Source organism: Oreochromis niloticus, linkage group LG15 (assembly GCF_001858045.2).
Source record: "Oreochromis niloticus isolate F11D_XX linkage group LG15, O_niloticus_UMD_NMBU, whole genome shotgun sequence".
Taxonomy (NCBI): domain Eukaryota; kingdom Metazoa; phylum Chordata; class Actinopteri; order Cichliformes; family Cichlidae; genus Oreochromis; species Oreochromis niloticus.
Genome location: NC_031980.2, coordinates 17113070 through 17384309, shown reverse-complemented (window position 1 = coordinate 17384309; position 271240 = coordinate 17113070). Strand labels below are relative to the sequence as shown.

The 271240-nt window shown below is 40.0% G+C and overlaps 8 protein-coding genes and 1 long non-coding RNA gene across 14 annotated transcripts in view; 3 read left to right on the top strand and 6 right to left on the bottom strand.

Moving 5' to 3' along the window:
- The window catches only part of kif3ca (kinesin family member 3Ca), a 26639-nt gene extending 3120 nt beyond the window's left edge, over positions 1-23519 (bottom strand). The window contains exons 1-4 of the mRNA XM_003446316.5: positions 21548-23519; positions 3668-3769; positions 3327-3449; positions 875-993 (exon numbers count right to left, since the gene is read on the bottom strand). Of these exons, the coding sequence (XP_003446364.2) occupies positions 875-993; positions 3327-3449; positions 3668-3769; positions 21548-22957 (1754 nt within the window). The 5' untranslated portion in view covers positions 22958-23519. The remainder of the gene's footprint in view (positions 1-874; positions 994-3326; positions 3450-3667; positions 3770-21547) is intronic.
- Positions 23520-27499: 3980 nt separating this feature from the next.
- rab10 (RAB10, member RAS oncogene family) lies at positions 27500-45932 on the top strand. Its single transcript, XM_003446247.5, has 6 exons — positions 27500-28225; positions 34979-35039; positions 38488-38626; positions 41238-41327; positions 43847-43948; positions 44816-45932. The coding sequence occupies exons 1-6, from the start codon at positions 28099-28101 to the stop codon at positions 44900-44902; spliced, it is 606 nt and encodes a 201-aa protein (XP_003446295.1). The 5' UTR covers positions 27500-28098; the 3' UTR covers positions 44903-45932.
- Positions 45933-48763: 2831 nt separating this feature from the next.
- lats1 (large tumor suppressor kinase 1) lies at positions 48764-59464 on the bottom strand. Its single transcript, XM_003446317.5, has 8 exons — positions 59288-59464; positions 58339-58779; positions 57123-57210; positions 54841-56195; positions 53737-54319; positions 52898-53080; positions 51736-51842; positions 48764-51652 (listed from the first exon to the last, which is right to left on the bottom strand). Exons 2-8 carry the CDS (start codon positions 58666-58668, stop codon positions 51143-51145), a joined length of 3156 nt encoding a protein of 1051 aa, XP_003446365.1. The 5' UTR covers positions 58669-58779; positions 59288-59464; the 3' UTR covers positions 48764-51142.
- Positions 59465-60290: 826 nt separating this feature from the next.
- On the bottom strand, positions 60291-64760 carry nup43 (nucleoporin 43). The gene is made up of 8 exons (XM_003446248.5): positions 64521-64760; positions 64054-64176; positions 63717-63794; positions 62107-62269; positions 61885-62020; positions 61631-61782; positions 61412-61528; positions 60291-60739 (listed from the first exon to the last, which is right to left on the bottom strand). The coding sequence occupies exons 1-8, from the start codon at positions 64638-64640 to the stop codon at positions 60510-60512; spliced, it is 1119 nt and encodes a 372-aa protein (XP_003446296.1). The 5' UTR covers positions 64641-64760; the 3' UTR covers positions 60291-60509.
- Positions 64761-65528: 768 nt separating this feature from the next.
- Positions 65529-75087, top strand: pcmt (protein-L-isoaspartate (D-aspartate) O-methyltransferase). Of its 4 annotated transcripts, none has more exons than XM_019346182.2 (8): positions 65529-65706; positions 70509-70613; positions 70705-70736; positions 71585-71709; positions 71802-72004; positions 73047-73132; positions 73334-73560; positions 74034-74647. In XM_019346182.2, exons 1-7 carry the CDS (start codon positions 65652-65654, stop codon positions 73511-73513), a joined length of 786 nt encoding a protein of 261 aa, XP_019201727.1. In that variant the 5' UTR covers positions 65529-65651; the 3' UTR covers positions 73514-73560; positions 74034-74647. The 4 variants fall into 4 exon arrangements, with proteins under 4 accessions (XP_019201727.1, XP_019201726.1, XP_013127499.2 ...); XM_019346181.2 differs by having other exon boundaries at positions 65530-65706; positions 73334-73503; positions 74034-75087; XM_013272045.3 differs by having other exon boundaries at positions 65539-65706; positions 71585-71689; positions 71884-72004.
- Positions 75088-76737: 1650 nt separating this feature from the next.
- Positions 76738-86946, bottom strand: lrp11 (low density lipoprotein receptor-related protein 11). Its single transcript, XM_025899167.1, has 9 exons — positions 86144-86946; positions 85203-85360; positions 83440-83581; positions 83165-83290; positions 82503-82694; positions 78794-78961; positions 78648-78704; positions 78467-78559; positions 76738-78378 (listed from the first exon to the last, which is right to left on the bottom strand). The coding sequence occupies exons 1-9, from the start codon at positions 86709-86711 to the stop codon at positions 78224-78226; spliced, it is 1659 nt and encodes a 552-aa protein (XP_025754952.1). The 5' UTR covers positions 86712-86946; the 3' UTR covers positions 76738-78223.
- A 1432-nt stretch (positions 86947-88378) lies between these two features.
- map3k5 (mitogen-activated protein kinase kinase kinase 5) lies at positions 88379-173155 on the bottom strand. The gene is made up of 30 exons (XM_003446319.5): positions 172157-173155; positions 150771-150910; positions 148022-148045; positions 142049-142242; positions 138314-138482; positions 136094-136200; positions 128194-128364; positions 125705-125817; positions 124099-124258; positions 122748-122901; positions 122510-122617; positions 121747-121799; positions 118399-118494; positions 115423-115504; positions 113946-114079; positions 111779-111906; positions 111341-111477; positions 108655-108760; positions 106342-106499; positions 103402-103579; positions 102148-102165; positions 101595-101772; positions 100552-100720; positions 99999-100184; positions 98953-99058; positions 94554-94797; positions 94344-94456; positions 92949-93070; positions 92760-92836; positions 88379-89532 (listed from the first exon to the last, which is right to left on the bottom strand). The coding sequence occupies exons 1-30, from the start codon at positions 172590-172592 to the stop codon at positions 89472-89474; spliced, it is 4122 nt and encodes a 1373-aa protein (XP_003446367.1). The 5' UTR covers positions 172593-173155; the 3' UTR covers positions 88379-89471.
- A 61173-nt stretch (positions 173156-234328) lies between these two features.
- Positions 234329-243648, top strand: LOC112842383 (uncharacterized). Of its 2 annotated transcripts, none has more exons than XR_003214128.1 (3): positions 234329-234569; positions 241647-241847; positions 242374-243648. It is a non-coding gene; the product is annotated as an uncharacterized LOC112842383 (long non-coding RNA). The 2 variants fall into 2 exon arrangements; XR_003214127.1 differs by having other exon boundaries at positions 241647-243056; positions 243153-243648.
- Positions 243649-251589: 7941 nt separating this feature from the next.
- On the bottom strand, positions 251590-263691 carry tfap2b (transcription factor AP-2 beta). 2 transcript variants are annotated; one of them, XM_003446250.4, is made up of 7 exons: positions 263565-263691; positions 260937-261398; positions 259434-259488; positions 258216-258435; positions 257776-257894; positions 256753-256894; positions 251590-252657 (listed from the first exon to the last, which is right to left on the bottom strand). In XM_003446250.4, the coding sequence occupies exons 1-7, from the start codon at positions 263610-263612 to the stop codon at positions 252369-252371; spliced, it is 1335 nt and encodes a 444-aa protein (XP_003446298.1). In that variant the 5' UTR covers positions 263613-263691; the 3' UTR covers positions 251590-252368. The 2 variants fall into 2 exon arrangements, with proteins under 2 accessions (XP_003446298.1, XP_003446299.1); XM_003446251.5 differs by lacking the exon at positions 263565-263691 and adding an exon at positions 261695-262843.
- Between the last annotated feature and the right edge of the window lie 7549 nt (positions 263692-271240).

The window sequence follows — 271240 nt, the reverse complement described above, 5'->3', positions numbered from 1 at the left end:
CTGCTAGCAGGGCTCTTTTCGGGAAGCAAAATAAGACATGTAGACTTCTGACAATAAAGAAAAGTTTACGCAGCAGGGGAGCAAACAAAAAGAATAAAAAAACTGTTACAAAAACTGTAAAAGTACTCAGTTTGGCATAAAAAAGAGCCCTACCTCTGCAAGAACAGATTTCTGGTAAAAGCATTTTTTAACTGCTTACCCTGCAGCCGTACTTTTGCATAGAATAAAAGACAACCGGTAAAAGCCTAACACAAGTTGTTCTTTAGTGTAAACACTCAGACTGCAAAGGAAGTAACTATTTAAATGAGGGATGTCACAGTCATTATACATCAAGGGCCACATACAGCCCATTTTGATGGTAAGACGAGTGAAATTTCTATCACTATAAAGATGTCTAATTATACATTTAATCCCTGAGATATTTTTAACATAAGATAAAGGGGTGCAATTTCTACATGATAAATGTATAAAATTACTGTCCTGTAGTTAGTTCGGGTTTTTTTTATGATGGATGAAAATTTTCTTTTTGTTTTTTAACCATAATTTCCATATTGGAGAGTATAAAACGGGAACTTTTCTGTCATTTAATTGTTTATCTATTACTTAACTATTTTGGTGTAGTATGAGTGACTGTGAGGAGGTCTTTATTAGCAGGTAAAGATGTAAAATTTAAAAGCCCAAAAATGCATGCCCTCCATCATATTTTCTAAAGCCGTCCTGCGGACCAGAATGGGGTCTTTGCTAGGCCAATACTGGCCCCCGGGCCTTATGTTTGACGGATTTATTGATCTTTAAATGGGGCTGATTGCTTTGAAGAATCCCGTACTATATGTGATGATTTTTGAGCACTCTTTGTGATTTGTGGTTGACTCACTTGAACTTGAGCTCTCTGGTGAGCTCGTTCTGAGTTTGCTCGAGCTCCTGTCTGCTCCTCACGTGCTCGTCGTTCACGTCCTTGATCTCCACTTTGATTGCCTGGAGCTTGGCGTACAGCTGGATGAAACGACAAAGACAAACAAGCGAGAGGAGCGATCAGACCCGAGGTTCCCAGTGAAGATGAACTGGTCTACAACTCGCTGCAGCTCGGTTGCCCATAGCAACAGCACTGGAGGCACTGGTGTCTGGTGAACAGGCCAGCCAATGGGAGCTCTCCTCCTCTAATTCCTCCTCCTGGTTCCTCCTGAGATTTCACACTGTTCATTCTTTGACTTCACCCGAGGCTTCAAACATAAAGGCGAATCCTGACTTCAGCCGTGAATCATGACACTGCAGGCTCTGCAGCTCGGACACGGACAGCAAAAAAAAACAACCCCAAAAATCAAATCCATAAGAAGCATCTGGGGCAAATCTCCATTTTAGGACAGATTTTACCAGATGCTAGCTTAAAAATGTCAAATATCTTAAAAACCACCTGGAATTGGATTTGACAGTTAAATTTAGACTTCAAACCTGAGGCCTTAATGTTACATTACAGAAAGGTACTCTCACTCTCTTCTTATGCCAAGAAAAAATGTGGCTAAAAGTGCTTTTATCACTGAATTCTGGTCCCTGTTGGTTTTGCAGTGTTTCTGTTTTCCCCAGTGTCCATCCTGATTTTTACTGTTAGCTTTAATATCCCCGGAAGTTTGTTTTTCCTTCTGTTCCTCTAGCCTTTTTGCTTCAGTGCTAACTTGGTTTTAACTTTTGTCATTTAGTTTTGTTGACTTATCAGCTTTGGAGTAAAGCTTGCTCTTTGCTTTATGTCATACTCTTGTATGCAGTTGCTTCCACCTCTCTGCAAAACCATGATAATATGTCCTTTTGTCCCTGAAAATCTATTTAAGCTTGAAATTAATTTAATTTCAGTGAATTCATTCAGTTAACACACTAAACAATACATGGACACAACAGGTATTTAAGTTTTGCAGACATGTGAATTCTTACACCGTAGCAATAATTAATAATGGTAGCAGTGTTGTATCAAGTGAATAAAGGCCCAGTTGCACAGGCCTAGAGATTGGTCTGCAACCATCTTGCAACAAACTGTTACAAGGGAAAAGTAAGTATTCCCCAACTAGTTGCTAGTGGCTGATGGAGGTTGTTGGGAAAATGACTGTAAAAGCCAGAGTCACACAGACCTAAAGATCGGACTGTGACACAATGGCAACTACATGTTCCTAAGAAAAAATGTTTATTCCCCATCCAGTGAATGCTCAGGTCGCTAGCATATTGCTACTGTTTGAACAGCAGTGACAGCACTGTCCAGCTACTCTCCAAGCTGTAGTTAAATTAAGAAAATGGAGAAGGTTCACCTTCAGAATAAAAGCTGTGCCTCAACACTACAGCCAACATGCTTAAAAAGGCAAACCTTTTTACTTTTTCAAGTTTTACTACTGCTGGGTGAGTATCAGCGAGTATTTGTAGACAAACATGAAAAACTACAGGTAACTGTGGCAATCTGCTTTTTTTTTTTTTTACGTCAACTTAACAGTTAATGTGATCAACTTCTCAGTTGATCATTAAATAATGACTTTGGAAGGAAAAAAAGAAAAAAAATTATCATTAGCTATTTTAAGAAATAGAGTTCTGAAATAGTTTTTTTTTTCTTTTCCAGCAAACAAGGTGTCAGTGACATTTTTGTAGTCACTGAGCGTTACGGACTGCCCACTGAGTTTTGAATGCACAGCGTGAAAAACACCCCCTCTTTTCTTCAGCCTGACAGCATCATGCAGTGTGAGAGGAGTAGATGGACCCACGTTCGGGAATCAGATCAGCAAAGGATCATTAGTTACATTGTCGCCCGCACTCGCACAACGGGCCGCTCGGTGTTAGTCCTGCTGGTCGCGTCCGTGCAGCGAGATAGGGAAGCGGAAAGAGAGGGGAAGGATGTAATAGGTTCGGTGTTTGTACTGGTGAGGGAGAGGTTTAGTGAGTTACTGGGGGATTTGGAGCAAACTGACCATTAAGTGAAGGAAGACTGAGAAGGTTAGTGCAGAAAGCGTGAAGACGTAAAACGGCAGATAGGGAGGAAGGGAGGGAAAGGGACGGCAGGACAAACCTTGAGGTACTGAGATTTAAGTGTGTGTCCGAACGAAGCGAGTGTCCAAGTCAAGGGGTCATTTGTGATCCAGGTCAAAGGTCAAAGGGAAAGAAGGGGGTAAAGAGGGACATTCTCACATTAGGAACAAAAAGGGAAGGTCTGTAAGTGTGTGCACGTTAAAACACACCTATACTACTATGTCTATTACCTCTTTTGCAAAAGTGTGTGCGTGTGCAGAAACGAGGATATCTACTGTTTTTCTACTTGTGTACATCAGATTTTTTTCTGCATCATCAGGATATTTTACCTTCTTGAGTTTCTTTGTCTTGGCTTCGACCTCCTGCTGCAGAGAAGTGAAAGTCTCTCTTAGTTCCAGCGTCTCTTCATCCTGAATCAACACTTGCTGCTGGATCTCGCGCTCCTTACGCGTCTGAAAGCAGAATGCAAATATTACCCTGTTTTTTTGTGGATTCCCCTCAGCTCTGGAGTGTTTTTATCAATTCAGGCTGCAGAAAACACTAATTACTGTAAATGTTAAACAAACTGCTGCAGAAAATATTTCTCCTAAGGTTTTAAATGTATGCCTGAAGTATGAACTGTGCAGCTGTACTGAGTAAATTAGTGTACTACTGCAAAAAACTGCTTTACCTGCTCCGCTATCTCCTGCCTTTTTATCTCCAGCATCTTCTGCTGCTCATTGGTGTGATCTATGATGTTCTTTCCACCGACCAGCAGCTTGCTCTCCATCGCCTGAAAAAACAAACAACATTTTGATTCATATTTCTGAAGCTACTTTATTACATGCTTATATTCTCCGTCAAATGCCACACATCCTGCAGGTTCTATATTTAATGCCATATCAAAAAGTCACTAAACAGCTAAAGTTTAAAGAAGCACACTGTTAAAAATGAAAGTGGAAAAACAGTTTTTGCTGTTAAACGTCATTAGGAAAGCATCCTCAAATGAATTTCTGGACACACAGTTCATAAAAGCAAAAGGAAAATAATAATAGTAATAAATAATGTGTAGGGCAGTTAGCACTGTTGCCTCATAGCAAGAAGGTCCTGAGTTCAATGCCACCATTTGAAGCCTTTCAGTGTGGAGTTTGCACGTTCTCCCTGTGTTCATGTGGGTTCTCTGCAGGTACTCTGGCTTCCTCCCACAGTTTCCATAGGTTAATCTAAATCATTTGAAGGTGAATGATTCACTGTCTCTATGTGTTGGCCTGGTGACAACTAGTGACCTTTCCAGAGTGTACTTTGCCTCTTTCCCTATGGTAGGTGAGACTGCCTCAAGCCCCCCTGTGACACTGATAAGGATAAGCGGAAGAGGATGGATGAATAATGTGTTCAAAAGGAGTAAGAAGCTTACATTTACGCAGCATTTAATGTGCCTCTAGATCACTGTTTATACTCACTAACAGCTCATGCCAACTACTAATTATGTTAATTGCCTGCTGTAAATTGATACTAACTGGATCACAGTAGATTTGTGTTTTCCTTATTATTTCTTTTGTGATGCTCTTTTAAAATTTGCCCAAACAATACAACACAAATAATAGTGGATATTAGCAGGTATAAAACCCCTGTTATTAATATAAATCAAAGGCTTAATATAGAAATTTCAGCTGACGTCAACCCTCGCTGACAAAAATTGAACGCTGATGGAAATGAAGAACTAGAAAGTTTGTCTTCTTTGCTTTTGAACCTCTGTGAGGTCAAGCTAAGTTCATCTGGACATTAAACAATTGGGTCTTTGTGCGTGTTCGTCAGTGCAGACTTTGTGCTGATGAGGCAGACGGACGCTGGAGGCTGGCAGCTTAGCATCGACATGACGACACGCGACAACAAGCTGAGCTCTGCTGAAACTCTGCAGAATCACAAACTGTGTCCAAGTAAAGCAGTGCAAAGTTACAGTGTAAAATATGTTGTCACGTTCTTGTTGTTGATTTTCTAAAGGTAATGAGCGATAACCACTTTTAACAAAGACATTCATTGAGATTAAAGTCTCCTTTTCAGGGGTTACCTGGCAAAGAAAGCACACGCTGTGTATGATCTGTGCATATGGCTTTTGAGGCTTTTGACAATAAAGCTGACTTTGACTTTGACTATGCTCTAGTGCCACTGATGGTTACATGTCCTCCTACAATTGCACACGTATTGAGCTTCTCCCAGTCAGACTAATGCTTCTTGTGGAGTCTTGTTTCCAACCCAAATGACCACAGTGACTCGTTTGCAGACCTGTGAAAGGCTTTGAGGTAACAAATAAGGCGAACGGGCCAAATCTGTCTTCGTTTTAGTTCAATATTGTGCAAATGCAAGAACTCAATGCAAAGCATGAACGCGCCACATCTAGTGTTTCAACCACAGATGGATGGACTTGACATTTTGTGCACACACTCATACCCTCATTAGGATTCATTGTAATAGCTTTGTTGATCTCTTAAGCTTTGATCTTAACCAACAATAATTAATAATGCCTGCACATTTTTACTTCTGCTTTGTTGTAACGTTTGTACAGGGACAGTGTCATGGCCCTGGTGTTCTGTAGTTTTTGTTGTTGTTTCTAGTTGATCCGGGATTCGGTCGCTCCCCGGTCTCTGGTGTTATTTTTACTTCAGTGTATTCTTCATGTAGCGTCAGTCATGTCTTTTAGTTACTTCTTATTTTATTTTGAAGGTTTGTTTTCTCTTGTGTCTTATTTTGGTTTTACTTCCTGCTCCTTTCCTTGCCCTCGTTACTTTTATTGCTTTAATTTCTACTTTTTCTTATATGAGAAAATGTAAGTTACAAGTATCATGTATGTCTTTACTTGACTGTTCCAAACTCAATATCATTTCGAGCCTCTGATTACAGCTTTTCTAGTTATTTGCAGAGATTAAAGGCCTGGAGTCACAGCGATGCAATTTTCAAGTTATGAAAATTGCACATGTTCTTGTCATTATCTTCCTCCCTGCTCTAAAGGAAAATTTAAGTAACAAGGAAATACAGGAAGAGAGGAAAACGGAAATAAGCTCCCACAGACGGACAATGCATTGGTCACATTCCAGATTACAAAAAGACAGTGTGTGCATGTGTCAACTCTGTGCAGCCTATATGGTTTTCGCTCTCCACTGGGCTGTATGGGTGAGCACGAAAACGCACTCTTACACCCAAGCAGAGGACAGTGGAGTCCTTCAGAGGGGATGCGTCTGCAGCAGGTTTCCACAGAACGCCTCTTTGTTTTGAGCTGTCTTTGTGTTTGGTGTGTGAATGTGTCCGTGAGCGACTGGTTCGCTGTGCTTTGTGTTCTGTCATATTCTTTCAGCTTCATTAAAGGGCCGATTCATGTCAGGGATTTTCCCTCTCATGCATCCTATGTCTGCCCTCCCTGACAGGCTAGCTGGATCCCTTACACACAGTCTTTATGATGTGAAACGTCGGTGACTTAAATGGCCACTTGACATGTTGGATTTAACTCAAAGTTTGACTTTTACTCCACAAGGAGTCTGTCTCATTCATCATGCACTAATCTTGTAAAGCAAAATCACGTTTTAGCTTAATTCAAAATTGCAAAAACGTTTAAATCTAAATCCAGAACCCTCAAAGTGCTTCCCACGGGTGCTTGCACATTTCATTCATCCGCAATTCACACTGATATATTACATACTTGCCCAGGCAGCATTTCTCTCCAATAGCAACCCTTCTCCTCTCCCAGTAATTACACACTAAGCCTTCTTAACTTTAACAAATACAGCTGGTGGCAACAAATTTCAGAGCCACCTTACTAACAATTAAAAAAATACTGGTGCCAGTGTTCAGTCTCCTAGCAGATGCACCTGTGGTATGGATCTGAAAACTCTGCGTCACCTCATTCTCGAGTTATTGCATTGACAAAGTCAAGACAAAAATAGCAATTACTGCGCTCTGTACAGACACGTCACAAGCGCTGATGAAAGTGTTTAGGGTGTTCCTCTTTATGCCTGGGCAGAGACTAATCATACGCTGGCCCTCATTCAGAAATATTTTTTAATAAAACGCCTTTGGTTATTTCATTATAATCGTCCCTTTAATCGTCCCAGTTGTTTCTAACAATTTTTAAAATCTCCCAAAAAACTTGAAGCTCAGTTGTGCACTAAAACAGGGAAAAGGATAACACTTTTGTCATACTTTTCCCAAGAGTGCAAAGGCGAGTGTCAGTTACTGCTGTAACTGACAAAAGAAAAGGAGTAAATTAAGAAGAGACTGGAAGTAAAACAAGCATGAACTTGGGGTGAAGCTTCACTGGATGGTGAGGGCTGCAGGTCTTGAGAGAGTTCAGAAGTTACCTTCAGATAATTAAGTAACAAAAGCTACCTGTTATCTGCTTATTAGCCCAATACAAGTGAGTTTTTCACAGCAGAAGGCGCTCTTTACAAATGGGCGCTGGGGGGAGGGGTTTGTGGCGAATTGTTGTCTGCTGATTATAAAAAGCTCCACTGTGAGCCTCAGTGGGTTCATAAAACTGTGTCAAACCCCAATTACACCCATTCACAGATATAACAGATATAACAACATCCAATTAAATTGGAACAATGTTGGTGTATACTGCACATAAATGCTGGTTAGTCTAGATACAAACAGCCTGCAACCAAGAGTGTATCTTCTGCACTGATTTCCAGTCTTAAATCAAAATTACATTTAAAACATAGGAAAAAAATGAGTGTCACACTGGGACGAGAACAATATTTCCATCAGCTGTTATGATGAAAATGAAGAAAACAGTGCAGTGGCGTCCTTTATGTGAAATAAGAAAGCATTTTTACCAATAAGGTCAGAGTTCATGAAACAAAAAGAAGGTTTAAGAGTGGCCTAGTCAAGGTCTGGACTTGAATTAGTTTGAGATGGTTTGGCTCGCTCATAACGCTCCACTGTGGCTAAATTGAAACAATTCTGCAAAGAAGAATGACCTCAAATTCCTCAAAAGCGATGTGAACGAGTCCTCGCCCGTTATTGCAAATGACAAACACAGGAGTTTAGTGCTAGTGGCATTAAATGGACTGTGGTGTAGTTGTTTTAAGGACTTATTCTGATTAGATTTAGCCTGAGGAAAAATTCCTTTGGCTCTTCGCAGAGGGACCAAAGGTGATGCTGTCTTCACTTTTGTCACAAACAGGTGACCCGTAGAGACTTCAAGCAAAAGTCTTCTATCTTCTAACCAAACCTTTTAATCTTTGCAACATACATGTTCAATAAATACATTCAATAAATTGAAACGCTAAGAAAGAAAAGTCATGGTTATGGTTAAAAGGACTTTTAAATCTTTGCAAACTTTTCTGATTAAAGCTGCTGCAACAAAAGCTGATATAAAGAAGGCAGGAAAACAGGAAGAGGTCGTGGGGAGGAGGACGATGACTCAGGGTGGAAGCCAAATGACCTTCACTCAGATGACTGTCGACTCACTGGAGTCATGATTCTGTTTCCAGACATCCAGGCAGATCAAGGTTTCAGTCTCACACACAAAGCCTTTCCATCACTTTAAAGGACATCATATTGACTTACACTCCTTTTATGATTTATCCAAACCATAACCATTAACAATATGTGCCAAACCTTAGTCACAACCTAACCTTATACTAATCTTGAGTCAAATCTTGGTCCTAAAATTAAATGATGATATACAAAGATTCAGATTTATGTCCCTGCAACATGAGTAGTACAAGCAAACACACACAGCTCAGTTAAGGTTAATGTAAGCATGCTATGTTGGCTAACAAGATACAACTATAAATGACTTTTATCATAAATAGCTAGTGCTAAACAAGGCTTAAGCAAAACATACTGGAGAAACTGAACAGCCAGCTTTATACAGTAGACTCTCTTTCAGTACAATTTAATACTAAACAAGACAAAACATCACTCACGTCTCACTTTAGGGCTTAACAGAATTTATACCACAGTGACACTCGGGGAAACAGCAGATGTGACTGTGTGCAATAAACTTGTAATTTCATTGTCTTTGATACGGTTGCTTCCAAAATGAGTTTTAGTTCTGTGACCACTCGCACTCAGAAATCATCTTCAAGGAAACTCCCCAATGCTCCCAGTTTATGATTGGGTTTATTTGGTTATGTGCAATCTGTTTGGGAGAATACAAACATACATTACATAGAAATTCATCTTAAATTCTAACATTCACTTTGCAGCCAGAAGCTCATAGATAGTGTGATAGTTGCTGCAGGAATGACAATCTAACTGCAAAATAACATAGGCACTGGGTGACCTTGCTGTTTTACATGAATATAACCAGAATGCTAGCTGAGTCGAGTCCCCTTTTGCAAAGAGACAAGCAGCATTTATCAGTGCACACTGACTCAAATTTATTGCATTGTGTTGGCTGCCTGTGTTTTTATAAACTGGGCAGCAATAATTGGCAAAACTTTGCCAATCAGCCTGGAAGTGAATGCAGTTAATCCAAGTTGGACTGCAATTGTTTGGAGACAGGTTGCTTTCAATCAAAGTCACAAGCTATCACAGTGCTGATAACTTGTTGTTTATCTCACAGCAAAATTACCAGAAACTGCCAAGTTTAAAGAAACATTGTGGGAAGCAGCGGCGTCTGCAGGAGGATGCCGAAGAAGAAAACTGAAGCATTTAGAAATGCATTTGAGAGCGTGTGTGAGTGCCAGCATGCATACTTATTTATGGATATATAATCTGCCCATAAGTGTGTGCTCAGATTCTTCTAGCTGTGACTGATCCACTTGCTGATGGGAAAGTGAAGAGAATGGGAAGTGTTGCACATTGAGCTGGCTCATCAGCATCAGCCAGCCAATCACAGCGAGGCCAGGGCCCGCTGGGAGCGACTGGGCTATAAATATAATGTGACGACAACAGGTCTGTGCAGCAGAAAGACAGAAATCCTAGTGGGCAGACACACAGGCAGAAGAAAAGAGAAGTAAAAAGAAGAAGACAACTGAGTATGAAAAACAGCGAGCAGTGTAGGTCGGGACATCTCGAAGAATCTGTTTCACATTAGTCCCGGTCGATGCAAAAACCACTTAAACAGCCACGATTTGAAGCCTCAAATCTTATTACAGTTTGCCATCCATCCCTCATCAACTGCATCCTTCAAACACACGAGACAGATCCAGTAAATGCCATACAATCAGCAGAACATCTGTCTATTTTGCTGGAATACAGACACATTTGACCCATTCTTCTGTTTAGGTCATAAATTTTCACAATAAAAGACACAGATATTCATATTTGACAATAAGTTTCCTCAAAGGTTCCAATTTGTTGATATATATTAATGTAGATGATAACAAAAACACTGTACACTGTCAATCCAAGCTTTTAAATCTATACTTTATCAGGAGAAAAGAGGGTGGTGACGTTAAAAAATATTTGAGCTGTAAAATTGTGCAGCATGTACCTGCCACCTTATATCAAGAGGAGTACAACAAATTTACTGTGGCATTTCTTTCATGCTCAAAACTGCAGCAGATTTTTGCAGGAAGATTTAAACAAGACTTCAACATTTTGAGAAAAATGCAGCTGCTCGAAGAAAAGACAGCACACCAGTCCTGAAAGCGATGTGCTTTGGCCCGAGTTCTTGAGAGCTGGATTACAAACTGGTCTGTCTGTAAAGGGCTTTGTGTGTTTTCAAATGTGCTGTATAAATAAAACTGACTTATTCCTGCCTAGAGTCAAGATCTCTCTTAAGCTCTAGTTCAGATTTCTGTAGTTTTTTTGTTTAATAAATCTACTAAAATTATCTAAATAATAAGTTCATTTGCGAGTTTTAGTTACTTTCTGTTACTCTTAACTAAGCTAACTTATATCTGGAAAGCAAATATAAAACTTCAAAATGCCTAAAAGGTCTTTAAAGATTTGAGTGTGTGTAGTGATATGTGTACCACGAGGACTAATGCTTACTAATTAAGACATTATGTCTCTTCTGGTACATCTATATGAAAGAGAACCATTTATAGTAACACTGTAAACATACTTTAAGTGACCCAAGGGACATTACAGATTATAATGTAGGTACAATCACATGTAGAATCATAAAGAAGCTTACAAAATAGTGTAATTCCTTTATTTTATGTTATAACCCCTCAAAAATCCCGTTCATTACTGTGTATTCACCAATAGCAGGTAGCTGTATATGCTTGATTTGGGAGTTTTTACCTCCGATGCACCTTCTGACAAAACTCAGTTTTTGGGAAACAAACCAGCAACCTTCCACCTGCCAACCAAGTGTGTTAACCACTAAACTATGCACTGACACTAGCATAAGCTAACTGCAGTCTTTAAAATAAAGCAAATGCATGTAGAGGTACGTTTTAGACTAATTTTGACCCTAAATGTCTTTATGTGGCTTAATTGAAAGTGTTTAAATTCATTACTTAATATCTATAGAATTCATACAACATCATATTAGCAAAATATTACATTACTTGTACCCCTTTAAATCCAATTTTCACTTTCTGTGCCGTGTGAGATAACATATATTTAATATTTGATGCGTACGCGCAGACATTTCTCTCTTTCTGGGAATGTTTTCTCTAGCGAGGCAGATGCCCCCTTCGTGTAGCCAAACAGACACACATGAAAACACACATGGACACACACAGTTGATTCATCAATATTTCAGTGATGCTGCCTTCCATGCTGAAAGATGTAGAGCAGAGATGAGCTTGTGCAGTTATCAGCCTCCTACACACACACACACACACACACACACACACACACACACACACACACACAGGCCTCTGTAAGTCTCTTTAGGCCTTTCCTCTAATTTAACAGGAAGGCAGCTATGCAAACAGGATACGCCATTATTCTATCCATAAAGCTGCATGTGTGGTATCTGTGTGTGTGTGTTTGCGCGCGTGTTTGTAAAATACATTTTTCATTCTTAAACGGATACTGTGGAAAGCTGATATGCACATACCGTGTGTGCATGCACATGTATGTGTGTATCTATAGTTCCCATGAGGCAGCTGGTATTGTTGTTGACCAGGCGCTCTGATTGGTTCAACTTCAGCTGGCAGGATGGAGGACGAAACTTAATGCACATCAATTTCCTGTGATAACAAAGAACAGAGTAGAAAACTGCAGCGGGACAAATTAGTTCATGCTTATGCGAACTGAGCTACAAACTATAAGCACGAGGTACGAGTTTCAGTTATTATCCTGCTCCGGGCTAGGTTGTCCTCCACTGTTTCTCACAACGCCTGACGATGCAAAGTCTATTTTAAGTTTCCTACAAAAGGGATCAAAAGATCAAGAGTGCCAACAGAGAAAGAGCCCAGTGTTTCCCAACACAGACTTTATCTGGGCATCTTGCCATGGACGAGTTTTTATTCTTAGATTCCACTTGGTGGATTCACACTCTTAAGATCAGACTGTGCTAATAAAATTTTCTGTTAACACAAGCGAAAACTGCAGTTTGCTCTAAATTTGCAGTTACTGGTGGTGATTTCTTTAAGCAGAAACTTCACACATTTACAATGAAGATGTGTGAAATTGTCCAATTTGCAGCGCTGCTTTTCAGAGAAAGCAGCATGCATAAAATTACCAGCTGAACTAGCAGATGAGACAGTCTGCAATAATCACTGCTGTATTAACTTGCTCTGATGTCTAACCCGTCAAAGGGGGAGGTCTGAAACTTACCTTACTGTATGTGTGTTGAGGAAAATATATTTATTTATAGGGGGAAAAGGAAATAGTTTTTAATGAATGTTAGTTTGAAAGTTACTTTGAACATCACATATTGTGAAAGGATGGGTTCAAGGGTTAGGATTTTAGTAGGTTTTTCAGGTTCAAAGGGAATTTTACAGGGAAGATGAGGCTATAGAAAGAACCTAAAGAAAAGGAAAGATTTGACTGAGGCTCAAAGTTCACAAGACTTGCAAAACAAATTTGTTAGTAGTGTAAAAAAAATCTAAAAATTAAAACCATAAACTTCCAATTTGAAGCAAGAAGAAGAAAGTTAAACATGAGAGAATCGTGACTCGAGAAGAGCTGCTTAAATGCCGGTGGGGTGAAACAACAGACAGTATAAAAGGCGGCTGTAGCTTCCTGGTCTGAAAAGTGTCCTTCAAGATGGTGATGATGTAAGAATCATCTTCAGCCTTGAAAACAGAACAAACAAATGGCGGCATCAAGGTCTATGTGTTCATCTTCAATGCTTTCTACAGGTGAGACAGCTTCTTCTGAAGATGAAACAACCAATTTAAAGCTGGTTCAGGTAGGTTTAATATACTTCAAAAACTAACAGAAACGTGAAACCAGAAGGGCAGAAAAAATGATGAGAGCGCCAATGAGAGAGGCGGTAGGTAGAGGAGAGACTCTGCAGTTTTGACCCAGAAAACTGGATCTAAGAATAGTCCACATGAGGGTCGGTCACAGCAGCCTCCTGAAGAGAAGCTGCTGCATGATGCCATGAAGCTCTCCACAGCAGCTCGCTGTTTCATAACAGCATGAATCCAAAGCTCCATTTGACTGGTTCTTACATGAAGCCGAATGCCTTTAATTGGAAATCACTCTAGGAAACCTTCACAGGGGACCTTTACACTCGCTTTTCCACCAGGACATGCAGATCACTTCTCAGAGAAGTCTCCATATAAAAGATACACTAAGGCTGGTGACTCTCATCTTTTCACCTGCCTGTGGATGGGGTTACATGCACCTATTAGGGTCGCTTTAGCCTCCAGCACAATGTGTGGCCTGAACACAAATGGTAAATGGACTTGTACTTATACTATGCTTTTCTACGCTATTTGAGGAATCAAAACACTTTCTTACTAACAGCCTAATTCACCAAAGTTAAAAATTCACACACTCACATTCCACTGCAGGGCAACTGGGGGTTCTTGCTCAAATACTACAATCAACCATCTGAGCCTCAACCCAAACCCCCAAAATACCCTTTAGTGTAGGCGAGTTTAGGCGAGTTTAGACTCTTTTTGGGGTGCTCAAGCACCTTTTTTCCCTTTTTTTCTATTTATGCCTGTTGTTCTTCTAACTAATTGTTGTTTAGTCTCACTGTGCACACCCAGACACACAGCAGAGTCGCTCACCGATGGTGGAAAAACGTTCAGCAGAGAAGATAATCTAGCATCACCACAAATGCAGAGTCAACTTAACCTCTAATTTAAAATGAAACCAACAGACAGACTCTTTCTGTTTTCTCTTGTTTGAGATGATGAACTATAACTTCTGCCTACATGCATTTCAAAGAGTGAAGAAGTGCGAGCATTAATGGGTAAATTGCCTGGATTGTCAAGCCATTCAATGATCACTCTGATCATCGTTTGTAGTGGAGATCCGAGTCCATCAAACCAACCCTAGCAGACTGGTTATAAAGCATGAAGATGAGTGCTAACTGGCTGATGCTAGCCAGTTCCACAGTAAATCATACCTTTTCTTATTCTTCTTTTTGACTCTAATGATGATCATAATTTACCAAAACAACATCATGTCTTAAATAAGCGATTTAGACCTTAAAATGCTCCTGAGAATGTTTACTGAGGTCATAAATCAAGGAGGCAGTAGGATTATATTCTCAAAGATTTCTATTGCTACAAGTTTTTCAGAAAACAGAGGAGTCGCCTCCTGCTGGCCAGTAGAAAGAATGGAAGTTTGATGTCCTACCACATTTGGACAAAAGCTACATTTATCTTTTTATACTTTTTATATTTCTTCCTGATTTCTCGTTTTTTTGACGGATCATAAAGTTGAATTTTTCTTCACGTGCCTTTTGATGTGGCGAGTCTGTCAGTTCAGTCCCACCTCAGCTTTTCTCCCAGCAGAAGAGGAAAATGGTGAAAACAAGAGCATGACGTGGACATCCTCATATCATGACCTGCAGACCTAACAGGATGTCACACATTAAATATGACCACGTAAATTCAACCTGGCAGCACCTCCAGGAGGGCACACAACAGCTCTACACCGACGTCACAGCACAATCCACAGATGGAGCGCTGTACCTTGGAGGCCAGTTAGCTAACAGCACCCTGCAGAAGCACCAGCTGACCCAACACAAGGCTGGTTTCTGACCTACTTCTGTTTGTTGTGTGTGTTTTAATTGGACGGACGAGAGTGTGCAAGGGAGACAGAGACACAAGCAGAGAGGGACTCTATTGCATTACCATCTCATTTTATCTATAATTGGCTATTCCAGAGCACATTTCCAGTGCTCCATCTCTTGTCTGTTGCCTTTTCTCTCTGTCTCTCTGCCTAGTAACCTGTCTCTCACTGAACCGGAGAGCAGAAGGAAAAAAAGAACACTTCAGGCAACCTTCTGTGATTGGCAGGTTAATGTCAGCCTCAGCCAATAAAAAGGAAGCTGGGCCACAGTGCTTAGGTGGGTAAGGAACAAGGTGATCATATAAATAAATGCATGATAAATTCTATTTTCTACAAAAATCAGAGCAACAGAAACATTTTCTATTTATATTTTCTATTTATATATGATTCTCTTTTATTTGTTTTTATTATTTTTAATGAGACTAAATTACATAAAGAGGTCAACATCATCTATATTTTATCTATGATATGGAACATTAGGGTTGGGCTCTTGTGCACATAATACAAAGACAGTGCTCTATCTGATGTAGCTACTGGAAACAATAACCACAAACACAACAAACACCACCATATTTATTCTTTATAATAACATCCATTCAGCTGCTTTACAGCTGAAAGAACTGGTTATTGTCAGTGCTGAATAATCTGGGGAACAGTTTCACTAATTAAATCCTTGAAAAAGATGTCAAACTTTATATGTTTTAGAGGGATATCTTTCCTTAAGTCTGGAGGAATGCCCGGGGAGACTGAGGACACACTGGGGAGATTACATCTCTCGGCTCGGCTGACCTGGGAGCGTTCCCCTGGACAAGCTGGAGGAGGCGGCTGAGGAGAGGGAGGTCTGGGCTTCTTTGACCCAGCTCTATATAGGAGCTGGAGAAAATGGATGCACTGATCTTTCCTTGAATCATGACAGATTTTTGTGTTATTGTGGATATTTTCACATTGGCACGGTGTGTAATCTGCTCGCGTTTATAGAGACTGTTCACGCCTGATGTTGCAAAAGTCATGACTCTGGATGAAAATTAACAGGAGTAGCAATAAAAAGCCCATCTGTGGTGTATATTAATGCACTTTTAATTATTGTTTGTAAGCATTTTTGTTTTGTGACCATGCATGAGACATCTGCAAGGGCTACATCATAAATTACAGTTACCTCATGAGCTCTCAAGATCAGTGCAGAGAAAAGATTAGACTAAGTAGTGGTGTGAAGTCACATAATTTAAATTACTTTTAAACTGAGTCATGAACTGATGGCTTAAAACTTGTCAACAGTGTTCATGTTTCTGCTCATGGTATTAACAAACCCATGTGACTGAGTGCAGCAGTGTTGTTTATATGTTTTTTACTATTTTTGGAAAACAATGGAGCTCTTTTTTCAGGTTTTATCTACCGCCACAGTTATCTGTTAGATTTTACCATTCGTTGGAGCAAACAAATTAACCTTCATCTTGTTTGCTGTGGGGTATATCAGGTTTCCTTCTTTCTGATGCATCAAAGGCAGGAAATACTTCTTACCCTTAATCATCTTCCTCCCCGAGGGGAGTTTCTCATTCTCATCACTCGGCAACCACCCAGAGCCAAAGACAATCTAAATTGTGTACACAGACAGAAAATTTCATACAATTTAGCACTAAACAGATTTCATCTCATGGCTGTTTGGAGAACAACAAGAAGAAATATGAGAAGCCTCATGCGGAGATTCAAATGAAAGTGCTGCGATCAGCAGACCTATATACATTTAGCTACGTCTCGTGGGACTTCCTACACCTCAGACCTTCACTCACAAAGTGCCGAACAGTAGAAACGAGGCAAAAATGAACATGTTTACTCTGCGCTTAAAGTGGAGTATAAGCACTCTGGCTGTTTCTGCCAATTTCAAGGATTTTTCGTTTTGAGCTTGTCCAGCTGAGTCCATGAAATAAAACTCTGGAAATACATTCTGCTTCAAATTTGCATAAGCGCTGAGATGTTTTCCACATGAAAAAAACATAGAAAATTTAATTAGCAACTCAACAAGGCGAAATCTTGGGCTGTATGGACAGGATAATTTATATTAGAACACATTTACACCTATTCCTTTTTGCTAGCTGTCTTTTGGGTTCGATCTGCAATAATTTGAGTCACTAAACTTACATCTTGACTGTTTTTTCTGCTGTTGGTGCCTTTCATTGCATTGCAATGGATTTACAATAATATGGCTAATTAAGCTAGCTCCACCCTCTAATTCAAGAATGGTTTCACTCCAAAAACTCAGATGGAAATGGCCATAATGTACAGTGATCCTGAGCGGTCAAACACACTGCAACTTACAAAAACACCAGTAAATAGAAAAACACTGTAAAAGCACACATAACAGACAGGTGTTTTTGGGCAACAATAACAGATAATAATGGGACGGAATAGCTGTGGACGTGACAGAAGCCAAAACATGTGAAGGAATGCACTGAGATGCCTAAAAGAAGCAGAAGCATCTGTGTTGTGATGGCAGGGGTGCCTCCACAATGTTTTCATAGGGATGGCTATATAGAGGGCACTAAAATGTTGGGGTGTGCTAACAACCTTCTGTCTGTGCGTGTGAGCGCACTTGCAGGCTCAGGTGCAGGGTTGGAGGGGAGGGGAGGGGAGGTCGGTGACGGCGGGAAATCACGAGGAACATACAAAGTGACACAATACAAGTGCCCCCCTGGCCCCCCTTTGATGGTGGCCCTGTGTACAGGAGTAATAGATACAAGGTAATGTGTGCTTAATCGCATAACACTGTAGATATATATTTGCGATTAGCTTTTTAGTGTTAGCGTGTCAGCTTTTCCATCACATTGTTGTCTCCCTAAAAACACTTTTTTTTTTTACAAATTAGGTCTTCAAAACCTGGACATTAGATACGAATCTTTCTAATTACATTACTGTTACAGTGGCTCTTTCAGTCTTCTGTATGTAGTCTATGGTTTATTTTTGAAACTGGACGATAATACAAACCCTTTGGTTCAAAAAAATCTTTCACTCAATAAGATTTTCTTTAATTTAAGAGCCACCACTGGGTGACAATGTGCGGTAACAACTATTCAAAATTACGTTTGCCTATATTCCAATATATTAGCAACTCTTTATGTTTTTTACCCATGTTTGCAACAATATGGATATTAAGTTGTCATATATTGACTTTAGCTGCTTTGCCTACATGGAAGAAATCCACATATAGGTAAAATGGATCAATTTGTCCATGCACATCAGTTTTGTTTGGATTCTTGAGGATAATTATAACCTTTGTAAATCTGTAAAAACCCTTTCTTTCTCTGTTATTACACTTCTCCAATTGCTGCTACCGCTCTTACTGCTCTCTTTCCGCCTACACTGAATATTTTTTAACCCACTACTGAATGCATCAAGTTAACACCCCTGCTGTGGGAGCTTTTAGAGGATCTCTAGTAGGCTGAGAGAAAGTGGAAACATCAAAAATTCAAAAAACACCATTAATATTACTCCTAGAATACACAGAATATCACAAACTGATAACAGTTGAGAAGGGTTTTCATACATCATACTGCCCTTCTATTGCTCCCCTAGAAGAAACACTGAAAATGTCTTTGTCCTCCTCTCGTCTCCTTACTCCATGCCCTCGGGCTGATCAGTAAGCCGATCTGCCAGTGTCTCGTGTTGGATGGTCGGGAGACTGCAGCTAAAGTATTATAGAGTGAGTCATTCAGTCATTCTGCACGAGTGACTTATTGACTGGATATGCCCATGAATCAGAGCAACTAATTAATGCAGCTCTGACTCAGTCTTTGATTGCAGGCTGTGTGATGGCGTGTGTGATTATAGCAAAGAGAGAGCTGACATTTTAAGCTTCAGTGGCTCCAGTGCCTGTCGGGACATATGAGAGACATCAGACCAAACTGTGGATACAGGGTGCTATGTGGGAAAACACATCTATGCACAGCTATTAATAGTCCTAAATGAAGATTTAAAGAGATCTGACTGGTTTTGTAAGTGTAGTCTGAGAAGGAAAAAACTATAGTAACAGCAGCTATAGCTGTAGGAGTCTAATCAGCAATATCAGAGCAAATAACTGTAGAAATGTTTGTATTTCAAGTGAAACCATCATACTGGCACATTCAAAATACAGACTGCAGAGTATGAGTACACTAATCTGTGTCTTTGAAGGTCACATTGAGGCGTTAACAAGCTGACTGTGTACTCAGACTACAAACCAGCTTTTACAATGCAGCATACAGAGCAGCATAAGAGTCCTAGCAGCTCAGTCTCATCACAAAAATTGAAATAATCACAAAAAAGCAACCCATTTGTATCTGTGCACTGACAGACAATCTGACAGACATTAATTTTTTTGTGACAGTCAGCACTATTTTGAAAGTGTTCATCCATCAGTCTTCTTAACCACCAATCCAACTCAGGGTCATGAAAGGGCTGGAGCCTACTCGAGCTGTCATTGACAGGAAGGCAGCGGGGTGCAGTGCTAAGACAGACAGACAACCATTCACACTCACAACCACCAGTTAACCTAACATAGGTGTCTTTTGACTGTGGGAGGAAGCAGGAGTACCTGTTCCTGTGTGCAGCACATATGTTGACACATTAGAGAGTATAGATCTCCATAGCAACCGAAAAGAATAGCTTTGAAAGAGGGTAACAACTGTATTTAAACCCAAACCATGATTTTTTTCTAAACCCAAAACAGTATTTATATTGCCTAACCAAACTGTGGTCTGCAGTGTATGAGCAGTGAAATGATTCACCACAATACCAACCCTTCAGCATCCAAACCTTTAGCCCTTTAAAAGTATAAAATATTAATTTTAATGACTATTTCATAAACTGCTGTGAGACTGCACTGGTTCTATACCTTATAAGCAATCAGATTAGCAGTAAACGTTTAAAACAAACCTGAGGATAATAAACACAAACTATGGTAGAGTACAGCAATACAGAGTGCTGATAGTGCAGCAATTAAACAGACTGGGGCTTAATCAGTTCCTTTAATTAAAAAAAAAAAACAATACAATGACCAATTCATTTGATATTCATGTTTTTATATATTAGTCAATTAATCTAATTTAACTCTAATAGAACACTCAAACCAGTAGTAGTGGTGACAACATTTGTAGAAGAAGAGATGGTCTTCCTGATGCAACCCCAAAGGGAACTGGATCCTTTGCTTGTTAGGCAAAGGTGTAAAATGCTACACTAGAGAATCAGAATCAGAACCAGAATCAGAATACTTTATTGATCCCTAGGGGGAATTATGTACCACACTAAATTATGTACTAAATGTACTGAATTATGTACTACACCACTGGGCCACTAATAAGAACACTTTGTAAAGGTTAGCTAGCACATTTACTCTGAAGCACAGCTGCAGATGGATGTTTGTATGGTTAAAACTTTCAGATTACATTTTAGTGTAGGTTAAGGTCAGAGTTTGGCCTTTAGTTATGATATTTGGGATTAGAGTAAGGGTCCAAGGAGACGTGGGCAAAATACGACCCTCGGTCCGAATCAGCCTGCGCACCATCTCAATCCAACAACCACAGAGAAAAATCAATCAAATCCAACACTGTGTTAATGAATCTCAAGAAGTGTGTCTCCAGCGAGTCTTTGGGTATTCAGGCCTGTAAAACAATCTGTCATGTCCACCAAATTAACTGAATACCATACTTCAGCACCATGTGTGTCATGTTTGACTTTAGATGTCCTTTTTCAGAGAGAGTATGGCCCTCTGGAATAAAACGTCAAACCTAAAATAAGAGGATTCTTTTCTTCTACTTTAAAACAAACATTAAGATGACATTCAATAAGAGGGTTTAACATTTATTCAAATAAATCATAAAACTGTTAAATCATCGATCAATGCATTTTCTTAACCGCTTATCCACTTAAGAGTCACCGGGACACTGGAGCCTAGCCCAGCTGTTACTGAGGCATACACCCTGGGCAAGTCGCCAGTCCACTCTCAGAAATCATCACTGTACAATATCAAAAAGCTTCTGCTAACATTATCAGGGAGAAAAGATCAATTACATGTATATTTTAACAAAATAGATCTTAAAGTCCAAAATAAATGAATAGGAAGTGTTTTATTGGACCTTATTAAATGTCTCTTTTGTGATTTTTAATTCTTTAACCACTAACTTTTCCAATAAATTTGTTTTATTTCTAGTACTTTTAATTTAATCCAGAGAATTTCTGCACCAATACAATGTGTAGCACCATCTAACATCACCTATGGAGTTTTGGCATCTCTCTACACTTTTCACCATTTGTTTCTAGTTTTTGTTCTCACTGTTTAATCTCCTGCTCTCTTCTTTTATGGCCTCAGAATGTACTATTCAATTTGTCTTTTGTGTGTGTTTGTCTGGAATGGATAAAAGAAGAAAGAAAGCAAATAAGGAACAAAGAAAGACAAGAAGATTAAAAAAAAACAAGTAAACCACCTGGTTGGACTCACCTTGTACTTGGCGGTCAGCTGTTCTGTGGCTTCCTGCTCCTTCCTCAGATCCACCATCATCCTCTCTTTCTCTCCCAGCAGTTTCTGCTTCTCGTCAGCCATCAAGTCCTGGTCTCCTCTAATGGCCTCCTTCTCGCTCTCTAGCCGTTGCTCCTCCAGCTTCACGTAGTCCTCTCCCTCCTTCTCGACCTCCTCGTCCTCTTCGTCCTCAATCTCTTTCTCCTGGTCTCCGTCCCAGCTCTCGTCCTCCACCTGCTCACTCTTCTGTTTGCTCCTCCACTTCCTGTGGTTGAGCTGGGCCCTGAGGCGAGCAATCTCCATCTGGAACTCCCGCAACAGAGCATCCTTGGGGTCCTCGTTGACTCTGGGCTGGTTCTGGATGTTCTTGGCCCGGTTGGCGTACCGAAGGGTTGTGAGAGTCTCGTCGTAGTGCTGGGGGGCCGGGCCAAGTGTGGCAACCATAACAGTCTTAGCATTCCCGCCCAAAGAGTCCTGTAACAGCCGGGTAAGCTTGGAGTCCCGGTACGGCACATGTCCGCTGCGCCCATCTGCCAAAGCGGAGATAACATTTCCCAGTGCTGACAGGGAAAGGTTGATCTTGGCGGCCTCTTTCAGGCGCTCGCCCTGAACGCCGGTCTTGGTTTGCCGCTCGCTGCCAGCCAGGTCCACCAAGTTAAGGCGTCCAACCCGGATATGTTTCCTCCCATCTGGCCCAGGCTGACTGCACTCCACAGTGATCAAAAACAAAGCGTGGGACCTGGACGAATGTTCATTCATGTCTGTTGCCCCAACCGCCCTCGCCTGATTGCCCACATTCATCACCTCCTCAATCTCCTTGATGCTCTTGCAGACACAGGATGTGAGATCTTGAACATACACACCAGTCTCTGGATTCTCTCTGAGCTCCAGGGCTCTAGCATTGCCGTGATTGGGGTCAAGAAGATCCCGAATCTCCTCTCGGTAGATCTCGAGGTAGGACGCCCGCACTAGGTATTGCTTGTCAGATTGGGAGCGGGAGATGTGTGTGAAGATATGGTCAAAGGCATTGGGAATCACACCTCGTCTCTCTGGGTCCAGCCACGCTCCCTGCATGGTGTATGTCTTCCCAGTTCCTGTCTGCCCATAGGCAAATATGGTGCCATTAAACCCTCCCAGCACTGAATCTATCAGCGGCCGCACGCTCTCGTCATACAGCTCTCGCTGTTTGGAGTTTGCATCATACACTGCATCAAATGTGAATGTTTTCTGGGGCTCGCTTGGTGGTGCACGAGGGTTTCTGAGGATTACCTGTCCCAGCCGTAGATCCATCTGCACTATTCCCCCTGCAGGCCCATTGGACTCCTCTTTCCGGCTCAAAGGGCGGCATCGAACTACCACCTTCACTGACTCACTGCTCTTGTTCTTTGACATGACTGGCTTCTGTTACTCGTTGCAAACAACAAAAAGGGTAAATGTGTATTATCTAAGTCCACAAAGCCCTCTGAAGCCCTTAATGAGCATATATCCCGTCTGTTAACTGCATGTGTTTCTTTAAATCATTCATTCAAAAAAAAAAAAATCATTATGGCTTCTTGGTCATATCACAATGGAAAACAGCCACAGTGCCAAATAGCATAGACTCAGATATTTACCAATACAGATGATGAATTGCCACTGTGTGTAACAGCCAGTTTCCTTGGCTTATTGTGCGTGAATGAGCCTACAAGCAGACGGACGATCAGCACCTCTCACGCTTTGGATCGACGCTCCATTGCAGTCCGATGAAAAAAGAAAAGATCCAACAACGCCGGTAATGACACAAATCAGTTCAGACATCACACTCATATCGTCCTCGGCGTGCAGCTCCGAGGCAGACCGCTGTACGCATCCTCCCGTCCTCCGCGCAGAGATGCTCCGAGGTGGATTTGCAGCTCTCGGTCCGTCCGGAGAGACAGAGCTTCCCTCTTGTACACCCCCCTCCCACCCCAAACCCACATACACAGTCATTCAACCACCACCACACCCCACATCACTGCGGAGTGGAACAAAGAATCATGGGAAATAGAGTTTTGCCTCGCCAAAGACTCGATTCTTGTCCAAGGCTGCCACCAACTCGTTAAATGGTCATGGATGGTTTGTACAGCTGGGAATTTAAACTGGACCGTTTGCGTGTTTGTTTACACAGTGGATGCCCCCATAATTTGAAACATTTTCTTAAAATTATAGTTCATATGTATTATTATAGCCCTCGCACCGACATTTAGCCCACACAGCTTCCCATTTAAGTGCATTAAGCTTGGGAAAATTAAACACAACCCTCTCATTACACACTGGATGTTGTCATAAAGAAAAGTTCATCTAGCTGTTTATTTTCAAACTGTAGGAAAATAAAAGAAACATGGGATCTCCTCTAAAATTAAAATAAAGCTTTGGCCCTTGAAGAGTTCTTGGTTACCCAGCAGGAGTCTGTATTTACTGGATCACTGAAGGGTCAGCTGGGTTATTTCCTGCTTCTGTGCAATTACCTCAATTACCTCTATTCTCACAATAATAGAGACAGAAGATATTCAAGAAGCCACACTGTCACTGCACAAAAACACAATAAAAAGGTGATGTGATCAAACAGGAGTGGCACTGGATACTTTAGTGGAAATAGATTTGTTGCAAGAAAAATACAGAGAATATTATTGTAGTTTATTTTTGATTGATTGATTTTGCTCCAAAAGGAAAATAAAAGCACCATCCCTCCTCTAATGAGCCACGTATTCTCAAGTCAACACTGTGTGACAGACGCTTTTCTTAAAATCTGACTTTTGTCCAGTGGCTTTCAAGAAAAAAAATAGATGCATCTGTCAAGGGGATTATGCAGCATTTTTCAGAATGCAACATTAACTACAGCAAAGACACTGCAAAGGTCCACACCTACAGTAAAGACCGGGATCTGTTGGAAAGTGGTTTTCAGTTTTCAGACAGTCATAAGGCCTATTATCAATTACATACTCTTACTTTCACCTAGAGTAATGTTAAAAAAGACTAGTACATTTTTTTATAGTGACATCATAAAAAAAAATTAATTAAAGAGTATAAAGAATTATGATCTAATCCTGTACAGTATCAATAAAAACATAATTAAAACAGGACCCATATGTGCAGAAATTATTTTAAAAATATATAAGCAATAATTACGTTTGTTCTTCTGTTTGTGCTGCAAATAACTAAGCGTGAACAACAAAACCTGAATTAATTAAATGTTTTATGTAAAAAAAAAGTTAATTATTTAAAAAAACAATGTGCCAGAAAGGTGACTCTGCGCTGTGTAAGTATAGTCACTAGATCCCCGAGTTATGTCAAAGAAAAAATAATTTCCTTCTGATTTGGATGAATCCGGGAAGTATAACTCATATTTAAATGGCTACACAAGAAACGGAGTAATTTCCCAAATTCATGACTCATCTATTGAAGAGAGAACTCCAGTTTGTATACAACTGTTGTCCCAAAGCAACAAAAATTTAGGGCAAGGAGGGAAAATGTAAAATGAATCATTTTAAAACTCATCTAAGAGCATTCAAGTGCAACACATTAGCGCCCTCTGCTGGATCAAGTGTGTCGTTAAAAGTCACCCAAGTAGGTCGAGAGGACTCACGTGAGTAGTCTTTCCAGGTGTAATGGAGGAGGTGACGTTGTAGGTGATTTCGGAGCGATTCTCTGGAAAACTACCGAAACTTACATTCAACTACTTCCCCCAACCCCCGTGTTCGCTGACAAAAAGGTGAAAATCACATGCCCAAATCCCCACATGGGGAATTCAACACACGGTGGGAAAGCTAATGGACACAAATGACTCAACACCTCACTGAGCACTGAGATGTGTTTAATGTGCCCGGAGAAGCAATAATAAGTAAATGTACTGAACTGATGAAAATAACACATAATAGTAGTGAAAATTCCCCCGGCTCAGGTGATCCCGGTGTCACCTTTCATGAGTCACTCACAGCCAAGGCTTTTTCAAGCTCACCACAGACTATCCAGCTATGTGTGAAGTAAATATCTGGATGCGATTGCGGGTAATTTGTATTATAAAAATGCTAAGCAGCTGATTTAAAATAAAAATAAAAACCCATTAATATATCAAGAATTTATGGGTTTCTACTGAATAAATGAGGTTTCTGAAGTTTATTGTTGGACCAAAATAGGCAAGGCAAGGCAAGGCAAGGCAAGTTTATTTATATAGCACAATTCAACAACAAGGTGATTCAAAGTGCTTTACAGAGACATTAAAAACAAAAACAAATAAAAAGCATGATCTAAAATTGATTAAGACAAACAAACAAACAAACAAACAAACAAACAAACAAAACAGTGTTTAAAATCAAAAATGAAAACAGTAGATAAAATCAGAACAGTAGATAAAATCAGAGCAGTAGATAAAGTCAGTAGTTAAAGTAGAATAGGTAAATCAAGTAGTTGTTTCAGCACCAGTGCGCAAAAAATCAAAGTGTTCCAAGCCAAACAGTTTGAGGCCTGAATCAACTTGCATATCTTCTTCATCTAAGCTACAAAATAAATACGTCCCCAATAGAGCGTTTTAATTTTTTTTATCACAGGCAGAAGGAAGAAATTTGAGAGTTGTTGTTCGTGCGAGGCAAACCCCGAGGGCCCCTGAAAGAATTTCTGTGTTGATTTATTAGAGTGAAAAAGATTTCCTAACAGTGGAGGAAGAATGCAGTGATTCATTTAGTATTAAAAAAATGTTCTAATTTAGCAAGTGACACATAAAGAAAATCTGAGATAAATGATTCCCCATTTCCGGACAGGAAAAATCATGGATCCTGTAACTGTGCAGGAATTCATGGATTTAAGTAAACAGATCATAACAACAATGTGTGTATTCACTGCATCACTTAAAGTATATAAGCTTTCATTATAGTCCCTATACTTTATTACTTTAATGAATCACTTTGTATCTTATTGACTGCAGGTTTGAGCATGTGTGTCTTTTCTTAATTTTCCATATAGTGGATAACTCTTTTCTTTCCCGTGGGTGTTTGCCTGAGGAAGATCTGTGGTTGGCTGGCACATAAAAAGTAAAGGGAGCGATGAAGCTTTGTTGACTTTGGTCCACTGCAATGTGGCGAGGAACTTTTAACTCCAGGCTTTTCATCTAGCACCACAATGTGGTCAAATTTCAGTTTGTTCAGTACTCTGGTGGCATTGTGACAGCTCTCTGTAGCAGACGTAGAGTTGCTGGAGTGGCAGTATAGACTATTTAGCCCCGCTCAAACTTTCTTTTTCTCTGACTTCTTTTTCTCTCTTCATATCTTTCTTCCCCAGTTTGCGTCAAGTCTGTACTTGGCAGTGGAAAGCAGGGCATACTCAGCATTCCTAAGGAGTGTCTGAGAGTCAAACAACTCTGACAGGCGGAAGAAGGAAAGAGTCCCTCTCCTTCTTTCTCACATACACACAAAGCCAACTCTAAAAGGCCCTACAGCAGTTATGTGTACATGCAGACTGTCTCTCGGTGTGTATACTTATTACAAGACTTTAGAGGATCAGTGACCTTGCACTTCACAGAGCAGAGGATGTGGGAAACGCCCGTAACAAGCACAGAAGTACTTATATATGACATCACTTTGCCTGACTCACAGCTGGGATAGTCACCGCACCAACTGCCAGCTTGCCATGAAAGCTGAAACACACCCCGGCTACAAGAGATCCGCATGAAACTCGTCGCCATTTTGGGTCACTAGCGGGATTTCACAGTGAGATATAAGCGGTGCTTTGAGCCTAAATGTCAGCGTATGTTACACAGTAACATTTGCCCTTTCTGTCAGGCTAAGACACGCCCCCTTTTTACCGCTACAATGCCTGTTTGGATAGCCATTCAGATTAGGGCGCTTGAAGGAGCGACAGCTGAAATGACCAATCAGAGCCGTGAATTTTGACAGAAAGGGCGGGAGAAGGCGTGCCAAAAAGTCTAGGGTGTCGCCGCGGTGGCTCCCATTCGAAGGCGACGGCGGTCGTCTGTATTTCGGTCTAATCTCTACAGAAAAAAAAAAGCGAAATTACTTGGAACAGACAGCAGATTCGGCGCACTTTCATGTCGTGATTTTTCCCAGTTTCTTCTCGGTCGAGCTTGTCCCAGGGCTCTGGAATGACGGGGTGTGCCGAGAATTTGAATTAGCTCGCCGTTAGTTTGAAGAAAGAGTGAATCGGGGTAGAGTGCGAGAGAGGAGCCATTTTGTCCCGACTGTGTGGGAGAAAAGAAAGAGTGAAAAAGAGGTATCACACAGAAGGAGATCCTGTTTTTGCTCTCATGCTGTAAGGGGGGGTACCACGGTCGGGTTTGGGAATCTAGAACTTCTAGGACGACTCTACAGGCACATTATTTTGGGTGGTGTTTAGCCAACTAGCTTGCCAAAGCTAATCAACAAATCCACAGTTTGTTAACTGTTAACAGCCAAGAGGACAGTTGTTGGTCAGGTTGGCCAAGGAGCTGGCTTTAGACTTCACATAGGCATACTCTAGGGTATCGGTTTTTGTATCTATCGGGGTGAACACAAACTGATTCTTCAATGGCGAAGAAGACGTACGACTTGCTGTTCAAGCTGCTTCTGATCGGCGACTCGGGCGTGGGGAAGACCTGTGTGCTGTTCCGCTTCTCTGACGACGCCTTCAACACAACCTTCATCTCCACCATAGGTAAGAAGATCACGGGCGTTGTAACAGGTGATTTCGTTGACCCTTCTGCATCCGCCGGAGGTAGTGTGACAGCTGTGAGGCTCGTCTGGTCGTACCCTGCAGCTGGAGGCTGTATGCAGGACGGATTTGTTGGTGGCTAGTGTGCTATGAGCATGCAGCAGCTCTCTCTAAGGCCTGTACAGGTTAGCTGGGAAGCTAGTTGTGCAGCCTTTATGAGCTCTTACTAAACCATCACTTGCACATTATTTTCACATGATTGCGACTTTAATAACAAAACGCTATCATTATTTCTTGGTTTGGTTTAACTGGGCAGCAATGATTACAGCCCGTTAAGTCTCCAAATTTGCTGTCAGTTTACTTGACCCAGAGGCTAAGAAGCTAGCAAGGCTAGTAGCACCACAGGGCCGTGCTGCACTAGAAAAAAATCGCCTGTCTATTTAAGTGACAGGTGTTTACTTCTCAGTATCAGCCTATATAGGTTTATTGCACAGTCCTTGTCAGGAATTACACCCTAAAGGCAACAAATGTATGAGTGTTTTGATTTGAAGCAACAAGAAATGCTTGATTGTAAAAGCAAAATTTTACTTGATTATCACAAGTTGAAGGTGTGATTATTCACGGGTTCATGGTTTCATGGGTATCAGAATCAGAAAGACTTTATTTATCCCCAAGCGGCAATTAAGATACAACAGAGCAGCATGACGTTGAAGATAAGGACAGGATTCATGCTTCAGATTGTTGTCCCCGCTAATAGTAATGGAGGTGAAGCTGTTTAATCAACTTGGACATTCTCGTATTGGGAACTTGATTATATCATGTAAGAAATTGACGTTTTAGGTGAAAACTCTGACTATAGTGAATCTAACTGTATAAAAGCAGCTGAAAATTGCAATTTCTTTTTAAAATTAGAAGTGCTTATAGTTTGTATTCTAAATACTTGAGTAAATATACTTATTTACTTTGCTCAAGTGCTCCAGTGAGAACCATAAAGAATTCATCATGATGGCATCATCATCACCCCCCCCCCATCCGTCCTGTTCACGCATGCGCCAAACATCACGCTCACATGAGTCAAGTGTCAAACTATGTCAAGTCCCTGCATGGCCCAAGTAAAGGCTCCATTTACTCCTGTTGCTTAAGATTAGCGATGAGTAATAATGTAATATAAAACGTGCTTTGCTCGACTGCAATGTGCTGGTGTTATGTGCTTGATTCATGGACTGAGCTTTCATCTGAAGCCGTGCTCTTTGTCGCTATATAGCCGAAAGCACACAACTGTAAAGGGAAAATGTATTCTCACTGGCATCCAGGCTAGATTAGATTTGTTCAGCTAGAGCACTGACCTGTCACTCTGTTGTAAATCTTCATGTCACATGTACTCGTTTTATTGTTTTTGTCATTCCTTTAGTTTTGCTTTGACTTGCAGGGTGTTTGTTTTATTACACCCCATGTTGTTTCTCAGCATGCAGTCAGTTAGAACAAGATTTAGGCCTATGTGTTTTATTTGAGTCAAAGCCACCATATCAGATCTGTGTCACTTAAGGGAAGAAATGTGTAGTGTTAGTTGGATGAAGGGGAAAAAGTGGTCCAGACTAACAGGTTCTTCAGCACGTAGAGACCGGTAGTGACCTTTGCTCCTTGCATAGGTGCTTTCCTGGCAAGATGGGTAGTAAGTCAGTACTTTTATGTTTTTAAATCAGCTACCAGTGCTTTATTTGCTTTCTTAAATATATTCTATATACTCTGTGTACTCTCCTCCATGTGAAGCAGCTGAGGATAATGTGTTAAAATGGTGCTGGAGGTATTCACACCTTAAACTCAAGGGATTTTCCTCCAAATTAAAAAAAAAAAAAAAAAAAGATATCATCATCAAAACTAAAAATCAATAGGGTTGGAATGAAAGTACCTTTCAGTTTATTTATGTGGTGTTTCTTTTACTCAAGCATAAAATACATATTTGTTTATCAAATGGCCATAACTAAATGGGAATGTAAATACAGACTTGATGCTTTAACTGTGTGCAGATGTAGTCATCGCCCTTAAAGGTCCCTTTTGAGGCAGGAAACCCCGAAACATACCCAGTTTCTGTGTAGTTCATAAAAACAGAGTAGTGTTATCTGGCACAGCTTCACCTACTTCCAAGGTGCATGGATAAGAACAAAAAGTCAGAATGTGTTGTCCCTCATGAAGGTCAAAGTTCACAAGCCAAAATGCATCAGTCAGATAATAAAGTAGTTCTGTATATTGCAAGTGTTGCTGGAGCTTTAACCTCTCTGTGTAATTACATGGGAACAAACTATGTTGGTTATGAAGGTATTTAAAGTATCAACGTGATCAGTCACAAGTGCTTGAAAAGAAAGTGTTGACAACACTGACTGTGGTCAGTTTAGTTTAGGAAGTGATCGTTTTAGAGTGTTCAGTTTGTTATGATCTGTCAACTTGAAACTTAAGAGGAAATACTTGAAAATCAAAGAACAGAGTCCTCTATAAAACTGCAGCATAGTTCGTGCGCTTGAAAGCTCTTGGCTCGTCTCTTGTCTTTGTTCTACATCTGTATTCAAAACAAAGCCGCATGCAGTGTGATAAGCTGTAAAAATTGTATGTAGAACATGTCATCTTTCTCCAGTCACGTAATCTGTACGTAGAGTGGTGTATATGGTTATCAAAGCAAATCTGTAAAACTATACTTTTAAGATTATTTCAATCAGTACAGTTGATAATGTTCTAGCGAATCATATAATTACAAGATACCAATAACTTGTATGTAAAGGTTAAATACATACTGGATACTGTAAAAATTACTGTATTTTTAAGGTTAGAAACCCAAACATTGTTAAAAAGAAGCTGGTTTTTTTTGTTTTTTTTTTTAAAAGTTGCAGACAAAATGCGGGGGTGGGGTGGGGGGGGGATAAATCAATGCTAAGACAGTTAAAAGAAGACAACAGTAGATAGATACCTTTGTTTTTATTTATTTTAAATAATCTTGTCTTGTCTATGGTGATACATCAAAACTGTGCAGTATAAATGTCTCTGGAATATATATCTATGTAGGCACATTTATACATATCTAATCCAACACAGACTTGCAAATGTTTAAAGAGTAGGTGTGTAACCAAAACAATGGTTCAGTCTGTGCCTCGGGTTTTATAAGGAATGTATGAACAACAAGGAAAACACAATCACTTGAACATGAACAAAAATTAGACTGTATTTGCAATTCACTCATCACCTGAACAATCTGTACTGCTTTCACCAGACTAGTATGCTTCATCAGTTTCACATGGATATCACAGTACAGGAAGCCACAATATTAAATTGTGGATGTTTGTATATGATTTCAATCTCATTTTCAGAACTGTCATGCCTCTAGTCAAGAGGCTAGGTTTGAACATGAAAATGGGGTCCAATGAAACCACTAGCATGTGACAACCCTGCCACAACTGTACAGTCACCTAAGAGTGGTTTGAGGTTGGGGATGAGCTTATCAAGCAGAAATAGTTTTCAGTATTCACTAGAAACTGTCAGTTTCTTGTTCAGTACCAGTGCCACTGTGGCAGACCTGACATGCTAGCTTTACCTGGTGGCTTATGCACCGCACCTAATTTTTGAAGAAGTTTTACACAATTTTTTCCTTTTTTTTTTTTTTTTTTTTTTTCTGCTTGTACAATATCATCTATTCTCACTGCGCCACACATACTTTACCAGCCTGATCTGTGGTTGTCAGTAGTGCATTCTTCTATTTTTGTTGTTTAAGTGGTTGGTGGGAGACAACTTTACATTGGATCCACAGCTTATATCCTACCAGACAGTGGTCAAAAACTATTGAAGGAGCTATTCACCAGGATGTTACTCTCTAGTTTTGGACTTAGCGTTTTGAAGCTTCAGTGTTAGTGTTTTGGCTGCCACCATGTTGTTTTTTTGGAGCCAGGAGTTAAGTTAGTTTGATAGCTCTGTTACCTAACATATCAGCTAATGCCTAGCAAGCTTGGTTGGAAAGCTACATGTGTTAACTGTACCTGTGCAACAGCTCATTAGCACAAAGAAACAAGCTAATTAAATACTAGAATTTGACTTCTCGCGATCTTCGAAAAATAGTGATGTTTATTCTTTTTTTTAAACCGTATCACTACATTAAGCAACAGATAAAATGGCCTTTAATTTGATATAATGCTTACAAGATATGAGATAAGGTTGACAAAAGCTTTTCCAGAGTAGCTTTATATATAACATTCCAGAGAAGCCATAAAATTTCTCTCGGTTACATTTAGGAAATCCTCCACTAAAGGGGCCAGATTTACTAGTTAATAAACACCTAAACTAAAAAGCTGAAAGGAACAAAACTCCCAACGGCAGAAGCAGGACATGAAATGGGAATGTGTTCTTCCTCTGACACAGGACTCATACCATTGGAGACACAGATTCACAGCTGTTTCTCAAAATACCCCCACTGGAAACCCCCCCTGCTCTCTTCCATCACTCATTCCTGCTTCCAGTCCGTCTCTCAGCCCCTCCCTTACACATTACGCTTATTAAGTGAGTGAATATGCATAGTATCGACTGAAATCTTTTTCCATTTGATGAATTTTGCGCGGAAACTGGCAGAAGCAGACAGTGGCTTTCATACTTGTGGAAGGAATGGTTCCTCTGGTATTAAGAAAGAAAGCCGACCATAAACCGCTTGCGTCCAGCTCAACAGTCACATCTCATGGAAAGTGTCATTCTTTACAGGATAGGTATAACTGTTTTTCCACTGATTGGATAAATGATCCGTGATTGCACAATGCGCATAACTTGTTTCTTTCTCTTTTTTTCCCCTTCACAGAGTAAAAAGAGTGAACTTCTGTGTTTACTCTCCTCACTAGTAACACGTCATCCCTGTTGAGGCTGACTTCAAGAGCTTAACTTTTGTTGTGTAGAAAAAGCTCCCTCTTTTACCAGCGTTAAATGCTAGCCTTTCTTTCTGTCCAACTGTATCTTTCTCTCCTTGGGATGTGCATAATATTTCATGACTCAGGTTTTGGCAGGCAGTTTCCTCATTATTCTATAAACTTGCCCCACCTAGAGCACAGCTGTTTCTTGGACTTTTTAACCAACCACAACGTCTGACCAAGAGCAGTACTGACAGCTCAGTATTTAGTAGGAAAACACCACTTGTTGGCTAAAAATGAAACTGATGAATCACCTACCCTTCACATTTAAAGTGTAAGAGGATAATGATCTAGTGTGTTTTACTTTCAAGTGGGAAGTTGATGGTTGAATTGCCTTCTTATGTTTTCTAGCTTTTCCAAAGAGAGAGAAGTTATTGGTTTGAGTCAAAAAATCCCCTACTGTTATTTAGTTCATTATGGTTTTGAAATGCAGAAATCCTACATATGCCCAGGTGAGGTGTTTAACAGTTACCGTAATATCATGAGTCATTGGCTGTTTGTTGTAGTACAGATTTAAAAGGACATAAATAGGTTAAACTAAGCGAAAGAAAAACATGAGGGAAGTTGGCCCCCTGTTTAATAAGTAACCCCTCTACCCTTAACTGTAGCTCTACACCCTTTTTTCCCAAATGATAAAATTCAAATTCCATTGAATGTGAAAAATAAGCTTCAGTAACTTTCCACTGCTTGACAGTTATTTGTAAATCTTGAAAACATCGACATTGGAAAGATTGCACACTGCAGCACCACAAAACTTCTCCCCCGAGTTCAATCTCCAACCAAAAAGGGAAAAAACAACCTTAGGCTGAAACCTCAGATATTACAAAAACACTTAAAGTACTAGTTTAAAAAAAACTCTTATTTCAGACCACCTCAGTTTTACAGTTGTGAGAGTAGTGCCTGAGAGGATGTGAGGGTCCTCCTGGGTTCAAGTGATGTAAATTTGATAATCAAAGCAAAAATATGGTTCAGTTTTTACTTAACTATGGACTTTGGTAGCAGTGCATTCATCTTATATTTTAGTTTTTAATGGTGAATGGCAAATATCCTGTGGGTGTTAGTATTAGTAGCCCAAAGGTGACAATTAAACAAACAAAACAGAAAATATAATGTTTTAAGATGAGAAACGGTACCAGTAAGTACAGTTATTCCACATACTGTTAAAGCAATATGATGAGCCTGTGTTTGCTTACTTATCATAAATTTGTAGAAATTTTCTGTTTCTATTTTAAAATGCAAAATGTAAAAAAAACAACCCTGGTGACTGTCCTTTGAGGGGAAGCCCGAAACCTTTTTGGGGTGCACCAGAGTACAAGTTCAGTATTTACTGGCTCATACGGTCTAGTGCGCTTTAGTCGTAGTAGCTTTTATTTTTCAACCTTGTAAGGACCAAATGCACTACAAGGTGCAACCTATATATACATTGTCAAAATGTTTATTATATCTATTTTTAAAAAAATACTCACAGCTGTCTGAAAACAAGTATAATTTTGACCTCAGTGACCCGGTTTGTGTGCACCCGTTGTTGCCCAGCTGCTGATCACAGCTGTCTGCTGAGAATGACACTGCAGAATCAGGAAGAGATAATGCTATTGTTTCTATGATGGCAACAGTTGTCAGTCACGTCCCATTTCTCTCTGCTGAATGTGTTTTTGTGGCCATTGCTCAACCGCTGTCGTTGATTTATCTGTTTCTGACCTTCACTTTCTCTTTGTCACAGTGCTGGAGCCATTTATCCATTCATCTCTCTTCTTATTCACGATGGCTGATGTTCTACAAGTGATGGATATTGTTTAAGCTGACATGTTTGTTTTTTGTTTTGCAGGAATAGACTTCAAGATCAAAACTGTTGAATTACAAGGAAAGAAGATAAAACTACAGATCTGGTGAGTCAATTATAGATGTGAGTTTTTGTTTGCATGCCAGTGTTGTGCAGATGCGGAAAACACACCAAGCTTGTGAGAATCGTGTTTCAGCGTTGCCTCTTTTGTGAATAGTTATGTCATGATGAAACATCTGTTTGACATACCTCCCTTAAGCACTGAAATATGCAGGAACAGGAAATGATCATCAGTCCATTAGGTCTGCTGTAGGGTTATTGTTGTCCATACCAGAAGAGTTATTATTTCTTCTTTCTTTTTTTCCCCCCACATGAGTAGCGCCCATTGAGTAAGGCCCAAATGCTTAAGGAATGCATAAATCTTCATATTTTGGAGCCTTTAATTGGTTAAGTTTGGCAATTGTAAAATTGATTAGATTTGAATTACAAATTGTCTCTAAGTATTACAGAGAGAAACAGGATGAATTAAAAGAAAAAATGCATTTGTACAGCAGATTGTCCATAGTATAACAGTATTGATTTGTATTTGGTCTAATTCGTATGAGTCTATAGGATGAAAGCATTTGGGATTGGTTAAAAAAACAATTTTCCTGTGGAATCCTTTTCTGACTTGGTAATTTAAAAAAAAAAATCCCATAATTAGCTTAATTTGCAGATTTGAAGTTGTTGGTGAATCAAGTAAAAGTAATGAAGATAAAAAATGATTCATGTAAGAGAAAGGCATTATTTGTGCTTGTGTAATGAACAGAGGTGCAACTAAAGGTTTGGGTAGGCCAGTTGAGGCAGTCTTTTTGGGAATGACAGTTCAAGAAGAAATGAAATATAGTAACCAGAATAAAAAGATATAAGACATAAGCAGTTTGGTTTGAAGCTACAAGATGACAAGGAGCCAGTTATTTAAAGGTGACTGATAATGGTGAATGATATGGACATTTTTTTTTTTTATAGTAACATTAAAAAGAAATTAATCAGAGCTTTGTGATGCATAACCTGAAGTAGAAAACATGATATCTACAAAGGTACAAATACATTTTAGCACGATACAAGAAGACCGTTTCTGGTCAAATCCTTTCAGGTCAATACAGAAACTGTAACGGATACTCTGCTTCTCTGAATACAGTCCGTTCATTCAAGGATAATCTTTTCATGTTATCTCACAGACAGACACCTGCACATCCACACCCACTGTTACTCTAGAAAACAAGCACAATGGACAAAAAGGTTATTTTGTGTAACTCAGCTTAGGTTCTTGGGATCTTGCAATTGGGAAATTTCTGAAGTTGAAATCTAGTGTCTGGAAATGTAAGTTAAACAGCTGAAATATTAAAAACAAACTATAATAAAAAAAGCTCAAATAATTGAGGTAGCACAGAGAAATTTGATTTGTCACTGGAAGGTGAAAATCTAATTGAATAAAACAATAAATACAGTACTGAATAGGGGACAAACAATAGTGGGCAAATAATTAATAAAGAAGTTAATTACTGTCAAATTAATGATTGTACTTTGTATTCTTAAACTCAGTGGTCAAAGACATTACTTTATTCATTGTCAGGATATGTTTTCATTTCTTGAGGAAAGCTTTTGCCCAAAGAAAGCATTAGAAGGACAATTGAAGAGTAAAAATATGTCTTTCATTATTAAAATGCATCAATTTACTTTTTGGTATTTGGTTGTTAATAAGTGGATAGCGATGCGTGAGTATGAACTTATGAAAGATATCTTGCAAGACTTTAATAACTTGCACATGCATAAAATTTGTGTTTGCCCGCAGCCATGAATTTAATATGATTAACATCAGATCACGTGCATTTCAGTCTCAGATCAGATTTTCCCCTCATCCTGTCCAAGGACATTGTGTCTTGATTAACAGTCGTATCTAGTTAAACAGCCTCTTTAAGTGTAGGTCTGATTTGCCTTTGGTGTGCCTGGTGCTCCTGGGCTTCCTCTCTTTCCCTTGTCAGCGGTGATAGATGGATGTTGGCAGAGTTTCCACAGAAAGCAAGAAGTGACTGCTGAGGCTGATGCTAGTGCAGACATGCAAGGAAACCTGCAGTGGATTTAAATGTATTTGTACCTGGGTCAACCAGCCTGCTATGGCTTTGCAGTTGTTGGTTTTTTTCCAAGCAGTGTTAAAATTAAATAACATTGTTCCTGCAGGCCTTAAAGCAGTATCTTTTTTTTCCTTTTTTCTTTTTTTTCTTTTTCTTTTTTGCCTCTGCGTAGAGTCTGAAGTGTGCATTAACTAAATATTTTATCATCTATGTCAGCCTCTGTTGGTGACCAAAAGAATAGCATCACAAAAGCAGGTTCACATGTCTGGCACTCCTTCCACTGAACTGTAACTGGGACAAATAATGAAGTGTTTACAGTTAAGAAGACTGACATAAATAAGTGGCACTAATTCATTTTTAATGCTACATAATAAAGTGAAAATTATCTTTAATCACTTTATATGTGGGGCTTTCTTCAAATCGTATTCAACTAAATGTTTAAATATTCACTTGTTGTTTTGTTTGACTCTGCTGCGTTTATGAGCTGAGCAGCAAGCATACATTAAAATATTCCTTTAGCTTAAAACAGTGAAATTTATATTACTGGCTGATGTGGAATAACTTTTGCCTCTTATGTTGATGAAACACAGCTGTTGCAGATGGTTTGCTAGATGAGAGGCTGCTTCTTCCTCACACTTGAACTTTTTTTAATGGTTTAAATTGCTGTCATGTTTTTAATTTAGTCTAGCTCATAATGCAGTAACCTCAATGGTTTGGATCATACTGTTTCAGTTTTGCATTTAGGACCTTTACATTTGTATGGCAGCAATGAGGTATTCAACATTTTAGATAGCTGCTGTTCTAAATTGTAGGCATATCTACAAACTTTATGGCTGATTATTTTAACTTAATCACTAAGAAACTTCTCACACACACAGATGCATACATAGAGAGAGTCTGGTCTCAATGGTTCCCACAACAGACTGACTGATGTCACTGCAAAAATCATAATTACTGTTTTGGTCAAAATTGACATAACAATGAATTAACTTTTCAAATGTTATACAACTTTTATTTTTAGTTTTTTTTTAGTTTTTATCAAAAAATTGCTCAAAGTGTCACTCTTCCTCTTAGGGTTCAGCTTCTCTTAACTAAGAGATTAATGCCTTAATTGTCTTTAATCATCTTATTTGCAGGGATTTTCTCAAATCAGCTTCCTCAATCTAACAGCAACTCAAAGAATGAGTCTTAGTTGAGTTTGGACTCTTCAGAGTTATTTGCTTATTTACTCTTCTGTTTTGAACAAAGCATTTGTAGCTGATAAACGTGTGAAATCTCAGCGTATTATGAAGAAATTTAAGCAATCTTTTGGTCAAATTTTATTTCTGAAGCACCTTTCATGCAGGTCACTGCAGTTCAAAGACCAAATAAAAATAATAAAGCAAAGAATAATGCAAGCCCAAGAAAACGCATGCAAATAAAAACATCTGCTCTGTGCAGGGACACAGCAGGGCAGGAACGGTTCCACACCATCACCACCTCCTACTACAGAGGAGCCATGGGCATCATGCTGGTCTATGACATCACCAACGCCAAGAGCTTCGAAAACATCAGCAAATGGCTGCGCAACATTGATGAGGTGAGGCAAATAAACACCAACACAAAGTATCCAGACTCGGCACCCAGATCATCGGATGGTAACATTTTTATTTTTATGGAATGAATCGTTGAGACTCATTTTGCATTTACTTGTTTTTGTCTTTGGGACAAAAACATGGCGATAAACACTTCACGGGAATGCGGCCAACATGACTAACGTCCTAGCTAAACTGTGTGCAGCGAGCTGTGGAACAGGAGTGTGTGACTAAAATGAATCAGATGAGCCAGATGTCTGTATGCATCTGTCTCACTGCAGAAGTAGTTGTACAGTTTTACCAAACAGTACCACAAACAGTCTGACACGACAAGGGCGGGTTTACTTGTTTCAGCCTGTTTTTAACATTATAAAAGTTGAGTAACAGTGAATACATTTAAGGTGAGACAGCTGTAACGTCTTGTTAAGACCACTGGCTGAATAAAAGTTGTCTGTATCTGCTGTGAAACCCCAAGCTGAGCATTGCCAATGCCATGTTGGTGTTTTGAAACCTGACATGCTGTTACTGAGGTCACAGAGAAGAGGAGCTGAGGGCTATTTTTCCTATAAACTTCTATGTAACCTGAAGTGCTGTTGGAACCACAGGAGTTTCCACCTGCTGGTATTAGAAAGACTGCAGTATTTCAGCAGTCTGGTTTTTCGGATCTTGATGTTGTGTCCGTCTTTTATGCCGTCTATGGTTAACGGTCTGATTATGGCCTGACTCAGATGACGTAGGGTGTTGCTTTGTGCTGGGAACACAAACTGGAATCGGGTGCTTGTTTTGTCATGTAGTGGTTTTTGTGGCGATCACAAGCTTACGCCTCATTCCCAGTGACCTTCTCACATGTTGTGATGTCATTTTTTTTTTTTTTAAAGGAAATGGCCACAAGTAGCATAATGGACAGACTTTTGTTAACTACTAATGAAAATGGAGGCTCTTTGCCTTAATCATTTACAGAGGAGTTGTGCTGAGGATTATCATGGCCCGAAGAGGGGGTGATTATGGGAAGGTGGAGGGAGACTGTAACCTAAACTGTGCAAAAGCTTACAAAAGAATAGTTTTTTAGAATATGAGTATTGTGAACATGTTGTTCGTATTTAAATTTTTTAAGTATCACATTGTGAGCCAAGACAAAGCCTGATCAGGTGCATCCAACTTTAATCCAGCCCCTTCAGGATCTTTTACAGTGGTGTTAAAATATTAGAATTTATTTTGTTTAAATTTCGCTTGTTTATTATTGAATCTGCAGTGCTGTGTTTTGTCAGTATAAACAGCATTCTTCTTGGGTCAGAAAAAGGACTTTGTTTGTGCATCTGTGTTTTATCAGAATAGATGAAGCCACAAAGATGAGACCTAATGTACACTGATCAGCCACAACATTAAAACCACTGACGTATGAATGGAGTTAAATATTCTGCTTGGATGTGGTTGTAACTTTGACACAAACCAAGCCAACTAAACATGGTTGTGGTTCTAAAGACATGCCCCCACAAGCCTCCCACGGGCACTTGCACTGCAAGACCTCTTCAGAAACCACACAAGGAACACGAGACGGCGCCACAGGTGAACATCCAGCCTACAAAGGCCAAAGATCCTAGACTGTTATATCATCTGTAGGGTGACACCTGATTGAGCCTGATCCACAGAGGTCCCACTGGCAAACCCAGAAGAACTAAAGGATACCAGTCCGAGTTCAACCGTGTCCACACCTTGCCACATCTTAACTATTTTTCTAGCAAAGAAAGTAACCAGTATTATGCAGCTGGTTTTAATGTTGTGGCTGCTTAGTATTTGAAATGTCAGGTTAGTTGGAGACAGAGGTCAGAGACTGTTGCAAAGTTCAGTGATTATAAGCCAAGCTGCAACATATGGTAACTTTGTCTTCTCGGTGTGCCTCCGCCCTTTCATTATTTTTTTTTTAATGTCTCTTCCGCTGTCTTTAGTATTGAATACATCTTCTGTCTCACATGATCTCAGTAGTGATTATTGCATTACACGAGTAATCCTGAGGATTCATTCCAGATCAGATTAGACCTGAGAAGTTAATATGACTGTTTGGATATTGGATGTCTCGTGTTAGCTGTCTGCATTATTTTCTGGTGCAATAACACGCTGTAGGTGTTTGAATTTAAGCCAAATGGATTAGGTGAGGCTGTGTCTCGTATAATTTTTCTCACCCTTGCCTTTAGAACCTTGAATTTGGTCAGAGGAAGGAAACGTGATGCATTTCCTGCCTGTAGTAGCTCTGCCTTTCTTATGTCTATAGAAGTTCATACACTACTAATAATATCTCAAACTTCAAAAGGGTTTTTAGAGACCACTTATGTTTTACTTGGTTTTCTCTGAGTATGTTCTGGACATGTCCTTTTGCAAAAATGAAATGCCCCTTATTCTGGAAAATAACTCATTTGTCCAGTCGCTCTACCTACTGGTGGTAATTAGACACCACTAGAAATTGGTTCTTTTAGAAAAGAGCCTGAATCATGGGCTCAATTGGCCAGCTTGGATTATCTAAGCAATAAATCCTTTAAAAAGCTTAATGTAGATGAAGTTTGACTGTTTGGCAAATGTGATCTAATAATCTCCTCATTTTTGTGTTTTATTTTTTTTCAGCATGCAAATGAGGACGTTGAGAGAATGCTGCTAGGCAACAAGTGTGACATGGAGGACAAGAGGGTCGTACCAAAAGCCAAGGGAGAGCAGGTGAGGTGGTGCGGTCCTGTGCAGCTATGAAGGGCCATTCGTCAATGAGGTCCTGCGTCCTGATTGGTTAATTCGTTGCTGCAGCCTTGCACTTTGAGTTTGCAGCCACTCATAAAGTCTTCTGCAGTTAATTACGACTCATTTGTGCCTGTCTGACATTTCCATGAGGTTACTTTCTGCTGAATCACCAGTAAATAGGAGTTAAATGCCCTGCTAGAACAGGTGACAGTAGCTTTGTTTGTTTATTTACAGCTCAAACGTTCCACTAAAATCTGTACAGAGCTTCTATTTGTCTTTCTGCACAAACTGAGCTTGTTTCCATTGTTTAACATTTTTAGTAATAATAACTAACAGTGGAGAGATGAACTAAAAGGAAAGAAATGAGATGCTTTATTTTCTCATGAACTGCAGTTAAGGTTCCCTTGTGGAAAGACAAAGAAACACAAACCTAGTTTTCTCGCAGTTCAAACGCGAAAGATTGACTTATTTGTACTAAGTAGGGCTGGGCCATATTATACCGTTCACGGTAATACCGTTATAATGTTAGGCAACGATAGGAAAATGAAATATCGCGATAGAATATGAGTAAAACACGCATGCGCAGTGCCTTTGTTTTCATACGCACATGGCCGATTGTTGAGTGAAACAGATGAGCCAGAATTGGTTTGTAAAAATGGTGCAACTTCAGTGATGAGGAACTGGTTTAGTGTTTGTCCGTCAGATACACGACAAAGCACATTTTTTTGCAGAACATGCAAGCGGGCCGTCGTTATTGCCGTGTTTGTCGGACTAAGATGCTCTTAAATCTGGGAGTAATCTGGGTCCTAAACTCCGTATCCTTCAGGTCAAACGAACACTGCAGCATCACTGAGAGTTAAAAACTGTCTAAATTCTTTCATCTTTAATAAAACGATCAGCATTACTGCTTTACCAGGTGTAACTATGAAGTTTAACTTCCAGGCATCCATGAAAACAGAATTTATTACACTAACACTTTTCCACTTATAAAAGTTAACGTTAAGGTTCCTGATAGTTAGAGACAAATGCAATCGCATGGCAGGATGCTGTAAACGGACCAAACTTCAGTCAGGAGAACAACTGAGATAATCCATCCACAATATGAGGTTAGTCATTAATATACTGTTACAACATGGGAATAGAGCAGTTGTGATAGAATACAGCATTAATGAATCAATGGTACAGAAGTGGAGGAATCAAAAAGAATGAGTTGAGTAACGTTTGATTTATCTGACTGCTTTGTTTCGCTTAATGTGCCTTATAATCCCGTGCACTTTATGGTCCGAAAAGTACGTACTGCACACTGCAGTTTAATGTTGCAAAGCACCCCTTTTTAACTTCAGTGGGTATTATACATGGTTATGCTCAGGATATGTCAGACCATTTCTACTGGAAATGCCTTTTGGTTAAACTTTCAGCAAGGAATTTGCATTTGCACTGTTAAATTTTTATATAGCTTTAATGCACATAAAAACCAGCTTCTTGTTTAAGTGAAAATAAATGGAAGGTTGTCTTTTTGCGCTAGTAATGTTGTGGAGTTGTATTTTGTCTCGCATCAATTATATCGTCAGTTATATCGTTATCGCAAATTTTCAAATATATATCGTGATAAATATTTTTGGCCATATCGCCCTGCTCTAGTACTAAGTAGATAAGTAAGCCATTGAAACTATTGTGAAATTTCGTTTAGCTTCCAAACATGAGACTAAAGCTGTAGGTAAATAAATATAATGTTCAGTTGCATTCATTCTTTAAACAGAAAATTGTTATTGAATATGAAAAAAAACAAAAAAACAAAACCCCTCAATGACCTGATATACTTAGTATAACAGCTTTGTATCTACACTTATTTTAACTGCCGGTATGCCATCACTTCACTGGTGGGAAATCCATAAAATTGTAACTTTTTTCCAGTAGAAAATAAATCTGTCCATGTGTCCATTGTTCTTAACTTCTTACTTTCTGACAGATACCACCTGTATCATGTAAAAGTCTGAAACTTTTAATAGCCACAATTAAACATTTTTAGACAGTAAAAATAAATAATTACAACCGAACTGTAACAAAATTGATCTAAAAGGAAAAATAAAATAAAAACTATAGCAGCTCAGGGGACACACGCTCAGAGTTAAACCCACATTTTGCCTTTGTGAGCGGTACTTGGATGTCTGTTAGTTTGGCAGTTGGATATCGAGTTGATTTAGAGTTTAGTTTCTGGATTTAATGTTCAGAGTTCAGCCCAAGTTCATCCTTAACAGAGCTCTAATCGGCCAGAACGAGTGGAAACACCTGTGTGAGACTGCAGGGCCTTTAACAGATTTGGTTTAAAGTACCAAAGCAAACTGGTAGTGACAATATCAGCGCGCGCGCACACACACAGTTCCACTCAGGCAGGTGTGTGTGTGATACTTGATCTCTGTTCTCCTCAGGAGATCAGCAGCTTTATTTTTGGACTGGACCACATGCACAGTTTCTGACTGGGTTTGCTTTCTTCCCCACAGATTGCGAGGGAGCATGGCATTAGGTTTTTTGAGACGAGCGCTAAGGCCAACATCAACATCGAGAAGGCTTTCCTCACGTTAGCAGAAGACATCCTCAGAAAGGTGTGTGCTCCATGTCTCATGTGGAACATGTGTTCAGTAATTTATTTATGTTTTTATTTTATTTTTTTTCTGCCGAGATGTCACCCAGTATTGAAACCTGGGTGGTTTGAACCCAAATATGACTATTATTATTTGTGAATACAGTGACGTTTATTTAAAATATGTGCGGCAGTGCTTTGTTTCTCCCCCTTTTTCCCCCCCTTTTTTTTCTTTCTTTAATAATCCCAAGCCCCTAAAACTACTCATTCATAGCTGTCATTCTCACCCTTTCTTTATTCATACTGAAGCTAAATTTTGTTTGTGGAGTTTAAACAACAAACAATGTCTAGATTCCCACCTGTAGATTAAGATTATCTGTAACCGGTGTCAGGGGAAACAAAGCCCAGCTATTTTAAGGCCTGGACCAGCTAAGATTTCAAAGAGCTGCTGTATTAATAAAGTTTAGGCTGTTTGAAGCCAGGAAAGAAAGCTGGCAAAAATGCTGACTGTGTAAGAGAACAGACTTATCAATTTCACAGGGTTTTGTTTTTTTTTTTTTTGTTTTTTTTTAAGAAGACAGGGAAAAATCTGATGGATTATATTCCAGCATTTAATTAAATTAATGTTTCAAAGACAGTTTTGGCTTTTATCCCCCTTGAATGAAAGGCTGATCCTGATAGGTCTCAGTGTTTGTTTGATTTTTGGAAACTGGGGAAGCATCTGAACCAGGAAATGGTTAATGATGTCAGCCTTAGCAGGGAGCGATTGTGGACATGAACCAGAATGGTTGCTTCACATTTTCCTGGTGCATATTTAATAAGATGTTTTTTGTGTGTGTGTGTGTGTGTCTGTGTGTTTGTTTTTTTTGTTGTTGTTTTTCTTTGACAGACGCCTGTAAAAGAGCCCAACAGTGAAAACGTCGACATCAGCAGCGGAGGAGGAGTCACAGGCTGGAAGAGCAAGTGCTGCAGTTGAACAACTCCTCTGTTTCAGTCACACTAACGCACACAAACACACTCAGACACACACTCTCTCTCTCTCTCTCTCTCTCTCTCTCTCCCTCTCTCACTGCTAACTCTAACTTGCCCTCTAACCTGTCTCATGAGTTTTCTTGCACACTGACACTCTGTCTCTTTATCAGAATAAAAACAATAAACCACTTCATATGTCTAATCCCCTTGTTCCCACTTCTGCACCCAACTATGTTCCTCCACTCTGCATCTAATGATCATTTTTATTTCTGATAAAAAGAGAAATCCAGTCACGTTTCTTGTCATTTGTTTTAAAGTTTAAGTAAAAAAAAAAAAAAAAAAAGGAAAAAAATGTGTGGAAAAGACAAGCTCATATTTTTAATATTTCCTTTGCACAGGCTCACCTGGTTGGACACCCTCACACCCCTCCCCCTTTAACCCCACCCACCCACAGCACTCACCTTCAGTCAGAGGAAATCAAAGTTAAAACGAGATAAAAAAGTAGGATTAACATTTTGTACATTTAGTGAGGTTTCTGTTGTCTAACCGTATTTGGTCATTTACAATTTGTTACCAAGTGACAGAGGCGTGGCTAGCTCCTTTTGTATGTGGGGGTTTATTTTGTCCTGTGCCTTATATGGAAGACAGGGGCGGGGCTGTGTGGTGGGCGGAGCCACATTCATTTAATGAAATTACAGTTTAATAATGTGTCGGTTCAGGCTCTCTTCATGAAGACACCGAACTGAAGCTGAAGCGTTTGAATTTCTCCTCCAGCCAAAAGAACGGCATTATACAGTATGTCCTGTTTGTTGATGTTTTATTTTATCTGTATGATTTATTTCACTTTTTATTTCTGTTTGTTTTTGTTTTGTTTTGTTTTTCTTCCTGCATGCAGATTTCTTTGGGTTGGAAACGTTTCTGTAACGTTGTGTAACTTTTGCCACTGGGTAACTGTGGGCGGGAGGTACAGAAATTTTCTTTGGAAATTCAAACAATTTTGCAGATCCATTAAAAAATAAGCTTGTTTAAGTTAACTTGTTTGTCCTCAATCATGTGCAGTGTCTAGTTTGATTTTTAAAACCAGTGTTCCCATCAGCCTGACACTCGAGGTGTGGGAAGTGTGTGTGACCTGAAGATAGCACCTCAAAGTTCAGGAAATAAGGGTACGTCTTCCGGGTCGTAGATTGTAAATTAAAGATGGAATTAAAATATGATTGTTTTACAAGAGGTTATAGATGCATAAATGCTACAAATGGGTTATTTAAACCTGTTAGTAGATGGTTGCTAGGCAACATGATATCAGAGTCTATGGTATAGATGAGAACCTTCAGGGGTCTAAGAAGTACCTTTGTCCCAAGCTTGGCTGCTTAACTCCTGGGCTCTATACTAGCTCAACATATCCTGGGTATCTTTGTTTCCTGGATTCACATCAAGGACGAGCGGTCACACGAAACTGGTTATCAACTCACTAAGTAAACTTAGAGTTTCCCCTTTTACATAAAAGGGGTGTTTCAGAAAATAATCCCTATGAGTGCCACCTACTTCAATAACGGACATAACAAATATACCCAAATGCAACACTGTTGCAAAAAGGACCGGTGATGAATGCTACAGAAAATCACTAATCTGGTGATGTAGTGCACAGAATGGTCAAATAAAAATGAATAAAATTTTGTTTATTACTAATGCTAAGCACACTGATGTCAAACTCATTTCAGATCATGGGCCACATACCGCCCACTTTGATCTTAAGTTGTCCAGACCAGCAAAATTACATTATAAATGTGTAAAATTACAGAAGAACTTTAGGTAATTCATTGGCCTTTAATCATAATATTAAATTTTTATTAATTGACAGAAAATGTCCCTTTTAAATCATTATTTATTGTAGACTCTTCTCCTGTCATTTGATTATCTATCAGTAAATTACTTTGGTGTAGTATGAATAGGAAAGGTATTTATCAATAGGAAAAGTTATAAAACTTTTGGAAATATAATTCTTAACAAATAGTTCTTTGTTAAATCTGTGCAATCACATTTTTCCAACGCCATTCAGTGGACCGTATTGAAGTCTTTGCTTGAAGGCTCTTCCAACATAGTCCAGGGATCTGATGCTTTGGTGGTTCTGGACAAACGGAGCCTGATGAAGGAAACACGGAGATCTCCACTGATAAGTTATCTGATCTTTGTTCTGGTAGCTGCAACATTTCAACAATGTGAGAGAGACTCTGTTGCAGGATCAAAAATAAAAACATTTTCACCAGCTGAATGCATTTAAATTCCAATGGAAATGTGATGGAGTTTGTGCTGCTGTAGCTTTTACAGCTGGGCTGGGGTTGGTGGTGTTTTTGTACACAGCTGTACAGAGAATGAGAAATGATCCCAACAAGGAATCTAGTTGTAGTCTCGAACAGCGCCGAGGTCTGCAAAATCTTACAGGGCCGTCAGTATCCCACATCCCACAGACTCATTAAAGGCCTTATTTCTGGATTTTGCTCCACAGGTGGCTTCAACATGCCGAACTGGTCAAAACTATTTACCTTTAACCTGCAAAACTGACTCCACTGTTCAGAAAACTGAGATTTTGAAATCTTACAGGAAGGAAAGGGAGGGTGTTCAGTTTGAGGTACGTCTGTCAGCCAGCTGCCAATAACTGTATAGGTGGATATATGTGTGCGTTGCCATATGTAAACAAAACCTAAAGTCATATAACTGTAAGTCTTGAGACTAGAATGAGAATATGTAACTCTGAACTGGACTGAAACTTTTAACCACATTTAATAGTGTTTGACAATACACTTAAAAATAAATACACCGTTTTAGGTTGGGTATAAGTTATCCACTGTAAGATGAGCCAAGTGATGTGATCTTACATTTAAAAGTTAGATTGTCCTATTTTATGGGGACAATTCTTCACTGGAGCTTTATTTTCACATTATACTGTAGTGCAGAAAATGCAGAATAAAATAAACCTAAAAATGTTAGATTTCAGCCAAAAGTGTATAAATTTTTATTTTATTACTTTACATAGCATTTGTTTTTAGCATATGTTCCCATACACACATGCATACAGTAACTGACTTACTGCTGCATTTTTAGTCACTTCCCAGTTAAACTCTGTTAAGCGCCCTCTGGTGGCAACAAATAGGAACTTCAAATTCAGGGTTGCAAAGTCAGAAAACTTTCCTTTTTTGAAATTTATTTTTTTAAAAGCTGTTAGGTAGTGTCGCCACTGGGATGAAAACATCTGTGTACACTTTTCTTTTCTTTTGGGACAGCAAGCTAAAAACATATCTGAGCAGAAAGTTGCTTCAGGTGATTTGAACTTGTATTCATCTTAAGAGAAGTCCAATTTTTTAATATTTAAATATATTTTTCCACAGTGCTGAATTCTAAATTATACAGTAGAACTATTTATGAAAAATGAAAACCTTTTCATACAATTTTTAGATTTAAAGGATAACAGAGCCATTGAGCATGCCTGAGGAGCTTCTCTTGCAAACCTGTTAGCATGGCTGAAATCTCTTTAGCAAATCACCTAAGATCTGATTAGTGCCTTGCTTTGATAATTCTGTATCTGTAAACTCAGTCACAATGCTGCAGTTTCTAAGCCTATCAGGATTAATATCTACAAGATTAGGACTAACACATGGGTGCTGCCTTTAGTAGCAGTGTAACTTTAATATAGGGGAGTCAAACAATGCATAAATTTCTACTTTTTCCATTTGCTGAATATGTTTTGTTGCTTGGCAATCATGAAAGTCTGCCCTTTCTGGCCGATTCATATGAGAAGAAAGAAATTAAATGCAGCTAAAATTTAAATCTTCCTCTACTTGATGGCGACAACAATACATCACGCTTGGTGTGCTTGTAAAACAGGTTTTGTTCTTTACATTCTTTATTCATCCCGGTTTCCACTGTTCTTAAACTTCCCAGAGCAACAAATTTACAGAAAAATAAAATTCTCTCATAAAAGAAAACACAAAACCAGTGCAGAATAACAGTGGTCACCAGTAAGTCCATGATAACTACATTCAGAGATCTTTCCTACACGCAGTGAGAGAAAAGCACAAAAAAAAAAAAAAGAAAAAAAAAAAGAAAGGGAACTGATATGTGATAAAGAGTCGAACAAAAACTCACCAAAAGATGACCAAGTGCATTTCCGGCTTTAAAAATAAAAAAAACAAAAACCCTGACTTTTCTTAGTGTTGTGATTTCTTTCCTTAAAAGTGAGTTATACAAAAAACAAAAATCCACATATTTAGTGCTTTGGTTGACCAATATGAGTGACATTAAAATAAAGTTTATGGATAAAGAAAAAAAAAAAAAAAAAAAAAAAAAAAAAAAAAGCAGCAGTGGACCCCAACGAGGACCTGCCCAGAGGGCGGGGGTGGGAGGGAGAGAAAAAAAAAAAAAAAAATTATTTACATCAACTGTATACAACATAATTTATAAATACATTTTAGATATAAATTAGAAAAAAAAAAAAAAAAAAAATCTACTGTAGTTCAATCATCAGCTGCTACTTATTATATGCCCGTTTGATTATTAACCCCCTTTATATTTAACCAAAAATAAAACGGCACAGCAATAATTAATTAGAGCAATATTTCTCCCTGCAACATTTCTAAGAGTCATAACACTAAATCCCCCACTGCAAACATTAAAATATAAATTAAAATGTATTATTTCTTTAACCACTGAATAAAACTCCCACACAAACAGCATCTACACTAGCATCACATGTTACAACTTATTAAATAAATTAAGGCTTTAAAAAGGGAGAGAGCACCCCGATTTTTTTATTTTCCTCTTCTTCCTGCTTTCCATTCCTCTTATGAGATTTAGGCAGCATATGTCACACTTTAAAAATGGATGCATTTCTGGAAAACATGCCAGGAGAAGGAGAATGATACTGGAGTAGCTGGGCCAGCTCGGGACAAAAAAAAAAACCCCCACCTATCAGCACCTCTGAAACCCACTGGGTTACAGTTCAGGTCCAGGTCTGTGGTTATTACTTTAACGGTTTAGAAAAACATTCAAGTTACAGTTATTGATTTGATAAGGGCTCAAAGTGCAGATTCTCAGCCTTAATTTGAGAGTATCTTTACTCTGTAACATCCATGATGTCGGGTATGGATGTTTAATGGTGGCGTTAGTCACATTTGTGCACCTGAAAATAGGGCTGCAGTGCATTTAAAAAAAAAAAAAAAAAAAGCCTGGCTAATGTCAACTAAAGCTAAAATCGGGCACTTTAAACTTTTTTTTTTCTCCTAACTTTTCATTTTATTGAATTATCTTTTCCCCAGTTACAAAACCAGCAGCTGTTGCTAGGTTAGGATCTAACAAAGCCTTAGACTCGAGTCACGGTCTTCTTTTTCCCCAACTGAGTGGCATCCCAAATATGACAAGAACCTACATCAATCAGCCACGACATTAACACCATCTGGTGAACATGTGTCAAAGTAACGTCCGGACAGAAAAGCATTGTATCAACACCGGACTGGTTCTAATTTTTTGTCCCTGGTTACCTAGGTAACCGTGTAGTGCATTTACCACCTCCCTCAATTCAATAAATGGTATCCGACCATGTAAGCTCTATTGACAGATACCTCGCAGCTATTCTCTTTGTGTGTGGATGCCTGTCAGTACTTTGAGGTGCATTCCTGCTTGTGGCCATAACCGGTGCAAATACACCGAAGTAGCCCATGAACTATACGTGAACAGGACATGACACAGACAGTTTACTACATGCATCTTAAAGTAAGTAAGTAAGTAAGTGTGTGTGTGTGTGAGAGAGAGTGAGAGTGAGAGAGAGAGGGCGCACTGTGTGAATGTAGGTTGTAGTGTAACAGTGCTTTATAAATAAAGTTGTGTCTAGCAAGAACCTTCCTCAGGTAACCAGGGTGCAGTGTGTTAATCCTGAGCTTCAGTGGTGCTGACAGGCAGGTTTTAAGTTTGGACAGAGCTGTTTTTAGAGTCAAGTTCAGCTAACCGAATGATGGCCAGCTTCCTATGTAGCTCTCTATTTATCATCCTCCCAATCGTGGTAAGAAATCAAAGAATGACATTTCCTAAAGTGTTGAATTGTTCCTTTAAGTTGCGACTGTGGTTTTGTTTTGTTTTTAAAACAAACAGTCTGTTAATGTGACCGTACAAACATACTTCCTATGTTTCAAATGTGATGCCACTGAAAACCCCGTGTCTACTCATTATGTACAAGCGTGGCAGCGGGCCTCGGGTGCTACACGTAGACCAGGTCTCGTCCCTGTAACGCCGAGGAGCTGGCGGCCTCCTGCGCGGCGCCCTCCGAGTCGGCCTCGTCCTCGTAGCCCTCGTACTCAATGGGCTTGGGGCAGCTGTACGGATGGCCGTTGTCGTCAAAGAAGCGCCGGAAGGTAAACTCGTAGAAGGCGTGCTCGGGGTGTTTTCCGTTGCGGAACCAGCAGTTTAGAGTGTCGTTATGGCTGTCCTCATCATCGCCGTCACTGCTCCACATTTTATCCGGGTCCACGGCATCAAAGTTGGAGGTGTCCGTGGAGTGGGCGATGGTGGGGATGTATGGTGCCTCCTGCTGTCTGAGGTCGCTGGAGAAGTCGATGCTTTTGAAGAAAGGATGGGCTTTGATTTCATCCGCACCGTTCTTACCGAGGCGGTCCTCAGGGCCGCGGCACAGTTTAACGATGAGATCCGATGCCTCTGCGCTGAGCTTGGCCTGCGGGGGAATGTGCAGCGTGCTCTTCCAGTTTATCACCTAGTTTCAAAATGGAAAAATAACATGAGGCAAACAATGACCTGTGCGGATGCTTAGCATTTCACTGCAACTGCCTCGCATACCTTTAGCTGCGTCTCCAGGGGTGTGGTTGCTAAGAAGGGAGGCTGTCCAACGACCATTTCATACAAGATCACTCCTACACTCCACCAATCACAGAGCTGGGTGTATCCTGAAGAAGATTAAAGGAAATTTCACAACAGTTTGGGGAGGATTCAGATCTGAAATACAGCTTTTATTTCTATGCACACAGTTTAACAAGATTTTTTTTTTTTTTTTTTGAGAGACGCATATTTTTATTCTACTCAATGTGTAATATGAATGGGAGGGGGGGTGGAGCCAAAATACTGTTTCTTTCTATCCTGTAAAGCAACTTTTCTTTTTGTAACTCAATTAACTCTTTTAGACTGATGGCTATTCAAAGGCAGCACACCCTTTTTTTTTTTTTCCTTTTTTTTTTGGCCCTGTGGTTTAATCACTGATCAGCTGCTTAAATAATAATCTGCAGATTAAAACAAGTTAAACTTTACAGAATGAATCATAATTCATTCTGTAAACTTGTGTATAGATACACATAGCATCAAAGGGTGCGGTAGGCCTTCTTATTGTCACAGACAGGATGATAAAATATACATTTGTTCTCACCTGTCGTGCAAGTATTTATTTCCAGCAACTCTGTTACAGTGAGAGCAAATACACAGAACAGAGCATGAATTCATGAGAGACAAAAGATGACCAGAGAGCTCGACAAAGAGACGGCAGAGTCACTAAAAAAAAAAAAAAAAAAAAAACAACAACAAAAAAAAAAAAAAACACTATGCAGCCGTTACACGTGAACTCAGGATGAGATTCCACTTTGCTCAAACAGCAGCTGGAAGTGGCCATTAGTACCCCTCGGCCTCCTGGCAGATGCACCCATGGTGTGAATTTCAAAAATCCTACATCAGCTTGTTCTTGAGTTATTGCATTCACAGCATTTTCAGAAAACCATGACCTCTGACCTCTAACCCTGTGGTCTGGGTCACTGTGATTAGAAGTCAGCTGAGATTATTAGTAGATATGCTTGTGGTATCAATTTCACAATCCTAGGCAACTTCCTTCTTGAGTCATCGCATTCACAAACTTGGGTGATGACAATACCCCATATGTCATCACTAATAGAGTTATATGTAGCCAAAAATAATGAAAACCTTCCAAAAACATTAAATCAAAAATGCTGCACTCTACCTGTTCGAAGCAGCACTTCTGGTGCGATATAGTTGGGTGTCCCCACGAGTGAATGGGCCAGACAACGCTGGTGCTGCCGGGCCTTTCTCCTTTCCAGAGGCTTCAGGCGGTCTGTACAGCGGCAGTTGGCTGGATCCTCCCATTCCTTACTGAAGTCCATGCTGTCCTGCCTCACATGGTCCCCTGAAGAGAGAACATGTGAACACACTGATTTTTCTACTTTTTATATGTCAAGAGGTCAGATTGTTCTGTTCAGAGCCTAAAACAAAGATTTTGATGCCAATCATTAAAGAAAAGCTGAAAGATGCTATTCAGAATTTTCTGGTTTTCCCCCTCTCTTTTAAATGACAGTCTGAGAGCTTAGTTTAAGACACCGGTGGGGGAACTCCCTGCAGGTTTTGGATCTCACCCTGGGTCAACACGCCTGAGTCAAATGATTAGCTCATTACCAGGCCTCTGGAGAACTTCCAAGACATGTTGAGGAGGTAATTTAGCCATTTAAAGCAGCTATGTTGGATCAAGGACACATCTAAAACCTGCAGGACACCGGCCCTTGAGGCCTGGAGTTCCCCACCCCTGGTTTAACAGGATTACTTGTACATATGTACTTGGTAATTTTTTGTCTGTTTTGTTTCAAATGCCTTGGTATTTCTTTGTGAAGCACTTTGTGATGTTTGTCTTGAAACATGTTATACAAGTAAAAAGTTACTTACATACATCGGGGCATTATACGAAATGTTTAATATGACTATCAATCACTATAGCAGTATGTATGTGGCATGACATTTAAAAGTCTAACATTTCTACTATAAGCATGTAAAATTAAAATAAACTCTCACCACTCTGGTAATACTTCGAGTCGTGGGTCCAGCGGAAACCAGTGCAAAGACCGAAGTCTGTCAGCTTTATGTGACCGTCTCTGTCTATGAGGATGTTGTCAGGCTTGATGTCTCGGTGGATGAAGCCCATCTTGTGGACGCTCTCCACAGCGCAGGTGAGCTCTGCGATGTAAAACTGGGCCAGCTCTTCTTTAAAGATGCCGAGTCTGATGAGAAGGCTCATCATGTCCCCTCCGGGGATGTACTCCATAACGAAGTACAGGTTGTCCTTATCTTGGAAAGAGTAGTAGAGACGCACTACCCACTCATTGTCGGCCTCCGCCAGAATGTCCCTCTCAGCCTTGACGTGAGCCACCTGGTTTCTCAGGAGCACGTCCTTCTTGCGGAGAGTCTTCATGGCGTACAGCGCTCCCGTGTCCTCTTTTCTGGCCAAGCAGACCTCGCCGAAGGCGCCGATGCCGAGGGTCTTGATCCGTTTGAACATGCACTTGTCCATCTTAGCTCGTTTTAACCGAATGTAGTTAGATTCCTTTTGACAGAGCATCATACGCATCTGCTCCTGGGCTTCTGAAGACAAACCCACCTGAACACATGGCAAAAGGAATAGTCATATACAATGAATGAATATAAAATAAATAAACTATGAAAACCTGTAAGCATCAAGGGAAAGGGGGACAAAAGAAAATGAAGTAAACCAGTGCAACATATCAAAATGCAATTTTGGTGATTACCAGAGTTAATCATTTTATTCCAAAGCAGAAATTCACAAGCGGTAAAGCGAAGGCTATGGGATGGCATGCACTTTATTCAGCCATAGGAGGCCATCATGCTTTCATTAGAAGACTCATTCAAAACACAAACACCAGATTCCCAATAATGTCACATGCCAGCAGAGATACCTTTACCTTTTAGATCAGCTGTTAGTGACAGCGAGGAGGGAAAAAAAAGAAGAAGAAAGAACAGCTGAGAAAAAACAGAACTGCATGAAAAAGATCAGAGACAAAGTCACAAGAGGACAAGAAGAAATAAAATGTAGGAAAACAGTAAAAAGATGGAAGAACTGAGCAGCAACTGTTGTGAAAATCCTTCCACTGATGTTCTCACCCTTTGCATCTCATTTTCCAGTTGCTTCCTTCTGTGAATCCGCTGCTGGTGGTTCTTCAGGATGTTCTCTATGTGTTGCTCCATGAAGAACTTGAAGGCCTGCGGGGAATACAAATTGACTCTTCCCGACTCTCCTCTCCGCTCTTCGTCTTTCTTGTTGCGTCGGACCGGAACAGGTGATGTTGTGATTTGCTTCCTGTCCTCCTCTTTTGCTGCTCCACCCTCTGGGCTTTCTGATGGTTTTTCCTTCGAGCCGTCCCCACGACCGCTGCTCTCCTCATCAGCGGGATCCTCCCTGCCTGCACTGAGCCTGTTGGCCCCTGCGTCATACCCTGGTGGGCTGGGTGCAGCCTGCTGTTGGAGGAGGTGCTTAGGGTAAGGGGGAGGAGGTCCGTGGTAGTCAGGTGCTTCAGATACAACCTGCGGGACTGTACCTGCGGGTTCTAGGTAGGCAGGCGCAGCAGGAGGTGGTGCAGCCTGCGGTTTCCATGGAGGATGTGTGGGAGCGACAGCAGTGTGTAGTTCGGCTTTCTGGACGCGGGTGCTTTTCACCGGCAGAAGAATGGGAGCCGGTATGATGGCGGTGACTGTGGTGGCAGAGGGCTGTGAGCTGGTCGGGTGAGTACATCTGCTATGGTGGCTGGTGAAAGAATTGGAGCGGACTGGCATGTTATGTTGCCATGACGGAGAGTGGTCCTGGTTGCTGCCGTTGCCGGAGGAAGGTTGGGGCTGGCTGGACCAGGACTGAGGAAGACCGGAAAAGTACAAATCAAGGTTGTGACTTTTCCGGTTGGGAACCATCATGGAATGAGGGATATTCCCTCCATTGTGGTAAGAAGGCGAGGATGCAGGTCCTCCTGTCTGCTGGTCAGTGGGACTGTGCCGGCTACTCTGGTTGACCGGGTACGGAGGAGGGGGATGTCTGCTGCCCCCTGTCATGTAGTCTGGCTGAGAGGAGCCACTCTGAGTCCAGCTAGGGGGAAAGGTGAACTTATTGCCCCCAGAGCTTGGCATTATGATGGGCTGGTGGCCCATGGGCACTGGGCTGATCCCACGTTGATTCTGAGGTGCTGCGCTGTACCCATCAGGCCACTGCCCCTGGGGTACTGGAGAGATGCGTGGCACAAGGTAATCCATGTTTCCAGAGTACCGCTTTGTTGATGGGTTGCTGTCCCAGGATGACGCAGAAGGCATGCCACCACGGTTTGGTGGAGGTGTGACCCTCTGGTTGTTTGTAGGGTGGCCCTGTGGGAAGGCAGGAGGCGGTCCAGGGCTGTCGGATCGGTACATCATTCCTTCCTTGGAGCCCTTCCAGCTTGACCTCCTCAGGACAGCCGGCTGGATGTGAGAAGACTCTACAGACAGACACACACTAAAGTTAAAATCAAGTTGAAGGAAGAAAAAAAGAAAGGATGACTGAAAACATGAAATTACTTTTAGAATCTCATAGCCTAAATAATTCAAAACAAAAGGCCAGCTAACACTGAACTTCCATAAGAGCAACTGTGTAAAACTCATCTTCTCACTTGAAAAGGCAAAATTTTAATGCACACATACATTAATATCTATACAGCTTCTGTGTTGTTAGACATGCCATCAGTCCTTTCTTTGATCATACCGTCAGGAAAAGCCACTTCTCTCAGCCCAATTGAGGCATCTGAACCTTGCCTCAGTCACCTAGCCAGATACTTTAATAATTTCAACCAATTATTCTGCTGCCTCAGATTCTCTTAGAGTGGATGGTTGACTTCCAAGTGGCTCTTTACCTTGCTTAACTGCGTGTTGCCTTTCTCCCTCAATGAACTCGTATGTCCCCTTTCAATTAATGTGTCACACCTTCAAAATGCCCTCAATTTCACAACTGTGTGAATGAACCTGGGAATCCTTTTGACACAAGTTTTATAAAGGATTTGTATTAAACATTTGTCAGTGACTCACACGCAATCCTTTACTCCAGGGCATGGTGGATAAAGACTTGCATAAATGAGAACTTTTAGGGTTTGCTTTTTGTAATAACTAGGCAATACAGACGCCCTATAAACTGCTTATTTACTAAACAAAGACAATATTTTCATCCTTAAAATGTGTCACAACCACCACTCAGAATAAAAACCCAAAACCTTCCAGTCAACTTTTTCCCTTCAGTGATGCAGTGACTCATGCTGTGTGTCAACAGCACAGTTATTTCTTAAAGCAAATGTCCCAAATCCCTCAAACAATATTGAGGCTGGATGGATGATAAAACAGGAGAAGCAACAGTTAATCCCAGAGGACTGACATACCTGGGGGTTTGAGGCCTGCAGAGCTGGGGTTGGAAACAACCTTACCCATGTAGTCTGTAGCCGGCCCTACACCGTGACTGACGCTTGGCTTAAGAGGGAAAAAGAAATTGAACACAATTTTTTTTTAGAACTGAGCAATAAAAGAGGAATAAGACACAAATAGGCCTATAGTGACATCTTTAATTCACTGTTTTGTTCTGTCCAACAGTTGAATAGCAATCTATAAACAAACACAGAAAATCCTCCTGTACTGATACTACAGAGACAAGAACAATGGCAAAAAAAACACAAGAGCAAAGATTTGTGTTGACTGATGATGAGGTGGAACTAAAACCACAGACTGGGAGTAGTTGGAAAGAGAACATGGTGACATATTAGATCTGCATCTAGAGCATTTCCAGAGTAAGTTGTGCAAATGGAATGACTGCAATGAAAAAAGAAAAAGAAAAAGAAAAAAAGAAAAAGAAAAAGTTCTTCACTTTTAACTTGTGCCAAGTCACACAACTGGCAACATTTTCAGGCGTCTGTCCTTAACTTTGAGTAATTTGCTAACACATAAAAACAACAAGCAGACAAACAGAACCAGTCACACAACCTCTTTAACTGCAGGGCTTATTAATTATGGCAAAAATCATAATCACAGGTGCTTTAGTTAATACTGACATCATAAATAGTAGTTTTATGTCAGTTATCTTATTTTAATGACCTGTGAAAGCCAAAATTGTAGCTTAAATGAACAAATTTACATCAACTATGACATACTTTGACTAAAGGACTACATACCAAATTCATACCTGGATTGCATGCACTTACTCAAAACAAGTTGTAAATGCCAACTGAGAAACAAATTCTTTACTCTGAACTGTACAAGCTTGTAATTCCACTTTGCATGCCTCTCATTTTCTAAATAATTTCACTCAAAACAATCTGTTCCCAGCGATTACCCTCAATTACAGAGATATGCACAGAACGTCATACCTCCACAATCATTCAAAACAATCCCTAACTATATCTAAAAACAGTCAAAGGAGCTTGCAAAGAAAAGCGTCTGGACTTCTTTAAGTTGCTTGAAGACCTTTCACCTCTCATCCGAGAAGCTTCTTCAGTTCTTCAGTTAACTTAAAGAAGTCCAGACGCTTTTCTTTGCAAGCTCCTTTGACTACGATGACCTGGATGACTGAGAACCTTCACAGATATATCTAAAAACATTTCTCACCTCCTCGAGCCCTGCAAAACGGGGTTCCCGCTGGAAGCCTGAAGTGTTGGGCTCATTTTTAAAAGGCATGAGGGCCTCACGGATCTCCTGTAAGGTTTTGTGGTGAGGGTTTTTCGGGTTGCTGCTGCGACCCAGTTGCCTTGAATCCTCTGGGAGCATCTTCCCTTGTGCACCAGTGTCCACTTTAGGTGGGTCTGACGGTTTCGACAGGTTGCGCAGGCTGTTCCGTATTTCCTGCAGCATCTGTTGGCTGTTGCCACTGTAGTTCGTGACGGGAAACGTTTTGGGTCTCCTCTGCCGGTATCCTTCGGGTTTCTCCCCTCTTTTCATGTACGAGCATGTAGGATGACGATGAAGAGGGATGAAGAGGATTTCACCAGTCCAGAGTTGCAGTGATAGCACAGGATCTTTGATGTCTGAGCTCACATCTGCATGCTGCAGCTGGAAAAATATAGAGTGGATGTTATCCATGAGAATGTGAGTGTACTACTTTACAGATAAACATAAAATATGGGAATTAGTAGTAGCCAATAGCTAAAACAGAACTGGATCTCGTTGCTTTTTATTTTATTTACAAGCTAAACTGTGGTGTATAAAACTTAAACCTTCAGACGAAACCGTTTTCCATTACAAATCAATAACTCACCCACTTGCTAGCGCTATTAGCACTGTTCGCTAACAGAGTGCTGCTCTAACGCGAACGATCCTGCGTCAGATACTAGCATAAAATGCCAAATACATCCGACAAATTCGCCATTAAAATCACAACTACCTAACGATCCGTAAGCTTCTGCCATCGTAAGTTTTCTCTGTGTTAAATCCAGCGGCTCAGCAGTGCCTCCGCGGCCTGTGTGCTAAAGGCATCCATTTGCTTCTAGGCTAATTCAACAACAGGATGCGAACTAGCCTGTTAGCTCGAAGCACAACTAACAACAGTTAGACAACTTACCAGAACCCTCAGCTGCCGTTTTTCCGCCACAATTTCCTTCTTTCAATGGGTAAAGACTATTGCTTGACGTTCCTCGGTGACAAGGACGCAGTTTTAGCTCAAAACGTCCTTGTTGTGCCGTGCTGACTGGCTAGTCGTGTAGGATTCCTGGGATGTCTGAATGACAAGTACAACAGCTCCAAGCTATAAATAAAGCTAACGAAGAATACTTCCGTTTTTCAAAATAAAGTTCCGTTAATGTAAAAGACCTTTTTTTTTTTTTTTTCAATTGAGTTTAATTTCCCAGTGCATGGAAACTCGTTTAAACCACTGAAGAAAAAAGCATGTAAGTCAAAATTTCGCGTTATTATTTTGAAATTTAGATTTAATAACTTGACTTATTGATTACTGACGCCAAATTTCGATACTTCTCAATAAGTTAAAATTTTTAGATACATAACTCGAAATTCTGAGATAATCACTCCAAATATCATGGCATTATGTATTTATTTATTTAATATAACTAAGTAATTATTTATCGATTTTTTACGTTTTTATTGGCTTGGGTATTCGTTTGAGGTTTCCTTTTATTTTAGCACAGGGGCACTTGACATGGGAAAGATTTAAGATGGCCTGAAAATCCATTACAATACACACACAACATTATGCAAAGAAATTTTGGAGCCATGTAAAAATAGTTTTAGTAACCCTTAATTTAGGAGTGTTGAATATAGTGAGCCAGCAAAAGACGATCGAGCCCACTGGACACCTTTGGAAGATGTGAAGGAGGGCATACATTTTGGACTTTTAACTATATTTTCATACATTTTAAATGCATAATTGACTAGGAACTTTAACTTTTAAAGCAGGCCTGGAAATAGCCCTGGGAAAACTGTAATCTAGATGCTGAGTTAGAGCTGAAGTTGATCTTCTAAGAACGTAATGAAAAGATGAGTGATCAACTTTGAATTTCTGTATTTATTAAAAAAAGAAAAAGAGAGAAAACAGCTCAAATGAGGCTTGAGACATTTCTATTAAGTATTTTTATTTTATAACTGTATTAAACGTCATCTGTACAAAAACCATTGTTGGGTTGAACAATTCTGTCCGTGATGAAAAAGACAAATAAACAAATAAAGCCAACAGCCTCATCATCCAGTATTTTACACCTCCTGTATGACCCTCAAGCTGACACCAAATAAACATCTTCATCCACATCCAGTCTGAGGCACTAACATCGCTTTTAAACCGGGACCTGTCTGTTGACAAAAATAGCCTCTCCATCGGTGCCGCACACGAGACACGGACCGAGCACGTCCAGGCTGTTGACGGACAGCGTCTGGCTGGGCAGCATGTGAGTCGTCTCCAGGCGGCCTTTGCTGGAGTCTCCACTTAGCCAGGCACTGATCAGGGACTGGTTTCCTCCGGCTGGAGCCATTGCACTGCGGGAGACCATGCTGCTGTTTCTGCCCCCTAAAAATACAAAAACACTTATTACATTATGAACACAGAGGAATTAATACTATACTCTTATTTTATTAAGAAATAGTTTCCTGAGGAAATTTACAGGCCAACTTGTTAACTCCTGGCTGATTGAGTGTGAGACAGTGAACAGTATTGGCTGTAACTCTTGCCATTTGTACAGGTGTTCCACAAGGATCTATTCTTGGTCCTCTTTTATTTGCTCTGTACATAAATGAGGAGGCAGAGTGGGATGTCTACCAACTGGAAGGTTGGTGGTTCAGTCCCTGGCTACTCCAGTCCGCATGCTGAAGTATCCTTGGGCAAGATACCGAACTGTGAATTGCCCCCGATGTACCAATCAGAGTGTGTGTGTGCACAAATATTAGACAAGGTGCTTAGGTATTGGAAAAAAGCACATGTATGGATGTTTCTGTGTGATTGGGTGAATGATGCTTGTAGTAAAAAGCGCTTCGAGTGCTCATTCAGAGTGGAATAGCCTTATATAGCCACCAGTCCATTTACAACAATTAAAACTCCTTTTGGGCACACTGCTGCTGGAGTACAGCTTTGAATGACAGCGGCGAGCTTTTTCTTTGGCTCAAAATGTCATTCTGAAGGAAATTAAATTAGTTGGTAAATAGTGTAAAAAAAAATCATATTTATACCACAAAGCTGACTTGCCTTGTAAGAAGGAAGGCATGTCTGAATGGGAGGATGTCTCCCAGTGCAGCAGCGAGCCATCCTCTGAACATGTGAACAGGTGATCTGGGTTGGTTGGGTGAAAGTGGACCTCCCACACTGTCAGGAAAACCAAAGACATACGTATGAAACCATTATTTACGCGCACAACATCTTTGAATTTACGTTTTAATACATCTTCCCACAATAAGCCGACTTTACTTTCAGCCGTATGTGCCTCCATCAGTGAGAAGGGCGTGTTGCCTTGTCTCACATCCCACACACAGAGCATGCCATCCTGGCCTCCTGTGGCCACGATGTGCTGCTGGTTCGGATGTCTGTCCACGCAGTGTAAAGGAACTCGATCCCCTGACCTGGATGAACAGAAATCAACTCATCAGACTTGCTTATAATTGAAATAAACAGGAAGGAGAAAACAAAAAACTTTGTAGAATGCATTTTTTTAGAGCTCTTACAGGGACAGAATCTGTGATGGTGAGTTGCTTTGCTGTCTGAAGTCCCACAGTTTGAGCTGACCGATTGAGTTCACCGTCAAAATCTCTGTGGTCCTCAGATAAGTCACTGCATGGATTGTGCTGCTGTCGGCATTCTCTGTCAAAGGTTAAACAGTCCAATAAAGATCTTAGTTTCAACTTGTTTCACAGAACTTAAAAATAAACTCTGCTTCTTGAGCTCACCGATGACTCGAACCACTCCCTCCTGGTCAGCTCTGAAGACGATGATCCTACCATCTTCACCCACTGTAACAATTTCCGGGCTGCTGCACACGACGCTGGTGCAGGGAGCGTTGTCACAGGGATAACGATGTGCTCTCGCCCAGAGCTGAGACACCGAAATGGTCTGTAGGCAAGAGAATTGAAACAAGAAGTGAATCCAATGAATCCAGCATCCCACTGAGCAGTCTGTCTCATTCCCCTCCTGAATAAGGCTTCACTAAAACTTATCGTAATTTAGTTTGATGACATGGCCGAGGTTGTCACCCTATGTAAGGAGCTGGTCCACTGTAGTTTCTTGCTTGAATCTTTGTGTTAAGTATTTTATACACAAATGTCTGGTTTCATACTTTTATTGTGAAGACGCTGAAGAAAGGTTCAGTTAAACTACTTTTTACTGCTAAGCAAGACAAATTCCCTCCCACTGTAGATAAACTCTGCAAGTCTACACTTTGTTATCTCTAGTCAAGGGTTAAGAGTGAGGTCCAGTTCAGTTTACTGGTCTAGTCTGGTTCGTTACAACATATTCCTGTTTTGCACAAGACTGACTTTATAGATCATTAAATACCAATTATACAACCGTGTTAATTTCCTGATATTTTAGTTTAAATATATTTCGTTTAAAAATAAAAGCTCAGAGTAGAATCACCACTGCTTTGTGTCGATCTGATCAGGATCATTTTGGAGGTTTTCGCGACACGCACGACCGGGAGGGGACCCTGGGATAGACCCAAAACTCGCGGGCCAGTTTGTTAGGTACACCTGTTCAACTGCTCGCTACAACAAAAAGAAGAACCTGCCAGTAACATGGCTACAACTCAGTGCATGCATGTAATCATGGTCCTCCTGAATTTCAAACTGATTATCAGAATGGGGAAGAAACATGATGTGGTTGTCATGGTGTCAGACAGGCTAGTTTGAGTATTTCAGAAACTGCTGGTCTACTGGCATTTTCTTGCACAACCATCTCTGGGGTTTAAAGAGTATGGTCTTAAAAAGATAAAATATCCAGTGAATTACTGTCAGCTGAAGACAGGAAACTGAGGCTACAGTAAACATGGGCTCAACAAAACTGGGCAACAGAAGATTGGGAAAAACATCACCTATTCTGATGAGTCTCGATTTCGGCTGCAGCATGCACAAGGTAAGGTCAGAATTTGGTGTAAAGAATGTAAAAGCACAGAGCCATCCTTCCTTGTATCAACAGGTCAAGCTGCTGGTTGAGTAATGGTCTCCAAAGTCACCAGATCTCAACCCAATAGAGCATCTTTGGGATGTGGTGGAACTAGACATTCAGATCATGGATGCCCAGCTTGGAATTAGCAAGGTGTGTATTAAAAAATAGACCATTAAGTGCATCCCATCTGCATCAGGAGTACCTCAGGATCCCCTAAGAGGAACTCAAAAGCACTGGTAGAGAAGAACACATTTGAAATAACATGCTTAGCATGTTTCCTCCATTATCCAATATTTGATCATTTGAAGATGATGGATGGATTGGCTTTCTTCGATGTGGAGAACAAAGGTCATATCAAGCTCAACATGAGGCATCCATAAAACATGACATACAGCACCTGGCTGTTTTGGTGGTGTCGAAAGATGGTGACGGCTCCTGTTGATGACGCTGTGACTATTCTGTCCTGGTCCAAAAACTGCAAATACATGAAGGAAAACGGATCAGGCCATATTGTTGAAGTTGTTAGTCCCACAGATGGGACGGATAAGACTAAATGTTCTGCAAAAATAAAAAGGTATTTTTATAGACATGAGCTTGGTTTAAGTAAGACTAAGATGTCACAATAAAGGCCTAAAACAGTGATTGGAGTGCAAAATCAAAAATAACACGATTCACAACACCACAGCAGTTTTTAGACCTGGCTAATGAGCTACACATCGCAGTGAGTGGCTTACCTGGAGGTCAAGAACATCTCCATCATGCTTGTGTTCACATAAAAGCTGCGGGTCTCCTTCAAACCCATCTTCCATACCAGTGCTTAAATTACTCCCAATGGACCAAATAGAAATCCTGTTGTCCTGTGAGAGACACACATTTGGGCTGGCTAAGTTAAATTTGAAGACGTATTAGTCATTATAGATATGATACCTATCAAATAACTGGCACGTATCAGTAAGGATCCTACTGTCTGCGTGAATTTGGAAAAATAGCTGCCTTACTGTTGGAAAAAAACGTTCATCTATTACATTTATGTGGAGAAAGATGGCCGATATGTCACATTATTGTTTATTACATGTCTTAAATTGTACTCTGACCGTTACAGCGTTTACAAGTCAGCCAAAGAGCAAAAGATTTAAAATTCCGTTATTTTTCAAAGAAGTTTGGCGGGAGGTCCATTTTTAAAAAGTGTCAACATGCCAACCTCGTTGTCCCATGAGCCCGTCGCAAAGATTTCTGGCAGTTGCAGATCCGAATGTGACACTGGCCTCCATCTCGTTTTGCTGATTTTCTGGGATACGTATTTAGCGTTTATACTCTCCATGGAACCAGATTCCTGCGTAAAATTAACGAACTACTACTGATGTTAGCTTAGCAATCATGGGTAAAACCAGAGGAAGGTACGCGCCTGCTGTCAAAGAACTTCTAATTGACCGGAGAACTGCTACTCTTTGTATATCCGGTCTCATAGGGGGCGCTGGCGAGATGTTTCAGAATGAACGGGCCTCTAAGAAGTTCTAAATAAAAATGTAAATTTCGTTGGGTAAGCATTTTTCTTCGGGCAGATTTCATCATATTTTCGATATAGAGGATTAAAATGATAAATATGTCTATTGCAATAAAATGCTCTTCTGTAAGTTTTAGGGATTTCAAAGGTCTGTGAGCTACATTGCGGATAGCTGCCATTTTGATTCCAGGCATGATAGTTTCCCTAAGAAATTCCAAACAGCATTAAAAAGTATTTTATTTATTTTGAAAATATTATCGATACGTATTTGCAAAAAATAGAAAAATATCTCCGCAATATTGTCTGGAAGAAGGGGTACATTCTTATTTTATCCAATTAGCCAATCAGCCCATTTGTGTACAAAGGTTTTATTTCGAAGGGGAAGAGTTGTCTTAGATCATCTCTGGCACCTACTAAGGCGTATGTAAGTACGGTAGCCCAGTGAGACCAAATTCAGCGTTTCTCACATTCATTGCTATTTCCCGCCACCTAGCGGCCGCTACCTGTGCTAACTGCGGCAAATCTTGGTTAAGCACAGTGCGGAATGTGGCTTTGCCCTTGCATCAAACACCGAGCTTGGACACATATCTTATAAAACAGATCAACTTTTATGAATTAAAGGGGAGTGCTATGTGTGTGGTGGGGTGTGTCTGAAAGGGGGGCTCGTCGTAAAAAAAAAAAAAAAAAAAAAAAATCAATCGGATGCCCGGTGACGTATCCGCCGCTCCGCCGTCCGCTCTGGAGGTTGTCAGCTTCATCGGCAAAACGGTCGGCGCAGGCGCGGCACTGACAGCTGCTGTCTACTTACTCCGCAAAGTCTGCTTAATAATGGCCTGGAAATCAGGAGGAGCCAGCCACGCAGAGCTCGTCAACAACCTCCGCAGTGAGTCTGCATGTTTTCCTAAAAAAAAGCGGCGGCGGTGGCAGCGACGCTTTTGCAGATGCGTCGCCTGTAAATGGTTTAGTTTGGACGTTTAAGGTTAGCACAGGAGCTGGCTGGTTGCTAAGCTATGTGGTATGTTGTTGTTGACCTAGCAGCAACTCTCTCCACCCCTTTCCCAATTCACGCAAGGCAAAGATGCATCCCTCGCTGCGTTTGCAAATAACCAAGCTAACTCTTAACACTCAGATGACCTCTCCTTTGTTTGCAGTCAAGGGATTTTTGTGCAGCTAGAGCTTTTTGGTGAAGGTAGCTTAGCCTGCTAGCTCTATGTGCGTCATTTGGGACGCTGTAAGCCAAACGGCAGCGGCCCTGCCCACATCCACTAACGGCTGCCCGTGTGTCGTCCACTTTCACGCTGAATGGCAGTGACAGCTGTGCATGCAAAAGCTTAGTTCTTATCGGTGGGTGAGTGAAAATGGCAGCTTGCTGTGTCACAGCTGCGGTGGGAGCAGTGACTCAGTGCTACTACGATCGATCCCATCAATCCCACATGGTTCAATCATGCTGTCATGAGGTAGCGCGAAACTTAGTCACTGACAGCTCTGCGCAGGCATGTTTCCCACATGCATTTCTGTAGACCAGAGACTCCACTTCTGATATAAGGTTATCTCCCAGGGCTATTTATAAGCTTTGCAGTTCAGCATATCATTGCAAGCTTTAAGCATTTGGCCGAAAGCTCTGTGGTTTGGGCCTTGCAGGGGAAATGTGCTTCACAAAGGAACAGTAAACCAGGGTTTTTCTGACTCCAAACGAACCTTCTGGGGTTGTTTAATACAAATTTATGCATTTTTATTTTATTTGGTTATTAGTAGCAATATCGTTGAAAAATATTTTTTTTAATCACGACCCTGGTAATTTTCCTTTGATGGATGGCCAAAACTTCTTTGGATTTTTATTTTTAATATGCATGGGAAAAACTGTAAACATGACTACAGCAAAGACTGTAACAGACTGAACAGACTGTAATCAGTGAATACAAATAAACTCATGCAGTGCTAAAAAAATCTTTAAAGCAAATAAATTTCAAACAGAATTGCACCCCCCCCCCTAAGGATAAGCCAAAGAGGATGGATGGATGGAAAATATTTGTTAAAATGAATGAAGTAAATATCATTAATGTCTATAAAGCATTCTCAGTGAAAAAGCCAGACAGAGAAGGACAATTTGAAGTTTTGATCACTTCCAGCTTCTCTTGTGTCACTCTTATAAACTAAAAAGAATTTAGGCGTGAGCGGATCAAATCCTAGTTAAAGAGACCAAAGCCCGTGCCAAGATTTTTGAATCTGTAGGAAAACCCCTGATTTATTTCTGGGTTCATAAATGAGCCCACACAGCTTTCCATTACTTCATTATCTTTGCTGCAACAATGAAACCATTGTTTTATATATAAAAACACAAAAAAAACAATAATAAAAAAAACTCAAATGAAAACTGACAAATTCATGAAAGGAAAACCTTTTCACGATTAAAACTACGCCCAATTAAAGGTTCATACTTGGGGAAAAAAAAAACCCAACAACTTTTTAAGTAATTTTCTTTTCTTGAACTTTAATTTATTTGTTTTCAGTTAAATTAATTACTGTGAATCAAACTAAAAACGCCACAGGCTGCTGGGGAGTGGATTTGGGCTTTTATGGATGGCAACAAAGGACATAATTACTGCGGAACAGAAGAAGACGCGGTGATTCGTTTATTGCAATTGTCTTGTTTTAATAAGCTTTGGAAGCCAAAGTTCTCATTAACATTAAAATTTGCTTACATGCCAAGCTCTGGCTGGATCTTTTCAAGCTGTAACCTCTGCAAAACCAAGCTTGTTGTCAAGAAAAACACCCGAATATTTGTAGTGTCTTTCCACTTTTAAAGTGATCCAGCTCCTTACCTTCAAGAAGTCTGATGATAACTGAGTCATCAGCTAATTTTATGTTTCTATAACTGCTGCAGGACTCTTGTACATGATGATAAGTTTCATTATTAACAAAATCTTGCACTTGCACCTGGTGATATTAAAATAGCTTTAGTCCATATTTATGGCAATATGAATTTAACTGGGAACACTTACTGGAACAAGAAGCATAAAAAGCAACACATTAAAAAGCATCCAGGATTGTTTTTTCATTTCTTTCCTGTGGAAAGAGTCAGGATTACCTTACCTAACCAAAGTCTATGTATTTGCTTGTTATTTTGGGGAAAGAAAAAGTTCCTTTTAATGATAATTACACCAAAATAAGTCAGGGAGAACTGAATTAGCCTTAGCATTAAAACCCTTTTTTAGTGAATCTGTACAAAAAATAAATTTTGTATTAGTCTGGTGCAAACTGAAGTCAGCTCAGTGTTAAGTTTCACCTGTTTTGTGTGGTCATTACTCGCTCCACTTAACTGGACACTGACCCATTTAGACACATGAATGGCTTAAAGTTAACCTGAGTTTGCGTAAGCTGCATTTAAGCGGGTCACACGCAGGATGCATGCTAATTCCTGAGTTCTTCATTGTCTCTGTCCTCCTGGTCGGCGCTCAGGACCTGTCAGAAGGTTATTTGTTTGATGCTGAATGAGTCATTCGTTTTTAAAGTTCAGCACCTAGTTCTGTGCTCTAGGAAATGTGAAGCATGCCTCTAAGTTGGTCACCTAGTGGGTTTAAATTTTAGGAACAGTGTGAAGTTTGAGTGTTTGCTTTGTGAATAATTAAAGATGGGAGGATCGTGGCTTGAAATGAGCCATTAGATATTAGTTGTAGATGTTCGTCTGTCAGCTTGTGTGGTTTCTGTGTAATGTATCCTAAAGTGGCTCATGGATCAGAGGGTGAGGGGAGTTGGTGATGACAGCAGAGCCGGCTGTCGTTGGCTTTTCCTGCCTCTGGAACTCACTGCAAAAGGATCCCGTTAGGAGGGATTATTGTGAAGACACTTCTTCACGAAGCTTTTTTGTTTGTTTCTTTGGTGACCTGTCTGTAAGCTTTGGCGTTTCTCTGCTGCACGCATACTGGTCAGCACACACGGGTCACAGCCTGTGTTTAGGCTGCAATTTCTTAATTTCTTGCATTTTCTTCTTTGAAAGTAGTCAAAAAAAAATTCTTACTTTGATTTTCTTTGCTTTTTTTCTTTGGTTTGCAACTTCATCGTCATCATGCACATTCTCATCTTCCTTCATCTCATCTTCCCTGAGAAGAAGTGCTCAGTGCATCATGGGAACTGTCCTTTCAGCTCAAGCTTATTGCAGCATAATTAAGGATTGGTTCAGGCTCCTCTGATCCAGCCCTAACTCTATGTTTTATCAAAAAGGAAAGTCTAATCTTAAAAGTAAAGAAGGGTCTGTCTCTTGAAGCCAAACTGGGAGCTGGTTCCTCAGGAGAGGAGCTTGATATTTGAAGGCTCTGCCTCCCATTCTACTTTCAGAAACCAATGAAGGGGCCAATGAAGACAAGCTGATATGGGAGAAGTACGTCCTGACTTTCTGGTCCTGGTTGGCTCTCATGTAACGTGGTGTATACTTTACCCCAATTCTTTCTTAAAAACAAGATCCAAGTTGAATTTTACTTAAATTTCACTTAAATTAGTTGAATTCTACTGAAAAAAAAAGATCATAACCAGATGCAAGTGATTGGGTGAGATGGAGGGACCTGATTCGCTCAGGCAACACCTAAAAGGAGCAGCTGAAAGAATAAGAATACATCATCTTACTTTTGCCTTGTAATTGTCACCTGGTTGTACAAACCCCAATGCAGAGGCTTTGTGTCCCACAGTGTGACAACCACAGTCTTCCCTGCTGTGACGTCTGTTTTTAGCTAAACAGACGCAGCGAGCTGAGCCTTCACATTGCACATTTCATCATGTAAACATTAATTTCTGCCTTAAAACACCAAATTAGAAAAATTCTCCCACGGTGGCTTCAAACACCCAGACATGTGGCATGTGTGAGGGATCTTGGTGTTGACCAAAATAATTGTAATTTTGCCAGTAATCTCACACGTGGCACATCCTCATTTATTTCTTTACTTTTTTTCTCCTAATCATCTTTGGTATATTTTTTGAAAAGCGTGTTTCAGTGGTTTCCACTGCTCACAGACTCTAACTTGTATGCTTGATGTAATTTAACAAACAACAAACAAGCTTTATTCGTCACATACACGATCATCCATGCCTAATGGGTTGATAAAGTGTTTATCTTCCATATAAACAAGGGTTTTGGCCTTCCCTCAAATTAAAATCACCAGACTGATAAGAATATTTGTTTAATTCACTCAAGCATGAAGCACATGTTTATGTATCTTAATGGTTAGAATTAACAGAAGATACTCGTATTTCCCTGCAGTAAAGCAACACAGATGTTTTGCTTTAACTTTGTGTGGACTGCTTGTACTTAGATGTGCAATCGCCCCCTTGAAAGTTTGTTCTTAGCCAGGAAGAAGCTTGAGGATGTGTAATTTAGGTTTGAAATGAGGAACTGGAAAATTGCTTGAATCAGACAGGATTGTTTTTTTAAATACCCGATAAATTACTAGACTTTACTGCAGTGATGCAAAAATATGAAAATCCAGTAGTTTGTTAGAGCTGTCCTGTTCATGATTTGGAAAAATTAGGGTATGTACTAGTAATAGAAGTTGATTGTTGTGAATTTGCTGTCTGATATCTCTATATTGTGTCCTTATTCATTCTTTTTGTCTGATTCTGCTGCAGGATTATGTAATGTGTATATATATATATATATATATATATATATCTGCCTTGTTCTTTTTGCATCCTCAGAAAATGGCATTATTAAATCTGACAAGGTCTACGAAGTCATGCTGGCCACAGACCGAGCACATTTCTCTAGGTGTAACCCTTACATGGACTCGCCGCAGTCAATAGGTACGTCTGCTTGTGTAATCGCTCGCGTATCGCCGCACGGAGATCTGAGATTCAAACTAACCAAACCTACTTCCTGTCTTTTAACCAAAAGGCTATCAAGCGACCATCAGCGCCCCACACATGGTAGGACTTTAAAGACTTTCAGACATTTCTGCTCCCTGTGAATCACAGCTTTGAATGGTTTTTTTTGTTTTTATTGTGAAGCTTGGTCCCATTCAGTCATTCCCAATCATCTATTTTTAGTAGATAACAGCAGCAGTTAACCAAACCCTCACAGTTTTGTGCATTTGTGCTCATTGTTGGCATGTTTCAGTCGTGTAATAGAAGCTTAAAGTGGATCTGTTATCTTTTTTCTTATTTGCTGCTGTTGATGGCACAGTAGATGCCCATTAAACATGGCCAGGGTTTTTTTTGTTGTTGTTGTTGTTGTTTTTTCATTCTACTTTTTGTTCTGGATGATGTCGCAGAGAACGATGTTTCCCAGATGTTTTCGAGAAATATATTCTCTTCTCTCTCTTGTTTTATTTTATTTTTCTTCTTCTTTTTATTATTAATTTTGTTTTTTGTTCATTTATTTTTATTGTTATTTATTTTTTTTGCAGAACTAATCATTTACACCTGTAGTTCCCAGGAAGGTCACATGAAACTTTATGGCGTCTGTGGCAGTAAATAATGGCAGCAGCCTCTTATAGCCCTTTTCTATTAGTACCTACCTACCTCTGCTCAGCTCATCTTGACTTGTGAAGTTGGCTTAAAGGGAGAGGAGCTAAAACGGCTTGTTTCAGACAGAAGGAATCATACAAAGCTACAAGAATAAAAATATGGAGCTGGAGATGAGCAGGATAGGTCCACTTTAAGCATGAAAAACTGAAACAAGCCTCACAGATGGCCTGCGCTAGGATTTACCGTGTGTTAGCCTGTGCTGTGTGACTGATGGGTTGAAATGCTATTGTCTCGTTTTGCCTCCCCAGCACGCCTATGCCCTGGAGCTTCTACATGACCAGTTGTATGAGGGAGCGAAGGCTCTGGACGTCGGCTCCGGCAGTGGGATCCTGTCGGTTTGCTTCGCACGAATGGTGAGCCACACACGTGACGGGTAAACACAAACGACTTCTCTTTGGTGGCATTCTTGATTAATTAAGCCGATTGATCCACTAATATGTCAACCAATCGATGAAAATCAATCAGATTGACTGCGTTCAACGTTGTGAACGTCGTGATTGAACTGAGCACGCCCCCCACCCTCTCTTCATCCCTCTGCGCTTTACAGGTAGGTCCTAAAGGGAAAGTTATAGGAATCGATCACATCAAAGAGCTGGTAGATGATTCTATAAACAACGTGAAGAAAGATGACCCCAGTTTGATAACATCGGGCCGAGTCAAGCTAATAGGTAAGACATCGCGGATTAAAGCTTTATTACTTTGTTTTTTCAGCAGACGTTTGTGGGTTTTGAGGAAGGGCTGCTGCTTCCATGATCTGACTGAACAGCAGACAGTTTAATGTTCCCCGGTGGAGAAAAACGCAGCAGTCAGTAAACAGCGTGCGGCTCTAAATAATTGAGCAGCGAGGACTTTTACCTCCTCTGAAGGGGGGTTCAAGAGCAGTTCAGTGAGGGGATTAATAAGAGCAGTAATACTTATTTATTCATTTCTCAGTTTTGTCTTTCATTTTGTAAATCACTTTTTACTGTATGATTACAGGTGGTTGTCGGTTTTATTAATAGCAGTGCCTTTGTTGATTTGTTATGTTTTCTTGGTCGCATTCTTTATCAGTTCTCCTTTGGATTCCTAATCGGTTTTCTGTGGTTAGGCCTCTGCAGGTTTTCACCATCAGCGTAGCTGTTTTGTTTTTACTTGGTCTGAAGAAATGGCATGCACATGATTCAGGTTTGCAGAAGCTGCTCTGTCATGAGTCTGATTTCATTGTTTTTTGTTGCACAACTGTTGAACTAACATGCCAGCAGCGACTAATGGAGTCTGATAGATGGGCAGCCTGGATTTCAGACCTTATTCTGAAATGTTTCCTTGTTTAGTCTGTTAATAATGGCAGATACGGGTAAAAAAAAATACTCGCAACTGGGGGATAAAAGGAAGCAGACCAAAAAAGATTTGTCTGCTGATTGATAAGGTAAAACACAACTAACGATATTTAATGTCAAATTAAAATTGGAGACACTTTGCTTTTGTTTGTTCATGTTTATAGACTCAATCTGTGATATGAAAGTAACTCCCAGCCATAAAATACTGAAATATACTAATATTGAGATGCAGTTTTATCAGCGTTACTCGGCTATTTCTGGCTTCTCAGATCGAAATTGTTATAAACGTCAGATGCAACATTGGGCAAGTAATGTGTGTCGTCCCACCTCGTGGGGACGTCCATCAGTGTTTTCGGTGCGACAGCTTGTGAGTGACATCCTGCTGCTGTTTCAGTGGGAGACGGGCGATTGGGCTACACTGAGGAGGCGCCGTATGATGCCATCCACGTTGGCGCAGCTGCACCCACCGTTCCCCAAGCTGTGAGTGTCTCTGAATTCTGCTGATCACATTGTTACCCTTTAAAACAAATGCTGGATACCTAAACTGTAAACCTGCTTCATATTTAATTTAATGTGTTTTTATATCTGATACAGTCATACTGGATTTAAATAGAATCCCTGGAATGTATTTTTAAAGCTTACTTGCTGTCCGCCGCTACCTCTCCCTTCTGCCTCCCTCAGCTTCTGGACCAGTTGAAGCCCGGCGGGCGGCTGATCCTGCCCGTAGGTCCGGCGGGGGGAAATCAGATGCTGGAGCAATATGACAAGATGGAAGATGGCAGCACCAAAATGAAACCCTTGATGGGGGTGATTTATGTGCCTTTAACAGACAAAGACAAGCAGTGGTCCAGGTGGAAGTGACTTCCTTGTCCCTCTACTCCCCCTCTCTCCTTCTCACAGTGGCAAAGGTGAAATGGTGTGGCTTGGAGCAAGGCAATGGATCACAAGGGGCTGCATTTTGCTGCTTGTTGACATTTTTTTGCTTCTTCCATACCATACCAACTAGCTGCACGTTTCCTTCATCTTCTTTTAACCCCCGTAGCTCTAAATTGGTCTCAATAAAAGGCGCCTGATTAATGCACTCTGCTCTGTTTCAAACATGAGGGAATGAGCTGAAATCACAGCAGGTTGAAGGCACATGATTGGTTTTCAGGAGCATGACTGCTTTGCCAATTTGGAAGCTTATTACCCAACTTCAACTCAACTATTTTATCTGATAATCTTCGAGAGATGAAAACAACTTTCTAATGACGTTTTATCTTAATATGTTGCATGTGATCTTCTCTTTTAACTCTGTTTGCATGACAGCAGGATTTCTGCTTGTTTTTCTTGCACCTTGCCTCAATTTTTGTGTCTAATATTTAAAATGTGTTTCTCACAGGGATGAACTTTGAAGAGGAACGCAGTCCATAATCCACCTTTTAAGTTTGAACCTGGAGAAAACTTGGAATGGGTCGGACAGCCCTTGACATTTTGTTCAAAGCATAACAAACGTGCTCTCTTTTTTTTTGTTTGTTTGTTTAATTCTAACAATGGACTAGAGTTTCATATTTGATGACGGCCCCGAGGGGCTGCGAGGAAAGACTGCTTGACGCTCTGCACAGAAATATCGGAGAGAGATTTATTATTTTTGTTTTTGTTTTCCAGGCCTGCATCCTTTTTGGTTTGTGTTCGTTTAAACCGCTGGAATTTTAGGGTTTTTTTTCTTTTTTTTCTTTTTGTGGTTTCACCATTTGATTTGCAGTCAAACATTTTTCACAGCATTACATTTCAGCAGCATCAAAGCTGAATGCAGGAGGAACCCCGGACAACCAAGACGAAGAACGCCTGAGCTTTTTAGATAAATCACCTAGCTACAGTCTGTGTGTGTGTGGATCATAAAAACTGTAGACTTCTCTGCTAAAGTATGAGCTTTCTTCCCATGGCATCAGTGTTAAGAACACAAACACACACATAAATTAACACTCAAAGGCTGATGTAAACCCCCACCACACACACACACACACACACACACACACACACACATCCTGTTTGATGTGCAGCACTCTTAGATCATTCTACACGTAAAATAAGTATCGGATCGTACCGAACATACTCCGAAGGGAGCAGAGCACTAATGACACCGACACATGCGCACGCACATACAGGGCTGTGCTTTCCACTTGATGTGTTGCTTTCTGCCGCTGGTTTCCATTAACAATTTGTGCAGGCTCCTCTGGTGACTGACACTAAATGGGGAAAGTCACTGCTTTGCCAAAATAAACTCCAACAATATAAAGCAAATGAATGTCTGTTTTCTTGATGAAAAAAAAAAATCATTAAATCAAAAAAAAAAAAAAGCACATTTTATTTTGGGTGATCTGAGTGATGGATTATATTTGGCTTTCACAGTTGCTGGAATGGCATAAAAATAAAGAGATGCTTATGTTTTTGTCTGCCTTTTGTTATTGAATCTTTTTTGTACAAGTCTTATTTGCACTTGCTAGACACAGTGTTAGGTACACCTTAATAATCCTGGGTTTTCCTTCAGGGGTACCTTAATTCTTTGGATTCAACGAGGTGCTGGAAACACTGCTCAGAGATTTTAAACTGATAGCATTGCACGGTCACACATCCATGGTGTGAATCACCCATTTCACCACATATCAAAGGTTCTGTTGGATTAGGAGCTGGTGACTGTTGAGGACATGCAAGGCATGTTCAAGAACATGGTGTGTTATTCTGCTTGAAGGAGGTGGTTCAAAGGGATGTAGATGATCACAAAACATATTCAGGTATGCTGTGGTGTTTAAATAGAAAAACTTTAATAGAAGAAAACATCTTCAACATCATTACGCCGCCACCAGCAGCTTGAAGCTTTGACATGAGGCAGGATAGAGCTATGCTTTCATGTTGTTTATGCTAAATTCTGATCCTAACATTCAAATGTGACGGCAAAAAATCAAGACTCATCACATCAATATGATTTATTCATACAGCGCCAAATCACAACAACAGTCGCTTCAAGGCGCTTTATATTGTAAGGTAGACTCTACAATAATACATAGAGCACTGGTGAGCATCAGGTGATGCTTTTCGAGAATTCTGTTGACTAATTGTGGTGAGTCTGCCAACTGTAGCATCAGTTTTCTGTTCTTAGGTGCCAGTACTGGCACCCAGAATGGTCTGCTGATATAGTCCATCTGCTTCAATGTGTGATTCAGAGATACCCTGGTTGTAATAAGTGGTTATTGGAGTTGCTATTGCCTTCTTTTCAGGTCAAAGCAGTCTGGCCATTCTCTGACATCACAATGCATTTCCACCCAGAGAATTGCTGCTCACTGGATAGTTTCTGTTTTTCAGACCATTCTCTAAACCCTAGAGATGGTGGTTTGGGGAAAATCCCAGATCAGTAGTTTCTGAAATACTCAGATAAGCCCATCAGTCACCAGCAAACATGGTACATTCAAAGTCACTTTAATGGCCTTTCTTCCCCATTCTGATGCTCAGTTTAAACTACAGAAGTGTTGTCCTGACCACATCCAAATTCCTAAATCCACTGTGTTGCTTGCAGTGATTGGCTGATTAGATTTGCAATAAGGAGCAGCTGAACAGGTGTACCTAATAACGTAGCAGATGAGTAAGTTGGTGCCAAATGTAGAATCAGCTCCATGTATAGCCACAATAAAAGACACAAAATGGCTGGGCATACCTCCTGGGATCAGGGACGAAGCTATAATTTAAAAAAAAGATTAACGGATTCAGCCTTCAAGTTCTCTCCTCCAACAGTTCGAGTTGCTGTTGAAATATATGCTGATTCTCTAAAAGAACCAAGGTGGAACTGGCTCAGCACACCATCAGTAAAAAAGACGGCTGTAGTAGGAATCCAGTTTTCTTCACGCCAAACCCTACACTGTGACAAATTATGAAAAGTCAGTTGTAAAGCTAAATGATTTTAAAAGATTTTTTCTTGACATGATGGACTAAATGTATGATTATCAAAATTCCAGAAATACAAGAGGGAGAGACGAATCTCTACAAATATGATGATCATCTCTAAATAAAATCGTTTTTGCAAATCCTGTTGTTAACATATAACCCGGTCCTTTTGATTTTTAAAATAAACTTTAATATGTTACATGAAAGACAGCACTTTGGGGGAATACATTTGGCAAAATAAATATATATATATATAGATATATGGTATACACTCCAATTATGTTGCCTTATTAGAGAAAAATACGCAACAAAATCATACAGGACTAGAAATTCACAAAAAGACTTTGCTATAGTTTTAAATGATTCTGGCAAACTTTAAAGAACACATATCATAATTTCCAGCCCCATAATATAAAATTTTAGACTAAGAGAGAGTAGCTTTATATGATTCATAATTCAAAATAATGCTTATTATTATTATTTGGCATACTTGGCTTTGTGCAGCCCCCCGGTTCATCCTCTGTGAGTTCCCTCCTTTAAAGCCAGCGATTCTCGAACCACAATTTTATCAATTACTACCGACAAAAAAAGACAGTGCTGAATTTCAGGGGACTAAAGGTCAGCAGAAAAGCTCATGAGCAAAGCCTCGAGTGTTTAATTTTTCATAAAAAAAATAATGTTCATTAAACTTCACACTTTACCCAACTCACTCACACCCCACCTACTGTGACTCTGTGCTCTACAGTCTGAGAAACACTGCTTTATTTGACTGTTTATGCAAATATTTTATTACAGGCTGTGTTGAATATTTTGGCTGCTTGACCTTTTGGGACAAATGAAGTACACTCTTTGTTTTTCTGAATGGCTACAGGTCATAAACAGAAGGTTTGACAGGCAGGTGGGTGGGGTTTCTGTCCTCAGACCCATGAATGTATGTGTGGCTGACATGACCAAATTTGGTATATCTGCTCTCACTGACATCATAAAGAACCAAGAGGAAGAAACGGAGCCTGAAACAGAGCATTTAACAGAGTCTGAAGCCTTCTCGCTCACATATGCTGACCACATGACTAGACTCTGATTATATTTAATATGAACATCCACCATTGTAAAAGTGTGTATATGTGTTTATGTATATGAAAAAAATCAGGTCCTATAGGACTGTAACAGGCACTCAATGCTTTTTGTGTCTGCCGTACGGCAATTTAATGTGATTAAAACGCACAGCACAAATGGCACATTAAAGTCGCACAGAGGCAGAAATAGCGCATGTTTTGTGCAGTAAAATGAAAATGTTTGTCTCAAAGTAACCAGTGTTTAATGAATCAGTCGTAATAGATGAGACAAGTGTCTGTTTTAGTATATGTATCAGACCTAAGGGGAAACGCTGATACTCCATCAGTGACTTTGTTAGGACATAAGTATGAATTCACAAGCATCTCAGTATGTTCGCTGAATCTATCAGCAGCTGATGTACAGTGTCAGTCAGAGGGGATCGCTGTGGAGGTGTTCGGCAACGTTCACGGCAGCAGAGCTTTGGATCTTTCTAACAGGAAACGAGGATAAATTAAGAGACATCGAAGAAATGCAGAGTGCAAATTCAGAACGTCCTGGATCGGGCTCTGATGGTTCTTTTCTCGGGTCTCTGATTGGCTACAGGTACATGCCATTAATGAGGTAATCTGACTCCTCTGTAGTGAGGGGACGCGCTTTCTTCAGTTTGTGGCGGACGAGCCTGAGACGACAGCTGATCATGAGCAGCAGCAGAGCTGTGATGATTAGGCCAAGTGCCAGAGGAAGGATGGCACCTGGAGAAAGAAATGCGTCCCATTCAGAAAAGGTCATCGGATAGAGAGGGAAGAGCCACAAAAAGCAGACAGAAGCTCTGGGTCTCACCTGACTCTGGGACTGGGTGTCCTCCCATGACTGGAAATGGTTTGGAGATGGGGGTGTCACTCACTGCTTGGCTCTGGGTGGCTTTAGGGGAAGCTTAAAAAATAAAACCGCTTAGATGAGAAAACAGCTGACTCACAACACTGAATAACTGACATGTGTTTGATTCTTTGGATGAATGTACCTATCTCAGTCTGCTTGGTGACTGGAGGAGCCACACTAGCAGGTCTGAAAGCTGGACCTAAAAGGTGTTCGTACATAATAAAGTCAATCTTACTACAAAATGAGGTTAAATAAATAAATCAAAATTAATGTAAGGTGAGCTCTCACTTTTTTGTATGCATTCACTGACACAGTCCGACTCCTGGAGGAAGTTGTTATGGTTTCCCTGGCAGCCTCCGTACAGGAAGTGTTTGCACTCTCCCGCATTTTGGTCGTAATACCACCGTGGGAAGGTGCCTTTACAGGGTCCCACAACTGGAGCAGCAGCACAAGGGTCTAAAGGAACAAGACACGGCCTTTATATTTAACACATTTAAATGATTCTTGCACAGCAATGACACCTGTTCAGAGACAGTAGTAAAAAAGCAAAATCCTTTTCAGTGGCCAGCATGGGGCGGCTCCTCCGGCTGGCAGAAGACTTCCAGTTATGTAGAAGTCAGTGGTAACAGCCCTCAGTGCCCTTGATCTGTGACCTCAGTAAACAATTTTATGGGCTCAGTCACCAGCTTCAGATCATAATGAATACAACAAAATCAGTTTATTTTGGAATTTATGCTAATTATTAGAGACAGGAAGGATAACAGTGGTGTCCTCAGTTTCACTGTCCTGATCCCTCATTTGTCACATCAAGTTTAAAAAAATCAACAGCTCGAAGTTGAACACTCAGGTCAAGGCTGGAAGATGAAGTACATATTTACTACAGCCTATAGTAGCTAGTGTTACAATTTTAATATCAAACTCTTCAACATTTATCCTACAAATGGATTCGGGTGACTTGATTTTAGCATTGAATAATGATTCTTAAATACTATTATGTAATAAGAGAGATACTGTTACAGTATTAAACATACTGCCATATAAATAGAATGGCACGCCACTCGAATAACCCTGACTTTACAAGTCCATTTTTCTGTTTGTTTTTATCTATTTAATCAAAGTGTGCATTTGAATAAATGAAGGTCACTTAGTCCTTCCATGTACAACCTGACAGAAGTATCTTACTTCTCTGGTAGTAGTGACTCTATAGTGTAGTGTAGGTTATAGACAGAAGAAGATAAATTAATAAGAAGATTGATAGAACATTAGTCTAAGATGATTGTGATAAGCCATGTTTTTCCTTGTATCTGACCATTTTCAGTGTATTTTCTACTTAAACAACTTAATACTGATATATTAATATTTTAAGCATAGAGGGGCACTACTACTGTTCACTGAGCCTCATCACAAATGGTCTCAGTGCTAAGGTGGCTGATGGTGGCTAAGGCTGATGTATCCCATATTACACAGGAACTGGGATAAAAGTCAGTGGCAACATTTCTGATGGAGTGATGAATCCAAAATGTAAATATTTAGGTTCAGTCTTTTTACTGCCAATTCAGTAAAAGCGTAGCTTGACAGAAAAACACACAATGGAACACCATCAGTCATGACTTGGCCTTCACAGTGCCCGGACCTCAACATCATTGAAGCAGCGTGGGATTATCTTGACAGAGAACAGAACAAAAGACAGCCAACATCCAAAAAAGAGCTTTGGATGTCCATGAAGCTTAGAGAACTACTCCTGAAGACTATTCACAGAAATTACAATAAAGTTTATCTAAGGGAGCTCAGGAAGTGTAGAAGAATAAAGGTGGTCCAACCAAATATTGACTTTAAATCTTCTTAGGATCGTACAAACTCTGTTTTGCCTTATATACTGTATTTCCATGTGTGCATGCATTTCTTGTTTTTCTAGCAAAAGATAAAGAAAAGAAGGGTGACCAAAAGACTGCTGTTGTCATAAAGTGGGTTTAACAATCTGCAGCTTTTCTATGTTTGATATCGGACATCAAACAAGCTTGGCTGTAGGACTGTTGCTTGGACTTTGTGTCTAAATAAAGAGATAAAGTGATACGGACATCTAAGATTACTTTGAGCCCTTGTACCAGCGACTTAAGATATCATCCAATGTCATCATCCACCTTGAGTGCAAAGGTCAAAGCCCTCTACACAACAGTGGATTAACTATTTTTCCTTTTGACTTTGAGCACTAAACAATGAGGTATCATCTTAGTTTCCTAAGCACTTGGACGTGCATTTGTCAAATGAAGAAAAGACTCCTGAGAATGCACCTTGAGCACAAAATATCTATGGTAAAACAGCAGTGTGGTCAGTGACATTCAGGGATCAGATGGCAGAGCAGACAGAGGAGCTTTGTTCCAGCACTCAGAGTGGATGCAGGCAAAGAGCTGCTTTCCCAGGGACCGCAGAGTGGCCCTGTGGCTTTGCCAGCATTTTGAGCTCCGTGCCATGACTCAGTGGCTGCCTACAGGCTCCATCTGCTTCAGTACCCAGACACACCAAACCCTCTTGGTCTCTTCACAAAGGGGATTCTGCACCAATGACACAAATTCCTGTATCCTACATTTTCATATTGTTCTGTTCCTCCTTTCCTAAACAGACTGCAATGAAGAAATGCTCCAAAGTGTGACTAAAGTGCTTTAAACATAGCTAAAATCACCATTTTATATTAATTGCCTAAATCTGTCTAATAATGAGCAAGCTGAGTACACTGTAGACATGGGCTTTCATCTATAAAGGTTTTGGCTGCACACACTGTCTCAGTTGTGGCGTTGCCTCTTTGGAGGCTGGAACTACGCCATAAAACGACCTCTGTGATAACACATGCCAACCTATTTCTTCAGAAAACCATAGGCTACCTGAGCTTAACTTAGTACTTTTTTATTTCCTCCAAAATAAGCTTCATAGTCCATATGCTTCTTATTTCGGTGTCTAGCCCTGGACAACCAAGGTTGCCTTCCTTTGTGCTGTCCATGCCGCTAAGAATAGCTTCTTTTTTTTGCTAAAAAAAGCTTCATTATTGTAAAAACAACAATAGAAAGAAAATAAATAACTATTAGTATTTTGTTGATCCTGCTTGCTTTACAGGTGAACTAATAACTTCAGCGTCACTTTTAAGAACAGGCTAGCAGTTGGCCAATCAAACTTGGCTTACATACTTTTTTACTGGAGCCAGACCGCTGGCTGTGACAAACAACTGGCTCTAGTTTTAGTGCAGACGTCCAGCCCAACCAGTATTAATGCAAAATAATTCAATTATGTTGTATTCCTGAAACTCTTAAATAATTAGTAACATGAACTCTGTACATATGTTGCGATAACAGTTGGTTAATTATTGCTTTAATGGAATTTCTTATGTTGGACTTGCGGCACCATCTTGTGGTTTACAGTGGTTATCATGACGGAGCAAAGCCTGTCCCTTTTTCAACTTCACTTTATATCTCTGCATCTTATACAAAGGCTCCTTTTAAATAAGTGTTTTTCAAGTACCTGGGAGCATGCACTCAAAGAGCCCCGAATAGAAATTTATGGGATTTACTACAAAAGAGTTTCACAGTACGTTAACTGTGCGCTGGCAGGCATATCTAAATGTTATCATAGTAAAGATGTAGGTAAGCATCCTTATCATTTTTCCTTATCACTTATCAAATTTGTATTCACAAATGTGAATTAGCATGGTGTGTACGCGGTGGTCTGGTGGGATGAACCAAGACGTCGATCGTGTTGGCACTGTGGACTGAACCATCAATGAAGCCACGCTCCTGTGAAACTTTGAGTTGGCGCAGACGAAGTACAAGTTGTGGGAGAAAACATCTTTTTAAACCTCAGTTTTATTTAAGTGCTTTTTAAAAAAAATCTTATCTGAGTAGTGATTCTATATATGCTGTTTTTATATCCCCGAGAACATTAAAATGACAATTTTAAGATGCCTTCAGAGTTGTTTTACATGCTTTTACAAGGACTTTGACCTCTCTACCTTGACTGATTGAAGCCCCCTGTTCACTGGCACTTTGAGAAAGAGCCGCCTTGCTTGTGTCTTGCGGTGTGATGGTCTTCCTTGCTCCAGTTGGGAGCATGGAGACGTCTTCAGCTTTGTTTGTCTGAGCGACAAGCCGCTGAGGGCTGGGCGGGTCCACAGCGTGGGTCACTGACTTTCGGCTGCCATCAACTAGAAAAAAACAAAAGAAGCCATCGCTTAAGGGAAGGTATGTTTATGGATTTTTGCTAGCATTTATATCGATGAAATGACTCAAATAATTTCAGTCTTACAAAAGACTTCTATTATCCACTCATCACAAAAACATATTAACATATATTTTACTCACTAGTTGTAAATTTGATCTTTTAAGACAACTGTACATTAGCTTAACACATACTTTTTACAGGTTAATTGACCAACGGCTCCCTTTTTAGTCATGCTGGCTTCAGCTGAAACCAACACTGAGTGAGTTTGGGCTTGTTCAAAAGCACACTGCCATATAAGAAAGTGTCGTTTTTGATTTATAAGAGAAAAGAGTTCTGTACTGAAATTAATTAATTTTATCTAGTATGCATAATCATTAAAAGTGAAACTTTAATAGAAATGAAAATTGGATTAGTCTTCCAGCTCTAACAAAGTGAGTACTAGGTGTTTCCTACAGTTCGGGCAGAAGTCTTCGTCTGAGCGGTCTGGACAGTGCTGCTTCCCATCGCAGGCATAGGTGATGTCAATACAGCAACCGTCATCACACTTAAATTGGTAGTTTGAGCAGTGACCAGTACACACTGTTGGCACAGATAAGAATACAGTAAATACACATCTTCTCTCTTAAATGGTAAAGGAATATGTCACAAGTCACGCACCCTTGAGCGGTAATCAGTGCAGAACAAAGGAAGTTGCATAACATAGATGGAAGTTTTGGTGAGTTCATTACCTTCTGCTTGGTGTTTTGGAGCCAGTACGGTGACAGAGATGTTATCAGAGCTCTTCTGTCCCGCCGTGTCAGTGACTGTCATCTGAAACGTGTAGACTCCTTCCTGGAGGCCACCGATCTTCAGCAACCCTGGATGTGTTGACTTTAGCGCACAAACAAAAAATACACCTCTGAAGCAATCAACTTCTAGACTTTTATTTTGCCAAATTAAAAAGATCAAAAACATCTAGTGAGGACTACTGTAAAACAGCACTGGGTTTTAAACATGTAGCAGTATATGCATCATGGATCATACATCCATCCTACTTACTTCTCTGACAGACTGGCTCAGCTCCACTGGCACAAGAACAGATACAGGAAATGTTCCATACCACATGCAATCAATCCTAGCAATGCGCCACATCTGTGTAGCAGAGAAAATCTGCTCTCTCATGCTAATGCTTTATTTTATCTTTGCACAATCACAACACTTACACAGTCATACTGATGCCATCTGATATTTACTATGCTGTTTATATTACATGTTTTTTTTGCTTCCTACATGTTTTTAAATCGTTTTTATTTTTGCATTTTTGAATTTGATATAGTTTTTGTTGTTCGATCTTACAACATTACTTATTAAATTTAATTATTTCACTTTATTGAATTTATTTTTATTTGATTTGACAAAATGTATTTTCTGCTTTTCTACTTCTTTTTACTATCTATTATCTTATCAATAAAAATCTCTACAAGGGCAGGATATACAATACATATAAAAAGACTAGAAGACTGATTAAGAGGCACTGGTACTGAGGGACATAGTGAAAGGTAAGTAATAAGTGTTGTGTTGTTTCTCCTTTGCTCTGATGATTTTGATTTTGTGTGTTATTTTTAGCTGCAGAGTTTTGTATCTGACATCATTTGATATTTCTGTACTATTGTTATCTTTATGCCATTGTGCTGCAGTCAGAATCACTTTTTTTTATTCATTTCCAGCATTAAAACCAAAATTAGCAGAGCAGAATAACCTATAAAATGCTGAGACTGGTCATCTTCTGACAGCATCACCCACTAGTTTATCTTCCAATTGTTTCCTTTTCCCCATACCTAGGTTCTTAGATTTCATATTAGATTATACTTGCAGATCTTTCAGACCAAATTAAATTTTCCATAACTTGACCCACGAGTTTTATATTATATTACATTATATTATATTATTGTTGCCATACATAATTTTTAAGAGTTGTGCAACCTGCTATGAACAAAGAGTGTCTCTATAATGAGCACTGTGTCAACATGGCTCTGTACTTTCCTGCCAATTGTTTTCATTGGGAGCTATTTTCTGTTAAAGGTAGAAAATACAGAAAATTAGTGGTTTTAATATTTACATAAGAACAGGAAAGGCTGTGCAGGGTTTTTAAAATCTCTTTAATGTTATAACCACAGGACAGTGTCTCATATTGCTGCTTACCTAAGGGCAGTTTAGAAATAATAAACTCTTTATTTGTGTTGATTCAGTAAAGCATTGTGGATCTCTGCAGACAAGCCACTCTGTTGACTTAACTAATGAAAATACCCAAATGCATTTAGCTTTCTGGTGCCTGAGAGGATGATTAGTGGGTATTCATATTGCAAATGAAAGCATCAGAGACACCTGACACCTGAAGGAGAGAACAATAGAGATGTATATATGTGGATCTTTAGTCTAATCCACTGTCATCGCCATAGTTAGAGGCTCATCTACACCTGTATAGATTGTATTGACTAAGGCACACTCTGACCTTCATATTGATGGCTGTGTCTCCTTTAATCAGACTCCACTCATAGCGGCTGATGCCGTGGTCGTCCACACTGTCACGGCCATCCAGCACAGCCCAATCTGTGGGCAGCTGGATAACCACATCCTGTCCAGCATCACTGCGAGGAGGCTCATCCACGTCTGCAACATCAAGCACGGGTAAATGGAAAGTGTCTTCTACATGCCTCTTTATTTACTCTCTTCATCCAATTTTCACATTAAATCATGTTTGATTCTATCACAGGCTAAAACATGATTAGATATGTTTTGTTTTTTTGTTTTTTATCCACTTATATCCATCCACATATATCCTTTTAACTCCATTGCTCAGGCCCAAAGCCCCTCACAAAAACATCTGCTTCTATTCTCAGGAGGGCAAGGCTACAAACCTATGAGGCAAATCATTAACCCTCTCTACTGCATTATCTGGATAAGAAGCAGGTGATAAAGGCTGGTTCTGCAGTTAAAGTCAGTTTCTGTCAGCTGTTAGCTGACAGAAAAGTTGTGATCCTGTTTTAAACACCAGGGTTTCCTGGTGGGATTAAATTAAAAAAAAATAGAGTAAAATGACAGAAAACTACCCGAAGAAGGTTTTTTGCCACAAACCTGAGGAAAAGTAATAAATTACTTTTGGTATCTTAGCTTATAACACCTCATATAGAAGATTACAAAAGCCCGTCCAATATGATCATCAGTGATCTAATTATAACATCATAATTCAAGAAATAATTGCTGCCATAACAGGAAAAACATGCTAATGAATAATAACTTTTCAGCAACCATTATGAGCCACTGTACATGCTATTTTCTATTGCTCCATCAATTTTACTTAAACATGCATTCATGCACGGACATCCTATCATTTTCTAAATAACTTATCAGTGCTTTCTAACTAACACTGTGTGTATCTGCAGGGTCTCCCACCTGCATCATCCTCATCAGGAGCTTCTTCTCCGGGCCTCCGGGCTGAGCCGCTGGATGAAACAGGGAGGTGTCCCTGCGTTGTGTTGGGAGTCCGGCTGTATGTTGTGAAGCCTTTCTGAGCCGAGAAGGAGCACACATTCTTACTCCTGTAGGTGCAGTTAAACAGGTAACAACGGAGACTGTCCCCGGGTTGCCTCTGGTCCTCGTGAAGCACCGCCACGGTGCAGTGAGGCTGGGAGCAGCAGGCGTGCACACAGTCCTTCCAGGTGTACACCCTGTCCGGGGCCAGCAGGAAGGTGGCTCCCTGCTCGATGGAGTCCCTGGCCCGGATGATGCGATCCCCCACAGCACTGAAGTCGCCCACGCAGGAGTCCATCACTTCACCTGTCCTGTAGGTCTGGTCCTGCTGGAGCTGTTTGCGGAATTCCTCCAAGAGCTCCTCCACCCCGGATATTTTGGATTTCAAGTCCGATATAGGCGAAGACCGAGCGTCGATGCTGCCAAAGGCGAGCAGCAGCAGCAGCCCTACACAGGCGAGCAGCAGCCGGGGATGCTGAAGCAGAGCCATGTTGTTGATCACACAGTCAGACGGTGTCTCCCTCTGCCTCCGGCTGGCCTCCCGCTCATGAAGCTCCTTCGCGGCACAGACGGCCTTGCTACATTAAATATATCCCCGTTATTATCGTTTACCGCCACTGCTAGGCTGAACAACCAGCTGTAACCGTAGAGCCGCGGAGCTTACCGTTCGTCCTTCGACTGTGCTGGAAATCTGCTGTTGTCATGGTGAGGGGGAGTCGGCGATGGCTGCTGACGTCATGGGGATGAATAAACAGGACGAAAAGCAGCTCACCTGTTAACGGCTCTCATCCGCCGGCGGGGGCTGTTTGAGTCAATGTCGTATATTTTTAATTAATCTATCATGTTAAAAAAAAATTATATATATTTTTAAAATCTAAAATAATGAGGATTTTAATAAAATAAAAGACATAAAATATAAATAAATTCAACAAATACATGAAAATAAGACTTCCCATCTCTCCTAAACATTGATTAAATCTTTACTATCCCATACTGCAATACCTGCATTTATTCATTTTATGTTTTTGCTCATTAAAATTTTAATTGAATTCAATCAAATGAATCAAAGTAACTGTTTGATTTTTTTATTTTCATGAGTTTTTCCTTTGTTAAATTATCAAGTGCCACTAGTCTCTCCCTGATATTATTAATAGTGAGTGATAGTAAGTGTAGCCTTGTTATGGATTGTTGGAAGAAGTATTTGTATTCTGTACTTAGTCTATGGGAAAAAAAAATCACACAAGATTTAAGGCCAACTTCAAATTATACCTGTTAACTTTTTAAATATCTTTAATTCTACAATCTGGTGTTTATTTACTTCCCTATATTTGCATATCTGTGTATAAACCTAGTTTAATAGGCAGTGCTTGGTAGTGATGCCCCCTTCAAAACTGCTTATTAGCATATTATGATGGCTACTTTGTACATTATTGCATAATATTAGATCATTTAATCTAAACTAATGCATTGTGCAATAGAGTTTTGGTATTTTAACCGTTCCTAAAATGAGATCCAATCGTGCTCCTCAGGGTGCTATCAGTTACTGTGTTGCTATTATTTGGAACAAGCTGCTGAAATAGCATTGAAAGAGTTTTATTCTCACAGTCTTACAGTTGATAATGCTCTCTGAGTGTGTGTTAACTAAAGTTTTGTTTTCATTTCATTTAAGCTAACAGTAGCCATTGTCGGGTTACAGTTTATTTCTTTTGTTAATCTTTTAATAACATTGAGTTAACATGTAATGAACTATTCTATATAGATAAAATTGACACTGGCATACGAAGGCCATAAAAACATGCAAAGCTTTGAAAATGATCTCTGATCTCTGTAACATATTAAGTAGTGGAGTAAACATACAATACTGGTGAAATGTAAGGTAAACACAATACGGAAATAAGCACAGAAATATATGATTCATATAGTAAGTCCTAACTTTTTATTGTCAACATTTTTTTTTTCTAAATGAACGACCTTTCCTCTAGATGATAAGTGCAGAAATTACTCTTTTGGAACAGAGGCAGTGCCTTTTTTATTCATTTTGAAAATAAAAACAACAACAGTTATTTGAGTTTAATTTACTATGGAGAACAACTGCCATTATCATCCCTGCTCCCACATTTAGAGTGAATTGTTGAAGAACACTTCTAACACAGTTCCTTCACAGCTTCAAGATGAAAAGTTTTATTTTAACAATATATCACAACAATCTTGAATCAGATCTGAAACAAAACAGACACAAGGCTCACCGATTCCCCCCCGATTTCTGACGTCATGGTTTAAAATATTAATAAAAAAGGACATCAAGGTTCTTCCATATGAAGTTTGTTTGCATGTCAGATTTTTCATTACAACTTATATATTTGACTGAATGATGCTGACACAACACAAGCAAGATAAACACAATTTTGTCAATTAAGTGAGTATGATCTATGATTTGTGATACTAGAAAATACAATAATATAGAATTAATTTTTCACATGTGCTCATTGCAAACTTGGTCCAATCTACACGGAGATTTGACTGTGTTTAGAGATGTCTTTTTCAAAGTACATAAATGTCATCCACATAGAATTATATAACACTATATTTACATAATAGATTTCTTAAAAATAAAATTGTAGATTCATATTATAAAAGGAAATGTGGAGAAAAAAAAGCATGGACAATTTAAATAAGTCTCAGTTTGAAAAAAAAAACCAAAATAAAAGAAAAAACACAAGCAGGACATGGAATGACATCCTTCGGATTGCTATAACAATTAAATTAAAACACATTTAAATAAAGTAGTGATAAGATAAGCAATGATAAAAATATCAGTACAGATGAATGTAGTATTTTGTATCTCAGGCCTGTATTAGAAAACGGTCAGTTGTAAACATCACATCTTGTAAAGACAGGAGAAAATGTTTTTTTTGACAGTTTTCAAGATTTCAATAATAGATTTTCCTACCAGCTGTCATTTTAAACACACCTGTAACAAAAGCTGTGCCCTGTCCATCAGGTATAACAAAACTAGTGGCACTTCTCATTAATTTTTACTTTCAAAATGACCTAATATCCAAACTCTTTGTTTTCAAAATTATAAAATACTCCAGAAGATTGTTGTGTGGGTGGAAAGCTGCACACTTTGAACATTGTCAACACAGCTTCTTCTCCAGGATCTTGCTTTTATAAATGCTGAGGTAAAGAGGAGTTGTTGGGGACAAAAAAAAGTCCTGGCTTCTCTGAGTGGCTGTCACCACTTAAGGCCTTAGAATAGCTTCTGCCTGTAGTCTGTGATGGCCTTCCATACCTTACACAAGACCCCACCTCTGTCAAGACAAACAAAATACTGTTAGCTTAAAGCACACACCAATGAATATTATACCATTTGTAAGAAACCATCAGCTGTCAACCTATGTGAAAATATCATATTTTAAATGGTTTACTTTGTCCTGAGAGTCAGAAGGGACTCATGAGCACAACTTTGATATCTGTTGATGACTATTGTATCAAGGAAGGTTTTTGCAAAATACCCACAAACAAAGTAAGTTTGGAATATTTTAAGATCACACAGAGTTAAGACTGTACGGTCATGAAAAAGACAGTTTTCCCAGGACTCTGTGTAATAACTAATGTTTCTATATGACTTTATCGGTATCTCATGTCGTTGTGGAGGAATTTTGGCCCACTCTTCCTTACAACATTACTTCAGTTCATCAATGTGGTTGAGGTCTGGAATTTGACTGGGCTATTGATTCCTTTCCTGCTTTTTTAGCCATTCTATTGGGGATTAAGATTTGTGATTGGGATCATTGTCCTGTTGCATGACACAATTTCAACCAACCTGTGTGTCAGATTTGCAGACAGTAAGTTCCCCTCTGATGCAGCAACATCAGAGGGGAACACCACCCCCACCCCAAAACATACAATCACACAAAAAAGACCTACAGATACCCTGAAGTAGGGCTGCTCAATTAATCGAATTTTAATCTAGATTACGATCTGGGTTTTCAACGATCATTAAAAATGACTGAGCCGATTATTAGCACCTCCCTCGTGTTTTACTCTCGCGCTGCTCCGCGTGGCAAATCGAGCGCACCTCTCTGCGTTTCGAACACGCGTCACAACAATTAAGAGGACCCGAGGAAAGCTCGGAAAGCTAAGCAGAAGTTATTTGGAGAGGAGAGGATAATGGCTGCTGAAGAAAGAATGCCGTTGGTTGAAAAGAGAGGTAAAACGACTTCAGTGGTGTGGAAACCAATGTTCCCTCTAAGCTGCGCACGTGCGCACTGCTGGCACGGTCTCTGCGCACTGAAAATCTGCGTTGCGCACAAAAAAAAATCTAACCTGAATTGAAATTAAAATTAAAACTTTAACAATTCTGTTTTGCAGTGTTAGTCAGTAAGTGACTGGCTGCTCCTGTATGGGATTAGAACGATGCCACCTTATCCTATAGTCCAGCCAATAATGCGATTCACATTCGTATATACGCAGCCAATCAACGTTGTTGACAGGCTATGACAGCGTCCTTATGTGCCGACACCGGTCTTTTAGGGCGTGGCTGATGTGCAGTGAAGCCACATTAATGACAACGTGTACAACCATTGGAGATGTGAGCAGGACAGACGGAACAATTGACGGAAAAAATGTGGACTTTATACCAGTTTTTAAATAGTGTTGATAGGCCACGTAAAACCAGAGTTATGATAAAAATATATGCAATGTTTGGTTTTCTTCCTGAATACTATCAAGAAACGGTAAAAACGGCGTTTTATATGGAAAACGCTCGAAAGCACTCTCCGCCTGTGAGCAAAAACAAAACCAAAAAACCCCCCACCCTTTCCTATTGGGCGAAAAAAGTACCGTGTCGACCAATCAAAAAATGATATGGCAACGTGGCATTTAGATGTTAAGAAACGGGGGGAAGTTTTAGGAGTGACGGCGCTGTTCTGAGATGTGAGAGATTTGAGACGTTTAGCGCAAATCTTGTGTAGTTAGTGTGTAGTGTAGTCAATAGTTTTGTTGGTGTGTCAGAACAATGAGGCGGCTGCTGAATGTTACAGGTGTTACAGGAGTGATACATCTCCTGTTGTCAGGCCTGCAGGTATCAGGCTGTTCTCCTTTATCTCATAGTGGACAGAAATTATTTTTTGGAGTGGCACAAATAATTTGTGTGGCATCAGATTTGATGCAGAACAGCTGATTGTTCTGTAAATAGTTTGAAATGTTTATTTAAAAATGCCTTGGCTGCATTAAAAAAAATAAATAGCTGCAAAAAACTTTGTTGTTTGCCAAACTGAGTTACTTTTTTGAAGAAGTAACTATATAATTAATTGCCAGATTTTTTAAATTTTCATTGTAAGTGGGCTAAAGCAGTTAATTAAAAGTAGTCTAACATAAATGTAAATGCTGTAATTTGATTATTTTAATAAACCATGTAACTTGGATGGATTAGATGCTGGCGTGACCACAGTGCACACGTCTGCTGTCGCTCACAGTGGTCCAAGGGATCGCTCAGAGAGTTTGTGTGTTCGCTCAGACACATGAAAAATTAGAGGGAACATTGGTGGAAACATTATGGGTTCGCGGAGTCAGACGTGGATCAAATATTGTGCAGTATTTTGAAGTTCACTAAACATAGATGTTTACATTTTTCATTTATTTTTTATATTGCAAACATTTGCACTGTAATCAGTATTTGCACACTATTTTATATTATTTTTTGACCATCTTTAAAGCCATTATTCAATACATTGTTATTGTTAAATAAATATCGTCAAATAATTGAGATCTCAATTTCAGTGAAAATAATCGTGATTATCATTTTTGCCATAATCGAGCAGCCCTACCCTGAAGCAATTTAGTAGATATGGTGTGTACAGCTGAATGTTTGATATGACCACTGTGTGGCGCCAGATATCAAACACAACCAATAAGAACTTTATAGTAGTTTGTTTCATTCATGCTTCACTCTAAATTGAACAGAGTGTAAGTAGTATGCTTGGACCTGCACTGCTGCAAAGAAACTTTAAAGAGGAGGTGAAAACTGTAGCAGTAGCAGACATCAATATTCATGTTTAGATAAGTGTTGTGTGACCTGTTTGAGTAATTATTGAGAGCTATTTTCATCCTAATAAAATTCTAGAAGACGTCTGGTTAAGCGTCACATCCTGAGCATGGCAACATAGCTACGTCCAAACCAAACTGCCCACTTCAGAACTTACAAGAGCAGTATCTTACTAACCTGTGAGGTCCCTACAAATTAAATTAAATTTTGGTTTATAAACAGATTTACTGAATTTGTGATAAATTAAGTCCTTCACATATTAGCCTCAAAGAACTGCTGAAGTACAAAGCTGCCTTGTGAAACTTTTGTGTAAGAACAGGAAATGCAACAACACACTCCCATTATGCAACGCTCCCATCTTAACCCCCTTGTTTCTCTTCCTGTGATCAGGTACAGGTTTCGGCACGTATTTTGGGGACTAAATACTGAATACAAAATATGAAGCAAATATAGAAATATTTAAAGTTAAAAAAAAAAATCATTTTCTACCTCAGTCTTAAACTCTTCAGATCATCTCTTGTGACATCATGAAGGATGTCGTTCAATGTATACTCCTCACTGAGTATCTAAAGAAACAAAGCGGAGAAAATTATATTTACAGAAATGTTTTTTTTCTTGCATCATTCTAAAAAGGGCTTTGTTAAAAAAAAAAAAAAAAAAAAAAAATCAGAGACCCACCCTGTCTATGGCATCCTGGTCAGCACCGTAACGCGTCAGCCAGCTGGTCAGCTCTGGGTCTTCACGTCTCTCTGCAGGTTGGCTCCTCTGTCCCTCCAGGTCATGCGAAGATGTGGGGGTGTCTAACAGAGAAGATTTTGAGAAGACTCCATAAGCCAAACATTTAAACATTAACAAAACAACCAGTTTAAAGAGAGATCAAACATGCCGTACACACAGGAAGTGCATGCAACAGATGGACATAGCTGCTGGGTCTGGGCTTTAATCATCATTCTTTCTAGTGGCCAGCTGGGGGGATAAAGTGTGATATCACAGAAATCTATGAGAGAGTATTGTGCTTCTGTCTTGGTTTTCACTTCAACAAGTAGTTTCCTAAAGAGTTTAAGGTCTCAGTCACAAGTTTTAAATTGTATTAAAATGCAGCACGATGCTCTTATTGTGAATAATGTCCCAAAAGATGACAGAGCTGGGGATGTTTTTGGACATAGCTACCTTTTGATTGACACTCTGCTAATGTATCATATGAGAAAAGAAACCAGATAAGACATTAAAACAGATAAAGTGCTAAAACTGAGGCTGTGAAATAGGAGGAGAACAAATAAATGATGTCCCAGTGGTTAGGTCCATATTTCACAGCAGCACTCATGTTTGCTTGTAAAGCAGCTTGTAAAGGTGCAAGAAAAACTGCAGTTACTGTCGCAGTAACAGGATATGCTGCTTTTTCTCTATAAAAAAAAGCAACCTTGTTATCACAAGTCACAGTCACTATTACTGACAGCTTTGTGCAGTTGTGTAAACTGAACATTTAATATTCTTAAACCTCCCTAAATGTTGCTTTCAAAGTGACGTGTGCTCTTATTTGGTCAGATAAAAGCCTCTGTATGGGAGAAATGGCCACAGTGGATGAAAATATCTTAATTTAAATGTTCTTCGTCTAATAATGAGGTAGCAAGTTAATAGTTTCGCTACAAAGTAGCTGCTCTACCAAGTTCTTATAATGAGTTTTACCCTTACAGAAAAGCAACCATCATCAGTGAAAATCAACCCCCCCCCATCACCAGCTCGGAGTTCAATCTGTACACAATACTGGAATAGCTGATCAGACCAGCAAATTAGAATTAGAAGTCACTTAATTTACACCTCCAGTATGTGATAAGAAAGCTTTGTTCATGTGCATTGTTCCTGTCATGGCTTGTTTAATTTGTTTACTGAACTAGAGGGAAAAACTTTTAATTAACATTGGCTCTAGGAAGTATAAAGTACATTTTGATTTAAAAGTCAGAAGTGAAAGTCGAGTCTGTTCAGCGAGAAATAGCTGGCTTTAAAAAGTAAAGACTGAAAATAGCAGAAGCAGCAAAAGGTGAATGAGAAGGTAATTCAGACTAAAGTAGAGACCTTCAGGCTCAGTTCGCAGCTTCAGTAGTCTGATCTCTTGCTCTCTCTCATCCAGCACTTGTTGCAGGATGGACTGATACTCCCTCTCCTTCTCCAGCAGCTGTTCCAGCAACCTGGAATAAAACAGAGAGATGCAGGTTAAAACGGATAAACTATGGATAAATGAAGAAGCCCTATGCTGTTGTTAACGGCCTTCAACCAGATGCCTACCTGTTGGTCTCCAGCTTCATCCTCCCCAGCTCCATGCTCACGGAGCGCTGTGCATTGTGGGATTCGTGGGAGACGGTGGAGCTGAGCGTGCTGACTCCCGAGGTAACCACCGTGTCATCATGAGCAGCGCCAGGAGGCGCCCTGCTCTGGTGCGTGGAGGTTCTGTCCGGCTCACCGTCGTCATCGATGTCCTCCTGATCGGCTGCATCACTTTCTGAGGCCAGACTGAAGTGAGGCCTCAGTTCTGCATGCAGAGAGAAAGAATCACTTTTAGAGGAAGCCCTGTAATAAAAGTGATCACGAGAGGTTGTCTGAACTGTTAATTCCAGAGACTGGAATCAGTTGTGTTTATTTGATTAACACAATGCTGTTTCATTAAAGTGCCCAAATGTGAAAAACTGAGGCTTATTGTTGAAATTGCACTTGCTATTTTTTTTCTCTCAAGATATTAAAAGAAACATGTCAAAAAAGCATTCTACTTTTTAACATTTGTTATGTTATTATAAAACATTTTTACTGTTTCAGCCCCTTAAGAACAAATTGGGCTCTGTGTAGCCGAAGAACTAAAATGAGCTAAACACCCCTGGATTGTTTCAGACTGTTTATTTACCAATAATTTGTTTACTAAAATGAAAATGTCAAGATTTTCTGTTTCAAGTAGTCACTCAGATTTGCTTTCCACTGTTATCTGTTGGTTCCTTCTTTTTCACCTCAACTTAGGTAACAGCCGTTATCTTTAACCTCATTTAATTGATAATTTCCACCACAAGGAGACGCGAAGTGATGACTCTGGTGAGTAAAGCTGTCTGTGTCACATATCATTTAATACCAATACTGATATTTTGCAGCAGTCTATCAATAATGCATTGAAAAGGGATTTGTACACCATATTGCTGTATATATATATATATATATATATATATATATATATATGTATAGGAGCCCTTCTTGCCCTCTAGGAGGCTAGAGGGCAAGAAGGAGGCTAGAGGGCAAGATCAAAGTAGCACGGAGGGAGGTTAGCCAACTAACCGAGTTGCAGAAAGGCGCGACAAAGAAGGTGCATAAGAAATACAGCAAGCTGTCCATACCTGAGGCCTTGGAAACTGCCAAGCAAAGACTCACAGCCTTCGCCAGCCGCTTGAGGAGGTACACCAGAGAGATCGAAGGCAGGAGAATAAACCAGCTGTTCTCCACAGAACCAGCAAAGGTGTACTCTCAGTGGCAGAGGAACAATAGCAGAACAGCACCACCAAGGCTGGAGATGGAGCAATACTGGAAGAGCATATGGGAGAAGGACGCAACCCATAATGGCAATGCTCAGTGGCTAGTGGATCTGAGGGCAGACCATAGCGACCTTCCTGAACAGGGTCCGGTAACCATCACAGTGGCAGGCATCCAAGAAAGGGTCTCCAGTATGAAGAGTTGGACAGCACCAGGGCCCGACATGGTTCACGCCTACTGGCTGAAGAAGCTGACTGCACTCGACGAGCGTCTGGCAGCACAAATGAACCAGCTGCTAGTTAACGAGAGACACCCGGAATGGCTAACCGAAGGTCGGACGGTCCTGATCCCCAAGGACCCCAAGAAGGGACCGGTCCCATCCAACTACCGACCAATAACCTGCCTCAGTACTACATGGAAGCTCCTGTCAGGCATCATATCGGCTAAGATGAACAGGCACATGGGTCAATACATGAGCGGGGCACAGAAAGGGATTGGCAAGAATACCAGAGGCGCAAAACACCAGCTACTGGTAGACAGAACAGTCAGCCGAGACTGCAAGACCAGACTGACCAACCTGTGCACAGCCTGGATTGATTACAAGAAGGCCTATGACTCAATGCCCCACAGCTGGATACTGGAATGCCTAGAACTGTACAAGATCAACAAGACCCTAAGAGCCTTCATCAGGAACTCAATGGGGATGTGGCGTACAACACTAGAGGCCAACTCCAAGCCCATAGCACAAGTCACCATCAAGTGCGGGATCTACCAAGGAGATGCTCTGTCCCCACTGCTGTTCTGCATAGGCCTGAACCCCCTCAGTGAGATCATTGACAAGACTGGCTACGGATACCGACTACGGAACGGAGCGGTTGTCAGCCACCTCCTGTACATGGATGACATCAAGCTGTATGCCAAGAGTGAACGAGACATCGATTCACTGATACACACTACCAGGCTATACAGCAATGACATTGGAATGTCGTTCGGACTGGAGAAGTGTAGTCGGATGGTAACAAAGAGAGGGAAGGTAGTCAGAACTGAGGGGATTGAACTACCAGAAGGCAACATTGCAGATATAGAGGACAGTTACAAGTACCTGGGGATCCCGCAAGCGAATGGGAACCATGAAGAGGCCGCTAGGAAAGCTGCAACCACCAAGTACCTGCAGAGGGTCAGGCAAGTCCTGAGGAGTCAGCTGAACGGTAAGAACAAGATCCGGGCCATCAACACCTACGCCCTGCCCGTGATCAGATACCCTGCTGGGGTAATAGGCTGGCCAAAGGAGGAGATAGAAGCCACTGACATAAAGACAAGAAAGCTCCTTACCATGCATGGAGGGTTTCACCCCAAGTCCAGCACCCTGAGGCTGTACGCTAAGTGGAAGGAAGGGGGCCGGGGACTGGTGAGTGTCAGCACCACAGTCCAGGATGAGACAAGAAACATTCACGAATACATCACGAAGATGGCCCCAACTGACCGAGTGCTCAGTGAATACCTCAGGCAGCAGAAACCCAAGAAAGAGGAGGAAGGCGAGGAACCATCATGGAAGGACAGGCCCCTGCACGGTATGTACCACCGGCAGATAGAGGAGGTGGCTGATATCCAGAAATCCTACCAGTGGCTGGACAAAGCTGGACTGAAAGACAGCACAGAGGCACTAATCATGGCAGCACAAGAACAAGCTCTGAGTACAAGATCCATAGAGGCTGGGGTCTGTCACACCAGGCAAGACCCCAGGTGCAGGCTGTGTAAAGATGCCCCAGAGACAATCCAGCACATAACAGCAGGGTGCAAGATGCTAGCAGGCAGGGCGTACATGGAACGCCATAACCAAGTGGCCGGCATAGTGTACAGGAACATCTGTGCCGAGTATAACCTGGAAGTCCCAAGGTCAAAATGGGAGATGCCCCCAAGGGTGATGGAGAATGACCGAGCTAAGATCCTGTGGGACTTCCAGATGCAGACGGACAAAATGGTGGTGGCTAACCAACCGGACATAGTGGTGGTAGACAAACAGAAGAAGACGGCTGTAGTGATCGATGTAGCGGTTCCGAATGACAGCAACATCAGGAAGAAGGAACACGAGAAGCTGGAGAAATACCAAGGGCTCAGAGAAGAGCTCGAGAGGATGTGGAGGGTGAAGGTAACGGTGGTTCCCGTGGTAATCGGAGCACTAGGTGCGGTGACTCCCAAGCTAGGCGAGTGGCTCCAGCAGATCCCGGGAACAACATCGGAGATCTCTGTCCAGAAGAGCGCAGTCCTGGGAACAGCTAAGATACTGCGCAGGACCCTCAAGCTCCCAGGCCTCTGGTAGAGGACCCGAGCTTGAAGGATAGATAGATAGATAGATAGATAGATAGATAGATAGATAGATAGATAGATAGATAGATAGATAGATAGATAGATAGATAGATAGATAGATAGATAGATAGATAGATAGATAGATAGATAGATAGATAGATAGATAGATAGATAGATAGATAGATAGATAGATAGATATGTATGTATGTATGTATATATATATATATATATATATATATATATATGTGTGTATAAATGTACCATTAGTTACATTTATATATGTTACAACAACATTCAACATATATCACAGGTTTCAACTAATATCTGGTACTGATACTGATGCAGCATACTTCCTATGGGTTATGAGCAGTGAACTTTGTTGTAACGTATGATAAGACTTCCACTCGAGTCTGTTTTTAAAGATTAAAACTTGATAATGAAGCAAACACTTGAACATGGTTGGTTCTTTGTTACAAAACACCATTACAAAGGAGGAAGAAAACAAAAATAGCACTGGGTGTCAGTGACATAACTACAGCTAAATTTAGCACGCATCCCACTTACTATTGATGTTTTATGAGTTTAATTCTTTGGTGAAAACAGGATATAATTTCCCATTGTAGATTTGAAACTTCTCATTTCAATCTGGGCCTATAATCAGCTAAACATAATATGTGCCTAAGCATGAAACTCAGGTCTGTCATCCATTCAAGTTATCGCCCCTTCACTTCCTGTCTTTAAACTGTCTTTAAGCTGTAAACACACACAGGCCTGTGCAGCAAATGCCCTCCTCCTGTATCAGTAGTCGTGCCCCAAGGGAAGAGTCATAACTTATTTACTGGTGCTCTGCTCGAGACACTGATGATCCTACCTGGCACCAGGATCGTGATGGCAGTCTGCACAGCCTTGCGGATGATGTTGTCCAGAGCGAACATCCAGTGAGGCTTGATGTTGTGGTTTCGCAGCACTTTGTTCACCTGGAAATGGAGATTTTCACACTCATAAGAGCACGTTTTACAGTGTTTTACCTATTAGTGATTCTACACCTAAAATAAAAATGAGTTCATTCGTATTTGCCTCGCAGATTTCATTCTGAGAATTGTTCTTAAGAGAATTGTTTATACTTCATTTTAACCTCTGCTGCAATAACTAAATATCCCCAAAGGGATTTTTAAAGCAGCCTACTCTTCATGGCATTATTAATATTTGCAGTCACGCACTGTGAAGCTCTAAATTCTTTGCAGCGATGACCAACAGGAGGCACCAGAGCTTCATCTACCAGCACGATTACACAATCCCACTTAAAAATATGAAAACAACCCCTCGCTACGTGTCATTTCATCTGCATAACTGCATTTCTGAGGAGGAGAGCAGATGAGCCTTTTAACATTATGTGCAATTACTCCTGACAGATCTCCCCCTTTTATCGCCTCACTTAAAGGTTACAAGTATTTCCACAGTCATCTGTCTAATCTCTGAGCAGGAAGAAAAGCAACAAGGCAGCCCGCAGCTGTCTGCAGCCCATTTCAAATGACAACAATTACACTGTTCAGAGCCTTTGTTTCATGCAGAGGCTAGAAGCACCTTTGCCTTCAAATGGGTACTTAATAACAGGAAATCATAGAAAATAATCAGCCTGTGAGGAGAATTACAGCAGCAAATCATCAATGTAGCAGTTCAGGTTTGTGACCTCTGCAGACTAAAATTTGATCCTTACTGTGGGTAAGCTAAAGACACTTGGTTATAAACTAAAAAGCTGCAGCAAACACAAGACATGTTTTATTGATTTGGGTTATATTTCATATTCCAATTATGATCAATTATTCATGAGCCCAGTGGGATAACTCAGATGAAGTGTAGCTGAGATTCATTGGATTAACCCAGTATCTTTTTCATGGTATTTCTATTAGCACTTACAGCATCCTGGAAGCCGAACAGCATGATCTGCAGTTGACTGATGGCAGTGCTGTCAAAGTCCAGCTCCAGCTTGAGCTGAGACAGGGTGTTGGCGATGATTTTCCTGTCTGCCATCCGAACAAAGTCAGCAAGACTCACCACAAGGGTGGAGATGTGCTGAGGTTTTAGCTTCATTTCCTCTGAGCCCTGAGGTAGGAGGCAAGCGGGGAAAGAAGAGATGAAAATGGTGGTTTAGGTTTACAACAGGAGCTTTCAACTAAACATCCCTATCAGATAGACTTAAGACATTTTTTTCCATGTTTAAATTATTTTAGTACAGTTTAAAATTTGTTTAACTAAGATAACATTCACCTTACAATTTCTCAGTAATTGTTAGTCATTCATTTGAGTATCCCTTTGGCCATTTGGTCCCCTCATTTAATTAACTGTAACAGCTGAGCTAATCTTTCCATGCACAGCCCGGCTACTGCACTGGAATGCCTGTGCGCAAGTGTGTGTTGTCGATCTTGTAATGTTCTTCTACATCCATCTATTCATTCCAATGGTTTCCAACCTGTGCCAGGGCTTCCATCAGGTTGGCCACAACCTTGTCCTGATCTTCAGTCAGGATACGGTGCAAGGTAGCTCGCCTCTCGCTGTCTTTCCGAAGCATAAAGAAGCCCGAGTCCTTCTCATCAGGTGATGGAGGGGCACTGTGGTCCTCGAAGTTCTCCACTGGAATGCTGAGTAGAAAAAGTAGAAACCCTGTTTGAATTTTTTGTTCCTTCTTTATGTACAGGTTTTAAAATCATTGCTGTACCCTCCTTATTGGTACTAATCAGCAAGGTTAATTAATTATGTTTTACTGGTGACATTAAATATAAGATAAATAAGTTTTTGCATTGCTTTAAGCATGAACATGTTTAAATTTAAATCACTGTAGGACACAAAAACCCAGCAATGAAACTGGGCCTGTGTCAATATCTGCAGTTCCTCAAACAGCCACTGGAGGCGAGCTTCAAAAACGAGTGAATCTCCATAGACTCCCTTTGTACAATGTGCAAGATTACAGCATAAATAAACACATTCACGACCTGATACTGAAATGGTTTTGTTTTCTGTTGCTAATTTTAACCTCTAAAACAAGTGTACAGGTGGTGAAATCTCATATTATTTTTGTATTTTTATTGGCGCAGCCACTCTGACAGAAGGAAGCATTTTAATTAAATTATCTGACGACGTCTTGCTGTGTGGTTAATTGTACTAAAAGCCCATCCGGGGAGCCTGTGATCCAATTTTGGTGAGTGTAATTCTAACACTTTATTTACATTTCATTTAGCACTAATTAGCAGGTATCTATGTGATGCATCCATGCAGTCTATGAATAGAGCTTGATAATCGTGCTTGCCAGCCTCTGCTTTAGAAAAAAAAGAGAAAAAATTCAAGATATCTCAACTCAAGGCTTCAACACGGATGTACATAAGCTAATGGGTAAGTCACAGTGACTACATTTTTTATACTGGTTTAGTCTAAATCAATACTATAGTCATAAGGCTATAACAACGAATGAATAATTTAAGGCAAAATGACTCGTCTGAGATGTCCAAGTTGTTCTACCTGAGAAAGAGGGACCTCTGGCCCTTGACATCCTTTTCACTGTAGCACTTGACGCTTGGCTTGAAGATGAAGGGGTTGGTGTTGAGGTCGTTGTCAGGGGAGACGGAGCCATACTCGCTGCTGCTGCTGGTGTCTTCCACTACAACAGGCACTGGCAGCGAGATACTGCGGAGATACTCTAGAAGACACAGGGAACAGAAGATGGAACAAAATCGTAAAGGTGTTTGTTTCATCATCATCTAACTAAAGATTTCGCTGTATAGCAGCATGCTTTCTATCTGTTATGGTGTTTGTGTGCAACTGATGAAACAGATTACAAAACATATTCAAGCACTTGGGAAACCATCTTGTTGTTTACTCTCTATCTTGAATGCTGGCAAAAGGACAGAGTCGTACAAGGCAGGTAGCTACCACCAAGAGAAAAATGTAAACCGCAGCCCAGATCCTATTCCGTAAAGCAGGGTGATGTTTCATGGAAATGACATCTAGTTTATAAAGTACTCCCACTAGTGGTAAATGTGTCTGAAAAAGCGCAGAGAGCAAAATTACTCACCTGATCCTGGTGTCAGAGCTGCAGGGAAAAACAGAAAATATGTGTCAGCAGTTAAAAAAGAACAAAACAGAAAGCAGGGTAACATTCCAAGCATGCAGCGAGGCACAAAGCTTCTTTCTAATCTTCTGCACTGCTGCGAAGGCACATGACTGATGCCGTGGGGTGAAAACCCAACAGGAAATGACTATTTTACAATCCAAATAATGAAGGATGAGCTTGCAATTCTTAACAATTAAAAAACGGTTTTGGCACTAGATGAATCTACTAATCACTACAAACAAAGATTTTTGATTTCTGATACTGGAAGCTTTCTGGTTTCTGGTTGTAGCCACTAGTATTACTACTGAAAACGATTTGCTTAAAAGCTTAATCTAAAAAGATGAAGCTGTTTGTTACTTTATTAAAATTTAGACGACTTCATAACAATAATAATAGAATAGCAACAGAATATCAATAGGATATCCACTATTCTTTATTCTACACTGACAACTCCTAAAAATGGCTGTTGCTCGATAGGCTTTGAATGGGGAGTTTCTTTTTTTCCCCTCTTAGAGCATTACTTGAGGTGGTTGATTTCAGCAGTGGGCAAGATCATTAAGAGGTTCACGCCATTTCCTTATCAAGGCTGTGAGTACGTAGAATTCTGCTACAATCCTGGAAGTCGGACATACATGCAGCCTTCGATAAGTGGCTGAAGAAATTAGGAAATTTGTTACACTTAGAGAAAATTATGTCAAGCAAAGAAGGTCTCTTTCAGAAACTTTGTTTACCAGTCTGACTGAAAAGTTGAAGTCACTTTTTATTGGTCTTATGGATTAACAATGTTTATAATAATGTGTTCTAGTTTGTATGTGAGCTTCCGCTATTGTTCTGTAGCTCTTGGTCTAAGAGGCTTGAGATGAGATGATGCATCCCCACATTGGGATTAAGGTAACTCCCCCTCCTGGATTCTCACACTCTTGTTGTTGTAAACAGATAAGTCCTTGTTGTGGAGCATTTATTGTGCATACAGTATATAATCATTTCTCTTCATTACTTGTAATGCTATAATTGCTTCACTGGTCTCTCGTCTGCTCGGCTCGGTGCTCGTAGTGAAACAGAGTGAAGGAGATAGAAGAAACTAGCACGACTGCAAAGCAAAGAGTCTCAAACTTTCCTGAAATAAAACGAGTGTGCATAAATGAAGAAGTTTAAGTTACAGAGGGGATAGTCTTGGTAATAATGTTATTGTCATGTAGCTATGCTCTGATCCACCTGTGAAGCTGCCCTTGCTCTTCTTTTTTCGGCTGGTGACGGTGAGGAACTCATCGGTGAGCAGGTCGAGCGCGGTGGCACGTCGGTCCGGGTCGGGTTCAAAGCAGCGAAGGATAAAGGCTTTGGCCTCTGGTGACATGGACTCTGGGATCTCTGGATGGATTTTAAACATGCCCACCTGCACAAGAATGACATGCATGAAAGGCACTCAGAATCTATATAACAAGTTTAAAGAAATGAGCATAGTGTCAGTTCAAGCAGGACAAAAAGTCAAGCTAAGCTGCAATCCTGGCAGATCAGTTGATCTCAATGCCTGCCTACATTAGATGATGCGTTAACCTTTTGGCAAATCTCATATATGGTGTACTGTTAAAGCTGTTTTAGCCTGGTCATTGTGCCTATTCACCTGCAAGCCACTTTGCAGCCCACTTCCACCACAACTCCTTCTTTCCTACTTAATCCCAGTTCCCTGTTCTGTACAGCTAGCCTTGCTTCTGCTGCTCTCATAACATGCTTTTTGTGCACTTGCATGGAAAGACGGGGAGGTGGAAAATTTAAACAGCTAACAGTAACTTCTTTTGACTACAGTGGTTCTGACTGAAACAAGTTTAAAATAACCGAGACAGCGTGAGGTTGCTGAAATGGGCAAATTATCTGATTAAGTTTAAGAAGCAATAGCAAAGAGCAGAGCAGTGTTTACACAGTGATGTCTGAATATGAGACTATCCACGAGGCCTGGCTGTGACTTGGGGCAGCAGCTGAAAGTAATAATACTTTAAGTTCGAGCATGAGTCTCTCATTAAAAACATGAGAAATTCCTGTTGTTGATGTGCAGGAATTTAAGATTAGCAGGGAGATATCCCACCCCTTGAGAAATTCCAGAAAGATGACTGAAAGTATATCACGAATCTTTAAGAAATGCTACAATGCAAAGTGCAGACAAAACACATGATCCCCTAAGAGATTTGTGACTGTACTTGCACTTCTTTAAATGGTGTGATCCTTATTGATAAAATGTGATGAGATCCAAGTTTCCCCTTTCATGTTCTTTAAACTTCAATGCATCCGAAGCAGAGCAGCATATGCCTCCTTGTTTGGATTCATAGCCTTTTAATTAAATCACATCATATGGAAAATTCCATGATTCAGAGCTTTGACAGGAGTGCTGTAATGTTTTCCAGACACCTCTTAAACATCTCTACTGCCCCTAATGGGCCACACGTAGCTTATAACAATAATTCACTGTACAGAGTGCTTTAAATTTCCATCCAAAGCAAATGCACGTGTAAACTGAGTGGTTAACAAGATCCAGCAAAGACACACCCACACAGAAACTAAAGGCCCACAGTGGAAGTTCCTCTTACAGAGCTATGCTTTTGTTTGCATTCAAACAAATGTTCGTGCACAGACAGTATTTGTAGTTTCTACTGGGCTTGGTCAGATTACAGCCTGCAGATTGAAACCAATGCAGGTGCAGAATGACTGGTTTTGTTTTCATAAAAAGAGGGAACTGATAAGCATGCATGAAAGAGTGGGGGGTTATTTTGTTTGTTAGTTGACTTCTTTATGTTGAGTACCTTTTTTTTTTTAAATACATGGAACATAATTTTGTAAATAAAACAGATGTAATGGACACAATGTACTCTGTATATTAGTTGTTTATATGCACAGTAGGTTTCCATAAACAGCCCTGGGTGTGTTGGATGGTTAGCAAAGGTTAAAGCATGGTACATGGTGTCATGTTGGAGGCATGAAGTCATAAGGTAGGGTTTTTCCAAAGAGAACAGACACAGTTATATATAGTTTTCCACCTCTCCTTTCTCCAGCTGAACAAACAGTTTCTCTTGTGATTTCTCCCCACAAGCAGACACTTGATGGTGTCATGTTTAAGTCATGTGATAACAGCTGAGTCACCTTCTTTATTAAACAATGACCTTCCAAGATGATAAAAGCTGCAAGTATCTACTGTTTGTGCTCTGAATAAAGGGGTTTTAGTTCAGTTCTTGAACTCTGTTACAGTAGTTTTATATTTATCTTAAAGTGAGCTTCGATCTAACCAATCACGTCATCGAGTGTGTGAAACAGTTTTAGATACCTTCAATCTCCCTTTAAGCCAGCTGTCTTCCCCTCTTAAACAGAGGGTATAAAAAGCAGCTGTGTGCCTGAGATGACCACATTTTTTCTTACTGACATCATAAGTATTTAAAAAAAAGTGTAAAATGGTACCATTGCATAAGAACAAATATTTGAAATTATTTGAGCAAAGGGTAAATGAAAAACAAAATAAACTTGCACTGAGAAGAGAAAAAAATAGAAAAGTATTTGTCAGTTTCAGTGTGTTCAGCGAATTTCCTCTTGTATGCTGACTTCAAGTTTAAACATGATATTTACTTGTATGACTTTGCAGTTTTTCTGTGGGCGGATTTATTTTTTTTTATTAGCTCATACAAGACTTTTATCCTAACAGTACTACAGGTTTGGCTGGTGCATGATTGACAGCTACTGGTATTAGGAGATTTCTTGATCAGCAGTTGCATAAGTTTCCCTGTTAATGCTAACCAAGACATTACTCAGAAATGTAAGAGTTTTCAGTCTTTCTCTTGTAGAAACAAACTCTCTTTCAGTCGGTTTTAGTCATGGTTTGAAAAAGACATAGATAGGATATCATGCATTTGGAGCAAATGAGTAAAGCTAAAATGCTAATAACACGTGATGGCAAACTATTTGCCCTGTCATACTGGATTTCTCAAGGGTGCAATTATCAGCTCTCAAACATCCTCATATTTATTGACCTGGCAGAGCTGCAGCTGTTCATTGCCACTGTTTCTGAAAGATGCCGTTATGAAAACAGCTGCTTGCCAGCCTTCTACTTTCAGTTTTCTAAAATTAGACATCTTACCCAGAAGGATAGTGGGATATGTCGCTGTTCAAATCTCTCACCTTGAACATGGCGGCTTGTGGTTCTCCCAGTTCATAGAAAGGTGGCTTCCCAGTGGCCATCTCTATGATGGTGCAGCCAAGGGACCAGATGTCTGCTGGTTTGCCGTATCCCCGTGGGCCTTTGTCTATAATTTCAGGAGCCATGTATTGCAATGTGCCTGAAAAATGACGCACAAAAAAACGATAATAAACACATAATGAAAACTCAAATACAACCACTCGAATTTTTTACATGTCGCATACATGAAACAAAACATTTCAATTAGTGAGCATTAGAGGAGGTTGTGGGTGGATTATGGGTGTAAAGGTTTTGAAACCCAGACTGAATTTGTGATGGAAATATCTAACTCGCTCCTGTTACTAATAGAGCATTGCTAGAATGTTGTAAAAGTAAAGTGCAGCAACTCAGTGTATGAATGTCAACAAACCTGGACAAACCACAGGGTTATGCAACAGCTATAAAGGGAACGAGGAGGGAATGCTTCATTACTTATGCTAACTAAAAGGGACACTGCTGGTATTCTCGCCAAGTTTCATGGTGAAACGTACACTTCAGCTGAGAGGTATACCAGAGTTTTAATGATTTATTTCTTGCTTATGTAAACAACATGTGTGCTTGGCACAATGCTGAAAATCAATATTAGATGCCTGTGATCTTTGAGCCCTCAAACAGCGCAGCATTAAAAACAGGCATGACTCTGACATGGTGACTATGATCCAGAAACACTGCTGCCTTCTTTGGGCTCAAAACGATTTAAAACTGACTGAGGCAAAGAGGAAAACTGCTGTGTGCTCAGATGAATTGAAATTTTAAAATCTTTTTGGAAAACATGAACGCTGCGTCCTCTGTACAGACGAAGAGACCATCCAGAGGTTCATTAGTGCCTATGGAAATGTCAGTGTGCACACCTGCAAAGGCACCATCAATGCTGAAAGGTATATACAGGTTTTAGAGCAACATATGCTCCAATCCCAGACGTCTTTTTCAGGGACAGCTTTGCATATCTCAGCAGGACAATGCTAAACCACAAACTGCATCTATTAATACAGCATGAAATAAAAAATACGACAAGAAAGACCTAAGACTGTTGAGCAGTTAGAGTGCTATATCAGATAAGAATGATGCAAAATTCCTCTCCCAAAGGTCCGGCAGCTGTTCTCCTCAGTTCCCAGATGTTTACAGACGGTTTTTATAAGAAGAGACGTACACTGGTAAAGATAGCCATATTCCAACTTATTCCAGTGTTTCTCAGTTTAAACATTTGACATGTTTTCTGTGTTCTATTATGAATAAAATATAGATTTTTGAGATTTGAAAATCATTGTGTTCTTTTTTTATTTACATTTTAAAAAGTGTCCCAACTTTTTGGGAATTTGGAGCTTGTATAACACTAATGATGAAATCACTGTTGCTGTTGGTAACTCTTCCGGTTTGCACTGCAGAGCTCCAACAAAAACTACTAAAAATAACTTTCATCTGGCTTTTGTTTTTTTGATCATATTCATAAACCGATGATGTCTGTGTGAGGTAAAAGTAGCGTCAGCAGGGTTGTGAAAGAACTGATGTAAATGCCAAAAATAGCTTCAATTGGAGCGAACTAAAAGTGATGACACAATTCCTGCAAATTGCCAATCAGGTTAGAAAAGATTAAACGAGGCTTATGGCCTTATGTGAGAAACAGCAACGAGTTTCAGTGTTGTCAGTTAATCACAGCTCAGTCCAAAGCAACATTTTCAGGTCCACACTGAAGGGAGTCTTTTGTTCTAATAATAGCCTGCAGGCTGCTTATCCGCTGCTTTTTAAAGCTCGTGTACTGAGCTAAAAACAGGCAAGCACACATTTATAGCAGGCGTGGGTTAAGAACAAGGAGTAGCCCAGTTTCCTGAAAGAGCTCCACCTTCCAGGGTAAGTCCCCGTCTGCCTCGAGCAGCAGTCATATGCTCTAATTCCAGAGGTCACACTATGCTGCAACTGGCAACTGCAGTGCTGACATTACAGGTCTGCAAATCAGGCTGATCTAACTGCAGACTCACGCCAAAGCCAGAGTTTCTAAATAGGAACAGTCTGCTATTTTTAGTAATATCACATACTGTCCAAGGACTGAAACGGGATTACTGCGCTGAAATAGTCACAATCAAAGAACAGCAGTAGGCTCGATACTCAGACACTACTGAGCAAATTTTAACAAAGGATGTTTCATAAAGTTTTCTAGTTGTCTCCCCTGTTATGGGGAGACAACTACTTGTCTTAAATATTCCATACTGGCTTGCTTATGGGGAAGGGAATAATCTAGATAGTGGGTCGGACTGTACCTGTGAAAGTCTCAGTGCAGGGGTTAATCCCAGCCAACCTTTTGGATGTGCCAAAATCTGATATTTTCAGGACGCCACTGTAGGTGTTGATGAGTACATTATCACCCTGTGGATTGAAAAGACATTCATGAGAACAGATGCACCAAATTCCAAAGCCGTGATAGCATTGATAACGTGAGGTGCTTGCAAATCTTGAAACAGTAGGTTACAACACCATGTGTGGGAGGAGGAGGAGCTCTAAGTCAAAACAAGGTGATTAACATTTATGTGGTGCTAATGAAGCTTATATGACTGATATGTTAACTCAGAAGGATGTGGCTTCTAACTCTAATGACTACCTATGATGGGAATGTTATGAGTGTTGGTTTGCTTTAAGTGAGATAAAAAAGGGAGCGTCACTTGCTTTAAAAAAAAAAATCATTCCTGTTGTAGCCAATGGGCTAGCAAAGAAAATGGTGTGAGCAGCTGGGAGGCTCTTTGAATGCATTTGCAGCAAATCAAAGTCGCTGTGCAAACAGTCACATGTTCAGACTACAAACAAGCAAACAAGGTTTTAACACACCCTAAAAACTGAAATTCTGCAGGAGCTGAATCACATCACTCTGAAAGCTTCTCTTTTTTCAAAAAACAACATCTGATTACTTCTTGTGCGTCTTTGCATGTGGAAGAAAGATTTATCAGTTCTAAGTACTGTGCGTTTTCCCCCTGTTTTTATCTTTACATTCCTCAGACGTGTTGTAAAGTTTGCAGTTTGAAAACATTCAGGGATCCATATGTGCATTAAATATGATTTTACTTCTAAGTCCCCTTTAAGATACTGAGCATCCACTGCTGCTAAGCGAAGAAGATCTGTCCAGAGAAACACCAGGAGGGAATTCTGTGCTAAAAAGACTTTTCTGAATTCCAGATTTAGAAGGTTTCTGTTTGATCTGATTAAGTCAGACTGCTGGGGAATCATTTATCTCTTGGAAGCTTTTTAGAGCAAAGATTGTTGAGTTTACCATCACTTAAAGTGGAAGCAAAGGTACCTTTTTAATGAGTTCATAGCAAGCAAAACCTGAGTGTTAACCTGAGTTTGTGAGTGTTTTAAAACTTTTAAAGGTTCCAGCTCATCTTATGAAGACGTTTGGTCAGGGCTAGTGACAGAAAACTGCTCTGCTCATGCCCTGACTGTTGTGTATAACTGTGGTAATCAAGGAAATACCAGAGAAGCTTGGTGCAGATATGGATGACTTCCCCCCCTACACCTGAACATGTGCATAAACAGTGACAGGAAACAAATATAAAAGTGAAATAAAATGCAAAAAAGTTGACTATATAAACACATCTGATTCCAGACATTCCTAAAACTTTAGTCTTGTGGTTAGAGGTCTGTGTGATTGTGCCACCTCTTGTTCCTCATTTTGGACACTGAAAGTAAAGGGGCTTGATTTGCCTCAAAAAAGACAATACTGAAGCACTATTTGCATTAAATAAGAGAAGAGAAGAGGTTTCTGACCATCAGTTGACTCGTTAGCAATGAGAATGAGCTTCAAAGTATGACAGTGATAATGTTTCATAAAGTTGGAGGTGCTAAATTAAACATGTAAGGAGTATGAAGCTGATCAGAATGAAAAATGTTTATTTAATTGCTCAGCTAGTGTTTTTGCAGCAGACCTTGCAGAGATCATCTGTCTGTCACACGGCACTTACTTCTTTCTTCTTTTCCTGCTGACAGAACTCGAGTTTCTGTAGTTGGTGCATGTTTGTCGACTTACTGTAGCTCTCACACTTACTAGGTCTTCTGTTTACTAAACCTAAAGTAAAGGTTAAAAATGCATCATGTCCTACATACTTTTTTTTTCAAAGTTGTGCTGTGGTAATCTAGTGCACTTTGTAAAGTGCACACAATGAGAGCAAATTTAAGATGTTTTGAGTTTATTTTGTCTGAAACCTCCTGGGCTTTAACATGAGTGCAAAAACTGCAGTTTCAAGAATGGCTATATGAGGTTGGCTGCAAAAACAAATGAATCTCCACTGACCCCCATGTTAAAGCATGGCCCAATTTTATAGCGTTAAACAGCATCTTAACTATCTGGTACAAGACATTTTGGTCTCTATAGCAAGTTTCCCTTTGAAGGTGGATATTTTTCAGTCTCACCGTTCTGGATATTAACGTTAAGTAGTGACTGCTTTGATTGGCACATACCCACACACAAAAAAAAACTGTAGCGCTATGCTGTCTGCAAGTCCTTATCTCAACTAAGAAGTCCACTGAACTGGACCTTTACCAAGTGTTTGTAGTACTGGTCCCTTTGAGTGTATTAGTTATGAAGTTATCTGAACAAGGCCCGTTGTCAGGTACAGGCAGTCCAGGAAGTTTATACTTCAATTTCGGTGAATAAAATTCTGGTATTTTATGAATCTGTTGTCTGTACTTTTCTTTGTCGCACTCATAATTTGTATGAATGCAGCTTGATAACATTAGCTGATTACTTTCTGCTTCAACCCTTCACCTAAACATGGTCACTGTTGGCTGGCTCCAAAAACTAATACTCCAGAGTCCAATTGTTCAATCCATCTTTCATATGCAGTCTGTGCTTACGACCCCAATTATCTATACAAAGCCTTTCTGAAAATGAGCCTGCAGATGTCACAAAGATGAACCAACAGATTGTTAACTCTGCAAAAACCCTTCTTTTGTTACCTTGATGTCTCTGTGTGCAATCTGGTTGTCATGCAGGTATTTGAGCCCCTCCAGGATCTGCCGTGTGTAGAAGCCGATGGTGGGCTCATTGTTTTTCAGTGGGCCCCACTTGGACCTCAGCAGCGCAGACAGACTCCCTGAACACCAGGGGACAAAGTACAACAATGATCAATATACTCACTCTCAGCAGAGATTAGCAGCAGAGGACTAAGGCCATTATGTACAGGTTTATACTAATTCTCTGCAAATCACCCATCTTATCTATAAATGCAAACAGTGTTTTTACTGTTAGTGTAAGTATGACTGGAAATAACATATTCTGACATCAACAAATTGATTTTGTTTCATACCGGTTTCCCCCCATGTGGACAATAAAAACTATTTCAGGACAATTAAGTTCTAACAGTTTTTTTTCCACAGCATCAGGAAGCGTCTCACCTCCAGGCACCTGCTCCATGAAGATCTTGATGAAGCCGTTCTCGCTGATAGAGCCCAGGTACTGGACAATGTTCTTGTGCTTTAAGTGCTTGTGGAGGGCGATCTCCTCATGAAGTGGTTGAGAGTACCTGTGTAAAAACAAGTAACAGTCACCAGTCTGTCGCAGGGCTAACACACAGAGACAGACAACCATTCGCACTCACATTCACACCTATGGGCAATTTAGATTGATCAATTAACCTATCCCCACTAACTGCATGCCTTTGGACTGTGGGAGGAAGCCAGAGTACCCGGGGAGAACCCACGCAAACACTGGGAGAACATGCAAACTGCACACAGAAAGACCCCAGTTGAACTCAGGACCTCCTTGCTGTGCGGCAACAGTGCTAACCACCGTGCCACTGTGCTGCCCAGTGTATGAGCAGCACACTTAAATAGCCAAATGTGTTGGCGTCTCGTGAGTCTATAAATACTCTCTTTACTCAAACAGGCAATTTTGTTATTATATGAGCTACAGCAGGTAGCGCCACATGTTTGATTTGGCAGATTTTTAAATGCTGTGTGCCCTTCCAGATGTAACCCCAAAGGAATCTGATTAAACCAGGAGCATTGTTAGCCAAACGTGTAAACCACAAATAATAGAAGTAAATGTAAGAGCTAAAATATATTTTAAAAAAAATCTTTTTTTTTTTTTTTTTTACATATATTAGACAGTTTGTTCTGCACAAAACAACGATTTGTTAAAATAAGTAACTATCTTTGCTTGTGGCGGTGTCCTGCTAATGTGTTTTCTCCTTCAGGTAAAGTAAACCTGGTAAAAACAAGACAAACTGAGAAATAAAAGATTAAACCAGAAAATCAACCTGACGCTAAGTCCTGATATCTGACCAGAACAACAGGTACCTCTGTACTGGGAAGAAATGCCCGTGAGCAATTTCTTTTCACATTCAGCACTCTACATGAATCACACCCTGCCTCTCGCTCTCTCTCTCCCTCTCTCCCTATCTTGAGATTTCACTCCACTTGTGAATTATTTACCCAAATTCTCCACATTCTTTGCAGTTGAGCGCCCTGCTGGCTTGCTGATGTGATTAGAGGAACAAAGTGTGAAATCATCTAGTCTGCAAAAGAGTCTTGCAGTATGAGATGAGTAGGTGGAACTATGTGGAGACAAGCATTTTGAGCAGAGACAGTGATGGGAATAAAAAGGCAGAGGGTGGGAGTTTGCATTCACAGCTCTCCACTAACCAGTCACTCAACTGGATACCAGTGCTCTGAGAGCCAGAAACCACCAGGGACACAGCTGAACTGAGCTTGGCACTCTCAGCCAGAGAAAAGGACTAATTTTTAATGACACTCCAGAGCTGCGCTGAATGAAATGAGACATTAACAGTGCAGACACTTGTTAACATTCGAGCTGAAATTCAATCCTTGTGCAGTACAATAAACAGATGATCTGCCAAAAGACTTAAACATGTCATCATACGGCATACATATGCATGAGTGTGGTGAAAAAAGGCACACACAAGCTGTTCTAAATGAATTGTTACATATGATCTTAATAAGGCGCCCCTATTGAAATAACTTAATAACCAAGTGCTTTGATGATTATTGTAATCCACTATTTGTCACAATCTCTCCTGTGAGTTTGCCAACAGTGGTGCTTATTCTGCAGCTTAGGTAACCTCAGTGTAACGGGACATGAAATGTCCCTACAACAATTGCCTGGCCAGTGAGCCAGTCAGGACATACTAGACAGAAACGACCAGGCTAGCTGACTGGCTGATTTTTCAAAGTAAGAGCGGGGTATTTTATTAATAAAATTACAGAAAGCTAAAACTTTCACTACCAAATATGCTTGGTTGACGGTTAATATGCTTGACCAGCCTGCCCAAATAAAGTTTATGTGGGAAACACCGAATCCAGCCGTTTCTTCATCAGTCTACCAGCTACATTATGAGCCAGTTAGACTTGGCAATACAGCAAAGGTCATGAAAAACAGGATTCCTCCTCTGAGTAACAGGAATATCACCACTGGCAGACTTTCCTGCTACTGTAGCAAACAATAATAGAAATGATTCATTCCTCCATGCATATTGCAACATTGTTCCCCTGTGATTACTAAAAAACAAAGAACAAAAACCCCCACAATGGCTGTTTTTCTGACCTGCTGTCTCTCTCTGGTATTTCTTTGATGGCCAGTCGGACCTGGTTACTCAGGTCTCGACCGGCGTACACCACTCCGAATGTGCCTTTACCCAGAACCACTCTCTCTCCGTGCTCATCATACTCATAGTCGTACTGTGGAGACAAGAGACACAAGCAAACTGTCATAAAAAAAGAAATATAGTAATATATACGGTATTTGCCATAAAGAATCAAAGCAAAATCCCAGTACCCAAAACATGAGGTTACTAAATGTCACTGTCCATTGACCAGTAGAAATACACCCATCATGCATTTTTACAATGACAAAGAGAAATAAATTATAATAGTTAATAGTTAAAATAGAGTCCAGCTATAAAAGTGATTTAATGAGTAAAGCACGAGTTAAATCTGAACATAGTAAACCAGTTTTTCTGGGTTCCCACTGCATTCTTATATTTATGTTATAACTGTTTCATAAATGAATATTCTCTTGTTGCTGAACCGGTTTGGCACCTGTTGCACGAATGAAAGAAATCAGCAAGTCTTTTCACTCCCTTAAAACACGTCTGATTGAGTTTTTATAACTAATAAAGGCTCTTTTCTTCTTAACACGATTTCCTTAGCTTTGTTCCACTGATTCCTTCCCCCTAAAAACACCTCAAAATCAAAGTTTTCTAAAAAATGTGAGTAATGCTTACGACGACTCCTCAAGAGCCCAATTTTGTGTTATGTTCTTCAGGGACGGTAGAAGCTGAAGACTAACCGTCCCTCAGTGCAGGGTGATTAGAGTTGCATCACACGCATAAAAATCCCCCTGAGAAAAACCTGTTAGTCATTTGATCTGTGCCATGCTGAGTCAAAGATGGGTGCGGCAGCATTTTTCGTAATTAGCTTATTCTTTTCCCTAGGCTCTGCTGGTAGAAGGCAAGCGAACGCAACAGCAGGTGCCTGTTCTGCGCTGTCACACAAAGCACATGAACAAAATCCAGGCCTTATCCCAGCGGGCTACTGTTCCTGTCTGAGCGTTCAAAGCTGAGTTTCAATCCAGTTATTATCATGCAAATTGTGCCGAACTGGATTAGAAAAGCTAGATGGGGAATTTGATCAAACAAGAGCAAAAACACATCGTTCAACGTTTAATAACTGAGTAATAAATGCTGCATGAAAAGAGTCGGTAGGCTGTCAGTAAAGAAGAAGAGCTCTAATTATCTTTTGAAAGATGGGTTTCTGTTTTTTCTTTAAAAATTTTTTTTTTTTTTTACTGTCAGCACTTCGAATCTTTTCACGACAACATCATATCGTATTTCCTGTGGCATTTTAAAAGCAGGCAAAGTACACCGCAGAAACACAACAGGATGCGACTAAACAATGCAGAATAATGAACTTTCTCATTCTCATTAACAGTGCTTAGAGGTAGAGGTGCAGAATTATTAATTTAGGAAGCATTATGAACATTATGTTCAGAGGAAGTGTTTTGGTATCACGAAAATAATCACCTCTAAGGTGTCAGTGTCGCATTCTCCTTCCTCTTGACACTTCCAGGCTTCCTCTGTTATGCTGTTGACCAGATCACAAAATCTGCCAAAGAAAAGACCAGAGGCTGTTTAAAAATTCTGATAACATATATATCATATTTAACACAACAGCTCGTAACAATGGGCATTTTACATTGCTGCAACTTTTAACAATTTTACATTTAAAGATTTACACATTTACAAAGACTGAATTATTGACATTATTTTGCAGACATGACATATATTAAATTAACACTTGCACAGAGTAATGGCGCACGGGAATGCCTTTCATTCAATATAAGAAAAAGTTGGCATGTTTTGGCATTTCAGGAGAGTCGGAAAAGGAAACAAAGACCTTGACTTTCAGTTTTTCAGTATACTAGAATGAGTCCATGTTGGGTAAATATAATATGAGTTATGGGCTTGACTAGAGTGATAGGAACAAGAAAAACATGTGCAGGACATCAAAAAGATGTTTCATAGTGGTGTCCCTGCACTGAAAACTGCAACGCCACATCAGCTTTCTGCTCATATTAAAAAAAAACAAAGTTAAATAAGGAAAAAGATTTTGTTAAATAATTAAACCTTTTTTAGGAAAAAAAAAAATCCAGAACACAACAGAGATGCATATGAGAGCAGAAATGTCCAATGTAGTCAGATTGGACATTATCCAGTCTTTCTGCCAGCTCCCTCATACAAAGTCTGTGTGATGTCAGATTGCGAGGGATACAGTGCCACTGACTTACAAACAATGTGGGATAGAAATGTAAAGTATGAAGGCTAACGGTACCTCGGGCCTCCAACTTTGGGAACCTTTCTACAATAAGGCCAAAAAAGCCTTTTAAGGCCAAAAATATGCTGTAAACATCTCCCTGTTGGCACTGGTAGCTAAAATCAGACTTATGTGTGCTGCAAGAAGCATTTTGCAAGTCAAAGATGGCCAAAACAGAAAAAATGCAAATAAAAATAAGGCCAATAAGTACAATCAAGCACAGCTGGCCTCTGTATTAGCAACAATACCTGTCTTAGGTGAATCCCTAACAAAAAATACATTATGGAGCTTATATATATATATATGTAGTACCTAAATAGCTAACATAATTCAGAATCACAAACATATGGAATTATTTGTCAGAAATCCATTTTGTGCATATTGTTATTGAGTGGTGTTGTTTTGATGGTGCTTTTATCCAGAAGGGGTTACAGCGTGTTTACATGCACACCTCCCACATGCATACATACATACAATGACCTTTTCCACTCTTGGAGCGCACGAGCTGTGAATTAACACGCTGCCTCGTCATGCTGTCACACACCGCATGCCTGCAGGTGTTCAGCGACACGTGCGCTTGTGCGTACACACATGCACAAGCGCAGTCAGTCTGGGTCTCTTCCTCTTCCCACCGTCTTTCATCTATTTCTCCCTCCCTTCCTTTGTCCTTCTTCTCACCACTCCTATCCTGCTGTCAATGCTGTTAAAATGAGAGCAGCATCATAACAACAGCAGGCGTGAGTCAGGCATGACTCACTGACTCTCACACTCCAGATAATGGAACTGGAAGAGCGCGGAAGGCTCATATGTGAGAGTCACAAGTCTGAACACTCAGTGCTTCACATAGCAGCTAGTGAAGAAGAAGATGGTGTCGAAATGAAACAAGGTGTGTTTGTGGTGATGGGGAAGGCACGAAACTTCGCACCTGAGTGCAGGACTGACGGGAAACACTCAAACTACTGATGAGAAAGGCACAACCAACGTGGAGCTTAACTTCTTTCTTTAACTTGCTAATTACAGATTGCAAAATCGATGTCTGATTGGTCCAGTGCGTGAAAAGTTCAGCTAATATTTTAGTGCATTCACTGCTAGTGTATGCTTCTGTATGCTCTGTCAGTAAGTAAACATGTGGCGTAATTCCAGAAGTGCAAACCTTTCTGATGCAGGATATTTCCTGCTCTATTCCATATATGAGAAGGCTCAGCTGTGTAACTGACCTGATCCTGTTTGTCCTAAATTCAAGTAAGAAAATTAAGTTTACAATTTGCTGTGAAATCTTTCAGAATTAATCAGTTCAATAACACGTGTGTTTTAAGGAGAATCATAAGGCTTTGTGTCAGTAAAGGTGAAGCAGATTGCCCATTAACCATAAGCTGTTTTTACATATCAACTCAAGAAAAAGTTGGAGCACATTATTCCACTTGCTCTTTCTCACAAGTTGAACAAAAAAAGGTAATATGGGGCAAGTTTAGGTTTGGAATGCACGTGTGAAAATTGTTATAGGTATAAGGATTCAACCTCGACTGCTCCTCTCCACAGTCGTTTTGTATGTAAGGTAATGTAATGTGGGTACCTCTAATCAATAAAACATCATTTTGTAAAGGGTTTGCAACTGGCTCAATAAAAGAAGGAGGGCATTAGTTTTAAGTTATTAAGTTATTAAGCATGGATCCAATTATGAGAGTGGTGGTCTTAATTGATCAATTCATCTGAGCCACACGTGCATTATCACTTTTACAGCCGCTACTTATGAAGTCATTACAATGAAGAAAGGTGTGGAGCTGTGCTGACCCTTTACTTTGATTCATGACAGCAGCGTTTCTTTGTAATAATAGCAGCCTGACTGAATGTGGAGAACAGAGAGATGCTAAATTACACTTATGGTTAAGACATTTCAGGCTGTTCACTATCTGAATTTCAGTGCATGGCTCATTAAACATGAATATTTCAATAATGTAATTCCGTATGAAAAAAGAAGTAGAAATAGGATAGGCCATTTAAGTTCACTTTAAACTAACATTAAAGTGCCTTGAGGCAAGTGTTGTTGTGATTTGGCGCTATATAAATAAAACTGAATTGAACTGAACTGAAAATTAAATGAATGCAGTCACATTATGACATGATTTATTATGTTAAATGGCTAAAGATCTGGAATTGCATCTGTAAGTGAGAACACACAGACCAACCTTTTACAATGCATCTCTGTGCAGAAGTAGATCTGGAAGTCTTCTGCATTGTGAAGGACGTAGAGAAAGGCACTGCGTTCATCAAACTTGGAGATGCTGAGGAGAAACAGTCCACAGTTTGTCCACAGTTAGAAACAGTCTACAATAACATTAGAACAGATGTGAGCTGTACAGCGAATGAAGCTATAGCTACAAACTTTTTCTTTTGGAATATTCCACAAAATTCTCAAATGATACCAACTATTAAGTCACTCTTTCAACTATTTATCCACGTCATGTTGCTATTACTCTTTCATCAGCTGTTAGTGACGGGTTTTACCATTTTTCCACAATATTTAACATTTTCTTTTGTTTCTTTTAGCCATTTGTTAATCTGTACTGTTGGACAACATTCCTTATTTTAATGCTGTTTGCCGTTTCTATTTGGCTAATGCTTTTGTTTCTGCTTTTTTAGCAGTTTCAGCTGTTAATACTTTTACCCAATATGTCTGTGAAGGTTCTCAGTCACCCAGGTCATCGTATTCTAAGGAGCTTGGAAAGACCTCTTTCTTTCACAGACATATTGGCTCGTGTGATTGGGTAGAGGATCAATAGGATGTCCTTTGTCCCTCTTGGGGGGACACTCCCATAGGGCTTAAATCTGGGACTCTCCACCATTTGACCCTAGAACTGAAGAAACTTCTCGGATGAGAGGTGAAACGTCGTCAAGCAACGTAAAGAAGCCCAGACGCTTTTCTTTCCAAGCTCCTTAGACTTTTACCCAACAGGGTTTTTTTTTGCTAGCTCTAATTTAGCAAAAATGGTTAGCTTATGGTTTTTCACTGTATTCACTAGCAATTTGAACTGTTAATGCATATTAGCCAATGGTTTCAAAGCTAGCTAAGGCTCCATTTCCATTTTAGCTATTATTAATACACACTTTTAGTCAGCAGTAATAAAAGCTAGCTAAAGCTTTAGTAATCAAAAATAACTTTTTCTTTATTTATTAGCCAACTACTATTTCTGAGCTCTTTCACTATTATATTTAGCAAACATTTTCGCTTTTAGCTAACATGTTCAAGTTGTAATGCATACTCTCAGTCAGTAATTTAACTGAGAGCTACAGTTTGAACAAGTCAGCCAAAAGGTTCTGCCAAAGGTTTCTTCTGGTGTAAAAGGAATTTTTCCTTCCCACTGTTGCTAAGTCCTTGCTCATAGAGGGTCACGTCATAATATGTTTTCTGGGGTATACTAAATTAATTTATCAACTGATTAACTGCGAAGTCCTTTTAGAACAAAGTCCAGGTGCTTTGCAGCTATCTTAGCCTGCAGGCAGTTTTTTTTTTTTTTTTTAGCAAACCCCTATCTCAATGAAAGGGAGAGAGCCTAGATTTAAATATAAATCATCATTAGAGCATAAAAAAATTGTAAATGTGACAAATGTAAGTGGTCAAAAGTTTTAAAAGATTTATTCCCCAGAGTTACATAACACTAACACTATAACATCACCAACAACACAACAGCTGCCCACATAGTTGTTTCTAGCTTATTCCAGCAGAACTGGATATATGCCATTCTATTTCACATTATAGATAATAGTTAATCAAGAAAAACAATAATGTCTCTGTTAATTGTACCAGTAGAGCTAATCTTCTCCACCACCCCCGCTCTACCGCAGAAGTAGCCCCCTAGGGTGCTTGTACCCTGATTGGGAATCACTGACTGAATGACTTAAAAATGTAAAACCACATGTAAAAATTAAATTCATAAATGCAGCCTGTGCACACAGATACTGCACTCTAAAAGTATTTCATGCTAATATATACAATAAATATCTAATGTTATGAGTATGGACTACAGCAGTTGTAGTTTGTTTCCCATGAAAGCCACCATCAGAAACAACCATATAAGCTGTTAGATGATGCTCAATTTCTGCACAAAAGACGGACAGCTACAATTGTACCAACTAAATGGAAACTTTTATCCAGTGGAATTGGCAATTGCCCATTCCTTAGTAAGAATGCCAAGGCCAGAGCTGCTGAACCAGACAACAGAGTCCCTGCATGTGTGGTTGTATTGTAGCCTGCAGGGCTGCCATTGTGTCCTGCTGACTGTCTGCAGGCTGAGTGGGCACAGAGAATGAGTCGTTCCCTAGCAACATGTGAGCACAGCCCTCAGCTTCTCTCCGATCTGACACTGAATTCCTTTGAGGACTGTGGAAAAAAAAATTGGCAAAGGGAAGGACATCATAAAAACTGTCTGTGTAACGCTGGAGCACTCTGATACCCTCTGAAGCCACGAGAGGTGAAGAGATAGCACAGCGATTGGGCATACCTAAAACCTCTGCTTTGGTGTTTACAATTGCAGATTGCATGCAGTTATTACAATATTACTTATTTTTGCTTTTGAGTATGCTTAGATACACCTGCTTGTTTAGCAGGAAATGCATGAGTTTGTTTTACTCTTAATTTTACGACTTCTATTATGTCGCACTGGGCTTTAAACACCATTTTTATTCGAATTAACGAGTATTTTTGGTTTATCCAGGTGTCTTTTGGGGCGTTTTGAATATATTTCTGAACACTGAAATATCAGCTTGTTTAGTACACAACTCAATGTTATTAAGCATGTTTATGCATTTCTATTTGATTTCAAAAGCTTTTCACTTTGCATAATTACAACTTTTGGACATTTAATGCTTCTATTTATGCAGCAGCTGAGAGCAGAAATGAGACAGGAGACAGATAGAGGTATGGCATGAAGCAATTTTCTCTAGCCACACAGGAAGTAGGAACTCAGTGTTCATTTGTTTAAAAGGAGCAGTTTGATATTTCAGGAAATGTCCTTCCTTGCCTAGAGCTCATAACATTGCTGTGAGTCCCCAGAGTCTGCTGAGTGCCAGGTAAACTCATGGTCACAACACGAGTGCTGGAAGCCTTTTCCACCTCCAGTCTTTGTAATCACTGTACACACTGTACATGTATATACCATAACCTCTGCACTACAGCCACTACAGTATTTGTAGTAATCTGTATTTATTAATCCCACTCTTTTAAAAAATATGTATATATATTTTCTTTATTTATATAGTTTATTTTTAATTAGTGTCACCTTAAGCGTAATTTTGCTTTTTTGCTACGTGCAATATTGAGCGGGCTCTGAACCTAAGAATCTCATAGCCGGTAATGATGTAACATTGTTACCTCTATATGACAAATAAAACTTGATAGTTGAACTAGAAACAAATGTTACTTTCTCTAATGATATTTAGCCTTTTAGCCTTTTCATAGTAGTTTCTGCTTGCAGTCTGCTTAAAGTCCACTAACCGATCACCTTTGACAAGGTTCTGCAGAGACTGCAGGCACTGACCTGACACCTCGTACAGATGTGGCGCTGAAGTTCCACTCATGGATCCCCTTGTTCTGCAGGACAAGTCAAATCAACAGGATAAATTATTATTGTTGCGAGCATTATGATAAGAATCAGTTAGCCACTGGATTATATCATTGGCGCTTATTTACTTCATTTACTAGCATGACTTTCCTGGCGAGCACACATTTACATTGATGTGTAAACTGGGAATAATGAGCAATAACATATGAAAACAATCAAGAAGACGGAGACATAAAGCTTCATTACAGGAAGCGAAAGTCCATTATCACAACACAGCATCTCCCCAGATCTACAAGAGACATGATCACGATCTCAGCTTTCCTGTTTCGTTAACATTTGTCGCCTTATGTGATATTATCTGTAGTTCATCATTTACTGTAACCAGTGGAAGCATCAGTATGTTTGCTAACATGAAACAGAGTGATGAAACCAGCACAAACTGTTGAGGTGCACCAGCGTAGGATTTTGTTTTATGATTTAAAAACAGAGACAAATATTTTCTATGGTTGCAATGAGATTTTTTGTGTTATACAATTTTCTATTACCCATATTCCTATTAAAAGCAAGCAAGATATACATATATATATATATATATATATATATATATATACATATATACACATATATATATATATATATATATATATATATATAAAATACAGTACACAAACCTATACTCAGTATTATGCAGCAAATATATTCTGTAAATAATTAGATTTTACAGCAGTGGGACACGCACCTTGTCATCAGGAGCAACGTGCCAGATTGACACTGTGTTGTCATCCACGTCTTTGTTTATGGACAAATATGAAGGCTGGTACACTTTAGTTGGCTCCAAAATCAACACCTGGACAAGACATATATGCATTGCACATTTTAAACCCTTAATTTTCTGAGCTTGCATTGCATTTTTGTTTTTGTTTCTACATTTTAAAAAACATTAGATGTATTATTTCAGGTTAATCTGTGTTTCTTACAGGAAATCGAACAGAGGAGACGTCTTTTTTGGTCGCCTCCACCAGGAAGTCCATCCAAAAGTCCACCAGCTCCTGTTTGTAGGAGGGCTGCTCCACGCTGGGCTTGTTGAAGTGCTGAAAGATCAAGATGGTCTCCACCAATGACCGCAAATACCTGGAAGCAACAGAAGTATTACCAGATAACAGAAATAAACAACTTTTCTGCTGTGGCATATGTCTTTATGGCTGCTTTGCAAATAGTTGCCATCTAATATATAGATGCAGACAAACTGTCAGCTTATTGCACTCAGTCTGAGTCAATCTGTGCCGATGGCCACAACATCTCTTTGTAATAGGTGACTTGTTTCAAGTTGGTTGCCAAATGGTTGTATTGTAATTTCCTGTAGACTGACTTCATCTTATTAATGCTTTATCAACATTTTTAAAGTCTCATTCTGACTCCAAGCGGTCGCAGACCTGGTCCCCTGGTCTTCAAAGCAACATTTTTAAAGGTAACAAGATTACAAGTTCATTAAACAGGGTTGCATTAATTTCAAGCCGCAGTTTCCAACCAATGTTTTCCACAGTGTGACTGTAGAATTACAAAAACATGTGATATGAAGACAGAGAAAAGAGAATACCTTACTGGTAGATAACTTTAGCGTTGTTTAAGAAAAACTGCTAACAAATAAACACATTAAGATATGACTGCGTTTCTATGCTGGAGCCTGATTTTGGTGTGATGGTTTTCAGAGCACTAAAACAAACAAAAAACAGCTGGGTTTGATGCACTGGAGAAAAAAAGAAACATTTTTATTATTTTCCTCCACATGTTGTACATAAAGTATCATAAAATCTGTGTGAAGTCTTATATTACCACATGCCTTGCGGGCAATTACAACTATATTCCACCACCGTGAAGGCATTATGTTACGATGGCGTGGAAGGGATATTTTCATGTGGCATCTTTCTTTAAAATACATCTAGACTTGCAGGCTAGCTTAGGGGACTAAAGATGAATATGCGCTATAAAAAGTGTAAAAAAAAATCAGTTCTCAGTTGTATCTTTGGAGAAGCGTTGTACCACACTTTTAACAATTCACAAAATATCACGACACCAGGCTTTTATATCCTTCAAATCTAAAATGTAAAGACAGAGATACTGTTCAAATGAGCAAAGTGGCTTTTGTTGGTGACTTTTTTCTTTGTTCTTCAAATACACCAAATGTTTGCCAGTGGCCACAGATGGCTGCTTTAGTTTCAAAGGGAAGCAGAGCAGACTTCATATGACAAAGAGAGAGTCACAGTTGGTGATGGAAGTGGTCTAAAATGTATTTTTTGGCCTGCTAATTTGAATGGATTGTGCTCTCACCAGATAGGGGCTTTAAGTTTGAAGAGTTTCTCAGAAGCCTGGATGACCAGGGTGCTGTCACTGGCCAGGATGCTGGCACCCAGGAAGAAGCCCACATCCCAGTAACTCTGCAACTTGTCCAGGCTGCCTTTTTTACCCAGCAGGCTACTCAGCTTAACTCCTGCAAACAAGACAAACAATTTAATGCTGGTGAAATATCTCTATTTTGTTCCATTTCCCTTTGGACCATAGGCAGACATGCCAGTTAACAAGAAAGCCAAAGAAAGACCATGCTCTACTTGGGTGTGCCACAACTCGCACTACAGCAGCCTAGCTATATCATTATTATTTTTATTAGAACTGCTAAGATAAGCAGCAGCTACATGTTTTGCACAGCCTGCTGCAGAAATCTGCCATTTGGAGAGACAGTGGGGATCTTATGAGATAACCCCAGGGATGCATAAAGGGAGTGAGGGTTGGGTTAATTTAGAGAGCTGCGGGCCAATTCCCAGAAAAGCCAACTCTAATTCCCACATTCCTGAGTTCCTCTGAGCCTCAGACTTCAGAGGGAAAAAAAGTGTGGGCAAAAGCTCAGCTACACACCTGCCTGACTAAAAAAGGAAACAACTATACATTATTTGATTTTGTTTTATTGAAATATGCATAATAATAACAAGGCTTAAAAATAACTTTATTTAACAAAGCTCCGTTTAACTTCATTGTTTTGGTTTTCCAACCCATAACTTTACTCCCCTGGTTCATATTTGGCATTCCAAACTTATCCTAATAGCATTCACCTGCAGGAAGTCACTTTCTGTCAAAAAACCCCTCTAATAAATGACTCAGCACTCTCTGCTCTGCACCAAATGACAGGCATACACAGTTAGTGGCTGTGTACGGAACAATTAGCAGCATATATCTCCCTCTTGCCTTGTTGGAGACTAAAACGAAGCTAAAAGGAAAGTGAATTTTGGAGTTACATCCATTTTTTTGGTCAAAAAAATCTGTTAAACATTATCACCATTCACTGTGTCAACAGCTGACACGCTGAATGTGTTAGCAAACACTATTAACACACTCAGCAAACACATAACAAAATTATCTCTCATTTGGAGCTGTGTCTCTTGCCACTTGGGTGAATTAAATGAATCCAATTTTCACTTCCTCTGCATTTGTTGTGGTTCCAGCTAACTCCCAAAATTTGCTGCCCTCGGTTCCTCTAGACTTTGTACAGTTGTTGTTTGGCGTTGAGCTAGAAGCATATGTGAGTTTATTAGAGGTTTTCCATTAAAAACAGCTGCTGCTGTAGCAAAGGTAGTTAATTTGACACCAAGTTAGAACAAAAGCAATGAGCTGAAAGATGCTAAACTGCACTTTAGCTGTGAGGGGAACTGTTTCTCTGTGGGTGATGCAATTTTCATTTCCATTCATATAAGTTATTTATTTGTGCAGCTTTAACTGACCCCCATTTCCACGTTAGGATAACAATTATCGTGTAAATTACAGACAAAGGACTGATTAGACTGATTAGAGTTTGATTACTCAGTGGTTATTTAGCAGGCTTAGTGTAATAAAATGAAAAGCCGCATATTTAGGACACAGACCAAAGTAACCAGGGTCCACTCACCCACTTTGCGGAGCTCGAACGACGTGTCAAACTGGTGTCCAGCTGCCAGCAGAAGAACAGCATAGTTGATACCAGAGTGTAGTGTTGGCTCTGACTCAAACCCCTTTCTAAACCTGAAAAGAGAAGAAGAATGATTCACATAAACAGTTTTCTTCCAAGAAATGCGTCATTCCAAATCCCAAGTATCCCTGAGATAATGGATGGCTTCCCAGGACTCCCCTGGCTTTCCGAGACACTTCAAGATAGAAAAAAATAATTACAGCCATATTGAGTTGGGGGCCACAGAACGGCAAACAGCAACTGTGAGTACCCCCACAAAACAAGAAATTTCATTTATTTAATGAGCAATCTGTTCTGCGGAGGGGAGGGGTGCGAGCGTTATTAGAGGCCTGTGCCAAGTTGTGACACGGAATTGAAAATAACAGCCAGATGGGAGCCTGATTATCTAAGCAGTCAACAAAGATATGAAATCTTAAAAAGCAATTTCCAGATAAAGACAATCAGCCGCCTTGTGTTCTCAATAAGCCGACTTCCGTCAGCTAATGTTAGCCTCGGTGCACTCGCATCACAGCCATGCTCATGAGGAGATGGCAAATTTGAGAGTTCAGTTTCAACAAGCTGCTGGAAACCCTTCAGATGCATCTTTCTTTGTGCTTACTCATTAGCGTCATGCTGACTTAGCTAGTTTTTGGGTAGCAAATATCCAGCTCTATCATATCCAAAAGGTCCCTGCAAGTTGTCAGGCTCCAAAAAATGTAATTAGAAAATGTAAACTTTCACTTGCAAAAACACCAGAATGTTAATTTACTCACACTAATCTCTTTATTAGATGCCAGACTGTAAGAAGACACAGAAACCTTTAATATAAAAGTGCAATCAAAAGGATTTTTAGACTCCACTGACAAAAAGCTGATTTTAACTCCTCTTTTCTCCCTGGAAGTCCCGATGAAGGTTGATGGACAGAACATTTAATGAAGCCCTGTTCTTACCACTTGCTGTGATCTGTCTTTGATACACGTTGGGTCTCCTCCACTGTGTTAATACTGAAACTCGGTTTCCATTTTGAGGAGAAAGACGACGTTGCAAGGGGTAAATTTGATGAGCTGGGTGGGAGGCAAGTGAAGGCTGTATTTGTGTGGCCTAAACCACCTCCTCAGTGTGCAGCGAGCGGCACACAACAACATGAAGACACCACAGTTAAGAGTGCTGAAAGTTCTCTGTTGGATGCCTCCACAGTTTACAGCTGGACACTAGAGGACAAACTTATGACTGCCATGAATTTTGAAGAAACGATGTGCATACATCTGATAAGATGTACGCATACATCCTCTGACCTGATCCACTGCCCCATGTGCACTTGCCTTACACTGATGACAGCTGCTAACTGTGACCATAATGGATCCTGGCTATTAAAATCGGGTCAGCCTGATATTTGAAATCCAGGATAAAATTGTATGAAGAAACTTTTGAACAGCAGATGTAAAAATGAAGACAGCCATGAAGGAAAAACTAGCCAAGTATAAATTGTTACTAAATTTCACTCATATTTAATTTTCTAAAATCACAATTTGGTCAGACTTACTCAAACAAGTACTGTTTCTAGTTAGGATTAATATAGGACGTACAAGACTATATTATACTTGACTTATTGAAACACAGTTTGAAAATATGAGACTTGTTGAGACCATTCAAATCATCCCTAAGGTGTTTTCCCAAGGATAAAAGATGAGACAAAAGAAAGATAAATGCCGCTGGACTTAATGTCTTTTATTTCTGATTTTTTTATTCTAATATGAAGTTACAATAGTCTGATGTTAACCCAAAGCAGTTTAACTTTATTGAACTGAAAAGGTTCAGCTATTTTTGGTCACACTAGGCAGTTGAGGGAAGTGATGCAGTCTTCAAACAGCAAGGGTTTGTGGTTCTACAGAGACAAGTAGGGCACTTTCCTGAATCATGATGCTATTAATCTTAACCTGAATATTTATATTCACAATGTTTTCTTTTTTTTAAAATAAATGCTAGCTCACCACTTCCTGTTGCTACCAGCAGCAGAAACCAGGCAGCTCAGCTTAACATGCACAAAACATTTAGCAGCTCAAACCACTGTCACTGCTAATGTTTGCTAATCTTAAATTTCAGTCATCTTGGTATGTTATCCATGATCCCTGTAGTCTGGATTTTAATTGTATTGTTCTTATGTTGTTATGAGGTGTCGTCGTGCAATCTCAAAGAATTTTGCACACTATGTGGCTGTGGTTTATTCACAGACTCATTACCAGCAAAAGGTTTTACCTTCACGATAAGAGCCATTCTGAAATCCTGCATTGACTGACACCATTCATGATAAACTCTTAATGGTGTGATCTAGTGAGTCACTGTACTTCTCATGCACCCTGCCCTTAGAAATGGTAATTTTTGGTGACTCAGAATGTGCTTGGCTTAGCAGAAATGTCACATGCACACTGACATCCTGCCCGCTCTCTCACCAGAGTGCGCCGTTGTCTCTGCTCTGCGTGTCGGTAAAGTCTGACTCCAGGAATGTGTCCTTAAAGATACGTCCCACCAGGCAGTACATGTCACTCGCTACCTGCTCCTCGCCTTCCACCAGGGGCAGCATGATGTCCAGGGCTTTCTGCCTGTCGCCCGGAAGGTTCCTTCTATAACCACACACAGGACAAAACACAAAAAAGCATGTAACAGGTTAATAACTAACCCCCAAAACAGCTTTGAGCATATCTAGAGATATCAGTGGATTTAGGTTTGTGATTATTAACACTTATTAATCTTAAAGGGGACTTTTACACCAGTGTCCATAAATTCACTATATCAGTAAGCTCCTTATCCCAGTCCTTCATCAAACTTTCAAAACACTCAGAAGTTAATTACTTGTTCTGAGTGAAAACGTATCTTTCTTTTGTTTAAATTCTGGTTGTGGTCAAAGCTCGAAAGGGAAAGTACTTCTTTTCATCAGCAAGGTGTCTATGCTCAATGGTATCAGGTAAGGGTGGCTCCTGTACACCTCCACTTGAAGGTTTTATGGGCACACCCATTTGGAATCACACCCAGAAGTTTCTGGAGAGATTATATTTGCTCATTTAGCGTGAAAGCACCTTTGCATTTGAGAGACAGTAATAGAAAATGACATTCTCCACTGCAACCAGACTTTGGAAAGGCAGAATTTAAAAAACAATCAGAACTGATGCAACTAGTTAAAAGATATTTCATAATTTTTGCATTTATAAATGTTAATGTGTTAATGTTTTTGTATCATGCTTTACACACAATCCAAGTCAGCCGTGCTACAGTTCCAGGGAGATTTGACTTATCAGGCATGTGGTAGACACGTCATGAAGTGCACCCTGCTTTAATATTTATTTTACTCCAAATGGAAAAAATAATGAACAAAATAAATGTTGTGTTGTGTTGAAAAAAAACTTAAAACCAGCAAATGAGATCATAAACTGTGGTCACTGAGGTCACAAAACAAGTGAGAAACAGGATCATTTTCTTATAGACTTCTATTCAATCTGTTTTCAATTTACAACCAGAGGTGTTACCCCCTACTGGGCATTACAAAGAATGCACTTTTGCCCTTGCTTAACTCTTTAGACCTGTGGGCTGTGCTACTTTCTTCTTGCTTCAAGCAGACGTGAGCTACAAAGGTGAGTTAAGCTCGATTATTTCATTACATATCACATTTCACATATGCATTAAATCCATTACAGACCTGCATTTAACTTGTACTGTACGCTCCCCTTTGAATCACTATTGTTGAGCAACTGTCTTACATAATCACACCAAGAGTTAATGTATTTTCAAAGCCTAAAGGGTAAACATTAAAATGGTACACGATGGCATTTAAAATACAATTTCTAGAACATGAATAATGACTTATAGTTTTACTGCACACTTAAAAGCTAATGAGACTCAAAGAAATGGCCAAATGACCCTGTATATTCTCAGGTGTATAAATAAATGACTGGTTTGAACAGACTGCATTAAAATGAGCATCACCAGCAGCATGCATGTGCATGCGGAGTAGGTGTGTGGAGCACATACATATGTGTGTTTTGCATGTGAGTAGCTAGGGAACAGCTGCAGAGGTATTGTTATTGGACACTAATACCAGGCACAGAGGAGGCCACCAGGACCTTAAATTACAGAGGTGACTGGGTTCATTAAGAGAATGCCCAATTTTATTAAGCACTGTGAAGTTCCAATTGTACCACAGGTGTTCAATGAGGGACTAAATGATCAGTTATAACTGACCTGTGAGGAAATAATTTGAGGCTCTCTAACGAGCAGTCGAACTGGAAAATAACAAAGAGAGAAGAAGGAATCTATTATGGTATTAAAGAACGAGCGATAACCTCTTCAGCTGGTAATTGCTTACATTACATGGATGTTAACTTTTTCACCGGGTGTCAACAGAAGACATGTTTAATGCTGCTGCTTCATTAGCAACAGGAATGCAAATAGGAAGATATATCTGACTCACACGTGTAATTGACTGTCATCTCAGTTGTCTTGATTTATTAGCTACACGAATTATGTTTAATATACCAACTGTTTCATATAGAAAATCCTACTTCAGTATTCAAAAGGTACACGTTCAGTTTTTAAATCCATTATCTTTTTCTAAACCGACATTTAAACCACAAATGTCAAACTTACTTTAGTTACCAGACATAATATTATGACCACTGACAGGTACGTTAATAACGCTGATTATCTCTTCATCAATGCACCTGTTAGTGGGTGGGATACATTAGGAAGGAAGTGAACATTTTGTCCGCAGAATTGATGTGTTAGAGGCGGAAAAAAAATGGGTAAGCGTAAGCAGGTTGACTGCCGTCCACCACCGAAAGCACCAAAAATGGCAACGTGAGCATCAGACCTAGACTACAGAGCAATTTAAGAAGGTCGCCAGATGCATCTTCGTCATTTACTAGAGGAACACCTGGTACAGTGTCGTTTCTTTTAATGTAAAGAGCTGCAAACCATAGTTTTCAGTCACGTGACTGAATCACTACCCTGGCAGGCAAACATTAATCCACTATGACCGGAAAGAATGACAGTATTGCAGGACAAAAGTGTTGTTTTTTTTCACTTGTCTCAGGGCAAGACTATTTGGATCATCTATCCGTGGAGGAAAAACGAAGATATAAAGATAAATCTGAATTTTGCTGACTTGTGGTTCATATTCTGCGTTTATTTAAATCCCTGAAAGTAGCAACAGAGCTCCAGTTCACTGACATCTACATCAGTTTTGTAAGAGTGACTCATCCTAAACTGCTGCCAGGATGAAAGCTATCAAAGTATGGACAGCTACATGTAATTTCAATCTGGATGGGGAAATAATGCTGTCGTGCGAAAGGTGAAGAACAAGAAATTTTTCATTGTTAAAGCAAAGATAGCTTAAACTAGAGCCCCGGTGAAAGTCATTCCGTCATTCATTCTACGACTCTGGCTTAAACGAAATACCACACATAGATCTTACGTTTTGTTGACTTGGACTTATAGTGTAGTAAGCACAAATGCATATCATGAAAAAAAATGCAATTTTCCTGCTACTCCCTTAGTAAGACGCGGAGATCCATACATTTCATGTGGCAGACTTTTATGCCGGATGATTTTCTGAGACATGCCTCTCGGGATTTGTGTCCACTCCTGGTCTGAAACCAGGGAGTTTAAACCATTACAGCGTGAAGCTACTTTAAAAGAAGTAATTAAATACATTTTTAAAAAGCAAACATAAATTGAATAAAATGCTGAACTTTGATCACATAATGGTTTCCATAAGACTTCTCTCTGCAAATGCATTCCTTATTATGTTTTTTTTCCTTTCACACAGACTGTTTACCTGCAGGGAAATAAAGCTTGTTCAAACACGATTGGTCAACAGAAGTTGGATCACAAATAGAGACCAGGAAGCTTGTGGTTAGGTGCTTGACTGAAGGGGGGAGGAGCGGTGGCCTGTCCTCCTGAATGCATCATAGAAAATGTAAAATGTTCTAATTATGAATGCTAAACAATACAATAAGTTTAAAAATGTATAGCTTTCCTCGCAGTGTTTTTACTTTACTTTTTACTGTGATATTCAAACAAAAGAGAAAGTGATACACCGTTTCACACTGATTTACTGATTTCAGTGTGTCAGTGTGCCTGACACCTATCCCCAGAGATCTATCCCCAGTTGGTTTATTTATTTCTGATTGAATTTTTCTGATTTCCCAAGGCACCCCTCTTGCACCTAGACCAACCTTTGCTTTAGTATTGTGAAATCAAAAAAGTGATTTCTTTTTTAGCAAAGCTTTTCAGCAGTTTTGAAAGAAGAAGATAAATGCTGCTGTCCTCAGGTCGGCAAATTGTTTGGAGCGTCTATAAAAACCAGTATTTTGAGATTACATTTGGTGTTGCACACATTTTATTTTACGTAAATAACAGCTAAAGTATGGATAGGACAAACAGTATTTATTAATCGGATAAGATAAACAGATTGTGTCCAAAACACAGACTTGGGAGAAGAAATGAGAGGTGATATCCTGCAGAGTATCACACAGACAAAATGTGTGACAGTCATGAAAAAAACCCTCCTTATTAACATAACGTGGCTTCTCTCCAGGGCGTGAAGGTTAAATAAAACATATGAGCTGACAGCTATTACCATGGAGACTGCCCAGAGGGAAGAGCAATGAGGGAAACAAGATCTGCTCTTCGAATGCATCTCTCCGCTTCCCTCTTTCTTTTCTTCAGAGTGCTGATGGGTATTTGGATATGGAGATTTTTTTCCTCGATCTCGTCAGACTCTCAGCAGTAAGACCTGCACACCAGGCCCCCAAGCAGAGCTGAAGACTCACATGCCTGAGGCGGAAGCCCCTTCAACCCACCAGATTCATTTAGAAGCAGAGCACCTACTTTAGATCAATGATTAAGTGCCTATTAAGGCTAAATATTGATAATCTCAAGGCATGGTGTGGGCTGCATGCTGCTTACTCAGAGCTCATTGAAGGTAATGATTTATACAACTCCATCTCAGTGAAGGAATTCATTCAGTTTCACACTCAGAACAGAGTAGATTATTTGACTTTATTATTCTATGGTGCCACCTACTACAAACTATTATCCGAAGGCAGTTTATGAGTAATTTGAATAATAGCTTTGAAACAGGCTTAAAAGAAGAGATTACATCACCAAGGATATAATTCTACTTCTGGGTGATTATAAATACGTAACATAGAGCTGCTAGTGTTCTCTTTAGCAATAGAGGCAATAGCTAGAACATCTATGGGAATGCTCAAATGCACAGAGGCTGCAGGGATGAGTGCTAATGACTGTGTGGAAAACCTAAATTCTTAAACGGAGAGATCTGCTGTTGTCTGATCATGCAAATCAAATATTTGGCACTTCAGCACAATGGTGCAAAAATCACGCCTAGCCTTTATGGTGTGTAAAATTATTCCCAGAAATCTTACAGGGGATAGCAATGAAACAGAATATGCATGTGTGTGCTTCCAGATATGCTGTGTTTGTGTTTTTATGTTTAGTTTTAGTTTTGTTTTTATGAATTTTTAGTGTTAGTTTTAGCTTTTGGTATCATGAGAACAATAATTCCACAACAGTTAGGATGTTTCTGATTTCTGTTTTGATTCCTTTTTTCTAGTTCCCAGAGCCTTTAGGTCTAAAAGTTCCAGTTTTGTTTTTATGGAGTTCCCTCCATGTTTTCCCTTACAGTGTCTTTCAATGTTCACGTTATTCCTGCTGTAATCAACAGTTTAATATTTGTGTTTTTGTTTCGGGCTTAGTATTCTAGCCACCGTCCCTTCTCTATTAAGTCTTTGTGCAGGTTTTTGCATCTCTGTGTTCAGTTGGGTTCTCTTGTCATTCCTGGTTTTACTTTGATAGTTATGTGAATTTCATTTCCTCCCCCATCTCGTTGTCATGACTGCCCACACCTGTGTCTTGTCCACTCTGCTGTTTCTGTTTCTCCGATGTGTATAAATAGTCCTGTCCTTTTTTTTAAGCCATGGTATTTGTGAATCTTTCCCTCATTTTCCCTGCCTCCTTGTTTGAATTTAGATTCCCTGTTGTTTTTTGCCTTTTTGGGTATATTTGTATTTTCTTTTACAGTGTATCTTACCTATATCTTACCTGTGAGCTGTGTAGCAGAATCCCTATGTCATTACCACATTTTAATGTACTTTGATATTACTTTTTTTGTAATTTGAATATTAAAGTATCCAAATCAAAAATACTCATTATGCACCTTGGTGCATTTCAAAATAATGTGTATCATATCATTGGATTACAACTGCCGACACATTAGTTTGCAAGTTATGCAAGTTGCAGCTTGTATGTGGGGATATGTGGTGCTTTTTATACTGTTTGGCAGGTCAGTTTTATAATAATACATTGTAATTTATTCATTTTTTCTATTTATTTGTCTTTAAAGTTGCTACTAACTGAATACAGTAAAATAAAGTACAGTAAAGTTAAAAATATAATTATTGCCTCCAAAAGTCTCAAAAAGAAGATATGACCTATTTACCACCTTTAGTGCGCTCAAAATCTATTTCTCCCTCCCACCAACAAGAACAAATCAGACAACACAGTTACACCACCTGTGGCATAACAATCTCCTGGAACAGCTATTGTATTTATACAATGGTTTACTTGCTGAGTAGGTAAACTGACATAAATGCCCTCCTACAGATGTGCCTCTGCTCATGTCGACCTGCCCTAACACTGGAGGATACAACTGAACCTCACCACAGACATGTTTTCCATCATTATCACTTATTCAGTGAATTGGTCTCACAAAATGTCTCGGTATGCCGCCTCGAGCTCGCAAATGCAATATCACATAGTGGGAATGAAGCAGCTACTAACAGCGAGCACACGGGCATCTTGGCACCCTACAGAAACATTTTCCATTTGCTGCCAAATTAAAGAACAGTATGCTTTATTGCTGTTTGAGGCAGTCACACCATGAAAACCGCAGGAAGTTTACAAGAAAAGCAGCTGGTGAGAAACAAGCAGCCAAAACCTCCTGTTTTGTACATCTGTCTCTTCCTGAGACGAGTACTGTAGCTAGACGCGCACCAATAATGTCACAGCTGCTTAGAGACATACATTTAGGATTTCAATACTGCTCTGCTAACGCAAGATAAATGAAACCGCTAGAATATATTTAAAGAAAACCCTGAACACCATGAAAAATACTCTGGTAGCCCTTATGATACTTAGAGAAAAGACTAGGACAAAGGAAAAGAGTGCATTTGCTTCACTGTGTTTAGAAGTTTTGATTCCAGGAAACCTGAGTGTGTTTTGTTTTGTGAAAGGTCCTTAAAGAAAAAGCAGGTGTGTGTAAGTGCATGTCATCGCTTCTCTTCAAAACAAAATATAATGCTAAATAACTAAATATTCTTCAGTTTCACATTCCGATAACTTAGTGATATCTTAGTTTACTCTTCATACATCAATAAAGCATCTAGTTTTATGTAATTTAAATGAAAGCAAAATTGCCCATCTCTATGACAACATCTGTGTGAAGCATCTCACCAAAGATTTCATGAGGTCGAGAAAGTCAAAGACGGATAAATAACTTGATTATTTTGGGAAATAAATACACTTATTTTATATATTTAAATAAAGAAAAATATCAAAGAAAATAGACATAAAAATAAAATATATGAAAATTTTAAAAATATAAGAAATATATAAAGGCCAGCGCCTTCCCTCAATTTGATGTCCCCTATTCAGTACTCGTGGGTCACACCACAGTCTGTTGGAGCCTGACCATCATTCTCATGTCAACTGCATAACAAAAGTTTCATGTCTATATCTTACATAGTTGTGACCCTATCAAACAAATTATGTGATGATCACTGCTGTGAGCGAGAGGGATGACAGGCAGAAAAGCTTTTAAGGTTTATATTTCCACATTTATAAAAGAAAATATCCAACAGAACAGGCAAACACAGCAACACGAGTACAGGAAACAGGGATACGCCGAATATACAGTAATAGCTCCTGCTACGGTAGGTGTCCCCAGGACTACTTTTCCCCACAGTGACACATTCAAAAGGTGAACACAATACCAGCGACACTGTGGAGAAGACACATTACTCAGATGTCAAGGGTCGCAAAATCCAAACCACACACAAAAAAGCTCCGACTGTAACATTTTCATTAAAGTTTTTATCTGTCAAACTGAATATGTGTGCATGCTGCAGGGTTTCTGCCGGAAAGGTTTCTGGGGGTCAGCTTTGGCTCAGTGGGCTGGCAGAAAACCTGTTTTAGCCTTTGCGAGTATGGCTACAGGTGCAGGTTGTTGTTAGAGGTTTACACTGTGGATCGCTGTGACGTGTATGCTCGTTGCCTTACCGATTCAGAGCAAACGCGTAGTGGAACTTCACATGTGGATGAGCCATGGGGTCAAAGGTCGGAAGCTTCTCCAGAGTCTCTACCAGCTTCACGATGGACTCATAATCCTAGAAGGTAAGAAAAGATCGGCTATTGAGCTGTTCCTCCTGTCACTGGTGTATCTTACATCAATGACACTCTTGTGATGTCACAGCTTTGCAAGTTAAGGAAAAGAAAAAGAAAGGAGGAAGACATTTGCCTTCAGCGCTACCATGCCGAAAGGCTTTCAGAAGTCACAGAAGATAACATTAAGTGCACCAAAGTCAGTGTAAGGAGCAAGTTAAATACGATCTTGTAGGAACTCCACCAGTCATTGCTGAGCACTGTGGGACTAGTGCACATGTACCTCTGTTCCAGTGCCCTCCAAACACACACTCTGACTCATCAGTGTATTTAGCTGCTGCGTTGATCCTCAAGGGAGAGTTTCTGATTTCCTTTTATTCATTATTTCTCAGACTCAACTGTCTGTGTATCACAAAAAGCACTTCAATAATTGAGTTGCCTCTTCATCACATTTTGGTTTCTTGTAGTCACCACAGCCAAAGCACTTTGAATAATTCAGCACATCCTCAATGCTTGTTGTTCTAATGAATGATTCATTAGACTGTGCACTGCCTATGGTGAGTGGGACGATCTGGACAGAGAAAGCCGCGGCAATGTGGAGACTAAAGAGGAGAAAGAGCAGAGCGTTTAAGACGTACAGACCAAACGCTTCGCCTAGAGCGCTCTACAGGCAGTCTGTAAATGGCCCCTGTTTGAGAAAGTGGCACTGGTAAAGGGATGGTGGAGATAGATTGAAGCTGATTCAGTAACCTTGCTTAAATTTGTACAGCAGATGTGTACAGTAGCTTCTTTTTTAAGGTCAGGGACATCAGCGTGCACATTCAGTGCATCTGAGTTGACAGCTGGTTTAAACTTGAGAAGGTTGTGGGTGATTAGCTGAATGCCTGAAAGTTTATGGAGAAACTTTTTGGGATGCCCTTTTCAAAGTAAAGGCGTGGTGAAATTACCATGTTGAGATTTTGTTTTGTTAGTATTAACTAATAACTATTTGTTCCCATTTTTGGTAATTTTATTACATAATTACAATCACTTTGAGACAGATATTTTAGGTAATTGGTTATCAGAAAATGTAGTAGCAGTTAATAAATGAATACATTAAAAAGTCAATTGAAGTTAATTGTTATCTGTGAGCATTTGCTCATTTTTTCCAGTTTATTGCAGTTGAAAAATCTAGCTTAGTATTCGCTGCCATGAGGTCATGCTTAGACGCTGCCAAGGAAAATCAGCTGGTGGTTCAGATGTACATTACTCAATATGCAATTCTCTAATCTCATATAGGGCGTGCCATTTAAGCTGTTTAGCCCGCCCACAGTTACAGTTTCGACAAGCAGCAGTGGGAGCCATCTCCACCACAGCCTCTCATTTCATGCTGTTTCCTGCCTAATCAGTGTTAGGGATTGTTGTCACTGACGCCTGCTCTGCTGTGTGCTGGAAGTCTTGCTGCTGCTCTCCCCGCCCTTTGCATTCCAAGTATGCACGATGAAGGGCAGGGAAGTCCCAAAACAGAGCCATGCCAGCAAATATTACGGCAAATTGAAAATAACAATCTTCTCGTGACTATACTGGTTCTGGCTGAACTGAACGTTTTGTACTTTTGAATGTTTGTTCCAAAGTAAACAAGACATAAACTTTCCTAGGAACCCGTCCAGGAAATGTGACGGGTATTTTTCAGTGTTTTTGAGATTCTTACATAGAATAATAAATAAATTAACCGAAACTAAACAAATACATAGCCAAAGTTTATTTTTAAGACTGCTGCCTTATTAAAATCGGCCTATCATGAATATTTTTTTATGATTTTTGATGTTGTTGCACAGATGGATGTTCAGATTAAAGATAACTGAAGTCCTTATCGCAGGCACACAGCTTTGGCTTGCACTGTGTGTTTATGAGGGGCAGCCAATGAGAATAAAAATGGCCTAAAGGAGGAGAAGCTGAAATAACTCGTTTCAGACATGGAACAAAAAGGGGGGGAGGGTGCACCAAGACTCAGTACATGATAAACAAGAACCACTGAACCACAGCCCCTCTGGTTGAAATACCCAAAGGCAATACACATAATTTGACAAATGACAGCAATATGTTGGTGTTCAGGAAGTCCACACCCGACAGCTGTACCTGGATGTCTCTGTACGTAAGCAGCAAATTGATGACGACATCAACTGAAAGGCACTCCACGTTGTCCAGCCGCTGCTGGATTCGGCTCAGCTCTGCAGCCAGCTCCAAGCCAGTGTAAAGCTCCCGGGCTTTACGGATCTCATTCAGAATCGTCTCACGGAAATACTGGCTGGAAGACACGAAAACAAACAAACAAACATGCATTTATACACGAAAGAGAAGATTGGCTTGCGTGTATATGATTGACAAATAGCAATACAAAAATTAAGCAAAAAAATAAATATCCTTCAATTCAAACACAATTGGACTTACTTCTTTCCCTGCATTCTCACAGTGTTTTGCATAATTTCAGATCATTCCCCAGTGAGACACGAGCTATTTTCATCTCGTATAAATCATAAATTATTCACTGACAGATGAAGGGACCAATAAACCTGATAACTTCAGATATTAGTTTGATGGATTTAAAAGCAGAGCAGACATCACAATTAAGACCGTTAATGAGCTTAAAGCAGAATTACTTCCAGAAACCATATTCTTAAGCTCTTAGTTGCTCTTGAAAAAACACAAAGGGATGAACAAAAGAATATCAAATTTCGTGATGCGGTTCAGGTACTTAGCAAAAGCCTGTCTGTAGGATCTTTCAGATTTTCACATTTAAAACCGTAAAACTGAAAACCTTCAGAAATTCTGTGATTGTGGACCATCTAAATTCAATTAATTAATATTTTCCAGTTGCAAATTGTGTCTTTTTCAGTGCTGAATTTCTTTGGCTGTTTAATCAGCAGTTTGCAAAGGATAACCTCGTCTCATTGTGATTGTGGAAAGAACATGTGTACTGGCATTAAAACTCAAAAGACTGATGCAGATTATTGTCACTCCCCAGCCTCTTGTATGCTGAACGTGGTGTACTCTAGCTAAAAATGATAATATTAAGACCTAAATGCCAAATAATGACACAGTCTACACTCTCTATTCACATAATTAAGCCTTATACACAATTTTGAAAAGACCCATGTAGTGATGATGATTTGCTGCCATAACCCCGAGCCAATCCTGGGGGTCAACCCTGTTTGCAGGGAGTGATTAAAGCCTAAATAATAACCCAATAGAAGCTCTGTTATTAAATAGTAAATGTGTTTAATGTGAATAGGCCGGCTAATATTTTCCTGTTTAGGTTGTTTTTCATAAAATATGAATAACAAATCATGTATTCGCATATTATGATCTGCTGCAGATGATCAGTTTGGTGTATCCTTGCTGGAAGGAGCAATTTTAAAGACATAAATACATATATTTGCTTCATGTGAGACGGCTCTTGTAATTCAGTAAGCTTATCTGTCTTCTTGAGACTTCAAAACATGGTCTCGACTTCAATATACACCCAAAACAATATAGTGCAAACATTGAATTACTGTAGGATCTTCGTACCTTCCTTTATGCCTGTCTCCAGGAGACACAGCCTTCATCAATCTACATGATTTTCTTTTCTGCCTGTAAAACTGAGTCACTATTCCTGGAGATGGACTAGAAATGACTGGCTGCTGTATCGCCTATTGGCAAGAAGGCCGAAAATATTACCCCAGCAACTGAGCCAAACAAAAGGGTTTTTTTTCTTCTTCTCTGGTTTCAAAATGTAAATTACCACGTAAGTAAGGCTGAAGTATCCACGCACAAAAATAATTAGAACAAGTAAAAATAGGATGAGTGGGATAATAAAATAAATGCCTGGTGTGCTGAAAAACTTCTAACAGTGCTGATCAAATGTAAACATAATGTTAAAATGCTAAAAATGCTAATGTGAACTTTCACCTTAATTTGAATACAGTATAATGTAATTTATACAATGAAGCAATCATTTGGGCATTGTTTACCATTATAAAAACATATCACAGAGTCATATTGTGGGCATTTCCCATGCACATTATGACTCTGTGATAAGCAACAGTGATCTTACAGTGGTTTCAGAGAAGCATCTTGTCAGGAGCTTTAAATATATTTTCTTTCTCTTTTGCTTCCTTTTTCTCAAACCCATTGCTGTACTGTCAGTATGTCCTTCATTAGTAACACTAGACAACCTAAATATAAAGCTCTTAATATGTTCACTAACGCTGTTTGTCTCTGCAAAGCCAAAATGCATTAAGGTTAAAATCTCTTCTGTTTTACCTTGTACAGTTTACACAACAGAAATTCTGAATTTTTATAAAGACAAAATAGGAAATTGTTACAGGAAGCAGAGTAACTACAGAAATAGTTAAAGCTAAAGCAGAAACTATATTTACTGTATTGAATTTAGCCTAGCTGAAAAACTGTGCACACTCTGATGAAACATGATAGTGGGCACAGTCCTAACAGCTAACTTCAGATTGTTAATCCACACAGCGTGCTGTTAATGTCACTTCTAGAAAAGCTCTTGTTGTTAATCTCAGATTAAACTACTGTCCCATTTGCAAACGATAGATTAATTTCTGTATACTGTAACAACAGACAAATTACTCTATAAGAATTCTGTGTAAAATCTGCCACAATATCTGCCAAATTGTGTAAATAAGCAGGCCGTTAGTACTGACACTGCAATTTCACCTGCATATTCCTCTAAAAATCGTTTTAATGATGTAATTATTGTTTATACTGCATAAATGTGGTGTAGTTGAGAGACCTGGAAGAGACATCGGTGCCAAATATGTAAATTAATATAGTATATGTTACCCATTTCAGCATAATAAAATCTGTATAAATGCCTAGTGGCGTGATACGAAGCGAGGGAATATATGTCTTCAAAGTTTTGACCAGTGCATGTAAAAAGGTCATAACAAGAAACTGGCTAAAATGTAATCCTTCAAGGACAGCTCAGCGGCTAGACATGTAGCAGAAGAAATATATTCCATGGAAAACAGACTCATTCCTTAAGGGTTAAAAGCAAGCATGCATAGAAAACTATGGACCAAAGGGTCTGTTCAAAAGTCAAAACGTGTCAAATCTCTGTAAAAGTACTGATACTATTTTATGTCATGTTATATTTTTGGATACTTTTGTCGTATGTTCCCTTCTCAAAGGAAAAATTAAGAAAAAAATTCTGTGCAGATAAGAAGTGTTAAAACGGTTTATAGTTAGGGGATGTCACACTTCATGTGTGGACTGTGGTTCCTGAATGCACTGATGAGCATCTACCATGGCTGGTGCAACCTTTCTGGAACAAGAGTTTGATCTTTGCGGTGCTCGTTTTTACGGCTCATAAATAATGAAAAAAAATTACAGGTTATTGCAGGTCCCCCTACCAGACCACTGCTGCACCACAGTCATGCACTGACACACAAAACCCCTCAACAATATTTTAAAATGACAGGCAGTCGACTTTGCAAACTCAGGTGCAAACAAGCGTGCAACAGCTGACTTGTTTGCACCACCAAAGGAGTAGCAAACTTGTCCCAGTCGGCACCAGTGCAGTACTTTCAGAAGCTGCATTTTTAGGTCATAAGCAGTGTCTTAACTAGGCCTAACATGTTAGCTATCACAGTATTTCTGTGTTTGCTGTGCAGGAAAATCTAGCTTCTATCATTAGTCCTTTGTAGAGCATTACTGACCTCATAACCCGAGTGTTTCTACTGTTTAGCATCCCCGCTTGTATGCTATTATTGTTGAAATTTCTGGATTGCCTCAATAGGAGGTTTAATTTCACTTAATACAGTTTATATTTCTATTACAGCTGTCTATAAATAAGCAAAATATACTTACTGGGAGTTGGCTTGCGACACTTTGAGGAGCTGGATGAAGCGGTCCAGCAGAGGCATGCAGATGGGACCCAGCAGCATCTCGAAGCTGGGCTGCATCAGCTCGGTCAGGCCCTTCATCAGGCTGCCCTCACAGCAGTACACCTTATTCTGAGGTGTCACCATGTACGGGATGAAGGTGTAGTTAGCTGAGCATGTCTGTTAAGAGAGGAAACAAAGTTCTGGATATCAGATATCAGCACATTTAACCATCTGTGAAATTTCTTTTTGTATGCAATTGTAACATTTGCCCAAAATATGTGTGTATTGTTTTTTTTTTTTTAATCATAAACCATACTCAGTAGTCTTTTAAATGATATCTATAATTTACTTTTCACCAATTTAAAAGACTGATGTGAGCACTCAAGGCAAAGTTTCTGCAAACAAACATCTATTTCGATAAGTTAGGCTTAGTAGCTTTATGAAAATATATGAAACTATAAATCAATCCATTTTCTTCTGCTTATCCAATTCAGGGTCACGGGAATGGAGGAGGCTTAAGCTTATCCCAGATGCCATGGAGAGGGAGGTAGGGGTAGACCCTGGATTCAACCCAAAACTTACTTGCTGTGAGGCAACAGTGCTAACCACTGTGCCACTGTGCTGCCATTATATGAAACTATATGTATGCAACTATATTTGTAACATTTACAGACTATAATGTTAAATTTATACTAAAATATGAGTAGATACAGCATCAGATTATCATGTTTATTGTGACATCTTTGCATAAACTGTATCAATAAAACCATCTTCAACTTTGCTCTTTTTATCCGTTTTGTTACATTTATGCAAAATAGGAGCTGGGCGCTAAAGTCTGAAACCTTAGCTTTACAAAAGTGTACAAAAAAAGATAGTAAATGAGGTTTACTATCTATCAGACTTTATAGCTTCATTCAAAAACTAACATATCAAAATTGTTCATTAAACACAACTTCCAGCTGATTTCAGTGACCTGTGCAATGAAACATTACATTGTATAGGGAGGAAGCAGATTGCCTGGGGGGGGAAGTCTGCAGTAATTTCCCCTATTTGAAATGGTTTCGGGTAATTACATGAACCTTCATCTCTGATCTTCCTATTCACACAATAGTGTTTATGTAGCGTTGTCTTCAGTGAACTAGTCTAAACAGGCAGCAGCAGGGAGGTGAGATATGCAACAGCTTCATTAGGAGGTGCTGTCTTATAACCACAAACACTTACAGCACCTTATTTTCAAATGTCACTCGCTCAAGCAGCCTTATCGCACAAGAAAAATCAAGCAGCAGCAGCTGAAGTCTCCCTGCTCACCTGCTGCAAAGCTCTACCCTGTTCTTTGCTCCAGCTGTGCCATTATGGAGTAATTGTGTCTGTTTCAGGTTTGGCCGCACTAGTAGCATTAAAAGCCTTTTTTTTTTTTTATTCACTTAGCTTTAATACTCGACAGCCGTTATTGTGTATCTGTATTTGCTTTTTTAACTTGACATTATTTGCACCACATTCTTGATGCTTCTGTCGCGGCGGCCCACCACTGCTGAATAAACAAAGAGGAAACACATGCGTGTGGTGTCTACAGACAGAGGAGAGAGAAAGAGCGAGAAAGAGGCAGGAAATCCACAATTAATATCCTCAAGAAACAGCACAAGTCCTGTCAAGAAGAGCTATTCTCAGAGTGTGAGATATGTGGTGAAACAACACGAGCATCTGAAGGCGGTTGGGCTGCAATCCAGCTGCATCCTGATGACTTTAATATTCTATCATGCTTTCGGTTTTTCAGCAACCTCGAAAATACACTGCTGCTGCTGCTTTCAGTGCCAAAAAAAAAAAAAAAGGAAGTAAGAGGAACATGTGGCATTGAAGCAATGAAAGCCAACCGAAGATAACTACTTCCTCCTGTGCAACTGTGGTTCATGACATCACCAGTAACTGCAGCGGCAGTGTGTGCCTTTCAAAACAAAAAAAAGACTGTGACCCCTATTTCTTTTAGGTGTAACCAGACAGGTTGCAAAATGCTGATGCTATATTTAGCTTCTTTGTGCGATTCATGCTGTCATGGGGCTCACATGACAGATTTGTTTTCACACGCTGATGCATATTTCAGAGCGGCAGCAGCTGCGGGTTATTTGAAGCTAACCTCCAGTAGTCCTTTACCGGTAGCAGGTTTCCGAGCTGATACACATGTGACAACTCTGGCTGATGAATCCAAAGAATGAGCCAGGTATTTACCGCGTGAGTCATCTGTTTAGTCAGTCTTGCCAAAGATCCATCTGCTCATCTTCACTTTCAGCATCAATGTTCTCGAGCAGCCTACTCACTCACCTACATAGAGCCTGTTTACACTCCTTTAAAATGTGTTTTGGACAAGTGGACAGCACTAAACACAACCTGCATTGCTCCTGAGGTGTTGTGGGGCACATTTGGCTCTGTATGCTTTGTAATGTAAATGGTATTTTGTCCTGAATTATTCCTAAGCAGGACAAAAGATAACAACATGTCATCAAAACACAATATGGTGTCCATTCTTCTCTGCAGCTCATGAAGCATTTTGCTAAAAAATATGGAGGCTGGCTGGGAACAGACGTAGCTTTTAACCTTTGTTGTAAATGATAATCAATAACTGGACATGAATATAGGAGAATATCTTGGAGACATGTGTAAACGACCAGTCAACAGTCTCCACGGATGTTGTTTTGTGGGTTAAAACCAGCCATCTGGTCAGTCTAGTCAAATCCGATTGCAATTTGAACCAAGTACTACCTAATTTAACCAACAATCAATGCGCTTTCAGTCTGAATATTCTCTTAATGTTAAGCAGACATTAAAAGTAAGAATTGTTTCAAAAATTCAAATCGATGTCTTTAAAAATTATATTGATATTTAATTTAGATGGGAAATGGTTGCAATGATGTAAACATTTATTTGTGCGAGCTTCCAGAAAGTTGAAACCACTGTTCCCAGACGCTGGCAGGTCACTGTGGTGCTGTGGTTAGCACTGCTGCCTCATAAGAAGAAGTTTCTGGATCAAATTTGCAGGTCGTTTGCAAGCTTTCAACGACCTGACAGAACATCTTTTCGCCTTTCACTTTTCAACCAAATCTCGATGATGCTAAGATATCTGGCGTAGTTGTAAATGGGCTGTCCCACTCTGATCCAGTAGCCAGAGATACAGTTGAAAACCGAGTCGAAACAGGGTAATAGACACACACACACCTATGGGCAGCAAATGCAGATATAAATCAGTGGGAAAAGTAAATGAAAGTGTACTGACACAGAGGGACATTTGTGTATGTAATTACAGTAATTGAACATACACAAAGAGGCTAATTACCTGGATTTCAGTTATAATGGTAGTGAGTTAAATACACTGTTACAGACAAGTAGGAGCACATGCTTTTCAATGATGAGAATAATCAGACATGTCTGCAGCTGCAGAGTGTATTTTAAAGCAGTCACAAAAAAACAGAAATGTATTTGGAGCACTACAGAGGGAAGATCAACCTTCTGCTTCCTAAACTATAACAATATATGCTATCAGCACCTTAAACCAAAGATCTTCTTGGGTTTAGGGAAGTTTGAACTGCTTCTGCTAACTCCAGTTGACTGTTACTGTTACAATGCTTCCACTCGCTCTCACCACTGTATTGTTTTTCGGCTTAACAAGCAGCTGTTTCCAGTCAAAGTTCTTTTTACACTGTACACAACATCAGATAACTACTGGGTTAAAGAGTAGCAGATAAACAAAGGGGCGAATACAGGAGGTAAAAACCGTGATACTTCCCTCGGGCAACTGAGAAGAGCAAAAACAGAGGGGCTACTGGTGTTTCATCAGATAGCTTCTAAGACTTTAAGTAAATGATAATGGTGCTCTATAATAATGGGCAGCTCGGTGACACAGTGCACTGTTGTCTCACAGCAAGAAGGTTCCTGGTTTGAACCCTAGATTTCTGTGTGGAGTTTGCATGTTCTCTCTGTGTGTGGGGGGTTCTCACTAGGTACTCTGGCTTTCTATCGCCGTCCAAAGACATGCTTTGGACTTAATCCTAAATTGCTTGTATGTGTGAATCAGAGTGTGAATGGCTGTCTGTCTCTCAGTATCAGCCCTGCAATACACTGGTGAGCTGTCCACCCCTGACAGCCAGATTAGGCTCCAGGCCATGTGACCCTAAACTGGTTTGGAGGAAGAAAATAGATTTTTGAATTCTTTCAAAAATAATAAAATGAAGCAAAAATCTGATGCTGCGATAGCCGTAGCTGGCAAGTTCATAATTGTCATACAGAAGAATCAGGAAGGTACAGCACATGGAACCTCACTCAGTTCGTTTGTGAGCCTTCAGTTTCACTAGATTAACAAACAGCTTATTATTAGCAACATGTTGAATAAACCCTGTTCGTTAGATAAACAAAAATGGATAAACACGTTGAAAGGAACAGTTTGTTATGTTTCGCATGCAGCCCTGGTTGTTTAAATACTTGCGTCTGAATCATTAGTTCACTGCAGTTCCAAGGTGGCAATGCTGAGTGTTTGCTTAGATCACTATATTCCTTATATCATAGGAAAAAAATGCCATGAGGACATGTTAACAAAGTCTTGGCTGAAAGTTTGGAACTTTTTGGGAATGAAAGAGAATAAGGAAGATATAAAATTGCTATTAATTACGGCGTTTGCAGGGGAAAAAACATCTGTAATAACATTAAATTGAAGGGAAAGAATGATCAAAAAGTCCAGTATTGCAATTTAAATGCACTTTTACCTGCACAGATGGCTAGTTAAGAGCCTGTGCACTGGTGCAGAGTGCATTTAAGTGCATTAATACAAGCAGGAAAGAGAAAGAACAAAGACAGTAAGTGCACATAAGGGAGATCAGTAAGCTCACACTCTCATACTGTGAGTGATAATCAGCTCTCCTCTTGGTACGAGTCAGTGTCAGAGAACAGTACATTTCATGTAGCTCTCCTTTCACTGTGAAAGCCACTTAGGAGAGCCTTTTATCTGACTGCTGAACATGGACTGCAGACCGCATCTGTGTTATTGACACAATTAGCGCGCAATTTAGTCAGAATCAGTTCATCATTTTTAAGACGACAAACATTGTTTACCTTTGGTCTCTGAAATAAGAGATTTTGCAGCTTATCTCTGTTTTGCATCACTGGAAACTGAATTCAGTTTTAGACTCACAAGGAATGGGAAAGAAGACAGGACACTCTGGAATCTGGAAAACACTCCTCCTATTTTTTGTCAGTAACATTTCATTAACTTCCAAAAACCCAAATAATAAAAAAAAAAAGTATAATTAGGCAAAACTTCTTCTTGGCAGATGTAGCAACATATTCAGGAAACTGTGCTGCGAAAGCACATTCAGTGGTTGATAAGACAAGAAAAGTTGTACATATTAATACACTGTAACAAGGCTCCTGGGTCTGCAGAGAAACTTCAGAAACAAAAACAACACTCTGTGGATGTCTGCTAAAAATCTAGGCTTTACTTAAAACATATGGTACAGTGGGTGAATCTATTTTGATCTACTGATTTTAGGAACTACAGTATGATATGCAAAGGACAGGATTTCCTTAGCTTTAAGGCAGCACCTTATTTGAATACTGCACTTTTTGCAAGTCAAATTCTCAAAATGCTTGTGCCTTTTTATGCAGATTGTGGCAGTGCAGTCACTGTAACTCTCAAAGCAGCTGTTGTCTGAGACGTACATCTTGAAAGTGGAAGGGAAGATGTTTTCATTTTACATGAAACCAAATATTTATCACAGCTTCGAAACAAAAGTGGGCTGTGCAAGAGAAAGCCTTTACAATAGCGAAAAGAGAGACATAAGGCAACAGGACACTGTGCTCCCTGCGCGCTGTAAAAAGCATATTCTTTGCACTACATAATGTGTGTGATGTGTGAGCAATGAGTGAGTAATGTGTGAAAGGCAACGGGAAAGAAAGAAATGCCTTGTGTACTTACAGTGTTCTTCTGGCAAATTATCTCCTGAAAGAAGAAAAGAGAGAAATCCATTTAGAAATTCATCATGAGCATTTTCTCCGAGAGGCAATTTACGTTAGATACGACGTTACTGAATGACACTTCAATTCAGTACACCATACCTGAGCTACAAACACTTTGTGAGGACGACTTGTATTTGTGGATATTTGTTGATTTCCCAACAGCTGATTAATATTTCTAGTAAAAAGCCATAATGCAGTGCCGAGCAAACTGCATATTTAGTTCGGATTTGTCTACAGAAAGCAAATGCATTCAACATTTTTGCTGCACCTTTTTTACAGCTTGAAGCAGCTTTATGTGTGCATGTTTAGTTTTTTAAGTTGTCCATTGTATAAGAAATTAAAAGCCTCTCTGCATATATCAAGCATGGTTCAAGTTACCAGCTATAATGTCTTATCACATATTATCAAAAGTGAGCCGTGGACTTTGTTTTACAGATTGCAACAATATCTCTGCCTTTATAAGTTAAAAGTGCATTTTTACTCAGTGACTAGGCGATGTCTGAAACCGACTTTCAGCGCAAAATCTGAGGGTCTTTGGTGTCTCCACAGTTTCCTATTTGTATTTGTCTCTCCAGCAGCCTTCAACAATAGCCTTTTAACAGATTTATTCACACACACACGCACGCACACACACACACACATTACATCATCTTTAAACCAGATGCACAAAAGACTTGAGGAACAAATCCCTCTGATCACTCTGGGCAAAATAATGAATGGGCAGAGATATTAAAAAGAAGAAGCACACATCAAATGTCCCGGAGCATTAATGATATCTGCCTGTTTCTGGGAAAGGAAGCATAATTGACAAGTGTACACTGAGACTTAGTACACATAGATGGTTTTTTTAGGATTTTTTTTTTCATGATCGCCATTGTTTAAAGAAAATTTTGAGTATAAAAAAGCTGCCTTTAAAACAATTTGGTGGCCTGATAGAGATCTGAGGAAACTGCCTAAGTGAATTCTTTCAAAGCATGGTGAGAACAAGTTAACCCACAGCCAGCGAGACGGGCGGGCACCATGGCAGACCACAGGACAAAAAACCCCCTCCCAGATACCACCAGGAGCAGGAAAGAACGTCATTTGAAACAATTTTCTTGCCATAAAAAGCAGACATAATACAGCTGCCAATGTCAGCTTTTTATGTTGTGTTTATTTTAGGACACGCCTCCCCTGACTGTGCAGGCTGTGCATTTTATGGGTCGACTCTACAGTTTGTTTTCTGGCTCATGACCCTTGTCACCACAATACTCCTCCCACTAGACTAACTAAAAGAAAAGCTTCAGTGTTCTTCTGCTACAAGTTGCCTACAGCAGGCGATTTTAAAATGTGTTCTGCGTGGGCCTCAGACGGTGTGAACTATGCCTTTGTCTGCAGTACAGAAACTACAAGACTCACACCATTGTTACATGCTGAAGTAGTCTGACATTTATGGTAAATAAACACAGCTTTGGTCAATGCATATTGCTAGTAGGGATTGAATAGTATGCACTTTATTGTTACCTGCAAGCACTTTCCAGTGTAAAACTTCCAGTGTATTTAATCATCGAAATTGTTGCTAAGGAATTTGCTGTTGCTTTGTGGCGCTCAAAAAATATTAAAAAATAAATCTCTAAATCTCAGCAGCAATGTGGCTTTCTAAAAATCATAAACAAGACCACTAAAAAAAACATTTTGTGAGTAATTTTAATCAACACTTGGTTCCATTACTTCAAGTTTATAACAAGAAGCAGTTCAAGAGTGCAAACCTCCTCCAGGCCAGCTCGCTCTCTGGGCATTTTGTATGGAAATTGCACAGTATATTGCATGCATTCATTTTTTTTTTCATTTCTTTGTTCTTTTTAAATGGACTTTAAGCAGTATGAACTTTTTGCACGATGACCAGAATAATACACATCTACATCTTCAGCAATTTGTGATGTGTGTAAAAGCGTGTATTGTGTCCACAATACCCACCACACTTGTAAGTATCATAGTTTCCAAAGTTATAAGCTCTAATTTTAGACCAATAAATCATTAAGTTGACCTTGAAGACCTTGGTGGATGTAAGCCAAATTTTAATGGATTGTTAATGTGACCCCTCTCTACACCCCTACAAAGTTTTAATAGAATTAATTCCAAACTTTTTGAGCACGCTCACAAGCATGCACGCACACAAATGCTACTGAAAACATAACCTCCTTGTTGGAGGTAATTAGCAGCAGAGCTAACTGTAGGGACAACATTAGTGTTTACAGCCTATTAACGGTCACTGGCATGAGCGCCATGTCTTGGTTGGACCCATGCTTCATTCTGCAGGATGGTTGGGCACCTTGTGTTGTCCCTGTCTTTCTCACTACAGATACTTTTCTGCATTAACAATGTCAATGTCAAATATGTAATCTATTTAAAAATAAATAAAAAATGCAAGGTTTTCACTATAAAATTGGAAAAGTTATCCAAAATTTTCTACCTCTGAATAAAATCCTATACTCAGACTAACATGGTGTTTGAGGGCACGACCTCATTTCTCAAAACATCCGAACGAGAAGGCCGCTAACTGGATATTTGGAAGCATTGTTGAAATCGATTTTTAGGCTGTAAAAATTTTAGATTTTCAGCTGTGATGCTGCCTGTGCTGAGAGTATTTTTTAACAAAGAAGCCTGAGCTGCTCTAAAGGAACAAATATATCAGCATATATTGGCTTCTGTTCCTGATGGCGGCTTACCTGCAGAGACTGGAGAGCATCAGAGTTAGTGTCGCAGTACAAGATGATGTTGTTGGCCATGCTGAAGCTTTCTCTCACTCCCAGGTGGTAGAAGAGCGAAGGCTGGCGGAAGGCATCTGTCATCTCCACCACAGCTATGTCTGATGATAAAAGACAGGTGTACGTGTTATAGTGTGGCTCAGGAGCGAAGCACAACACTCACGACTAGCTTTCTTTGGGTTCTGCAAGTGCAAGTGAATACACACCATTCTTAGAATATCATAAGCTCTAATAATGCAGTTGCATAGTACAGGCAGAAATACCTTTTACACCCATTTCCCAACCAAGGATGTTAATTCACTGCTGTAACAGCCTCCCCTCTTCTGTTTTTGACCACACTTTGGAATCTGGCTACAAGGATGTGGTGCCATCCATCCTCTCCTTTACCTTTTTGGAAAAGCCTTTACCCCCAACCTCTTTTTTGTTTTCTTTGTGAAACAGATTTTAACAATGTTTATTAGAATCTCACAACCAGTTTGGTAGCCTAATGTTACAATTTCAACTCAAAAATCAACCCATTGAAAACTGATTGTCTGATAATTGATTAAAGCCATTCAACACATAAGTACTAAATTCCCTTATCTGAATAAATCTCATTAAAATGTTATTTGCCTACAACTAAACTGCCCATATGGGATCTTTAACATCAACTTTGTCTGCTGTTGCTCTTTATTGCTCTGGGAGAGACATGGATACAACTCAGTGGTTATTAGTGATCGGCACAGCTGTTATTCATGCTGTTATCAGCTACCGATTTGCATGTCAGTGTTAAGTTATCTGCAAGCTGAAAACATTTTTTTTCCGTGAGATGAAGGTAGTGTTACTCCTTTTTTGTCCAGTACACTCAATAATCAATAATGCCCCAGCTGGAGTAGGACTCAGCTATACTATCTGGGTCAACAGGTCAAGCAAATATTTCCACTCAAGCAAGCAGGTCATCTAGTGATGAGTTCCTAAGGTTGATGTCCTGTACAACAGGCTGTGCTGTTATGCAACTGTCAGCATTGGACTTTCACCAAAGCCCTCACTCACTGTTCGGCCCCTGCAGTGAACAAATCTTTGTATGACGCTGTCAGTTATGGTGGGCATGCAACATTAAACACACTCATCAGGATTTGGAATGAACACGATGGTGTTTTGCAGACCCACACACGAGGCAGGGCGGTACTACAACGTTGTTTCCAAGGTCGCCCTGAGCAACTGATAGCAACAAAAGCAAATGAGCCCGATGGCTACGTTCCAGTTATGACAGAAGAGCTCAGAGCTACGGAGATAAAGCTGCACCCTGGTTTTTCATCAGCTCCAACTCTCCAACTCTTTTGTGTCAACGAAAACATTACACGGAGCTGAAGAGCAGATATTGTGCGACTCTGATGATCAAATCTTTTACCTCTAATGGGTCTGTTCAAAAGCTGGGATAGTCTCCCCCCTCCACCATCACGACCCTGAATTCGATTTTCAAACTGGTGCTCGAGCTAATGGACCGCTACTGGAGGAAATCACAAAAACATTCAGTCACTCAGCTCAAGATGCTGTCAGATTATGGGTGGCTCAGTTGTGGAAGAGGAAGCATGACAAGTGGATGACACATAAAAGATTAGGGTTATTATTAATGCTTCCACTGGTTTTTGAAAGACACCAGTTAGTCAAGTTACCATGTAACTGTAGAGATGACTGCTCTCCTTTTAAGTCTACAGTTTAGGAATAGACTACAATCTGAAATTATATCACAGAAATGATGACTTGGCCTTGACCTTTTCTTTAAGTATTAAAAGCAAATATTTTCAGCCTGGTGACATTACACTAAATTAAAAAAAGAATAAATCATACATATGCTTTGAAAGATTTTGTCTCCACTATGTTAAAAAGCTGAGAACGATTAAATGATTACAAAGGCAGCAGCCAATTTTGGTGCTGGTATAGCCAGCCGACACCCATACTGCGACTTCCTGTTCTGTCTGACAGTCATCGTTTACAAATCATCGCCTGATGGATTTTCAGCAAATCCAATCCTTATTTTAGACATGCAACAAAAGCCTGCTTTAAAAAAGGATTGGTTAATACAGCTCACACTATGAGTGGCCTACAAGTAGAAACCAGAAAGTTTCAAATACCAAAAGTCTTTCCACCAGAATCTGTTGATATGTGTTGATGTGCAGAAATCTGCATAAAACCTACAGACTAACTGTGATTCAAAGCATTTTATTTTTGCCACCAGCAAAGATTTTAATATTTTTTAATGATCTCATCAGATGTTTTATCACAAAAACTCATATAATCATAATATGCTCGAGCTACAAAAAGCCAGTGAACATAGAAGAGAGCTTAGCAGACAAACAGGCAAAAAGAGAGTGAAAACTTAGATTAGTCAGGTGATCAGAAACAAGGCTCCGAATGAAAGCTAGTGTTGCTAATGTGAAGAGAAGTGGCAACTTTTAAGGTGATGTAACACCTATAACTGGCAGCTAACTAAGCTCTTATCGCAGCTTCTTGCATTGACATTTTTAAATGTAACACGATTTCTCTTTAAGCTTTATTTTCACCAGGAAGTAAAACTCCTGAGATACAGCGATAGTGTCCCGGGCCAAGAAGGGCAGCATAAATCCATCATGTTTTCTGAATGGCACAAGAAAATGGAGCTTGTTAAGCTGAAGGAGCTCTACAAATGCATCGCGTGCAATCAAAGCCACTGACACAACCCAGTCTATCAAAGCAAATTACTCAAAGCAAGCAAGCGAATGCTCATAATTTGAATGTGCAGTTAAACATCAAGCAGCCAACATGACACTTGGGAGAGAAGCCTATCAGAGATTGGCCGATTGCAGCACTGAAGGGGTTTCATCAGGGCCATGCAGCTCCTCGCACTCATCATCAGAACATGCAAATTCAACCAGGAAGCAGGTACTTGTTGGCCTCAGAGGTTCTCATCATTAAACCCTTCGTTCACACCAGGAAAAAAAAAAGCCTCATATTTTCATCCCATCAGAGTAGGCGTAGGACAGCATTTTAAGCTCTGTGGCTTCTGTGCAGTGATGTGGAATTTCAAGAGGGTTTTGTTCTCTGGATGAGCAGCGTCTTCACATTGGGATGCTGCTCGCTGATTAAACAAAACTCATGTTTCGCTTTCTAACTTGCGAGGCAGACGGGGAAGGTACACTTTAATCCTCGCTAAGATTAACAGCCAGTTGTTAGTTTCGCATCCCTGATGCACTCATAGGCACTGCGACTATCACACATAGCATTCAGAACATTCAGACGTAATTAAATATTGGTCTATTGGATTTACTCATTGTTAGCAAGACAAATAGGTTGCTCACCACGCCTGATTTTTACACAATCCTAAACAATCCTGGGCATATACATGATAAACGGCTGTTTAGATTCTTCTCCTCCTCTCGACTATGCATACAAGGTGCCGCTGAGTGTCAACATCCAGACGGCACAGGTTGTCTGCTGAATAAAACATAAGCTTGTCTTGTTTTTCCACCTGCAGCAGGCTCCCATCAATATTACATTTGAACGAGATTTTAATGCAAACAGGTCATAAAAATGCAACAGTAGAATATAACTCACAAAAATATGAAGCAGCAGTGACTTGGGTGGGATAATTTTGCTTTGCGCTGCTTGGAAAAAAAACAAAAGTTTGCTGTTTGCTACACAGAAGGGCTAAAAAGTGATGAATAACAGCATATGGTGTTTGCATCTGATGGAAAAAAACAGGCTAAAGTGAGTCTTGTTGTGCCCACAGAGTCAGGAAGAGCAATCAGTTCTCGTAAATGTTTTGTATTTATAACACTTGACTAGGAGCATACGATGTTGTCAGTGCTTATTTCAGTCTAGTCTAATAATAAAGAACGCACTCTAGGTTTTACTTAGAAGCTGCTTATAATGGCACTTACAAACTACCCTTTCATACTTCAATTCCTCTGATTTTAAATTCCACAAATGAAAGCAACTGTTTGTTTGTGTCCTGCTTGAGCGCTTAAATCTGTCTACTCATGCAAACATTATTTTTTGTGTTCAGTTGGTAACCGATTCAGTACTAATAACGTGCAACATCGCAGCAGGGATGTGTTCAGGAGTATTCTTGGGCTAAATTTTGATCTGGGGTGAACCCAGTGGGTGGTAACAGTCACCACAGGCACACCACACAATCGCTGACTATCCTGTAAATGGCTGGCGCATTGATCACTGCTTGCTCACTGTCATGTCAACGCAGCGCCATAACCATTTATATTGGAACTTGAGGTCTACCTCACTCTCTGCTGTCTTCTTCAACACAGTAGGTGTCATTTCTCAAACCCCAAAAACAAACACTTCACTGGACTGAAGAAGAATAGAAGACAGTAAAAGATAAAACAAAGAGATCGCAGAGGTTTTCTTGGGGAACTCGCTTCTTTAAAAAAATTACAAAACTGTTAAAGCAATCTCCCTATGTGCCATCTGGTAATTCTTGCTCTGCAGCTTTGGTGCTTCACAGAGGTACTTCTTGAGATCTCCAGCCCTGCAGGCCATGCTGCATGTGACAGGTCATAAAACCTGGGAGGTCCACAACAAGCCAGAATAGCAAAGTAAAGCATGCAACAGCTGCAATATCCCACGTTTAAACTGCCTGTAAGCGTTAACTTTCCTTTCTTATCACAATATCTCTCTACATTTGTTGGTCTTACTGGAATGCATTTGAACAGCACAGCCACCTTTTTAAATCCTAATAATCTTCTGAACTTTGACAACAATTAAAAAAGCTTAATATAAGCAAAGTTTGTATGGCAAAAGGTCATTAGTCTTAAAGTCATGCCATGGCTTACATAAATAAAGCTTGACTGGAAAAAAAACCCTGACTATCTGATTGCATCTTATTCTGTATTGTAAAGCACTTTGTGAATTTTGTTCTTGAAAAGAGATAAATAGATAAATGATAAATAAAAAATAAACCCTCAGTCTGTTCACTATGGTAGAATCTTCTTGCTGTGCTGGAAGACAGAATGTATATTTTTAATAGAAGTTGGGGCAGCAGGGTGGTGCAGTGGTTAGCGTTGTTACATCACAGCAAGAAGATTCAAATCCACCAGCCAGCTGAAGCCTTTGAAGTTTGCATACTCTCCCTGTGTTTGCATGGGTTCTCTCTGGATACTCTAACTTTCTCCCAGCCCAAGACAAATATTGGGGTCAGCTTAATTAGCAATTCTAAATTGGCCGTAGGTGTTAAAGTAAGAGTGATGGTTGTCTTTATCAGCCTTGTGGCAGACTGGCAACCTGTCTAGGGTGTATCCTGCCTCTCATCCTAACAGCTAGCACAGGTTCCCGCCCCTTCGGCGAAACTGAACTGGATAAGCGGAAGAAGATGGGTGGAAGGATGATAGAAATGAGCAACTCTTCCCTTTCATGAACAGCTAGCTTACTTCCTGTTTTCATTCTTGCTGGTTCCAAGGAAGGCTTGGTTTCATCACGTTCCTAGTACAGTTAATGATGCAATTACTAAGAAGTAATGAAGGCAACAATACTTTCAAGTAGCTTTTAAATTGCAATGTTAAAAGCATTTTGGCTAGTGTGGGACATTTTGTAATTGTGGATATTGTGGATATGTCATTACACAAGGAAACAGAACAATGGTAATCTGTCCTCACAGGAATCCATCGCTCAGAGTCACAGACCCATTGCAACAACAGTGCAGGGACTTATAATCCTTATAAATATTAAAAATATTAAAAACAAAAAAGTTCCACATTCCAATTCAAGCACATTGGAAATGTTTCAGCTTGCAGGTTCACAGTAGGCTTTTTAAACCACATTAAAGACAATGATTCCTAATTTCAAAAGGCACGAAAAATATGATAAACACAGTGACTGCATTTCAATAGCACAGGCTCTGAATGTTTGTGAAGCGTGCTCAGATGCCATGATTGCTTACCAATGCAACAGCAGAGTGAAATGCATGCCAATACAACAGCAGACCTGCCAACATAGTGTTGACAGAAGGCTTCGTGAAGCCTGCAGAGGAGTTACTTGAGACTCCTCGTCACCCTTTTCGCATACAGTGGCACCTTATCACCGCATCTGGTGTTTTACAGTCACCTGGTATCACCAGTAAACCGAAATCTGTCTACATCAGTGAGAGATAAGACATACAGGAAAATTTTTTAAAAAGAAATGAAGAGTAAAACATTCATACTGATGCCCTGATAATCCTGCTACACCTCCTACAGTTGGACCTGCCAGTGTGGACCAAAAGTAAATTGATTCCCTCGCCTACTGCTCAAAGCAGAGGAGGGAAAATAATTCAATACTCTGAACGTGCTCTCTCACAGTGTTTGGCTCTCAGCAGCACTCGGCCTGGCGCTGTAGGTTCATCGGGCCTCAGGTGAGCAGCTAGGAGTGGAGGGCTTCGAATTTACTGGAGATTGTTCTGGTGTCTATTGGCTTCTCTTTATGGATCCTTCCCAGCACTCTCCAGAGATCCTCCATCAGCTCCACATGCTCTTTCTTAAGAGGAGCTGGGGGATCAGCTCCATCTAAAATATTACGAACTAAAAAGCTCTGGAGCATTTTCAAGTGGATCTGGATCATTTCAGCAAAGCAGAGTCTCTTGTCTCTACTAGAGAGCGCATAATTGGACACAGAGAAATCTATTTTAATGAGAGCAGGTTGTGGAGAAAAATAAACAATTGCTACCAACAGCCTAAAATCATAAGCTATAAACAATACTGAGAGATTATGTTTCAGCTATGCTATACATCCCTACAGCTGTAAATTAAGGTGACCTGTTTTGCTCACTCCCAGCTACATAATTTTATTTTGGACTCTTACAGGAACAGATTTGCATGATTCCTCTAAGCTAACTTTCTTCTGATAGATTTGCCCCTTACAAACTTAAGGTGTGAACATCAGGTGGATAGGGCTGCTGTGCTCAAAGCCAAAACTCAATAAAGTGAGCTCTGTGTATAGATATATAGATTAAATAATTAATGATTTATCAAGGTGGCTACAGATACAACACGTAAAACTAAAACATTAAATCTACATACATCAAACAAGTACTGGTGACTTTCTAGAATGAAAAATACTAAAAACTGTGATTGTACATTTTGAGTGCTGATTTACAACGACTAAAACACTTTTAAAATTTATATTAAAGCTGGATTGCAAAACCTGACTCTTTATTTGAGTTTAGAAGTGAAGATTTGAAAATCAACTTCTTAACGCAGTCAGCATGACGCTATATTCAGCTACACCTGCCCAGAAATTAAGGATCTCGTTAATAATCATTAAGGATATTGATCTATAAATCAAATTAAAGGTGAATAAATGTGAATATTGGTATCTATCTAATCCCAAGGATGCTGCATAAGTTTGTACTGGCACATTGGAAACTTTAGTAAGTTGCAGTGCAAGAGTGATTTCAGTTCACCACAATTGATCCATTACATTTTATGCAACCTACGTCATCTAGAGAAAGAGGAGGATACAGTGTTTGCATGTGTTGGTATGTGACCTTACTTTGACCTGATAACACTCCATATTTATGAAAATGCCGTTGACCTGTCATGATTGAAGCCATGCTATTACTGTAGCGGTTGGTTCCTCGGTCACTCACGGACCAACGGCAAGTTTGACTCTACCAAGAGAGATAGTAATAGCGCTGGCACAGTGAATAACGCTTCGTTACCATCTATTACATAACAGCTACACATAAGAAGTTGTAACCATAGAGACTGTGAGGGAAACTGCTTTGAGTGATGTTAGCGAACCGAAGCCATCAGTGTGTATAGTCGTTGAGTTTTTTTCCCCCCCTGTATGTCTAATGGAAAACGAGGTAAACAGACTTGTATTAGTGGAGCAAAGTGCAGCTGGAGTTTTACCCTGAAGCCCATCCCACACAGACGGACAGGCAGATGCTTGGAAATACCATCTCCATGCTGCTCTGGAAATCCCCCCCCCCTTGAAAAGGAACCTTCGAGAGCATAAAGTCCAAACAGTCTGCCAACTTTCCAGGAACAGCAGAGGATGCTTGTGGTGCTCTTGCATGCAGGGGCAGTGTGATGTTTACCTCTGGTGTTTCAAACGATGTTTAACTGTTTAGCTGTCAGGTTGCACAGAGAAACAGGATTAAAAGCTTCAGACTTGTTTGTTTGGTGCCATACAAAATGTATTGCTCAATGAATTACTGCATTTAACCGTGTTCTCAGACCACATGTGTTTATACTGTACCCGTTCTGAGCTGCCACACCTAAACGCAGTATAAAAAAGGAACTTTTGTACTGTGTTTCTCTGTAAACTTTTATTTTGTTCTGTCTATTGCCTAAAGGCATAGTGTGTTTTAGATTTTTATCTTTTATGCTGAGCACATTGAGTTTACATGTAATGAAATGCGCTATATAAATATAACTGACGCTGACAGAGACAAAAAGCTCCAGAGGGGTGTTGTGTGCTACAGATCAAATAAACAGGGGATCACAATGGCGTGTTATAAACTAAAATCTTGGCTTGAGTTGATGAAACAGATAAAAATGGTAACTTATTGAATTTTGTTTGAGTTTGATTAGGTTTTCTTGTTTTGGTGTCTTTTTGTTTTAAGTCAAATTTATCGTTTGTTTTTCCTGTTTTATGTTATTGTATTTCTTTTACTGATCTATGGTTTTGTAAAGCACTTTGGTCAACCTTGTTGCTTATGAATCTCATAAAATATAAAATTTATATTGACATTAAAAGAAACCTTTCATGATTTTCTTATTTTATGCATTACGCGCCCAGGATCTCCTTTTTCGTTTGAATACCTTACTATGGTTATGTCTCATACGTAACCATACTAAGGCAGCCAATCAGAAGACAGTTGGCCTAAAAGGAGGCTGGACTTACGGGAGATTGTGGACGCAAGGAATGACAAATGAATGGATTGTTAATGATGCAAAGCTGATCTATTTCTATATAAGAGCATAGCTTCAAATAAGTGAAATGGATCCATTCATTTCCAGCCATCCATGCTTTTTAGTTTTCCTGGATGAAGCACTAAAATAAAAAATAAATACAAATTAGCTGTGTTTATATGTGAAAATGAAGTTTTCTTTCTCATGAACTCCACAAGTTGCTGAATCATGTAGTAATTTGTTTCGCATATACAACAGATAGCCCTCATTCTCACTATTGTAAGTAGTCTGTTGGGTGTGGGGGAGGGTTCAGAACACCCACTGAATTCATGGGATTACTTGCACTACACTCATATGGGTGTAATTAGACATTACACAGAGTTTGAAGAAGAAAGCTATCGACCAGCTCCTATCTGACTGTGCTGGTTAGTGGTCTTACACGCAACTTTGAAATCTCTCGATTACTCAGCAGAGTTGAAGTGCAGGCGTAAAAATCAGCTTTAAAAGTGATGTACAATTCCAGGTAGTAACAAGGCAGAGCAAGTTAGTCCCTACGGAGTCTCCATTACTCACATGGAATAAAATTTTTACAGGTTTTTTTTTTTTTTAATTCTTTTGTTTATTCTTACAGGAGATACACCAATCAATCATCTTGATGACAACACAGAAAAAAATGCCTTTTGTTCTCAAAATAAACCCCCAATACTGGTGAAAGAAAGACCATTCAAGTCGTTCAGCTAAGCTTTTCTGTTTACAAATACATTTCTTCTCCCACAGGAGAATACGGGACATATGAATGGATATTCAGTCATCTGACGCCCCACCTAGCAGCGAGAGATTAATGTTCCCTTTATTTTTAGACCCATGTGCTTGGAAGAAACAACCCAGAAAAAAAAAAAAAAAAATCATGATGCAGGAAATGAGACCCGCCTGCCAGTTGCACGACTCTCCTGGCAGTCTGGTCCTCTTTACCTTTGCTCCACTTTGTTGCCTTTTCACTCACTGAGATATTTTGCAAACCGCAGTACCATGGCCCCGAAGGGGAAAACAGCTGAGAACAGAATGTGAATTCATCTACCGCTGACAAGCACACGGGAGAAACCTGTGCTGCAGTGCAAGCTGTCCCGACATGCCTACTTGATGTACTTCCTTGCTGTTTTTCAGTGAAACAGAATCATGTTATTGTCTGGTAAACAATTCCACTTTATCTCACTTGCTTCGCGTGACACGACTGAGGAACAGTTGTGGTTGTTTGCAGAGTGTTGCATGGAAATAAAACTGCACCAGCCAGAAATTAGTGTATAAATACACCTGAAGACCTGGAAAAGTGAACTAGATAAGAAATTTTCCATCTGAAACAGCAGAAACATCAGACACCAGCGTGACTGATAAACATTTCCTGACATGATTTCTTGGTATTTTTAGACATATTATTGAAAATGTTAAGGTTTCCTGCATTTTTTCCTTTTTTAAACTGGAGATATCAGGGGTATGACATCACCTTACTGGTTTTGAAGGACTGGAAGGAATCTTTAAAAGCTTTTTGGTGCATACCTTCTCTAATTTCACATGGGACACTATTATTTTATGCAAATATGAATGCACAATTCCTTTATACAATAAAAAAAAGACAAATTTAACCCAGAAGCTGCCCTCTTCGCCTGTTGTTGCATGAAGTTGCTGAATGTTATTTACTTTTTACAGTGTCTGGTAGTCACTTCACTGCTAATCCCTGCCTGTGTGGAAACCCCTTAAGGCTTATTGGAAGTAGTAACGTTCATTAGTGTTGGTTTCAGTTGTGTTTAGATATTGATCGTGGATGTGCAATGTGGTTTCCAGTGTTTGCTTACCCAAGACCAGTGTTAAGGTTTAGCCAGCTACAGGTCATCACAACTAAGCCTTCAGTAGTGATTAATCATGTTCAGCTGTGGCTTTGGAGTGACTGTTGAATGGTAATGGTGTCCAAAAATGTCCCTTGACATATAATGTAAATATTGTATGGAACTTAAAGTTATACACCACACAAAAAAAACAGCAGACTTCCAAAGTCCTTATATAACCTCACCAGCAACTTTATTATGTTTAACTGCTGTTTAACATAATATCCTTTCGACTAGACATGGTCAAGATGACCTGGTGAAGTTCAAACTGAGCATCAGAATGGGGAAGAAATGTAATTTAAGTAACTTTGAACATGGCATGGTTGTTGGTGCCAGATGAGCTGCTGTGAGTTTTCAGACCAGCTGGAATTTTCCTGCACAACTATTTCTATTTGTAAAAGACAAAACATCGGCTGAGCGTCGGTTCTCAAAGTAAAAATGCCTTGTTGATGCCAGTGGTCAGAGGAGAACAGCCAGACTTCTATAAGCTGATAGGAAGGCAACAGGAACTCATATAACCACTTGTTACGACAAAAGTCTGCAGAAGAGCATCTCTGAATGCACAGCACAGAAAACCGAGGCTACAATTTGCATGAGCTCAACAAAATTGGAGCACAGAACATTGGAAAAAAGTTCTCTGATCTGATGAGTCAGTATTTCTGCTACACCATTCAGATGTTGGGGTCAGAATCAGGTGTAAATAACAAAAAAAGCACAGATCCATCTTGTTTTGTATCAACAGTTGGTTGATTCAAGGCAGTCTGTTGCTGTAATGGTGTGGGGGTGCACTTTGGGCCCATTTGCACCAACTGAGCATCGCACCCATCTTCTGTGGCAGCTTCTGACCCCCACATTCACCAGATCTCAGTCTATTATAGCACCTCTAGCATGTGTTTGAACAGCTCACAAATCTGCAGGAACTGAGTGACCCAAATCTTTGATTCTAGCACCTTGCTGAATCTATGCCACAAAAAAAATGAAGGCATCTCTGAGGGCAAAAAGGGGCCCAAAGCAGTACTAGCAAAGTGTACCTAATAAAATTCCCAGGGACTCACAATCTTGCTCCATCATTCAAAAACACGACTGTCTGCTAACTACGAAAAAACCCAAAAGAAAACACTGCACTACAGGTTCGGGATACATCTTTTTTGTTTGTGGGCAGTGGTTATCTTCACCAGCCTTCACATGGACAGATAAAAATTACACTGCACAATAAAATAATAAGAAAATGATATTAAAATATAAAGACTTCAAGTAATTTGCTTGTAAGATGTGGGTGGCATCCTCGAGGTAGACTAGATATGAAATTCAAACTAAATATGGAAATAAGAAAAAACTTTACTGTTGTCTTTACAGAAACACCTCTTGACTCTAATATATGCGCACAATGAAACTGTTTTTTGTTTTTTTTTGAACTGCCAACAAAAACTATTTTTCTTTTACGCAAAAACACCCATGCAGTTTTGCATACATGCTGTGACCTTTGCGGTGGGTATGCAGAATCAAAACAAACCAGACAAAAGCTGCATACTGCATGTGAGAAAAGCAACTGCAAAGACAGATGAGTAAAACACACCTCCGCCGGAGCCTGGTTACAGCGTTATTATTAGACTCTGTATTGTGAACTTGTTGCATGCTGCCAAAGGTTTTCTAGCAGGAAAAAAAATAATGTAATAACAGCTGTTCTACTAGAGAAAAGAAACCACGTGGCAGAGAACTGATATCAAACCCACCCCCAAAAATCAAATAAATGAAAAATACAACCAGAGTATTCTCATAGCTCTTAGGGCTGTTCACTGCCTTATCATGATACTCAAACTGATAAGAGTGAATTCCCTGTCACGCACCATTGGTTTCTAAAGACAACCCTACCCACTCCTGCTGCATTTCACCTCAAATGAACCCTGACAAATCCAAATGGGAGCTTTGATATTCGGCTTCTCCACCTCCTGTCCTATTTCTGGCGATCACTTCTGAGATATAAGCTGGATTTTATACAGCACTTACACTTATTCCAGCTGAAAGTACTGCATGGAAGAATGTGGGGTGTAATGTTTCTTAGTCTACAGAGCAAGCAAAATGTTGACATAGAGTCATTGTCACGCATGTAAAGAAGAAGAGCAGGCTGTCTGCTTTTGATTCTGAACTAGCCTTTCCTTCCTGCCTTGAAAAGAAAAGAAAAAAGCTTGTTAAAAAGCACTTGCACTTCTGCCTGGAATCTCCCACAGAGGTGAAGGCAGTCCTCCCCAGATGCCAGCAAATGGCCCTAGGCTAATTCCTCCTAACCTTGTGCCGCCTAACCTCTGAAAAGCAGCCAACCACTAGAGTAAACAGAAGGGAAGATAAACAACTTAGCACAGGGCCAGCTGATGGGATTTCAGAGCAGTGCGGATTCTCAGTCAGGAATCTTGAGTGTACATTCTTGTGCTGGATAAGAGACAGTGTCTGCTGGCGCCCGGCAGTGTTGACACTGGACAAAGCTGGACGTCACCCACTGTGCAAGGATTGCATCTGTGCTCCATTTCCGTCCACTTTTTCAAACTACAGTTTGCTTGCTTAATAGTTACAGTAGTTCACCAAATAGCCATGTGAGAAGCATTTCCTATTTTGTGACTTTACACCGCTGAACAACACTATCATGAGACCAGGTCACCTCGTTATTCGCTGCTTGTTGTTCACTTCTGCTAATGTTTATTACTGACATTTAAACGATTAATCAATAACTATAATAAATGTTAACTTTTAACAGAACAAATCAAAGATAGCCTCTCAAGATTGAGGATTTGCTATACAGTGGTGTTTACATTTGCCTAATATGTTAAAACTTCCTGGTTTGAGACTAGGAGGAGGATTGGTTTTGACACCACGACGAAAATAATTAAGAGGCATTTACATTTAATACAAAAAATATTAGCAACAACACTGTTTAGATTGTCTGACGTAGAGCAAATGGATACAGTAACATAAATGTAAGAAAGAAATTGTGTTTGTGTACCAGAGGCCCGACGGTTTGAGGTTTCTGTGCAGTAACTTCGCTGTTTTTAGTGTCTGCAATCTGCTGGAGCCACTCTTCCAGAGTTACAGCTCCTAATGCTGCTACTACCACCGGGACCACCTTCCACATCTGCTCCAGCTGTTCCTTCAGCTCCTGCTACCTCCACTCTGTTTTATCATGCTCCTTCTTTCTGATGTTTCCTCCTGCTGGGATTGCCACATCTATCACAACTGCAGTTTTCTGCTTCTTGTCAGCCATCACTGGACCTGCTTGGCTGGCATGCAACTGGTGTCTTGGCTCCATATTTTTATGCTAGACTTTTCTCAGCTTCAATATATGACTTTGCAGACACACATGACGATGTTATCCTGCTCTGTCAAAACCATACCTGCTTGCTGCTCCCTTAATAATATGAGACTGCTAGTATGGCTATCAGGGCAATTGCTGACAGTTAAATGTTGAACATTAACGTGTGCGCCGGCCACGTTAAAGTTTATGGTAACCGTTCATTACTTCAGTCTTGTTGAAACAGGAACTTTAATGGCCTCTCGAAATTCCTCATAAAGTGCTGTGATGGTCAGTTACTTCAGCTGCTATTGAGGTGATGGAGTGTGAGACTCTATCCAGTCATGCTGTGTGAAGGTGTGTCAGTTAAAGGAGGTGAAGATAGCACAGTCAGCACTGTTGCTGAGTCAATCGCCACAGACTTTAATGAAAAATTAAGAGCAAAGACAAGGGTATTTCAAACCTTTTATAAAATTGGATCCAGTTTCATTGATAATTCTCCCTTCATTACATCTTTGTTGAATTTTACTTAAAGTTTGCATTATTAGGGGCAAGTCTGATTTGACCATGTTTGTGGCACTGATGCATTTTAATGGATATGTCTGACAAATGAAATTGTTTTTTTGTTGTTTTTTTTAACTTGGACTAATTTGCAAGTAGATGTTAGGATTTTCATTGGAAGTGATCAGGATGGACAGGATTAGAAATGAGTCCATCAGAGGGACAAAGTTAGAGAGCGTTTGGACATGTGCAGAGGAGGGATAGTGGATATACTGGACAAAGGATGTTGGAAATGGAGCTGCCAGGCAAGAGGAAAAGAAGAAGACCACAGAGAATATTCATGGATGTAGTGAAGGAGGGCATGCAGAGAGTTGGTGTGACAAACAGACAGGGTGAAATGGAGGCCGATGATTTGCTGTGGCGACCCTTAAATGGAGCAGCCAACAGAAAAAGAAGAAGCAGTTACACAGTTTATGAATGCAAATTGCTAACCATACTACCTCGTGTTAACTGTATAACTTAGTATTGCACCTTCTCATCCAAATGTGGTTATATCTACCTTTGACATAAAGTCTATAATTTGTAGATGCTTAGGTACTTTCGTTTTTTTTCAACCTCATTCACCTTGGAGCTCCATTGTATACTCCTCTTAGCCTTCTCAATACTACTACATTGTACAACTGGGCAGCATGAAAACAATTTGTGAGCTAGATCTGCGTTGGCAGAGTGGTGCTGTGTGTGTGTGTGTGTGTGTGTGTGTGTGTGTGTGTGTGTGTGTGTGTGTGTGTGTGTGTGTGTGTGTGTGTAATGGATTGGTAAGCAAACACTCAGGCTCAGGTAGAGCAGCTTTTAAAGTGCTCAGGAATTGTTCACAAATTCAATGTGCACCCTATAAATGACACAGTGGTTTAGTATAATGATCAACAAGAGAGATAAAGCTCTGCATACCACAGCTATGACCCAACACACAAACCCACAAACAGGTGTGCCATTTGATCCTTGGCAAATACTACAGTATTAACTGCTGCACTTTCAACACTGTAAAAAGTGTTTCGAAACAGGACGCATCCAGAGAAGTCGTCGCATTGCTGCCACGCAGTCGCTGCTCAACAAACTCTGAGTTAAAAACATAAACTGAGTTTCTCATTCCAAAACAGATGATGGGAGGACGTTCACCTTGAGTTTAGCATGTGCGTGAGTAGAGAAAGAAAGCCATCATCCATGGAGCTCGGACACCATGAATCACCATGGCAACAGGTAAATAAAGAGCAGAGACTTCATTTTATTCAAGCGGACCGAGGAATATGAACACGTGTCAGCATGGGCCGCGATTTTTATTTGAAAAACGGGAATTTTAATCAGCTTGGGCCACTCTGCCAACGTTATACATGAGTAAGAATTTGATATAAAATATTTGTTTATATTGTCTGTGATAGTCCTTTACCCAATTTGATTTTTTTATTGGATGAAACTGAAATCCTCATTTTGTCATTTAAATATTAAATCTAATAATTCAGGTGTAATTTGACACACAGAAAAGGTATGTGACTGAAACTGGAGATATGGAGAAGCACAGACACAGTTTAGTGATGGACATGTGATATTTGTTATCCAGATAGCAATAGACGATCCACCCGCAAGTCAGTCTTTATTAAATAAAAACTGTTTTTGCAACAGTCTATGGCAACTGCATTTTCTCAGTAATTCAGGGAAGTTTAAACCTGATTTCTCATAAAGAATTTCATTATTTCTGCCATTACCGGATAAAAATGCTTAATGAGATTTACAGAAAACCTCTGCTTTAATGTTCCCCAATTTAACCATTTCTAATTTTATCTAATATGAGCCATCACTCATAGATAATGCCTCCGTTATAGCTGAAGCAGAGGTGTTTTACTCCGTTCCTGGCAGCCTAATATTACAAATTCACATTTTTTAATGAATGTCTTACCGATAAATCTTTACAAACATGTTATAAGAAATGTCTCAGCTTTTGTAGACTCTGGTCTCATAGATTTAAGATATTTTAGTATTGTTTTAGAAGGTTGAAAGATTTTAAATCAAGAATGTTTGCTGATCTTTTACAGATATCTTTGGTTTGATCTGGTTCTGAGACTGATTTAGGCGATTTTCAGTAGAAAACATGTCCAAGTTCAGATTTTGAATTTGTTGTTTGACATAATTTAATGACTGAATCTGAAACAATTTTACTCACAGTCAGACCGTCTGAAGCCAGCATTTAAAAAGTAACTTTAAAATACATTTAGTTTTGTTTTAGTCATTTCAGCCTTAACTTTACTCAGATATTCACATCACAACCAAGGTCCAACCGTGACAGTCATTTTTCCATCAGTGTGACTGATTACAACACAGCAAATGAGTCAGAAACACGGAGACTATAAGTGCTACAGGATTCTCATAATTAATCGGCAATATGATCGCTGTCTCTGTACTTATTGATTATAAAAGCAGTCGTGTAATTTACAAAGAATGATGAAGAAACATCTAACCGACATTTCAGTGTTTGTAAAAATGGAAACTCCTGTTAAAGAATTTGCTTCCCTCTGAGCTTTGATAGCGACTTTATGTATGAAGAAATGAATCGGAGCATCAGCACATGGTTCACGTACGGGAGGGGAGGAAGAGTCAGAGAGAAACAGAAGAAAACCTGCCAGCGAGCAAGTGGCATTCTCAGAGTTTGTCACCCTGTTGACTGACTCAGAGTTTAAGTTGAACTACCTTCTGAAACAGAAAACTTGTCTGAGGGTGAACAGCCTCAGAGTCCGTAGCTAAAGCTTCTTTCACTTCACCCTCTGCCAAAGATATCAAGAGAGAAACAACTCAAGCACTGAATCCTGATGACTTTGTGTCTCAAGTATAAGATGGGCCATCACTGAGGCTGGTATTCCAGACTGGGGGCTGAGAATCGGGCTAATCACAAAAAATAAATAAATAAAGGAAACACCTTCCCTGAAGCCTGATATACCACATGCTGTTAAAAAGACAGATGAAGATTACCTCATGGGCTAAGGGAAAGCATATATTTAAAAACAACAACCGGGAACTGGGAAAACAAAAAAGATACAGTTGATAAAGAGTGTGTTTTTAATTTAAGACATTTTATATAAGTTATTCAATTTCCAACAGCCTCGATTAGCTGACAGAAATGTGGACCTTTGTTTGGATAGAATTAATCGTCTAAATTCGACCATTCAACTGAAAATCTGAATATTCAACTCATATCCACCCATCTACAGCACAGCTACTCAGGAGAGGCAGTGGGATGAGAAACATGGCAGTTAGGGCATATCTGCTTCTTTTTTTGGGGTGATTTTTACAATAGTTATAATAACAAAAGTTTCAATATATATCAAAATCAGCAGGATGATGAAGTATGAATTTATGCTTCATATTTTACTTCTGTGATTTTGTCCTTTCTGTAATTATTAGTTCTAATAATTGTCATTTGTAATCAGCATGTTTTTCATAATTAACACATTTTTTAATTTTTAGAAATAGATGGCTTTAACTAATTATCCGCTAACATGCTGTATTTTTTATTTTGGATTAAATGACATTCACGGCTTAATTTCACACTTGGCTCAAAATTGACATCTTATAAAGAAAAATGACATATTGTTATCCTACCAGCCCACTTTTTATGAACTGTTTTGTTTGGGAACAAAATGACTGCAGCTGGCTAATGAGGTCATCGTTAGCAGTCATAGATGGGACTCGTGAGTTCAAGGTCCTCAAAGGGTCAGATTTTTTCTGGATTTTAAGTATATTATTTTTAGGTTTTAGAAAGCTGGTCAATAAAACATCATACCGAGTGCCTGTAAACTGTATATGTATATATGAATACAAGTACAAATGATTTTTTGAAAATGTAATTCAGCGTTTCTTCACAGATGTTAGTTTGTAAGATTTCACATGTGTATTTGGAATTTTTTAATGTTTATTTTTGTATCCAACTGAGAAAACAACATAATCTGTGATCAGTTTACTAGCAGACAACGTGCTCTCTCTTATTTTGAAAGTCCGATCACTGCTGGCAAACCAACCTTGGCCCTTTCCCTCCCGTGTTTTACCTACAGACTGGCTCGTTGGCCAGGTTGAACTCAATATTAATTAGTTGCTTCTCCAGAGAGGCTTCTGTCACACAGTTGGATGCACTCCAACTCCACTCTCTTGCACTGCAAATGGCCTTGCTCTGCTTTGGAGATCTGCTGTGAAATTTACTGCGGATGCAGAGCAGAACAAGGACCACTATAATCTTGTATAGTTCCGTGACAAAATCCACACATACGGTAAGTATCTAAATTTTGAAAACACTGATAGGTAGATATGTAATCTGTTCACATCTGTTTTTTTTTTCCTCCCCCCACTTATGTTGGTTAATATCATGTGATCAGTGGTATAAGTAAGACAGGCACAGCTACACAAATATGACTTCAAATCTGAATTTTGACTCCATGAATAACTGGGCTGTAGTGAATAAAATTCCCAGTGATAAGATATGGTTAGCTATCACTGTTGCCAAACTTTTGCATCTACACTTCCTGTGTTTCATGTCCTGAGGGTTTCACAATCAGGCTCTGCCATCTTTCAGCCAAATACCCTCTTTGTCCACAGCATCATGCGGGGAGGACATGTAAGGACAGTCAGGAACAGCTTTTCATTGTATCTGAAGCAGACACATCACGCTTCCAAATGACAGAAACCAACAAGCTCACTCAGGTTTTTTGTTTCTGGTCTTTCGTCTGCAGGAGGATAATGAAGAAGTGGTGTGTGAGTGAACAGATATAGCAATGTGTGTCTGGGAAAATGCCACAGCCCTCCCCTGTGTATTATGAGAAAATTCCACGGTAGCTCAGAGGAAAAAGACCAAACAAAACACTGGGAACATGATGTGTTTGTGCAGCCAATAATATGAGAAGCAAGAAGCACGTCGAGCATGGAACAAACAATACACCTGTCTGCCTTCACTAGTAGGCTCTGATGTTGGCAATATAAGTGCTGTTACTGCAACTAAATATGGTTAATTCAGCTCTATTTATAATCAGTTTATAATCACTACATTGCTATAGTTGGATAAAAATGTTATTACATATACTTTTTCTATGCTACTTTTTGCATAGTATTAAGAATTTGTTACGGTTTAACTCTAAATTTTGCACAATTATAAAATGTTCATAAGCACCTTGGTGGGGCTGCTGACCTTGTGTCCTGATTTTCATTACTTTTTGACAGTTGTTGCTAAGATTTGTGAGGCGGCTGGGTAATGCATTGTTTAACACACTCTCCCTTAGCTTGGAGTGTCCTTCTACAGTGCAAACATATTATTGTTGGGTTGAACTGGTTGGGAACTTGTTGGGTCTAAACTGGTCATAGGTGTGGATTTAAGTACAAATGGGAGTGGAATTGTGACCTGACCAGTTACCCGCCTCTCGCCAAATGTCAGCCGGGATTGGCTTCAGCTCCCTGTGAGCTTAGCTGGATGAGTGGTTAAGAAAATACATGGACCTTTTATTAGTGACTGCTAACCATTGTGACCTTAGAATTCATGCTTTTGTTTTAAAAAATATATTTTTTCCCCCTATTGACTTAATCTTAGTTTTGTTACTGTTAACACTGATACATTTACCATTAATAAAACAGATTTTTTTTAAAGGAATTTTCTAGGTCTTTTATAATAAGGAAAAAAAATGCATCCTGCATATTGACTTTTATACATGTTGATTCTTTTATAGCTCCTGTCAGGTAAACTCTTTTTACAATATTAATAATGAGGGAAGCAATGATTGTGTCTTTAGGCTACCAGAGTTTGCAAGTAACCCCCCTCAAAAACAAACAAAAAACCCCCAAAATAAAGTTAGCATCATTTGCAGAGACGCCACTCTTTGAAAGGCTTTGACGTGTCACACTGTTTTATATTTACAATATCTGCTGAACACGTACTGATACAATCTTAATGAAATGCAAACACTGGCTGCTGTTTCTGGCTCTCAAACACTCTGACCAGTCATGTGCATTATAGTTGAAGAGTTTTTCATGGCTTAACCAAACCTTTCCAGTAGTATTTGGAGCCAACTGCTACATATACAACATGAATTAGAGGTGGAAAGTGCTTTCAATCAAGGGATTCAAGTTTGCTTCTCTGTTAGCAGATTCCAGTGGAAAGACCAGGCTCATGGCTCAAACCGTGACACTGAAGCACAATGCCGAACCCCACAATGGAAGAGGGGAAACTAGCCATAGGAGGGGGAACTCTAGCAATAATCCCCACATTAGTGGAGCAAATGATACAACTTCTCAGCAACTGTTGTTCAATGAGTTCCAGCTTTGTTCAGTGAAGTGTACATACCACTGTGATCTAAAGGAAGCAACATCAAGCCATGACATGCAGAGCAGTGAGATGTATTTAGGGAGCCCAGAGCAACCTGTCCTGCAGGCATAGTTTCCAACAACAGTGGTGATGCAGTAAACGCTACTTTCGAGCCCCTGAAAATAATTTAGGGGAGAGGTTCTTGTGCTACTCTTTCATGAAGTAAATGGCATTCATGGGTCACTGACCTTTAGTGAGGTCCACTGCGGCTTAATCATTATAATGGAGAGCAAAGATTAAGCCTAAAAATCAATTTAGAGGATTGATCTAAAATCCCAACAGGCTGCCGTTAAGGCTAAAAATGACCTCATCTAGGAGGTCATAATCGTAGTAATCACTTTTATAAATGTTTGTCTTCTCACTTGCTGAGGGCGGTTTGGGAAGCTTGTTGTGGGTGGATGTGGGATTTATAAGCCTTTCTTCACTTGACTCACCTGCGTTGTAGAACCTGTCCAGCACGGCGGTCTCCCCGAAATCCAGTTTACCAAAGTTCACTGTCTCTAGCTTGCTGCCCACAGAATCGCAAGCGTCCTTCAGACACTGCAGGGCCATGCTCTCATGATTATTCTGTTGGCTGGCCTCTCCGTTCACCACATAGGCCACTGTTACCGGCCTGCTTTTGCAAGACTTTCCGGTGGACAGCAACCCTCCGGTGTCCAAGGGGCAGCTCCCGGAGATCGGGCTAAGTCCCCCACCTCCAGTCCCCGAATCATGCCAAAAAGTCCCAGCTGCGGGGATTCCACAGGCACCACCAACACCACCACCACCACTGCTGTTGACGCTTGTATTTTCCCCGCTGAGGTTCTCTCTGCCGGGGCAAGCACCAAAGGAAGGTACCGCTAAAGAGATCCCGTCCTGGTCTTGATTCATCTTTCTTCAAGTGTCTTTTTAAAGTGGGGATTTCGATGAGTGGCTTCTCCACCAGTCCTCCATGGAGAGCCAGCGTTACGCACGGCGGTTACCCATGGAGCCTCTGCAAAGGCACGACGTGCAACTCTGCTCCTTCCACACAGGTAAACAGTCTGTTAGGAGCAGAGGTGCAGCTCCACATCATGCTGCATGACTGCCGTTGATTGCACGCTTACAAAACACGCGAATGGGGGCTGCAGGCGGACCGAAGTCACGACGATATCCGAAGAGAAAACACAGGAGGAAAAGCCACCAAATCCGCGCATTCCGTCTCAGCCGTCGCAAGAAATTCACATACTTCTCAAAGTTGAGCAACACAGCCACTGTTAGTGCAGCAACGCCCACGAGATCCACAAATGTCACACCGAGTCCAACTTAAGCTCACTTTAAATCCTCCGATCAGCACAACGGCTTCTCAGCGCTGAAAAGAGAAAGCACACCACGCACGCAGTCAGGGTGCCTTCATGTGTAGACAAACCCTGCCCAGTTTCCACTGTTATCTTCCAGGCCAGACTCACGCACTGGGCGGAGAGACGATACTCGGAGCCTGGGGTAGTGGGGCGGGGACACGATGACCATATGTGGAGTTGTGTACTTCAGAAAGGGAGGAGTCCCTTTGAAAACAACCCCCAAACAAAACCGCCCAAACGTCTCTGTGAGTCAATAACCTGTCATCTGGAGCGAAGGTAAAAATGAATAGGTGATTTATTTATCAGCTTTTTCCCGAAAATGATGAAAATGCGGGAAATTAGAGATCGCAATCCAGAACAAAAACACCCCTTTAGGACATCAATCTCCATAATGACTACATTGTTTTGTCGGAGCTGTGAGTTGGAAGTATTTCATAATCCTGCAAACTAATTGCATCGGTTTTGCCCATTAATCTTCTGACCCGCATGGATTAGGCCCCACGGTGACAAAGTGGTTGTGAAACAGGTAAAAGTCTGAGCACATGACCATGTGACTTTGTAAATCCTCTGGACAAACGCTAGAAGTGACTATTATTAGTAGTGATTGAATTAGTTTACAATAAAGCTATCCGGGTAGGTGGTCTGCTGTTCAGACGTGGAAGTGTCATCCATTTATGTTTCAAGGAGGCCCTCTTGTGGTAGGCACTTGATATTACAGTACATGCGGGTAAAGTATGAATAGCCTGCATTTTATACTTGTGCCATAAAATACTTTTGTCCTTTATTAACAAATACATAGCAGATATTTATGACCTCTAGAAAGAGAAAGTGCTTTATTTTCTCTGTAGTAAATTAGTCAACAAAGACTTATGTTATATTGACAGATGAAGTCAGCAGGAGTCTCTGTGGACTATGATGTCTGCAGAGAACATAACAACCTGTAGTGAGAGTAAGGAGTAGGTGGAAGAGAGCCTAGAGAGTTGGAGGTATGTTTTGAGGAGAAGAGGAATGAAAATCAGGAGAAGCAAGACAGATTACATGTGTGTGAATGAGAGGGAGACGTGTAGCAGTCAAGATGTGAGGTAAGGTGAAGGAGGATGATTTTGAATACCTGGGACAGGGTTGGTGTGACAAAATAGGGTGAAATGGAGGGAGATGATAACTGTGGTAACTCCAGAATGAAGTAGCTGAAAGAAGTTGAATAAGATGCTGAAATCAACGATGACCCCAAACAAAACTTGTTTGTCAGAACATGAGGTACAAATATGAACATACAGTATTTATATGTATGTGACAAAGGGTTAACAAATACACAAAACATAGCCATTGCTTTTAAATAAGGAAAGAGCATTCTTATCTCGGGGGAAATTCGTCTACACTTTATTTGAAGACATGAATTTCCTGCAGGGCTATTTCAAGGTGAGACGAGTCTTAAATCACTGAGCTTTAATGATTTTAACATTTTATCACTGGAGAAGGGGCTAATGTAGCACAATGACAATGATGTTATTAGAGGAGTGAAGGCAGACATGAAAAAGGCTCCCATTGGAAATATTCAGTGCTGTTACGAAAAGTAAAAGAAGATAAGGGGAAAGAGCCACGGTGAATCCTTTTTTTTTTTTTGCCATTGTGCTCTTGTTTTGCCTATAGGCTGTTGTAGCTTTAGCACAGCATAAAGCTAAGATGACAGGAAAAAAAAGTCCAGGAAGGAACAGTAATTGTAGTTTTACAATTACACACTTTAACTGTCAAATAACGCCAACATTTCCATATTTAAAACAATACAAATTCTGCTATTATAACTTTTAGAGCTGCTGTGACTAATTAAATACCATCAGAAAAGGCACTGAGCTCTCTGCTGCTCAGGGTAAACAGGTTACATTACAATGTTAGTCTTCAGGGAAGAGTCTGTTTAAATGATTGCGCCCCCCCCCCCCGAAAAAGTGTGCTTTTCCTTTTCTGCCACTAGATGTCTCACATTGACCGTGGTTGAAGTTTCACTCAGCAGGGTTTTAGTGACAATGCTGCCAAACCAAACACATCCACGGGGCTGTGTGATTTCTTTAAACACATCTGTCTGCTCTTCATCGTTTAGCTGCGGGCGAATTACAGATCACACCAGCCATTTATCCATCACCGTGTCTCTCAGTCACACTGGAATCAAATGGAATGAATGTCGAGGTTACATCACTGAGGCAAATTACACACAATTGAATGCAGTGAAAATGTATTTTTTATTGAATTAGTTCTTGTTTGTATACCTCTTCCCTCTCCTGCTGATGAATTCACATAAACCTACATACTTCACAGATAAATTTAAGTACATGTTGTCTAATAAAACATAAAACAAACGCTTGCAGATAGATGTCAGCCTTTATCTCATTAATAAAAAAATAGACTAAAATAACAATAAAACACTGCAAAAGAAAAACTACATATGCTTTATTCTAAACAATGAAAACTAAGCTGAAACGAGCAAGTCCATTCTGGAAAGGGACTTGATACCCAGCAGTCATAGAATGCAATAATTTCTGTAGGACTTATCTTCAACATAGAGCTAATGTAATGTGCCACTACGCTAAATGTCCCCTATCATATTAAAGAATTAAAACTAATTATTACACATTCATAAACAATTTTTAGCTCACACTGGTGAAGGTAATTGCTTTTTCCATATTGCCTGTAGTCTTCAATCATGTATTATATAGTGTGTAAAAATGATGATGAGTAACTTACCATTAAACAACATTTTAGACAGCTGATTTTATACCCTGTCTCACCTTTATTACCTTTATTTAACCAGGAAGTTTCATTGAAATCAAAGATCTTGCATACAATATAAAATACACGATCTAGGGAAAATTACGGCATATGTAATCCAAAATGTCGAGAGATCAAAATCAAAGTATCCAAGTTATTTAGTTATCCAAAATTAGAATTTGCTGGGCGTAAATTGACATTATGCCTTTTATCACATGGATATTCTAGGAACCTCTGAATAAGCTTAATTTATCTGATAAAATTTGGTTTGAAGTCTTGTTATTTTTTTAAATGTAATTTATTGAATCAATAAACACAACTTAGTAAATGTTAATAGTTAAGAGTTGCAATATGTCCTTCAAAGGAACAGTTGTGTTGTTCACTCATCCTCGACAGACAGTAGGGTTTCCCTGGCAACACAATACAACAAGCCCTGCAGCTGTCATCATATACTGATTTCATTTTTTGCTATACTGTTAAATTCTGATTGGCTTAAGAAAATATGTGACATCACGTGTTTCCAACACAACCATTCCCACCTTAGATCTGTGAGAAGTGACAGAACAAAAATATAAATACATGAAGCTCTCACCAGAAATAATCCTAAAAAAGTGTATTTTCATCTAAGGCAAAGGGAAGTTGATGGATTAGATTTTAAGGGCCTTTAACTACTGAGAAGTGAAGTATTTGACTTATACCCTATATTTTATATAATATATTTGACTTGACTCAAGCTGAAGAGAAAGTTTCCCTTTAAGGGCTTTAAAAAAAGGATTTTATGGCTACTTGAAGACCCACAAACATCTTATCACTTTACAGCATTTGGGTATATCAGCAAACAGAATAACGCTGTCTTGTGAAGATGTTCTTGCTTTTGGCTTTATTTGGCCCTCTATGAGCTCTGGAGTGAAATATGTCTCTTAAGGTCCTACATGTTACACTAAGATGACATTTAGGCTCAAACATTGTCTCTCTGCTGTTTGGTGAGGGCCAGTCCAAACATCCATCCATCTATCTATCTATCTATCTATCTATCTATCTATCTATCTATCTATCTATCTATCTATCTATCTATCTATCTATCTATCTATCTATCTATCTATCTATCTATCTATCTATCTATCTATCTATCTATCTATCATGGTAGTGGACACAGCAGGGTAATGAGACATGGCTGGAAATCAAGGAAATTAAAAAACACAGGAATTAAAACTGAGGACAAAGTAAAGCAAGTAAAACAGGAAGCAACAAAACACAGAGATAGGACACTGACACAAATGCAGCAACTTGACATAAGGGAGAACTACAAGCAAAAGTTGCAGAAAATGGATTTAAAAAATAGCAAAAACTAAAGACTATAAATCCTAAAAACTGAGCCCAGAATATAATCATAAAGAAACTACCCAGGAAACGCCTACTATGTACAAAACTCAGGAGTCATGACAAATGAAACCCCTTCGATTCTGTTTGCTTTCATTATTTTCTATCCGTCTTCTCAAAATTTTGGCTGATTCTTAAAAGGCACCAAGATAGAGCTGGCCAGCACCAGTATCAGCATAAGCACTTGCTCCCATTGATGGAAATGAGGTATTCAGGGCTCTTTAACATGTTTCAGGATACAGGGATGTAAAAGGTTGTAAATATATTTAATAAAACCAAAATCTTGTCCTAAACCTAATCAATAAGATTTTGAGCCCACACCTTTGGTAACGTGTGGGCACTTAATGTTGTTTCAAAAACTTGAGTTGGAGTACTTGTTGGGCAGGTCCTGGTTATATAACAAATCATAATACAGTGATTAAAGCAGCTGCTTGATTCTGTGCAGTGATGCAAAAGCACTTTAGGGGTGTGTCAGTATGCCGTGACATCACTAGATATAGTCAGAGGTGCAACCAGAGAGTGCAGTAAAACAATGCTTTTCAAGCTAGTATTAAGTCACTCTTAAATTAGGAGTTGCCAGATAAAAATGCACATAATGACCTTTTGTATAAATGTCAAGTTACATTTGTGATTGCCATAGGGCTGTGCTATTTCTCAGCATGGAAAATGTTTCAGAATGCATGCAACATCTAATTAAGTGTAAAGACTTTCATATATTATAGGGGAACAAGAAACAAACAATATACAGTGCGGCGTAATGAGTGAAGTTTGTAAGGATGAGAGTGTAGTTAACCATCAATAGGGTGTCCACGCTGCGCCCTGCAAATAAAGCTTTTCATTCTGCTCTGCCACAGACCATGAAATAGTCACTCAGCTCTGAAATAGAGAGAATCACTCACATGGAGAAACAGCGAGAAGTTCGGTTAGTTCTGCAGTGCAGGTAGGAGATAGATACTTGGAGGCACAGACTTATTGCAGCCCTCCATAGATATCTGCCAAAGTCTACACAAACATTAGAGGGAAACGGGGAAACAAAATTACAGAAATCTGCTAAGTTTGACAAATGGTTGGCTCCGCTTTGCCACTAGCTATTAGCCGGCAATGATTAATAAGTGAGAAAATAATTGCACTTCATTGAGATTGATGACGCCCCATTTAACCTCCCCACTCATCCTGGCTGCGCCACAGAGCACCAAGATGAGCCTCGGACACACTGCTGCTCTGCCGGCCTCATTGGCATCAAACACACACACACATAGGTACACACACAGGGACTGTAATGATCCTATGGGGCATTTTTAGGAGCCTTGTGGCGCTCTGATCATAAGTTCATTGTTAATAAGTGAAAAACAATGATCTCAGCTCTAGGAGGCCTCTGGGAAGCGCTCACTTCACCAATATAGAAGCATTTAAGTCAAACACCGTGGGGAATTAATGACAGCGGAGTCACCATTAACTGCTATGCTAACGAGTTTGTGAGCTTTGGCCCTCTTGTTAGATGCGTCTTCCTTGTGCGTGCGCGTGTGTGTTGGAGCGCTTGTACTGGAGAATCTTGTCGATCTGAAATGTACACGGTGAATGTGTTTGAATGTGATTTTCACCGGTTTTAAATGCAAACAAAGCGGCGGCGATCAGACGAGGCACGAGGAGTGCCGCTACGCCTTATCCTCTCAGTCTGTAAAGAGACATGGCCAAGGTTATTAAAGAAGGATGTAGCAGAGCAAGATGGCCGCTGTTGTGACCAGAGGCGGTGTGGAGAGATAAATGGTTGACCCAGCCTGGTGTCAGGTTAGGATTGATGCCACTATCAGCCCCACTGCTTTCCCAATGATTTTCTCAAATCTCTGATAGAGTGTGTTATCTAGTTACTGGCATGAGGGCAACGGCCTGCAGGCACAGAGAAGGTCAATCTATGAGGACAATCTTTGTTGGACTAAATGAGAAAAAAGACCTCACAAAAAAGAATAAAAAGCAGCTGCTAGGTCTCTGGGATAAGATAAGCCAAATTACTTCTCTTTAGTAGAATTGGCCTGAGGCAAAACATCAAAAAAAAAAAAAGAAGAAGAAGAAGAAAAAAATTAAGTGAGGCTGGTGTGCTCTCTAACTTTAGTGTTGTAGATTTCACCTGGAACCTCGGCTTCCTTGAACTAATTTTGATTCAGCGGCAGCAGCACCTTGAGGAATGGGCTGGGCCAGTTTGTATTTGTCTGCTGGTTAATCTGCATTCAACAAATAAATCTCCTAAACAGGAATATCCAGAATATATAACACCAGTCAGCAGTATAAACTGGCTTGCAGACCATCAAACTTCTCCATAATCTCACTCAATCAACCCGCTTGCTCTTTGTTTTTTTCAGATCTGGGCAAAAGGGTTTGACTAATAGGTTGTAATTTACCGGCTGAGGTCTTGATCAATAATTCTATGTCAATAATGATGGAGAGGTCTGCGCGAGGGGAAATGATTCCACTCATTGTCTGAGAAAAATGAAGGCCTGGACATCACCCCAGGCTTCGGGCAGATGTCCACAGGTTCTCTGCAGCTATGACGGTTGAGTCAATGAGTGAAAAGACAAATAACACACATGGACACACACATACACACAAGTTTTTATCACAGTGTGCGAGATCAAAACTTTAAAACACACAATTACACACACATATTTCTCTAATGGATATACTTTTCACTACGATTTTTTTAGTCAACGGGCCTTTCTCATGACAATCTCATTTTGAAAGCAGTCTTCTGACAGAAATATTGACCGAACGACTATAAATGGAGGGAACAATCTGCTTCTTTATGATCCAGAAAATTGCTAAAATGGTTTCAAGGAAATAAATAGCCCATCTTGATTCCTTTCTGATGTGGTGTGAAAATATAGTTTGTCTTATCTGCATGTATACAGCACATAAAACAAAAATAACCAAGCCAGATGTATCTGTGTATCATAGATTTGTAATTACTACTAAAAACAGACATTAACTGTAATTATTTTCAAGGTTTTCTAGTGGATTATGTGTTAAAGTCCCAATTTTCCATCCATCCATAATTCAGCATTACAGGGCTGTCTAATGGTGAGAGACACGGTGCACGTTTTGGACAGGTTACCAATCTGCTCCAAACTGTTTATCTGGTAAACACCAGACCAGATCAGCTAGCTATAAGGTTGCTATAGACAAGCACGAGGGTGGTAGCATCATGTTATGGGTGCTTTTTAGCAGCATGTATGGGCAGGAATTTCAGCATGACAGTAACACAAACAGCTACATTTCTGTTTGTTCGTGAGCCAAAGACCAGACTTAAACACCAATATGGAGATACCTGAAGACATTTCACAGACTGGGAAATCTGAATATGATAAACCAGGTGTGTAAATGTTTTAGAAACATAACATAACATTACTCTCATAACTCTCTTTCTGTTAACTTTCTCCCCAACTTCCCTTTCTTTCTTTTTTCCTTTTCCGTGCCCTGGTCTTGTCCGTTGTGGTTGTAATAACGCAACATAAAAAATCCTAATAACGCTTATATTTGATTTGCAATTATATTTTCTTTTATGTGTTCATTTGTCATTTGTTAGTTTTGGACAAAATAAGCTGAAGTGTTTTTTGCATTATGTTTTGTCTTAAAACTTATAGAATAAGTTTTTGGGGGGCATCATCATTAAATAACCTGGATCTTGCATCTTACACTTGTTCTGTGGTTCCATGTTTTACAGTCTTAGTAATAAAATATTAGTGAGACTTCCTGTGGCGAGGAATCCAGTATGTAGCTACAATCTTGATAAAAATCTTCTCAAGCTGCTGCAAGTCAGGATCTAATGCCTTCATCTGTCAGTCAAAGATAAACGTTCTTGACTCCAACCGACAGAGTTCAGGGAGTTTCTGAAAGCAGTCTAAATATTTTGAGACAAGCTTTTACTGAAACACAAGACACAACAGACCCAGAGCTCAGACTGTGGGCAGCATAGTAAGAGGAAACAAATGATCTCATATTCATTCAATTAAAACAGAGGTGCTCAATGTGATCGAGGCAGCTTTCACTTAACCTTTATTTCAAAACAATTCACTTCTTGTGATACAAATGTTAAAGTTAAATGTAATGTGCTCATTGAAAACTAAGCTAAAAAAATAAGAGGATGATACGTGGATAGATAAAACAGCAGGAACAGCCCCCAAAAATCTAAAGCAATAAAATTAACTCTCGAGACAGTGCACAACTGGAGGGGAAAGCAATTCATGGCTCTTCATTGGCTTGGCATTGCAGGAAGGTGCCCCTTCATGAATTTTGTCTCCTAGCAAATACTGAAAAAATGCCAAAAAGCTGCAGTATGGTGGGACACTTACAACATGCTAATCTCAGGAAAAGAGCTAGATGACAAACAACTATTACTTAGGAAAAATAGTCTGGGAAAAAAGATAAACCTGAAAATGTACATGTGATGTGGAAATAATAAAATGTAGACACACACAACTTAAAAAAGGTTTATTTGAGGTTACTGTAAAAAGAGCTCTTTTAGAAGTCCCTCATAACACTCCCCTATATATCTCACTACGCTACAAGTAGAACTAGGAAGAAGTAGGAATCATCCTTTTCCTTTCATAGTGGAAAGCTGTTTGTAGTACAAAAGAGTAACTTAACTAATTAAATTACTACACAAATACCAATGCACTGAAGCTCATGCAAGATAATGCTAAATGTAGTTAAACTACTAGTTTAATTTCAAGTAGCCGACTACCTGACTACCCTTAAAACAGTGTAAGAAAGTTAGAAGGTCTAGAAAGACTTTTATTTTGAAGAGACAGTACCCAACTGCTAAATGCACATCCATAAGGTCTTTGTAAGCCACTTTAAAAAAAATAAATTTGGAGTATTTATGATGCTTTCCACTGCAGTTTCTAACAGAAGCATGCACTCAGGCAAAATGTTTTGGTGACTGCTTGGAAAGCTTGAGAAAAGAAAAAAAAAATCTGTTTGCCCACAGAATCCAAATTCAAGGAATAAATGTTTTAACATTTAAAAATAATTCAGGAGTAATCCATTCAAAGTAGACAGGATTGTATGCTACTTCTTCTCAAATTTTATTAAAATTGACCAGATCTCAATGAAAAATATCACCTTTTACTTGGAATAATTAGAAGTCGTTCAGGATTATTTTCAATTTGTTAACTGTCAGAAGAAAAAGATAAGGCAGCGGGAGAAAAAACCCCCACTTTGGTGATCAGATGTCACCTTCTAACATGTCCGACCCATAAGGGGACCTTCATCCTGGCTGGCTGCCCCTCCACTGAGGTGGGCAGAGGTGTGCTTTTTGAGCAGACCTGAACAGTTTGAACATTGCGCTCTAAGTGGATTGGGTTCCTGTCAGACCTGAGCGGTTGGACATTGATAAATTTCCTCCTGTGTGGGATCGATAACTCTCACCTTTCAGCCCAGGGCTGCACCAGAGTGGGACGTCATAATTACTCTGTCAAACTGAATGCCTGTCTGTGTTAAGAATGACGACTATACGTGCATGTGTGCGTGTGTGTGAATGATAGAGCCAATCAAAACGTGTGCAAAGCAGTGCAAAGTTTTTTTTTTCATGTGAATGTTCTTTTGTGTGTTTGGGAATGTATGCACAGAGATTTATGGATTATGTCAGTACATGTGGGCTTTAAAAGGTTGTGTGTCTGTGCACGCATTTGCGTGTGTAGGCCCAGGCGACACTTTGCGAGCTGAGCTGTACTGGTGACTGGCAGTGATTGACAGCTGAGCAGCCCGCCTCCTCCTTTTACCCTCCCACGGCTCTTTTTGATGCCTGTCACATTGGCCAATCAGCAAAGTGATCTGACAGCCTTCCTGACACACACACACACACATAGGCACACATTCACAAATTTTAAACCTAAAGCCTGCTATCAACACCAAGCATCCTCTGGATCTTTTTTTTTTTTTTTTTAAATATCTAAATCTGAACAATTGTGCCCATCATTGTAATGTTTTAGTAACAGTACAGCACAACAGTGTATTGAAAGTACTGAAACCGACCACAGCAGCCATATTTACTTACAGAATAGCAGCAACGATTAGCTCCAAAAACAACACGGTAGGGATGATGGGCCCCTCACGTCGATCATGTTAACTGAATTAACATACGCGACTCTCCTTTCCGCTGGCTCCTTCGATCTGTAATCTGTCCACATGCAATGATGATTTATTTATTTTGTTGCAGGGAACAAAAGCAATTGCAACCATCTGTTCCATCAGACACCGAAGCATCGCCGCATGCGGCCTTCCTTCAGGTTAGTGCGGCTTCATTTTAGTCTGTATCTGTGCACATGTGTGCCTTTTGAGTTTCTGCATTTGCATTTAGATATGCATGTCAGCCTGTCAACATGACTCAATATTACATGTCTACCTATGACTGCAGTTTGTTTGCACGTATGCCTTGAATGTAAACAAACATGCATTACTGTTCAGCGTGCTTTTAGGAGATTTTTCTTCTTTTTGTGTGCGCACGCGTGCGTGTGTCACAGCCGCCATGTGGTGCTGCTGCTGTCGGTAAAAGAGGCAGCCTGTGGAATTAAAAGTGAATGAAGCGAGGATGAGCGAGGCTGCCTGCTCCTCATAACAGCACCACCATAATAATAATAAAAATAATAATAATGATAATAATAATCATGGCAATAATAACCTCAGTGCTCATTTAGACATCAATACTAATCACTCTCATTTGGAGGACAATAATAATAATCAGGCTCATTTAGAGTGCCGTTTCTCCACAGAGGCTTTCACTGCCTTTGGGGTTGGTTGGTGCTTAACCTAATGATAATAGTCATGATTCATGGCTCAACTCTCCCTCCCTGCATGTTGCTTTCACTCCATGTGAATACAGGAAGTGTGTAAGTGTGTGTGTGCGTGTGTGGGTGAGAGGAAAAGATGAGGGTGTAAATGTGTTTGTCTGCTTTGACATGTTGACACATACCAGCTTGTATGTATTTTTGTACTTTTTTAGGATGGTAAAGTTTACAGTGATTCACTAACCTCTACATTTAATGGCACAATCCAGTGCATAGTCAGTTTCGTCCATCATTATGACGCCGATCTGAGGAGGTGGCAGCAGTGCTTATAACGAATCCAACAGCGGTGAAAAGCAACCATAAAGGCCAAACTATAATTTAGAAAATTATACCTCAAACTGCCCACTGTAAACATCCATCAGTTTGACGCAGGGTTTTGTAATGCAGAGAGGTGCTATTATCAACATCTTTGGTTTGCTTTTACCTTAAATAGAGTATTTTGAATATAATGGCTACTTTAAATTCTGTCCCATCACCATTGAGCTCTCATTTCTGTTGTAACTTCCTGTTTGGCTCTTTTCTGTCAAAGCACTTTACTCTGTCGTAACCCACAGACTTTGTGGTACCACAAGTGTATATGAAGATGATTTAAAAGACGCAGTTCTATCCAAACAATTTGACAGTTCTAAAATCTGTTTATAAACTTTCATACAGAGAATAAGACTGAACGTTACTTTTCTCTGTAAGTAAATCTCAAGCTAGTGTGATAGACAGTCAGTCTGGCTGGCTCTCTCTAAAGACACATGCAGGAAGAGGTTTGAATTTTGAGGCAGTTTACGTCATGAAACTCCACTGGACTCTGGTGCTGTATTAAAACTGTATTCCTTTATATACCCGGCAGCGGATGACTTCTCTGGTTGCAAATATAGAAGTCTGACTGCATGGAAATATATGGGAAAAGTAATTTAATAAATCCTGTTATATTTTCCCTATTTTTGTCTGTGTTACAATAATGGGTCCTCATATTAATGATGGCCAAAGTTAGACTTCTTGGTTTTGCATAATTTGAGAAAGAGCACATTTTTAATATGGTCACACAGCCCTGGATGTGAGCACAAATATCCCACCCACTGTCTTTTGTTTAGAAGGGACAGCCAATCAGAGTCACGCTGGCTTTAAAGCAGGGCCGGCTTACAGGGTGAGGAGCTAAAACAGCTTGTTTTACACAAAAGATGAATTGAGGGGCTTCATCAAAGCAAGGAACTTAAACTGTGAATAATGCAAAGCTACTCCAGTAGTGTCTAACAAGAAACTCGTGTAAATGAGCACAATAGATCCCCTTTAATACAACATTATGCTCATTTTGTAAATGATGGTCCACCTGAAAGGCAGAAAGGAGGATTTGCTTTAGGGCAAGCCAGTCTACCTTGTGATTGGGAAGTGTTTATGTATGAGGATACAATGCCCCTTGATTTCTTAGTGCAGGCCACCCTTCCCCTGACATCTGCAGATTCAAAGCATCAGGTACACGACAGCCAAAGTGTTTAGCTCAAGGCGTCAAGACAGGACTAACTAATGTGTAATGGCATGGTGGCCACGTCCATCTTTAATATACAGTTTATGAATAAAATATAGCCAATTAAAATGTGTCATTTGCACCTTTAGTGCTTGAGTTATTTGGATCACATCTATATCTGTTTCCCTCAAATCATTATTTGCTCTCTCACACTCAGACTCCAGTCGACACAGATGCAGGTTAATGCCACAGGAATTTAGGTGTTGCAATAACACTCTGTCAGCCCTTTACAAAACCATAAGGCCATCTTCAAGTCATGAAATATTCTCTTCTCTTTCTGATGTATTGCGTGCCAGCACATGGGACAGGCAGGCACTAATGTAATTCCTTGCGAGTGGTGCTCATCTCATCTGGGCTCCAGCTTTGAACTTGTGGCTTGGCGGCTTTTCAGAACGAGACAGAAAATGGGGACAGAGGGAGAGAATTGTCCGGCACTGATTCGCTGTAAAAAACTCGGACAGAAGATCATTTCAGCGCCGCTTGGGAAGATCAAAAGCTTAGCTGGCAGAGAGCGAGTGCGAGGGGAGATGGTATCGCTGGGCTCTCATTTCATTCACAGACGAGTGTGAAATGACTTCATCTGTTGTGTGGACTCACACTAGACACCATTATACACTACTGTATCCTGACCCTCCCTTCCTCTCTCACTTTTTCCTGCACGCTGGCAGCTACAGGCCAAAAACCGCCGCAGCATTGTCCTAATAACATATCTGTTAGGTATTGCTTTGTGTATCTATTAGACACGCTGGCAGCTTTTACCTACATTGACAAAACATTAAAAGGGCAGATTCTTTAGCACTAATTGCATTGTAAGAATCTCTTACATAACACCAGCTGGATTCAATGTTAATTGCTTTTTTTTTTTCTTTTACATTAGCTGAAGATCCCAGCCCTTAAGAACACTAAAGGGGAAAATATAGGAATGCTAAAAAGAGAAGATCAAACCTCAAGTCCAGGCCCACAGTAGTTTCAGGCCTGGCAGTGCACATCATTAACAGTCTGCCTCCTGCACTTAAGAAAGGAGGAAGGGGGGGGGGCAGCAATTTGCTCAAACTTCTGAGCCTTAAACACTTGAATAATTTACCACTGAAAGTTATAAATCTGCTTGATTATGGCGACAACAAACGGGCTGAACTCTACAGCTGTCTCTCTCTCTTTCTCTCGGCATCGCTGCTAATGGAGATCGCAGCGTACTTTGCAGGCAGTGTGGAGAGGAAATATAGAAGAAAGCGTCATGAGATCATAAGAGTCGACTTAACTCAAGGATTTTACCACCTCTTTCTTCTTCTCCCTTCATCCCTTGTCTTCATTTCCTCCTTCATTAAATAAGGAGTCCGGCGCAGAGCCGGACTATAATGCTGTGCGTCGGCCGTGAGAGCTTTCCTTCCTGTTCTGCTCTCCCTCCTCCAGTCTTCCTCCTCTTCTCTCCCTTGAACACCCTGTTTAGCTGTTTAAGCTGATGACACAGAGAATATTGCATGTTGAAAGGCCTTTTCACCACACACACACACACACACACACACACATTGACTTACACTCACACATGCACACACTCTTGCCCAGAGCGAAAGGCCCCAGGCAGTCTTTTTCCCGCTAGCCAGGGGCGATCATTCTGCCTCTATGATACTTTAACTGTGGGATGTCAGGAAACATTAGGCCTTTAAAAACACAGCTACGTTGCAGTGCAGACACTGACAACACACACAGACATACACACACACATACTCAGCTCTAGTCCTATCCATTCCTCCAAGGTCAGAAGACTTTCTGCAATCTTCCCGTGCAGATTTTGAGGTAAATAATTTAGTCCTTGTGTGTTTTTTTCCCCTTTTAATCACCTTTTCCAAACAAACAATCAGAACTTCAAATGCATAAAAATATTGATGTTACACCATGCTAACTACTTGCAGGTCATTGCTGACCTGTTTTTCTTTTTACTACAACCTTCGGATGCACTCTAAGCGACACAACTTCAGTGTAAGACTTGAATCAGAAGAGTTTTTTTTTTCTTTGGAGTTGATCGTTTTAAAACCACATTAAGATTTTCTCTACCTGCAGGTGTGCATTTCATCTTGGCTGTGGCTGCTGCAACCACAAAAACTAAACCACAAACAGATGTAAAGAGAAATAACCTTGATGAGACTGTCCTCCTAAGAGGAATGACAGCTGTAGCACTTTCAGCAAATGTCCCAGGTGAATATAGAGCCACAAAGTCTGCAGGGAGTTAGAGGCTGTTTTCATTCACAGGGTGTAAAAAACTGCTGCTTTGTTAAAGCTAGTGGTGTCTCATGGTTACTCCAAAGGTGCCCTTTGGCATTGTGTCCTGATGTACGGTACTGGTTGTGGTATATTCATATATGGATGCTTCATATTATATTTAAATGTACTTGGCACCCTTTAGTGTCATTTTTCAGTGTGCAGAGTTGATGATGTTTGTTAATGGTTTCAGTGATTTAATAAAAAGTGCAAAACACAAAACTCTCACGCAGGAACCAAACTGCAGTCGCTCATTTGACAGTCTAGTAGTTTAGACCATCACCCTCACATAGGGTGACCAGATGTCCCTCTTTATGTGGGAATGCACAGCATTTTTGTTCCTTGTCCCCAGGTCTCACATCTTGAGACAACGTCTTACAATTTGACTAGTTCTGCATCACATGCTCTTTTCTAAGGTCTGGCATTTATCCACTGTATGAAAAGTTTTTGACCAGTATGACGGAAAATACCACAAAGTAAATGAGGCGACAGAGGTTTTGCTTTTTTGTCCAGTTATTTTTCATTTTCAACAACAACATCAACAACAAAGAATTGAGTGAGAAGATGTCCATGATAAATGGATGGGACAAAAAACCCTACACAAACAAAAAAGTTGTTCAACATCTTAAACAGAGGGTCTGTGTTTGGTTCCTGTTTCTGGTCATTACATTCTTTTCTTCAAGCAATAATAAACCTGTGGACCCTCAGAGGCAGCAGACTGTCATAGTAGATGTGTGATGATAATGTTTTTGTTATTATATTACTTATTACTCTGCACAGAATATCAAAACGTGTTTAATAATGCATACAAAGATAATGAAAGCAAAGAATTACATTCATCTTTTAACAATGACTACAGAAGTGTTGCTAAAACCATGTTACTGAATGACGGAAGAATGATACATGAATAAAGTAAAGAAAGATTTCTTTTTTTAATTACTGTTGAAATTATAGTACATAAAAAAGAGCATCTTCCTAACACCATGAGGCAATGTACTTTGCAGTTTATGACAACAGCGAATTACTAGATACTATACATTTAATGTATGTGGGATTGACTCAAAATTCACACTAATGAATGAACTCCTCCTTTACCTCTTTGACCTGATTTCCACTGACACAGTGCCCGATTGACACAGCTGATTTCTCCCGGGAAGCAGCCTCAATTTTGACAGGTTCAGAACCAGCTGTTACATAATGAGAGCTGGAGTTATTTCCACTGCAAGAAAACAGAAAATCACGGCGAACACAATCTTCAGGCTCCATCTGAAGCTCATGTGTGAATGTTTCGTGGTTGGCCCTCCTGTAACCATTTTATTGTTTCCAACTTTGGGGACAGCAGTGCTGGTGGAAACAAGATACTTGGATAGTAATAAAGAATATATAGACTACACTTCCAGCTCTAGCATTGCATCTGTAATTTCTGTCACAGGGCTAACTTGTATAGCTGGGACTTCTTGTCACGACTGAGATAATAAAATCCAACCTGCTGGAATTTTACTGCTTGATATTTTGTAGTCTTGTGGTGAAATGTTTCAGGAATGTCCATAAAGTCAGGAAACTCATCCCTGCGCTCTTCCCACATTTCCTGTCTGCCTCTTTCTGAGCTCGATGGAATAAGAAGAAAAAGGGCCAAACTATTCTGAAATGTAATATACTTCAAGAAGAACGAGGTATTTCATTGATGTAAATTTTTTAGTGATTGTATTTTCATATAACTCTGTCCTGTAGATAATCAGTTAAGATGACTGTTTGTTGTATTTGGCATTATGAACGACTCCAGCCTGTCCCGTCTCTCTCTTCCGCTCGATCCTTGAGCCTCTGAGAACTGCAAAGAGTGGGCTGAGTTTTAATAATAAAACATCTGACATGAGGATTTAGAGGGTTCTGCGCTGGAATACTTCCTGTATCCTTGCAATAACTCTCATATTTTGCTCCAAAATCACAGAGAGATTTCTTTGTGAGCAGAGACACAATGAGACAGCGAGAGTCTGGAGCTCCTCTCATATATTAGAATTTAATGAAATGCATATTTTTGTCATTTAGTTTGAAATGCTTCCAAATCTAGGGAAATACCGGGATGACCCATATTTTGATATGCTCGTTATTAGTTTGTTTTCTTTTCATGCATTCTCTCTTCGCTACTTAAGGGTTCAATTCGTTCACTTTGAGTCCTTTGTGCCAAGCTGCTGTGAGGAGAAGCTGTATTTATACGCTGTGCACTGCTTACTATTAAGGCTTTATTACGATCAGTGCTGGCTCCAACTCTTGGCATTTTGATGATCCTTCAAATTTGCTGTTACACAATGTAGGCAAAAAGGAAATGATCTATAAAAGTGAGACAAATACGTAAAAAAACATGGTGGGACTGGAAACGTTTACGTTAAAGTTACATTATGAATAATTTCCTTCACATTTCATAAGCTCTCCCTTCATTCTAAATGTGGATAATTAGCTTAGATCCAGCAGTAAAATGAATTGCTGTTCTTTTAGATTATTATTATATAGATCAGGACTGTTTCATTGCATCTTGAGTTTCTGCAGATTTGCCAGCTGCACATCCATGATGTGAATCACCTGCTTCACTATATCCCAACGGTGCTGTATTGGATTGAGATAAAGGGATTGTAGAGACCATATGAGTAAAGTTATCTCACTGCCATGCTTAAGAAACCAGTGTGAGATGATCTGAGCTTTGTGACATGGTGCATTTTCCTGCTGGGAGCAGGTGTAAGAATATAGGTACACTGGAGATTACCCAAGCCCATCTGGCACCAACCACGTTCAAGTCATCTAAATAGCTTTTCTTCTCCCATTCCAATGCACTATTCAACTCTAGCAGGTCATCTTGGCCATGTTAACATGTCTAAATGCAGTGCATTGCTCTAATATAATTGGCATATATTAGTGATTAGATGGAGATTAGATGATCACATTAAAGAACACTTGAATAGCCGTATAGATTAAAGTGGCACACGAATAAATGCTCAGTGTTACTAAAATCACCAAAATGGGGCAAAACACACTCCGTGTGATAATAATGACCTCATAGATACTCTGTCTCGCCAAACATGGCCAATGAAAATACTTTTTTTTCAAATGCTGTTATAAATCTATTTACTACTGATTTTATAATGCTGAAACATCTAAAGATGCATACTAAATATAAATGTCTATGACATGTGATGCTCTAAATCCCTTAAATCCTTAAGCCAATGTTCCTGTTTCTGAATTCATATAATAGGATTCATCTTGAGGTTGGTCTGCTACCAGATATCCTGTCTTGGCATACTACATGAATACCACATATCAAGGGATTGAGTACTAATGAATTTGGTGGAAAAAAGAAAAAGAAAGGTCCTTAATGCACAAATAATGGCAAATGGAAACATCCATCCCTTTTCTTAAACAGTTATCTATTTAATGGTCAAGGAATGTGCTGAAGCACATCCCAGCTGTCATAGAGGAAGAGGCGGGGTTCACCCTGAACAGGTTAGCAGTCCATTGCAGGGCTAACACAGAGGGGCATTAAACCATTCACACTCACACTCTCTCCTATGTCTGGTTTAGCTTTGGACTCTGGGAGGAAGCTGGAGTTTTTCATCAGAGCGTATACACAGGGCTTTGTTAAAGACATTTGTGTGCCATCTACTTTGTAGTGGCTGTTGGGAGACAGATAACCTCTCTACTTTTAAGATTTGTTATACTTAAAACTTTCCTTTTCGATAAAGCAGATCAGGTGGTTTTCTCTAAATGTTGTTGTTTTCTCTCTAATATTGCCATCCTCACATTAACACATACAATCTTTTTAAAATCAGTAATTTACTGGAACCCAGTACATATTTACCACTATTAATTCCACAAACATGACAGACAGGTTTATTTTCTCATAGGGGTTTACTGTATTTTCACATCTGAAGTTAAGTCTGAGCGTATAATTTATATTTTTTATTTCTAACAACCTTGTATTTATGGTTACACCCTCTGCATTATAGGTATGCCAGGTATGAAGTATATGTACTGTAGATGTATTTGAATATGATCCAATTTTCAAGTAAACTGAAGAAAAAGCTTTAAAAGTAACATGTTTTTAGCACAGAGCCATCATCAGAGCACTGGAGGTATAAAGTTTCACTATTTCCCCCACTTCTCTCTCAAGTTTGTTTTTCTTTAAGAGCCTCTATACTACACCTGACCGCAACAAACCATCTTTAAAACAACTAACGGCCTTTCTAATGATCAGCAGTCTGCTTTCAGTGTAATGAATCTAAGAGAAAGAAAGCTCAAAGTATTGGGAGCGAGTAGCTGAGCTCAAAGTTTCCTCCAACATTTCCTATTTTAACTTTGTTGAAACCCACACACATTAACGCACACAGACATACAGTGAAAGTCTAGTGCGTGTTTGTGTGTGTGTGCATGCTTGTGTGTGTGTGTGTGTGTATGTTTGGCCGCAGGCCCATATGGTGTTAATTGGATAATGAGGTACAATGACAAATCCCTGTTGCTGCGACAATAAGGTGCTGCTGTCCGGGTTTAATATCACAGGCCCTGGTGTAATGCTGTTTGGATGGACACACACACACACACACGCACGCACGCGCACGCGCACACACACACACACACACACACACACACACACAGCTCAGGTGTCTGTTACACCACTATTAAAACTAATCTGGTTCTTCCTCTTGGCAGCCAATCAGAAGCAGCTGTTTCTGCCCCACCAACCAATCAATTATCTCTAATTCTTGTAAGGCTCTCCTCTCCTCTCCTCTCCTCTCCTCTCCTCTCCTCTCCTCTCTCCTTGTTTACTTTCCTTTTGTATCATTCCTTTAAATGCCCTCCGTCTTTTCTCTCTCAAAATGTGTTTCCCTTGATTCTTGCTTCAAACCATCTTCTTCTCTTCCGTTCTACTCTTTTCTTTCTTTTCTTTCCCCTTTCCACTCTTTAAACATGAACTTCCTTTCCTTTTCATGTTTCCACCTGGTATTTTGCTTCTTGTTGATTTCTACAGGTACTCTGGAACACCCCCTCTCTCGACATGATCATGTGACCCCCAGGCACCTGATAAGAAGAACAAACAAGCCCCTCCCACATTCCCTTCCTGCTTGGCAGCCTGGACAACAGCATTGATTCCTATCACCACACTTTACGTCTTTGTTTGTTTCATTTCTTATTTTAGATCAAATAAACTTTTTCTTTTTAAGCATACTTGGTTGTCTCCTTTGGAGCTAGGGTGTAAGATCACCTGATTCCTCTCACAATTCTCTTCTCCTTTCCTTTTTCTTTCCTTTCCTTTCCTCTTCTCTGCTCTTGTCTCCTCTCTTCTCGGTTGTCGAGCCATAACTGGGGGGATGATGGGCCATAATTCATGGGGATCCAGGCAGCCTCAGACATGCTCACATTAATTGGATGTCCATATTAAATGGAAAATGAGAGCGGTGCTGAAGGAAAAAGTGAATGACTGACTCTCTTGGCTGCTATTGACCTATGAGGAAGAGACGCTGCCCTTTTCCCCAGCGCGCTCCCTCGCCCAGTTTTCTCTGCTCCCGTCAGCGTGATGGATCTCAAAGCATTCATTTTCTGACCCCTCACCTGGAAGCAGATTAAGCGCTCTGATTCAATAGGGCCGTTAATGGGGGCGCCAAAAGTTTATGAGGATTTCTGGAAAAGGCCAGGGAAATTAGATTGTAAGCTAACAGATTTATTGCTCTGTTTCAACACATTGTAAAAAGATTATAGGACCTAGAGGCAGGTTGGAGGGGCAGAGGGGCCGCGGCGTGTCTTTCGGTGTGAAGGAGAGGTATAGGAGAGAGAAACAGAGTCCTGCTCTCGCATTTACCAGCTATTCTACCCTGACAGGGCAAAGACAAGCATGCCAGTCAGCAGAGGATAAGCTCATGTCTGACTCTCACCTGAAGGACAGATGTTTAGACAGCATGTCAAACATGAAATCCTGCTGGATGTGATGTGATACAGGGTGATGTTGTTGTCTGTAACCCTTTTCAGCTGTTTTAGAGTCTTACTGATTTATGCAAGCAGCAGTAGCAACTCTAAAAACAGAGCACAGTCTTCTTCAGGTGTGTAATTATGAATTTAGAAGGTATAAATTGTGAGCTGTATTGTGACTTCAGCAAACTCATTTTAGCTGGATTGTTAACTAGATTCTGAGAGTCTTCCTCTTCTTTCAGCTTGTCTGTGGTCTTCCTCTTTCCCTCTTGCCTGACATCCACCTCTTTTCAGCATCCCTTGCCCAGTATATCCATTATCCCTCCTCTGCACATGTACAAACTATCTCATCCGTGCCTCTTAGACTAGATTCTAACAGTGATAACATAAAGACACAAACTTTATGCCACTTAATGCTAGCATTAATATGTAGAAACAATAAGATGCCAATTCATCTCTGCTTACATATCGGCGGTTAGCCAGACACTCTTCAAATGAAAGCTCATTTTGCAACCACATGAGTCGCCTCCTGCTGGCCATTAAAATGAATGCAGGCATTAGGCACTTTTCAGACCTGGAAACAACATTGATCTTTTATATGCAGGACCGAGTGCCTCGGGCAGTAGCAGCAGATTGTGGCACAATCAGCCCACACAAACAAGGGTCTGTCTGTATTACCAATATCTGTTCTACTCAAAACCCATGGAACTAAACTTGCATAAGTTCTTCTACATATATTAAAACTTTAACAACAGTCTGTACATGCATATATCTCAAACAATATCACGACAAACACAATACGGGAGCTGGAAGAGGCATTCAGTTATTTACTGTGGAACTGTCATTATTTACTCCAGTCTTTTTATTTTCCTTACCAGATTTAAATGTCTTACTCACTTCCTGTTGCTCATCTTAAATTTCTTCAACTGACTTCAAACTTTGAGTTGAGAAGTTGAGGAGAATGACAAGGTGCCTCTTTGGGGAGGCTTTGTAATGAGATGTTGTTTCACATTGTCTATTATTTGTGGAAGGAGTGTGGGGGTTGCAATAACTGCAGAAACAGTGGAACAAACTCTGGTGGGTTATATATGTTACACCGATGATACCTGACCCATGTGTGCTGTAAATTTAACAGTGTTTTGAAGAAACGTGTCACTCTGTGTTTTCAGAGTCAGTGTACCCCAGTTTCACAAGATGTGTGGTATAAAATCAAATCAAAATGTTCTGGGAATCAGCCCATAGCAATCAAAAACCAATTTACATTTCTCCTTCAAGGTTATAGTCCTACTGCCGTGACCATTTGTCAGAAAACATCAATTTCTCTTTCAAACTGACCCCACTTTGTAGTGACCATTGTAGAATTTTGAGACTGGATGTGACAAGCAACGAGACTGACTGACTGAGAAACCCAGAGACACTGCATGCTCCTGCAGGGTAAAACTGGGGTAAATCACCAGGGAAGTTTTTGCTAAGATCATGAATCAATAGTGCTGAGGTGAGATGTTATTAAAGACTTCTCAGTCAAATGTCTTTTTACGATCATAGAAACTGCCCTCTGCTGGTCGTTAGAAAGAATGCAGGCATGTCAGTGAACTCAATTTTCAGACATAGAAGTTATTTGTCCATCTTTTATATACAGTCTAAGATTAGAACAAAAGGAGATGTTGAGTAATTGCCTGGCAATATGTGATACTGGCACAAATGTTTGCTGGTTTCATGTATTGTGTAGGAGTATTTGCAGCTGAAAACTGCAGACTGACAAATGTTGCACAAGCAAAACCATTAATACACTCTTGGCGTGAAATACAGCATCATCCAACTCAAGAGAACTCGATCTCAGGGTGTGACTGAAATGTTTGCTAAGTGCCTGCAGAAAAATCTTCTGTTTGCTTACACATCCTAAATTCTCACCCAGCATTCGGCAATCAAAAAAAAAAGGCCTCTGTTGGAAACAAGATCTGCTGAGGAAAAGTGTTTTTTTTATGATACAAGTAATGATGAGCTGAGATCCTACCACAAACAGATTCCCAATATGCTCCGCAATCGACTCAGGAGTAATGTAAAACTCGGGCATGCATGTCAGTTTGGCTGTTGGTGGGGACCTTCGTGCATCGCTCAGGGTTAAAATTTACTTACCAGTGCTGAAGTGTCTCTGTGGGCTGAGCTGCAGAGTTTGGGTTTAACCCTCTGATGTCTGATGTTCAGTTGCACACCAGCGCCTCGGGATCTCTTTCTGTAGTAAATTAATTTACATTTGGAGGATTTTCTAAAGATGCTGGCTTCCTGTGGAGCCAGGGAGATCAAAGTGTCTCATTCTGTGTGTTTGATGATGTTTGATGTTTGCTTTGAGTGTGAATGTTGCTGACTTTTTTCTGTCTTTTTCTCTGCACAGCGGGAGGTGCTCTTTCCTGCCTTTTACTTTCTGCTCTTCCTTGGCCAAATTTGGTAAGTTGCGTTTTGCTTTTTTCCGGCTCAGATTCAGATTCCCTCTGCTGACATACTCTTAATCACCTCATATCTACCCAACAAGCACTGGAGGAAGGCTGATGATGCAGGAGGAGGAGTCCAAGTTCAATTCTAGCCCCAAGTAGCTCAAAATCTTTGAAACTTACTATTGTGGATCAGTAAAATCCTGCTTCAGAAACTTCAGAAAATAACATCACAGATATGTTTGGGCCAGTCATTTTCCCCTACCATTAGTCAGTTAAGATTTTTAGGTTGGATTATTTCTCGGCTGTAGAAATGTCTGCTTTCTCACGGTATGTACCAAAAATAAAAACATGAGCAAATGAATCAATAAATAAACATATTTACAACATAAAACATTAAAACATCATCTTGGCAGCAATTCCTCTTCCACTAACCGTGACCTTGTTGCAAGCGCTTTCATGGTAGGAACTATTTTCTTTCTACTGTCTACATCCATCAAGCAAATGAGTAGACATGTTGTTGATAGCATGACCTTCTTATACATAATGTGAAACTACATGAAGCAAACACCAAAAAGTCAAATAATGCAGTTCTTCCAAAACAGGCCTTGATAGGCTGGCTCCAAAAAACAAATCCTTCCCATAAACAGTACAAAAGATGGATGAAGCTGCTATGATTTCAATGCTGGTGTTTTGAGACAGTCATGTTTTTTGGAGCAAGGAAATGTCTAGAAAATGCACACGTGGAACACAGAGATACATAAAAGCTAACTAGCAATAAGTAATAAGATTAATTTCATTCTCCCAGTTTGAAGTAAAAACTTCAATATTAGACAGATAATCAATGAAAAAGTATTCACAAGGGTCCAACAGCACACACAAAGTGCAGAGATCAAGTTCAGTAAATCAAAGCAGAAGATGATAAACACTGATCTGCTTCATGTACCTGTGTCGAGATACATGCTAATAAAAGATGCTTCAGGAGAGCTAAAGCTTTTTGGGTGGGATTTTTTTTATGCCTGTTGCTAACCAAGCTAGTTAGTGAGTGCTAGCCTTAATCTGACAGCTTAGAGACCAGCCACATATGTAGTATGCCAAAGACGAGGAAGAGAACTAGGTGTCTGAGTGCCGTGGAGTGAAATTTTTATTCACATCTGCACCTTCATACTGAGGATTAGGATAAGATAAGGATCATCTGACAAGGGGTCCTCTTTACCAAAGAGGAGAAAGTTCGCAGGAATGAGACAAAATGACCAGAATCTGAATAAAACATTATCTTCTTTCGCTTTACCTCAAGCCTTATCTCCTGAACAGATGTCAGGGCTCTAATTGTCACAGTTACTTATTGTCAGCAGATTAGATATGCAACCTTCTTGTCTTCGAACCGATGACAATGAGCTAGCTAAACAACAACAACAGTTGGCTATAAGCTAATGTTATGCCAAAGTTAATATCCTAAAAATCACACTTTCCCTCTGATAAACAGCTTGATTACATTCTCATGTTGTACGAGAGTTTATTTACTTAGTAGAATAATGTTTAATTCACTTGCAAACTGTGGGTAACAGAGGCTAACAGCACCCAACAGAGGCTAACAGCACCTAACAGAAGCTAACAGCACCCAACAGAGGCTAACAGAGGCTAACAGAGGCTGAGGATGCCAGCTGAGGTAAACAGCATACAGTGACTACAGAATAATGAAGGCCAGAATGCACCTCAGTGGCTAACATAAAATAAAATTTAGAGTCTCTGCGAAGTGAACTAAATGTTTCTTGGATTATAAGGCAACTTAAAAGTTTACATTTTTAGCTTTGTCATGGTGGTTGTTGGTATCTGTTGCATGTTTTATATGGCATTGTCATGTTATGCTACCACTATATGAAATGTGTTAACATATATCCAAATACATGATAAGTATATCTGGATAGACCATCTAGAGTCTCAATGTGATTCAATCAGATTTTCCGTTGGAAATCTGATTCAAGTGTAATAAAATGTACTTTTCATATTTCACTGATTAGTTTGATTAGCATTTTGTTATTTGAGAACTTTAGAATTTTTTAAACATCAAATTGAATATATGTTTTACCCTGAAAAGAATATGCAACACATCCATTTTTTTGGGCTGTTTATGTTGGTGTAAACTATTACACCAGCCTCATAGTAATGTTTAAATATTTACAGGTTACAGAAAGTTGTACAGTTAGGAGGAGAAAGCTTATAAGGCACAAGTTTTGTTGCATCACCAGTTCCTCGCAGCAGTTTCATATCAGTTTTATTGTTGTTGTTGTTCTTATGGTAGCTAACCTATGCATATAAAATGTAAGTGAAATAAAATTTTTATACATTTCCTGAAAAATTTACAATGCAGCGATAACTTCTCACCTGGCAGCTGTCATGTGTTGACAGTGCGATAGAGCAGCGGGGTGATGAGTGTTATCCTTTGTGAGTCTGTTGTGCTGCAGGCTGAGGCCCGGATCAACCTGATGATAGTGGATCTGTGTGATTGCTGTGAAAACAGCATCTTTTTGCCTGTTCATTCAAATTCTTCTATTGCGCACGATGCATATGTCTGTGTGCGTTTGCATGTGTCTGTGCGTGTAGGAGTTAAGAAATGTCGGCGAGTTAGAATTCAAACAATTACCCAAATCGCCTCTTGACTCTTTCTGCATTTATGACTCCCTCAGGCTATAGCAAGGGTCCCCCCGGGCACTTTGTAAGGCCCCTCCGCCCACTGCCATGTATGTGTATGTGAGTGTGTGTGTGCGTGGATAGATGCATCTATTGTAGTTAATCTGATTAAGTTAAATGTCCCCAAGGCACACACAAAGCAGAACCTCCTCACCTTTAACCTCCTTCTCCCCATCGTTCTTTGCTCTCTCTCACAGAGTTAATAAACCCCAACCGTTTCATTAATTTGAAGAGGCTAATCAGTTTAAAATCCTCGATGTAGATAATATTTTGAAGTGGGTGTTTTTCTTTTTATATCAGATAGATTTTAGCAATAATTCTTTTCTCTTTAAACACTGTAGTTAAAAATATTCCCATTACAATTAATTCAGGAAGTTGTGTGCAACATGTGGCAAAATGAAGCTTAATCATAACATGCAAGTATTTGCATGACTGAAACTTATTTATTTACATGCTGTACCCTAAATGTTTATTTTTCTACTTGACATTCTCAGCACAAAGTTCACTTAGTATCTGTTTAAGGGAGTTTGTTCCGTGGTGATTGCGATTTAAATGTTGAACTTTAAAATTACAGGGGGGTTCCTATTTTTTTTTAACAATTCCTCAAGAGTTTTATTGCTTTTATATACTTAGGTTTATCCTGCCTTTATGTAGATGAAAAAAAGAGAGGAATGATCTCTAAACCGGAACAACAGCAGCAATCAGGAACTGTTTGCATCTTCAAAGTATTTTATACTTTTTTTCAGTTCTGTAAAATTTGAAGAAGTGTTATGTTAGTATGCATGTGTATTTTGTGCTTAACCTCTTGTTTGTGTTTGACAGGAACACAGAAGCAGTTGAAAGCTCTGTATTTAACCTGTACCTCGATGCTTGTATATTTGACATCAGCTCTGCACAAATTTCTCAGAGCAGCAGAATTGTCAGTATTTCTTGGTTTAGCCTTATTATCCCAAATCCAACATTATTTCCCGTCAGGGGAGTGTTTGTGTATTTTCTCTCCTCTTTCTGAACTGTGGTGTTCAGCTGACCTCAAAGCTAACAGTCGCCTATTTCGTCTCTCCCTTCTGCACCCATCTCTCACCCCCTGCCTCCCCCTATCCCTCCTACCTGGGGCAAAGTCTTATGTAAAACACATTTATTTTTAATGGATTTTTTAATGAATTTTTTAGCTGCCTATTAATAATGCCATTAGTGGTGGCAGAGCGGCGTCAGACAGCAGCCCGGCCTGCTAATCCTGCCCCCCAGCCCTGGCAAACGCAACTAATCCAGGCCCCTGCTTTGGCTCCAAGTAGGCCTCACACACACACACACACACACACAGAAGTATGTGCAAACATGTATGTATACCATACTGCCACAAACACATGATTAATCCTGTATTTTCACTTGCTCTGCCTCGCTCTTATTCCTTTATTCTGTCTTTTTCGCCCCCACCACCTCTTCTTCCCTCAGTCACACTCCTCCTCCTTTAATCCTTCTGTCATTACTTCTCTCCTCTCTCACTCATTCACATCTATCCTTTGCCTCCCACCATATTTCTCCCTCCCTCCTGCTTTCAAGCACTCCCTCCTCTTCCCTCTTGACCTCCTCCCTTATTTTCTTCTCCTCGTCTTCGCCTCCCCGCTCAAACGCCTTTCTTCTTCTTCTCCCCTGGGCACCCAGCAGGCCTGGCCTTGGTGCTTGACTCCTCACGGAGGCTCCTTACCTGGGGCCCTGAGTGCACACACACATAAACACACACCCACTCACACATCTGTAGATGGTACAAAAAGTCAGTGCAAAGCAGGGAGACGGTGAAGCTGCTTAAAGCCTTAATAGAATTTGAGCCCAGCTCAGAAAGCGCTGGAGAAAAGATGTTAATTACTGCTAATTTTAATGCTAATTAAATGTTTCAATTAATGGTGTGTTTGTTGCCAAAATGTGTGTCAGTAATTGACGAACGGCTACAAGGTGTATGAAGGCATTAAAGAAAAAGAGACAAAGAGAGAAAGAGGGAGCGCTCTACATCCTAGATGTGCCAGAGCCTGGAGCGGTGCAGCATGGGAAATTTCATTCATGAGCTGGAAAAAAAAAGCGGTGGAACAGATTCAATACAGCTGTTTTCCATAAAACCGTTCATGGCCTCCATCAAATATAGCGTTTCTGTGCTGCTGGACTATTGGTTTATACAATGTGCTGAGCTGAAGGCATGCTGGATTTTTCAACACGAGAACAATATAAACAGGAACACAGGACACAATTTATTTCATAACTAATTTTGAGTTTTACTTTTATGAGATTAAAAAAAATGTCATTACTAAATGTGTCTGTAAGAAAGAAAAAATATGTAATATTAAAAAAAAGTATATATATCAGTTTGTACAGATTTACTAATTATGGTATAAACTGCATCCAGATTTTATGCCCCGAAAAAACCTGAATATAGTTTTCCTGTTGTGATAAGAAATTTTAACCTCTACTAAATTATGCATCATGTTATCACCAACTCAGATAATAGCAAAGAATGTGATGGCAACACAAATTTGGATATTTTTATTTTTAAGTGAATTTGTGTTATGTAACTTTTGTATTGTTCATTATTTGCATTTGCTGGAATTAATAAGAAAAATAAGTAATTAAAAGTACACGCTGTCATCACTAATAATGTAATCCCACTGAATTCTGAGCTCTGGAGACCGAAGGGGACAGAGTAGAGGTAGAGGGAGAAATATTGGGGATGACAAATTAGACTTCTTTGCATTCTTTTGCAGAGCTGCAAGATCTTTGATTCAAACTGTATCACATCCTGGCACTTGTTGCTCAAACCTGAAGCCTAATAGAGAGCTTGTGGTGTACTTGGAATCCTCTTGCCATACAAAATTGTCCACGCCCAAAATATTACACAACTTTAAACTTCAACACATCTTTCCAGACGTATGTTTGTTGTAAACGTGTAAATTAGCTGTCGAGACCAGAGATTTTTTTTGTAGCAGGCTGTAAACATGTTTAATTTCAGCTGTAAAGTTGCCCTTTCAGCCTGGGAATCTGTGGGGATTGCCTTGCTTTTAAAAACCAGCCTCGTGAGGCCACCAGAGGAATTGCAGTTTTTGACAATTGTGCTCCGCCTTCATTCAGGTTGCTGCTTGGTTAAGACCTTATTTTTTTTGCATGCATTGGTTACATTAAGTCATTTGTTGTGGTTGAAGTTGATAAAAATTGATTTTTATTTTTTGATATTGCAGCTGTGCTGTTTTTTTCTTAAGAATCTGATTTGTTTCTCTATCACTTCCTTGAAAGCCCACAAGTTTAAATTTATGTTGCTTCTGTATACTATCCAAGAATAAAGTCGTGCTGCTGAGACCCAGAAATGTACAGTTTGTTTTCTTTTTGTCAGCATGGAGGAGCAGACAGGTGTTTGTCTCATGTTGTCAGTGTGATGAGACCACAGGTGTGTGTGCTGCCCCACGGTGATACACTGCAGACACAGACAGTCCATCACGCTCAATTATAACCTCGCTGAGAAGCCACTCACAACTGTGTTCACTTTACACACTTCCTGTGGGGTGAGTGTGTGTTTTATTTATTTGCTCGTGTATACTGTGTGTCACACTTTCTGCACACTGACATGAATTCTGTCTGACTTGGTATGCAAATCAAAAGACTTGAGGTAGGTTAGTGCTAATTGCCTGGTGGCTCTTTGAGCTGTGATTTTGTGTTGCATGTGTGTGTGTGTGTGTAAAGAAATCTGTGCACATGCGTGTGTGTCCTAAGGCTTTCAGGATAAGGATGTGAAATTCCAGATCAGCGTTTCAGCGCTGAAGGCCTTTAGGCTCCTGTCAATCCTGCTGACACACACACACTCACACACACACCCACACCCACAGACATGCACAAACCCACATATGCATACACACACACACACGCACACACGCACACACACATCTCTCTGTGAGTTTGTGGTGGCTCAGATTAACATAATTAAGTCATTTGTTGTGGTTGAAGTTGATAAAATCACTGAATTATTCAATACCAACAATATCACAGGGCAGATAAATCTGTGTGTGAGACAGTTTGTGTGCAAATGTTTGTTTGTACGTGTATGCAAGTGTCACTGTGGACCCCGGCAGTAGTTTCTCTATCACCCACAATGCACTGCACATCTGGGAATGATATGGTGGGCTAATCAAGGACTCGTCTCCCCAGCATAACAACAATCCTTCACACGCATGCACAAACATCCCTCACCGACAAACAGTAATTTGTTTCCATGATGGCAGCACGGCAGCCGTTGGAACACAGCTGATCATCTGCAGATGCTCCAAAGTGTTGTAAAAGTAATTAATGTGCAATTAATGTTCTTAAATCATATATTTTTCCTTTGCAGTTAAAAAAAAAAAAAAGCAGCGAGGCTGCGTTGAATTGGCGTCAGCATCTTCAGCATGTCTGAAAGCAGGCTGAAAGTTCTTCTATTGAACAATCCAGAAATGACAGCAAAACAAAATGAATTGAGGGGCAGAAGAAGACAGGGAGGAGGAGGAGGAGGGGTGGTGGTGGTGGGTAAATGTACTTTGAAGTAGTGCACTTGTGTGCCAAGGACAAATGGAGGAGTTTGATGAGAGCTGAGCAGTGCTGTAATTGTGGGGGTGTCGGGTGTTACGGTGAAAATGAAACAATGTTTGCAGAGTGAAATTACAACTCAGAACAAAGGAGTTGTGGGCTTTGTATACAAGTCGTTTGGGAACATATAATGAGTATCAACTGTGCAGTGCTGTGAGTTAATGCTTCTTTGGAAACAGTTTTCATAATTTTCCTCATCTGGTTAGGTGATGAGATTGTTGCCACCTGATTTTAACTTGAATCCTTGCTTGATTTATTGTTTTTGGATCCAGAATATGAGACAACACAGTCGCCTCCTTGATGCCAATGATTTTATTTTCAGATCCAGATTCTGTGTTAGTCAATAGGTGACAGAAACAGAAAGTTCTGAGTGCGGTGAAATCCCTCAGGTTAAAGTCCCAGGGAGCAAGCCACTGAAGTTATAGAAAAATATATGCAGATAGTAAAATCAGCTGTGTATGTTTTGAGTGCATAGCAGTAGTGGCTACATTGAGATGTAATACAAAAGAATACTAAAAGAAGACTGTTCACAGCCTCTTGGACTTGAAATCAATCACACATTTTTAACATTGTAAAGGGTATTTTTGACCAAAAATATGATCATTTCCTAACAGTTTTTGTGCTAATCAAGCTTAATCAAGGTAAAGCTAAACTTTAAAAGAGGTCGCAAAGAGGACTCAAACTTCAGTTGTTTCATCAAAAGTAGTGTTTTTATGCCTCCCCTATCTTCCATCTTGTTGATGATGAATTTTCAGTATTTAAAAGTAAAAACTGCTGGTTTGTTTCGGTTTGTTTCAAAAAGCAGAAACAATAAAATTATATATGACTCTCTAAAATCATGCACAGACGTACACTAGTGAAAACCCCCCCACAAGTTTTATGTCATGAAAGCTGCTTTGTTGAGGGCATTGTGGTCGTATGTAGGGCTGTGTGATATTCAAATTCAAATTCAAATTCAAATTTTATTTGTCACATACACAGTCATACACAGTACGATATGCAGTGAAATACTTAGACAACTGCTCGTGACCTAAAATAAAAGACTATGAATAGGATTGGAAATAAATATGAAAATTAAAATGAAGGGTAAATTTAACTAGGAAAGAATAAAATAAAATATAAAAATTAAAGTTAAAAATAAAATAACTGTACAACAAAATACACAATACACAAAATACACAATATAGAAAATATATAAGAATATATGAAGAAATATAGAACAATAAGAGCAGCTATACGAGTAATAAATGGTAATGAAAGAAATGTAATGTCCAGGGTTGTGCAATCCACATATTTAAGTGTCTTGTGCAGTGCAAATATGCTTAAAAGTGATTTATTTAAGTGACTTGTGATAGAGTGATTTGATTAGATCAGCGGTCCCCAACCCCCGGGCCTCGGACCGGTACCGGTCCGTGAGTCGTTTGGTACCGGGCCGCGAGAGTTGAGGCTCAGGTGTGAAATGTATGGTTTTCAGGGTTTTTATCGGTTTTCAGCGTTATTTTGTTTGCTCTCTATGGTGCAGGAGTAAAAGTTCCTGAGCACCTTGGAGGGCAGTCGGAAGTCTCTCAAGCGTCTGAGGTATGACGAAATATATAATATATATATATATATATATATATATATATATATAATTAAAGCATCTATCGTTTCATATTATACGCTATCGTTTGTTTTGTGGTGTCACAAAATACACTGTTTACTGCAATTACAAATTTCCCACCTGTGGGACTAATAAAGGCCATCTTATCTTATCTTATCTTATCTTAATATTTTGTCATCGTTTGGATGGTGACCACGTGTAGCATGTCCACGTGTAGCATGGACATGGTTTGGATATGAAAAGTCTGACACGGATCAGAAAACTGTACTATGCAAATTATGCTCCAAACCGGTCCCCACCACAGACTCAAACACGACAAACCTCTTCAACCACCTATGCAAGAATCACGTGAAAGAGTATGGAGAGAGTTTACGGATGAGAAGCAAAAAAGAGCCGTCAGGTGCTCAAAATAAACCTTAGACTCAAACATTAGAACAGCGCGCCATGTAATAAATACTCACAAAGAAAAGGGTGGCAATTACAACTTATCTATACTTTTGTTACTTATCTAAAAATATATAGTTTCATGGATCGGTCAAAACACTCGACTCCAGGTACACGACGCCCAGCTGAAAAGATTTCACACAAGGCGCGTTTCCGGAGATTCACAGAATTTACAGAAAATGCACTATTTCCTGATATATATTGTTGCCGAGATGAGAAATGTCATATATCGGAATATGAAATTTTGGTCATATTGCACAGCCCAAGTCATATGGTGGTTAACATCATGGCCTCACAGGATAAATGTCCTAGGTTAGAATCCAGCGAGCAGCTGGGCTTTCTGTGTGACTTTACCTAACAAAGACATTATGCTCATTTGTCAATCTAAATTGGCTGTAGTTGAGAATAAGAGTGTGAATGGTTGACTGTCTTTCTGCGATAGACTGGAAACCTCTGTAGTTTGTCTTTCGCCAAATGAGAGCTGAGTTTGGTTCCAGCCAAACTGTGACCCTGATTTGATGAGTGCTTGTAAAGACCAGAATTTGTTTCATTTTACTGCATTATAAGGACAGCGGTCCCAGAACAAAAAAAGAGTTCACTTCCATCAGTACCATCATGCTGGATCTAACTAAAGTATACCAAGACTGGGAGTTGTTGCTACAGCCTTGCATGTCCACGAGAGCATCATCTCTGATCTGATTGTTCTTGGTTGAAATCTGATTGGACAGAGGTACCGATGTGAGTTTTTTTTGCAGCAGCACCCCACACTTTGACTCTTTCAGCAAAACAGTGCTAGAGTAGCACAGGCCTTTCTGGATTTCCTTGGCCAGCATTTAACCCTAATATGTCTCTCACTAAACATGCCTGATCCAAGCTGGTTCAACGTGTCTATCAGAGGTGACAACAAGTGTCCAGTGCACAGCTGCAGGCTGCACTCATCCAGGAATGGAGAACAATTCCTCAACCATAGATCCGAATCCTTGTGGAGTCCATAGAAGGGTGACTGTTTACATTATCTTGTGGTGTCTACTACACTATCAACATATCTGCATCAGATATGAATCTAAAACATCACTATCGAAGAAGACTCACTTCCAACATATTTACTACATTAAGATGGCCAAAACTGTCCCAAAATGTAGGCACAGCATTTTTTTTTGAGTGAGGTGGGGATGGGGTGTTAGGGTGTGATACATATTCATCATGCTAGAAGACAAGGTCCCAGTCATCTTTATTGTGTCCTGTTGATGCACATCTCATTAATTGTGTGCATTACCCTGGTTTCTCATTATTCTGATCACACCCTGACATCTTCCTTTAAGCTGAGCTGAGACTTAGCACTGTGACAGAGAGGTAAATAAGGAGGGCGATTAAAGGGAATGAGGCGCGAGCCCTCGTTATGTTTGCGTCTTTCTAATCAACATTAGTTCAGAGTCATTATTCCTCAGAAGCAATTGTGTGTTTCCACACATTCATAACCTTGTCCATTACTCTCTGCTGCCAAGCAGGAGGCAGAGAGGGAGAGAAACATAGAGGGGAGTGATAAGGAGGATGTGAAGACAATTAAGAAATGTTATTGCAAAATAAAAATGTTTCTTTTGATATTTATTGAAGATACAAAGTAACAACTGAAGTAACAACTCTCAGGAACTGTATCAACAGGTTTTGAAACTTTAACAGTTTCAAGTTTATATTTTTATGATAAATCTGTTTTTAAATATATATTTTGCCTTTACTGGGGTACAACACTGGGACTAGATGACTGGTATAATTTCACTGCTTTTGATACTCGTATGTAGCAGGTTGAATTAGATCATCTCACATTTCTTTTGACTTGCATGAAACTATTGTGAAGAGTAGCGACAGCAATGCTTCACTGCATAACTCCTTATTTTAACAATGTGTGGAGCCAGACTTTGATCATCTCTGCTGACATCAGTCCTAAACCCACCTCACATGAAGGTTAATGAAGCCCAACCTGAGCAGCTGAACTATAAACAACAAGAACAAATCAGCTTAAATGTGGATAACTTATTAGTTAACATCCATAAGCTTATAATTGAAAACTACAATGCAATGTTAATGGCCAACTGGTGACCACAGAAGAAGGCAAACAGGTATTGATCTGTTTCTTTATCCAGGACACTACTATGATTATCTGCTCAGTAACATTGTGGTTGCAACTATATAAAATATTATAGAAATATACTGAAACTGCTTAATTAGGAAAATATATCATTTGTTGCATTGGTCTACCTAAAAAACTTGACTTTGTTAAGGAACAATCCATGATGTTGTGTGTTTTGAACTAATGATAATCTTTAAATGAGAAGACATTAAATTTCTAAAATATTTATCAATGTAAATAAATAAAGGTTGTTCACTTCCACAAATAGTCAAGTGAAGACATAAACTTGACATTTTATTGTAAGTATCATGTCCATCGATGAGCAAATTGCACCACTTGTTATGTTCTTAAAATGCCTCCAGAACAGGTCGCTCTGGTTGTCCTAGCTGGCTGGCAAGTGGCTTTTGCCAGGTGATGGGGTGCAAAAGAAGGTCTTGATTGCTTTGGTCTCTAGCAGATTGCTGCAGTTGCCTGTGGCTTAAAAGAGTGGAAGATGCTAACTTTTCTAAACACTCACCATTTACTTACTTGGTTGTAGGAAAACTTAAAAAAAAGGAAATGTAGCATGTTTGCTTTTAAAAGTTGAGCCTTACTGTTACAATCAACACATTTAAAAGGTCCAACTTTTACTTTGAAAGTGAATGCTCTTCATTTCTGGTTTGCGTCTATTCACAGTTTCACTACTGCTTGGCAAGTAATTTTTGAGCATTTGCAGACAAATACTCCATGCAAACTAGCAAATAACGTAACTGTCATGAGGTGTTTGATTTAGAATTTTATCCCTTTTGCTACCAACTTCATAGCGATTACCAGCTACCTCCAGAATCCACTCACAACTGCACGGGGGAAACACATCCTTAATAATTTGTGGTTGCCAGGGAGTTGCTGACCAGTCTCTAGGCATGTGTGTGCACCATAAAAGCTATATGTATAGACTGAGCAGTCAAATCTGAAAAAAAAAGTCTGCTGACTTTCTCCCAAAATAATGTTTAACTTCCCACATCTGGCACCTTTGGAACATAGATTTCAATACAGTATTCGTTGAACGCACAGGAAATTAAATATGTATCCTTGAGGGGGAAATTTACATTAAGACTTCTGTTGCAAAAATCAAGTAATCTTTTTCTAATGCACTTCAAACTAAATGACAACTTACTTGCAATTTGTTTAAAAATAAAACATATGAGCTTTTTCTGATTTGACATTCCAGCCAAACATTGTTTTTCACTCCCCTCAACTGTTAAAAATGTAAAACTCGATCTTCTTAAAGAGAATATTTATTCCCCATCTGCACCATGGAGTTTATTAGAGTAGTTTTACAGCCCACAGTTTTAATACTTTTCGCCTTGGTCCCACTTTTATCAATGTCAAACAGTCACAGCAGGCAACTGTTGTCAGTAAAAAGGTTTGATAAACCCACATGTAACCCACATCAGATTTGTGGGTTGTGCTGCTGCATAATGTTAGAGGTGTAATTTTCCCTCCCTGCCACTAGGAGGCGAGTATGCCTTGAGATGACTTTCTGTTAGTTAACATTTCCTGTTGTGAAAGCCATTACTCACGAGGCAACCGCCAAATTAGCTGAAAGATCCTGGTAAGAAAAGCTAAAATAAAAGTTAAATTCGCAATTTATCTTCACATACTAGCTGTTAACAGATGGCTATTTATTAGGATCTGAAATCTGTGAAATACGGCCGTGGGAAGCTGCGTCAGCCTGGCGAGCTATCTCACCACGAGCTCCGGTAAGGGATGCTACATGAATGTTAGCACCATAAAGACATGTAGTTGACTGCTGTTAATATATTTCCTGTTTAAAAACAACCAGTCGGAGTTGTGATATTTATGTTTAAAGTACTGTAACATCACTGATGTGCAGACATTTAATTTTAAGTGCTAAAGAATATATTCAAATGTGCTAAGGCCTATAGCGCCCAGCTAACCACTAGTATTAAGCTACTGCTTAGCGATTTCTGTGTATTTCTGTGTGTTCTAACATTACTGTGATTCAGTTGATTTAGTTAGCTTTCCAAAACGTTGGAGAAGCAGTAATGTCGTCATGTAGTGCTGAAATGCACTCTTTTAGTTTTGTTGACTTAGAAGTTAATTCATTTGATAAAGATGCAAAAGGTTCTTAAAATGTGAGGGATCTCATTACTCTGTTGAATGTATTAATGTTTAAAGAAGTTGATATATTTTTCCGAGAAATAATTCAGGTTGAAACATCTTAAAAAGAAGAACAGTTGCAAGCGAGCTGTTAAAAGGATAAATATGTGAGAGTGAATCTTATAAGTTTATTTATTCTTGAAAGGGTAACTATAAGTTATATTTTCTGTTGCATTAAAACCTTGTGTGATGTAACTCAAGTTATTTCATGATGCTTGAGACATTGTATAACTAAAATAATTTGTTATACTTGAGCAATACTTGACTGGAAGATGAGTGATGGAAGAAGCATAGATAAAATAGTAATGTATGCACTCTGCACTGTGTGCATAGATTGGTTTTTGACCAGGACTGGATCATTCGAGATCTGAACCCTGTGGGTTCAGTGGCGAGCCAATCCCAAGAGAGTGACTGTAGACGGACCAGAGTACGGTGTGGCCAGCCGTGGGATCCATCTTCAGCGAACCTCAGGACTATCACTACATCCCTTGACACAGATAAGACTGACACTTTAAAAATCTACCCGGGTAGTGTTAGAACCAGTGGACAGAAACACGCACACACACACAAGGAACTCTAATTTCTCTTTTCAAAGAGAAGTGGACTGAGCAACAGGAGCGGAAGCTCTTTAATTGAAACTCTTTGGAGAATTTCCTTAAAGAGGATATTTGGTTTTGATTTTATTTTGAGTCCTTTAATGTGCGTTTGTGCACTTTAGGAAGCCGGCTTTAGACAGGCAGGGTTTGTGAACTTTACAAATTTTCAATACACTTTCTACTTAAATCATATCTGATCTATCATTGTGTGGTTCCTTCTCTGCTGATCCTTTCAAGGCTCCATAGTCTTACTTAGAACCTTCTGATACTGGTCCAATGTTGTCAAGACAATAATTTAATACCTATCTCATATTATTTAATTGTAATACCTGTTACAAAAGTGGCGAGCCAGCCAGGAGCCTAGTTAAGTGTCAGCAGTGAAACATATCTCATGTTTGGGGAATTGTATGAAAAAAAAGTTGTTTAAATGTTTTAGAGTCATTGCCAAAGATGGAGTTCATAGCTAACTCAGGTATCAAAGTCCCAAATGCAGTGATTGTGAGTGGGTTGCTTGAATCGCCAGAAGATGAGGAGATTATAGACTTTCTGAAGAAATATGGTTCTCTTAGGCTTGTTCCAGTAACTGATGCTGAATCAGAGTTTTATAAAAACCTGATAATTGAGTATCAAGATGGTGCCGCCATTGAAGCCTTATCTCCTCTTTTGCCTTACACACATGAACTCAAAGAAAACCCAAGTGTCAGGTATCTCGTTCAAGCTTTGGCTAGCATTTACACTACAAAAGTTGGCTGCAACGTTACCAAAACCTACCTCAATGAGATAAAGAAATTGGCAAAATTAAGTGGGAAAGACTACGAGGAAGTGCTGAGAGACATGATGTCAGAGATCAGTGAGGCAATTGGAACAGACAGCATTGATGAGGCATCTGTAGCCAAACCGTTCGACACATCTCTTGAAACAGTTGAAACCGCAGATCACCGGGTGATCAGAAGTCCCTCCTTGATGGATTCCGGTCAAGATTGCCCCGAACCAAAGCCACCCACCATCCTGAGGAAAAGCCTACCCATCAGGGAGAGTGACCTGCATCCACCTGAAGTTCAAAAGGTCATCGTTGAACACATTGTAAGGAAAAGTGACTGTAACACATATCCACATTTTCCTATCAAGCTTCACCCATTTTCAGGTAAAACCCCAAGACCCAGTAATGAGACCGACTACGACACATGGCGATCACATGCTGAGCTTCTCAGGAAAGATTCCACTCTGTCCAATCTTCAGAAGTCTCGAAAAATGGTTGAGAGCTTGCTTTCCCCTGCAGCAGATATTGTCAAAAGGCTAAGTCCTGAAGCTACCCCTGAAACTTACCTTCAACTGCTGGATGCAGCCTTTGGAACTGTTGAAGATGGCGAGGAACTTTTCGCCCAGTTTATGAACACTCTTCAGGACCCTGGTGAAAAGGCTTCGTCCTACCTCTGCCGCCTCCAGGCTGTTCTAAACCTTGCTGTTAAGAGGGGAGGAATTGCTGCTGAAGAAGCAGACAAACATATTCTCAAGCAATTCTGCCGCGGTTGTTGGGACAACATCTTGCTCTCTGACCTCAACCTAGAAGAAAAGAAAAGTCACCCTCCAGCATTTGCAGAGCTCCTGTTACAGATCCGTACTGAAGAGGATAGACATGCAGCCAAAGTCACACGCATGAAGAAGCACCTCGGCTCAAATCGACAGCGGGCCGTTACTAGCTCGCAAAGCACATGTGCCTGTAGCCAGCAAGTAGTGATCCCACCCGAGTCCAACACATTGGCGGAACTCAAACAGCAGGTCGCATCTCTTCAGAGCCAGCTTACCGCACTGATGTCAAAGAAACCCCAAAAGACCTCGAAACCCAAGGGGAGCGCTGAGCACACATCCAGCCGACCAGTACCACCTAAGCTTAACTCTAGAGCACCAAGCTGGAAGCCATCCAACCCAAAACAGAACGCAAGGCCAAAGGCCTGGTATTGTTTCAAGTGTGGTCAGGATGGCCATATTTCCTCGACTTGCACTAACGAACCAAACCCCACTCTCGTTGATGAAAAAAGAAGTCAGCTAAGAGAAAAGCAGCGTCTTTGGGATGTAACAGACCATCTAACCCCCAATGAAAATTTTTAGATGAAGCCTCAGTTGTAGGGCAAACTGAGGCTGAAGCAGCTCACCAGCGCCCTGTTAATAAAGACGCTACACCTAAATTAAGTGCTGCTTTGAACCAGTGTAATGTCAGGAAAAACCTTTCGAAGGTTTCCCCAAAACTGATAGGTACAAAGAGTACATGCCAAGTGATGATCCAAGATAAACAGTTTAACTGTCTGATGGACACAGGTTCACAAGTGACTACGGTTACCAAGTCCTTCTTTGATCAACATCTGTTTGAAACACAGATAGAGCCACTGTATGATCTATTGGAGGTTGAAGGTGCCAATGGGTTACCCGTACCTTATTTGGGCTACATTAAAATCACCATCACCTTCCCAGAACAATTCCTGGGGAAGGAGTGTGATGTCCCAACCTTGGCCTTAGTGGTCCCTGACAGTGGAACATCTGGCTTTCATGTACTGATTGGTACTAACACCCTTGATGTGGCATATAACATGCACAAAGAGAAAGGTCCAGTGATCCACCACACCTCAGCAGATGGCTACAAGACTGTGCTGAAAGTATTACAGCTGCGACATGAACAATGTCACGACAGTAACATTGGAGTGGTGAGAATGCATGGGAAGGAAAAGAAGGTTGTTCCGGCTGGAGAAACTGTTGTTTTAGAAGGAACTGTAGCAGTCAAGGGATTCCAGTCAGAAAAGTGTGCCATTGTGGAGTACCCTACATCATCTCTGCCTGGAGGACTTCTAGTAAAGGCCTGCCTCCTCAACATACCAACCAGATCCCCATGCAGGCTACCAGTTGTGATTTCTAATGCGTCTGAGCACGACATCACTATTCCGGCCAAGAGCGTGATAGCTGAGCTCAATGCAATCCAGGCTATTCTACTGCACAAACAGAGTGCGACGGAGGGTCAGGAGCCAACCAAGCTACCTGGATCCAAGTCCCCTGATCAATCTAAGCTTGTCTTTGACTTTGGGGAATCTCAAATTTCTCCAGAGTGGAGAGACAGGATTGTGGAAAAGCTGAATGGCATGCCAGAAGTCTTTGCCATGAATGATATTGACTTTGGGAGGACAGATAAAGTAAAGCATCACATCAAGCTGTCTGACCAAACACCATTCAAGCACAGGGCCCGGCCAATCCACCCAAACGATGTGGAAGCCGTCAGAAAACATCTTCAAGAGCTTCTTGATGCTGGAGTGATTCGTGAGAGCGAGTCTCCATTTTCATCTCCCATTGTTGTGGTCAGGAAGAAAAATGGTCAAGTTCGCCTCTGTATTGATTACAGGAAGTTGAACCTGCAGACAGTGAAGGATGCGTACGCACTCCCAAGGATGGACGACACTTTCGCAGCACTCTCTGGTTCCAGGTGGTTCAGTGTTCTCGACCTCAAGTCTGGTTATTACCAGATTGAGGTTGATGAAGCTGATAAGCCCAAGACTGCCTTTGTCTGCCCGCTTGGTTTCTGGGAGTTTAATCGCATGCCCCAAGGAGTGACGAATGCCCCAAGTACCTTCCAGAGGCTGATGGAGAAGTGCATGGGTGACATGAACCTGAAGGAGGTTGTAGTTTTTCTGGATGACCTGATAGTCTTCTCGAGGACTTTAGAAGAACACGAAGCCAGACTCATGAAGGTCCTCAACCGGTTGAAGGAGTACGGGCTGAAGCTGTCTCCAGAAAAATGCAAGTTCTTCCAGTCTTCGGTTCGTTATCTAGGGCATGTGGTGTCGGAGCGGGGAGTGGAAACAGACCCAGAGAAAATAGCAGCGTTAAAGACCTGGCCAGTTCCTCAACGTCTAAAAGAGCTGAGAGCCTTCCTGGGATTCTGCGGGTACTATAGGAAGTTCATCAGAGGCTATTCAAACATAGTAAAGCCTCTGAATGATCTGACATCGGGGTACCCACCTGTTCAGAAGCATTCCAAGTCAAAAGACAAGAGTGGGCAGTACTACCACCCAAAAGAACCATTTCTGGACCGTTGGACACCTGCCTGCCAACAGGCCTTTGAAATGATTATAGAAAAACTAACAACATCCCCAGTTCTAGCCTTTGCAGATCCCACGTTGCCCTACATCCTACACACGGATGCAAGCTCCACCGGCCTCGGAGCGGCCTTGTATCAGGAGCAGGGGGGGCAGCTGCGTGTTGTGGCCTACGCTAGCAGAGGGCTATCACGTAGTGAATCCCGCTACCCGGCTCACAAGCTCGAGTTCCTGGCATTGAAGTGGTCTGTGACGGAGAAGTTCAGTGACTATCTGTATGGCAATCAGTTTACGGTGGTCACTGACAGCAATCCTCTCACTTACATACTTACTTCTGCCAAACTCGATGCAACCAGCTATAGGTGGCTGGCTGCACTCTCCACCTTCTCTTTTAAGCTCCAGTACCGCCCTGGGAAACAAAATGGAGATGCTGACGCATTGTCGCGACGCCCTCACGGCAATCTGCGTGACGACCTACCATCTCAGAAAGAGTGGGACAGGATACGTCGTTTCACTCAACATCACCTATCTGACCCAGGAGACATTGAAGTGGTTAATCCAGAGGTCGTTCAAGCCATTTGTGAGAGACAACTTATCTATTGCGCCGACAATGCAATGGACTGTGATGGTAGTATCTCCCTGGTTGAAAGCCTGGCCATTTCTGCAGATGCGGTGCCTGACAGTTTTGGACATGAGGACGGGCTTGGAGGACTACCCATCATCCCAAACCTTTCAGAAGAGGACCTCAGAGACAAGCAACGAGCTGATCAGTGCATTAAGCATGTCATTTCCCAGATTGAGCATGGAGTGAAACCACCACCCAGTCTAAGGACTGAGCTTCCAGATCTGCCTCTCTTGTTGAGAGAATTGAACAAGTTTGAGCTCCGAAATGGCATCCTCTATAGAACACGCCTAGAAGAGGGACACCCACAACATCAGTTAGTCTTGCCTGAAGAACTTCGAGACGTGGTTCTGAGAAGCCTGCACGACGACATGGGTCACACGGGAAAGGAACGCACCGTGGATCTTGTCAGAGCCAGATTCTACTGGCCAAGAATGGCTTCGGACATTGAGAAGAAAATAAGAATGTGTACCAGGTGTGTGTGCAGGAAAGCTCTACCTGAGAGAGCTGCACCTCTGGTGAATATAACGACGACGCGACCACTCGAATTAGTATGCATGGACTTTTTGTCTGTTGAACCGGACAGAAGCAACACAAAGGACATCCTCGTGATCACTGATCACTTCACCAAGTATGCTGTAGCTGGACCGACACAAAATCAAAAGGCTCGAACAGTTGCAAAGTGGTTGTGGGACAATTTCATCATCCATTATGGATTCCCAGAGAAACTGCACAGTGACCAAGGTCCTGATTTTGAGTCGCGGTTGATCAAGGAACTCTGTCAGATTGCGGGCATCCGTAAAACGCGAACAACACCATACCACCCAAGGGGCAACCCGGTGGAACGCTTCAACCGCACTCTATTAGACATGCTTGGCACTCTGGGAAGTCAAGAAAAATCCCACTGGAAGGACTTTGTAAAGCCATTGGTCCACGCGTACAACTGTACCAAGAGTGAGGTGACTGGGTTCACACCATATGAACTAATGTTTGGACGCCAGCCAAGGTTGCCTGTCGACCTTGCATTTGGGTTACCAGTGAAAGAACAGCGACACAAGTCACATTCCCAATACGTACAGGACCTTAAATCTCGTCTTGAGCAGAGCTACGAAGTTGCCACAAGGACTGCTGCCAAGGTAGCTGAGAGGAATAAGATTCGGTTTGATAAGCGAGTGAGTCCTTCTGCTTTAGGCGTTGGCGACAGAGTGCTCGTCAGAAACGTGCGTATTCGAGGAAAGCACAAGCTCGCTGATAAGTGGGAGTCCACAGTCCATGTAGTAGTGAAGAAAGCTGGAGACCTCCCAGTCTATACAGTTAGACCAGAGAACGGCGAGGGTCCCAAGCGCACGCTGCATCGTGACCTATTACTCCCATGCGGATTTCTTGCTGCACCAACGGAGGAGAGTGCTCAGCCCAAACGAGCTAGAAAGCCTAGGACACGTCAGAATACTCCCAACAGCACAACGGAGCTTGACCAGTCTTCAGATGAGGAGGACATTGTTCCCATTGCTTGGTTCGAAATACAACCACTCTCTGAGACGACTGGGGGTGCTGCAACGCAAAATGCCCCAAGAGACCTAGGTTCTAGTCACGGCAAGAATAACCTGACATCAATCTCCGCCGAGTCAACGGATGTTCCAGAAGTTGCCAATGTTATGCCTGATGTCACATCAATTTACCATGAAACAGATCAATGTGGCGATGAGCAGACTCCAGATGATGGTCAGACCTCACTTCCTGCTGCGGACGTACCAGCACCTGAACTCCATGGATCTGTGGGAGGAGCAAAGATGGATGATAGTGCATCCACTGAATCTGAGGGACAAAGGATGCCGCTGGATAGCAGTTCAGGGGAAGAGGAGTTGCCTAACGAGTTCAAGGACTTAAGTGAGGACCAACCTAAAGAGGTCTCTGTCCTCCCGGAAAGGTTGGAGGATGTGATGAATCATCCTGAAACTGAAAGACAGGAGGAGAATGGTGCAGTAGAGGAACGAGCTGATACTGATATCCATGTCAGGAGGTCTGAGCGGGATCGTCAACCACCAATGAGGCTCGACTACACTGAATTGGGGAAACCAATTGTCACCATGGTAAAGTCTTTCTTCCAAGGGTTGACCGATGTGTGGAATGACATGGTAAATGAAGGTGAAGCACCTGCTTCTTCTCTTGCCTTTCCCCCCAAGAAACATTTGTGTGAACCTTGTCATGCACAGGGACGTGCAAGAGTTCAGGAGGGGAGAGTGTAACCCACATCAGATTTGTGGGTTGTGCTGCTGCATAATGTTAGAGGTGTAATTTTCCCTCCCTGCCACTAGGAGGCGAGTATGCCTTGAGATGACTTTCTGTTAGTTAACATTTCCTGTTGTGAAAGCCATTACTCACGAGGCAACCGCCAAATTAGCTGAAAGATCCTGGTAAGAAAAGCTAAAATAAAAGTTAAATTCGCAATTTATCTTCACATACTAGCTGTTAACAGATGGCTATTTATTAGGATCTGAAATCTGTGAAATACGGCCGTGGGAAGCTGCGTCAGCCTGGCGAGCTATCTCACCACGAGCTCCGGTAAGGGATGCTACATGAATGTTAGCACCATAAAGACATGTAGTTGACTGCTGTTAATATATTTCCTGTTTAAAAACAACCAGTCGGAGTTGTGATATTTATGTTTAAAGTACTGTAACATCACTGATGTGCAGACATTTAATTTTAAGTGCTAAAGAATATATTCAAATGTGCTAAGGCCTATAGCGCCCAGCTAACCACTAGTATTAAGCTACTGCTTAGCGATTTCTGTGTATTTCTGTGTGTTCTAACATTACTGTGATTCAGTTGATTTAGTTAGCTTTCCAAAACGTTGGAGAAGCAGTAATGTCGTCATGTAGTGCTGAAATGCACTCTTTTAGTTTTGTTGACTTAGAAGTTAATTCATTTGATAAAGATGCAAAAGGTTCTTAAAATGTGAGGGATCTCATTACTCTGTTGAATGTATTAATGTTTAAAGAAGTTGATATATTTTTCCGAGAAATAATTCAGGTTGAAACATCTTAAAAAGAAGAACAGTTGCAAGCGAGCTGTTAAAAGGATAAATATGTGAGAGTGAATCTTATAAGTTTATTTATTCTTGAAAGGGTAACTATAAGTTATATTTTCTGTTGCATTAAAACCTTGTGTGATGTAACTCAAGTTATTTCATGATGCTTGAGACATTGTATAACTAAAATAATTTGTTATACTTGAGCAATACTTGACTGGAAGATGAGTGATGGAAGAAGCATAGATAAAATAGTAATGTATGCACTCTGCACTGTGTGCATAGATTGGTTTTTGACCAGGACTGGATCATTCGAGATCTGAACCCTGTGGGTTCAGTGGCGAGCCAATCCCAAGAGAGTGACTGTAGACGGACCAGAGTACGGTGTGGCCAGCCGTGGGATCCATCTTCAGCGAACCTCAGGACTATCACTACATCCCTTGACACAGATAAGACTGACACTTTAAAAATCTACCCGGGTAGTGTTAGAACCAGTGGACAGAAACACGCACACACACACAAGGAACTCTAATTTCTCTTTTCAAAGAGAAGTGGACTGAGCAACAGGAGCGGAAGCTCTTTAATTGAAACTCTTTGGAGAATTTCCTTAAAGAGGATATTTGGTTTTGATTTTATTTTGAGTCCTTTAATGTGCGTTTGTGCACTTTAGGAAGCCGGCTTTAGACAGGCAGGGTTTGTGAACTTTACAAATTTTCAATACACTTTCTACTTAAATCATATCTGATCTATCATTGTGTGGTTCCTTCTCTGCTGATCCTTTCAAGGCTCCATAGTCTTACTTAGAACCTTCTGATACTGGTCCAATGTTGTCAAGACAATAATTTAATACCTATCTCATATTATTTAATTGTAATACCTGTTACACACAGCATGCTGCCTGCTCAGCATCAAATGGCAGACAGATAAAATTAAGAACTAGCAGGGGAGCACAAAAGCATTTAGCAGCTAACTGAGCTAGATCCATTAGTGTCTGGTGGAGACCTAAACTGAGCAAAAAGGAAAGCAAATTTTAGGCTCTAAATTTTAATAAGAAAATTGCTGTGATTAACACATCAGCACATTGCTTTGACAGTGTGTAGAGGTGATGTGAAAAGTTCCTGCTGGTCCATGGCTCTGTTTGATCCTGTGAGAGGGGGAAATGGACAGAGGGTAAAGGAGAAGAGGTGAACAACAGAGGAATGCAGGGTGAATAATGCTGCAGAAAGAGAAATATATGGACACAGAAAAGAAGTGCATGATGAAAAAGTTCAGAATTACATCCTTCCATGTGTGTGAAATCTGGAGGTCAAAAAGTGCAACATGTATTTTAGCCGAATTTTTGAAAAAAAAAAATTGTGCATTTGGAAGAGGAGAATTCAGTTTATCTGTCAATCTCTCTGCAGTGGCTGTTCATAAGTGTGTCTATCTGATTTTCTCGGCTCCCTCTCAGCTTCACCGAATCCAAAATCAGAACATCAAATCACTGTGCAAATCACATGGAATCCGCCATCCAATCACAGGAGCTGGCTAATGGTTAGTGGTGGAATTGCACGCAAATACACGGAAAAATAAAACACTGTTGTGAGCTGCCACTTTAAGGAAACAGTAACAGTAAAGTATAAAAAAAACTTTAGCAGCAAAAACTAATAATTGCAAAGCAGCCAATTAAATTGTGCGGGAGAGATGAAACCGCTCATATTTCCCCTGGTAATTTCATGCTCTAAACTCGCTTCCGTGCGCACATAAAAAGAGGAGAGAAAATATCATTTCAGAAGCTGACAGAACTCATTGTTCGTGGAATTTTAAATTCAAAAAAGTTAATAAAGGCGAGTGCGAGATGAAGGGAATTTGCATTTCTCAGATTAACAGCATGTAGAGCAGCGGCGGCGCGCGCAGCCTCGGGTCATCATTTAAGAAACCTTTGCATATTTTATTTAAGAGTGGCCCGGTTTGGAGCGTAATAAGACAGACAGATAATGATTAGAAGGTCGGGCCTGCAGGGCACAGCCGGGCTGGGCGCTGTAACGCTCTAATACCCAACACACACACACGCACATACACACCACACAAAGCACAGCACAGCACAGCCTGTGCAGGCTCCTCTAATTGGCTGCTGATGGTTTATGAAATGTTTTCCAAAGGTTTTATTATTGTTGTTGTTGTTGTTGCTTTTATTGCTTTCATTATTTTAATGGAGGTTTCTGCTTGTGAGTGCTGGTTTAGCTCAAAGCCACCTGGTTCTGCTAACATCCTTGTTTTTAATCAATGCAGAAAACCCCACATGGTCCAGAGATGTTGAATCACATGCTAATATAGCAGGACTGTCATAATGTTGGTCAGCTGGCGCATCAGTGGACCAATCAAAAGTTATTACTGTTGGGAAGGAAACACCTCCGAAGAGGAAATCATATTGAAACTGTTTAATATAATTAAAAGTTTGATTTAAGTCTCATCTACTGTACCTTTTTGTTGGTAAAACACTGGCTGCTTAAGTTTTAGGTAATAATGAAAGCAATCCTTGCTTTAATTTTCAAACAGACCCAATCCTTGCACGTATAACCTTCAACACTAACTTTACAAAGTGACTCAGCATTGTTCAGGAGAGATTTTACATTTTAGAAACAGCTGGTATTGGAGAAGAAATTTGGCATCAAACATCAGTGTCATTAAAAATGTTGCATGTTTTAATGCAAAGATAACATCAGAAAACCATGTGTCAACAAACTGCAGTTCCTTGAGTGGCCACAGGAGGCTGATTCTTAATATGAGTCAATCTCTATGTTAAAATATCCAAATTTAGAGCAGAGAAGAATATGTTCCTCGTTTCTGTGGATACTGTGCCTCTTTATAGCATCTGTAACCCTCCCACTGAGGCTTTGTGTTATGCATTTACAGGGTCAGTCTTAGAGTTTTCCCACATAGCAAAATTGGTATGGTCCAGCTCTAGCCCACACAATGTGCTTACACATGGCCCACATACTGCAAAGAATAACGGCCCTTTGGTGGCCTAGATCTGGTTTGCAGACACACTGGTGGTCCTGTGGTGACCCATGTGTGGATTACCTCTGGCAAATCTGATCTGGGCCACCAATGGGCCGTTATTCTTTGTGGTACGTGGGCCATGTGTAAGTTGTGTGCAGCCACGGGCCAGTTGAGGTAACACTGCTGGCCCTGTGGTGGCCCAGAACAGTTTCAACTCTGGCCCCAGATGTGAGCCTAATGTGTACCTTAATCAAGCCATGTAATAACAACATGTGCCGGAACATAATAGTGCAAAAGTAACAGGACAAAACTCTGTTCAGACAGTGAATGGCCTGATTCGTATACAGCGCTTTTCTACGCTCCCAGATTACTCAGTATAGTATTGCAACATGGCATTTGGGTCTTCTAACTAAAATAAGAAAATAGGAACATAAATAGTGCCATCATTGCCAGAATGGCCCTCAAACTGGTTGACATACCACTTACCATGCCAGAAGTCAGCCAGCAGTGCCGGCTTGACACCAGATCCGGGCCAGACCTGTCTGCTATGTGGATTGACAGACAAAGGTTGTAGCTGTCTGCTAGATTCATCTTTGGAAATTTTGACTGTTATTCTGTCCTATTTTTACTCTGTTACGCACTAGAGTAAAAACAGGACAGCATCCTCCTTGCAAGCAGGAGAAATTAGTGGTTGCCCCATGACTGACTTTTTACCACATTCAATGACCAATTGTAAGTAGTTGCGGCAAACAGCTGTTCATCCAGTGGTTCAGCGTACAACACCCTCAACCTCTGCATGACGACTTTCAATTGCAAGCTAACTGCACAGGTCGCCTGGTGGCAGCCTGTCTCCAAAAACTCGTGGTCTGATTTGGACTTGCTACAATTACTCTCAGAAAACATTCTCTTTGCAATAGGGCACTCAACTCAGTGAGTTGCCAACTGTTTTTTTCTGTATATTACTGTTTTTTCAAACAAAACAAAATAGAACAAACTAACTAAAAAACCCTGCCAAAGATAATATATAACCTATGATTTTTATCACAAATAGATTGCATGTAATTGCACATTTGACCTTATCGCAGACTGATTCAGTCTTATTGGCATTTTATTACTATCCCCATGCACCAAAGTTGCTTTGAAGCTGGACGTTAACTACGATCAGTTCTTCAAAGCAACCTGTTCAAAGGCAACAAGATTGCAAGTTTGGTGCTGGATTCTCCAGCTATTGTTTCCTCTAACGTGACTGGATGTCTGTTTCTATGAGATGGACCCATACGGTCTATGGCTGATTCTCTCTTGTCAAGTTTGCTATAAGTGCGTAATGTATCACTCAACTTCTTTATTTCAAATATTGTCACCTCTGGGCCAAAACAATAGCTTAGGCAGTGAAGCTAAAGTCAAAGCATCGAAAACCTAATGTGTGCCATTACTCTGTCCTTTACATAGTCTGTGATAATATCAAGGATTAGTTGCCAGTCCTTTAACAAAACCAGCAGCTATGTATAGATATTGTAGGACTCTTACGCACTGAATATTGTCTATTTCGAAGCTGGTGCCTTAATAATCACTGAAATCCCTTAATTATAAAGCTTAAACTGACGTTAATTTAATATTTGATATTAACATAATTTGAAGACCCAAAACTTTTAGTTTCCCAATTTCTTTAAAATTAAACTTTCTTCAAATTGCATCCTTTCCTCCTTTATCATTCGCTGTGTTTTGTTATACAGACTACAGTATATTTGTGGTGAAATGTCAAGTTGTAAACAAGTATTGATTGAGTGTCTGAAATGTCACATTTTGTAGCATAATGTTTCAGTTTTCATAGCATCAAAAAACTACACAACAGAGCCGAGACACCTTTGTTGTGCTCTTGGCAGCTGTAACGTCTGAAAGGGAAGAGGATAAGGAAGCCAGAGCTCTGTTGACAGTACAATAACATCCACAAAGAAAAATCATCATCAATTAAGAATAATGTCACTGGTGAAGACTTGTGCTTCATAAATGCAACAGAAACACAATTATGGTTGTTTTTTCGCCTCCCTTGCTATTGTGCTCTATCTGGAGTTGTGAATCAATGCATCTTTTTGATCTTTCTCACTCCCATGTATACAGCAGATGTGTGTGCGTGTGTATGTATGTGTGTGTGTGTGCGTGTGTTTGTGTGTGTTTCCTTGCCCCCAGGGGTGTCTGTATAATGATAATATCTCACAGGCCCCTCCATGGGTTTGAGGCCTTATTATCAGAGCAGGTAAAGTAATTTCTCAGTCAGACCAATGTTCCACACTAATTCCTCCTCTATATGTGCATCTGTGTGCGCGCGCATGTGTGTGTTTTTGGTTGTGTGCACACATCAAAGCAGTACAGAGAGATGAGCCCGATAGTATTTCTCTGATTAATTTAGTCATTTGGGATACTCTGTTAACTGGATTACACTCCGATGTGTTGATATGACCACATGGCCCTGGGTTCTCTGAGCGTGTGTGTGTGTGTGTGTTGATGCACATGCCGATATGCATGCATTAAACAATTATCAAAAAGCTCTGTGTTTCATTCCACTTGTGAGGTCCAGAAAGTGTACAATGACATATAAAGAGCCTCTGACTGATGAGGGAGGGAGCTTTAAAGTAGCTGTGCTTAAGAGGCTGTTCTGTAAATTGACTTACCAGTTAAGTGATGAGACATTCATTCAAAGTCATTCGTGTGTTCCAAGTAGCCTGATAATCACAACAAATTGCCATTTGTTTTACTTCATTCATTTAACCCGACGTGTTAATGTTATCCCATTTCTTTTTGTGATGGACTATCAAAGGGAGCTTAAAGGAGCAATTAACTAAAACACTAGAGTCTGACTACATTTTGAGGGTCGATGCAGTTGTGGGCTTTTAGGAAACCCCTATCACGATTATGATATAGATATTTTTATGTATCTAGGGTATGATCGGCTCATTGTTTATAACTTTTTTGTCAGTGTATTCCCACAGATTATGTAGCACACGACACCAAACACCTGTGTGTTCAGTTGTTACACTGCTCTGCTATGTGGGCAGTGCTCAGGGCATCGGACAGTGACATCATTTCAAAATTACCACAGGCATCTTTTTCCAGGCCATCATCTGGGCATAAAATAATGCAGTTTTGTAAAAGCTGCTGGGGTGTCTCAGTTATGCTTTAGGAACACAGGGCTATCTCTCTCGACTCGTCATTTTTTAATGTGAAAGAATATTGGTCTGAAGGGGCGTGTTTTAGCCCAAACTACAAGTTTTTAGTGCCTAAACTGAACTGGCATGTGAATATGAAACTAAAAAGTGAGTTTAAAATAAATCAAACAGCGAGTGGAACAATTGCGAAAGAAAGAACAAAAGTCCAAACCTCCAGCCTTCTCCTTTATTTTCTAAAAAAGAAGACATTTATCCTGGTGGCCAATAATGCTGAAATTCACATCTGTTGCTTTCATAAGTTTCATATTGACTCATACTGCACAACATATGTAATCTGATAAAATCACCCTATACCAGGGGCATAGAAGATAGCTAGAAGAAGAATATACTACTGTGAAGTGTGTATTTGGGTTTCAGGAGCTCAGCTCAGTAACTACAATCCCGGATCATGTTATGACAACTTAAATAAAACATCTGGAGTTGAAATCAAGTTGTTAGCGTTGTATTTTGTAGCTCTTCCCTGAAATGATCCATCCATCCATCCATCCATCCATCCATCCATCCATCCATCCATCCATCCATCCATCCATCCATCCATCCATCCATCCATCCATCCATCCATTCATCCATCCATCACCTCATCATTGAAAGAATCTGGTCAGCTTAACAACATGAAAAGCATTGAAAGAACACAGAAGACAACTAAACTGAATGATTCCAGAAGTCTTTCTTTACTTAAGAAAAATAACTTCACAGTATATCTAACCAAATCAAGAACACTCTACAAAGATAGGCTTGCCACTGATAAAGTATCTTTCCAAGAGACATCTTTATGAATGGAAACACAGGGTCTTAATAGCAAGATAGCAAGGACTAAATCACTGGTGACACTCAAGAGGGGCGGATTAGACTTTACTGTAAATCATCTAAAAGAGCCTGAACACTTGTGAAAAAAATATATTTGGACACATGAAACCAAGATTTGTATCAGAATGATGTGAAAAGTGTGAAGAAGGAGAAAAGCAGCTCATGATCCGATGCATATAGCACCATCTCTCAAACACAGTGGAGGTAATATTATGGCATGGGCATGTATGGCTGCCAGTGGAACCGGGTCATTTATGTTTATTGACATTGTGACTGCTGATAGAAGTGGCAGAATGAACTGTGAAGTGTACGGGGCTATACTCTCTGCTAAGATTCAGAGAAACACTGCAGAACTGATCAGAAAACACTTCACAGTTCAAATGGATACTGACCCAATGCGTACTGCAAAAGCAACACAAGAGTTTTCCAAGGTAAAGAAATGCAGTACTTAAATGAGCAAGTCAGTCATGCGATTTCAGCCCAACAGAGCATGCTTGTCAGGTATTTAACACAAATCTGAAGGTAGAAAGGCCCCAAACCAAACAGCAGCTAAAAGTGGATGCAGTAAAGGACTAGAAGAGCATCTGAAGTATTTGGTGACGTCCATTAGTTCTACACTTTAGGCTTTAGACTGCCAAGAATTTTCATCCAAGCAGCAAAAAAATCTTTATATTTAGACTTCTTGTTATTTCTGAGTCTCCGAAAAATATAAAATTAAAATGAAATATCAAATTAAAAGTTAAGCAAACTGTTAAAATACTTTTGTTTGTTTTCTTAAAGCTTTAAGTCTTCACTTACATCATATATTACTTTTTTGATTTAAAATTCACTGTGGTGGTGAACGGAGGCAAAATTACTAACTGTAGTTTATACATGAGGATCTTTCAGCTCTGTAACTCTCTGTTGTTCTCTGTAGGCTTGTATTTGCCAGGGTCAGTAAGAGTCAATTTAAATCCCTCTTTGAAATAGCCCTTGCTCAATTTCTCCAAAATGTTTACTTTTTTACTAGATTGTGGCCACATTTGACTTAAAACAAAGGGATTTAAATTTTGCTTTCAGTTGCTGTTTACTTGATTACCTGATTTGTTGGGTTTAGGCACCAAAACTATGTATTCATGGCTAGGTTTTGGTCACATTGCACTCTTTTATGTGTGACATAGCTCTGTTGCATGTGCTTCAAGGGTACCAAATATAGCTCTCTTTAAAGCTGGCAAACCAGCACATAACACTCATTATAATTGCACTTCTTCACGAGACTGTTAGAGGCTGCTGAACCTTAAAAACAGTAGGCCTACAGCCTACACATATCACCTCTTTTGTTGTTTTCAGTGGGAAGACTATCTTGATGCTGTAGGATGATTGTACAGATGAGGGATGGCGGAGAATAGATATGGTAAATTACTCATGTGTAATGATTATGTAAATTGTTTTATTGATATACGTGCACTAAAAAAAAAAGTTACCGATTGCTGATACGTCTAAGCCAGAAAGCTGAACTTCAGTGCACATTTTTCCACAAAGTGCCCATGGTGGCTATTTACATTGAGGAACGATTAAGGCAACCGATTTTAATGTGCATGTTTACGTGTGGGAACTGCATTAAATAGCATGAACCTCACCGAATCATCTATAAAAGGTTGCAAAATGTGAATTCAAGTCCAGTTGTCAGTAAATGTGTGAAAACAGTTGTGTGTAGGTTTGAGTTTGTGTGCAGTGTCAAGATGCATCATGGCAGACAACCAGTGAAATGCAAAGAAAAAGGGAGAGAAAGAGAGAGAGAAAGAGAGAAAGTGTGGAGTGGGTTAGGATAACAGTGAGGGGCAGAGAGACACCACGAAGGAGAGAGCGCGAGCGCACGAGGAAGAGAGATGGTAGAGTGGCCAGAGGGCAGTGTGCATTAGAGTAAGAGCCTGATTGGCTCTGACCTTCCTCACAGCCAGCTGTCAGCCTCTTAGATACAGACACACACACATGCACGCACACATACACACACACAGCATAGAGCACACAGCCTGTTACGGCCCTGCAGGCTCTGATTACCATATCAGCACTGTCTCATTTGCATAAATCCCAGCACTCTTAATTAGGCTTCATCTCTCTCTTCCTCTCTTTACCTCACTCTCATTTTCAGCTCTTTCCCTGCACTTTTCTTCCTCTCTCTCACTCTTCCTCCATTTGCTTGCAGATATGAGCTGGGGTTTAGGGTTAGAATTAGCAGATAGGAGGGTCCATGACTCCCAATTAGTTTAGTGCTGATTAGTCTAATGACAATTTCACTTCATCTACATGTATTAGCACACCATATTCTTTTACTGCTTCTGTTCACATAAACATTATCTGCAAGGAATTTTCTCTTTCATCTTCTCCCCTCTCTCTTCCCTTTTCCCTCTTTTTTATTTTACAGGTGTTATGGTCAGAAAGGACAATGAGCTAATTATGGCCAGAAGTAAACTCTCGTACCTGCTATAAATTAACGTGCAGAACCATTAGCTTTGCCTGTATACGGTGGAATTAAAATAACTTGATGTTGTTTTGGTGTATAATTACCTTGAAATTATTTACATGAAGCTCCAAATATAAACATTAATAATCAAAAGTTTATTTTTCAGCCAAACAGAGGTCACAATATGTTATATTGCAGATCAAGGTGTCTGAATTAATAGTGGATTTGGCGTTTACATAACACGTAGGAGATATATTTGCAGACCTGCAAAGTGATTGTGAAGAGCACATACAGAAATACACTGTCTCAATATGTGTCTGTATGAATGACTCAGCAAATTTTTGAAAGTGTCAGACACAGAAAGCTATTTAACAATCACATTTCAGTCTTCTTTATTTGGTTCCTACAGACAGACACAGCTATAGATGCCTCATGTGCCTCAAACAGTTGAGCAGCAGATGGAGCGCAGACAGCAAGGTGAAATATCTGAAGTAAAACTACATTTAGTGGGTATGATTTTTTCAAGGGAACAAAATAAGAGTTTGCTGAATATATCTGATTTTCTTTTATTTATCCAACCCCAACACTGACATTCAACCTGGACACTATTTTAGTGTTAAAAAGCTGCTTTTTATTTTTTTAATTACAGCTAAAATGGACTAAACTACAAAAATAAGGCTTCACACATGCTTTGCATCACTGTCATCAGAGGAGCAACACTAAAGGACACCTGAGAAACTAATGGTGTTTGGAAAATCACAGGATATGACAACCTGAGAACGTGAAAGTCTTGGAAAAAAGCTACAAGAACTGTAAATTGGGAACCTAATAACAGCTTCTGTAAAATATTCCATTAAAATGTTTGCTTTTTGAAAGTGTTAAGTCTTATTTGTCTTTTGATGATGTTATGATGTCAAGCACAGCAACTGGGGACCAAAGGTGTTGTGCATTTGACTGCTACCCAGTCCACACTGCACCAGACCCCTACAGCTCATGCTGCAGGTGGGTCAAGAGGAGTGGGCTCTCTCTTAGAGACAGGGTCATTCGAGAGTGACTACTTCTCCACAACAAAAGCAACCAATTGAGGTGGTGTGGATATGTAACTAGACTGGACACCTAGGTGAGGTGTTTTGGGTATGCCCAACTTTAGGAGACCCTAGAGCAGACCTAGGACACAGTGAAGACGTTACTTCTACTAATGCTTAGACTGACACAGGCCTGGATGAATGGATGTTAAGAGCATTTAAGAAGTTCATTGTAAGTATTATAATACAAATAAGGCACTTGGTGAGTGGAGTTGATGGAATTGAGTCATGCAGACTCCCTGACTCACACATATCTCCCAAAACCACATTATGCTTTTTACAGTTGAGAAAGACCAAAGTGAAATTTCCATTTGCTGTAATTTGTAAATGATCTTTTTGTTTGTTTTTATAGGTATGCAATATCATTTTAGTTATTTTAAAAAAATGTATTAACTGAATAAAAATGAAAACTAAGTAGTCACAGTGAATGTTTTTGATATCTGGTTTAATTTTTAGTTTAGTCTTAATTAACTATAATGACGTTTACTAGCAATCAGAAATGAAGCACAACTAATGATCATTTGTTTTCATAGTAGTACTCTGTTAAATGTTCCACACTTAACAACTTTTTGCATGCAGCCTCATCCTAATACTGCTTTCAGACTGGAAATGGTAAAAGAATTAGATAAAAGCAATCATGGCAAACCACCAAGACAACCGAGTCTTTCTGAGTGGAGTCCAGTTATATATGTTTGCACACTGTTAGTGAATGAGCAGAGTGCTCAAGACCTTTCTTACTGCTTTGGGGCACATATCTGTGATCAAATCCAAATGTTTTTCAGTTAAAAACAGGAAAGGTTTAAAGTGTTGTCCATGCTGGTTTTGCACCATTTTTTCAAAAGCAATTTAGTTAATTGTGGCTTACAATCTATTTGTTTTTTATATATCTTTTAAAGCATTATTCTATAGTGGATCTTGTTTGTGAATGTAGACACGTGAATGATAATAGATTGGGGGGAACTAAATCATATTCAGCTTTGGTGCCTCACTCAGCCGGCGGCGACCCTGATCTGTAAACCCCCAGTATGTCTGCCAGAGGGCGTGTTACATCACCTGAAAGCCTACAAAAATGGACGTGGAACTGAAGACCAGTTTGGTAACATGTTATTAACCTAACTAGGCTGCCTGAGAAGGATCTAGATCAAAGAACAGGACTCGGACAAACGGTGAAGGTTCAACTACATCTACATGATCTAAAACTCAGATGCACACGCAGATGGTTTTTGGGGGTCCAGGGTGGAAACAGGGGGAACTCAGGGAGACTACTGAAGCTCTGAATGCTGAATGCTGTGTGTGTACACCGTATGTGTGTGTTGTTGGAGGGAGGTGTGTAGGGGGGTTAAACACAGCTATATTCTGTAGATAACAGGATTAGCTGGGAAGCGGATAATAAGTTAGCATTTCCTCCCTGCGGCACTCTCTCCTCTCTCCTCTCTCTAATCCTGCAGCTTTGATGTCCCTGCTCCCATCAGGTATCTGGGCTGCTCTGGCCCCAGGGCCCCGGGGGCCTCCAAATGCTCAGACACTGTGTGTTGTATTTGTGCGTGTTTGTGTGTGTGTGTGTGTGTGTGCATGTGGGTGTGGATGTCTGCCTGTCTATGTGTGTGTGTATTCAGTGTCCTCATTAGTTCTGCCTGTTTACTAAAGTTGGCTTCTTGGGATGAAATCTGCTGCGCGGCCGCTCTGCCAGAGATCTGCTCACTATTTACAGCTCGCTCTCCCTGCCAGGATCTGACCCGACAGAAAGCTGATGAGGCATTTTGTTCTGGGCATGCAACATCTAAACAACAACAATAAGCCAACAAACAATGATTTCAACACCAAAGCAAGGCAGAAATTTAGAGCTATACAGGAAAATAAGGAGATGGGATTTTCCTTTTATTTTTTCAAGATTTCAGGCTCCAGTTACATTATTCCATGATGTGTGGCTGGGAATCATTGACCTGCGATCACTTTTCAAACCACGTTGTTTATCGTTGTTTGAACTAAAGTGACCTGTTTTTTCCGTATTTATGGACACAAATGTCTGTGACACGATTCTTAAAACAGAGCCAGAAAAATGACTTCACTGAAAGATTGTTAATGTTGTTCACATTGTTGTGACAAGCACCCCACTGTCATGTGTGGAAAAGACAAAACTAGTGTGACTTGATACCAATGATTGTTTATAAAATATGGAAAAAGCCACCCATTGGCAGAATTAAGCCTGTCACGATCACGGTATTTTGGACACAAACAGGACCATAATAGTCTCAAAGCAGCCACGTTCCTGACATTGCTAGCCTGTAAACATGCTCATTTTTGCTGTAAAATTGTGCATTTTAACACGGGAGCTTGTCTGCACTGATTTGGTTTAAAGCAAACCAAGTGGCCGCTTGAGGAACTGCGATTTTTAATATTTCTGCAGTGGCTTGTTTTTCCTGCCTCTTGTGTTATACCACCACAACATTATCTTTTTTTTTTTAATTTTTAAAGAAAGTATTTCCAAAAGATGGGTGTGCATACAAAGGCATTTCAGTGGCATCAGTTTCACTTTTCATCTCCTCTCCCTAGAGTATCAACAATCAGCCATGGCTGATCCTTATTCATCTAATGGCAGTAGATTAAAAGCTTTCGAATATTATTTTTTTGAATTGACATATGGGACATTCTGTGCAGCGTCATCACGGATCTTGTTAAGGCCACTGACTGGGAAAGCATGGATCCTGCTGGAAGCTCCAGTAAATAAGACTGTGGATTAACAACATAACAAAGAAACTTGTTTGGCATTTTGACTCTCGCCATACAGTACATATAATTACTGAGGTAAGAAGTAAGAAACTTAAGATATTCATACAGAAGCGACTAGTTGATCACTAGTTAGCCAGGCCCTATAATGCCACCCTGCTTTATCAGAGGTTTTGGTCTAAATGGGACCATCATTGAGTGATGTACTGATGTTTGCTGATGTCATGGATTAAGTGAGCAGTGGTTTGGAATTCTGCATTTGTATGGCCTGTGAACTACAACCTAAGCTGTAGTAGAAACTATTTAGCAGCACTTTTGTTAGTTAGCTTTGTGCAAGCATACAATTCTAGGCTCCATAGTGCAGTAGTTTATGCATTCACCAAAGAAGCAAATGATCCTTTGTTCAGTCCTGGGAGGAGACACAAATTCCTTGTGGGCTGCATCAGGAAGAATATCCAGTGCACAAATCTTTAAAATCGAACCTTCAAATGCCCACTGTGATGACCCCTTGTAAGTAAGGGAGTAGCTGAAAGCACTATGCACTGAAAAAAATATTTACACCCAAAATACTGACTAAATTCTTTCATGTAATTTTGTTACATAAGTACAGTTTAAAACATTTCATTTGAAGAAACCTGGTGAAATAAACTTCACTTGATTTTTATGCATTCACTTTATATCAAGTTTATTTTTCCTTAAAGTTTATTTGAATGAATTATTTGAATAAATAAACTCAGAACTTCTCAGTCATGTTTATGAGGGTCAATCGTTTATTTGAGTGTAAAATTCTAGCAGATAAAAAAAACTCTGATGTGGTTTTTCTTCTTGAGTTGTGAAACTTTGTCCGAGGCTCGATTAGGGTTTTACCATTGAATTAACTTTCTAACAAATACATTTTTTCCTTATTCTGTTTCCAGACTTAATGATAAGTTAATGATAACCGGCCCATGGAGCCAGGTTCTTATTAATTGGACAGATTGCATTGGTATTAATCATATTATTAAGTTTTCTTCTTAGCTGAGATCACCGATGTCAAAGCAATCCTTTGAAGCCAAACACACTCTGCACCATTTTGGGGATAAATCATCCCTTCCTAATTACACGTCCCTGTATTATTTCCATGACATAATAATTAATCAGATATAAACCCTCCTGTTTGGCTATAAAGAATAATGCTGAAGGCAGATTATCTTGGGCCTTTATCTTATCACCATATGGAAGTTATATGATCTCTATAGCGTTGTCAAAGTGTTTACCAAGAACAGCATGCTTCAGTGTGTGTGGTTGTATGTGTGTGTGTGTTCTGTGGGAAGAGAGAAATTGAGTCTAGGAGTGTGTGAGTCTAATTAAAACGATGAAAATAATTACTGATACAGGCTGACAGACAGCCTCGCCCTCAGACATCCTCAGTAATTAGTTAATTAACCAAACGCAAATTAGCAGCAAGAATTAGTCAGCCAGGCTTAACGGAGAAGATGGTGAACCCTCCTCTCGCTTTCTGCTTTGCTACTCTTTGCTCCGCCTTTGCTATCGGAGTGTGTTTGTGTGGCGTTTGTGTGTGTGTGTGCGTGCCTGCCATGCTACACTGTTTTTCAAAAGTTAGAAATAGGGCACATCTGCTTTATTACACTTTATCGCTACTTTGCATGACACAGTCTCTACATAGTATGTAATATTTTTTTCTGCCTAAGTCAATTCATTCAAATTAAAAAGTGATTTCAGGATAATGAGGGAGTAATTTTCTCAGTTTTTGCCTTGAAAAACTGGGATACACAGAGTGAACATTTGCATCCGTTCCCCTTCAAATCCCCTAAACATCCATGATAATAAAAATGTTAATTTAGAAATAATATTGCGATTTTCTTTTAAGAAATTAAAACGTAACTTTAAACAAAGTCAGAAATAATTGAGAAAGCACTGGACATGACAGATATTTTAAAACATGTACACTTCCTCATTATTCCGGCTCACATGATCCAAACAAGCCACTGTACTGCAGTTACCCCGAGGCCCTGCAGGTCAGAAGTACAACCCCTCAGATCTACCACACTGAAGTCAAAATGATTACGTGAGCAGGGATGAATATTCGCCCACTGTTGGCTCCAGCGGGCGAGTTGATGCTCGCTGCTGGAAGTGACTGGTATTCCTCTTGTTAACACTCACTTCGACTTGCCCGTGGCTCATTTTAAGGAGGAACTCAGAGAAAACAAAGCTCCGACTTCACAGTGAGCTCCAATCCTGACTTAGTATTGAATGTATATACAAATCTGAATAAATAATCCTTGTGATTTTCAGTTTGTCTCATCAAAACATCCCAAAAGTTAAAATCCCAGACTGAATTGATTCTAATGCCTAGCAAACTTTTGCAACTGTAAAAATATTTGAGTAAGAGTGCTTTTTTCTTCCAGAGCAGAGTAATATGTCATTCTGACATCAAATACTACTTACCTGATGGTTTGAAACCACCTGGCCCTCTGTATGGTTGCAAGCTACACAAATTTCAAGCCCTTGGCATTTTTCACACTTCACTGTCCTTTAAAAACATAGCAAACAAATCAGACTTAACCAAATGGAAACTATTTCTGGAAACTGTTTTACTTCTGTTTTACCGTCTTTTCTGTAAATGCTTTTATTTTTTGTTCGATTGTAATGTATTCCTCTTCTTTGTAACCAGTGCTTTTGCTGTGACAAAAATTGGCCCCTTTTCCAGACCACTACATTTTGTCCTGTTGATAGAAACCTCTAGAAATTTTCTCAGTTTTCTCAGTTTTCTTTTGGGTTTAAATATACTCTGTTGTTTGTTTGATGTTTGAGTCCTTTTCTTGTTTAATTTAAATCTTTAGATATTGTTGTTAAGTCTCTGTAACAGTGTTAGATGTTTCCTAGTTTTGTTACTTCCTGTTTTATTTTGCTAGTCTCTTGTTTTGTGTGCGTTGTGTTTAGTTTTGCTGAACTCTCTGTCTCGTTGGTTTGATTCTGTTCACCTGTGTCTTGTTTTCCCAAGCGGTGCTCTCTCTCTAATTACTTCATCTGTGTACTTAAGCCCTCAGTTTGGTTTGGGTTGCTGCTGTTGTTGTGTTACACTGTTTGTTCTGTGTCTGTAAGCCTGTGTGTTTTGGCTGCACCTTTCTTTGGACTTTTGTTTTTTCCTGTTGTTGGATTACATCTTAACCAAATAAAGGTTAGTTTTAGATTTTGCCACTCTGTCTTAAAGTCTATGTTTGGGTCCACTTCCCACATCCTCATCCTTAATACGTGACACACTGGTGATTGATGACTATACATGACAATAAATTTTATTTAAACATTTTTAAATATTTTATTTTATTATTAAATAATTTGGGGGTTTTCTTTACCTTTCCAAAACTGATTAGAAGCTACCTAAAAAAGTTGTCTTGGTCAGGAATAATTGGGTTAATTCTCTAATGCTCACAAGCATGCCAAATCTGTATGAATTCCCAGGTGAAGTCAGGTGATCCATAGAAATTTACTTTTGCAGTTTTCTTAGTTACAGAATTTTACACTTATTTACAGAAATAAAAGATTGAAAGTCCTAAAGAGCAATTACAGGGCAACATGGTGGATTTGCCCATTAACGCTATTTTTCATTTTAACAAGACCACATTTCTAAGAAGGTGCACTTCATTTAAATAAGAAAAAATATTAAATTATTAAACAGACGTTCTTTATTATTGTAGCAGTCGGTAGCTAGCTTCAGAAAGACAAAACATACAAGCACTACAAACATCTATGCACAGATAAATACAGTCATATGCAAAGGCATTGATGTGCAGATGGAGTAGAAAATGGCTTTGTCATTGGGCATATGAATGTAAACATGGAAAATGTATGTGTATCATTGTGTCTGTGTGTACATGCATGCTTGTAGCTTTAGGGTAAAGAGTCAGTGCACATTCAGGTCAGAGCTGTCAATCAACTGCCAAACTGTTGTGTTCACTGACTTATAAAAAGAACATGAGGCAGTTTTAGTGAGTAGCAAGTAGAAAAGTTTTTAACCATTAAATGCTTATTTAGCTGTTTTCTACGTTAGTGTTTCTTAACGTACAGTATGTTACTGTATAGGTCTCATTCATAAACGGAAGCATGTGGTAGAGGTGGAGCTACCACATGCCTGCCTGGATTCACTATCTCTCCCAAGGACACTCCAGCAGGTAGAGAGGGTGGGCAAACCACCAACCTGGCAGTTAGTGCTAATCCATTCTACCACCTGGGCCACAGCTGCCCAGAATTTTCATCACTTCCTATGAGGTAGAGCACCAGAACGTGGTTAAGTTAAAGCATAAGTTAGGCTATATTAGAAAAGATCACCATATGAGTAAAAATAGGCCTCCTTACAATATAAACACATGTTTATGGGATACATGGAGTGAACATTGCTCAGTTTCCTTGATCATGGAAAAGTGACTCACACCTTTCCATCAAGGATGTTTTTTGGCAGGGAGGATAGTCTCTTCAACAAAAGTAAAACATATAGATTTACTGTCACATTATCACAGTTCATCTCACTTGTACCTGAAGGCACACTTAAAAAACAGCAAAGTCATGTGTGTTTTCTTAAGCTCGGTGCTATTTTTCACTCTAGAAACCTTTAATTAAATCTAAACTCCTGCTAGCAGTCACTGTTTATTTCTGGTAACTGCGAAGGTAATCTTATCCAAACCATACAAGTAGTTTTGGGTGCATAAACTTCATCATAATTTTAGGGGTTGTTTTGTTTTTGAACGCACAGACAAATGAGCTGCTTTGTTGTTTAGGTATGAAGATTTTTAGACTGAGAACTGATCTAAAAGCACATACCATTTACATCCAGCTTGTTTCTATTGTTTATGTCATCTTCGCCTTTCTCCCATCTTTTCTCCGTTGCACTCAGCTGTGTCTCACTTAGACTACAATTGCTTTAAAACAGTCTGTAAACAGCACAGTTTCTCTGGTGGGAACGTCGCCTGTGTTTCCATTCACTAAGCAGCCAGCAGCCAAAGAGCTGGCGCGGTGGGATTCAAACTGTTTCTCCAGGGACTCACACTGGAAGCTCATCGACACAAAACCCAACACCAAAAATTTAAAGTAATCATTTTTGACAGTCGCTAAAAATATGAGAAACAACCTCAGGGGGTTATGCGTGTCAATATTTTTTCGAAACAGGATAAAAACGATCTCGTTTTCCTTTGTTTTAAAAATGTCATTTTCTTAACTTTTGGATAAAAGTGGTGGCATAATATGAATGAGAAATTATGGACATGTACATTGTGCAGCAAACAAACAGTGGTGAAATTGCTAGCAATCAGGTTAGGACCTTGAATTGGTATGTGAAGTAAACAAGAGGTTTATTTATGTATTCATACCAACAAGAGACTGTGGTATACTGATAAAGCTTACATTTTGGCCCAGCAACAAGGAAATATGTGTTTGGATTTATGTTTTTTGCTTCCATGGAAGCCCCCAGCACTTCAACTAAACATTTACTGTCAATCTGCAGCACTCTCAGTGAGACAAATATCAGAGAACATTCCTTTTACTTCATTTGGGATTGACAGTTGAAATGGGAAGATTCCCTCGTCTATGGCTTTCAGCTGTTGGTGTCAAAAATGCCTTTTTGTATTTATGTTGGTACTTTTATTTTTGGACTAGAGTGACTTTGAATGGTTTACAGTTCAAAATAATCCTTATTTGTGGTCTTGTTTCATCTTCTATCTGAAATGAGCTGTTTTAGCTTCTCTTCCTTTAACACCATCTTCCCTTTAGGCCAACTTTCATCTGATTGGCTACATCCCACAAATATAGGGTTTTAACAGCAGGTCAGTGGGGCATCTGGGTTCACAAACAAATTGTGTGCTTGAGATGACCACAAATGACATCCAAAAAAAGTAAAAGTAAAAAAAATTCTCTGAAGCTGACTGTTTGGAGAAGCATGTATCCTTAGCTTTTAAATATATACACATATATATATATCCAGGGGTGTACATAAGTGGTCCGCAGGTGCGCATTCGCTGTCAAAATAAAAGACGCGCACGAGATAAGAAGTTGCAACGCACGTTTGCGTGCATATAAAAGGCTCTGTTTTTGTCCGCAAGAGTGGGATTTTCACGGCATATTCTGCACCACATCTCTGTGCGTTCATCATTTGTTTGAAGCCAGCTCACCTGCAACCACTTTTCCGAGAATACGCGCTTCTTTTGCGGTTCCTTCTGACATTTCTTTGGAGGTGGAGGAACACCAAAGTAATTGCTTAAAGGAGCTTGCTTCTTCGACATCTTTAAGAGTTCTAAACAAATGTCTGTCCTCCTCCAGAAAATCTTATGTACGCAAACGCCCGTTGCAACTTCTTATCTGGTGCGCGTCTTTTATTTTGAAAGCGATTGCGCACCTGCGGACCACTTATGTGCACCCCTGCTTATAACAGTGATTACTTGCACATGTGTTGACCACATATGTAGGGAGCTGTTGACTTCAGGGGGGATGTAGTCAGGTGGTTATAGGAATACTTGGAAGATCTATAGCTCACTCACATGCCTTCCGTAGAGGAATAAGATTCTGGGGACAAGGGGGGGTGACTTGTCCAGGGTCAGTGAGTTAGTTAAACAACACTTTGGTGGCAGAATCCTACAGTGGATGAGATTTTCCTGAGTTTCTTAAGACCCTGGATGTTGAAGGGGTGTTGTGGTTGGCACAGCTCTGTCTCTGTTACATTGCTTCGAGATCTGAACATGGGTGGTGGTTCCCATCTTTAAGAGGGGGAATTGGAGAACCTCAGGTTGAGAAACGAGTAACATTTTTATCACTGGACCAGCATTATATCTTCTGGAGGATATTGAAGTGTGTGTGGGCTGGTAATAAGTCAGATCCTGGCCTTAGAATCTTGTTATTCTTTGCTTTACATCAGGGGTGCCCAACTCCAGGCCTCCAGGGCCGGTGTCCTGCAGATTTTAGATATCACCCTGGGTTAACACACCGGAATCAAATGATTAGTTCATTACCAGGCCTCTGGAGAACTTCAAGACATGTTGAGAAGGTAATTTAGCCATTTAAATCAGCTGTGATGGATCAAGGACACATCTAAAACCTGCAGGACACCGGCCTTTGAGGCCTGGAGTTGGACACCCCTGCTTTACATGCATTTACTGTATGTAAATATAAAACATGCTGCTTGATGCTTTGGCTCAAACAATGCAAGACACATAAATCAGGAGTCATAGAAGCATAGAATTGTTCATATGAGGAATAAACCAGAGTATAACACTAAATCTGACTTAATTATTATCTTTAATTATGAAGAATTGTGTGAACCATCCATATACAGTTTGGTTTTCACGTATATATGTATAACCAAATTATATGCAATTTGTTTATTTGTGTTCATTGAGCATGTAAGCTATATACAGAACTTCATTTTGGAAAGAAAAGAAAAAAGAAACTCTAAGCAAAATATGGATGCAATGGATGCATAAAGTTCTGTGTAGATTTATAGTTTACACTCTGTGTAGGCACATAGGCAGAAAAGTAGCGAGATATTCTTTAAGTCTGATTTGTAAGGCCTAAAATACAATTATACATGTGCAAGAACCTGATATCCACTTTAATCCTTAGCTGTGAATTGATATAGACTGTCCATTATTTGTGCATAAAAACACTGCTTGCACCACAAATTCTCATACATGGAAATGAAAATAACAGCGATGAAGAAGTGATGAATCTCACCAGGTGCAAAACTCATTGCCTGAGTCACTCATTGGCAAAGCAGAGAAAAGAAATTGTTTAAGTTTTTAAATTTCTTGTGGAATAACAAACAGAACAGGATCTGCTGAGTTCAGGAAATGCCACTGATAATATTAATAATTACAGCATAAATAATAATGAAAATAATATTTTAGCACACAGTGAAATTAAAACAATTGAAAACAACAATACAAAAACTGTGAATGGTTAACTACACATTTTATAGGTTCAAGCTCTGTGAACTTGTCTGTCTTGTTTTTTGATTTCTATGTCACCTTCATTTCACTGACTCGGCTCTAAAAAACGTGTACATGTAATCTGAAGTATGTGTGAGGTACACAGCGCATATTGTTTCTTTATAAATAAATAATGTGCGGGAAAGGTTTTTGTGCAACCACATTATTTATACATCTGGCCCCAGGTAGTGAAAGGAATACATATTTCGTGTTTCATATTTGCATTGTCATTCTTTCTGAGCCTGAGGTTAAATACTGATTCTAGAAACTCAGGGTTCAAGATGTCCGAGATGTGTATCTGTGAAGTTCTTTTTGTACTGGAAACACAAATCCTCACCAAATACTGAAAAGAAACCAGATATACATGATAATGCGACACTGTGACCTCATGCTGCACCCAGGGGCTGGCTGCTTGCTAACTTGCGTCTCTTTGTTTCCATTGGCTCGGCTGCCATCGACTTTGCCCTAATGTCAGAGGTATGACATGACCTGCAGGCATCTGTTCTCCTTCCCTGGAAGCGTCGGACAAACACACATCATAAACATCGCACACACTTTTAAGACACACACACCCCACACCCCTGTCTTGTGGTATTTCTCGGGTATCCACGCCCAGTGTCCTGTGGTGTGTCTCCTGCAGAGTAGTGTATGTTTTGTTTATGGTCAGTGACATGCACAAGCACTGTGGGGCCTAACTGAATGTGAGCACTGTCAGAAGAGATTAGCGGCATGTGTGTTTGTGTGTATGTGTTGGCTAGTTGACTGGTGGGGAGACACCAGTACAGATGGGGGCTTCAGATGTGATGAGCGTCATTGCTGGGCCTTCTCCTGTCCTCTTGCTTCAGCATCAAGAAAAGCCCTGCTGCTGCCATCCAAACTAACACAAACAGCCCATCGGCCACACCAGTGTCCCCTTTGTCTCCTTGTCCCTGTGTCATACACTCTACCTCAGATACACACTGAGTTCAGTTGATATGGGTCTTAAAAAGCCCACGTTGTCTTTTGGGGACCGAAACAGCTGATAGATCTTGCCCTGAGTGGATCTTTTTCACTAAATCAAATTTCAACTGCAATTTAAGTTTCCAAGAATCTGTGTTGTGTTTGTTTGCTGGGAGAGAACATTGATTATCACAGCTAGCTTAAGACATTATTTTCATACAAAAAAATGAAGATAAATGTGAGGAATAAAAGCAGATATGCTGCTGTTTTCTACCAAATTCCTGTAAAAATTGTTTACCTTTTAGAAGAAGTTTGGTAATTTTATTTATTCAATTTTCACCCAAGTTTAATTGAATTCAAAGTAGGAATAACTTTGCCCTCCCCTGAAAATAATCCCTATCCATTTATATTCATTATCACATTAAACCCAACATATGGTGGGTGTTCTACATTAAATATGCATCCAAACAAACTGAATTATATACGTCTCATCAGAGATTAAATGTCAGAGAACTGATTATGTCCTCCCTTAACTCACAAACTTGGCTGTACACACACACACACACACACACTGGTAAAAGTGTTGTGATGGTGGGCTCGACGCTATAGGGGTTGATGGTTAGTTCATGGCCTTGCTCACTCGATCAGACTAGGCATTTTGTCCAGACACTGAACAGAGCCCTCGATTGCCCTGAGGCCAGATCTCTCTCTGACTGTCTCACACACTTTGTGAGCCAAAGAATTCTTATTATGTTTGTACCTAATAAAAAAAATTACTTTTTTCCATCCTTATTATGTCCTCCTCTATTACAGAGCATCACCCTCCTTTTTAATCTTTTTCTACATTTTGATATTTTTTTTAAAAAGTTGATCATAATCTTTATTTTTTCACTCTAAATATACATAATAAATGCAGGTGAATGAAACACATGTTTGATGACCAGATGTGACTACAGCATAAAAGCAAATCTACCTAAAGGTTATTCCTACAGACTGTATATGAAAGATGGATGCTTCCACGGTGACATTTCTCATTGGTTTCTGCATTGTCAGCATTTTCAACCCCTAATGAAAATGTTTTCCCTTGACCTTACTGAATAAAAGTTTCTCTATTCTGTCTCCGTGTAATCTGTCAGATATATCACGTGTTGGTGGACAAGTTATCTTTTGCACACAATGTATTCCGTGGCAGATAGATAATAGAAATATTCTAGGGTTGCAATCCCTCTGACTTAAAAACATATCATACAGACTGCTGCCATGTTGTCTGTACTTTTGTTTAACCCCTTTGTAAATGTAAATTAAGCTCATTAAGCTAACCTGGTGGTGTGTACCTTAATTTATTTCAGATTTCCACAACAAGCTTGTCAAAAGTGGGATACCATGGCTGATTGGATCTGGATCTGGAGTCTGAGATGGACATTTATAGATCATTGTGGAAAAATGCATTTCCAAGATCTCCCATAGTCGAGAGATGAAGTGGGCTAACCTTTTGGACCCCAGACCATCTCTACTGTGATACTCAGGAATATACCATAATGTTCTCAAAGGTGAGACATCTAAACTAAATTGCTGTAATTTGTAGAAAAAAGTCTAGAGATTATTCAATACAGAGCAGATTAAATCAGTGTTCTTGGAAAACCCCAGGAAAAAAATTAAATTGAGAGCCAGGGGTCCTCCTGAGGTTTAGTGGTTGTAACTGTTTTTGCCAGGTTTAAGTTCCTGTCTATAAGCAGAGATTAGCACACCAGATAAAAGGATGGAAACATAGGGTGGATATAGAAATAAGCATAATAAGCGGTTGATTTCATATCTCCAAATGGGTTTAACATGAGAAAAACATGGTGATAAAGCTTATAGTGTTTTGTATGTTTAGTTACAACATTTTGTTTTGTTTCCACACGATGTAACATATTTTTTTGGGTGCCAGAACTAAAGTACTAAATTATCTGCTAACATCCTGAAACTGTACGGGTGCAGCACACAGACACAAATACATGTTAACTGGTGCCGAGTAACAGACTAATAGAAGAGTCACCAAAATTGGAGCACGAACTTCTTTGTCATATTTGTCAGATAATGGGCCAAAAGGCAGCAACAGCACAAACAGTTCCAGCGCAGTAATTCAGAGGTAAGGTCACACAGCTATCAGCTACATCTCCTTGTGTCAGGACAGCTGTCAATCAAAATGGTTGCAGCCCTAACTTTAAGCCTAGCAGAATCCAAATTCACGAGTTTAAAACAGAAAGTGTCATGAAGATGGTCACGCCACAATTCCAAAGCTTGTAAAAATATAAAAACAACCTGGAAGCTTTTTGCTTTCATTTATATGCAAATTTTGTCTAAATTTCAACAGAATTATGGTCGCATTAAAAAACTCAGGTTAGATCAGGGTCTGGATCAAATAGTGAGATTGGGGGGGGGGTAGATTGATAAAGAAATTGATAACATAAAACAATTCATGTGTATAAGTTTTCAAGGAGGCGGTCCAGCAGCTAACATTCAAATATTTGCTAAACTCACTGCTCACAATATAAAGTATAAACTGAGTTTCACATTTTTAATTGCCGTCTGAATGTATGAATGTTATATACCCTGTATGGAACACTCAAAGTATCCATGACAATGCCTAGTGCAGAACCAGTGGTTAGTACCCAAACAGTGCATACCATCAAGTTTTACATTGGAAGAATTCAGAACAACCCCCACATGTCCCCAGATTGGCAGTTCAGCAGTTAAGAAGACAGATGAACTGACAGGTTTTGAAGTATTCATTTCCTTCCTCTTCACTGAAATCTGTATCTGTGATCAATATCTTGTCTCATGTCTTTTCTCGTATTTTCTCCTTTTTAAAGTGAGGTCCTGCCTCCCTGTTGAAATTTCTGTAAGTGGTCTGACCCCAGCATACCTCCAACAGCTAATAACTAATAACTGGCTACCAGGGGGACTGTGTGTCTTTCTGTGGGGGAGGGTAAATAATAATGCCCACACAAGCTCAAGTTATGTCGAGGTGATGTACATCTACTGCAGTAATCCTCAACGCCGACGCATCCACTGTGATGCCATTGATTTTTCTAAATTGCATATTCTTTCCATATTCCTGCGATGCCTTAATTGTTTTAGATTAAGACACCTCCACCTACCATTTGTAGATTTTACAGACATTTTTTCCAGTTAATAACTTCAACAACTTCAACTTCAGTGAATATGATGTTATCATAGCCTGTGGTAAGATGACTGCTATCCTTCAACTATCCTCTACATTCAGTATGTAGCCCTCTGAAATTTGTTAAACTTTTTTTATTGTATTGAATTCAAGGATTTGTTTTTTGTGGAAACGAAAAAAATATAAATGCACAATGAAAAATATCTGAAAATGTCTATTTTTTCATAACCTTATAGTACATTTAAACAACAGAAACTGACCCAGAGTACTTTAGAGACAGGTACATTTACAAAAAATGCAATTTTAAAATACTTGAAAAGCTGTGTTTTACTGTGTTAACTAACTATTGTGGAAGGTGAAAATCACAGTGATTTAGTGATCATTGAAATGTGTTCAGAATTTGCAAATTGATGATGATTCACCTCATAAATCATGACACACTGCTGTCTCCTACATAAGCTGCCTTTATAAGTTAAACAGATCCGTATCATTACTGGTATCGGCAGTACTGGTCCTGTATTTACTTGGTACCGATCAACACCAAAATTTGCAGTACTACCTGTTAGTAGAATAATGACATAATAATAACAATAGCTGAAAAGAACAAGTGTTTGACTGAGAAAGATTATGTCCATGGCAAGCAGTGATGGTAACAGGGTTGTTACATCAAGGCACCGAACACTGTTCAGTTAGGGTCAGAAAAAGGTCATTGCCCTCATGGCAAAAACAAACTAATATTAGCTGCTGAGACTGGAGATGAGTCTGTCTTCAGTGCTGAATTTCAATATTTTTTAAATTCTAAAATCCCAAGAAATGAAGAAAGTTCAGCGTTCACAGGATGGTGATTGATATCCAATCAGATGCTCCATTTGCTAAACAAATAAATGCATACGCATATTAATGGTAGATTACTTTGTAAAATGAATGCTGTAATTCTCTGCTCCATCTTATATTTTCATGACAGAAGACAAAATAATTATCTGATTATTTTACACAGTGTTTTGCTTTTAAGCTTTTAAAAGCATTACACTGTTACTGCAACTGAACTTAGTATTTTGTATTGAAGCCAGTAGCCAAATGCAAGATTAGTAAGCAAAATAAGTGCAAAATGAGATCCTTTTTTGTAGACTTTTCGGACTTGCATGCTGCAGACTTATCAGTTGTCAGTCTATCAGCTAGAAATGTGACAACCATGATGAACACAGGCCATAGAAACAGTGCACATTAAATCCCATCCACACCAGGTTTATTTTATCTTAATAAGACAGTTTTGCTAACAAAATGCTAGCACACACATTTTTCAGCATCTAGTTATGGTTTGGAAAGTAGGGCTATAGCAACAAATGTCTGTATGAATCAACTAGTAGTGGTAAAGGTGTAAACCTGTGTCAAGACCCCAGGTTTTGTACCAGGTTTTCAGTTTGATGTTTTAGTTTTCAGGTTGGATATTACCTTTGCGTAGATTATGTTTTCATTCTGTTCTGGTTAGTTAAGTCTTTCCTGTTCCCCATACCTAATCTGTGTTTCTGTGATATCTCCCCTGTTTAGTCAGTTTTGTCTTTGTTTACTTTGGCCTGTCAAGTTCATGTGTCTCAGTCTCAGTGTTAGTTTCCTCTTTTATTTTGATAGCCTCGTGTCCGGTGTGTGTTGTGTTCAGATTTGCTTCCTTCCGTTAATTGATTCTGTTCACCTGCTCCTTCTTTTCCCCAGTTGTGTCTGTTTCCATGATATCCCTAATGTGTGTTTAAGTCCTCGGTTTCCTCTGTTCTTCGTCATCATCATTCCCTCCTTGTGTTAGTGTGTGCTCTGTTTGCTCAGTTATGTAAGCAGTAAGTTCTAGTTTTCAGTTTAGCCAACACTTCTTGTTGTTTGGTATTTTGCTCCTGAGTTCCAGCAATAAAGCTGTTTGAGTTGAGTTAAGCCTGTCTGCATTTTTGGTCCTCTCTCTTCCTGCCACCCTCACATGACAACCTGCTACTCAATGTATTCCTGGAATCAAAAATGGTGCTGTAATGGAGTCCATTTATTCTGGAATATCTCAATACTGCCACATCTTCAGCCACAAGGGAAGACATAACAACAGCAGGACTGGCACTTTATTTAGACGGAGGAACCACAATATAAAAGATGGTCAAAATAAAAAAAAAGGAAGATAAAACGTAAAAGAAGTTCTGCAAGCATTTTCTTCATCTTGCTGGACGTGATGAGAGAGGGCGTGTATCATTGTTAAAAGAGTTGTGATTGCCAACAGCCCCAGATAATCCTCCCTTTTGACTCTAATATACCGTATTTTACAAAAATATCTTCACGTATCGTTGAATATGACTGGAAATTAGCCGTCAAGTCCATAAAGTCATTGTGAAGTGTGCTCTCGTATCACAGGACAAAGCTGAGGGCTGTTTTCCCAGAACCACAACTCTTTTTGCAAGCAGAGGAGCCACCTCCTGCTGGGAAATTAAAAAGAGTGCCAGTTTAAGGCCCTTCTTTGTTGGCTTTTCTTCTCAGACTTGGAGACTACATCCATTGTTCGAGGCTGGGACTAGCCAAAAAGCTACAGTTATTTCTGACTAGCTTCTTAGCAAATTTACAGTGAAGAATGATATGAAAGTTTACTATATAAAAACACACAAGTAACTCGATGTACCTGCCCATGAAATATTAGCTTACCGGGAGTGTTGCTTCATATTCTTGTGTTAGTATGTGGGTGTCTCTGTGTTAGTGTGTGCATCAAGCTATATTGCAGAAGTGTATTCTCCTCTGAGTAACCTTGACCCGTCTGGAGAGGCAGCCTTGCCTCAGCAGCAGCAGCAGCAGCTGTGTCACTTCAACTCAGCATCTTCAGTCCAACCTTAAGGGACCCGGACTGCCCGTGTCCCTGCCCAACCAGGACCTCCCCACCCCCACCCCCACCCCGATGGAACAACCAGCCAGACCTCCCCCCTCTTACCCTCCACTTCTGCCCTGAGCTACCAGCAAACACACATTCATGCCCGCTGTCCGTCATGCATACTGATAAATGTGTTCACTATCAACAGCAGCAGACAGTGGCCTGGATGGCTGGCTGCTTGAGCGCTGACAAAGCCCAGACTCTGCTTGCTTGGCCCTGCAGATACAACAGCGGTGGAGACAAACACTGGCCTTCAGCCACTCCCAGTCAGCTCTACATATGTCACATGTTAATGACATCAAGTCTATGGCCACCCACAGACGGCAGCGTACTTGAGGGCAGCAGATTGAGAAATACAATCTTTTCTCCTTCGAACATCAGTCTGATCCTTTCGCTGTGGCACTCACTGCCAAGAGTCTGTCACCTTTCTCCACCTTCTCCAGCCGCAGAGCATACTATCTGACGCGATGAGTTTAGTTACTGAGTTATTTAGACTAAAATTTAATTCTGCAACACAAATATATCATTAGAATATTTATGATACATGTTTTTCTTCCTGTGAAATAATGAATATTTGTAGCCTGGAGGTTTCCTCCGTTAATTAATTAAGTGAACTAGACTGAAAAGGGAAAGTAAAAGTCATTATTCTAGCGTATGAGTTCATCATTCTGCCTGTGTTCAACTGTTTCACGGGAAGCTCGAGAAGATACCTCTTTGTTTTCGTAGGGATTTCAGCCAAAAACACATTCACTGCTTTAATCCTTATCCCATTAGTGGAGTGAGTGTTGAAAACAGTAAACAGCAGCCATGCTAGACTCCTCCATGTGCAGAAAGGAAACAGTGCAGCATCTTTTGTCAAACATGACTAATTCACTTTTGCCCTTTGTGTGTGTGGGAGCTTTGCCTTTCATATCGATCATGGCTGTGCCAACTGTTTGTTTTGTCTTTTCATATGATGAACCCTGGGCCCTGGGTGAGGCCCCGGCGGAGCTTTGCTCCATGCTAAAGGGCTTTTTGTGAGACAGTGTCATGCTCCCTCGTTCCGGCGAGGCTTCGCGTTTCTTATTATTCATGGCTCTCTCCCCGTTTGTTGAGAAGGCCGGGATCAAACAGGCAGATTTGCCACGCCTGACACCCCTGCTGCTGCAAGTGTGTGTTTTGTGTATGTGTGTGTGTGTGTGTGTGAACTCAGCTCGGACTCAGTAATGACAGGATTTGTTAAACAGTAAATTAATGAATAATGAAATATCCAGCACGCGCCTGCCTTGCCTGGAGCACAGCGCCCCGAGCAGGAATTACTCCCGACCGGCACTCGGCTGTCTGCATGCTGGATAACCTGAGCGTGCGTGTGTGTGTGTGTGTGTGTGTGTGTGTGTGTTGGATAAGCATTTTTACAGCCCATTGCGTGACAGAACGCCGAGGGGCTTTGCTGATGGGGGCCTGCTCGCTCACTTCCTGGCAAAATGACAGACAGGCAGATGCAGCCAGATGCAGACATAACTGCATAGAAAGGACTGTCAGCGCTGCTCTCATACTTGCATCTATCAAATGTTCTCATTGTCTTCATAATCTCAGTCCCTGTTCATAACTGGATTACCTCCCCCTAGTCGTGTAACTACCTCTGACACTTTCATAAAAATAAATTTTGCTTATCATTATCACCAATTCATCAGACACAAGTGATTTATATTGTATCAAGCTCCTGGATGGTTATTTGCAGTTTTAAACGCTCAGCAGCTCGAGAACCCTCCATGCACTGAGAAGTGAGCACAGAATTGTGCAGAACGGCACAAAAAAGAAACAAACAAAGAAATGCACTTTGCAAATTACATATGATATTTAATGAATTTAATGAGTGTTAATGGAAATGTGGCTAGGGGACCTCAGTCTTAACTGTTTGTCCCGTCCAACTTTTCTGTCTTGGATCTTAGGTTAACACCTAAATTTGTTCTACAATATCACAACAATATTGTAAACACTTCAATAATGCTGGTGTTTAGTTATTGTAGAAGCTGAAATTATGTCTTATGTGAAAATATTGAGAAAATTGAATTGATTAGTGCCTTGTTATTTGAATATGGGAGGCTGGCTGGGACGCGTTATTCTGACTCCTCTGTAAACCTGGACCTTTTTTAAAAATACATTTTCAGGTTAATCATATATTAATCATGTTACACGTGGATTCATAATGTATTTTAAAATGGATGTCTGCAGAATTATGTGAGGGGAACATACAGACTGTTCAAATATTTGTAAGCAGTAACAGATGTAACTGAAACACACATCTGATGTTATAGCTTGCACTTATTTTTTTGACATCATTACACACTTAGTCTCCAGGTTGGTCAGATTTCATATGTAACATTTTAAAGATAAACAAAACACTACACAAACCTCATAAACTACTACAAAATCTATCTGGTGATGATTTTTAGTACGTCTTTAAACTGTTTGACATCTATGATAACTAATTAAAAAGAAACAACATTAAAAACAATGTTGGGAAAGAATTAAAAACCTCTAAGAAATGGCAGTTAGACACATGTACAGCTATGTGTCAGCTTAAACATGACTGTTATTTTCTGAGACTTTTAGAGTGCACTGATCCTATACCATTACTTTTTGAAAATTATATCCTCACAGTTATATCAAGACATAAATCTTAACCTCAAGTTCTATTAATCTTATAAACATTTCTAATTAATGGCGGTTTCTCAGTTCTCTTTGCGTATTCTACACGTTTTATCTGTTTCTTTATGCCTTTTGTAAAATAATTTTAAAAGCCAATCTTTGATTTGTGTGCAGGAAACTCCTTAGAAAATATGACAAAATGAAAACACAAAGTAACTCCACAGGAAGAGCCTGAACTAAAGCAAGAGAAGCAAGGTCCGACATACAAAACCAACTTTTTAGGCAATGGAAAAGCAAAACCCTGAAGTAATGTTTTAAGGAGAGAAATCCAGGGTCAATTATCACTATAAAACAGTCACATTTCATGCACAGTCTTCTTCTGTATATCATTTTACTTTATTGCCACGTCTTTATGCTGTTTAGATTATTTTTTTCAGCACAAGTGCTGCACTTGTCACACCTACTGCACACCTTTGTCCAGTGCAATCGTGTTTAATCCTGTTTCTTATAAATTAATTCTGCGATACTTTTTGTTTTCAGATATAGGTCCTTAAAACTGTAGGACATACAGTGAACCATCTGCTGCGAATCATTCGAAACACAGTCTATCTTTTTTGATTAACGGAGGAATGTAGGGTGACATTAAATTTTCAATTAAACTATTTTATATCGAGTGCCTTTAATTATTATTTAAATCGACGCTGTCACACTTATCGTGCGGTCTGAGCTAATTTGTTTAAAAGCCGCGTTTCTCCTCGCGTTTGTTGTTTTGTTGTGTTTGGCTTGTTTGTTTGTTTTTCCAGCGGACCTGCCGTTCTTGTGGCCACTGATGCTCAGCAGCTTCCTGCCTTTGTTGAACGGGAATCGCTCGCGGACATGCGGGTGCTGAACTCTGCACCTGCGTCACGCAGCGTTCCACTCTACGGGTCACAGTGAGCCCGCGGGCTCCCTCTCTCCCTCTCTCTTGCCTTATTTTCTTCCTTCCACTGTCTCTTTTTCTCATTAGCTTTCTTTCTGTGGCCCTCTCTGCTTTTCGCTGCGCGTCTCGCGCTCACTCATCATTAGCACACCGGCGGTAGATCCCCACCGCAGAAGAGAAGCGAGCCCGCGAGGCACGATTCTGTTCCCCATGTGCGCGTGTGAGAGAGAAGCCTCTCTCTGAAAAAAGGGCCTCACTGGCTGGAAAATACAGCCAATTATCTCCCTGGAATAAGACAGTATCCATCATGGTGCGTGCATGTGCGTGCGCGCGGACGTGTTTTCAGACCTTGCAATATATGGACATTTTAAACCTCGCAAGGCTATTACTTATAGAATAATAAAACAGCAATAACAGCATGAATAATAAGAAGAATGATACTTTAAGGGGATATAATATTCATGACCACAAAACAATCAATAATCAGCAGTTTCTGGGAGTATATGTAGTTCATTAAAGAAATAAAGCCTGCCCTCCTCAATTAGCATTACAACTCCAGATGGTGTAACCAAACAGCAAACAATTAACTTGCAGTTATGCACTCACAGGCCGATTTAATGCCTGGTTAATTAGGATTAAAGTGGCTCCATCCCTCTTTTTGAGTTTATGTGCTGACTTTTTTATTTGCAGTTGCAAAAGTTGCGCCTTTAAATATCCGCAAGTCCAACACTTTTCTCGTTTTATTCCTGGCAGAAAGATAAAGACACTAAGAGAAATACATGTAGTATCATACCCCTTTGCAATTTAAGTCCGTAATATTTAGATGGGAGAAAATATAGTTTACCAGAAATGTGGTCAGGGGACCTTTAGGGCCTAACACACCTTAACCTTAACTGCTTATCTTGGCTCTAGAGTAAGGGCTTTTCTGTTCTGGAATCTACTATAAGCTCTTAAATTACCTCAAAACTGCAACAATAATGCTGGTCTTTTGGCGTTTTGCTCTTGCAAAAAGTTGTGTTTATTTCTCCTCTGAAGACGGGGAAAGCTGTGAATTGATTTGTGTCCAATTTTTGAGGGAATTCCATTGTAAAGTTCCTTTGTCTCTTTTGTTGGCCTAGATTTCTATGGATGTCATCAGAGTCATGTGCCATTCAACTGTTTTTAAGGAATGTATTCAGTATGATTGACATGCGTATCTCTTGTTATAGATAAGGTCCGAAACTTCCCATAGCTAAATCAGTACCCATTGACAATCTCTAAGGTAGTGAGTTTTGTTGTGTTATCTGTTTAGAGTGAACAAAACACTAAACACAAAGCTGAAGGGAAGAAGATGGAGAAGCTTGTTGCTAATGTATCTCTAAAATTTGGAATATAATTTCTCAGTGTAGCCAGTCATTTATATGTGTGGTTCAGTGTTTTCATTGGCCCATTTAGCAGATATCAGTCTTTTTGTTCCCCCTACACCCAAAGATGCCTGACCTGTGAATCTGACTTATCACACAGTGAACAACAGTGTTAAAATCCTGGCATCAATCCACTTCCGGTCATTCAGAAAGTTGAATTTTCTTCCAGAAAGCTGCTCTTCTTCAATATTTCATAACACAAATGAATACAAGTTGAACCCCAGCCTTTACTGAGACTCTGCTTTGGAATTTCCCTGGAGAAAAGGCGCAGGCTGCACACCTCGCATAATAAAACACATGGTTTATTATCAATATGATAGAAATGAAATCACTGGACAATTAGAAGCATGTCTACCCATCATCAGCACCATGACAACAGCTCTATAAGAACAGAAAAACACTGGATGAGTCCTGTCCCCCAAACGGCTCACAAAGGTCAAATCACAGATTAATAGGCCTACTCCAAAATAGCTGGCGCACCTATTTACACAACCATCCATTTAAATTAATATAAATAAATATTTACACACATAAATTAACACCTCCCCTCCTCTCCCTCCTCTTGTGTTAAATAACCAGACAACCCTGTTTCACATATAGATTGCTCATCACCCAATCTCACAATGCTTTTTCTGTGTGAAGACAAACACACACACACACACACACACACACACACACACACACACACACACACACACACACACGCACACACTCACTCAGGCACACAGACACAATGTTGTTTGTTGGCTGCTCACAGCATCTCAGTCTCACAGGATGCAGGCAGGGGGAGCGAAATGAATGTAACACAGTAACCACCATGTCCTCAGGGGAATGAAAAGAACGTAACACAGATGAAAAATCCCTCTGTGCTCTCTGACACTGGCCCACGGGTGTCTTCCTCTGCCTTTTTCTCTCTGCCGAGCCTTCCCCTTCCTCCTCCACCTCAGCCCCGTGCGTGGCAGGTCAGTCGCAGGGGTGTAAAGCTAGAAGTAACGGTGTAACGCCTCTGTCTGTGTGTCTGCCTCCTTCTCAGCTCTCGATCATCACTCCCCTCCTTCTCCTGCTTCATTTCCGCTGCTTCTCCTCTTTGTCGCCGGTCTTGCCAGCATCCCCGTGCCGGTTGTTGGGAGGGTTGTTGAGAAACATCTTGTCGAGTCCTTTGAGAGCCTCGGTGAGGTAGTTCTGCAGGGCGGTGAGTGCAGCGCAGATGGCGGGCGAACCAAAACCATGCGTGATTAAGGAGAAGTGGGAGAGGCAGCTCTGGATGCCAGGCTCCAGGATGGGGGTGGGCCTTGAGTTGCCCAGGGGAGTCCTGTCCTGGGCCAGCAGGTCTGTGAACTCCTTACACAGCTGTCTGCAGGAGAGAAGACACAACAAGTTGTCAGAAGGGAGCTCTGCATCTTAGGCTTTCCCCAAAAGGGTTTTTGGAAAGCTGATATATGACAAATAACTGCCAGTTTGCTGTCATTAAAACAAAACACTGATGATTTATTCAGCATTTCCTCAAGAATGTTATTAATGACAAAGCTGACACCAAATGCAGAGCAGAAAACATCATATTAAAAATCTCTAAAAGCCAATATTCGAAAATTACCACACAGGCACAATAAAGAACATCCCTCAGAGCCCAAGACTTCCTTGGGGCCCCAAAACGTTAGCTGCACATAATTAGATTTGAATTTTGATTATTGAAATTCTTTGTAGGCATTTTTAACACTAGAGCTTTATAAAGTAGAGCTAACACTTTACCTGATCCTACAGTACTTAAGACTTTCTGAGTCCCATTCCAGATGTAAATTGTGTAGGCATGCCTAATTGCAAAATGTAACTAAATGTCCCCCAAGAGCAGACTGAGAGCTTCCTCAGTGACAGTGAGGGAATTTTGTTGCATTGATTGCAGACTTTCCTCCAGCTCTTCTGGAAACCGCGGTGAATACAATCAGTTCATATGCTGGAATCACATGTTGCTATTTCACAGTTCAGTGTTTGCAAAAAGAAACAAATTGACTCAAATCTCCATGCTGGTTTGACTTTCACATTTTTGGAAAATCATGCCCTGTGGCAGTGGTTCTCAAAGTGTGGGTCATAAAACCACAGCAGGTGGGGCGAGGAAGACCAGGGGGGGAAAAATGGTATGAAACTAATTTCATTGTTGAGTTTGCTGACACAATTGTGGAGTGTTTTATCAAACTAAAATTCAAGTTGGATCATTTTTTATTTTGAAAAGTGTGGGGTGTAGGGTGTGATCCCCCCCCACCCCCCAGCTTTTGAAAGGGGCACACGAGAAAAAAGTGGGAGAACCACTTCCCTGTTGAAACACAACTCGAAGACAGTAATGTTGGAGGCATGAATGCTAAACTGCAATGTTAGTTTTAGAACTTACAGTTGTTTACCACAAGACTTCCCTCAAATGAAAGCAATACCACTCAAACTAAAACTGCTTGCAAAATAGAGCGCTGTGCACCGAGTAGGCTGCATTAAGTTTTTAGCAGTTTAGTAGACGGCTGAAATAATGCAAAGCAAACTTTATAGATGCGAACTTGGAAAAGACCCCCAAAATTATTCAAAAGAGTTCCAAAACCCAGACTAATGAAATTCATTAGCAGCTCCTAAAGACGGCACAGCTCTACCCACCTTTCCAGAAAGGAAAGAATACATAAAACAGCTCATTTTATAATTTGAAAAAATTTAAGCTTATTTTAAAATGTAACACATTGGAAGAGGAAGAGGATTGTGTGTGTGTGTCAAATTCCATTCAGTATTATTTATTTAGAACAAACTGATAGTAGCCATCATTAGTGTTGCGTAATCATATCTCTAAATCGAAATTTTACAGTTTTTGTTTTGTTTTGTTTTTTTGTCACTAAATGTTTAGACTTCGGAGAACATTTTTCAAAAGCTAAATTCACATATTTCCATAGTATGAGGATGAAGGCTAAGGTTACTTATCATCACTCAGAATGACCTAAACCTCACAGAGTAATGTTATATATTAAAGACCTCACAGAGAAAAACCCACCACTCTGATGACTCCCTTTTGATTGTGTTCAATGAATAAACTTAACAGAACAAAAATTAACCGTATAATGTCTTATCCCAAGGGGAAAAAAATCATGCTTATACCTTTATTTTTTAACTCTTTTGAATGAAATTCCCAATGCTCCCCGCTTGAACCCTTACATGTTTTCTTTTAGTTTTGCCTTGTTTAACTCTGTTTAACTCTCATGAACACAGCACGAACATAAAAGCAGTCTGTGATTAACACCTGCACCTGGACACAGGGAGAGCACGAGTTCAGTTCTAGCATGGATGTTTGTGTTTTTATGTATATTATAAGCATTTTACCATTCCCATTTCCCTATTTTTGTAGATAAGATAAACATTTTCTTCCTAACTACTTTTGACACTTAAAACGTGTAGTGAATTACATACAATTCAGTACAATTGAATTGTATGTAATTCAATCATTCTCAAAGATCAATCATTCTGATCTATGAGAATGAGAAATACAGTGATACGGCAGAACCCAGAGAAACAAGGGTAATTTCAAATATTACATATTTCTATAATGGAGAAAATGCATACCCCTTCAGTAAAAATAATGCAAAAATCATCCGATTTTGAGTTCTCTAAATGAATAACTAACATTTAAATATAAGCATGTGTGGTTAGTAACATGGATCTTAATGTTTCATTGGATTTCAAATACAACTGTAAAAGAAAATAACCTATTCACCTAGTTCTCCTTGTTAAATCATCCCCTGGTTTTAGGCCCACATTTTAAATTCAAGAGACCTCCTTCTCCCTCTTCCTCCCCCCTTTCACAGATTCATACTTGCACAGCCCGTGCACACACACCCTGTAAGCGGCCTAAGGGCAGAGCTCCAGCAAATGAGTGACAGGCTGTGCAGGCCGAGCCCAGCTGGGGTTAGGGGAGTAGAGAGGAGAAGCCGCCACCCCGGGCTACACTCAAGGCTCTCGCTGTTGTTTTCTGACGACTTGAAACACTCCACTGCTAAATAATGAATTTCTAACAGGCAGCACTGATGCACAGTATTGGAACAGGTTTCAATCTGAGCATCAGACATCCACCACCAAACACATTGTACATACTGAGCACCACACAAACACACACTCACACACACATAGACGGGCAGATGGTTTATGCAGGCCAGCAGACAACAACATTTATGCAAGCTAAAAATATAAGCTTCCTGAGTGGAGGACTTGGAAAAACTCTAATTCCACTAAGTCCACATTTATAAATTAATTTCAAATCTTCAACACTTATTTAGAAAAAAAAAAAACCCTATCTTGCCCATGTGCACTCAGAAGAGCCTTAATTAAATTCCAGGATCACCTGATTATTAATAAAAAATATATCAGTACAAGTAACTTTACAAAAGTGCAAATAAAACAGATTGTCTCTAAGACCAGAAACTGAGGTCAGATATAGAAACATCAGGGTTTGTGTTTATAGGCTGTGTTAATAGTGCCCCACCTCACCTCAAGATTATTCTGTGAAAAAGCTGCTTGTAAGGAAGCTAATGTGTGCACAATTTATCCCGATAGAAAAAAGGAAAACTGATGTCTTGTTAATTTTGTTTAAGATTCTTGGCTTTATTTTAGCTCATTTCTTAAATACTTGACCTGACTTTAACTGCCCTGTTTTTTCTGCATTGCAGTTTTTTTCCAGTCAGCCATTTAAATACAAGTTAGATATAGTTCAGTGGGTTTCATTAAAAAAATATCACAATTTCCTCTCCAAATGTCACTAAGGCAGGCTGGACTATAGGATAAGGCACAGAGTATAGCAGGGGTTCACACCCTCTGGGTTTCTTAAAATGGACCATAAAGGCCCCAGGAAAATGAGACTGGCCTTAATTTCATAATAATTTAATTCTCCCTAAATGTACCTATTTGCAGAAAGCGATTACCCTGTGCTATTCAGAATTTATGTGTAAATGTTATGCAATTTCAATGGACAACAAAACACGAGGAAAAAAGGCAGTAATGATGTATAAACCTTGTCTAATGGGGAAAATCTGAAACATTTAAATTGCAACAACATGTCTGAATTAGAAGCATCTGAGACATATTGGACTTTTAAAAAACCCAAACATTTAACTACATTTCTCTTGTTGCTCTTTTGTTGTTTGTTGGATTTTTACTCCTTGTTTCTTTGCTGACTTTAAGTATTGCAAGGTGGTTTAGGGACCAGCCTTTCTGACACCTTATTTTCAACAATGTCCTGTTGTGTCTGTGTCCTAATGCCTAAAAAACTCGTTTGAATTATAATTCAGCATTACGTTCTCGCATTTCAATCCCATCATCATCCTCCATCCACTTCCATATGATGCAGTGCAGACAGTCTATATCCTGTATGAGAGAAAACACCCATAAAGGCTATGAGAGAACAGAATCTAATCAAACGCTCCATCAAACTCACTTTGTCGCCAGCAGCATGTTTTTCCGCGTGTGCAGCTCGTTGGGGTCCGCGTGCTGCCGGTTGAGGTACTCGCTCACGGCTTTGGTGGGAAACTCCGTCTCGCAGATGTAACCGAAATCCCGAGCCAGGTGGACCGCTTCACCTGTGGGGGAAGGTATTAGATGTATTATATATATTGCAACTGTAAATATAAATACAAACTAACACGATATTTCGGTTCACGAGATACTGGCTTCAGAAAAGTATGAGTATTGTCAGGTGTCATTTAATTATTCTTATTATCATTTTTTTTTAACTCACTAACGTCACTGACAAAAAGCCGTTTTTAGGTAGAACCCTCCCACAGTTGTCCTCTCAGCTGACTCAAAAACACTTAAAGTGTTTTAAGATTTTTTAAATTTTTTATCATGTAGATTAAACATTAGTACCTTTTACTTGCTAATTAATATTCAAAATGATCCACTTTATTTTGGGTTATACTGTACAGGCACGAAAAAACAGTCGTCCAGTTTATACATTTAAAAGTAAGTCGTCATCACTCAAAAGAAATACTTTCTTTAAAAAGTAAATTCATGTTACCTGTTTTTAGTAAGACACAGACACTCGGTCTATATGTTGGTGTAGCCAAAGTGGTGGGCCCAACCTCCAGTCTTTAATCCGTTAATTTAGCAGCCTTAAACACATCTATCGGCACACATTTCCCTGGCTACATTTTAACAGACATTTTAGGAATAAAGGCGCATTTTCAAGCATGACTCTTATAATCCCAGATTTTTGCAATTCATATTTTTTTTCTTGAGCTTTCACATGATAGACACTTTTTTTAAAAGTTTTTTTTTCTTATCTATTTTTTGATAAATGACACTATATTGAGTTGTGCTCATAGCCAGAAATCCAGTTACAGGGAGTTGTGGCGGTGTAAGGGGGAAGTAGAAGGGGAATCCTGAAACTCTTGAAAACAATAATAAAAAATAAAATAAAAATAAAGATTTGGCTTTTATCACCAAAAAATGAGTCAGTCACCTTCCACGAGAGATGTTAGTAGTGTGACATTGGCAGCTTTGCGTCTCCCAGCAGGTAGATTCAGTCCAATCTTCTCCAGCTTTTCTCTCAGGCATTTCCCACCGTTTTTAGACTTTGCTCTGCAGAAAAAAGGAGGAAAGCATATGAACTGTATTTAAAGTAAAAGTTATGGTGCACACATGTTTGCGAAATGTCATAAATCGCTCCAAATGAACAAACAATATAATAATGTGTGCTCTGGACAACATTTATTTAGCTTGATCTCGTCTCCCAGTTAATGTTAAAAAAAATCTATATGGCATAGCTTTTCATGCTTCTCGTAGTTTCATTAATAACTGCTCCTGCAAATTAAATCCACACAAGTGTTTTCCTCATAGTTTCTAAAGGTTATTCCTGAACTCCACGTTGTGCGTCAACATGCTTTAAGGCTACATTCGTACCTTCTCAACACACCCCCCAACAAGGAGGCGTTGAGGCACTCGGGCGGGGACAGTCTCCTCTGCACTTCACCTACGGTCACTTTATACTTTGAAGTGGAGCTGAGCAGCGACAGGCGGCCTGGTACCGAGCAGAACACCTCGTTTATGTTCACAGTCACTCCTCCGATCAGCCCGTCCTTACCGAGCATCAGGGAGCCCACGTTCTTGGGTGGCATGGGGACTGAAAGAGGAAGGTTAGAGTGGATTTCTTACATAACATGCTTTAACATTCAGGGGGCACAAGTTTGAAATCTTTACATCACTCCTCTGTGCCAAACTTTGCTCAGTGAGACCACGCGCGCTCAGGGGGCGGCCCTGGCCTAATGAAGCGCCCACGTGCCGGGCATTTGCTGTTATTTAATGTCGCGCGACATTCTCATTACAGCGTTATCGATTGTTGATTGGCTCGCGTTCTCAAATCGCATTAACCACCTCCCTGTCTTTTCTCCACGGCCGGTTTAACACCCACCAGCAGCACTGGATGCTTCTTCATCCCGCGCGCTAATGCTCGTGTTAATGTCGTGAAGTAAAGGGGAAACCGCCAGCCAGCCTGCCTCGTGGATGCGCGCGTATAAGGGCCAGTGCGAGGGGGTTTTGATGGCTCCACGGGGGATAATACCGCAGATTAGCTCTAAACGAGCTCACGAGATCTCCGTGAGCGATGCCATTTATTACATCAGCGGCTTAAATGCCCCGCGGGGAGCTCAGTCACTCAACATCCCGTAACTAAATCACCGCACATCATCAGAGCGGCAGCGTGGCAGCCTGTCAGCGACACACTGCCTGCTAGTCAATATACCAGGGTCGTTACCTCGGCTTCAGACTCCTCATCCCGGCCCCCAAAATACGGGAAACTCCATGAATAGACTCGGCGAGAACGCTTTTTCCAGTTAAGGTCACAACCATACTGATCATGACATTTCCCGAGGGACTGGGCCGGAGGTTACATACATATCCATACAATAAATCATTATAATTCATAAGAACCTATCCAAACATCCCAGGAGTGAAGAAACCCAAATAAATTGTCTTGAGAATAGAGCGCGCGTATTTCCTCTTTCCACCTGTGATATTCTTCAATTATTACTATATATTCTTTTTTTTTTTTTTTAAGTAGGGCCACATTGCCCAGAGAACAGAGATGTGTCTTTGTATTAAAGAGAGAATGTGTGTTTCTACCTTTCTTTATCACTGATTGATCCAGGATGTTCGTCCCGTTGGTGTCATCAGCGGTCTGTTTAAAAAAGAGAGGAGATAAATGCAAAACATTCAAGCCTGCTGTACACAAAGTTAACCAGTGATTTACCTGACAAGCCTCAATCACACAGTCCAGCAAAAAAAAAGAAAAAGAAAAAAGAAAAAAGATTCATGTTAGGTTTCAAAAGGAGGGGGCGGAATACACGTTTGAGCTATTTGTTTCCAGACATCGGTCCAATCTAGCTCATAATGCAGTGCTTTCATTCATCACGACGTGGTTAGAAGCAGCTATTCCCACACATTTAAACCCCCATCATTCATCAGTGTCATTCATCATCTTGCCAAATAAATTGTTAAATAGACCGGGTGTTGTCACGAATGCGTCACAGCCAAAAACAAAGAAACAAATATACAAAAACAAATTTATATGGGGGTTAATAAATGCAAAACACAAACTCGGAAAGCCCGAAATGAGAATCTATTGTGGAGGTTAAATGGCAAACAATTCGTGATGGCTGTGCCCTGAGGGGAGAAACGAGTAGAAAATGAAAATCCTACACAGCTTTACAATAAACCTATTTCACTAAGTCTTTAGTATCTCGCTCTGTGAATTTATAGCGTTTTAGCAGCCAAGCAAGACTCTAAGAAAGAAAATAAACAGCAAGTAATAATAATAATAATGATAATATAATAATAATAATGATAAATATTACCTTAAAAACGAAAATAAAAATTTTCTTTACTTTGTTATAATTGAATGTCATTTAATCGGTGTAATCTGTTATCTTCATCGAAAACTATGTCTAACGTGTTAAACTATGTTAAAATGAAATTTTATATAAACAGCCAGGAACATGTAATTTATTGCGTAAAGCCAGATTTATGATGCTTTATTTGCAAACGTGTTTCTTTTTTGATTTTTAAAAAAAGGCTGTCTTGGGTTCTTGGGTATCTCCAGTCTTTTTTTTTTTTTTTTTTTTTTTTTTTTTAGCTTTGAGCCATTTCCGTTTGGCTACAGCTGCTGTGAGCGCCCAGCCCTGAGGGAGCTGCCCCAAGTTCACTGACCTTAACTCTAAAGGCACGAGAGTCATGCGTAGACAATGAACAAGACAACTGTCAACATATATCCTTTCTTTTCTTCCAGTGAAAATTAGTTTCCATTTTATTTATTGCTTATTTTTGGTTGTTGTAAATATGTCTGTTTTAGTTCAAATTGAAGTGTTTTTGTTGTCAGGGGAAATGGGTAAATTCATCGTTATAATGTACGTTGTTTATATCTAAAAACTATGAACTATTCAATAAATTGTCGTGTAAAAGTAGGGCGAATTTTCTCCTCGATGGTTCAAGTCTGCGGATTTGCCATTGTCTGCCTGTTCTTAAACATGATTTTTAAAAATGATATGACATAATGGGAGCAGGAAAATCTGAAATTATGTTATATGTGCACTTCAATCTCTGCAAATCTCAGCTGTGCCTTTAACTTACCGGAATATCCTCCATACCGTGCAGCCCGTGCAGCAGTCCGTCTCCCATACCAGGCTCCAGTCCGGGGTGAGCGGAGTGAAGAAGCACATCAGGCCGTCTTACACCTCCGTAGTCCCGCCGTGGGTCCAACCCGGATAGCTGGGGCAGCGAGGCCCGAGGCTGCGCCAGCAGAGCGGAGCTCTCCATCCGGTCCCCCGTGGGGTCTTGCCGCTGACGGGCTCCCCATGCTCCCTGCTGACTCTGGTGCAGGGAGTTCAGGGAGTATGGGTCGCTGACGTGGGAGTACGGATCCTGGCTCTGGTAGTGAGCGAGCGGCTGGTACGGCGGAGGAAAGTACGGCGGCTGGAAGTCCGAAGAAGGCGCGTGTGACAGCGGCGGCGCGCTGGAGTAGGGTCCCGCATGCGACACTGAACCCAGCTGGGACAGCCGCGAGCTGTGGCTCGAGACACCGTCATGCCGGTCCTTGAACAGGATGCAGAAAAGAACAGAAAAAATTGAACTAGTTGTACGACTGGAAGTACAATTTAAAGAAACGAACCCACATGGAGGCCCAAGATCATTTTGCAAATTGCCTCTGGTGATGTAGCCAAAGAAGCCTAACTGGCACCGAAACTCCTGAACAAAAACACATAAGAGCCTGGAGGAAAAAAATGTCACAGCCTAAATTAAACTGTCTCACAACTAAAAACCTGCCAGCCATATCTACAGGATTCACCGTTTGCGCAAACGAATTCTGAAATACTCTGAAGAAAACTCACCGCGGTGGAGTAGGAATGAACTAACATCTGTAAACCTTCTGCCGGTGTATCACAAACGGGCTCACGGTAGAATAGCAGTGTAGGACGGAGCGTGTAGGGCCGATACAGCCAAAATCATTCCAGGTAAGAATGAAGAGTATCTGCAGGCACGGCCCGATCTACAACTCCATACAGAACCTTCCTCCGCCCGGAGCTGCCGCCGCTCTGAGTGTGAGCACCGAGCTCCCTCCTCTACCCCCGGTATACGGTGTAATTGTTATTCATGACTGAGACTTACAGGAATATTAATGTGCGCGAGGCAGGGGACTGGCGACACATGGAGCGTGAAGCCTTTCGCGCAACCGTGAGTGACGTTGAAATTCCGTGGAGAGCCGAAACGACGCGCGAACAGCAGGAGATTGAAAGAGGACTCTCTCTCGCAGGAGAAAACGAACAGGGTATCCAGACCCGTGAGGAATCCTCTGTCACATAAAATACCGCTCTGGGGCCCCTTTATGTGTAAAAGCTGACGCAATAAAGCGCACTTTCTTGCCAGTGGAGACACTTTTGCGCAAATAATTTCTGTGCAAACAGACTTTTTACGTTACAGAAACCAATAGAAGTCAATATGGCAATAAAAACAGGCCTTGTTGGGTCGACTGTGAGACTATTAACACCAGGGTTTCAACTTCTCTTCCAGCCGGGTTCTCTCAGCCTCTGAGCCAACGTCAAACAAAGCGGAAATGCATCCACTAAAGCAAAAAAAGAAAAAAGAAAAAAAGAACTTTAAGCTGACGCACAAACCCACAGAAACCGCAAAAAGAGCGCATTAGCCACTTTCAGATTTTACTTTGACTTTTCACCTCAATTTCACCCCACCACACTAACACTCTTAAAATTTTAAGGCAGCTCAAGTCATGTTGCAGCTGCCAACCGAAAACAAACGCACACCCGAGACAAGGCAGGACGCGTGAGGGGCTCGTGTGAACTCAGAAGCAGCGATTAAACTTTGCATTGTGGACCGTTCAGCCTCTCTGCCTCTTTGCCCTCTTGGGTGACTTGTTTAACAACATTATAGCCTCCCCTCCCTCGCGCCGTGGGAGAAAAACCATGTGTGGCACGAGACAAGGGCTTCCCACCGGGCTCAGCCGAGGGGCCTCGCGAGCTATACCCTTTCTTCGTCTGCTTTGTGCTCGAGCCCATTCAGCGCGAGCCGGGGCAGCGTTTGCGCCCCCGCGCGCGTCGTATTTCTCACTTTTTTCTTTCTCCTTTCCCCTCACCGTTTTTTTTAAATGATTGTTCTGGGATCAAAGCCAAGTCATTTACATACTCCATAGGCTACACATCATCACCCTGCTCTGACACAGCGGTTCTCCACCTTATTTGTCTTTCGCTGTAATTTAAAAATGTCAAAATGAGCTTTTCATTAGTTACTGGGTCACGTCGAGGTCCTGGGAATGAACTTATAGTCCTTGCACCTTATTATTTTTTTAAGTGTTAAAAAAAGATATTTAGATTGCTTTAAATATTAATTTACCCCAAAGCCCAAAGTAAAACGTGACTTATTACAATCCTCATGTACGCAGTGTCACATATTTTATGTACCCCAAACCGAACACTGCACCACAGCGACAAGCACAGCTTAAAATAATGTGAGCACTTGAAAACATTTCAGCACAAATTAATCCGTTTTATGCCTGAATAAATCTGTCATGTGCCAAATGGTTCTCCAATTCATATTCCCAGTCACCGCAACATAAATACGAGGCCTTAAAGCCTCGTGGAAAACACTTCACTCAACAGCATCCAACAAATGAACTCCAAAAGCATGTCTAATAACTTCATTTAGTCTATTTCCCCCGAGTCACAAACAGCTGGACGGTAACGTTACCTCATAAATATCTTCATACTTGACATTCTCAACTAGTTTCCACAGCATGGTCGCTTCTCCGGTGTCGGTAAACCGAATGCAGCCAAGTGAAGAAGGAATGCCTCAATTCTCTCTCTCTCTCTCTCTCTCCCTCTCTCGCTCTCTCTCTCTCCCTCCCTCCCACCGCCCTCCGTACCTTCAGACAGGCTTTGTGAATGGGGAACCCCTGTATGGACTCCACTGCTGTAACATTATATAATAATAATATAATAATAATAATAATAATAATAATAATAATAATAATAATAGGGCGGGTTAAAAGCAGCAAGTAACTTTAATACACAAGTGTGGTGTGTATCTTAGTACACACCACTCAACCACACATAGATTGTTTACTTGTTGGACACTTATGCAACTCTTATGCATTGTCAGATATTTTGTGTAACTTGACTTTCATCTCTTTCACTGTAAATTTTTCTAATCATGTGTGGTTAAAAAAACAACTAAATTAATTAAATAAAAATGATTAATTAGGTCGTTATCTAATGGAACACTAATGGGATACTTAGTAGATTTCTACATACACAGGTGACAATGTCATAAAGTTTAATTTTTTTTCTCAACATTTCTTTTGCATCTATTTCGTAATATTTCTTTATATAAAACATACCCATAAAATCCATATAATTATGTCTTTTACAGTGTTTTTTTTTACATTTACATTATGATGCTATACTAAACAAACAAACAATAAAAACCCAGCAGTCTTCCTGAGGAGTTTCATGGCTCTAGGCATACATTTTCCAATGTTTTCTTCTGAGCCCCACCAGAGGCATGAACACCATCCTTCCCAAAATATGATGATGTTTCCTCAGAAAAAAAAATCCCCAGTGAGTTGATGGGTTGATATGTTTTTGTTGTTGAATATGAAAGATTTATATCATTTTCACCAACATAAAACTGGTTGATCAGTGAGCTCTTGTGCCATGCATTTGGTTTCCTCCACTCATCCATTTGAGCTGTTCCCTCTGTACAGTTGCTTGCACTGGAGTGATTATACTGTGCTATAGAATGTTGAATTTGCAGGTCACAAATAAACAGACCCAGCAACATGACTACAGCATAAGGCTAAAATCTGCACTAAAACAAGAGGGATTTTTACACCTTCTCACAGAAATGGGCTGGCATGTTTTAGTTTTACTAACTGCTTTAAGAATTTTAAACTACAAGCCATATTTACTATTACATTAATACAGATTCTTGTTCTGTGCACTTTAACTGCTTCGAATCACCAATTAGCCAATTAACATGCAAGTCTTTGGACTGTGGGAAATCCACTCAGTGACTGGGAGAACATGCAAACTTTGCACCGATATGAGCCAGAAACCTGTTTGTTGTGAGTGCTAACGACTACACCACCACATCACCCACAGGGCAACAGAGCAGGGTTTAAACAACACCTCAAAAATGTTCAGGTGTGGTCATTTATTGCACTGCTATTTTATTTTGGGTATGATGTGACACCATATACTCACAAGTTCCCATAGCATTGACTTTTATGGAAAAAGATGGGTTCTGACATACAGTGAGGAAAAAACAAAGGAAAAAATGCATTGGAATAATTACACATCCACGATTAGGATAGAAATATAACATTAAGCTCCTGCTCAGCCTGTGTGATGTGTAGTTACAGGTGTGCTTTATATCGACCCAATCTGGGCACATTGCTGCCTGTAACAAGATCAGATGCTGCATAGTAAAAGGGACAGATCAGCTTTAATATAAGGCATGCTCAGTATGGATACAATTTTCCATTAGCTCCTTCAAAATCATATTATCATCATGACTGACATTAACTAGCACATTGTGAATCACATCATCATCCCAACAAATCTGTTTTATGGTGTTTATGTGTCACTATTACAGATCTCACACTGGAAAACTTGTTGATTTGAGTTGTGAGAGGCAGTTTCTCTGTGGCACTAAATGAATATGGGGCATGAAGGTAAACGGTGATTATGAGTTATTTTCTCATCCTCTTGCACAGCATCGTGTGATGTGATGAAAGCAAAAAGGGTAGGACAGAAAATTATTCACATTTTCTGTCAAAGCAAACACTTGCAGAGTGTGGACAGCACAATGCAGGTGATTATTGAGCCTTCTTAATGCACTTTGGTGATTTGCCATGGTTCATAATTCCCTGGCTTGATAGATTGAATTTGATACCATTTGTCTTTCTATGTTTTTTTACCCTTCCATTTGTCTTCAGTCTGAACCATTCAGTGTGAACGGCACACTGCTTTTTGTAAAATTTGCACAAAATTCCTTATTAAATCCATAATAAACAAAAATAATCTTTGCAGCCAAATTCAATCATAGCAGTCCCATGCTGTAACCCAAGAGAATTTGCCCAAGTGTGTGTAAATTGCTCCCCCTAGTGCTGTTACACCATACATGCACTTTTTCTAATTCAAAAGACCTTTCATGGAATGCTGGATTTCTTCCTAAGATAACAGGTTATGACTGCGAAGGAGAATTATTTTAAAGATGAAAAGACTGAGTTAATTTGGCTAATGTCAACTCAAGGCTTTTATACAGTATTGTGTTGTAATATGCATACACATGTGTGTTGATAGCTGTTGTAAAATATGACTTTGGTTTAGCTTCAGTTCTTAAATCCAGTTCAAATGATGAGCTCATGAAGTTGTCTATATATATGTCAGTGTACTGTCCTGGTACATATATGTGTGTTTTTTCTGACATTGTTGCCACATTTGAGCTCCTTCGATGCCTAATGCAATAAATAAAAAAAATAAAATAAATAATATTAAGGGAAAAAAATTTCACTGGGGATACCAGACATGAATGTTTAAGGAGCGCGGCTGTTCCTGTTTTCTCTGCAAGGCCCTGCTGCCAAAGATCTACCCATCTTTTTTTCCTCCTCCTCTCTCTCTCTTTCTCTCTTTCTCTCTCACGCGCACACACACACTTACATGTGTATACAAACACACACATGGCAGGACATATGACTGTCAGCAGTAACAGATGTCCTGACAGTCTGGAAGTCTGGAGGCATGGTTGTGGTTGTTATCCTGCAGGGCTTTGACACACGATGTATCAGCATACATTACACAAATGCCACACTAATACTGCTTTATGTGCTCCCCACTTTTACACGCAACAAAAAATCAGTGGTGTTTGTTTAATTTTGACTTCCTCTGAGCTTTCAGACAGGAGGATGGTTTGTTTGCGTCCACCTGTCTGGCCTGTTGTTTAGCTGTGCTGCAAGTTTGCACGTCTGTGAAGATTTTTCTTTCAACCTTTGGAATCATTGGAATCATTTTATAGGACACTCTGCACGCTTTGTGCCATAGTACCAAATCATATAAACACTCGTGCATTTACATAATTACATTAGGCTATTGTTGCTCGGGGAAAATTGGCATAATAAATATGATGAATAACTGAGTATGATGCTTAAAAGTGCGAGCAATTAAACTTCTCATATTTAGTTGTTTTCTGGCCACAAACAGTGGATGAGGTTAGAGAAATACTCCACAGAGATGTTAATAATTGTCTCTTTATATTTAAAAAGGAATGATGCAGAAATTAATTAATGCAATTATGATAAAATAAATAATGAACCTATAAGATGACTACACTTGGAAAAAATTATAGATTTTTTAATTAGTATTAACTTGGATTACCATAATATTAAATTAGAAATGTTGTGTACTTATAGTTGTATTATACAGTGCTATTTTCTTGGAGATACGGTACTGTGCAAAAGTCTTGAGTCACCTTCATGTCTTTATATTTTGTTAGTAAAATGGGAACTAGGTGCAGCGATTTATTGAAACATGTGCAAACATACAATAAGGCAAAACAGAGTTTGTAAAATTCTAACGAGCTGGAAGTCAATACTTGGTATGACCACCTTTATTCTTCAACTCAGCCTGAACTCTCTTAGGTAAGCTTTCTTGTGATTTAGGAATAGTCCTTAAATAGTTCTCCCAAGCTTCTTAAAGGACTTCTTTGGATGTTGGCTGCCTTTTGTTCTGCTCTCTGTCGAGGTGATCCCACACTGCTTCATTATTGTTGCTCTCTGGACTCCATGGAGGTCAGTCCATGACTGATGCTGCTTCACTCTGTGTATTTCTATCCAGGTATACTTTTATTGCATTGGCAGTGTGATTGGGATCACTGTCATGTTGATGGTATTGCATGGTGCATCAAAATCTGATGGTACTTTTATGTGTTCCATCAGATTTTGTCAAGATCTCCAACACCACAGCACAGAACCATGACAGATCCTACGCTGTATGTTACAGATGGCTGTAGACACTCACTGTTGTACCTTTGCCCTGACTGCCTCTGTACACATTGATGGTGATTTGAACCAAATAGTTCAAATATGGGTTCATCACTCCATAAGAGTTGCTGCCACTGATTTTTATTCCAATTTTTGGCATACTTGGGCATACTTTTCTTCCTGTTTTCCTTCCTTATGGCTTCTTGGCAGTCTCCGATCCACTGAGAGCATCTAATGAGGCTTCGGTGAACATTAGATATATCAACCAAAGGGCTAGATGCATCTAAAATTTTTTGCTGTTTTTCCACTTCTTTTTGTCCTCCACTTGTCCTGTTTCCTCAGATTTTTTAAGGAGACACTGAACACCATGCTGAGGTATATTTTCAGGATTTTGCTAATAGGTCTCTAGAATCACCTTGTTTGTACACAAATACAGTTTATACCCGTCAAACTATGTTGTCTTTGGCATTTTTCATAGATTCATTGAAATACATTGGAACACACTTTTTTGTGACAACCTTCTAGTAACAAAGTGCCTAAAGATACAATTTAAAACTGGTTATTTGCTAAGTTGTCTGTTATGTAAAGACACAAAGTATTCACCCCTTGAGTTGGGTACCTTTTTATGCTTGAATTCACAGGTCAAGCAATAACAAAAATAGTCAAGTACAAGGACTGGACTGAAAATGAGTGAAAAAGCAGCCGTTGTCCAGAGAAAACTTTAAAAGACCTCCAGAAAGCCCAGAGAACTACTTTTAAAGAGCCCTTTAAAAATGTCTGCCTCTCTGGGTGTACATTATTTTGAAACAGGAGGTGGCTCAAGCCTTTGGTAGCATTGTAGAATATTATAGAGAATTTATTTGTAAAACTAATTCAACGCTGAAGGTGTCATCACAAGGGTTAAGAAAAAAAAATCAGATTTGGAGTTGCAGTTCATCTAGTGACCACTAGGTCGCACTAGAACACCACAGAAAGCAGGTGATGGGGAACTATAAAGCAACATAAATAGCTGGATTCCGATTTGACTGATAAACCATCAGAACAAAGACTGACAGTGTGGACTCAGGTAAAGGTTCTGAAGAAAGAAAGCATATTTTTTAATGACCAATTATCATCAGATTTACACTTTAAAAAATACACTTTCAACTGAACAACAAGACACAACAGGCTCAAGGTTTCCTCCAAAGTAACATAAGAAAACACCATTATTCAGTCAGTAGGTTTGCTTCTGTTTTGGGATACTCACTGCTGGCAACATGGTTTAGTCCAGAAAAATGTCAAACAAATCATAACAATGTCCAGACATGAGTAACGATTTAAGTAATAATTAAGCAGGAATTGTTGCATGTTTAAAGAGACAGGAGACATTAAAAAACCGCCGCATCTCTCATCAAAAGACACAAGTTTGCATTCCCTCAAACATATCCACCAGTCCTTTATGCCTCCCAGGATCTGACAAATGGAAGCAGAAACAGTTGATCATCATTTCATGGAAAACAGGGTGCTCTGTCTGGTGTCTTACAGTCCTAAATGAATTGCGGTAGCTCATGAGGTGTGTGTACTGTGCAGCTGACAGGCAGTGATGGGGACAGTAAGCAGGACGGTAGCAGAGCAGAAAAGGCCTGGGACTGAACAGGATCAGGACAGAGGAGGAAGAGGTTTTAGCAGCGAATCTGGGGAAGAAGAGAAGGTGGAGGAGGAGGTTTATAGCTTCAGAGACTGGAGAAATGGGGCTTAGAAGTTAGCAGAGTTTGGTATTCGTGACTGTGGGGCTCACTCAGCAGGAGTTATAGTCCCACTGAGACCTCAGACAGTCTAATTCATGCCCATATAAATGGCTGTATTCATTGCATGCTTTTCTGGTTGGGAGATGTACACTTTTAGTGTGTGTTCTGCATATTAAACATTACTGCATGTAAAAGATCAGAATTGCAGTGAGATTAACAGTAAAAAAAGAGTGTATATAAATCACAAAATAAACAACACGCCACACTGAAGGCTGAAGAACAGAGTAGTAAAACAGACACTATACTCTAATTCCTTATGTGGCGATAACTGAGTGTTGCATTGTAACACGATCAATAGCCTGTGTGAATTATGCATCAGCTGCCCCATCACATTATGCATTGCTGTTGTCAAGCTTGTGATTCATTCTAGTCCGTTTTTCAATTTACAGAAACTCTGGCAGAGGCAACGTATCGATTTCATTTTCCTGCTAATTTTGATCAAGCCGTTCATTATTCTGATGTGGGGTCAGCGGGGACGTCTTTCTCAGGGATTACATGTTTATCACGCAGCGCAATAACAAACAAAAGTGAGATTAGGTTGTGACGCCCAAGTGTATATTTGCATATGTGTAGCTGTCTGCGTGTGTAGGTGTTTATAGTATATACCTCTGTCCCTCAAATGAGCTGCAGCAGCCATCAAAGAACCAGTTCAGAAAGCTGCTTTGTTTCATAGACTTTTCTCTCTTACATCTTTGTACACACTGCAGCCGAGTACCATGAGTCTGATTTTATATCACACTGATTCTTTTGTATCAGCTGCTTACGTGACTGATGTTCCTGATGTTGCTGAGATTGAAAACAACTGAAACATGTCACTCCAAAAACACAACAGTAGGATCTGTGATGTGTCTGTAGCTTATTAAATCTCAGGAAAAATGTCTCGAATCAAATTTGAACCCTCATGTACTCATTTAACTCTTAAAGCAGCGGTAAACTCGGGCTCTCTCATCAGATCAACTTTCAAATCAATCTTCTGTTTGGCAGGTGCCATCAGCCACCTCTATAAAAGATTTTTGCAACATAATAATCGTGGCCCAAAGAATCCATAATATTGCTTTTTATTTTCTTGCAATATCTACTAAAAGTGCTATCATGTCATTTGTCTTCTGTCTCCTTTGTTGACAAATAAATAGCCAACGTATGAGTTAACGTTATATAAGATAGAAGATTATTCACAATATGTGCAGTTTTATCATAAGTACCAGTGTGTCGTGGCATCATTCTCCAGTCTGACACAATGAAGCATTTCAGAACCGATTATAAAAGAGGATTTTAGATCAACGCCATGAAAGCTGCTCTTCTGCTATTTGTGACAGAACCTTTAAAGCAACAATAGAAACACAAAGTGAAAATGTGGCTTCAGCTTTTGTAGTGGATTTACCACCAGTGTGGGTTTCTGTTTATGAAATCTTTAAATATGCTTGTTTTGTCCAATCTAGGTTGTAAAAAACACTCCAGTTTTGATAGAAAATCGTAGGAAAGCTGCAGAACTTTGAGGCTGGAAACAAGGAGGCAGTTTTGCATCTTTCATTTAGGATAATCAGAATTTTTGACAGTTGACTGTCTGCCTGCTGACAACAAAGTAATTGACGTTCAGC

Excerpts from the sequence above, each read along its gene's own strand:
- rab10 (XM_003446247.5), top strand. The coding sequence starts at position 28,099 with ATGGCGAAGAAGACGTACGACTTGCTGTTCAAGCTGCTTCTGATCGGC. Across the intron at positions 28,226-34,978 it reads AACCTTCATCTCCACCATAG|GAATAGACTTCAAGATCAAA; the intron begins GTAAGAAGATCA and ends TTTGTTTTGCAG. Across the intron at positions 35,040-38,487 it reads AAGATAAAACTACAGATCTG|GGACACAGCAGGGCAGGAAC; the intron begins GTGAGTCAATTA and ends TGCTCTGTGCAG.
- lats1 (XM_003446317.5), bottom strand. The coding sequence starts at position 58,668 with ATGAAAAGAGGGGAGAAACCCGAAGGATACCGGCAGAGGAGACCCAAA. Across the intron at positions 56,196-57,122 it reads TGCAGGCCTCAAACCCCCAG|AGTCTTCTCACATCCAGCCG; the intron begins GTATGTCAGTCC and ends GTCTGTCTGTAG. Across the intron at positions 51,843-52,897 it reads AGAAGTGCTGCTTCGAACAG|GATACACCCAGCTCTGTGAT; the intron begins GTAGAGTGCAGC and ends AATCTTCTTCAG.
- nup43 (XM_003446248.5), bottom strand. The coding sequence starts at position 64,640 with ATGGAGAGTATAAACGCTAAATACGTATCCCAGAAAATCAGCAAAACG. Across the intron at positions 62,270-63,716 it reads GACACCACCAAAACAGCCAG|ACCATTTCGGTGTCTCAGCT; the intron begins GTGCTGTATGTC and ends TCTTGCCTACAG. Across the intron at positions 61,783-61,884 it reads CCATCACAGATTCTGTCCCT|GTCAGGGGATCGAGTTCCTT; the intron begins GTAAGAGCTCTA and ends CTGTTCATCCAG.
- pcmt (XM_019346181.2), top strand. The coding sequence starts at position 65,652 with ATGGCCTGGAAATCAGGAGGAGCCAGCCACGCAGAGCTCGTCAACAAC. Across the intron at positions 71,710-71,801 it reads GTGAGCCACACACGTGACGG|ATTGACTGCGTTCAACGTTG; the intron begins GTAAACACAAAC and ends AAAATCAATCAG. Across the intron at positions 72,005-73,046 it reads GGGCCGAGTCAAGCTAATAG|TGGGAGACGGGCGATTGGGC; the intron begins GTAAGACATCGC and ends CTGCTGTTTCAG.
- lrp11 (XM_025899167.1), bottom strand. The coding sequence starts at position 86,711 with ATGGCTCTGCTTCAGCATCCCCGGCTGCTGCTCGCCTGTGTAGGGCTG. Across the intron at positions 78,962-82,502 it reads GGGGGCTTCAATCAGTCAAG|ACCCTTGTGCTGCTGCTCCA; the intron begins GTAGAGAGGTCA and ends TTGTTCCTTTAG. Across the intron at positions 78,560-78,647 it reads CACCAAGCAGACTGAGATAG|CTTCCCCTAAAGCCACCCAG; the intron begins GTACATTCATCC and ends TTATTTTTTAAG.
- map3k5 (XM_003446319.5), bottom strand. The coding sequence starts at position 172,592 with ATGAATCAAGACCAGGACGGGATCTCTTTAGCGGTACCTTCCTTTGGT. Across the intron at positions 150,911-172,156 it reads GGACAGGTTCTACAACGCAG|ACATAGCTGTGGTGGAGATG; the intron begins GTGAGTCAAGTG and ends TTTTATCATCAG. Across the intron at positions 92,837-92,948 it reads ACCAGGATGCCATAGACAGG|ATACTCAGTGAGGAGTATAC; the intron begins GTGGGTCTCTGA and ends TTGTTTCTTTAG.
- tfap2b (XM_003446250.4), bottom strand. The coding sequence starts at position 263,612 with ATGCTGTGGAAACTAGTTGAGAATGTCAAGTATGAAGATATTTATGAG. Across the intron at positions 259,489-260,936 it reads ACGGTATGGAGGATATTCCG|ACCGCTGATGACACCAACGG; the intron begins GTAAGTTAAAGG and ends TTTTTTAAACAG. Across the intron at positions 258,436-259,433 it reads TCAATCAGTGATAAAGAAAG|TCCCCATGCCACCCAAGAAC; the intron begins GTAGAAACACAC and ends TTCCTCTTTCAG.